General features: G+C 48.6%; 10 protein-coding genes across 16 annotated transcripts; 2 read left to right on the forward strand and 8 right to left on the reverse strand.

Annotated features, from left to right (window-relative positions):
• Positions 1–17,672: 17,672 nt before the first annotated feature.
• Positions 17,673–27,875, reverse strand: Dhx58 (DExH-box helicase 58). Its single transcript, XM_059271795.1, has 12 exons — positions 27,682–27,875; positions 27,254–27,455; positions 26,776–26,966; positions 25,906–26,022; positions 25,229–25,355; positions 24,893–25,084; positions 22,436–22,689; positions 21,613–21,762; positions 21,357–21,518; positions 20,245–20,435; positions 18,234–18,330; positions 17,673–18,016 (listed from the first exon to the last, which is right to left on the reverse strand). The coding sequence occupies exons 1-12, from the start codon at positions 27,847–27,849 to the stop codon at positions 17,831–17,833; spliced, it is 2,037 nt and encodes a 678-aa protein (XP_059127778.1). The 5' UTR covers positions 27,850–27,875; the 3' UTR covers positions 17,673–17,830.
• A 705-nt stretch (positions 27,876–28,580) lies between these two features.
• On the reverse strand, positions 28,581–38,672 carry Kat2a (lysine acetyltransferase 2A). Of its 4 annotated transcripts, none has more exons than XM_059271792.1 (18): positions 36,455–37,675; positions 36,190–36,313; positions 35,521–35,666; positions 35,320–35,409; positions 34,901–35,082; positions 34,622–34,813; positions 33,647–33,753; positions 33,358–33,468; positions 33,131–33,267; positions 32,839–33,047; positions 32,512–32,638; positions 30,743–30,853; positions 30,228–30,371; positions 29,896–30,010; positions 29,773–29,809; positions 29,624–29,687; positions 29,434–29,518; positions 28,581–29,277 (listed from the first exon to the last, which is right to left on the reverse strand). In XM_059271792.1, exons 1-18 carry the CDS (start codon positions 36,791–36,793, stop codon positions 29,084–29,086), a joined length of 2,514 nt encoding a protein of 837 aa, XP_059127775.1. In that variant the 5' UTR covers positions 36,794–37,675; the 3' UTR covers positions 28,581–29,083. The 4 variants fall into 4 exon arrangements, with proteins under 4 accessions (XP_059127775.1, XP_059127774.1, XP_059127777.1 ...); XM_059271791.1 differs by having other exon boundaries at positions 33,131–33,270; XM_059271794.1 differs by lacking the exon at positions 36,455–37,675 and adding an exon at positions 37,877–38,672 and having other exon boundaries at positions 28,582–29,277; positions 33,131–33,270.
• On the forward strand, positions 38,131–38,695 carry Hspb9 (heat shock protein family B (small) member 9). The gene has a single exon (XM_059271797.1). It carries the CDS (start codon positions 38,174–38,176, stop codon positions 38,666–38,668), a length of 495 nt encoding a protein of 164 aa, XP_059127780.1. The 5' UTR covers positions 38,131–38,173; the 3' UTR covers positions 38,669–38,695.
• A 449-nt stretch (positions 38,696–39,144) lies between these two features.
• Positions 39,145–62,347, reverse strand: Rab5c (RAB5C, member RAS oncogene family). Its single transcript, XM_059271796.1, has 6 exons — positions 62,216–62,347; positions 44,161–44,414; positions 42,787–42,938; positions 42,234–42,356; positions 40,746–40,839; positions 39,145–40,312 (listed from the first exon to the last, which is right to left on the reverse strand). Exons 2-6 carry the CDS (start codon positions 44,324–44,326, stop codon positions 40,197–40,199), a joined length of 651 nt encoding a protein of 216 aa, XP_059127779.1. The 5' UTR covers positions 44,327–44,414; positions 62,216–62,347; the 3' UTR covers positions 39,145–40,196.
• A 2,009-nt stretch (positions 62,348–64,356) lies between these two features.
• Kcnh4 (potassium voltage-gated channel subfamily H member 4) lies at positions 64,357–83,283 on the reverse strand. The gene is made up of 16 exons (XM_059269735.1): positions 83,136–83,283; positions 81,071–81,304; positions 80,616–80,762; positions 80,390–80,517; positions 79,199–79,442; positions 78,633–78,790; positions 75,614–75,821; positions 73,879–74,073; positions 73,261–73,460; positions 71,334–71,583; positions 70,504–70,748; positions 69,916–69,954; positions 69,385–69,737; positions 69,007–69,113; positions 67,598–67,674; positions 64,357–65,935 (listed from the first exon to the last, which is right to left on the reverse strand). Exons 1-16 carry the CDS (start codon positions 83,209–83,211, stop codon positions 65,540–65,542), a joined length of 3,057 nt encoding a protein of 1,018 aa, XP_059125718.1. The 5' UTR covers positions 83,212–83,283; the 3' UTR covers positions 64,357–65,539.
• A 1,939-nt stretch (positions 83,284–85,222) lies between these two features.
• Positions 85,223–88,325, reverse strand: Hcrt (hypocretin neuropeptide precursor). Its single transcript, XM_059270728.1, has 2 exons — positions 88,218–88,325; positions 85,223–85,679 (listed from the first exon to the last, which is right to left on the reverse strand). The coding sequence occupies exons 1-2, from the start codon at positions 88,323–88,325 to the stop codon at positions 85,308–85,310; spliced, it is 480 nt and encodes a 159-aa protein (XP_059126711.1). The 3' UTR covers positions 85,223–85,307.
• An 897-nt stretch (positions 88,326–89,222) lies between these two features.
• Positions 89,223–92,967, reverse strand: Ghdc (GH3 domain containing). Its single transcript, XM_059269736.1, is given in 9 exon segments — positions 89,223–89,998; positions 90,252–90,337; positions 90,668–90,801; positions 90,876–90,947; positions 91,040–91,196; positions 91,199–91,231; positions 91,676–92,180; positions 92,306–92,427; positions 92,697–92,967. Coding segments are annotated over 9 exon segments (1,596 nt in total). The 3' UTR covers positions 89,223–89,782.
• Positions 92,968–103,161: 10,194 nt separating this feature from the next.
• On the reverse strand, positions 103,162–175,757 carry Stat5b (signal transducer and activator of transcription 5B). Its single transcript, XM_059271799.1, has 19 exons — positions 175,602–175,757; positions 132,000–132,137; positions 127,688–127,844; positions 124,811–124,900; positions 123,845–124,019; positions 121,772–121,902; positions 121,406–121,557; positions 120,822–120,977; positions 120,251–120,430; positions 119,820–119,907; positions 119,622–119,744; positions 117,772–117,864; positions 112,834–113,040; positions 111,145–111,239; positions 110,818–110,948; positions 109,423–109,593; positions 105,306–105,357; positions 104,941–105,045; positions 103,162–104,501 (listed from the first exon to the last, which is right to left on the reverse strand). Exons 2-19 carry the CDS (start codon positions 132,125–132,127, stop codon positions 104,375–104,377), a joined length of 2,361 nt encoding a protein of 786 aa, XP_059127782.1. The 5' UTR covers positions 132,128–132,137; positions 175,602–175,757; the 3' UTR covers positions 103,162–104,374.
• A 10,040-nt stretch (positions 175,758–185,797) lies between these two features.
• Positions 185,798–207,419, forward strand: LOC131917742 (signal transducer and activator of transcription 5A). Its single transcript, XM_059271800.1, has 19 exons — positions 185,798–185,925; positions 186,701–186,838; positions 187,127–187,283; positions 188,475–188,564; positions 190,657–190,831; positions 197,509–197,639; positions 197,854–198,005; positions 198,432–198,587; positions 198,981–199,160; positions 200,272–200,359; positions 200,456–200,578; positions 201,942–202,034; positions 202,539–202,745; positions 203,236–203,330; positions 203,427–203,557; positions 204,001–204,156; positions 204,706–204,757; positions 205,196–205,300; positions 207,138–207,419. The coding sequence occupies exons 2-19, from the start codon at positions 186,711–186,713 to the stop codon at positions 207,298–207,300; spliced, it is 2,382 nt and encodes a 793-aa protein (XP_059127783.1). The 5' UTR covers positions 185,798–185,925; positions 186,701–186,710; the 3' UTR covers positions 207,301–207,419.
• Positions 207,420–211,387: 3,968 nt separating this feature from the next.
• On the reverse strand, positions 211,388–265,534 carry Stat3 (signal transducer and activator of transcription 3). Of its 4 annotated transcripts, none has more exons than XM_059271804.1 (24): positions 265,338–265,534; positions 236,878–237,028; positions 234,030–234,174; positions 233,357–233,455; positions 231,112–231,207; positions 230,885–230,966; positions 230,484–230,578; positions 230,171–230,322; positions 227,980–228,138; positions 227,798–227,890; positions 227,063–227,122; positions 220,898–220,927; positions 220,715–220,808; positions 220,556–220,603; positions 218,587–218,670; positions 217,806–217,904; positions 217,573–217,708; positions 216,885–216,937; positions 216,535–216,629; positions 216,300–216,439; positions 215,711–215,920; positions 212,962–213,004; positions 212,562–212,624; positions 211,388–211,983 (listed from the first exon to the last, which is right to left on the reverse strand). In XM_059271804.1, the coding sequence occupies exons 2-23, from the start codon at positions 237,003–237,005 to the stop codon at positions 212,600–212,602; spliced, it is 2,166 nt and encodes a 721-aa protein (XP_059127787.1). In that variant the 5' UTR covers positions 237,006–237,028; positions 265,338–265,534; the 3' UTR covers positions 211,388–211,983; positions 212,562–212,599. The 4 variants fall into 4 exon arrangements, with proteins under 4 accessions (XP_059127787.1, XP_059127785.1, XP_059127786.1 ...); XM_059271802.1 differs by having other exon boundaries at positions 212,562–212,674; XM_059271803.1 differs by having other exon boundaries at positions 215,708–215,920.
• Between the last annotated feature and the right edge of the window lie 18,519 nt (positions 265,535–284,053).

Here is a 284,053-nt window from a genome sequence, read left to right on the forward strand (position 1 = left end):
AATGCTTTCCTTTACAAGAGTTGCCCTGGTCATGGTGCCTCTTCACAGCAATAGAACAGTGGCTAAACCATTTTGCTTTTTATTTATTAGTATGTGTGTGTACTTGTGTGAGTTTATGTGCGCCAGTGAGGAGGCCAGAGGATGTTGGCTACTTGAAACTGGTGTAACAGGCAATTGTGAGCCCTCTGATGTGGGTGCTGGGAACCAAACCTCTGGAAGAGCAGCAAGTGCTCTTAATTGCTGAGTCATCTCTCCAGCCCTTCCCCTCTCCCTTTTTGAGACAGGGTATCATGTGGCCCAAGCTGACTTTGAACTCACTATGTAACCAAGGATGACTGTGAGTTTCTGATCCACCTCCCGATGCCCAGATGCTCTATGTACTGATTGGTTTTGTGTGTCAACTTGACATAAGCTAGAGTCATCAGAGAGGAAGGAGCCTCAGTTGAGGAAATGCCTACATGAGATCCAGGGGCAGGCATTTTCTCAATGAGTGATCAACATGAGAAGGCCCAGCCCATGGTGGGTGGTGCCATCCCTGGGCTGGTGGTCCTGGATTCTATAAGAAAGCAGGCTGAGCTAGTAAGCAGCTCCCCTCCCTGGTCTCTGCATCAGCTCCTGCCTCCATGATCCTGCCCTATTTGAGTTCCTGTCCTGACTTTCTTCAGTGATGAACAGCAAGCCTTTACAAAAATAAACCCTTTTCTCCCAAACTTGCTTTTTGGTTATGGTGTTTTGCCACAGCAATAGAAACCCTAACTAAGACACCCTATTTTGGTTTTTGTTTTGTTTTGTTTTTGTTTTGGGAGGTTTTTTTGTCAGACAGGATCTGAACATGTAGTTCAGGGTCTCAAACTCTAAATTCTCCAGCCTCAGCCTCCCGAGTGCTGGGATTCCAGTCCTGTGTCACCATACCTCTCTATGGCTGCTTTTTCACCTGTATCCGGGTGGTTCTGAGGAGCAGCTGAACAGAGATGCTGGTAGGAAAAGCTGTCTGAGCCCCAGGCTTGGCTTTTGGAGTCCTCATCCACCTGCCCCAGTGACGCTGCTTGTTACTTTCCATGCTACCCATCCCCCAGCACCCATCCCACCCGGCTGCCATCTCAGCCTGGGAAGATCTGCTAACCACACTCCCAGGCTGTCCTCCACCTTCAGGCCTGGGCTGTGGCCCCCACACCACGCTTTGTGTCCCAATGGACATTGGCCTCTAGGGAATAGGGTCAGCTTGTTCCCAGCACATGGCCCCAGCTGGGCACCCCTCAGGGTATAACTCAACCTTGTTGAAGGAATACAGTCTAGATCAGCTCGTGCCCGGGACAGCAGCTTCCACAGCTGGGCCCTGGGCAGCAGAGTTGTGACAGGGCTCCTCTTGATTCCTGCTCTGTTCTACTCTTGATTTCCACTGCTCCCAAGAAGTGTGACTTCCGTCCTCTTCCTGTCCCTTGGCGTGGGGACAATGTGTACTTATAGTCACTAAGGTACACGTGGTCTGGGAAACATCCTCCCTTTGAAGGACCCACACATCTATTGAGGCACCTGGCCTAAGGAATGCCTTCCTCGCTTTCAACAGAAGCAAGAGTGTGTAGCTATAGGACCTGGGTTCAAATCTTGCCTTTGAGCCTCAGTTTCCCCTATGTGTAATATAAGGATAAATACTAATAGTACTCACTTAGTGGGTCTTTACAGGGATCACATGAGTCAATATCTGTAAAGTGCTTAGCAAATGTGCACACGATAATGTTCCATGTATATGCTAAGTGATACTTAACGAGCACTCAGCCAGGCAACGAGCAGTGCCAACCTTGTGCCGGGTCTGGGAAGCTGGAGTCTAGATCCTCATCTTACAGGTGAGGAAGTGACTTAGCCCTGTGGCACTCAAACCTCAGGTGTGTGTCACCTCAAGGTTTCTCCCTCTCAGTATTCTCAGGCCACTTCCTCACTCCTCAGGCGCCTGGCTTGCTCCAGGTGGGCACAGTGCCCCACACTGACAGAGGCTCCTTTGTACCCTTGCCTAGGGTCACACCCTGAGCTCCGAGCCACAGCAGGACAAGCGCCCTGTGTCTGAGTCTGTTTCAGGGCCAGGTCTGTGGCCAGTGGTTGTTCCAGCCACGTGACTCTGGATGGGTGGGATCATGCATCCCCTCCCCAGCCGGCATTCAGGGGCAGACATTCTAGGCATTGGTTCCTACCCTGCACAAACCCTGGGGCCAGACTCTTGCTTCCAAGTTGTTTGTGGTATCAGGAGGAAGGGAGGTGTGGGAGGCCATTGATAGGATCCTGGGGGGTAGAATGAGTTCTTACCTTGCTAAAGCTCCAGTTCTCTTACTCCTCCTGCCTGAATGGAGAATAGTGGCCACCTTACCTGGCTGCTCTGTCTGTCCCTCACTCCTCCTCCTAAATACTCTCTACACACAGCCAGAACATGGTGGTTGGGGGAAAGCTAAGAGGTAGATCACCCACCTAGCATGGGAAGGCCCTGGGTTCGATCTTCAGCACCAAAAAAATAAATAAATAAATAAATAATAAAATAAATAAATAAGCAAGCAAGCAAGCTCTAGGCACATTATCTGCCTGTTTAAAAGCACCGAGGAGATGACTCTAAAAGCATCGAGTGTGAGTTCGAAGCCAGCCTGGTCTACAGAGCAAGATCTAGGACAGGCACCAAAACTACACAGAGAAACCCTGTCTCAAAAAACCAAAAATAAATAAATAAATAAAAGCACCCAGTGAGATGACTCTGGGAGATGGGGGCGGTTGCAGAGGGGCTCTTTCTGCTATGCCTAATGACCTATATTTGATCCCTGGAATCCACATGCTAGAAGGAGAGAGCTGGCTCCCAGGAGTTGTCTTCAGACTTCCACATAAGCACTGTGGTGCGTGTGCGTGTGCGTGTTTATAAATAAGTAGTTTATAAACAAATTATTTATAAACAAATCATTTTAAAAGGTAAAGCACTCAGGAGGTCAAGGTAGTTGGATTGCTGGGAGTTCAAGACCAGATGGCTACACAGTGATGCTGGGCTAGCCTGGGGTACAAAGTGGGGCCTTGCCACGAACAAAAGCTTCAAAAGTTCCCTCCACTTGGGGAAAATCCTCACCCCAGCTGGAAGGTGTATAGTGGCTCCAGCCATGTCCTGCCTTTCAATATTGCAACACCACCTTGTCATCTACAAAGTTCACACTCAAGAAACTTGCAAATGAATTACAAAAGAAGAGGAGAAGAAAGAGAGAGAGAAAGAGAGAGAGAGAGAGAGAGAGAGAGAAGAGAGAGAGAGAGAGAGAGAGAGCTGGAGGGTGGCTCAGCAGTTAAGAGCAACCATTATTTGGTTCCCAGCACCTACATTGTGGCTCACACCCACCTATAACTCCAGCTCCAGTGGATCCAACACCCTCTTCTGACCTCTCCAGGCACCTGCATACATGTAGCATAAACCCACACAATGCGCGCACACACACACACACACACACACACACACACACATAAATAAAAATAACCTTCAAAAATAATAAAAATCAATCTTTTTTTTCTAATCTCATAATGTTTTTAAGTTTACAATTTTGTACTGGGCCACATTTCCTTGCTGTCCATAGCCTCATGTGACCTGCAAACCTTAGGTTGGATGGCTGGGTCCTTCTTGGCCTCTTTCAAATCTTTCTCCCTTCTCCCAGCACCCCGCCCACCCTGCCCCTCCCACAGATTAACTGAGATATAAATACTACTTGCTGACTAAAAATATTCCTGGTAGAAGTAACAGTGTGATTACCAGAAACTGGCAAGGAGAAAACTCAATCTTGACTGAAACCGACAAAACATTGTAATCTTGACCACGGGTCTTGTTTTACTTTCCAATCTCCCCAAACTGCATGGGGTTACCTGGTCACACTCACTATGGCAGAGCCTGGTGCTGAGAGCCTGCAACTCCCAGACTGATAGACGGATCAAATCCCAGTGGCAACACAGAGCACGAGGAATTGATGCCGAGGAAAAGAGCTATAGTTGAAATTAAAACAGAATGAAAAGCGTGGACATTTATTTGTTCTGCTGTAGAACATTTATTTGTTCCTCCATAGGGAGGAAAATTGAAAAAAAAAAAAAAAACAACTCATCAAGGGAATGAAGTTGGGTGACTAGAATTCAAAGTGGAAAACATCTCCCCGAAAGTGCACGGTGCTGGCATGTTTTAGTTTAAAATGTTTGTATTCAAAACATCCTTGCGGTTAAAATATCCAGGTCAAAATAGTCAGTGCTCACCCCATCTATTTCCGTACGGCTCTCATCTCCAGAGGAGGGATACTCCCACCACACAAGGGTCTTTCTGTCCCTGGAGCCTATCATGACTTCCCTCCCTCCCGAGACCTGGGCTTTTTGCCTTGAGCACTCCTTAGCTCTGGGTCCCCCCTCCTCCTGCTCTGGCCATCTCCTCCATGAGAAACTTCCTCATAGCCCTCTCTAAAATGGGTTTTCTGTCTGTCTCCTTTAAAAATTAGATATAAAGACATATACAGGTAGGTGGGGGTCAAAGGAGAACTTATAGGGTTCAGTTCTCTCCTTCTCCCATGCGGGTTCTAGGAACAGCACTCAGGCCGTCAGGCTTAGTGGAAAGTGCTGTTCCCTGCTGAGCTGTCATTTCTATATCGTGATGACAACTTCTCATATCCCTAGGGCAGGACTGTAACTTTGGAATGTAGCAGACGATGGGCTTGAACTTCTGATATTCCTGCCTCCACTTCCTCAGTGCCAGGATCACAGGTGTGTGCGCTACCACACCTAGTTTACGGGGTGCTGGGGATTGAACTCGGGGCCGACCCAGCTACATCCCTAGCTGCCTCTTTCTGTCTCCTCTTAGTCCCTTCGCTTTATGCTCTCTTGTTTTCTCTTGAATTCCCAAGGCAGATCCCAGGGTAGGCACTCAATGAATGTTTGTTGAGGGGCTGGAGAGATGGCTCAGTGGTTAAGAGCCCTGGCAGCCCTTCCAGAGGACGCAGGTTCAATTCCCAGAACTCACAGGGAGCACAACTGTCTGTAACTCCAGTCCAGGAGATATGATGCCCTCTGCTGGCCTCCACAGGCACAGCACACACATGATGCATAAATACACATGCAGCAAAACACCCATACACATGGAATAATAAAATAAATTAAAAAAGAAATGTTTGTTGAGTGAATCAGTGTCCATGGGACAAGGGATGGGGAAGTGGGGTGGGACTCCCAGAGCTCTGGGAGAAAAGAGGGACAGGGTATAGTCACATCCCTTGCACACCCCTGACAGCAAGCACCCGAGAAGCCCAGGCCAGCAGGAGAGTAAAGAGACCTACCAAGGTGGCTTTATTCCCTGCCCCCACCCAGGCCCATCTTCCCAAGGATCACCCACACATGCCAACAGCTGCCCCAACCTGGACTGTCCCTTTGTTCCTGGCTCCTACATTTGGCTGCTGGCAAGGCTGTCCAGGAAAACCTGGTGATCTCCACTCTGGCTTCTTCACCCCGAACACACACCTCAACCTGAAGATCCTGGTTAGACGCCCTTAGCCTTAAGCAATGGCTAGTCAAACTCCCAATTAGCACTCAGCTGGTTAAAAGCCTTTTCTAAAAGCTTTGAGTCCCTCTCCCTCACCGGAAGCTGCTAACTAGGGCATCAAGTCTCAGAATGAGGGCACAGAAATACTACCTATCCCTAGCCTCCCTTCCCAGCCTGAGACACGCACGGGTCCTGGATGAGGAGCCCTGGGTGGAAGGTCCTCCAGGAGGTGGGACAAAATGAGAGTAGGGAAGCCAGAGGCCAGCCAGGCGGTGATGGCGCACACCTTTAAACACAGCACTCGGGAGGCAGAGTCAGGTGGATCTCTGTGAGTTCGAGGCCAGCCTGGTCTACAGAACAAATTCCGGGACACCCAAGGCTACACAAAGAAACCATCTTGTCTTGAAAAACCAAAACCAAACGAACAAAACAAAACAAAAGGAAAGCCAGAGGCCACTGTAGCCTGTGGGTCTTTTGCCCAAGGAGACCTAGGTTCAAGGCTGCACCCTGAGCAAGTAGCTTTGACCTCTGCACTTGCCTATCACCACACAAGGGGCTTTTTTCCCTGTGGTGTTCACAGGGCAGAACCAGACCGCTCTGGATTGACTGTGCAAAATCAAGCACTTGGAAGACCCCGGGGTCTGGGGGATACTTCTGCGGAGATCCTGGAAGGGGCCATGTGATGGTTCATCTTGTCAATGCGGTGACATTTAGAATCACCATGGAAACCATCCTCTAGGCATGTTTGTGAGGGATTATCCAGGTCAGGCTGAGGTGGTAGGAAGGTCCACCCTACCTGTGGGCAGCACCATTCTTGGGCTGGGGTCCCCAATAAAATAAAGAGGAACAGAGCACCTGAATGCATCTCTTTGCTCCCGGCTTCCAACCTAATGTGCCTGCTGCCTCCCATTCCTGCCTCATTTGGCCTGAGGAGCTGAACCTGCTGACTGTGAGCCAAACAGACCTTTCCTTCCTAAAACTGCCTTCGTCAGGTCCTTTGTCATAGCGATGAGACAACTGTCCCAAGCCCAGGACAGACTCCTTCCTCTCTCAAGTGCCACTGAACGGCCAGCTCAAGCTCAACCAAGGAGGACAGGCTGGAAGGTGGGCAGATCTCCCCTGAGGTCCGAAGTCCATGCTCCACACCCCCCATGTTTCTTTGCTTCCCCCTCCCCGCCAGAAAACACATAGGTTCTAGCTTCTAACATCTTTTCCTGGCATCCTCCTTCTAGAACTCTCAAATCAGGGCAGGGCTGGCATCATGTAGGAATCAGCAAGGCAAGGCCAGGAGGGTGGGGAGGTGAGGTGCTGGGCCGGGAGGGCAATGAAGGAGCTAGGGCAGTTGAGATGTGGCCAGGCCTCTCCATGGGCATCTGGAGTTCAGGAGGGTCTACGGCTCTGGATCTCACCACACCCACGGAAACCTTAGGCAAATAAACAAGCAGCCAACACAGCAAGGCCTGTGCAGGAGCTGCGGCCACGGCGTGGCCAGCAGCAGGGAGCAGAGAGGCCGGGGAACTGTTTAAAGAGGCCCAGTGGAAAGGCTGGAGCAGGGTGGGGGCACGGTGGTGGTTTGGAGCAGGAAGCTGGGCCTGGGATGCATGGGTTGAACTTGGCTGCTTAAAGGTAAAAAGAAAGGTGTCGATTCAGGCCTGCTCTTGTCCACGCTTCTTCTGAGGGAGGTTCCCAGTCCTTGCCTTCCATTTAAAGTCAAACTGGTCCACAGGACAGACAAGGGGCTGCCCTTCCTTCACTCTGAACCCCCCGTTCTGCTTCTAGGCCTATGACTCTGGGCCTTGTCATTGAAGAATATTCCATTTCCAGAGCCAGAGTTCCCAACAGAGGGGCAGGGAAAGAGGCACCAACCTTGACCTATTGTCTGCAGGTCTTGATACCCCTCATTTGCTTGGAGGAGGAGAGAGGCCCAGAAGTGACAGTAGCGCCCCAGGATGCTTTGCCACTTTCTATGACCCAGAGTCACTCGTCCACACTGTTCCCCTGAGCTTCCTCAAGAGAATGAGGCCCAGAGACACAGACCACCACACCTAAGCTGAGAGGTAGAGGCATGGAGCTGGGGGTGTCCGCTTATATCTGCAATCCCAGCACTTAAGAGGTTAAAGCAAGAGGATTGCGGTGAGTTGGAGGCTAACCTGGGCTACACAGTGAGTTCCGAGACAGCCTGAGCTATAGATTAAGATCTTGTCTTCAAAATGAACCAAAACACACAGAGACAGAACTACGGAGCCATGCAGCCAGAGAGAAAAGTAAGTGTGCGTAGTGGGGGGAGGGAAAAAGGAGAGAAAGACAGCAACAGAGACAGGAAGAAAGGGGAGACAGGAAGAGAGGGGAGACAGGAAGAGAGGGGAGACAGGAAGAGAGGGGAGACAGGGATGGCGCACACAGCAGGAGAGGACAAACACATTCACAGACTAAGACAGAGGAAGGCCCCAAGAACCAAACGGACAGGCAGAGCTAGAGATTCTGGTCCCCTAGACACTCCTGAGAAATACTGGAGATGAGGTGCTGAACACCAAGTCCCTCGGGGCTTGAGGGAGTCCCAGGATGGTGGTTCTACTGCCTCCTATCTCCAACACTGAGGAACTGCGGGCTCCTGGCCCCCAGCCACCATCAAGTAAGTCAGCGGTTGGCCACTGGAGCCGGTGGGTCACCCAAGGTGAATGAAAGGCACCAAAGAGGGGAGGCCGTGAGTGCGGGAAGGGCGTAGGCTGCACACTGTAGGGCATCAGGGTCGATGTGCAGGGGTGTCCACATGAGACTTGGTGCTCAGGAATGGTTTGTGAGCCAGGTAGCATGCTGGGTAAGAGAGTGAATGTATGTGGGTGGGTGTGTCTACTTCCATAAAAAAAAAACTTTGCAGTGTTAAGGAGGCCAAAGTGGCAGGTTGGTCCCCACACAGCCCAGTAAGAATCATGACTGAGCAGAGCTGGTCACAAAAGAGGTGGCAGGCCTTTGTTTTCTGAGCAGATGGTATGTATGCCCAGGTGCCACAGGGCACTCCACAGCAGCCTAGAACAACATGCCACTTCTTTTCATCAGGGATGATCCCAGCCAGCAGCTAACTGGCTCCCAAACTCCTGAAGAAGCCCCTCCTCCCTGGCTGTGGGTATGAGAGGGCATGGTGGGGTGGGGTGGGGGAAGAGGAGGCATGGTGGGTATTCAGCCTTGCCTTCCTCTGATCTAGTTCCTACCCCTCTTGTTGCTGCATACAAGCTTATTTCGTCCTTGCTCCTTGGGAGCAGAAAGTGCCACATCCTTGCCACGCTGGAAAGAAAAGCAAGCTCTCCTCCCCATCCCTTTCCACTCAAGCATCATAGGACATTAAAAAAAAAAAATGTCCCAATTTTTAGTTAGAGAATGAGGTCAGGAAGCCCAAGGGGGGACCGTTTATTGGTGACAAGTGACAATTTTCATTTCACCTTGAAATTCCCTCCTTGTCTAGACATGTGTGGCCCAAGCCCAGTTTTAAGGCCACTTTACCAGAGGAGGAGTACAGGGATGAAGTTAACTAAATGACACTTAGGGTCACAGACTCAGTCAGGTCCCCTGTCACCTTTGCAGGGCATGGAGCAAGAAAACCACTGGTGGTCCACAGACACAGGCCTAAATATCTTAAAGTTCTAACGGTATGGTGGCACAGGCCTGCAATCCCAGCTGCCTGAGAAGCTGAGGCAGGAGGACTGCATCAAGTTTAGGTCAGCCTAAATAACTTTATCAGGCCTTGTCCCCCAAACAAAAGAAAACGAAACAGGCTGGGAGATGACTCCATGGTAGAGCACTTGACTAGCATGCACAAAGCCCTGGGTTTGATCTCCAGTACACAAAGTCACAACAATAATATATATTTTAAGGTTATAGATCTTGTTAATGAAATGTCCAGTATTTTTGAGATGAGGTCGCATGTATACCAGGTTAGCCTCAAACTCTAAATCCCCGTTTATCTAAATCAGATAAACTTCTGCTCCCCCTGACCCCCCCACCCCAAGTTCTGGGATTACAGGCATATTCCACTATAGCTGGTTTTATGCAGTGCGGGGGGGGGGGGGTAGAACCCAGGGTCTTGTGCATGCTGGGCTAGCACTCCACCAACTGAGCTACACCCTCAGCCCCATGTTCAATAAGTTATTTTCTAGCCCCCCACCTTGACAGATACACCATCATGGCAACCTAGGAGACCAGGCTTGAGTTCAGGTTTTTCGGCTTCCTGTGAGGTGAGTTTCACACCAGAATGACATCAGTCTAGAGAGATGGCTTTATTCTCACCCTGGCTCCAGCCACCCCTGCCCTATTCCCACAGCCAGGTCCTCTCCGAACCACAAGGGCCACCCAGACAGACACCTGGCTTCGGTCTGCTTCCGGCCACAGTCCCCCGTAAAATAGCATGCTGTGGCAAGCTCTGCCAGCTGAGCTGCATCCCCAGCCCTGAGCGTTTATGTGGTCCTGATGCTCAGCCCCGATGTCTACACTTGACAGAAAGCTGCCGGAACAGAGCACTTGGAAGCACCCGGGCTAGGGCATGTGCATGGCCTCCCTTGCCCAGATTTTAAGGGTACTCGGGGATTGTTCTTCTTTGGCGGCCACCAGAGCTAGAGCCAGGGCTTGAAGCTCTCCCTCTCTCCACTGGAGGGGAGCTCGGACAATCCCCAGGCAGGATTATTAGTCTTCCTGGAAAAACCCAGCCCGGTTTGATCCCAACTTGTGGATTTCTGGAGGCGGGGAGGGCAGAGAGGTGGCGCCAACAGGGCATCTTTGTCAAGCTGGGTCTCCAAACCAGAGCTCATGCCATCTAGGCACAGCCCCGTGCCTACCTGCCCCCCGCAGCTCCCTGGATCCTGCCTCACCCCGAAGATGAAAGGCAACACAAATAAGGTGACAGAGCCAGGAGGAGGTAAGGGGTTCTGGACCGCACAGGGATGGGAACCAGCAGGGGGCCGCCGGGGCCTGTTAGGGGAGGAGTGCAGGGCATCTCTCTTTCTGGACAAGCTTTAAAAATTTTCCACCCCATCCCCACCCCCTGCAGATCGGCTTTGCTGTCCTACCCAGGAGGGGACACTTAGACCTGTTGAGCCATCACCAGACGCCAGGACTATGCTAAACGCTCTTCATGCGTATTCCCATTAAATCCCCGCAGCCACCCTAGGAGGTGGGCTTTAGCCTTATCTCCATTTTCAAGTAAGGAAGCCAGTTCAGAGGTAGAGGTGATAGGACTCAAGGCTAACCCACCCCAAAGTTCCCCTTTCCTAAACTCACTGCCTCCCAGAAGCAAGAAGCTAGCTATCCCAGAAGTAAAGAGGATGGTCAGAAATGAGCAAGGGCCATTGAGATGGCTTAGCAGGTATGAGCACTTGCTGCCAAGCCTGATGATCTTTCGATTCCCCAGCACCACATACATGGTGGAAAGCAAGAAAGAACTCCAGCAAGTTGTTCTTGCTCATGCCAAGGCATGTGCGCGCGCGCGCACACACACACACACACACACCACACACACACACACACACACACACACACACAGGGGAAGAATTTACTGACAGTGACCATGTATGGGGGAAGAGACCATGGAATGAGGAATCTAGACCACGAGAAATCCTCCCTGCTATCCCCAGTCATCACTTCAGTCTATCCAAAGACTCATGATGGTCTCTGGAAGGTTCCTGGAGTCTTGGCTGGGACCAGGTGGCATCACCCTTATCTCCCTCTGTTCCACACCCCAGGGTTTTTTGCTTTACTAAGTGGACCATGAGGTTCCAAGTTGCCTCTCCTTTGTGGCTCTGGGAATCCAGCACCACAGCTGGGTTAGCTCAGATAGCCTCTTGCAGAAAACCTTCCCTGGATCCTAGGAGACAGTGTCCCATCCTAAAGCCCAAAGCCCGCATGAGGGAGCATGGTCATCTCATGCCTGCCTTCATCTCCATAGCCTGACTCCAGACAGAATGGACCTGCTGAGCCTGGGGCAGTATTTCCTTACACACACCTTTCCTCTGCATCTGTACCCAGGTGCAAATGATGCAGATGACCCGGGGTCACCAGAAAACCCAGGTCCCACTCAAGCAAGCAGCAGCTGTCACCTCACTTGTCCCCAGAACAGAAACCTTTCGGTTCATCCCATCACTCCAAACCGCTGTGAAAGATACTGCCCTGGGACCCACACAGGGCACTTGGGGTGACGAAGCGCCCCCCCCCCTCCACACACACACCTGCTGCCCTCCGGAACAATGTAGTGTCTACTGCCCGATGCTGCCTTCCCCAGCCCTCGGACCCTGGCAGCATCACGCACAGCCAGCGGGTCCTTGCAACTTCCTCGGAGTTTAGTCGCACACGCTCACTGAGTCCAGACAGAGAACGTCTTTGGGGGTCCCCTAGGTTTGAGACGCGGGCAGAGGACAGGGCAGAGCGCTTCTTTGTCCTCTCGAGCTGCCCTCGAGGTCCTCAGTGTGGACCTGCCAGCATTATCTTACCTTACCTGCAGGGAAGAGACGGAGCCGGCGGTGGCCACCTGCTCTCGCCCGGTTTGCTTCGCACAGGCTCTGGGCTCACCGGCCGGGACGGGCTGGCCGGGGGCGGGGCCGAGCCGGGAGGGGCGGGGTCTCCTGTCCCACCCCGGTCCTGGCGGTGAGGAGTCTGTATGCACTTTGAGGTGGCCAGTAGGGCCCAGAACAGGGCCACTGGGAGTTCTGGTTTCTTTCTTTTTTTTCTTTCTCCCTCACCCCGCTTTTGAAACAGGGTCTTATGCAGCCCAGGGTTACCTTGAGTTCTTGGTCCTCCAGCCTCCACCTTCCGAATGCTAGGATCACATGCATGTGCCACACCCCTCAGGCTTGCTCATGCTCTTTCCTCCCTTCCCCCCCTTTTTTTTTCTCTTTTTCTTTCCCTTTTCTTCCTTCCTTCTTCCTCCTCCTCTATCTTCTCCTCTTCTTTTTCATTTTTTTATTTTAATTTTTTTTTATGTTTTATTTTTTTGGAGCTGAGGACCGAACCCAGGGCCTTGCACTTGCTGGGCAAGCACTCTACCACTGAACTAAATCTCCAACCCCTTCATTTTTTTTTTTAAGGCAAGGTTGCATCAGGCCTGGCCTTGAACTAGTCAACTAACATCAGTTCTTCCTCTGCCTCCCAAGTGCCAGGACTACAGGCAAAGAACCACCACACTCGACTTTCTGAGGGTTAGGACACTTGGGGGCTCCTGACCTTATAAAATTCCCTCCTTCAGACAGCCTGGTCCAGATGCTCACAAGCCTGGCTTCATCTGAAGACCCCAGCCCAAAGCAGCAGCAGCAAGAACAGACTTGCCTGAGCCTTCCTTCCCCCAGTCTGAGGCGCTCACAAAATTGAAGGTGGGTGGGGATAGGGCCCCTCCTCTAAAGGTCAGCTCCGAATCAGGAGTCAGCCACGTAGAGACTTGGCCTCTGGAGGGATGTTAAGTGCCCATTTTCTTCCTCTCTGAAACACAGGGCCTGCCACCACCACCCCCAAACACCCTTGCAGGTCCCTCAGCTGTCACTGTGTAGTGCTGGAATGACAGGCGTCCAGATTCCGTGAGTCCAGCCACATTCAAGGCCATCGAGCTTAGCACTCTTTGCCCCCCCCCCCCCATCAGTCGCTAATTTTATTGACCTGTAAAAGGCACGTTCCTGGCTGGGGCGGGGGAGGGGGAATAACTCAGGGCACAGTGAGGAGTGGACAAGCAGAAGACACCCGTGAGGAAGGACAAGGACTCCCGAAGGGGCCAAGGACTCCTGGAGAGGAAGAAGGGCCCTAAGAGAGCCTTCCTTTTTACTCAGAGCTAAGATGGATGCCCAAAAGAGTGGAAGAGAAATTTTAGCCCTCAGCCAGAAAAGACTGGGAGAAGAGAGAATGAACTATTTTCCAAGCACTCTGAGGCAGGCAAGGATGAAGCAGGAGAGATGAAGGCTGGATAGCAGGAAGAACTGTCATCCTTTTATCACATCTCTACCCTAACCCTTTCCTCCCCCCTTGAAGGTGACTCCTGCCTGCTGGGCCTCTTACTACAGAAATAGCCCTTTCCCTGAAGAACCAACCTAGATCTTGCCTCTCTTAAAATGAGAACAAAAAAATTTAGGCCTTTGTGATTCTCCCTATTCCATGCCTACCTCATCCCAGTCCTCAAATTGTCAGGTTCTCTTCACCCGGTGAGAAGAGGGGATAGGAGGGGGGCGGCGGGGTTAGAACCTGTTACAGCAGAGAGCGCACACAATGGCCTTACATTCTTGAAGGGCCTCGAACTGAGGCTTTTTAGATCTGGGAATGGAACCCAGATCCTCTTTCGTGCTAGGCACGTTCTCTGCCTGTGAACCCTGTCTTCAACACCTCAGATTTATCCTGCTACTGATCTACATGAGGGCCGAACAGACACGGAAGAGATTTTTTCTTTTTTCTTTTTTAGACTGGATCTCATGTAGCTCAGCCTGGCCTCAAACTTACTATGTAGCCAAGGATGACCTTGAACTTACTTTAACTAGTTATTTGTTTTGTGTGTGTGATGTGTGTGCAGGAGTACACTACAGGCATGTGAGGAGGTCAGAGAACCACCTGGCAGGAGCAGTCCCCTCCTGGGAACACTTTACCCACTAAACTGGGGCTTTTTCTAATTTGGTCTGATTTGGATTGCTAAGTCAGCAAAGAGGCCTATTGGGGTGCAAAAAAACTTATCTGGAGGTCCACCGAAGGGGGGTTGATTGTCCTCCAAATCATTGCCTAAGAGGCCCAAGGCCTCTTCAAATTTTGGGGTATCCTGCCAAAGATGCAGCTGCACCAGGCCCCCGACCCATTCCGGAGCAAAGGGCTGCCTTTGTTCTGTGGGACCCCTTCTCCAGAAGACATTCTGTTGAAGGGAATTTCCCACATACCCCCTTTTTTGACCCAAGATTTACAACAGTGGATGCATTGTGCTAGGCTTCGGGTCCCTGGCATAGACTTGAGAAATGGGCACTTGCCATTCACAGCCTGATCCCCAAATGCCCCTGCAGTGTCTTTTACAAAATCTATCCAAATTGGGACTATCTGATACCATCTGTCCTGAACGTTTGACTTCTCTGAGCACTAAGGCCTGGCCACAACATGCTCTTGAAACAGTCCGGTGGCCTCCTGAGGGGACCTTACATTTCTCCATCCTCCACGAGCTTGAACATTTTTCTCAGCTTGGAGATAATTGGACAGAACTGCCCTACGTCCATGGTTTTGGGGTTCTGCATTCCCGCCCTCCTCCCTACAGAGGCCAGCGTCCCACAGCACTGGTCTTGTTGGCTAGGGTCATGGCACCTCCAGATTCCCGCCTATCTGGGAACTGGGATCCTGAAAATCCCACTCTGACCATGCTGCCAGGGATACTGGCTCCTCCCCCACTTCCTCAAACTCTACTTACCCAACCACCTCTTACAGGGTCACATGTTCCATTCAGTGGCCAACACACCTTTATTCACCCCTCCTCCTTCTCCCCCTCCGGGACAAAGGTAGAACCCTTACCCGCCTTTCCCCCCCCCCCTTTCCCTTCTTCCCCTCCAGAACAAATTTCTCCTCCTTACCCACCTTCCCAGTGCCTCAACCTACATCCGGGTCCCCTCTACACACTGGCCTATGCCCCTGAGTCTTCTCTGGTTTCTTCTCATACTGGGTCTCGCCCGACTTCTGCCCTCCTCTGCCCCCTCCAAGAGGCAGCTGGAGCCGATGGAATCATTCAAGTCCCCAGAGAAGAGACCTCATGGTTTGTTGACTCCTCCAAGGTATGGAAATGGTCTCGGACAAAGTTGTTAATTTTGATAAGCTCTGAGAGATTACTCAGATAGCTGATGAAAACCTGGCCATTTTTCTGAACCGGTTTCAAGAGATCGTGGTTCAATATACAGGCCTTGACCCAGCCTTCCCAGCAGGAGCCACAGTCCTGACCACCCATTTCATTTCTCAGTCAGCACCAGATATTAATAAATTAAAAAAGGCTGAGGAGGGTCCCCAAACTGCCTTACAGGAATTGGTAAAAATGGCTTTTAAAGTTTTTAATGACAGTCGAGTCATCCTAATAGACAAGACTGCAACAGAATACACTCTAAGCCCAAGCTTTAGCAGCTGCCCTGAGGTCACCAGGGCCCCCACAAGGGGGATAAGGGAAGTCAGCCATGAGGCTCCATCCCACCGGAGCTCAGCCTCCGTCAACTCCGCCAGAGCCTGCTTCAAATGCAGCAAGCAGGGCCACTCGTCACGGGATTGCCCTGACCCCCAGCTGCCCAGGAGGTCATGCCCTGTCTGCCAAACAGCCTGGGCACTGGAAATCAGAATGCTCCCATGTGGGCTCATCCTCTACGCCATGCCATGGAGGTCCAGCCTCACCAACACCGGCATCTGAGACTCTTCTGGCCTTTGAACTCCTAGGCCTGGCAGAGGACTGATGCAGCCTAGACCTGCTGGCTCCCATCGCCCTCTCTGAGCCTTGGGTGATGCTGCAGGTAGCGGGTAAGTCCGTTGACTTTCTTCTGGACACAGGAGCTACCTATTCTGTTTTGACATCTCACTCGGGTCCTATAGTTCCTTTGCCAATTTCTGTCACAGGGTAGACAGGATCCCTTCCTTCCCACTTAAGACCCTGACACTTCCCTACATTCTTGCAGGGTGATTCTTACACTTTTCTGGTCATACCTGCTGGGCCTGCACCTCTGCTTGGTCACAATATTCTCAGTTGCTTTGGGGCCACACTCATCTTGGCCCCACACTCTGAGTATTTCACAGGTCCATTCACAAGGAGCCTTCCAGATATGACAGCCTCTGCATCAGCTTTGAGGACACCAACCAGGTGAGGATTGGCAGTGTCATGGAGCTCTTATTGGAATCTCTCAACATCTCCTGGAAGCTCCACATTCCCTATCACCCACAATCCCCGGGAAAGGTTGAGAAGGCCAACGGACTCATCTAACAGCTCACCAAGCCCTCCTTTGAACTCAGGTTATCTTGGCCCTCCCTTTTCCCCAACTGCCCTTACCCACCTCTGGGGCACCCCACGCTCTCCTGCAGGTTTGAGCCCTTTTGAGTTCCTTTACAGAAGGCCCTTCCTCCTCAATCACCACCTCCCAGCCCAAACTCCCCCACTGGCCGGGTACCTCCCTGACCTCTCTCTTCTGAGGTCCCTTCTCTGTTCACATGCTGTCTGCTGTCTCCCTGCCCCCACACCAACAGACCCAACAGCCTGCCCCACTGTCCCTGGGGGACAGAGTACTCCTCAAACACCGAGCTCCCAAGTCTCTTGAGCCCCGATGAACAGGACCTTATACTGTGATCCTCACCACCCCTTGGCTGCCAAGCTCCTGGGACATCCATGCTGGTACCAGCTCTCCAGGCTCAAGTGGGCACCTATTCAGGATACATGGTCTGTCTGGCAGCTGGGACCCTCCACCCTCTGGTTTTCCAAGATGTCCCAATGAAGGGCCTATCTGCTCTTCTGCCCTGTGCATTCATCTTTGCAGTACAGCCAGGACAGATGTTAATAATCTTTTTTTTCTTAGAATCTTGCCTTCTCTGCTTCAAGAAACAGGTGCCTGAGGTCTCCAGGATGACAATTAACCAGAGGCTCCTCCACTCACACCTCCTGCTGAATGTGAGCCCACCAACTCCCCCGCTTTTCTCATGTCACCCCATGCCTACAGGAAGTATTCAGACTTGAACCTGCGCCCCTATACCCAAAGAGTCTGGAATGTTCTGGTGGAAGAGCCACCTCAACTCCCCTCCCCCATTTCTTTCCCCAAACCCACCCCTTCAAAGCCTCCAAACACAGCTCCCCCAGAGAGGCTCAAGACCACTCCCACAGGGCATTTAAGCTGCATCCCAGAAAACAGACACATGGTTCTTCTGGTCTCTCATCCCCGTCTCCCCTCTGGGGGGCTGGAGAATCACCCGGGAATGCTTTACCCATTAAGCCAGGGCTTTTTCTAATTTAGTCTAATTTGGATTGGTGCATCGGTAGAGAGGCTTATCGCCAGCCGGGGGGTGGGGGGGTGGGGTGTGGGGGGGGGGTGGCGGGGGGCGGGGGGTCAGACTTATCAAAGGGCCTCAAAAAAGAAAAACAAAAACCCAGAAGTTGCCTTGGCAGGGTAGGTATGTTGTGATTCCTAGTACCACACGGCACGTCAATTCTTCTGCATCAGTTTCCCAACTCCATCTAATGTATATAAGAATATCTGGGGCAGAATAAAGGGTACTCCACTCCCCATGACTACAGTACTTCCCAGGGAGAGGAGAATGGTCTGTTGAACTACCCTGCCCCCTGCAGCCTGAGTTAGGTATTACAGCCACAAGGGGTCAGTCCAGCGAGAGATCAGCCAGGCTCTGGGCGCAGTCCTGCAGGATGTCGAAGTCAGGTACTGAGAAGGGGACCCGGGACCACTTTTTGGCCTGGATCTTCCCGTGAGGGGTCTCCAGGAGCATGCTTCGGATTTTGAGCACTGGCAAGGTCACTGATTTGTAGATCATCTGTAAGCCCCAGACCTGGTGGTGGAACAAATGGCAACATCTGGGTTTCTGGACTCAAAACTGGACTTCTGTGATGACCAGACCTGTATCTACCACCTGAGGCCATCAGGCCTAGGACAGGACTAGAGCATAGACTGTGGGTCTCCCACAAAGGGCTGGCTGCCACGCTGGGTGAGGGCCTCTGGAGCTGGGGCTGAGGGCTCGTTGGGCTGGGCTCTAACTCCTTACTTACCTCCCCACAGTTACTGCAGTTAATGGTCCCCCCTGGCCTCCAGTCCTTGAAGACCTTGTTAATGACCACAGGCTTCTGGGAGATGGTATAGTAGACCCTAGGGGGATGAAGAGAGCCCTTCTGGAGCCCCTGCACCCTAGACTTAGGCCCTGTAGCTGGCTGAGCCCCTGCCAGGGCATTAGGCTTTTCTGCCAGTTAAGATACAGAACATCCCAGAACTAGGAAGTCTAGACGTCAGAGGTTCCGCCTACCCTGTCTGCATGCCGTTCCCACTTTTGGGAAGTTTCCTCATGGATCTCCTCCTTCATCCTTATTTCTAACCCCAAGCCACCTCCCATCACCTGATGGAGTGTCCTAGAAACATTCATCCCCCTGACATTCCCTGGCTCAGAATGCAGCCAAGGCTCCTAACTGCCTCCTGGATACAGGTTTAACTTTTAGGCCCAACTTTCAAGATGCTCCATGAGCCGGTCTGTCTTCATCCTGAATCCCATCACTCCCGTCTTCCTCTCAGGGTAACTGTGATCCCTCACCTCTGCCTAGAGTCATCTTCCCATGTTCAAACCCCACCACCCTCCTTCTCCTACCTAGGTGAAATTCTCCCTCAAATGGATCCCACGTGAAGAACCCTGGCACCATGGCCTGACACATGGGAGGTGTCTAATAAACAGTTACTTAATGAATGTTGTAAGCAGAAGTAAGGCTACCCTTTAGGAGGTAGAATGGGGGGGTGTCTCAGCAAGAGGGGGAGAGCTAGAGCTCTTTGATTTAATTTAATATGTGTATGACGGGTCAGGAAGGTGTGTGTGCCACCAAGCTCCTGTGGAGGTCAGAAGGTACTTTTGGGAGTCTCTCTCCCTCTACCATGGGATCTAGGACTCAAGCTCAGGCCATCTGGATTTTGAGACAGGGTCTCATGTAGCCCAAGATGGCCTCCAACTCGCTATGTAGCTGAGGGTAACCTTGACCTACTGATCCTCCTGCCTCTATTTCCAGAGTGCTGGGTTACAGGTTCATACTACCACACTCAGTTGCCCGGGAACCCACAAGGCTTTGTGCATTTTAGGTAAGCATTCTACAAACAGAGCTACATCCCTAGCACCCCCCACCTCTCTTTCTTTTTTCTCCATCCATCCATCCATCTATCTACCCATCTATCCACCCATCTATCTACCCATCTATCCACCCATCTATCCACCCATCTATCCACCCATCTATCCACCCATCCATCCACCCACCCATCCACCCACCCATCCACCCACCCACCCATCCACCCATCCACCCATCCACCCACCCATCCACCCACCCATCCACCCACCCATCCACCCATCCACCCATCCACCCATCCACCCATCCACCCATCCATCCATCCACCCATCCATCCATCCACCCATCCACCCATCCACCCATCCACCCATCCATCCATCTTTTGAGACAGGGTCTCTCTATGTAGCCCTGGCTATCCTATTACTCACTATGAAGACCAGGACCCTTCTCTTTTTGAGTCCAGCCTGGCCTAGAACTCTTTGGGTGGCCAGCCAAGGATGACACCTTGAATTCTTATCTCCCAGGTACTGAACTACAAGTGTGTCCCACCACCATCTCCGGCTGCTGCTGCTGCTGCTTTTTTTTTTTTTTTTTTTCTTTCCTTTTTCTTTTGAGATGGAGGCCTTTCTGTTGCCTGGAATGACTCTGAACTCCTAGGCTCAAGTAATTCTTCTGCCTCAGCCTCCTGAGTAGCAGAGACAGGCTGCCTCATCTGACAGTTGGACCTGTCTTGTATGTCCTGAAAGTAGGTAGGACCAAGGAGTTAGTGTGTAGCTAAATTCTTTGTATCCTAAATTCCAGTTCTCTTGCAATTACATAACAGCTACAGGGGCTTGAACAAGACTCCGCACCTCTGCCTCCTCACTTGTGGGGTGGGGCTACACTGTTCGCTAAAACGCTCCTTAGCCTCCCACACCCTGCAAAAGTCCTTCCTCATCCTGCCGGCCCTCCCCATGGCTCTCACGAGAAGTTGGGGTTCACATTGACGTGGTGGGTGCCCTCCACCTTCCGCAGGTCACTCCCGTAGCCCACCGCCACCATGCAGTTGATGCAGAGGAGCTGCACGCGCTCCGGTGGGAACTGCCTCTGCTGACTCTCCCGCTGGGCTGCACGCGCTGCCCGCTTAGCCAGAGCTTCCAGCTGCAGCTCCTGGATCTGGGGGGCCAGCGGGGAGGAAACAAGACATAAACGTGGACACCAAGGGACCCAGCCTCTGGGAAGCCCCCAGGGTTCCCAAAGGCCCCAGGCCATTTGTCATTTGTACCCAGACCCAGAAGGGACTTGGTTTTTTTTGGTTTTTGGTTTTTTTTTTTTTGAGACAAGGTCTCTTACTGGACCTGGAGCTCCCGGATCCAGTGAAGCTGGCTGGCCAGCAAGCCCAGAGATCCCCTTGTCTCAGTCTTCCCAGAGCTGAGGTCCCAGGACCGCTTTGCTGTCCCCAGGTTTTTACTGAATCTGAATTCAGGTCCTTGTTCTTGTGTGGCACCTCACTGACTGAGCCTTTCCCCATTCCCATGAATTCTGAAGCTTTGTGAACAAAGATTTGGGGACAGGGGACAGCCTTTGTGCTGACTCTATGTTCTCCCCTTGGAAAAGGTCATGCAAAGCTTTATTATTTATTTATTATTTATTAATGTATTTATTTGGTTTTTCGAGACAGGGTTTCTCTGTGTAGCTTTGGCGCCTTTCCTGGAACTCACTCTGTAGACCAGGCTGGGCTCAAACTCACAGAGATCCACCTGCCTCTGCCTCCCAGGTGCTTGGAATAAAGGCGTGCGCCACCACTGTCTGCCACTGCCCCCCCCCCCCTTTAAAGACAGATTCTCATGTATCTCCAGTTGGCCTCGAACTTGCTGTGGTAGCCTAGGATAAGGGCAAACCTAGTACAAGGCCTGTTTCTACGGCTGTGTGGAGGACAGGCCTTACCCTCTCTGGCAATGTTACCCTGGCCTTGATCTTTCTCTGCATGGTGTAAAAGTTCCCTGGATAAGCTGGGGGGGAGTGGGGGGGCCCAGGAGTGTGTGGATGCTGTCAGAGCCTCAGGCTCGCATGGGCAGCAGCAGACTGCCTACTGACCTTGGCCTTGAACTCTTTGGGGTCCATCTTCTGTACTGCAGTCACCGCCTGCTCCATCAGCACCTCCAGAGCCTCATTGGTCAGCTCCCGCCGCAGCTCCTGACTGTCCTCTGTCGCCACAAAGGAGTACACGCTCTGCCCAGCTCGAGCGCGGCCCCGGGCCTGGGAAGAATGACACAGGAGAGGCAGAGGTAGGCTGGGCTCCCTGCGGGATCTTTCCGGGGCTGGTGTAGTGGAGAGGAGGGCTGTAGGGTACCTGGACCATGGAGATCTCATTGGTCAGGAGCCCATAGCGTACCACCACACTGCACTTGGCGATATCCAGCCCCTCCTCTGCCACACTTGTGGCCACCAGAAGGTTCAGGATACCATTCCTGAACTGGTGGATCACTTCTTGCTGGTCTTTCTGTTGAAGGATTCAGGGGAGGAAGAAAAGGTTTATACAAACTCAGAGTCCCAGCTCTGTCCCCAGGTATCTCCAAGATCTTGCCCATCTTCCCTAGTGACCCCAATCCCTAGGGTGGGTCTCTCTCTCTCTCTCTCCCCTCCTTTCCCTCTCCCGCCCTACCTCTCCTCCTTCCCCACTTTAAAAGACAGATTCTGACTATCTCAGGCTGGCCTTGAACTTGATGTTATAGCCAAGAATGACCTTGAGCTTCTAATTCTCCTGCCTCTACTGTCTATCTTCTGAGTACTGGGATTAAACTGTACCACCACGCCTGGCTTATAGCTTTGTGCTTGTTAGGCGAGCATCCTACCAACTGAGCTGGAGCCTTTTCCCTAGTGACTTCTAAAAGTCCCTGCCTCGTCTCTATTCTCCCACATTCCTGACCCTTTGCCCTGAGAAGCCACATCACTCACTCTCTTTTCCTCATGCCTTTGGGCCCTGCTACTGCATTCCCTGGGGACCCTCAGGCAGGGGTGGGGGGTAGTAGGGGTGGTCTGTTTATCCCAGCTCTCAGATTCCTTCCCTAGGAAGATTCGAGTCCTCCCTCCCCAGAGCCTTCCTGCTATCACTCTGAGCTGATGACCCTGTTCCCTCTCTTCCCTATGAAATGCCTCCAGCCAAAACCAAACACCTGGGTCATGTGTGCGCTCTGGCTGGTATTCCCTGCTCCAATCAGCATCTGGGCCTTGATATTCATATTCTGAAGGCCAGGCTGCTGCCTAAGCCAGAGCAGGAGGGAGTAGGCACTCTGGCGGGTTCGGGTGAAGATGATGCCCCGAGGGTGGTTGGGACTCCCAAATTGCTTCAGCAGGATCCCTTCCAGCATCTCCAACTTCGGATTCTCAGGTCCCTGAGCTGCTAATTGGGCCAGCTCATTCTTATGGCCTGAGAACACAAAAACAGAGGCACAGGGTAGGGGGTGGGTAGGTGAGGGGCATGCAAGGCCTGGGTGTGGACAGGGTGCTCACAGGGACAGGGCTATAGGAGGAGAGAACATCTGCTCCTGTTCATTCCCTGAGCTCTTCCAACAACACACTTAAGGACATACTTTCCACTTACTCTCAAGACCAGTCTTACACAAGACATTCAGTATAGAATCCATTGCTCGTGTACACCAGACCAGCACCCCTTCTCAGTCCCGCCATTAGGACCTTTAATGTTGGGTTGGTTTGGTTTGGAGACAGGCTTTCTCTGTGTAGCCCTGGCTGTCCTAGAACTTGATCTGTAGACCAGGCTGGCCTTGAACTCAGAGATCCACCTGCCTCTACCTTGAGTGCTGGGATTAAAAAGACATGAGTCACCACCATCTGACTACTAGGTAGGACCTTAGAAACTGTTTCAGTTTTTTTCAGACAGGCTCTCATGTAACCCAGGCTACCCTTAAACTCACTATGTAGCCAAGGATAATTTCTGGTCCTGCTTTCTCTTCCTTAATTCTGGGATTACAGTCATGGGTGACTTCACTTGTTTTTATTCTGAAGAACCAAACTGGGCCTTTGTGCATGCTAGGTAAATGCTCTAACTACTAGGCTGCATCCAGCCCCATCCTTGGGCTTTTTTTTTTCTTTTCTCCCCCAGTCCCACAGGGTTTCTCTGTGTAGCCCTGGTTGTCCTGGAACTTGCTCTGTAGACCAGCCTGGTCTTGAACTCAGAGATCTGCCTGCCTCTGCCTTCTGAGCGTTGCTGGGATTAAAGGCATGTGTTGTTTGTTTTTTGGCTCTTTTTTAGGGGGCCCGCCACCCAGCTCCCAAATAAATTACACATGGTAGCTTATTGTTAATTATAAATGCCTGGCCTTAGCTCGACTTAGTTTCTAGCCAGCTTTCCTTAATTTATCCTACCTTTTGCCTCTGGGCTTTTCCCATTCTCTTACTTCTGTAAATCTTACTCTTACTCTGTGGCTTGCTGTGTAGCTGGGTGGCTGGCCCCTGGAGTCCTCCTCCTCCTCTGGCTACTTCATTCTCTCTTTCCAGATTTCTCCCTCTATATATCCTCTCTGCCTGCCAACCCCGCCTATCCTTTCTCCTGCCTTGCTATTGGCTGTTCAGTTCTTTATTAAGACTATCAGGTGTTTTAGACAGGCAGTGTAACACAGCTTCACAGAGTTAAGCAAATACAACATAAACAAAAGTAATGTACCTTAAAATATTCTACTACAGGCGTGGGTCACCACTGTTTGGCCTTTGAGCTTTAAAACTTATACCAGGATAGCTTCAAGCTAGATTTTTTTTGTACTCTGTGTGTGTGTGTGTGTATGTGTGTGTGTGTGTGGTGTCTTCTATCACTCTCAACCCTTATTTTTAAATTTTTATTTTTTATTGTCATATATGTCCATGGCATGTGTTCATAGGTATGTGCGCCATGGCACGTGTGTGCATTCCATTCTTTCCTTCCCCCTTTACACGAGTTTGAGAGATCAAAAGTTTGTACAGCAAGAATATTTAACCAATAAGCCATTTACACTATTATTATTATTATTATTATTATTATTATTATTATTATTATTTGCCACAGGGTCTCCTACTGAAACCAGAGTTCACCTACTTGTCAAGATGAACTGTCCAGCAAGCCCCAGGGGTCCAGGGGTCCCCACTGCTTCAGTGCTGAGATGTCAACTCCACTGCACCTGATTTTTAAGTGGCTGCTTGGGATTTGAATCTAAGTCCACATGCTTGTATGGGAAGCCCTTTACCTACGGAGCCACCCTAAGTGGTTTTAAAAATATCTTTGTTGGGGCCTGGCAAAAGGGCTCAGAAAGAAAACTACTAAGCCTGAAAGCTGAGTTCAATTCCTGGGACCCACGTTAGGAGGAGAAAACAAACTTCATTAGACTGTCCCCTGATCTCCACAAGTGTGCTGCTGTGGCCCATGTACCCACATGGATGCACACCGTCCTCTCCCCACAACATAAATAAATGCAAGAAATTAAAGTATCTTTGCTAATAACGTGAACCAGTTTTACTCTTGCAAACTGCCACACTTGAGGAAACAAGCCTGTCCCAGCAGCAGCCTTGGGTTTGGGTTAGGAAGAGTCCCAGCCTCAACCGACCTTGAGCTTTCAAGCGGTTCTAACCCCGTGAGGACTCACCATCAAACAGCTCCAGCAGCCAGCACTCAGCATGCAGCATCTGGGTCTTCGTGGTGCGTTCTCCACGGTAGAAGTCTTGCAACATGTCAAGAGCGTCCCGAGCACGGACAGTGTCATGGATCAACAGCGCCTCGTTGTAGCGCCTCAGGTGCAGCGCATATACCCGTCGCTGCTGGAGCCCAGCCTGTGCCGCTGCAGGTAGGGGGGTGCAGGGTCAATGTTCCTGGGATCTTCTGCTCCTAAGTCTGGCCCACCCAGACAAGCCCCACATCGAGCATAGACGATCCATCCCCAAAGGCTCTGCCCAGACAGACCCTCCCAAGCTGCTTCTCTCACCATCCTTGCTCAACTCCACCACTTGCTGCTCGTATGTCTGGGTTCCAAATTGCTGGCTCAGTTCAGGCATCTTTAGTTGCTGGTGGATTTGGCTCATAAGCTTTTTTAGCAAGTCTCCAAAAGGGTCCTGAGCAAGAAGGAGTGAGAGGATTAGGGATTCCCATACCCATGCGAGGGTTCGGTACCATGCAGGACTCAGTACATTTTCCTTGGGGGTGAGACCACCAAAGGGCCGGCCTGCTGGGTGTGAAGCACTGTGGCCGGAGAGCTTCTGCTGTCTCACTCACTTTACACCTTTGCCCTGTGGCCTGGATACAGTGATGTCCAGCCCTGGTTCAGCCCTGTCGTTACGGACATCAGCCAGTGTCACTACTGAAGAAGAGAACTGGTCCAGCCTCGACAGCGAGTGCCCAGCTTCATGGCTTGGGCTACAAGTGCCTCAAAGCACAGAAAGGACAGGTGGAGTCACAGAGGCACAGGCGAGAGGCCCGAAGGGGCGAGACCTGGGGAAGGTGGAGTCAGGGCCCAAGCCTAGGCCCAGCCTGCTCAGTGACTCCTCATACTAGCCCCCAGCCTGCCCAGTGACTCCTCACGCTAGCCCCCAGCCTGCCCAGTGACTCCTCACGCTAGCCCCCAGCCTGCCCAGTGCCTCCTCACGCACGCACGCACGCACGCACCTCTTTGCGCCTTTGGCAGAGGTCATACTGTTTGCAGGGCTTCGGGTTGTGCTCGAGCAGCTGAGGGTGGCAATTCTCTGGTGACATGATGCGCCACACATCCAAGTTGGCACAGAGCTGGAGGCAACAGAGAGGCATCACTGGAAAGAGGAGCCAGGCAGAATTTTGAGGGGCTGGGGTGGGGTCCTGGCTAAGAACAGGAGATCCTGAGGCAGGGCCATTGGAAGTTGGGATTCGTTTCTTCGGTACGTTTTTGTTTTTTTTGTTTGTTTTTTTTTTGTTTTGTTTTGTTTTTTTCGAGACAGGGTTTCTCTGTGTAGCTTTGCGCCTTTCCTGGGACTCACTTGGTAGCCCAGGCTGGCCTCGAACTCACAGAGATCCGCCTGGCTCTGCCTCCCGAGTGCTGGGATTAAAGGCGTGCGCCACCACCGCCCGGCCGGTACGTTTTTTTAATGAGTGCCCTGAGTTACTAATATTCTAGGCACTGGTGAGAACTCAGGAACTCAGACGGGAATGAACATGAAGAAACCACTGAGAAATAGCAAAGAATACATAATGGGAACACATCAGGTCGTCTGAACGAACTCCGAAAATACTAACACTGGTGCCATGAGAGAGCAGTGGGGACAGCCAGGGGAGACTGTGACAATGACAGAGCTGTTCACTGAACAATGGGGAAGAATCAGATGGGGGAGGGTCAAAAGCAAGAGCATTCCAGGCACAAAAAGAATAGTAAGTTCAAGGTTCCCACAAGCACAAGATGGGTGTAGCCGCAGTATGAAGGGTAGGGTTGGTAGGGCTGGGGAGAGGCAGGGCAGGCAAGGAGGTCCCGTGTGGATCTGTATGGGAGTGCAGCGGGGCTCGGCTGACCTGTAGGATGTGGTCAATGGCCCTTGGGAGCTTGGTGGCCCCGCCAGTGCCTGGGGAGGCGGTGAGACCCAGCACCTGGGGAAGTCTCTTTGCCTTCTGCAGCTTATGCTCTAGGTACCGGCTCAGGATGATGTTGTAGACGGTGTCCTTGTGGGTATGGTGACACTCGTCCACCACAATCAGCGAGAACTCTGGGGGCATATGAAGGACCGTTGTAATCAGGCACCTGGCACCTCTTCCTTCCAACCTTTTTGTTCTGTGAAGTCTCCACTCTTGTCTGAAGACTCCCCTCTCCCTTCCCAACTTGGGGCTGGGTCCCAGACAAGGAGCAGGCAGGGATGAAATATCTTCAATTGACAGATGAGTAAACTGGGACTCGGCTGGGGAAGGGGCTTCTTTGCCCAGGAGCATGTTTTACAGCAAGGCTTTGGCTTTGGCAATGGGGGCCACTCACTCCCACGCTGACTGGAGGCCTCACCTGTGAGCTCCACGTGCTCCTCCTCTTCTGGGTTGATGAGTGCCAGCTGCAGCAGCTCTGCTGTGCAGATGAGCAGGTCATGGCTCCGGGCCATCAGGCCAAAGCCGGGTCGTGGTCCCATGTCCCCACTCAGGGTTGTCATGGTCCAGCGATTATCCAACATGCGCCTGAACTCTTCAGCATGCTGGTTCACCAGGTGCACCTGGGAGTGTGAATGATGAAGGGAGAGAACCTGGATTGGGGTGGGTGAGGGAGAGGGCAGGTGCTGGAGGTGGGGGTGGGGGAAGCTGGGAGGAGTAAGGTGACCCTTCAGGACAGCAGTGGGTCCTGAACCAAGGTGAGAAGACCCGGCAGCACTGTAGTCTAGAAGAGACCAAGAACTGTTGGGAAGAGCCAAGACCCTGGCGCGGGAAGGGCAGACCACTCACCCTGTTGACCAGTACCACCACCTTGCCACCGTCTACTGTCTCTAGATGCCTCTTGGCCACAAAGGCAGCTGCCCGGGTCTTCCCAGCGCCCGTGGGCAACCATATAATTATATTCTTGCCCTCCAGAGCAGGCACGATCACTTCCCACTGGTAGGGCCGCAGATCCATTCTGGAATGGCAGAGGGATTAGAACCCCTGACTTCTAACTCCTCCCCCTTCCTGGGTAGCCCAATCAGCTGCAGAAGCTGCCCTTTGCCTAGAACTCCAAGCTTTTCATGGGGGTGGGGCAGCGCACCACAGAGGCCCACCTGGAACCTGCTGTGGCCAGGACTGGGGTGGGGTTGGGGAGAGTAGCTGACCAGCCTGATCTCTGCCGAGCCTTCTCAAGTTCTGGAAAGCCGGGGTTGGCAGCTCAGTGATCAGAAATGAAACTGAAACAAGGGGAGGAGCCAGATGAGCCAGAGCCCAGCCCATCTTAGCTACAAAAACTAGGAGGGGGCGGGATTTACAGTTACTGATAGGATCGCACTTTAATTGCTCTGGGTCCTCGAATTCCTCAGCCTGTTCCCCCAGCCAGTAGGAACCCCGCCCACCTGGGTTAGGTTTAAGGCATGGAGGTTCTGACCTTGGTTGCCTGGAGCAGGACCAGCCTGGAGTCAGATCGGGCGGGCAGGCATTAAGGGAAAGCTCGCTCTCCCTTTGCAGGTGAGACAGGCTGGAAGCCACTGGAGAAGATGTGAGGGATGGCAGCCAGGTAGGCCCATCACCCCACTACCAATTACAGGGGTCAGCAGTGAAGCGGATGCAGCCTGAAGCCAGGCTTCCAGGCTTCCAGGAGGAGGACTGGAGGAGTGAAGGTCCGTCCGCTAAGTCTGAAGCTACACCCCCACAAACAATCACACAGGGAAAAAAAAAAAAAAGCTTTATTGTTCCCTCCAAGGGATTAATGCCAAGGAATGAATGGTCCTCGTGCCCCAGCCCTGGGGGCCAGATGGACAAAACAGTGTAAGACGAGTCACAGCCCCTCATGGCTCCTTCAGTCTGGGCTGTTTTCATCCCAACGCTAATCACCGAATAGCCCTGACCCTGGGAAACAGGCCCCTGGATCGGGCTCAGAACCGCAAGCCTGCATAGCTCTGTGAGGACCAGGGCTGAGCACTTCACCCACTGGCCACCAGACACTCTACAAGGGGCTGGTCCCAGACCAGACATCTCCCCAAGGTCGGATGCAATGAAGGCAGGATGCAGGTGTTGCAGGCTTGGGAGTGCCTGCTGGCTGAAAAGTCTGCAAGATCCGGGGCCCATGGCTGGAGTCTTTCCTGCTGAGTCAGGGATGGGAGGGCCAGGACACCCAAATGGATCTGATGAGACTGAGGCAGACGCTGGAGGTCCCAGCTGGGGACTACTTGTCAATGAGCCCTCCCTCCTTGAGCTTGAAGTAGAAGAACTTCTCCAGGGCACTGGCACAGCGACAATACTCGCTGTCTGGGGGATTGTACTCCCGGCAGTTGGCGATGACCCGCTGCAGGTCAGCTACAAAGAGCTTCCGGGTCACATAGTAACGACTTCGCAACCGTTCTGTCATGGTCTTCAAGTCTGGGTCACAGGGGAGAAGGGATATGCCTTTAAGAGATGAAGGGATGGAACTGGGGTTGCCCATCCTAGTGGGTCCTGGAGGGGTACCTGACTCCACATAGGCAGGAGCAGATGTGGGGGCACATGCTGGGGGAGAGAAGGTAGGAGGGTCCTCACCAATGGGGAAGCGGATAACTTCGTAGTAGTCGGGGGCCTCTGACTTCTTCACAGGTTCCATGAAGGGCCAGGCACTGGGGTGTGACTGGAGAGAAGAGATGAGCTGGGGACAGGCTGGCGGTGACAACTTGTCCAACCCAAGACTGCCACCCACTTCAATTACCCGAGAACAGAGAACCTGGCCTCCCACCTTGATCTGGGCCAGCAGGTTTTTGAGGGTTGTGTAGAGCTGGTCGGGGTCCTTCAGCTCCTTGCTGGAACAGGAGATACCAAGTGTGAGGTCTGGGTCCTTCTGCCCCGCCCTCATTCCCACGCTCATTTCCCTGACTAAATACTTACCCCTTCTCCTTTCCCAATGGCTTCCAGCCTGTCTCTCCTGCAAAGGGGGAGAGAACAGCCCTAAGAATGCCTGCCCGGGCCCAAGAGTGCCCTCCTGCCCTTTCAGCCAAGGCCCCTGCTCACGAATGCCAGGGACGCTCTCCACAGGGATCTGCCTCACTCCTTCCTTGAAGCAGCTGAGCCCAGGGTAGACCTTTCGGATCTGTGCCTGTTTGCGCTCAATCAACTTCTTGATGATCTGAGGAAGCAAGGGTCTGAGGGGCCAGCTCAGGTCCAATCACCCCCAAGGCCACGGTCAGGAAATGGTAACATTTACTTCTGACTTTTTCTGAGACAGGGTGAGAACCAAGACCTGGCCTGTCTCCTCCACATATACACACGCACGGTACATGACTTTGCATATTTACTCCCGACCAATGCACACTCACAGAATCCTTTTGGATACATGTGCACACCTCTTTTTGTTTCTTGATGATGTGGGACAGCTCTGTGTAGGGGATCCGGGGATTCAGCTCACACTCCATCAGCGTCGCTCCTTCATAGTCTTTGATGTAGCCCAGGTATCGGCTCTTGGGCACCTTGATGTCCTTGGAGAAGCCCTGGGTGAGTGGATAATTAAGACCCGATCCATCAGCAAGGACTCTCCAACTTTCACAGCCACCTCTTCAGGAGCACTTGAGAGGCAGAACGCAGCACGCTTCCTCTTGCCTCCCTAAACAGGCCTGTGGCAGTGTGAGAACTCTGCCTGCCTCTGGCTCCAAGCCCGCTGCTCCTCCTCACCTCCTCCAATCCCCCAAAGGACCTGATTCCTGGTCCTGTTCTTCACTGGGTGGCAAGAGGTAGGGAGAAGAAAGGGAGTCCCGTCCTCACTGGTGACAGGTGCCACAGGGGACAAGAAGGGAGTCTACTGCTGGGAGCTGCGCAGCAACCCGGGGCCCCGGGCAGCAGGTGTGAGGAGACCAAGGCTCACCTGCTTTTTGAAGTAGCCAATGGCATATTCGTCAGCATAGGTGAGGAAGTAAAGGATGCTGTGTTTGATGTGGTACTCCTTCAGGTGGTTCATCAGATGCGTGCCATAGCCCTGTGAGGGGAGACGAACAAGCTGGGAAGGAGATGGGGAAGCCAAGGCAGGCGGACAGGTGAGCAGCAGGGGCAGAGCAAAGGCTTCCTAGATGACTGACTGCTCTGGGCTAGATTCTGCACCGAGTTCCTCACAGACTCACTCACCAGTCAGCCCTCCAGTGGGTGTTAGAAGGCCCATTTCATAAGAAAACAAAACCAAACCCCTGAAACCCAGCTACACAAAGAACAGACCGAGGTCAGCTGACCACAAATGCAGCAGAGCTGGGTTCCAATCCAACACAGCCTGTTGGTCCCAGTCCTGGGGCTGTAGGACAAGGGCTCACAGAGGCCTGCTCATGACAGCATCTGAATCCCGATCTCACTCATGTCAGGACCACACGGACATGGAGAGCAAACAGGAGAACGAGAAGCCCAAAAGAGTTTGTTGGGAAAGGAGACAGAAGCTGGGACTGTTAGCTCTAAGTAACTGGACCAGTTCTCAGTGTCCCAAGGTCTGTAAACTTTCCTGTGAAGAAACCACAGGTCACTTAGAAAGTGTTGTTATCTTGGAGAATAGCTCAGTTAGTAGAGAGCTTGCTCAACATGCACCAAGACCTGGGTTCAATCCCCGGCACTGGATAAAACCCGGCATGGTGGTGCACACCTGTTATCCCAGCACTCTGCAGGCAGGGAGGAGAGAATCAGAAGTTTAAGGTCCCCTTGGATTACAGAGTGTTTAAGGCCAGACTGGGCTACACGAGACCCTCTCTGAAACAAAAAATCGGCAAAGGTTCACTTAAAAAATATTGCTTGAGCCGGGCGGTGGTGGTGCACGCCTTCCCAGCACTCGGGAGGCAGAGCCAGGCGGATCTCTGTGAGTTCAAGGCCAGGACAGGCACCAAAACTACACAGAGAAACCCTGGGGGGGGGGGGAGCCAGGTAATGGTGGAATGTAAGCCTTTAATCCCAGCACCAAAGAGGCAGACGCAGGCAGGCAGACCTCTGTGGGTTCGAGGCCAGCCTAGTCTGCAGAGCAAGTTCTTGAGTTCCGGGGCAACCAAGGCTACACAGAGAAACCCTGTCTTGAGATACCAATACACACACACATATGTTCCCATACACACACACACACACACACACACACACGTATATGTATGTATATGTATTCGTATATGTATACACACACACATATATGTATGTTCCCATACACATACACACACACACACACACACACAAACGGGGTCAGAACTCAGTGGTAGAATTCTTGCCTAGTGTGCACAAAGCCCAGTGTTCCATCCCAACACCAGAAAAGAAAAAAAAAATTCGTTGCTGATTTGGGTACCTTTTTTTTTGAGATAGTGTTTCTCTGTGTAACAGTCTTGGTGTCCTGGAACTCGCTCTGTAGACCAGTCTGGCCTTGAACTCACAGAAATCCTCCTGCCTCTGCCTTTCTAGTGGTGGGTCTAAGGGGCTGGACCACTAGACCCCACTCTTGGGTACTGTTTTAACCACAGGTGTTTCCTGATGATCAGTTATCAAGACCGAGCTGCCCCCTTGTGGAAATGTCTGGTCACTACAAGAAGTGCTGGCCACAGCAGTTCTGCCATTGCGGCTGACTTGGTCCAAATTCAGACACAGGTGGTGGGATGCAGTCGTGGTCAGGGCCACTGTGCTCACCTTGACCTGCTCATTCGAGGTGACAGCACAGAAGACGATTTCCGTGAAGCCCTGAGTGGGGAACATGCGGAAGCAAATTCCACCGATGACCCGCCCATCCTTGATCAAGGCCAGAGTCTTATGCTTCCTAAGAGAGAAATGGCATGTCATGGGATTTATCTGTCCTTTCCATGCTCCCCAGGTCCCTCAACCTTGAAAGAGTGAAGTGTCATCAGGGCTAAGAACAGAGGAAACAGAATCCTGAAAGGTTGAGCTTGGGAGGGTGTCCAGTGTGGAGGGATGGAGAATTCAAGGTGCTCTGGGGCTAAGGGATACCCAGGGACTCACGGGTCAAAGACTAGGCGGGCAATATATTCCTTGGGCATTCGTGGTAGCTGGTGGGAGAAGACATTCTGCAGCCCCACAAGCCAGAGCAGCACCCGCCGGTTGGCCTTGGGCGTCAGAGAGTTGCCAATGACGTGGAATTCGATAATGCCTCGACGCTCCTCCAGGCGAGCCGTTTCGTCTCGGGCTGCGTTGGCTGAAAGCAGGCTTGTCTAGGCAGAAAAGGGGTGGTAAGCGAGGGCCTCGGGAGGGTGAGGGGCCCTTCTCCAACAGGCCAGCAGGTCGGGCTGCCTACCTCAGGCCCCAGCATGGCAGCAGGGTCAGTGATGGTCAGCATGACCTCGTTGACCAACTCCATGGGGATGTCACCCATCACACGGAGGCGCTTAGCATCCTCCAGGGTGAGGTTCTCAGGAAGCTTCCTCTTCTCTCCTGCTGGGGAAGACGACAATGTCACCCAGGGATAGCAGGAAACGTGAAGGGAAGACAAATGGGGGTGAGAGGTCAGTGTCAAGTACCCACCTGGCATGGGCTCAGCCGTTGTGGAATCTAGGCTCAGGGAGCTGTTGCTGCCTCCACCCATGGTGGGACTGAAGATGGGGGTGCTGGGGACAACCGCTGCACTGACCGTCGCTGTACGAGACAAGAAATCAAGAACAGGGAGTGGAGGGCGTGGCGGGGTCTTCAGAAGGATCCAGACCCTTCCAGCTCTATCTGAGCCCCAGGATGTCTTCCCACCACTCTGTTATCCCGGGGGCAGGAGGCCAGGAGGGTGACCAAGCAGACCCTGCAGGGCTATTGTACACCATACCTGTCCGGGGCACCAGCTGAGTCCCCTCCGAGGGTGGCATGGTGAAGCCAGACTCCCAGATAGGAGAATTTGCCCCGTAGATCTCCTCCTCGAGCATGGACAGGAACCTGTAGGGAGGGAACAACTGTCCCACGACTCCAGTCTTCAACCAAGAGTAGCCTGGGCCAGACCCCAGAGGGATGAGAGGCCAGCCAGCCAGACCCTGTTCTCAGTGGGTGGGGGCCTGTGAGAGGAGACAACACCTTCTGCTGTCTGGGAAGGCCTACTATGTAGGGGGAGTCTCAGCTCCCTGCCTGCTGAGGACCTCTAAGAAAAAATAAAAGGACAGGACACAACCAGGATACAGATTAGAGACCCAGTTTTGTCGTGATGTATGACATAGGAGAAGGGGTCTGAGCTGATGCCACCCTATGCTGGGTGGCCAGGCAGGGTACTCGGTCACCTGCATTCCCTTGCTCCACCTCTGTATCCAAATGGTTTGAGAATCACCCAATCTTGCCTCCTCTTGCTCTCACATGCTGGTTCCCAGCAAAGGTTTTGGAATAGGGAGCTATGACCCAGATTCAAGTGGGAGGGAAGTGAGGCACAACAGAGGTAAATGTATATTGGAAGGCCTAGAACGGAGATGGGCAATGATTCCACCGCAAACGTCAACTCTGACCTCTCGGAGCGCTGTGGAGGGAGGGGGTTCTGAGGCTGTATCCAGGTGCCCACAGGAGACTATTAGTAACAATCTACCAGGGGCTTGGGGGCGGGGTAGCGTTAGCTTGGGCCATGTACCTGCCATCCCCAGACTAGCACATACTAGCAAGTAGCTTCTGGGCCATGGGCAAATCTGCCAGGTAGACACCCAGATCCCAGAAGGCCCATGGAGGGAGAGGAGGGACCAATCCAGGAAGCCTTCCTGGAAAAAAGGGGACAACAGCGAGGACATGAATTTGGGGCAAAACCCCGACAGGCCAGACCGAGCCTTACTTGGGGAAGTGAGTGAGGATCAGGGTCCTCTTCTCAGGCACCAGCTTGTCCTTCTCCACTCGAAATTTTTCCAGTAGCTGCCGGCGGGTGACCGTGAAAATGGATCGCAGGAGGCTTCGGCCAAAGACATGGGTGGTCTCGTATCGGGGGAGGCTGTCGCAACTCTGGGGCACGTGGCAGTAACAGAGCCATCTGGGGGAGGCGGAGTGGCAGGTGAGGGTGGAGACCACCCACGGACCAGACAAGCCTCCTCCCCTGTGAGGCCCTGCCTGGGCTCACCTGGTATAATTGACCTTGTAGGTAGCCACATCCTCAGACTGGGACCGCTGCCGGAACTGAGCAGGTGTCTCCAGCTTCCAGTAGTTAAGGCAGAGCAGGAACATCTTGGAGAGCTCAAACATTGTCTGGCGCTCTCGGGGGGCCAGGTGGCTGAATTTGTACTGCACAAAGTTCAGTACACCCTGAGAAGGGGGTGGGGGGAGCAGAAGGCGGCATGAATAGCCAGCAGAGGCATCTCAAATTCAAGTCAAGGCTTTCCCCTCACTCTGGGAAATCCTGACCCAACTTCCACGCCCATCCTGAGGTCAGCAAACGGAGTCCCTTCTTTGAACCTCTCTCTGTTCTCAGCTTGAGGAAGAACAGACTCTCCACCCCCCTATGCTGCCCCTTCTTAGCTCTGCGGTTACAACCCGTTCTACCTGCTCAATGTTAGGCTTCTCAAATGGGGGGCTGCCTAGGGATCCCTCCACCACTGGTCGAGTCATCTGCAGGATGCATTTCCGCAAGAGCTGTACGGAAGAGGAACAGGGAGAAATCAGGGTAGCAGAGCTCAGAGAGCCAGGTCGCCAACACACACAAATGCCTCACCACATTTAGTCTTTCATTCCATTAAAGCTCACCTTGAAAAGGTAGAAATAGACCTGTTTGGTGTCTGTGTCCTCTTCCTTGTGAACAGACATGAACAGGTTTTCTACATCTACTACCATTCCCAAGAGCCGGTTAATCTCATCCTCTGACACATTCTCCAGGTGGGACACATGGTCGGCTGCAAGAGTTGAGAGGAATAGACAGAAGAGATAGATCCACAGGCCTTGATTCCTGCACCTTCTCCTGAGACACCTGAGACACACCTTTGATCCTCCAATTCTTTTTTTTTTTTTTTTGGTTTTCCGAGACAGGGTTTCTCTGTGTAGCTTTGCGCCTTTCCTGGAACTCACTCTGTAGCCCAGGTGGGCCTCGGCCTCGAACTCACAGAGATCCACCTGCCTCTGCCTCCCAAGTGCTAGGATTAAAGGCGTGTGCCACCACCGCCCGGCTGATCCTCCAGTTCTTGAAGGACAGGGAAACCCGATGTTCTCAGTTCTCACATCAGCCCTTGGTAGCTCCCTGCTTCTGGGCTGCAGACTTTTTTTCCTTCCTTGGGACATACACATACATTCCCAACCCAATCTTTCTTTAGGGAGTCTCTCTGATTTCCCTAAGAGGCTTTATGGTACTTATGTCACCCTGTCCAAACAGGACCTAGCACCTGCCCTCCGCCCCAGCTCCAAAGACGCTGCCTGCCTTACCCAACGGGTGCTCACAGCTACGACACAGCTCGCTCAGGTTGGCAGCTGGCTGCTGAAGGTCCATGCGAGGTGCGGTGGGGGGTTTGGGGTTTTTCCAGCCATTACACTTGCAGGTTTCATTGGCCTGGAGGCGGAAGGATCAGTCAGCTGATACTGTACCCCAAGCGCCCGAGGAGGCTCTGTAGCTAGAGCTTCGCCCCCATTCCCACCCGAGCCCTAGGATGCCCCCAAGCCCCGCCTCTTTCACCCTAGGCCCCGCCCCCACCTTGCAAGCTGAGAAGACCCCTAGTTTCTCAAGCTTCTTGGCACGCGGCAGTCCCCGGACTTGTGCCTTCCTCTGGCTAGCGCGCTGCTGCTGACTCAGGCCAGGTCGAGCCGGATCCCCCCCACTCCCCGGCCCCCCACTTCCTACCCCGGCCCCCCCAGTCCCTGTGCTCCCGGCTGGGGCTGCAGCAGGGGCAGGGGCTGGTGCCGGAGTAGGAGCCGGAGTGGGAGCTGAAGCCGGGCTGGGCGCAGGATTCGGAGTTGGGGCAGGGGCCGGGGACTGAAGGGGCCGGGGCTGCGCGGCCGGGGCCGGGTTTGGGGCCTGGGAAGGTTCCGCCATGGCCTCCCCCGCAGCGGAGCGGCGCCGCGCTCCCAGCCCTAGGGCCGCATGGGCAACCGGCGCACAGTGCGCAGGCGTCGCTGCCCCGGCGCACTATGGGAGTCGTAGTCTTTCCTTGCCGCTCCCCATGCCTTGGCCTTCCAGACTTTTCTGTCCTGTTTCTTGGTTACAGACAGCCAAATGTCGCTCAGTTGAGCACCCTAGGTTGACCTCTACTTTATTCTAATCTTTTTTAAGCTATTTGGGACAATGACAATTGCTGTCCTTTTGGGGACAAGAGGAACCCCGGAACACTGGCAGTTTGGGGGACTTGTGGGCTCTGCCCTTCTAAAATCCATAGGTGGAAGATCAGGCCTGGACCTGGGGGTTAGCTCCCACACTGCCAAAGCGTCCCCCAAGTGGCTGCCGACTCAGAACTGCTGTTACAATAGAGATGAAATGTAGCATTAAGTCTACATTTTGTGCTGTGTGGTGTTGACACAGATGAATTAACTGACAATCGGCTTTTTTTCTGTACTTAGGTTGCTGTTAAACAAAGTTTATTTTCAAAAGCACAGCCGCATAGTTATGGGCCTTGCTGCTACAGCAAGGGTGTGTGTGTGAGAGAGAGAGAGAAAGACAGCGACAGGGACAGAGAGAGGAGACTGAAATACTAAGATTGTGTGTAGACGAGCGAATTAAAAAAACCAGGGACAGTGCGGGCCCGACACTGCAGTTCCCGAAACGCAACACAGGGAAGGTCCCCGCTTTTGTTCTAGGACTAGGTAAATACGGCTCGTCCAGCTTTAAAGCTGAGCAAAGATCCCTGATCATCTCCTTCCTCCCCTCCACTCTCATCTTTTCCTTGCCTCCCCCATAGTGGGTGAGAAAGGAGCCAGAGAAATATCCATTTTCTTCTCCATGTGTTAGTTCAAGACCGTGAAAAAGGTCAGGGGAGAGACCGTTCTTCCAGGAAGACCTGGAAGGCCCCCTCTTCTGGCTCAGTCCAGGGAACAATCTTCCTTGCCCCAGGCCTGATTCTTAAGAGGGCAGGGCAGGGCAGGGCCGGGCCGGGCCAGGCAGGGCAGGGCAGACCTTTTTAACCTTGTTGCTCAATCCCATCTGGTGTGGAGGAGTTGAAATCCCGCATATTCAGGTGATCCAATTCCTTCACAGCCTCCTGCTCACTGACGTAGACCGAGAAAGGCCCACGGAGGAGCATGGTCCCAGACAGGAGTAGCCGTGGGACACTAGGTCACCAACAACCGGCTGCTTGCGAGGAACATGGACCAAGCTGACTTCATCTCTGCCAGCGTTTTCCCCTCCGAATGTGAAGTGGGCGGGCCCTTCCTTTACGCACGAGGGCTTTCCTCGTGCCCTCCAGGGCAGTTGCTCTCTCGGATGCTGCGGATAGGAAGCAGTTTCTCCAGCCGGCAAGAACCGGGGGAGAACCGGGTAGCGTCCCGATGTCCCAGCTCGACCTCAGCTGAACGAAATCAAGTGGCCACACTACCGGTGCGGCTGCTCAGGGATGATCTGGCTGTGGTGCACAGCAATAGCCGTGCGGATGCAGGTTTCCAGATGAAGATGGATGCCCACGGTTTCACTCCGGGGGAGCTGATGGTGCAGGTGGACGGCCAGAACCTGACGGTGACCGGTCAGAAGAAACAGCAGTCGAATGACCCGGTCAGGGGCCGTTACTGCATGGAGCAGACAGTGCACCGGCAAATGCAACTCCCACCGAACTTAGATCCTGCAGCTATGACCTGCGGCCTGACACCATCGGGCCATCTGTGGGTCCTGGGACAAAACCGGTCACTATCTCCCCCTGAAGCTCAAACAAGCCAGGCCTGGAGACTCAGGGGCCTCGGATCTAAGGGCTCCAACTTATCCTGATCCATTAAACAACCGAGATGTGCAGCAGTCTTGAGTCCCCTCAACATTTTTTCTTGGGGATGGAAGGTTGGAGATGCAGGGTGGAGGTGGCCGGGGGGAGGCATCTCAGTGGATAGTTAAGTACACCGATAATCAGGCTTTTGGCCCTGTGATAAGCTGGAGGGAAGTGTGGACTAAGCTAACAGCAACGGCTCCAGCAGGGAGCAGCAGAGGGCTGGGATGGCCTACGCCAATGTTCAGAATCAATGGATGGTCCTGAACCAGGATGGACAGTGTTGAACCTGTCATGGGGGTGCTGTGGATGACAGAGGTGGTGATGGACTGGAGCAATGGCCTTATGATCAGTCCTCAGTGTTCCTCTTCAGGGAGAGGACAAAAAGATGGGTGCCATAGTCCTAATGCAGTCCTACCAAAAACACACACACCAAAAACAAACAAACAAAACCCCTCGGAGGTCACTACAGACACCAACAATGTTCAAATACAGGTTGCATATCCTTTAATGTAAGCTGAGGGGAGCCAGCGGTCAGCCCCAGGTCAGTCCTATCCTCCTATACGTATCATCAGAGGTGCCAACAGCAGAGCCTCTTTCTATTGGTTACCATGACCACCAGCATCCTTTCACACGTAGGAGGCGGAGCCACTTGATCAGACTGGATGATTCCTTTATATTAACTTAGGTTAAAATAGAGAGGATATGTATGGCCTGATAAACTGCCAGAGAAAGACGAGGAAGACAAGTGTGAGGTCGATCGATCGGCTGACTATATTGACAAGATACTGATTGGTTACATGTTGAAGAAAACATACAATACAAAATACAGAAAAAGTTGGTTCCATCCCCTCCCACTCCCCCCCTTACCCACCCACCCCCAAATACTCATCATCGTGATTTGGTCAGAACAGGGCTCAGAGCCAGAGGTCAGAGTGACCGAGGGTGGAGGGGTCCTGGGCCATGGGGGTGTGGCTGTCACAAATGATGCTTCAGTAATGCTGCGGTTTCTCTCCCAGCTGGGAGTCAGATGGGGAGGGGCTGCAGCCTGATGACAGCCAGCCGAGGGAAGAGCTGCCTGTCCCTTCCCCAGCCCAGGGCCTGCCCACCGCCCTGGGACCAAGACCACTCCCAGCAAGGTAAGATGTGGGTGCTCTTGCCGAGTCTGCTCTCCAGCAAGAAGGAAAGAAAGGGCAACTGCTCCAACCCCTGTCCCCACAGGCCAGGGCACAGGAGTGTGGCTACTACCAGCAAAGGGCAAGTGGGAGAGCAGTAGAAAGGGGACTGGGAAGAGCAGAAGATCAAATATATTAAAAAAGTGACTTAAGACTTAAAATTGAATTAGTATTTGTACAGAAAGGTGCAGGTGGAATAACTCCCTCCGGCCTAGGATCAAAGTTATGCGGAGAATTCATGATGGACCCCTCCCCTGCCCCCAGTGGTGGCCCGAGTCGTTAAGTGCGATTGGTTAGAGTGGATTCCAGTCGGGTCATTCTGGTGGAGGAGTGGGGGCAGCGGCAGGCAGGCAAGGGGGGCTCAGTTGCTGCAGCACTGGCTCCGGCTGGCTGGGCTGCTCTCCTGCAGATCCACACCTCTGTTCCGGCCGGGAGCACCAGCTACATTCTGGGGCTCGTTCTTGGGAAGCTTCTTAGCTGTTGAGAGAAGGGGAAATGCACCTGTGTGGCCACCCCAACATCCTCCCCTAGTCGGTGACACCCAGAATACTGGAGGCTTGTGTGCCGGGTGCACTGTGTGTCTCTGGAAACTGGAGCAGAGGGGTTAAGAACTTGCCCCAAACTAGAGTGACAAGTGGCACTGCCAGGATTTGAACCAGGCAGATGAGCTAACGTCCTATGGGGGAAGGGATGGCAATGGACACAGCTCTGACAAGGGCAGGGAGTACAACATTGAAACTTTGGCCCAAGTTTTAGAAAGTTCTGCCCCTGGCAGTCAGCTAGACAACAGTTTTATCACATAGTTTAAAATGGTGAAAATTCTGTTAGTGAAGGCACCCCACAGACCCACCAGAGACCAGCACACAGGGTTCCACTCTGCTGGGGAGAAGGATGGGCAGAGGTAATTTACCTATTGCCATGAAAATTTCATTCACGTTCATTGCAGTCTTGGCGGACGTCTCCATGAACAGCAAACTGTTGTCATCTGCATAGGCTTGTGCTTCCTGATTCAGGAAATGGAGGAAGAGGGTGGGAGGTGAATGCTGGCAGATGGTAGAGGCTAGGGCCCAGGATAAAATCTTCCCTGGTCTCAGGCCTTATAAAACAGACACTGACTGGGCAAATGCAGGGGTTCCAGGCTTAGGGCTACCCTGTTCTGGGTTCCCCCAAAATACCAGCATCACCTAGCCCCCACTCACACGCTATACCTCCCAGTTCACAAATACTGGCAGATTCTCACTCAGCTTCCCTAGATCCACTCTGCCCACTTGCTCTTCACTCACTAGGCAAGACATTCTTCTAGAAAAATACCCTGCAAGTATACCTGCACATCTGGACCAAGGCATGAGAGCGCAGGGATGCTGCCTGCAGCACAAGCCCTCAACTGTTACAAACGACCCAGGAGGTCATCAGCTGGGTAAAGGATGAGCTGCAGAGTGGGCTGTGGTGACTCCCCATTGTAATCCCAGCACTTGGGAGGTGGAAGAATGAGCTTCAGGAGTTCAAGGCCACCAGCCTAGGCTACATGCTACATGAGATATTTTCCTTCCCTCCCTCTCTCTCACACACACAAACACAGGACACTGTAACATACAGTACATAGCACACTTCCATCCATCTGTATAAAGAAAAGGATTTATAAATGTGTACATTTTTGGTAAGACAAAAAACTGGGAATTCTGAGTAAGAGATGCTGAGTTTCTAGGATTAAAGAGACTAAACTCATTTTCTATACCTTCCTGGACTATTTAAGTTTACTACATGTGGCTGGGCGGTGGTGGCGCACACCTTTCATCACAGCACTTGCGAGGCAGAGGCAGGTGGATCTCTGTGAGTTCGAAGCCAGCCTAGTCTACAGAGTGAGTTCCAGGACAGCTAGGGCTGTTACACAGAGAAACCCTGTCCTGGAGGGGGTAAAAAAAAAAAAAAAGTACAACAGAATTTTTTACTACATGCATACATTGCCTAAAAAAAGTACTTCTTGGGCTGGAGAGATGGCTCAGTGGTTGAGTGAGCACTGGCTGTTCTTCAGAGGACCCAGATTCAATTTCCAGCACCCACATGGCAGCTCACAGCTGTCTGTAACTCCAGTTCCAGGGAATCTGACACCCTCACACAATGCCCATAAAATAAAGTTAAAAAAAAAAAGTACTTCTGGTTCAGTCCATTCAGTGTATAAGGGAAAATGTGCAGAAGCATCACTTACCACCCCCCCCCCCACAACACACACACAAAAGACCACTATAAAGACAGTTCCTTTGTGGCCCATGCTTAAGTCATGAGAGGGCAGCAGAAAGCTGCTGCTGCTGCCTGCCACCTTACAGGACCTGCGTGGCCTGTGGAGGCCTCCCTCATAGAGCCGGTTCACCCTCATCCCCAAGTTCTGTCATCTCCTCACCTGAAACTCCACGGCTCTCTTGCTGGCCAGGTCTGCCTTGTTACCCGCGAGTGCGATGACAATGTTGGGGCTGGCCTGCCTCTGTAACTCTTTCACCCAATTCTTAGCCCGTGCAAATGTGTCCTGAGGAGACAGGGTCAAAGTGTAAAAGGGACAGGAGACATTCTACTCTGGGCCACTCACTAGCAAATGAAAACCGGTGGTCAAAGGCATCTGATAAGCCATCTAAAGATTCTAGTGAGAGCCGGCAGTGGTGGCCACGCCTTTAATCCCAGCACTCAGGAGGCAGAGCCAGGCGGATCTCTGAGTTCGAGGCCAGCCTGGGCTACAGAGTAAGTTCCAGGACAGGTACCAAAACAACACAGAGAAACCCTGTCTCGAAAAACAAAACAAAACAGATTCTCATGAGAGCATCCCGATGAAGAGGAAATCTGCCCATATCCCAGTCGGGAATAGAAGTCTGAGAGGGAGGCCTGAAATGCAGCTTTTATAATCCAATTCTTGGGGCTTTACAGAAATGAAGGGCAAGGAGTAAAGGAAGGAGAATCTTTACTGTGTTGGTGATGTCATAGACCACGATGGCTGCCTGGGCCCCCCGATAGTACATGGGGGCCAGGCTGTGGTATCGCTCCTGTCCAGCTGTGTCCCAGATCTCAAACTTGACCGTGGTGTCGTCTAAGCAGACAGTCTGTGTGAGGAAAGCCGCTGTAAGAAAAAGGTGGTGTCATTAGGCAAGGAGGAACTGGAAACCACCTGCCTTATTTTCTGTTGCTGGTTCTGGCATGTAGAAGCCTGTCCACACTGGGCAGGTGAGGCCTGCGCTCCTGTGTTCTGTCAGGGAAGTGCCTGCACTGAGCCATTTGAGAGCCTCCCTGCAAAGCACAGCAAAGGCCAGATAAGGAAGGCCCAAGGGAACCCTGAGGCCAAGCCCCGAAGGGTGAGACCCCCGGCCTTCCTTCCACTGTCCTTCACAGACACACTTCAGCTCAAGGGTGACTGAGACCTTCAGTTTCAGGAAGGCATGCTCACTGGGAAATAGACACTGTTACACTGCCAGGCTGTGGCTGGATGACTGGCTTTCCAACCACCCCAGTCACCTCCAGGCACTCCAGCTAGCCAGGTGGCACTCTAGCTAGCCACCATCCCTGCAGTGACCCAGAATCATTCCTGTATGGCCAGCCAGTGGTTTGAATACAGACTCTACTTGAGATGGGAACACAGGGCACTGGAGCAAATATGCTTTGAAGGAGAATCCTGGAGCTGGGACAGACAGGTAAGGTCCCCCACACCCTGGACCCAGCAGAGGACTATGACAGCTCTGTGAGGAGCCTGGGCCGCCACCTCACTTCCCCCTCTACAGCTCCTGACGGTGCTGAGGAGGCAGAGAGGAGACTGCTGACATGGCCCATTCTGTTTCCAGCTGCCTGGAAACCTCCTACCAACCAAGAGAGGAGAGAAAGATGACTCAAGTCCACGGTGGCCCTGGCCTTCAGGTTCACAGTGACTACGGATGCAAGAGGCTGAGTCCAGACCCTTATTTACATCCTAAATGCTGACCAATAGGAATCAGTGACACATTCTGAGCTCCAGAAAGGGTAAAGGTCAGCAGGAGAGATCAGGACATGCATACTGCCCTGCAGAACAAAAAGGACCCTTTGAGAGGTCCTCCTGATGCCAGGTCAGTGGAAGGGGTAGTCACATCCACACAAATAATAAAAAGGCTGGACCAGAACAGGAAGCCAGTTTTCAATCCCTAGCTAATTCTTAGCAGTCAAGCTTTTTGGAATGAAGCATGAAGACTGACTGCTGGATTCAATTCCAGGGCCACTGAGGAATACTCCCAGGCCAGACAGATTTAGTTTCCGCCCAGACAGCTTTCCTTCTTCTTAAGGCACCCTGGCCTCCCCAACTCCCTGGGCTCACTCACCTCCAATGGTGCTCTCCTGGTACTCGTGGAACTGTCCCTTGACAAAGCGGAGGACGAGGCTGGATTTGCCCACTGCAGACTCCCCCAAGAGGACCAGCTTAAACTGACAGATCTTGTTGCCAGCAGCTGGCCCATTGGGTCGTGCTGCACCTCCCCGACCCGCCATGGCCCAATGCTTGGTAGTAGTACCAGTGAGCGTGGGGGTGGGGCCGGTGCTAGGCAAAGAGGCACTTAATGGGGAGAGAGGCCTCCAACTGCAGGGGAGAAATAAGAAGTGGAGGTTAGAAGGAGACTGCCAACGGTGCCCTCCCCAAATCACAATATTCTCCCTTGCCCTCCCTGATGACCAGGATGATTGATCTCACCCCTGAACTCCCAGCCCTCCCCACAAGGGTTGAGCTGAAGTCTTCACTAGACTGAACTGCACATCTCCTGGATTTACAACTGGCAGAGAGGTACAAAGCTAAGCGGCTTCCCAACTTTAGGTTCCTGGATCCTGAGCAAACACTAGGACTTCCCTCTCTCAAATACATACATTCACTTATAAAATCCAGGCGAGGAATGGATGGATGCCAGCATGAGTCAATAGGCCCTCTGGGCTCCACCCCCACCCCCCAAAAAAGGGCCCAGAAAGACACTAGGATTTAGGTCAACAAACAATAAGCTTGTAGTCTTGGGTTAGGACCACAGCCTGCTCTGGGCAGAAGCAGAGTGTGTGGGGAGGTGGGTGAAGGCACAGTGAGTCCTGGCAGTGAGCTCCTGAGATAAGATGCTTATGGGCACACAGCGACCAAGGCCCGGCCAGAGCAAGTTCTTATCAAAACAACTAGGCTTGTACCACGCAGAAGAATCGACTTTCTTGGTCTGAGGCTGGACTGGATGTACCAGAATCAAAGCAATGTTCTTGTCTTCAGCCTCTTTCCCCAGTCTTCTCATTTTGGATGGGCCAGAAGTCTCACACACATTAAAAAACAAACCACACAGAAAAACAAACATGCTCTGAAGCCAGAGCTCTGCTCCCAGTCTCCGCTGCCAACTCTCCCTTTGAAATAGAGACCTCGCCTCCATTCTCTACTGGCAGAGGCAGGGGTGACACAAAGGAAGCCTAAAGGGAAGGCAGGGGTGGAGGCAAACATGAGACACTGAGACCTGCACCCCTCACAGCTGGTGCTCCAGCCCTGATTCCCCACTCAGCTTCAGAGGCTCGAGCTTTTTGGAAGCTTCGGAACTGCACAGAAGGATGAGAAGCCTCTAGAAGACACAGAGCAGAAGACAGCAGAACACACACAGGGAGAGAGCTGCCCTGCCCTGAGCAGGACAGTGCATCCGCTACAGTCAAGGGACAGGAGTGTGATGAACAGAGGGCCTGTGGGAAGCTAGTGCTCTGTGCCCCTGCAAGAAGCAGACAGCAAAGGGTCTGCTTTGTTCAGCCTCAAATCCTTTTCCACATCCAGGATCTCCCAGCAACTCATTTAAAAAGTGAGCTTCAGGAAGAATGATTCACTAACCAGGAACAACGGTTTCCTTTCTGGGCAGCACCAAAGGAAAAAAGCTTTGAAATGGGGGCCACCTCTTCCCCAAAAGTACAAGGAAGGAAGTAGGAGGGGGCAGTCTTCAAGCTGATTACTAACCAGAAATGTCATTTAAAGACGCCATAGGTAAGATGCTTTCTCATTCACCCTGAACAAGGAGGACAAGGCCTGTGCAGTTTCATCAGGACTTCCTCACAAGGCTCATGTGTGTTCTAGGAACTCAGAGTGATTTCCCCAGGAAATCATTCTGAAAGGGGCCAGCATTCACAGAAAGAGACTACTGCACTATTATCTTGAGCTTTAACACAACCTTCCATTTTTACAGACATAACTTGACAGCATTAAGAGCCCTCCTCAAGGCCACCCAGTGTACAAGTGACAGAGCCAGGATACATCTTGGGTTCCTACACATAAGCTCAGTTGTTATCAGGCTGTGCTCCCGGCTTGGGAAGAACAATGAGGCCACACCCAGCCGTGGTGTTTGGGTTTGGGGAGCTGCAGCAGTTCTGTGGGCTCTGCAAGGTCTGGTTCCAGCAAAAGTGACCCTGATCTACAGTCCTTGAGTTCTCCCAAGTATGGGAGGGGCCACCCCACACGAGGCAAAGCTTCAGCCACTGAGGGAAAACCACGGTGGAATTACAAGTCAGTGATTACCCTGAGAGCACATGACACAGGGCAAACCATTGGGCTGGAGTACAAGAGAAGAATGAGGGAGTGGGGCCAGGGGACAGACAAGCAAGACCCTGGCTGCAAAACACCCAAAGCAGCTGTAAAGGGGCGACGGCTACCGGCATGGGCAGCAACCCTCACCTTCTAGATGAGAAAAAGAGACGTAGCCAAGTCTAGTCCCTACCAAATCCAGAGCTTTGCAAACCTGCCCAGACAGAACGTTCTCCACCTTGTCTGGGTGTCGAAGGCATGTGTGTGGCTGGCCTGCAGAGCTGTCCAGGCTCAGAACAGCTGTCTGCAGGTGCTACTGAAGCATACCAGGGATAGAGCAGCCGGAACAGAGCCAATGAGCAGACACCGGACTTCAGTGCCCTGAGTGTGACTGTCTCCTCCCACTCAGGGTTACCTCATAAAAGCCACCTGTGCTAAGGCAAACCAGGACTTAGTGACGGGGCACATCAGCGTTAATGTCAGTGTCCCCCAGAACGCAACTTCCTCTCCACACATGCTGGTGAGCAGACCCTGGCTTCCCTAGCCAACTGAAACAAGTTCTACCCAGCTGGCCTAAACTGGCTGCTGACATGTCCTTCCTGATCACTGGTCCTGCCTCCAGAAACACCTGAGCAGGTGCTCACGGCACTTTTTATGGTCTGCTGCCTCGTGGTTTTCCTGGCCCCAAGAAGGGATCACATGAGCAGAAGCGTCTGACCTTTTCAGCCAATAAAGCACTAAGCAAGACAATTTTTGTCATGAAGTAATGCAGAGATAAGAGCATGTCTGAGACACGTAAAGGCAACACCCAGCTTTCCAAGAAGGCTTACACCCCTCTCCAAGACTGGAAAACCAGAAGATATAACGAGTGAATGAATTCATGGACTGAGCTGTCCTGCCGCGCGCGTGTGTGTGTGTGTGTGTGTGTGTGTGTGTGTGTGTGTGTGTCTCCTGAACTAGTTGCAAAGATATTTTAGATCAAGTGATGGAATAATTTTAAGTTGTCTTGGAGTCAAAAAACAAATCCTGCAGCCAGGTGGTGGTGGTGGTGGCGGCGGCGGCGGCGGCGGCGGCGGCGGTGCACATCTTTAATTCCAGCACTCAGGTGGCAGAGGCAGGTGGATCTCTGTGAGTTCAAGGCCAGCCTGGGGTACAGAGTGAGTTCCAGGACAGGCTCCAAAGCTATACAGAGAAACCCTGTCTTGAAAAACCAAAATAAATAAATAAATAACATAAAATCCGGCTTAAGAGCCGGTCACCATTAAAGCTGCTTGTAGGAGACAGGATGAGTCAACAATCTTTCTCCCTGAGTGTCTGGCAATGGTGGAGCTTCAGGTCCATGGCAAAGGACTCTCAAGACCCACTTCACAACCTTCTAAATAAAAATCCTGCTTCATTCATGGACCACCAAGAATGGGCACCAGCCCCAACTTCAAGCCTTCCATGGGAAAGGGAGCATGTGCAAGGACTTGGGGGCACTCTAATTAGTATGTCTTTACCCATAGTGCTCACAAAAGGGCAAAGGGAACCAGGCCCCTCAACACTCCAGCTCTGCACAGGCCAAGGAAGGACAAGAAACAGGAAGAGCTGAGCGCTGCTCTTCCCTGTGCTGGCCTGCCTGTATGTACTCTGGGGGTCACAGGTCTGTGGCCACTTTTCTCATCAGAATCCACATTAAACCAACTACATCAGAGTCTCTAGAGGCAGAGTCTGGAACTCAAGGCTTTAAAATCAGCTTCCCAGTTGGGTGCAGAGGAGCACGCATTTTATCCCAGCACTGGGAGGCAGAGGCAGGAGGAGCTCTGTGAGGTCAGAGGCCAGCCAAGGCTACATAGTGAGACCCTGTCTCAAATAAACAAACACAAGTCGTCCACTAAACACAAGTAGCTGACTAAACACAGGGCTACAGCTGATAAGGGAAGGCTTGCAGAGCCACACTGTGCTCGGACAGGCCATCGAGCTAAGGCAGGGCCTCGCTAAGCTGAAGCCTTCAAGAAACCAAGTGCTGTGGTAATGCCGCCCCTCCCCAGCCCCTGCGAGACATGACCATGCTTCTCTCCTCTAGTCCATACACTGGCTTCACACTGCTGTCCTTGCTGGCTTCACAAGGTCTAGCAATTCCAGCTGGTGGGTGTCTCTGGTGCTTCCTGTTTGCTTTAGAGACTTCCTCTAGCTGCAAGTGAGCACAGCCTGGATTGGGAGCAGATTAGAGGAAGCTGACTGTAGGCCAGAAGGTGGGTGGAGATGCCGTCACTTAAGGTTAGCTACTGGGTGAGGGAGTGGAATAGGACTGAGAACCAAGTGGCCCTGCCTAGAGCTCCAGGGAGGTGGTCTAGCTATCCTTTACTCTGTGGAAAAAAGCAAGAGTTGAGTTGGAGAAAGCACAATGCCTCCTGAAACTTGTTAGTTAAGAGAAGAATGCACTGGCCTGAGCAGGAGAGGTAATTGGGTTCAAAGGCTAAGGGGGCAGATATTAAAAGGGAGCCAAATGGAGCCAAGGATCTCGTCAGAGGCCTCGGGGAGCTGAGGTGACGACTGACCCACAGTCTCAAGAGCCACAGTTCATCCCCTCAGGGAAGCCACTGCTAAGGTACACCGGAGCCCAGGACAGCCCTCAGCAGGACTGCCAGGCTGTAGAGTCAGAGGAAAGAAGAGACAGCAGCTGCCTGGAGCCCCATCCCCTCACCCAACCTCGGCATGAGGGGAAGGACACTGGCTCCAGCTTTGGTCAGCTGGTCAGTTAGTTCTGTGACCTTGGCCAAGTCACACAAGTGGTCATTGTCAGCTTTAGTTCCTTATCTGCAAAATGGTATTATTTAATGCTAATTGCATTAGGGTTGCTGTAAAGATTAAATAAACATAGGGTAGCCAACACAGAATTAAGAGGAAGGTAAGGTTCCCAGTGGCATGCTTATTAAACTACAGGCTAGCTACTTAATCAACTCTGACTCCTTGGCTGTCAGAGCTTAGAGGGCCATATAGACCTAATCCTAACTATGTCAATTACAGAGAAGGAAGATGAGATGAGGTGAGGTGACTTGCCCAGAGAAACACAACAAGGTGATGGCAGAGCCAAACCCATGACTTGTAACTTAGGAAAGGCTAAGAGATGAAAGAAAATGCACCATTACCAACATATTTACATCTACTACGGATAACAAGGAGTCAATTTTCTTTTTTTTTTTTTTAAAGATTTATTTATTTATTATGTATACAGAACAGGGAGCCAGATCTCATTACAGATGGTTGTGAGCCACCATGTGGGTGCTGGGAATTGAACTCAGGACCTCTGGAAGAGCAGTTGGTGCTCTTAACCTCTAAGCCATCTCTCCAGCCCACAAGGAGTCAATTTTCAACGTGTGGTTTATACTTATTTATTTATCATGGATATGTGTGTATATGCCATTGCATATATATATATATATATATATATATATGTCAGAAAACAACTTTCAGGAGTCAGTTCTCTCCATCCACCATGTAGCTCCTGGGGACTGAGCTCAGGCCATCAGGTGTGGTAAAAAGTGCTTTTACCTGTGGAGCCATCTCAACAGCCCTAAGTATGCTTTCATAAAATAATGGCTTTTAGCAAGGACACACTTTTTAAAATTAGTTAAAATTCTTAGCTAGCTGTATACTTTATATTTGTAAACTTAACTAAGTACATAAACTTTTCTGTATATGAAAGTTACAAGTTAACAGACAAAATACTTTTGGTATAGAATTTGCATAAAACGCCGGGCGGTGGTGGCGCACGCCTTTAATCCCAGCACTCAGGAGGCAGAGCCAGGCGGATCTCCGTGAGTTCAAGGCCAGCCTGGGCTACCAAGTGAGTTCCAGGAAAGGCGCAAAGCTACACAGGGAAACCCTGTCTCGAAAAACCAAAAAAAAAAAAAAAAAAAAAAAAAAAAAAAAAAAAAAGAATTTGCATAAAACAATAAAAAACTAAAGCTTAGAAATGATAAGACGAAGGCCGGGTGGCAGTGGTGCACGCCTTTAATCCCAGCACTCGGGAGGCAGAGCCAGGTGGATCTCTGTGAGTTCGAGGCCAGCCTGGTCTACAGAGTGAGATCCAGGACAGGCACCAAAGCTACACAGGGAAACCCTGTCTCAGAAACAAAACAAAAAACAAAAACAAAAACAAAAAAAAAAAAAGAAAAGGAAGAAAGAAATGATACGGTGAGCCGGGAGTGGTAGCATACAACTTTTTTTTTTTTTTTTTTTAAAGATTTATTTATTATATATACAGTGTTCTGTCTGCACTATTGCTGCAGGCCAGAAGAGGGCACCAGATCTCATTACAGATGGTTGTGAGCCACCATGTGGTTGCTGGGAATTGAACTCAGGACCTTTGGAAGAGCAAGCAGTGCTCTTAACCTCTAAGCCATCTCTCCAGCCCCGGTAGCATACAACTTTAATCCTAGCACTTGAAAAGCAGATTTCTGTGAATTTGAGATCAGCCTCATCTACACAGCAAGTTCCAGGGCTACATAGTTAAGCCAAAAAATAAAAAATAAAATATATATGGAATCAATTTCCTCTCCTGTATATAAACCATTTTTAGCTGTTCTCTAGTATGAAAAGATTCAGAACACTAATACAATAAAAAAAAGATACTGCCTAAATTGGAAAATGATCAAGAGAACAAAGACACCCAAATGTTAATAAGGGACAGGACGAGCTTTTATATAAAAATAATTGTTCAAAGTATGTTAAAGCTGTGTTTACTGTCTAGACTTAAAACTATAGGCTAGAGAATTGTGAAACTGTTTAAATATTCCTAAAAGAAGAAGCCAGCATGTTTTTACTGAGGAGAAAGAGGTTACAGTGATGTGATGCTCTAATCCCACCTGCCCAGGCTATCTGCAGAGGGAAAAAAGTTGGGGGATCAGGGGAGGGGAACGGAATAAGGTGTAGGACTCTGGTACTGCTGTACTGGGGCCATGTCTCACCTGCAGAGTGAACAGAAAAGCTTGGCCCTGACACCAGGCACTCTACAGTCCAGGCTGAGTTCTGGGAAGGACTTTTATGGAAAGCCATTGAACAGCTGACTTAGGGGAGGAGATGCAGGAAGTGAAGGGGTCCTTATGTTACAAAGCTGCAGAAGATGACTTGGAACCATGTGAGCACCCTAGAGGTATGCTCAGAGTCAGCTGGGTTCCCCGCCACTGGGACAGACAGAACCCCCTACCTGCCTAGGCCACCCAAGTCTCTTATCTGGGATTAGTCTTAATGCATTCCCCACTATGGAAAAGACTACAGTGAAGCCTCATGGAGTACCTAAGAGCGCCAGCCTAGATTCCCAACTCTGGCAACTCCATCAACGAGGTTTAAACTCTGGAAACATTACTGGGTAGCCAAGCTGAACACTTTGCCAGGAGTTAGCCAGGAAAGAGCATGGTGAGCTCCCTAATCCCTTTCCCTCAGGTACTGAGTAGAACTGAAGACAGATGCCAAGACAAGTCAGATTGTTGCCATCTCTTAAGAGGCAGACCCCCCCAGCTTCTAGAGTCCTGTCCTAAAAGAAGAAGAAATTCTTCTCGGTGAACTGGCAAGATGGCTCAGTGAGTAAAGGTTCTTGCCTCCAAGCCTGACAACCTGAATTCCATTCCTAGGACCCACAAGGTAGAAGTGTCTAAAGTGCAAATTGTCTAATGACCTCCAAATGCGTGTGCACGCTCACACACACACACAACTGAAAAATAGAAGAGAAAGAAGAAATCCTCCCCTGACCACCAAGCTGCTTTCTCAGCTCTCCATCGCAGATGGGTTCCCCGAGAGGCCAGAGGAAGCACAGTCAGCGCTAAATTCAGGCAAAGATGGAACCCTCCAGTGATGTCCCCTCTCCTTCCTGTACTCATGGAGAGGAAGGCATGGTGTACGTAATGTCCAAGAACGATTCCATGACCGCAGTGTCTCAGTCACTGGCCCTGTCTACCAAGAGGCAGGAGGCTGCTTAGAGCTACACCTGACAAGGTTCATCCTGCCTAGTGATTCAACATTCCTGAGAAAAATGGAGCCTGGCCTCCAGGGCAGCACTTCTCAGTCAGACTGTGGCAGATTCTCAGCCCCAAACCAAAGTTCAGCTTGCAGTGTGGCCCTTCCTGCAGCACAAACCCACATACATGCTCAGCACAGGGACCAGGAGTTGAGGCTGCTGCAGCTGAACGGGGGCTTACTCCCCTCCCCCTGCTTGTGCTACGTAGGAGGTTAAAAGGCAGCCAACCCGAATGCCTCAGCCCGCATCTGCTGCTGCTCCATCCCGAAGCACAGGCTTTCTGGACAGTAGGGAGGAAGGACGTGAGATTTCCATTGACCCACAACTCTCCTACTACTCTGTATGTAAATCTAGCTTGGTTTTGAGATTTGGGGTTTTTGTGTTTTTCATTTTGTGAAGACAGTTTCACCAGCCTGGAGCGTAGAATCCTCCTGCCTCAACCTCTCAAGAACTGAGATCACAGGTGTACACCCCTCTGCTGGTTTCCTGTACCTGTTTTGTTTGTGCAGTTATAAACTTACTTAGGATGTTACTAACTGGAATCTCATCAATGCAGGGTCTGTCTCCCTCTCTGTCTCAGGACGGGCTCTACAGGGAGGGGCCGGGAGTGTGAGCCAGGACAGCTGCCCCTTCTGCTGCCCCCAGACCCAGCAGGACGGCACCATCTCTGCTCCAGTCAGGGTCATCCTCAGCACCTGTTCTCTCAAGCACTCACACCAAGTGACGCTACTCACAAGCCCTCCCTGTCTTTACAAACATCCGACACAAGAAAAGCAGCTTAAATCACTGCTCTCTTTGTTTCGCTCTCAGCTCCAGGCAGCCAGCAGAGGTGGTCTCTAAGGGGAGGGCAGGAGGGGGCCAGACAGCAGTGAGCCAAATTCCTCCTGCCCAGACACCACATGCGCACTGTGGTCAGAAGCTGCCCAGCTAACAAGAACAAGGTCAAAGTTCTCCCTGTGATATCTAAGGGACGATGGCTCCTGGAAGCCAGAAAACAGTAGTTCAGACAAACTTCTCTCTTCATCTTTTTTTGTTGTTGTTTTTTTCGAGACAGGGTTTCTCTGTGTAGCCCTGGCTGTCCTGGTCTCGCTCTGTAGACCAGGCTGACCAGGCTGGCCTCGAACTCACAGAGATCCGCTTGGCTCTGCCTTCCGAGTGCTGGAATTAAAGACATGCACCACCACCGCCTGGCCTCTCTTAATTTTTGCTGAACAAAACATATGATGGTGTCAGCTGAAGAAGGGGTCTAGTCAGACAACAAAGGGGTCTGAACAAATTTCAATAAACTAACACACTTCGGCTTCCACAGCCCCACATTCTACAAAGACTACTTCCTGCAGGAGTTTAGAGAACTTGGGAGCTTGAGTGCTGAGAATGTGAAGGCAAGAGGACCTAAGTCATTGTCACAGATGAAAGGGACGTTACAAAACTCCCAAAAGTTGGACTGTAGTTTTCCTGTGTTTTAAGCTCAAGCCTGGCACACCATAAGGGGTCATAAAAATGGTGAAGTGAACATGTGATACAGGTCAGCCTGGCTAAGTTTGGCAAATAGATAGGGACAACTGAGAGCTAACAGATGACTTGAACTTTACCCCAAGAGCACTCTAGGCCGGCCAAGATTTCTGACAGGACTTCTCAGGTCCCTGTACAGTAGCATTAAGTCAGACAGATATCAAGTCCTGTGGCCATCACTTAGGCTAGCCTTCTGCTGTGCCCTGAATGCATCCCCAAGCCTATAAGAGGGAGAGACTAGCACCCACATCCAGGGCTGCTGGAGAGATGATGCATAAGAGAATGGCCCCTAGAAACACTCAGCAATGCAAGTGGGGTGGGGCTTGCCCCATGAAACCTCCCGTAGAGCAAGCGGTTCCTCAACCCTTGGCCAGACACCCTTCACCCCAGCTCCCCTGGACCTTACCCTCCAGTGTCCCTCACTGGAAAGAGGAAGCCTTTCACTAGTTTCCTAGAAGACTCATGATGTACTGTCAACAGCCCCAACTTTGAATTCTCTGGAAATGGTCCCGATGTCAGTGACTGAAGAAACCATCACCATCCAGCAAATCTTCCCCCACCAAAACTAATCACAGCCCCTTCAAAAGCAATAATAAAAGAGTGACTCTTCTTTCAGAGACCCACATCCATGCCCTGGGGTTTTGTTGTTGTTTGTTTTTGTTTTTTCTGAGCATTGCTTTTAATCCTCATGCTTAAAGTTTATATTAAAATCCTTTTTAACAAATCCTGACTCTGCTTCATTAAGTTAAATAAAAAATATGAAAGGTCCTATACATGAAGCATCTTGAAGACCTCATTCCCTTGCTTCCGTTTTGAAGTCTCTCTCAGGAAGGGGAAGAAGTGATTCAGCTGCAGGGGGGAAGGGGCAAGAACAGGGCAGCTGACGACAAAACCAGAGTTGAGTTCCTTTTAAAAATCAGGCTGCAAATGCTAGAGGTTTGTAAATTGGCATCATTCATGACCACAGAGTCTGAGCCGCCCAGAGAGCAATGTGATGACTAGGAGAGCAGCCAGGGTGAGGGAGGCCACCCACAGCCTCCTCAAGCCTGGGATGCTTCCGACAGAGCCACCTGAAGGGGACACACACAGATCTATGAATAGAAGCAAAGGGCTGGCGAAAGGCTCAGGTTACAGATTTTCAGAGGGTGATTGCAACTGAAGGATTTAAGCTGGTCAATGATTCAGGATCACAGCTCCAAGTGATATCTGCCTTGAGCCTGCCCAGAGCCACAGAGGCTACAACACAAGCCTTCCCAAAGGAGAGGTCTGTTTATGAATGGCAGCAAAAGAGGCGTGACTGGACCACCTGGGATTTCACATGGACTCTCAGCCCAGAGTCCAGGAAGGTTTGGCTGGAGAACTCAATGCCCAGAGAGAGAATGATTACATCCAGCACCTCTCCGTACCTGACAGTAAACTCCAGAGTAAATAGCAAATGTGACCACTGCTTAGCGCAGGCACAGCATCAGGCAGCTGGACTAGGAACAGGTGAACAGAGGGCAGCAACTTGCTGCAAGGACCAGGTGTTAGAGCTGGAGGGGATTCTCACCACATGCTACTTGCTACCTTATCCAGCTGTGGGACTGCACCGACCACCACCAGAAGGGACAACCTGAACTCATCCTGTAACTCCAGATCAGGGCATTAGACAGAAAATGTTTGCTAAACAGCCCTTGGAAAGGCAGTCAATTCCAGGGCCCAGGTAGGAAATACACAAACAGCATCTTGTGCCAAAAAGTAAAGAAATGCTCAAAAAAACAAAATCAGAAAACCTCACAATGATGGGGGTAGGTCAAAGGGAGCTGAAAGAGCAGCCTATGGTCAAAGACAAAACAATGTGAGGAAGAAATGTAGATTACAAACCAAAGTGTAAAATTAAGTATCTGTGAGCCAATACCAACAGATAAATAATTGAAAATAAATGAGAGAATGCATCAGGGGACTTAATAATTCATGTAGCTACTCCACCCTCTAAGAGGGGGGCTTGACCTGCCACTCTTCAGTGTGAACTACACATAATGACAGTCTTCCAAAGTGAACAAATGAAACGGGACAACTTTAGAGTGAAGAGACCCCAGCCTGGGGTCAGGCTGACACTGACAATGGTCAGTCACACTGATTCTGTGTGCCTTGATACAACGGGATGCAAAAGGTACTTTCTACTGGAATCCTCCCCTAACCCTACCACTCCTAACCCCAGTCTGCTCATGAGAAGAATGTCCAGCATCCCATAAACTATCTGGCTGGTGACCTCAAAACCACCAACGTCACTGAAGACAAGTGCAGTCCATGAAACTACCTAACTAGAGTAGTCTACAGAAATGCGACATCTAAATGCAGCCTGGGCTCTTGTCACAGAAACAGGACAATCAGGTGTAATCCACAGAAATGTGGATGGAGCATGGACTTTCATGCACTAACACTAATGTAACATGACACTAACAGAAGAACAGGGTCTGAGGCGTGTGAGGAGACTCTGTACTACCCTCATAACTGTCCTAAGACTATTCTGAAAAGCTCACATAATGGGGGAAAATGGGAGGGGGCACTGGCTCATCCTGAAACCAGATGAGATTCAAGGCCTGCTATTCTCACAAACTCACAGTTTTGAAGATGAGTTAACCAACAGGGAGCAGGGATTAGAAGAGCTGGTGGAAGTCAGACCAACAGTCCCCAGGTGAGAGAAAGCACACCCCAAACACGGCAGGCTAAGCCTAGAGCAGGAGTTTAAAGGCCACGCAGGTTGGATACCATCAGGCAGGCAGGGCTGCCCTCCACACCTTTTTGTTTTGGTGACAGGGAATAGAACCAGAGCCTCAAAAATGCAAGGTAAGCACCAGACTACTGAGCTATATACTTCAGAACTGCCAATGCTTAAGACCAACATCACTCTGTGCAGACATGCAAAATAGCACCCACTGACCAGAGTAAAATTTTACCTCACTGATCCCCGCTAAGTGCTGCCTGGGTGGGCTTTGTCTCATCACACACAACTGCAGAAAGTGTAAAACAGTCTGTCCTGCTACCAGATTTACTCTCTGCAGAAGCAGGAGGGTGGAGGGGGCTCTGCAATGGTGATTTGGAGAGCTCTACCGTCTGGAAATTGGTTCGTACCCTATCTGATTTGTATTATCTGCCTGGTAGCAATTATTCTTCTTACTGTTTGCTCTGCTATCTGTGTGTGAGCAGCTGAAGATAGGGCTCAAGCTTGGAATGAGCTGGGGCTAGGTTCAGATCCCAGCTTTACTTGGACAAACTCAGTTTGGGTAGGGGAGCGTTAAGGAAGTAGGCAGACAGGGACTTCAGGGCAGGGTTCCATGTCTGTGCTTCCCTTTAGCAGCTGCAGTAAGGGCCTCCTATGCTGGACATGATCTATCTGAGATAGACAGAGCAAGGAACCAGCACTGATGTAGAGAGGAGCTGGCACCTCCTCAAGCTAAAGGGAAACTTCACAAACAAAGTGACCTGCAAGTCAAGTCTTGAATTCAAGAGACTAGGGGAAGCAGCTTCCAGGCAGGTGAGGTGGACAGAGTATTCTAGGCAACAGGAACAGTACACACTTAGTCTAGAGAGGAGGGGCTATCCTGCAGGAGAAGGGTATTATCCGTAACGAGGAATGAGCACACACTCCTGCCTGCCACTCAGAGAATAGCTCGTACTGTAACATGGGCCTCCCTCCAGTGGTGTGAGGATGAAACTGAGGATGCTCAGAGCTCAGAAGAGTGCCTGGAACATGTCATCAAAACTCTGTAAATTGAGCTTTTTAGCCAGGAGTGGTGGCACATGTCTTTAATCCCAGCACTTGGAGGTAAGGACAGGTGGACCTCGGAGTTCAAGGCCAGCCTGGTCTACAGAGTGAGATCCAGGACAGCCAGGGCTGTTACATAGAGAAACCTTGTCTCGAAAAACAAAACAGAAAAATAAGTTTAGTTGAGTTTTAACTGGTATCACTGCCCCTGTGTACAGGAGATACAGTAGTTTGAAAAGCAATCAAACTTTTTTATATGCCATGCTCTCTCAATAAAGAGAATGCCCTTAAAAGATTATTCCAGAGTTCTTTTTGTTCTGTTTGAGATAGGATCTTGCTAAACAGCCTGGGCTGTTCTCAAATTCATGATTCTCCTTCCTCAGCCTCCCAAGTGATAGAAAAAGGCAAGAGCCTCCTCATGCATGCTAGGCAAGTGGTCTACAACTGAGCTACAAAGCCTGAGCTCATGTTTTATATTTACAGACAGGGTCTCACTAAGTTATTCAGGCTAGTCTCCAATATGCTATGTAATCCAGGCAGGCCTTGAACTCAGGATCCTACTGCCTTAGTCTCCCAAGCTGACAGGATTACACTGGGCTCTGACAAGGACCTGAAAGCATTATAACCTACATTTCGGGACATCCTAGTCTATAATCTCTGCCTACAACAAATGGCTCTAACGAAGCACCCTGACTCAGCCATGACTGATCAGAAACCCTGTGCTCACCTCTCAGGAAAGAAGAAGTCCTGGCTCAATTTTTTTTTAAGATACAAGAGCGTGCATTGTGATGCACACCTTTAGACCCAACATTCGAGGCAGAGCAGGAGGAGCTCTTTGAATTCAGAGGCCAGTCCTGTCTACATGGTGAGTTCCAGGACAGCCAGGGCCAAGTAGAAAGACCCTGCCTCAAATCTAAATAAATGCAATGACTCCTAATGGGACAATCATGGTGACTGCCTTCGTAGTTCCTTCTGTTTTGTCTGTCTGTCTTTTTTGAGTCAGGGTCTCACTATGGCTCAGGCTGCCCTTGAACTCATAGAAATCCTCCTGCCTCTGCCTCGTAGGTGCTGGGATTAAAGCCATGAGCTGCCATGCCCAGCACTCCTCCTGTGAGACCCTGACTCAAAAAAGACAGATGGACATCTGCCCACCAGAGGCCATTTTGTGAGGATCTGTCGTCCTTGGCACTGGACTGGCCCCTTTACCTTTTGTTTCTAGATCTGCAAGAGATTCCCATTTTATGGAAGAAACAGGTTCAGCGAGCCCAAGTCACCTAACTGGTAAGCAAGAAACTGTGGATGGGAATGCAAGTCCCTGAGTCTAAGCCTCTAATACTTTCTACCTACACTGCCCTTCTGATTGCTGAGCAATAGTTCCAAAAAGAGTCAGTCTCATGTAACCCAGGCTGGCCTCCAACTTCCTACGGAGCCGAGGATGACTTTGAACTCTGATCCTCTGGCCTCCATCTCCCAAGCACTGGAATCACAGATGTATCTACAAGCTTACACAGTGCAGAGATGTGTCTCTTGCAGGCTAACCAAGCGCTCACCAACTGAGCTATATCCTCAGTCCATTAAGAAAGCTCTTTCCAGGCCAGTGACATGACTCAGCAAGTAGAGGTGCTTGCCCCCAAGTCTGAAGACCTGAGTTTAACCCCAGGACCCCGGATGGAAGTAGAGAACTGGCTCCCACAAGCTGTCCTCTCATTCTTCATGTGCACAATGGTGCGTGCGTGTGTGCACATACACAGACAGAAATAAACGCGTACACGTAGGTTCCTTGAAGGAATGCTCATTTGGTGGTGCTCAGTTTGAATTTGTGAGTTTGAAGCTGGGCATAGCACTTGGGAGGCAGTGACAAGTGGATCTCTGTAAGTTCAAGGCTGGCCTGGTCTACAAAAGCAGTTCCAAGCCAGCCAGGACTACATAGCGAGAGTCAAAATCAGCAGGCAGCATCAAAGGGGCATCAGAAGGCACAACCCTTCAATCCTGCCCAGCCCGACCCTTCAGTTCGGCACTTTCACTTTCACTTTCACATCATTCTGAGTTAAGTTCTGGAGAAATTAATGACACACAGACACCAGCAAACTCTTGGGCCCTGAAGAGCACAGGCTCGGACTCTCAACCATCGTGGCCTCCACAGCAAAGAAGGGAGAAAAAGAAGAGGGTAGGGTGTTGGGAAAGCGAGGGAAGCCAAGAAGGAATGCCATGATGAGGAAGGCCAAGGGTCTGTACTCACGCCCCCATTCACCATTTCTGCAAGTTCATTCATTTAACAAGAACACCAGGCTAGGAGGAGAGCCTGCTTTAGAAAAGGTGAGGTTACATTTGAATCCAAGCTCCAAACACTGACCACTTCTAACTGTATGGTCCTAGGGGAAGAATGGTCAGTAAGGTGGGGACACAAATACCACTATCTCCATGACACTTGTGAGGAACGTATGGGAAGAACTCTGGGGCTTCATATCTTATAAATAAGATATACACTTACACTCCTACAGTGAACAGCAGAAAGGCCAGCTAGGTGTGAGAAGCAAGAGGAGAGGTGAAGAGTAGACTCTGAGAGGAGGGACTCCCTCTCCTGGCAGGGCAGTGACAGGCTTCAGCTGGGCCTCTCCAATTTCTGAAAGCCAAAAGTGGCTGCAGAACTCTAGTGCCTCCTGTCTCTCTGAGAGTTTCTCCTCAACATCGTGTTTCAGAGTCACAGCTGGGAGAGGATGTCCAGACAAATGCCAGAAATGCCCATCAGAAGCCTTGCCTGCCTCAGCCAGGAATCACAATCCACTCCTGAGCTGGGAAGTCCAGCAGAAACCGATCCCCGTGAGCAGACAGGATTCACTGCTTCTCCCCCTCAGAAGAACATGCTGAATAGATCAGAGAATCTAGGCTGTCTGAGGGAGTCTCCAATGAGCCCACACAGAAAGAGAGTGTCTCATCTAGCTGTTGACCCTAATAAGGAAGGGGTTTCTTGTTGTCCAATAAGAAGAAAAATACAGCCGGGCAGTGGTGGCATATGCCTTTAATTCCAGCACTCGGGAGACAGAGACAGGAGCATCTCTGTGAGTTCGAGGCCAGCCTGGTCTACAGAGCGAGTTCCAGGACAGGCTCCAAAGCTACAAAGAAACCCTGTCTCAAAAAACAAAACAACAAACAAACAAAGAAGTAAAATACATACATCACAGAATTAGCTTAAAATGTTGTACTAACTGGATACCAGCAACTGTCCAGAAGTAGATCAGAAAGATCTCAAAGCAAAACTTTTTAACTTTCGTGTGATAAGTGTCTTAAGGTGGTCAGGAATGCCCAAGGACTGAATGGCTTCCCCACTCTTCCTCCACAGCAGACAGCAAGGGTCAGTTGTGGCCTCGGATTCAGGCTACTCCTCAGGAAGGTAGTCTCTGACCTGTACTTTGGCCACTTCACTAGAGAACTTTCCAGCTTGGTCAGAAACAGCAGCCATTTCACACACCTCAGTCCCAAGGAAAAGACAAGGACCCTGCGTCAATCCGGTTGGGGGAACTGGCACTTTATGACACACAGAGCAATTCCTTCACCTACAAAAGCTAGAGCTGCCAACGTGATCTGGGCTAACTGCTTTGTGGTAAATCCAAGCCAAAAAGAGACTGGAGACTCTGGTGAGGCATGGACCTGTTGCTCAGGTGTACAGTGTTGTGCGATTGGGGGTGGAAAGAGAGATGGTCCCTCAATTCCACATTGCTCGCCTTTGGCCGTCTTTTCTCTACAGAACAGCAGACAGCAGTTGCTCTAAGGAAACCACTGACATGCTCTGGAAGGCCAGGGCTGAGCCTGGAGCAGGGGGAAGGAGGAGGAGAGAAGGAAGATAATGAATGGGCAGATCCTCCCTGATCTGTCGCTAGGATTGAGCAAAGCTCAGCTAAATTCTTCAGAGGCAGGAAGACGGACACACACCGAGAGAACATAGGCAGGGCTGGGGGGCCTAACCAGCAGCACAAGGAGAGGGGCGCTGATTCCCTGTAAGTGACCCAGAATCCAAACTCTGCTGAGGTCCTGGTAGGCTCGAGAGGAAGTAAGGAACTGTAAGAACGCAAACACACTTCTGTGCCTGTGGAACATTCTCATCCAGACACCCACCATCCCCGCACACCCTAAAAGAAATCTAGATAAAAAATTCTTTCAGGGCTGCAGGGGGCAACTGTTTTTTTTGGGGGGGGGGGTGGTTTGGGATTTTGGGGGAGGGGGACACAGGAAAGGAAAACCAGGAAAGACAGCACTCCCCACCACCTCTGAAAGGGAAGGGAGACAGGTCCCTTCACACCTGGCAAAGACTCTTTGATTCTGAAAGCGAGGGGGTGGAGAGCGGAACTTGGGGTCCCTCTCTCCCACAACTGGACTGGACAGGCCAGAGGGGAGCCTTAAAGGACTCCTGTAGGCTCCCGAGGGGCAGGTAAACGAAGGGACGAGGAGCTCCCCCTTTGGCCCGACGCCCTAGGGAGCCCCTGAGAGGGGGCTACGGGTCGGGGGAGGGGTCAGTGTCCCCCTAAGCTAAGGTTGGGCAGGAGGAAAGAGTACCCCAGGAAGGCTTCCACGCAGGCGAGAGACTGGCTCTGAGACAGGCATACTCACCGCGGCTCCGGGGCGGCAGCGTTACTTGGGCCGGGGCTCCTACAGACTCCGCTCCTCTCCCCCCCGGCGGTGTCCCAGGCTCCGGCCTCCACTTCCGCCTTTCAGCCGCTCCGGATCCGGATCTCCAGCTCTGCCCCGCCTCTCTATAGTCCCAGGTGACTGACAGAAAGGACAGACCAATGGGAGGCACTCTGATCCTACCCACAATCAACGCGGGAAAAGAAGGAGAGTGCGCGCGAGGGATGGCGGGACTTGTAGTTCTCAGCACAGGGAGGAGCCGGCGGCTGCCCGGCACTTGTTTAGGGTGGAACCCGCGGCTGGTGGGGCGGAGCTGGTCCAGGCCTGCTTATCGCGTCACTGCCAGTTCCAGGTGCCGCGAGGGAAGGCGTGTGGCGAAGCTTTGCCAGAGGGCAGAGAGGACTGTGCTTGCAGACGTGAGAAAGGAGAAATATGAGACGGTGTGCACTTGGCAACTTAGAGAAGCCCCTGTCCACACTTTGCGGCCAAGACAAGTCCAAGAGGCTGATTGCTGAGGACATACTATTATATGAAAGGCGATGGAGCCCGGCGTGGTGGCTCACTCGGAAGGCAGAGCCTGGCAGATCTCTGTAACAGCGAGGGCTGTTACGTAGTAAACCCTGGCTCAAAGAGGGAAAAAAAAAAAAGCATGAAAAGAAAAGAAAAGTAGGGGTAGGGGGATGGTGTCGCTTTGTAGAAATGACTCCTTGGGGACTAACGAAATGGCTCAACGGGTAAAGGTGCTTGCCGCCAAACTTCTATCCCTGGGAGCCACATAGCGTAAGGAGAGAACAGACTTCCACAAGTTGTCCTTTGACATCCACATGTATGGCATGTAAGAACCTACCTCCCCTCCCCTCAAATAAGTGAAGAAGTGAAGAAATGTTTGTTTGTTTGTTTGTTTGTTTTAAAGGAGTGCCTCTCTGGAGGATCCTAGGTGGGATGAAAAGAACTGCTGCTGCCCCGCCATAGGCTTGCCCGCCCGCCCACCCACCCTTCCTTTCACATAAGCTTTCACTAACTATGTAGCCCTGATTGGGCTGGAACTTGTTATGTAGACTGGGCTGTCTTTAACTCACAGAGATCCTCCTGCCTCTACTTCTGGAGTGCTGGGATTAAAGGTGTGTGCGACACCACAACAGACTAAGCTTTCTTTATTAGGCTCAGCTCTCAACACACCAGAGCCACCTCCACCCCAACCAGAACTGACTCTCCCCCAACAACAACCTCTGCCTGGGTTCTCTCCACCCATCACTGTAGACAAAAACCACTCCCCCTCCTAATATGTATGGGTCAGCTCTGTTTCTGTTTCTTCTAATTCCTTCTATATGAATTAGGACCACTTCTGCTTCTGCTCCACCCCAACCAAAGGCCAGTGTTTCCTCTTTCTGCATCTCTCTCCCAGGGACATTATTCAAAACCTATATGAAATCAAAGCCCACCCCAGAGATCATGTGGCCTTTGTGCCTATGCTATGAGTCATACCCTGAAAACTTGAGTTAAAGAATGGACCTGTCTGGAACAACCTGCTGCAATGCTGTGCCCACATCTAATTTCATCTTGTCATCAAGGTGCCAATTTCTTACAACGTATATACCATAGGACATGCACAGCTCTTCAGATAAATGCTGTAAGCTGAAAGAAGACATTCTTAGCAGGTTCTGGACTGGTGACAAGCTCTTCCCTCCAGCTGCCTGCCCACTATAACACACTCTACCTAACTCAACACCAAATACCTGGGAAGAATTCCTTATTCCGGAGGGCAGGGCAACCCCTGGGGCTATCTTTCTAAGTCTAGAGATTAGGCTGGTCTCTCCCACATACTGTGTATTTGTGGTTGTCACTGGGTGGTGGGGAGGAAGGAGTGTAACAGGCCCTTAGTGACTCATTAAGGTTTCTCCCTTATCCCAGGAGTCCCTGGTGTCGTGAATACGGCGCCAAGTGGATTGGCTGGCGCCTCTGCCCTTCCTAGAGACAGCAACAGGGCCCTAGAGTATGGTGGGGTGTGTCTGCTTGTGTTGGCTCTTTCAAAGCCCTGGGGCTCTCAGACCAACCCCCAGAAATAGCCAGAGTCAAGGTCTACAAAAATAAAAAATTTATTTCCTATCCAAAAGTGAGCCTGGGGTGTTGAGTGGGGAAGGGAAGCTGGAAGCCGGGGAAGGTTTTGCCCAGACCCTCAGTGGAGACCGTGTTGGAAGGGAGAGGGGGCAGATTTGGCTGGGGGGGAACAGCAAAAGGGGGGTGCTAGGAATGCCTTGAGCTGCTGGCAGCAGACCACCTTGCACGACAGCCTGCGGAGAGACAGAAACAGAGATGTTGATAGGTTCGAGGCCAGCCGAGAGAAGAAACAGACATTATTAAGACCCCCTTGGAGCCCACTCTAAGGCAGGGATTACAAATTGAAATAAGGCAGGGACCTAACAGAGAAGGGAAGCTGAGTGGGCATCAGGAAATGATGGACCAACAGGCTATGAAGAAATGAGGACTATTTCTCAGTCACTCGTGACCAGGTGATTACTGGTTTTGCCAGAGGAATGTTGGCTCTTGGTAGCCAGACAGCTTTGTTTTTCCTGAGAAGTTAGAATACCGAATATTTTGTGACTCTTATATGGAGTTTGATGTTGATAACTAGTTCAAAACAAACAAAACAAAAACGAATTGGAGAAACAAATGTTCCGAGAGTCAAAGACACATGTGGTGTCATCAGTTGGCTTTCTGTGTGTGCTGTGGGGTGAAGTGACTGTTAACGGGAAGCCTAAGATGTCCTGGGTTTCTCAAATAACAGCTGGAATCTCAAAACCTACTCCTTTCAAGGAGACATCCTTCTCAGGGTCTTTGGCAAGGGATCCAGAATCTGGGACAGAAGAGCTCCATAACACTGTAATACCCATCTATTCCTCTTGATATAGACCCTGCCTGGTCTAGCCACAGCCTTCATTTACTAGGCTAGAGCCTTGCTCTTGACCATTCTTCTGTTCCCAGTCTATACCTGCCTCCAAGTCTTAGGAAGACAGTAGGACATCTCATCTGCCCAGCCCAGCAGGGCACCACGGTCCATTTCATGCCTGCTGGATTCCATGGCCTCAGGTGGTGGCTCCCCTCACAGAAGAGGAGGATGGGGGATGGTTTAGAAAATGAAACAGGGTTAGATGTGGCCACTCTTTGTTAAAAAGTCCAGAGAATCCAGAGCCAACCAGGCCGGCTGGTGGCTGCTGATCCCAAGGCAAGAGGCCAAGGAGCCCAGCTCCTCCCTGGATGGCAGGTTGGTAATACCCACCCCAGACAGGCCTGGGCCTGAGGCCAGGGTCAGTGGAATGTGTCTGACCCAGACTGGAAGCTGTGCCTCATGAGGCTTGGGGTCAGGGGAGAAGCCTCTGGCACTGGAGAGGGTCCGAGAGAATCAGGTTCTGAGGGATGGGGTGCCATCATGGAAGGTCTCTGCTCTGAGGGGGTGGTCCCTATCTCCACTGTCCCCACACTGGCTGGACAGTGAACCACAGCAAGTGTGGTATCCTGGAGACCCGGTGGGGGTCCAGACACATAAGGAGAGATGCACGGTGGCCTCTGGTGATGGCAAGGAAGGCCTTGGGGCCAAGCTGAGTCAGATGAGTGGCTTGGGGGACCCAGCCTGGCCTGGAGGAGGCCCATCACTTGCCGCAGCTCCCGACTCAGCTGAGACACTTCCTGATTGAGGCGGGAGATCTGTTGAAAACATAGCAAAGTGTCTCAGGATGCCAGGACAATAACCAGGCTCACTCCCCACCTCCACACTATAGTTCACAAAATTCTTTTTTTTTTTTTTTTTTTTTTTTTTAAAGATTTATTTATTATGTATACAATGTTCTGTCTGTGTGTATGCCTGCAGGCCAGAAGAGGGCGCCAGATCTCATTACAGATGGTTGTGAGCCACCATGTGGTTGCTGGGAATTGAACTCAGGACCTCTGGAAGAACAGTCGGTGCTCTTACCCTCTGAGCCATCTCTCCAGCCCTCCTAGTTCACAAAATTCTTTAACCACTGTCTGCCCACAGCCACCCGGGGAGAAGAAAGAGCAGGGGCTGTAACAACCAACAAGTAAAGTACCCCCAATTGATTTCCAAAATGTATCTGCAGCAGGAGTCACTGCTGCCCCAGCTCCCTCTCCCTTCATGTATTTATTTCATTTTCTTGTGTGTGTGTGTGTGTGTGTGTGTGTGTGTGTGTGTGTGTGTGTATGCAGTGAATGTGTGTTTGTGTGTATGTGTGTGTGCACTTGAGTGCAGGTGTCCCTCTAGGCCAGAGGTCATCATTGGACAGCATTCTCTCATCACTCTCTCTGTTTTTGTTTTGTTTTTGAGACAGAGTCTCTCTTTGAATTTGGAGCTCATCAATCAGCTAGACTGGCCCCAGCCCAGACATTCCAAACCAGTTAAGGCCCAGGGTAGTTCTGATTCAAACTCAGATATGGGAATCACTGACCTAGACAGGAGGACGGCCTGAGACAGTGAGCAGAAGCAGGACTTGTCCTTAACCTTGAACTGTAGACAGCTCTAGGCCCTGCCCTAGCCCAGGTGCCACCTCTCTGGGTTGCCTGCTGTTTATCAGAACGGAGGGAAGGTGGCTCCCAGGGGCTGGGCTTGGTAGTTATGTGGCGACAATACTGAGATCCCTTGGGAAAGAGGTAGAGGCCGTGCCTAGCCTAGGCATTTAGAATCTAGCTCTTCCTGGCCAAGATTCAGCCATATGGGCATTGGTCCTCTAAGCCTAAAAGCCTCTCAACTTCCCTATCCACTGATCCTCCCCCAAAACACACACCACACAGACCCCCATACACATCCCCCCCCACACACACACAAGGACTGGGTAAAGGGAAAAAGGGAAAAGGCTTGAGCCTTGAGCATCAGACTTGGGTGGATGGTCCCAGGCTGTAAACGGAGACTCAGTTGTGGGAGGAAGAGGTATGAGTACTGGAGATGCAGCAGGGACTGGACCAGATACGTGTGCACTCTTCTCACACTTCTGGGAAGGACATGTGATTTTTCTATTTATTTACTTATTTGTTCGTTTGTTTTTGAGACAGGATTTCTCTGTGTAGTCTTGGCTATCCTGGAACTCACTCTGTAGACCAGGCTGGCCTCTGCCTCCCGAGTGCTGGGATTAAAGGTGTGTGCCACCACCACCACCACCACCACCACCACCACCACCACCACCACCCAGCGACATATTACTTTTCTAACTTTTAGGTGAGGAAGTAAGCCCAGCTCAGGGTCATTTAGCTAGTGTGACAGAACACAAGACTCTGGCTAGCTCCAAACATGACATGCTCCTCTCAGATCCCCAGACAATATCCGCTGGGGTGGGCAGGGAAGAGCCAAACTAAACCCACCTCCTGGTTCAGCCTGCAGACCTTTTCCTTCACCTCTTCTGCTGCCTCTGTGGCTGGTTCCCGGCTGGGCCTGGGGCCTGCAGGCAGCATGGGTTAAAGAGATGCAGATGAGTTCATGGAGCACGGATACCCAAGTCCCCACTCCTCTCTGTTGCCTGACAAGCAGGGAGCAAGGAATAGAATGCTCTGGTGTCAGAGAGATGGGGAAACCAACCCCAGAAGCTGATTTTGAAGTCTAGCCTCGGGCCTTCCTCCATGCCCACGCCCCACCCCACCCCGCTCTAGGCACAGGGATTCTTGGCATCCAAACACTGTACAGTGTCTCGTCTGTGCATTCCTTCACACCTTGAACATCTGCTCCACTATACCAAAGGGCCATGCTCTTCTTTTTAATTACATTTATTTATTTATAGTTGTGTCTATGTGTGCCCCACAGTGCTCGTGTGGAAATCAGAGGACAGCTTTCAGAAGTTGGGTCCGTCCTTCCACCATATATATAGGCACTAGGGATCAAACTCAGTTTGTCAAGCTTTATCTTTACCATTGGACCATGTCACTGGCTCCTTACAGTCCATTTAAGGAGTAACCAAAGCATCCCCTCCATTCCTACCACCAAGTTTTGTTCTTTTCTCAGTTGTAGAACTTAGCACATAATTATAATTCTAGAATTGTTATCTGTGTACACAGGTGTTGCTCCCCTCCATGCTAAAATGTTGGCAGGGTCTGATTTGACTATTCCTAGGACAGCATGTGACATATGTGACATGAGTGGATGGATAGATGGATGGATGGATGGATGAGTGGATCGTTGGATAGGTGAGTGGGTGGATAGATGGATAGATGGATGGATTGATGGTGGATTGTTGGATAGGTGAGTGGATGGATAAATGGATGGATGGATGGATGGATGGGTATGTAAATAGATAGATGGACTGATGGGGACAGATAGATGGGTGGGTGGATGGATGGATGGATGGATGGATGGTGGATCGTTGGATAGGTGAGTGGGTGGATGGATGGACAGATAGATGGATGAGCGGATCGTTGGATAGGTGAGTGGATGGATGGATGGATGGATGGATGGATAGATGGATGGATGGATGAGTGGATCGTTGAATAGGTGAGTAGGTGGATGGATGGATGGATGGATGGATGGATGGATGGATGGATGGATGAGTGGATTGTTGGCTAGGTGAGTGGGTGGATGGATGGATGGATAGATGGATGGATTGATGGTGGATTATTGGATAGGTGAGTGGATGGATAAATAGATGGATGGATGGATGGATGGATGGATGGATGGGTATGTAAATGGATAGATGGACTGATGGGGACAGATAGATGGGTGGGTGGATGGATGGATAGATGGACAGATGTAACTGTGAGTTGAAGTCACTGTGGTTCCTTACCTGAAGGGGGAGCCTGTGAGCGAGTTCTGGTGGGCTCTGGCCTCTTGCTGAACCTGAATGTAGCGGCCTCAGCTGTGTGACTGGAGTCCTCAATGCCATCCACAATCCTGGGGGTAGAGTAGTGCTCATCAGCACCAGGGGGAGGATGCAGGGCCTGAACAGAGCAGGCAAAAGGTGAAGGAGGGTAGCAGAGCCAGGAAACTGGGGAAGAACAATGGTCGAAGCGGAATGGGATTGCAAGCTGTGGTTGGAAAGGCAGGACTGGCAAATGGGGCAGAGACAGTAAGGAGCACTGGTTGGAACGCTGGGAATGGAGCCCAAAGAAGGTTCTGGAAGCCAGCAGGGATATGAGAAAGGCAAGGAAGGCTGGCATCTCACCGGGGACTGAGGTCCAGAGGTCCAAATGTTCCCAGTGGGGGAATGAGGAGCTGGGGGGGCTTCCAGGCAGCAGAGCCCCTGGGGGGGCTGTGCAGGGAGGGACTCTGGCCCCGGCCAGCCAGGGCAGGGGAAGGAGATGGGGAGAGGGAAGGAGAAGAGACAAGGGCTGAGAATGGGGGCAGCTCCTCGCCCAAAAGGCTGACCAGGGACCCCCGAGGTCGTGCTGGACTGAGGTTGGGCAGCAGGAGGGGCCGACGGGGCTTGGGGCCAGCCCCAGGCTCCATGCCACCCTCGGTTTCTGTGATGGATGGCAGAGTCTTGTCTGAGGAGGAGCCAAGAGTGTCGGAGCGTGGCTGTGGGAAGGAGCGAGCGTTGTTACCGGACTCTGGACAATAGGACACTTCATGGGGGTGCCACCCTCCAGCACCGTGCGCTGCTCCCCACCCTCTATTCCTTCTCAGAGGAGCCAAGGGAAGCTGCCCCCCTCCCAATCTCTCCACAGAACCACCTCACCCTACCCAGGAGTATTACCTGGGAGAGGCGAGGAGAGCGTGAGAAGCGGCTGAGGCCCTGTGGGAACAGAGTAGGGTTCAGCTGACTCCTGCCTCTTCACTCCCTGGGACAACCCCTCTTCACTCTCCCTAACAGTGTTAAGGGACTGAGAACACAGAATTGAGCCAGACACCACCAACTCTGACTCAGAGGGATTCAGAGGGACAAAGTGAACCCCCAAAGTTGAGAAAGACAGAGGTCTCAGGTATGAGACATATCAACCGAAAACAAGTGGGAAACGTTGGGACAACAGTGGAGGAGAGGAACCTCGGTGTGTGTGTGTGTGGGGGGGCACCAGTCCAGACAGGGACTTCATAAAGCTAGAATGAGGAAGAGAGGTACTCAGTAATAGAAAGTTGTAAGAGAGTGTCAAGGGGCTGGGCGAGGCCCATGGGGAGTGGGGTTGGAAGATGTTAAGTGTACATGAAGTCATAGAAGAAGGTGGTTGAAGTTAGAGGTGATGTTTTGAGGGAGGTGAGACATGCAAGAGGCTCTCTGGGGCTGGAGGAGGTCTGTTTTGAAGGAAGGTACCGTGGCGGGGATAGCAGCCATACGGTGTCTACATACATTGTTTTCAGAGCCTTGGCGCAGGTTGAAGGTTAGGTCCCGGGGTAGGCCAGCCCGGAAGGCAGCCCCATATTCCGGATACAGCCGCAGGACCTCCGCCAGCCCTCGGCTGCTCAGCTGCTGCAGGCCACAGTAAGTCAATGCTTTCACATCAGCGCTGGTCTTCAGCACGCAGCTGGGGCCTGTCCCTGACCAAGGCTCCTGCCCCAACTCAGGGATGTCTGCCCCAATCAAGTCCCCCTTCCCTATGGGTAAAGGAAGGGGACAGTCAACTAGGATGCAGGGGACACACGATATCAGTGGGAGATGGTCCACATATCTGAGAGGTGGGCAGTGTACTTAAGGACAGTTGAAGGGGAGTTAATAAATACACTGGAAGAGAGAACTTAGAAAAGGCCCGTGGGGAACGGCTGGTGCAGCTGGCCGACAGCTAGTGGGAGATGTCAACAGTGCTGGGGAAAACGGCCAGTAGAATTGGAGGATCAATAAAGACTGGCCAGCAGGGTCAGTTAAAGGTTAAAGGTCAGTGGGTTTTAGAGTCATTGGGGAATGGACAATGGAACTAGAAGATGATGCAAAGGGATAGATTGAGTGGACTGAATGACACTCATTGATGGAGGGCCAGTGGGTTAAGGGGTGGCCCAAGAGAGGGGAGTAGGGGGAATGACCAAGAGGGATCTGTAATAGGGTGAAAGGATCAAGGAAGAATACTCCTCAGTAGGCTTTCTAGGTACTCACTAGGGGTCTCCCATTCCCTGGACCCCAGGCTATTCCCAAGTCCTCTGGGGGAAGGTCTTAGGATGGGCAGTGTGTGGTGGTGGGGTTCTCACCAAGGATGGCCAGCACCATGTTGTCTCGGAGCACCTCAAGCGAGCCAGAGCAGACATAGTAGTGAGCCTGGAGGGCATCCCCACGGCGTAACAGGTACTCCCCAGGAGCACAAAACGAGGCCTTGATGTGCAGGGAGAGGGCCCGAAGGCAGCCCCTGCTAGCTGCTCCAAACAAGGGCAGCTGCAGGATCTCCCGATTCAGGTGCATAGCAATGTCAGCTCGCAGCTCGTCTGGGAAGTCACGCAGTAACTGCATGAGAGGCAGAAGTCACTCTGGCCATCCCCCTGCAATCACTCCTCGAGTCTACGAATGAGTTGTGCTGCTCCCAAGGCAAGAGTGCCAACTTGCCCTCTCTCTGAAATTACCCTCTAGACCATAAGGAAGTTTTCTTTGTCTACTCTCAATTTTCTTTGCCATCTTGTTCACCCAATCTAACTTCTGGGCAGAGACCAAGTCTTTCCTCTGGTTACTTCACACGGCTACACACACTGAGCACTCCTAGACTCTGATTCCTCAAGTCTACCCAGTCAAGAGTCGTCCCTGGTGGGACTTCTTCAACTGGGAATGGGAAAGTAGCAATCATCTTTGTTCCTATGCTCCTGGGGACTTTGGACTCTGTTTCCCATCTCTGGGCCTCAGTATCCCTAACTGTAAAACTCGGGCTCATGCTAGGGCTTACATTTGACCAGTTCTCTTCACATTTCCCTCGTAGTATCGTGGAGCCCCTCCACAGTTCTGTCTCGCTGACCTCTCCCTTATTGTCCCACCTGGGCCCCTGGAAGGGACTCCCTGCCAGTTTTTCTACCTCTGCTCTTTTCTCATTTCTTCCCCAGGCTCCTGGCACAGCCCATGCCCCTCAACTCACTTCTTACTTCCACGTTCTCCCACATCATGGCAACCAGCCCCTGTCTTCACCACCCATGCCTGGAAGCCCAACGTTGGGTTCACATGTGGATTTACAACTCCCTGGTGGACAACCTCCACCTGAGTCTCCCACAGACACTGCATGTGGATGACGGCCCAGCCCTGCACTCTCACCTTCATCCATAAACCCGGTCTTCCTCCTGGGGTGCCTTCATCTCATCCCTTGACCCCAAGCCAAACCCGGCCATCCCTGTGAGCTGCTCTCTTGCAACCAACTGGAAATTGCCTGCTCCTGCAGATCCTTTCCAGTCAAAAATCTCCCATCCCCTTTCTCCTCCACCCTCTGCCACACCTCATCCTAGAGATCTGGCAGAATACAACTGCAAACTCAAGGCTATCCACTCTCTGGGGGCTGCGGCTGCCCCAGCCCCAACGCTGGCGCTGGCACCTCCCAGTACAGCCTCCCCTTCCCTGAGGTTCACTCAGCTGCTTTCAGATCCCTGAACCCATTCACTCAGTTTTACCAGCACTCACGAACCTAGGTTCCTATTGCTCCTTTTTTTTTTTGCCTGGAATGGCCTTCCCGAGGCAGACTGATTCTCTTGACCGTGATGTACCACTTTCTCTGCCATCTTTCTTGTCTCCTCGGGGCTCAGACACAATGAGAGCCCCGCTGCAGGGATGTTACTCCTGTATGGTTCCATTCCCTATGTGCTTCCTTGAGGGCAGAAGCTGTGGTGTGTAATCACCTCTAGCAGCCCCCATCCTCCACTGTGTTCAGGACACAGAGAACGAATGGAAAAAGGTGGCTTGGCCCAACACAGGGCTGGGAGGAAACGGTGATGCCTACCACAGTGGAGAAACTGAGGCCAGGAGAAGGCAAGGTGTCCACCCAAGTCCAGACTCAAGCATTCTACTTCCTTTCAACCTCTATGCTTAAGCACCAAAGGAAGGGCTGGGTCCACATCCTTGCTAAGGGCCCTGGACCTCCCTACACCCTAGTTGCCTCCAGGCACTTCCCCACTGCACCGGCACGTGGCCGGAGCCCCTGCTCAGCACTACCTCGTTGGCATCGATGCCGCTGTTGACAGCCCAGGTCGTCTGGAAGTACTCCAGCATGCGCTGCTTGAGTGGGCGGGGCAGGCGGTGCACTCGGATGAAATCCTTGAGGTCCTTCATGCGGCTGTGGTAGAGCGAGCGGCGGGAGTACATGCGCTGGATGATGGCTGTGACGTTCCCAAACACCACTGCGTGCATCAGAGCTGCAGAGGCGGCAACCCACAGCGTGTCAGAGGCGATCACCTCTCCTTCTGCTCCTTGTGCTCCCCAAATCACCCAGTCTTGGATGGGTCTCAGAGGTTCTGGGGGCGCACAGGAGAGCTAGCAGGTTCCTGTAAGCACATCTAGCAGCCAGAGGCAGGGGAAGGAGGTGGCAACCCATAGATGAGGCAACTCATACTCCTCTCTCATCACCTCCTTAGGTCATGACCTTAGGTGTCTCACCTCCCGAACGAGGTCACACCTGTTTATGGGCACAGTCACGAGCAATGAAGAAAAGTATTGTGAATGAACGCGTGACTGTGTGGATTTGAGTGGGACCTTGCTTTCTCTGGGCCTCAGTTTCCCTGTGCACAAGCCTGGATTTACAGGGCTCCCTGGGCGTCGTGGGTCTGGCCTCACCGCCTATGAGCATCGTGCAGATGGAGAAGATCTTCTCGGCATCAGTGTTGGCACAGACGTTGCCGAAGCCCACACTGGTGAGGCTGCTCAGGGTGAAGTACAGCGCCGCGATGTAGGCGCTGCGCCGCGATGGTCCACCTGCCGAGCCATTGACATAGGGCTCCTCCAACCGCTTGCCCAGCTCATGCAACCAACCTGTGATAGGGAAGGAAGGCGGGAATTACGGCTGGCTATACAAGTGCTGGAGAGAGCATTGCCCTGATCTGCCTGTTTGACCCTGGATACACATTTACAGAGGAGAGGGGCAGTTGGCAGCTGCTGAGACAGGAAGCGTGCAGAGCTGCTGTGATGGGGCCTGGAGGCCATGCACTGGCTTTAGCTGCACTCCAAGGCTGCCCACTCCTTAGACTATTGACTGCAGGGACCCCTTCAACCCCCTCGTATGTTACTGTGTGCTTCCTGTGTGTGTTGGAGGGAGGGTGCTGAGATTCGACCCCAGGGCTGTCTCTGCCATCACCTGTAAACAGAGTCAAGGAGGAGTGGAAACTAACTATTTCGGGTGGGAGGCAAGCTGCTAAAGTGTTAGAAACCATAGCAGATTAAGGGAGCCAAGATGGATCCTAGGGACGTGGTTCTCTTGGGATATGAGATTTTGATGGAAGCTGAGAGTATAGAAAATTCACCACGAGGAAGGAGCGGGGCCTCCCAGGAAGGAAAACATGTAAAGGCCCAGAGTAAGAGAGCAGCAGGTCAGGTCCAGGAGGGCAGTCAGTGTCTACGGGCTGTACAGGGAGAAGTAAAGTGGTGGGACACAGATCATGCAGAGCTACCTGGAACACATGACCACCAAGCATAGACTTCAGTTTGCGGGCAGTGGGGACCTAGTGTAAGAGCCCAGGGAGAAGCTGGGAGAAGGTCAGTGTCTATTCTTTTTAAAAATTATTATTAATGTTTACGAATGCTTGCACAGGTCAGAAAAGGTCATCGGGTCCCCTATGAGCTACCTATCACATGGGTGTTTGGAACTGACCCCAGGTCCTCTGCAAGGTCAGCAAGTGCTCTTAACCCTCCAATCTCTCCAGCCATCTCCCCAGGCCTCCAGTGTTGAATCATGGGAGACCAGTTTGGCTGCAGCAAGGGAAGCGGTTGAGGGTGGCGATAAGAGGAAGATAGGAAAAGTGGTGGGGCCTGCTGTAGGAGTCACTGAGGGAGGAAGGTGGGGGAGATTGGACAAGGTATCGAGATGGAGAGAAGATGCCAGATCCAAGTGGGCAGATCAGGTGTGGGCTGAAGAGGGAGGTATCAAGAACAGTCAGTGCCTACGATCTGACCTACTTCCCAAGGAGACATTGAAGGCCTGGAGCTGCCTCCGGGCCAGTGGCTCCATTAATTGTGGCTAAGGAGGAATTGATGATGGCAGAGAGCTGAGAGGATGAGAAGCCTTTCTGAGCCCTTTCCACACACTGATTTCCTCTGTCCAAAATACTCTCCATCCATGTGTTTCCGCTGTCACTGACTGACCCTGGTCTCCTTCCCAGCTAGGCTGGAAGTTTCCCCCAAGCAGAGTCCTTCTCTCCAAACCAGTGTCCCCACACTTGACCCAGAAGGAGCACAGGCCATTTTATTGGATGGTTAGGGGACTGCGGGATGGGGAGATGTTAAGTCCTGGCGGCATCAGTTCGGGGATAGGACAGGTGGAGAGGCAGGAAGTGAAAGTCTGGGACTGGTGGCTCACCAATGTCCCAGAGCAGCGGGTCATTGGCCTCCATCTCCCGGCGCCCGATGACATACCAGACGCAGGCCATCCAATGAGCAAGGAGAGCAAAGACGGACATGAGCAGCGTGAGCACCACTGCGCTGCACTGTGAGTACCGCTCCAGCTTCTGCAGCAGCCGCAGCAGCCGCAGGAGCCGAACCGTCTTCAGCAGGTGTACCAGCGAGGTCTGCGGGTGGGCAGCGGGGGAGGCTGTCAGTAGGCACAGCTCCCCAGAACCTTCCCATAGCACCCCCTAACCCCCTCCAGGCCCTTCCCATCAGACAGCCTGGAGGCAGGGGAAGCTGCAAAAAAACTGACGCTGCTGTCCTGAGAAAGTGACTATAAAATGCATCAGGAGAGAATAATTAACTTAGCCACCGAGGACTTCTTTTGCATTGTGCCACCATGATGATAGGCATCTGTAATCCTCGTGAAAACAAACAAAACAATCTTCGAGCCTTTGGTCCAGTTATCATCCCAGGTCCCCATCTGCTGATGAATGAACTAGGATTCACAGAAGCTAGGGACCTGCTCCAAGGTCACAGACCAAGGAAATAATGGAGCTGTAACTGAAGTCAGAGACGATGGACACCAAGTCCGTTTGGGACTAAGCTGCCTCACGGGACTCTGGGATGATTCAGGAGCAAGCCCTGGTCAGAGCTGAGGGGGAGGGGGTAGACTGAATGATCTACTGAAGACCCCCGTTCAAAGCTCCAGTGTCCTAGGAACAATCCAGCAGGGTCGGCAGGTGACATGGAGAAGTGTGATGACCGGAAGGGGAACAAGTGAGGAGCCTGAGGACTACCAAAGGTTAAGGGCATCCTCCTTTGTAGGTCAGCTACAGGTGAGAAGGAAAGCAATGGACTGAGGACGCCTGCTTTGAGCTAGAGGTTGATGGAGCCTTGGTGTCTAGCAAGGACCCTGGAAACTTTCGTTAATTTTCCCTGCTATGGGGAAAGGAATGCAGGGATCAAACCTAGGACCTTATGCACTCTAGACAAGTTTTTTGATTTTATTTTGTTTTGTTTTGTTTTTAAGCCATGAAGCCATATCCCTGGATCGGCTGTTTTTGTTATAATTATTAACACTTCAACTAGACCTTATAATACGGCAGACAAGGAGTGGGATGGGGGTTTATTTGTGTATAGGAGCAGCTTGGCATCTAGCGCTGTAAGCTCGAGAGACTTGGTACAAAGCCCTCACCACACTTCAGGGAGCTCCAGGGAGGAGCATACCCCAAAGCCCTGACATTACACTGCTCCAGAACCACCTCGTGTGTCTCTAATGTCAAGTGAAGGGGCTAGAAAGGAAGTGGCCCTGGTTCCCCAACAGGAACCCCTTTTAAAGTCTTAACTAAAATCTTAACTTGTGACTTAACACAACTACCTCCAGCCCCAGAATATCTGGCTCCCAAAGTTGAACATTTCAGGGCTCCCCAAAGTCGCTTGTTCCCGTGTCCCACACCGTTAAGGACCCTTCTCTCACGGTTCTGTTCTACCTCTCCCAGGCTTCCCATGTTACTCCTCATCCCCCATAAGCCGGACACCTGCGGACCCTGGCTATCTGGGAAGCAGCTTGTATATGGGAAAGAATACTAGACTAGGATTCTGGAGACCTAGTTCCATGTGAGTTTCCATATCAACATTGAAAAAAGCTTTAAGAACCTCCCCTGAAGGGTTCCCCATGGTGTGTGTAAAATTTTACTGATCTGTAAAGTACTCCCAAAGGTACCAGAGGAGAGGGGACAGCCCAAGAGGAGGGGCTGGTGGCTCTCTTCTGTAAGGACAGCTGTCTGGTAGGCTGACACTCCCTGGTGGGCATAGAGGCGTGGCTACAAGACTGAGGCCCGGCAGGAAGCCCTTTTCTGAATGGTCAGGACCTCAAGGCAGACTTACACACACACACACACACACACACACACACACACACACACACACACACACGTGTGTAGGAGCATGCACACACATGTGCACAGCCAGTAGAAGGGGCCCACAGCCCGTTGGCGGCTAGTTAAATCCGGCTTCGTGTAGGTGGTTTCCTGCTATAGCGGAGTGCAGCAGGGAGAGCACATAGGAAAACTGCTCCCCACCTCTCCTCCCCCACACTGGCGAGGGGGCTTGGGGACACGGGCCAAGACTGCCTCACCTTGGACTAGAAAAGACCTACTGTCTGGCTCCATCCTGACCACTCAGGGCATTTCCAGGCAGTACCGAGTGAAGACACAGGCCCAGGCACCCTACCCAGCCTCTCACTTGCTGGCTTGACTTAACTATGCGCTTTCTCTGGCTTCTCATCCTTTGCTAGCCAAATCCTGTTCGCTCTTAGAGGCTTAGCTCTGCTCCCACCTCCTCCAGGAACAGTTCCTTCCCAGACCACCTCAGCCCCTGCCCAACTGGGATGCTTCTGCCCCCGGGTGCTGGCCTGATTTCAGAATGTTTTTGCATATGCTGGCATTCCAGCCTAGATCTCCAAGGCCAGTCCAGACTCCGTGCGTCGACACCACGCTGCTGTTGCCCACTCCCATTCAGCAATTCTGCGGCTGATCTCCTCCTTCCACCCTTCTTGCCTGTCTCACCAATCTGAGGGGGGCTTGGAGTGCCAAGTCCTTGTCTCTTTCTACCTTAGTGACCAGGCCCCCCATACAGTGTTTTGCAGACAGCTAAATGCTCATCAGTTGTTTGTGAAATAAAAAAAATGTGAAAAGTACCACTCATCTGGCATCGGACCAACGCCGCCTTGGTAGCCATAGTTAGCTTTTCGCTTGTCTCAGCTTCCCTCAAAGACTGTGAGCTGAGTTCTCCAAGAGCATAGACCCTTTGGGCTCCTTCCCAGTGCCTGGCCCAGGCCTGTGCCCACAGCAGAGTCAGAGAGACATCTATCTGCACAGGAATTGATAGGAAGGACTGTGGCTGGATTTGTGCTTGCCTGCCCCTCTAATGGGAGATGCTGGGTTGGGAGTTCAGATGCTAGGAGGCGTGGCAGGATGGGAGTCACTCACCACAGTGATGTTGAAGACATACAGCAGGTCAAAGGGCAAAGCAGCAATAAGGTCCACGAAGAACCAGGTGGCCAGGTAGTGGAGGCCAATGGAACGAGGAGCAGAGACCACCTGGCCCGATTGGGACACATAGGTGGTGCGGAAGTTCAAGATGATGTCTGAGGAATGCAAGAGGCTGTTACTAGGGGCCATGGCCTGGATTCTCAGGTCAGGTAGCTAATGAATAGGGAAGCCGTGCGTGAGCACGGGAGACCCAGGATGGAGGAGGAGGCAGAATGGAGAAAGCCGGGACTCTTGGCTGATCTACAGGGAGGAAAGGCCACAGGCTGAAGGCTGCAGGGCACCTGGCACTATAGGACTTACAGGGTCTGGGGGAGAAGTGTTAGCCTCTTCCCCCTGAGGGCATACTCACCCCTCACTGGGCCCCTAGAATTCAGAAAGAACTACAAAGAGAAGGTAAGACCCTTCAAGCTAGGGAAGGGTCCTGCAGGCCCAGCAAGAAGGGAAGCTTGTCAGAGTGGGTCCCCACAGCCCACCCTCCAGGTTAGTAGGGTAGAGGGTCTGACCCAGGATGAAGAGCATCTCCACAGCGATGTCGCTGACAAGGGTGTGTCGGGAAGTGATGGGGGTGTCGTCATCACCGGAGAAGCAGACATTGTAGGGGACGGTGACCGCTACGTAGAATGTGGCGAGGAGGATGAGGCCATCCCAGACAGCCTTGGGGATGCTGTAGTGGAGGAGGAGGCAGCGGGAGCCCCCCACGGAGGCCACCTTGTACTCAGGCACTGATGGCTTTGGCTCAAACACGTTCTAAAGGGAGAGGGGTGGTGGTTGGGGACACTCGGGGGAAAGAAAAGTTGAGGCTGGGGGAAGGGAGAGTCAGGGGGTAGGAAAAAGGAGAAGGTGGGCATTGGAACAGTAGCCAGAAAGGGGATGGAAGGTGTGGGGGAGGAATTCTCAAGCTGGCACCTGGCACTTCTGTCTCTGTACCAAGCTATTGCTCAGGCTCCTTTCTGTAATTCTTTCTTTTCACTTCTTTCTTTCCTTTCTTGTGCTGGAGACTGAACCGAGGGGACTAGTACTTGCAAGGCAGGCACTCTATCACTCAGTTAAATCTCCACAAAACACCCTCAGGCCCCTTCCGAAGACATCTTGCTTTATCAGCTGTGTTTACCTGGATTGACCCTTGCCCTCCTTGAAGAGATAACGACAACCAGGCAAACAGCCTAGCCTGAAGGGTCATAACTTCTTTGTAGTTCTGAGTTCTAGGGACCTAGTGAGGGGTGAGTATGCCCCAGAGGGAGGAAGTTAGCCCAGCTGACTTCCCAATAGCCTTAACAGGCTTAACAGAAGCCGTGAGAGACTCCATCCCTTGGCTTTGTCGGGATCCTTGGGGGTGGCACATAGGGTGGGGTGCTAGATCCGCGACAGGAGCTTTCTTCCTAAGATCACAGCAGTTTGTAAGGTCATCCTTCAAGACACAACCCTTACACTTAATCCTCAGGGGGAGGGTTACTGCTAGAGCTCCATCCCCTGTGACATCACCAAAGCAATGTCAATCACCCACTGAAGAAAAGGAAACGGGATGGAGGAGGGGCTGGGGGGCAGATGTGATGAAGCAGAAAGTAGCCTATGAAAAATGGGTGAACAGAGGAGCAAGCTGACAGAGGGAGACTGAGCAGACAGGGAAAGAGGGAGAAGGTAGCAGGGAATTAGGGTTGGAGAACTTGGAACTATCAGTTGCGAGTGGCACTCACATTATTCGCTTTCACATTTCCCTGGCCCCGGCGACCAAAGTGGCCAGTCAATCGGTGCAGGACAGTCCGATTCTGCCTCCTGGTGGACCGAAGTTTTGAGCTGGTTCCTCTCCTCCCAAGGGAGTTTTCTATTAGGGAAAAAAAAAAAAATAGACAGAGGTAAGTTGGGGCGCATCCTAAGAGGCTGTGTGTGGAGCAGTCTACTGTGACCCAGACTTATAGTTACCATGATTATTGTCCCCATGGATTCCAGGTGAGCCAAGTCCTGGGCCTCCACTCTGAGTGATGTCCTTGAAGGAAAACAGGAAGAGCACAACCTCCCCCATCTCATTCTTGATGGGCATCATGTCCAGGAGACACCAAAAGGCTGAGCCTGTAGGCACAGAGAGAGGGCAGAGGTGTGAACAGCCTGGGCATGCCTTTGGTCCCCCTTCGTTTCTCGATGCAGTCAAAGGCTTTGGTAAATGTTCAGAACTGGAGACAGCCCAGAGATTTGTCATCTGGTTCCTTCACTTTACAAAGGGAGAGACGACCAAAGGCCCAGAAAAGATCAGGGATGAGCGTGGTCCTGTAGCTAGCTTGTGGCCACGGAAGAATAAGCCCCAAAGCTCCCACGTGCCCAGCAGACTCTGGGTGAGACCTGGGATTCGGGCAGACGTCAAGCCAGGTCAGGCTCCTCACCATCCTTTCGGTAAAAGCAGATTTCAGCTCGGTGCTCCTGGTGGCCCTCCAGGGCTTTCTGCAGCCGTTGCAGGGCCGGCTCACTGGTCTCTGGGCCATAGAGGAACCGGCAGCTACAGGTTTTCTGCATGACCTCGGTGCGGCCGTAGCCGGTGAGCTCACAGAAGCCGTCCGAGCAGTAGACGATGGGAAAACCCCGTGGGCCCTGTGCATTGGCCAGAAGGAAGTTGCTGTCTACAGGAGGGAGAAGTCAGGGTCAGGGCCAGGCCAAAAGGGAGCTAACGTCCAGATGAACAGTTCCCTCAAGTGGTGGGCAGAGATCAGAGAGCTAGAAGGTTCTAGGCGGTTCCTAAGGGAGCTCTGAGATGTTCTGAAATGAGGACAAGAGAGAGAGCAAAAGCGCAAGGACTCGAGGGTGGCCTAGAGTCCGTGGGAGGACTAGAGAAGGAACCCCACGAGGCCATGGGGTTCACACTCCTGCCTTCAAGCTGGGCAGATGTGACTGCAGAAAGCAGAAAAAAAAAAAAGGGAAGGGGATACATGGACTCCAGCACCCATTTCCACCACTGACTGAATGTGACCCTGGGCACATTAACTACGGCTCCTGCACCTCAGCTTCCTTATCTGCAAAGTGGGACACAACGTGCCTTTCCCTGGTGGCTGTGGGTTGCATCAGGTAACTTGAGAAGGTCTCCTGGTACTTAGTAAATGCTACTCTGAGAAAGGAAAAAGATTCCGCCCCCCACCCCCTCCCCAATCACTCAATTTTGGAAGCACGTCCTTGGATACTACCCTAGCATCCTCTTATAATGAGCAGGACAAAGATTCTGATGACATCATACTCTTATTGTTAAACCAAAAGGCAGACAATTTCCAAACTCACAAATGTGCATAAAGTGAGGGGAAGGCACTTGCCTTCCAGGAAATGCCTGCTTTTTTGATATTTCTTAACTAGGTTCAGGGGATCTATCTGTTCCTGGTGCTCAAAGTCAAACCGGAGAAGACATTGAGGTGTGAGCTGCAGCCACCCCCAGCACCAGAACCTGAGTTGGCTCCCTCTAGCTTTAGTGGATTAGAGGCTTCTGGGTGGGAGGGCACCCAGGGACAGGCTCGGTTCACGGGATATGAGACACGAACAGTCCAAGGACCCTAGGAGAGGTTACTGTCAGGGGATGGGATGGCTGATCGGGACACTTAGGATGCCTAGGAAGCACTGGGTCCTGGGCACAGCCTACTTCTTCCATCCCAGGGCCCGTTGCCTCGGTGATTGGCGCTATGGAAACAAGGGGGGGGGTAGGGCCCTGGCGGCTTGGTTTCCGCCCTCGGCTACCGCTCCCCCACCCTCCTAATGCCCGCCAGGGTTTTGGAGAGGGACAAAGGAAGACCTAGGGGTTCCAGAGTTGGGAGAGGGAATGGCGGGAGAAGAAGCCGGGAGGGAGCTATGCGGCTGTCCAAGGTGCTGAACTTGGAACCCAGCTCAGGTGGGCTAGCAGAGTTCCCCTAGTCTCAAGTACTTGCCCCCGCTTTGCCTCATCCACCTCACACACAGATATCTCATAATTTGGGGCGCGTGACCTTACTACAAACTAGGTCTTGCCTAAGTCTGATCTCTCTCTCTCCCTCTCTCTCTCTCTCTCTCTCTCTCTCTCTCTCTCTCTCTCCACCTCCTCCTCTCCCCTCTCTTCTGGGGCAGGGGCATCTGGAGTCATCAGACCACTTTGTCCCATCTGTACGTCTCAGAAACCTCCATACACACCCCCAGCACAGCTCTGCCCGGGAGTGGGTGGCTCCCAAGGCCCCTCCTCCGTTTTATGGCACAAAGAACCTCTTCTGCCTTGAGTCACACCCCCTAACCTTGTCCTCTCCACCACCACCACCAACCCCCCCCCAACGCCGCCCCAGTCTCTTGATCTTCCACTCTCAGGGGCTTCGCACCCTGTTTCTTTACCACGGTTTTAGGAGTTCCTGCACGCCCCTGCACCCCATTCTCTCTCCTCTAATCGCACCATATCCAGGATACCCACCCTGTCCCAAGGAGACTTGACCCAGCCCCCACCCAACTCACGCGTGCCGTCAAAGCGGGTGGCGATGGTGTCCAGAAAGGTGTTTTGAGGGGCCAGCAACCCCTTCATGACCGGCATGGCCCCGGGTGCGGGTTCGAGGCGTTGCGCGGGCTGCGTTCAGCGCGGCCTGGCCGGAGGGGGCGCGCTACCGGCGGGGCCGGGGCGCCCCATGCGCCGGCCTGCCTCCTCCCCTCCTCTCGCCGCCGCTGCCTCTCTGCTCTGATCCTGGTAGCTCTGAGCTCTGCTCAGCAGCACTTCCAGAGCCACCGCCCCCCCGCCCCTCCCCACCTCCCCACGGGTCAGGTTCCTCCCGGAGGGCTCGGCCCGCGCCCACCACGTGGCTCCGCACCGGGAGGGGCCGCCTGAGACACCCGCACCCCTCCTCTGCGGACCTCCTCCCAGAGGGGAGCGGCCCACGCGTGTCTCTTGGGGAGAGTCTCGGAGACACGCCCACCATCGAGGCTGGAGGTGAAGAGGTGGGGCTCGGACGGTGGCCACGCCCTTATCACGCCCCTACGCGTGGTTCCCTGGCTGCTCTGGTAGCTCCACCCCACGGGTTTCCCCGCGCGGCCCACGCAGGGGCTGGTGTCTGGTTGATAGTGCCGCCTGCTGGAGTTGGGATATTTCTTTCTTTCTTTTCACAAAAGGGTTGTTAACATTTATTTATTTTGCGTATGTGTGTGTGCATGCCGGTGCCGTAGTGCAGGATGTGGAGGTCAGAGGATAATTTTCAGTGGTCGGTTCTCGCCTTCCACTTCGTGGGTCCCCAGGATCGAACTCAGTTCTTCAGTCTTGGCAGTAAGGGCCCCTATCTACTGAGCCATCTAGCCAGCCCTCATGTCTCTGTTTTTGAATTTTACATTACTATCCTACGGCTATAGCAAAGTGACACAGAGTGCATGGTTTAAACAGTTCTGGGATCTAGAAATACGAGCTCAAGGTTAGACCCCCAACTCAGGGCTTAGGTCCCTCTGAAGGCTGTGAAGAAGAGTCTTCCATGCTATCCTCCAGCTTCTAAGTGAGTTGCTGGTGGCCTCTGGCATTCCTTGGCTTGTGGATGCATTGCCCTTGGTCTTGGTTTCCGTGTTCATGTGAGTTCTTCCTGAATCTCTGCAGATACGCCAATTCCCCTTTTTTTATGAGAGCACTACTCATAACTGGATTAGAAGTCTGCCATACTCCAATCTTATCTTATCTTACTTAACTGCATTGGCAAGGCCACTTCCTAAATGCTGGGAGATTAAGACTTCAACATGTGAATTTGGGGGCAGCACACCAACCTACAACAGGTATCTTTTGCTAGAGTTGTAGAAAAACTCTTGCCCCATCTCTGCTTATGAACATTCTCAGACTCCATTCTATACAATGAAGTGCAAAATCTGGTCATATGCAATGGCTACACAAACTTAACCCACCTGCTTCCCAGTGTGACATTGCTCACACTCCACAGTACAGCTGATCACACCACCACCACTCTGGAAGGCTCACCATGGAAACTCACACGCCTTGCCTTTCCTGCAACCTAACATCCAGCCCTTGCCAGCTGGATTCTGTTCCCGTGTGCAGCTTTCCAGAACCTCTCTCTATAGGTCCCTATTATAAAACAGTGGGAGCCGAGGATATAGCTCAGTTGGTAGAGTGCTTGCTTAATATGCACGAAGCTCTGGGTTCAGTCCCCTAGTACTGCAGAAACCAGGTGTGGGGCACACTTGCAATTTCAACAGCACTGGGGAGGTAGAGGCAGTAGGATCAAAGGGTCATTTAAGTTTAAGGCCACTCTGGTCATTCGAGGAGAACCTGGTACACATAAGACCCCGTTTTAAAATAAATAAGTAAATAAATAAATAAATAAATAAAGTGGATAGTAGAACAACGTGGAACACATCGGTCCTTCACTTGCACTCCCCCAAGCATGTACCTCGGGACTCTGCAAGGTTCCTTGAACTGGGCTCTTCCCGACCAAGTATTTAGGACAAGAAACACAGCTCCTTCCCGGCCCTGGAGCCTACACAGTTCTCAAGATGCTTTCCCGCCCCCTGGAGGCCTGAACTTGACACACAGGAACAAAGATTAGCCACACCATCAGAGACTCGTCTTTATTGCCATTTTCCTAGAGACTGACACTGGCGAGCAGAGGGGAGAAGATAGGACCAGGACAGGGACTGAAGACAGGTTCAGACTCCGGACCCGCCCCGGGGCGCGAAAGCGGTGGCCGTTGCGGTCAGACAGCGACGACCAGGGCAGGGATGTGGCTCTAGCTCTGCGCCTGCGCGGCGGCCCATGGTCAGGATGCCCGCAGCGTGGTTGCCGTTGGCCTGCAGAAGGCGCTGCAGCCGGCCCTGGAGGCCCGGGGGTCCGGGACGCCGCTTTCCTAGAGTCAGGATGCCCGCGGCGTGGTTGCCAGCGCCGTGCAAGAGTTCGTAGAGGCGGCAAGAGCAGGTCTTCTGGCGACAGCAGTCGGGCAGTGGCTGTGCGTCCACCCCAAGCGACAGCAGCGCGGGCGGCAGCAATAGCAGCAACAGCAGCGTCACGGCGGCCCAGGGAACCTAAAAGGGACAAGAGACAAGGCGCGAATGGGTTTCACTCCATACCCAGTCGGCTCCGAACCTCTTCTTGCCTGAGGTCGTGCTTGGCTGTCACTGAATGTCCCGCGTCTGGCTCCTTTGTCAACTCATCCTTCAATCCACAGCTGAGCCATCTCCTCTAGCCCTCATAGACTTCCGCTGGCAGAATAAGTTTAACATATTTAACATATTTAAAGGCTTACTCCTCCACCTGCAGACAGGTGTGTCTGAGTCTGTCGGAACCCAAAAACATGTTAGCTTAGCGGAAACAAAGGGTTGATTCAGTGTAGTCCTTCCCTCTCCACACACAGCAGGCCTGTTCCTTTGCTGGGGAAAACCGAACATGTGTGGCTTTGGACCAGTTTCTCAGCCTCTTGGGACAGCCCTTCCTAACCTACAAACTAGGCATTAAATCATTCCTACTACCCAGGCTGCTGAGTGGAAGACATAAACTGACAATCACAAAAGCATCTGAAATACAAGGGCTCAATAAACACGAGCCTCTAAGAGAACAGCGTAACTAGTGTTAACCAAGCAGGCTCGCTGCCAAGATCCCTCCCAAGTCAAGGCTGTGCTAGTCCAGATCAGCACCCAGACTCCTGCCTCAGTGCTCCATGAGAAGGATCATCTTGGGCCCAGCCCGTGGGCAAGCACTCTAGTGGCCTCGGTGGTTTGATGAGGCTCGCCCCTATTCCTAGCTCTTTACCTTTGTAGAAGGAAGATTCATGGTGTCTGGAGCTCAGAGCCGGGTAATCTGGAAAGATGGTGTCTTCAGTGCAGTGGTCCAAATACCCAAGATGTCTGAGGCAGTCTTCGACTGTGGCCTGCTTCCAGGGGCCAGGGGTTTATAGTGCTCTGAGGTGTGTCGGGGGTGGGGGTGGGGTGGGGGAGAGACATGAGCATTTGCGTTCACTTTAAACCAGACAAAGGGATGTCTAAGATTAGCATCTTGCATTGGAGCTGTCTCCAGGTTGGACCCAAAGAATGGCCGCCCTGTCCTTGGTCTCCCGCTTGTCTGTCTGCCTGTTCCTTGGAGATGGGGCGGTCTCCAGGTACTAATGAGGCTACCTTACACCCAGGAATCTGAGTTCACAAAAGAGGCGGTGGCTGGGGCACTGGCCAGGGACAATGGGGGAGGGGGCGAGTTGCTAATTAGGGGCAGAAGTGGCAGCCTGAGAACCACTGTTCATGGTATGTGGAGGGTGGGGGAGTAGGGAGGGTACCTGGGTAGCATTCACCCCCTCCCACCCCCCCCACCCCGCTCCTTGTCACTGACTCTGGGGTCTATCAGGTTCCAGGGCCTTTTTCCTCCATGGAAACAGCTCTTGAGCTGCCCTCCCCATCCCATAGCTCTCCATCTCTCCTGTTCCCTTCACCAAACTCATCCTTGGTAAGGAGCTCTTGATGTAGATCAGTTCTACATGGGCGCGGTGACCGCAGTGTGCCTTTTTTTTCTTTTTCTTTTCTTTTTTTGCTTTTTCGAGACAGAGTTTCTCTGTGTAGCTTTGCACCTTTCCTGGAACTCACTCTGTAACCCAGGCTGACCTCGAACTCACAGAGATCTGCCTGGCTCTGCCTCCCGAGTGCTGGGATTAAAGACATGCACCACCATTGCCCAACTGTGACCCCATTTTCTTAGCCTGTGTGTATGGATATGTACTGCATGTGTGCCTGGTGCCTGTGAATACAAAAAGAGGGTTTTGGATCATCTGGAACTGGAGTTATGGATGGTTGTGAGCCACTATGTGGGCACCGGGAACTGAGCCCAGGTCCTCTGCAAAAGCAGTTAGTGCTCTTACAGAGCCCTCTCTCCAGCAGCCATGTCTCCACTTTCAAGGAGCACACAAGGCTGGGGGGGGGGGGGTGACATCTGGGCCCAAGGATAGTTCAGTGCAAAGAAGGGTTATTAGCCAGCGCATGCTTTTGATCCCAGCACTTGGGAGGCAGAGGCAGGCGGATCTCAGTGAGTTCGAGGCCAGCCTGGTCTACAGAGTGAGTTACAGGACAGCCAGGACTGTTACACAGAGAAACCCTGTCCTGAAAAATCCAAAACAAACAAACAAACAAACAAAAAACACAAAAACCAGTGATTAGACAGTCACTTCCTTCTGGGTGGGACAAGGCTGGGGTGGGGTGGTGGTGGTTTCTCAAAGACTTTGCTTGAAAAGTAGCAAAGTAGCTTCCACTAGGTAGGTAAGGGGACGGAGCATGCCTGAGAAGGGACAAGGGGAGCAGAGGCTTGGATGGGACAGTGCTTGGCTCACACGGCATGGGGTGTGGGCCTCATAGTTTCTACGGAACTAAAGGGAGAGGTAAGTTGGGTAAAGTTTTCCAGGGCCTTAGGTGCCAGGCTGGGCAGTCTTTGTTGGGGAATTTTAACTGGCGACAGAAGAAGGAGGAGCCCACAGGCAGGGACATAGAAGGACAGAGAAATGATTCAGAGGCAGAACTGAAAGCTGGATGTTGATCTGGACTAGCACTGACTTCGGAGGGCCTGCAGGGCTTGGCCTCCTAACTAACCTTCAGGCTTAGTTTCCTCACTGCTAAGGACACTTCCTGCAGGAAGTGCTGAGGTTCCTTCCTGCTGTGACACTTGGTGACTCGAGGTATAACTTCCTCCTTTCTCATTGTGGAAGTGATTTGTACAGGCTAGGCTGGGAAGGAGCCTGGTGCTGAGGCAGGGGGTGAAGCTGGCAACAAATAGCCCCTTCACCTCCAAACTGAAGATGGGAGGAGAAAGGGCATCTGTCTGCTTGGTCCTGTTAAGCCATGATGGGAGCTGGAGCTCCTGTGTGCTCACACTGTTGGAACTAACCTAAGCCAGTGTGCAGAGTAGGTGAAAACCCTGGAGCTCAGGGCAGAGAGGAGGGTGGCCGGCTGGGCTCCACAGGCTGTGGCTGAACCTGGGGGCATGGGACTCCACATGGCATTCCCAAAGCAGCATCCAGAATCTGGGTTGCGGGGCGTTTACCCACCAACCCCACAGTTCCCCAGAGTTTGCTTGAGTGCAAACAGCAGGAAATATTAGATAGAAGGATTTAGATTGTGGAGATAAACAGAAAATACAGGATAGCCTTGAGAGGGCCTGGAACCTATTCCAATGAGCCCTGACTGTCTCTGCCCCAGGGTATTTAAAGAGATGCCAAGGGGTAGAGCAAAAGACCTCCCCCCAGCCCATCCAAGAGCAGACCATCAGACACCTACACTCAGGCCCGTGGTCCTAATCATCCTCTCTGTGAGGACCTGCTGGGTAAAGCCACGAGGAACCTGAAAATGGGCTCCCACACTGGGTATGAGAATTTTATGTGAGGGTCTGGAGAGATGACTCAGCAGCCAAGAATCCTTGATGTTTTTTATAGAGGACCTGGGTTTGGTTCCCAGCACCCACAAAGCAGCTCTCAAATGCCTGTAACTCTGGTTTCCAAGAATTCACAATCCTCTTCTGGCCTCTGGAGGCATTTGCATACACATGGTCCACATACACACATGCAGATGCACACAGATAACATAGAATAAATACATAAATATTTTGAAAAGAATTTTATTTGGGAGTTGATCCAGGGAGCCAAATGATAAAATGGGCAAGGGAGGGAAGGATGGGAGGGAAGGAAGGAGAGCTGGTAGGAAGAATATTAAACACTGGATTACTCCTGTGGGCTACAGTCTCACCCTTTCAGGAGATTGTGCAAGATATACCTCAGATCATGAGAAGATGATCTTTGCTCATTTGCTCCTGCTCCCGAAGGGGCCACTCTGGGAACATCACCTACACTTTCAGCCCACGCTGTACCCTGGTCCAGCACACGAGACGGGCTGAGATACAGGAAGCCACCGAGGTGCATTAGAACTCCTCAGCAGTGTCAAGTAGGGTAGGCTGAAGGGACAGTCAGTCATAGGGCACTGCTGGGTTCTGCTGTACGCCAAAGCCTCCACCTTAATACCAGCCAATGAGTCCAAGGCCTCCCTAAGGCCAGTGGCTCTGATGGGCCAATATTATGTGATGTCCAGTCCAGGGCTCAACATCTGGAGATACCCCCAAGGAAGGAGTGAGGAGGCAAAGGGAAACCTGGCGATGGTTGCCTTGGTTAGGATATCACCCTCTTCTGCAGGAGCTGGGCCAGGTGTCTGAGCCTGAGGACCCGAGGCATTTCCGGAGGGAAGGAGGAGGGGCAGGTTGCTAGTGCTTCCCGGAGTACTCTGAAGCTCCCTGGCCCCACCAGATGAACTTTGGCAGGACCCACACTGCCCCGGAACCGCAAGGACTTGTAGTGAGGGGAGGCTTCCTGAAGGCAGTGGTCAAGCTAGGAGCAGAACAGTGGGGTGAGACTACCCTGCATGTGTACGAGATGTGCATGACCATGCCCAAGGCTACCTGCACTTAGGACTTTGGTGTGGAAGTGTGTGTTGTAGGACCCATGCCCCCTTCCCAGATTCCCTGAAGAGGGGTCCCCCTCCTCGGTACCCCTTTCCCTGAACTCCCTCATCTCCAGGACAACTGGGGAGGGCTTGTAGAGCAAAAGAGACTTAGAATCAGACTCTGCTCTCATCTTTTACCTTGTCTCGATTTTCCTCTGACAGATTCCTCAATCCCCTCAGCTCCACGAACACCTCGTAGTGTGGGGCAGAACCGTCACAGGAGTCTGAGGACAAAGCCACCCGTACACTTCCTGAGGACAAGGTGGCTGCCAGAGCCATCAGCCTCTGCCTTCACATCTTCCCTAGTCTAAGGTTCAGGGAGTGGAGAAACGATTCTTGGTGGCAAGTAGCAAATAGAGGGAAGCCTAGAACCCACTCCTGAATATGAGACAGATCAGGAACGAAAATGGGTAGAGACTGTGGTGGGAGGGATGGGCGTTAGATAGAGGGGCTTTTGTTAGAATAGTAGAGAAGACTGTGTGTTGAGGATCCTTCCTAGATGTCTCTGGTCAGGGTGAACATGGGTTGGGGGAAAGCCAGACCCAAGAAATTACCCAGAATGCTGCTCTCCACACAGGCATGGTCCAACAGCTTGGCCCCTGGCCACTGCTCCACTGCTTGGGCCAGGGCCGCAGAGAATAAATTCTCATCAGTAACTTCTCCTCGAACACTCAGGGTCTGTCCCAGCCTGAAGGAAGAAGGAGGAGGGAGTGGACCCAAAGGCACAGGGACAGCCCCTTGGCATCCCCGGGGGTCACCTACCTGCAGGTGAACTTGACAACAGGACACTGATTGTAGGCACCAACCACCTGTACCACATCTCCCAGGCGGCACCTGATGATGAATGGGGTTGGGTAGAAGAGTGAGCTTGTGTCCCCTCCCGAAGGGCGGGACATCAGAGGTGACAGAGGCCAGTAGAGGATCACCTGGTCAGGCCGGCTTGGTCAGTCAGCACCAGCTCATACTCTTCCTCCCTCTGGACATCAGTAAGAAGGAGAGTGGAGGGCGCCTCCTCTTGGGTGCCTGCCTTGATTGGAAGCAGCTCAATAAAGGGGACTCCAGGGGGAAGAAGGTAGAATCCTTGGGTCGCTCTGGCCACAGGTTTAGGGCCATCACCCCTATAGAGAGCAAAAAAAAAAAAAATCTTCTTGTTGTCAACCACCTTGTGGTGCATCCCCTCCTGCCAGGCACCAGCAGAACACAATGCCTCACTCTGGACAACAGGCCCAGCTCATAGGAGCAGCTGGTCCTCCTGCTCCAGCTTTTCTGGACACCCCCAGGTCCAGTCTGCTCCCTCCTGCTCTTGACTGGGTAGAGGCAGGCAGAGATGTGGTTCCACAGGGATCAGACATGAAAGCAAATCCTGGTACCACAGGAGTCTGTGGTGTGGTGTCTCAGTGAACCTTGGCATGCTGAGCTGTCAGTCAGAGCTAGTAACCCATACCATCCCGGGGCGTTGAGAAGGAGTCAAGAAGACAGGTGTATGTGGCTCAAAGCACGGCAGCTAGCTGTGTGACCTCTGCCCCGGCCCCACCTGCATCCAATCCCCACATCAAGCTGACCTCCAGAGGCCGCATAGGCAGGAGAGAAGAAGGCCAGCCCTTGGCACCACAAGGCCCTAAGGGCAGCCACAGCTTCTGCCTGGCCTCCTGCATCCAGAGTCACCACCACCTGCAGCTTTGGCCAGAGCCGAAGGGCCAATCCTCGGGGTCCCTGCTCCAGGGCTTCCTGCAGTTCGGCTGCTCTTCTGGGAAGAGGCGTTGTTCCTAGGTTCCCGGCTGCTATGGCCTTAGCCAGATCTTTGCCTTCTGCCTCCAGGCCCACAAAGACATCCAGGAGCTCCCCTGCAGTCCTGGCCTCCAGTGCCCTCAGCCCTGGGGATACCAGTGCCTCCAGCAGCAGGGTCCGAGAGTCCTTGGCTCCAAGGGGGCTTACCCGGCCCAGGGCATGCCCGAGCCAGGGGACAGGGCTGGGCCATGGGGATGTAGGGGTCACACAGGCAGTGCTTCCTGGAGTCAGCACTTCTGGGTAGGCCTTGTTTAGGGTTACTAGACCCAGCAGGGTGGCCTGGAGGGATATAAGAGGGACTGTCACTCAGACTTCAGAATCAGACCCCAACTACTACAGTGGGCTTTCTTTGCCCATCCTTCGGCAAGGGTTTTCTGCTGTGGGGTGGGGGTGCCTATGTTTACCTGCAGAGATGCCTCTCCATGGTACTGGGGTAAAGCAGGGGGCAGGTGCTTCTCTTCACTTTCTTCCCCCTGGGCTTGGCTGGTTTTGGTCAGTGGGAGATGATTCCGGAAGGTGCTTATGTCTGTAGCCCCCCAAAATACCAGAAACTCCTCAGGAAGTGAGAAGAATGTGGAGACTCTTGAGGAAGGAACCCAGAAAGGGCATGGGAAGTGGGGTGAGGGTTAGAGTAGGGTCCAGCAAAGGAAAATCCATCTTAACAGGAGAATCAGACATGGGTCATGGTAGGACTCTGGGTCGGGCCAAAGGGGCCTTTGTGTTCTAGAATCTGTCTTGTGGGATTTCTTTTTTTTCCCCTCTTTGGGTCCCCTCCCCCGGGTGTCAGAAACACACCTGTATCCCCCCTGGGGAGACAGCAGGGACTCTGGGCTCTCTTCAGACACCACATGAGTGCCCGCTGCTGGCTCTGGCCCACGTGCCGCGTGCTCTCTTCCAGTTTTCGCTGCTGCCAGGCGGCTGCCCAGCCCAGTGCCCCCCAGGCCACCTGGTGCTGGAGGCGGATCAGCCAGGATGGCCTGGCATCCCGAGACCTCTGCTGCCACAGCATGGCCAGTGGGGGCAGCAGCAGCAGCAGCAGCAGTAGCGGCAGCAGCCATAGCAGCATCTCCAAGTAGCTCCTGGGAGAAGAATGGAACAGAGTGGGGTCTGAGGGGATAACCATGTCTTCCCCCACACTCCACTGTACACAGAAAACCGAGGAAGAAGTCAGTGGGAGGAAGCCAGGCCCTGCTGGGCAGGCAATATAGAAGAGAGACAGACCCTCGAGATTCTAGGGTCCTACTGACAGGCACCCTCGAGTCCTCAGCCCTGTAGCTGGAAGAACTGCTCGAACAGCAACTCCCTGGGAAGGCACAGAGAGGGCTGGGCAAGACGTATGGTATCTTACCCACTCCCAAGTGACTTTACTTTCTCTCGGGATCTTCCCTGTCCTGGTCCCCTTCCCCCCTAGAGCCTTGGGTATATATGCACCTGTCACAGCCCACTTCTGTCTACTTTCAGCACCCCAGATCCCTCAAGATCCCTCAGTGTCTCTGGTTTCTGAACACAGCAATCCAGAAGGTTGAAGAGATGACTTTAAAGGGTAGGGTTTGGACAGGAAATCCGGCCTGACTGGGCGGATCCTGGGGGCGGGCGGGAGGGTGCTCTTAAAGGAACAGGTCACCTAAAGGGTGACAAGTTGGGTGCGGGCTCAGGTTGGCAGATGAGGGAGTTAGGGCCAGAGTAGCAAGATCTCAAGAAAGAGAAAAGAAGGCGTGTGGAAAGAGTGTTTGCACTCCATCCTGGAACAGGCTCAGACTTGAGAACAGCTGAAAACCACAGCTGCAGAGGTGTGGGTGTGCACACCTGTCATCCCAGCCCTCACGGATGTGGCAGCAAGAGGATTGGGAGTTAAAGGTCATCCTCAGCCATGTAACAAGTTGAAGGCCAGCCAGAGCTATGTGGAGATCTTGTCTTAAAAAAAAAAAAATCGTACAGGGTGCAGTGGGCCACGCAGTGTTTGGGAGGCTGGGGAAGATTGGCTTAAGTATGTTCCCAGGCTAGTCTGGGCTCCGTAGCCAGGTAGCCAGATACTGGTGTAAAGAATAAACAATAGCCAGGCATTGTGGTGGAATTGTGTTCCCCAAAATATTGTGCACGCTAATAAACTTATCTGGGGTCAGAGAAGAGAACAGCCACAATATTAAATATAGAGGATAGGCAGTGGTAGCACATGCCTTTAATCCTAGCATTCCAGAGACAGAATCCCTCTGGATCTCTCTGAGTTCAAGGCCACATTGGAAACAGCCAGGCATGGTGACACACGCCTTTAATCCCAAGAAGTGAGCCTTTAATCCCAGGGAGTGATGGCAGATAGCAGAAAGATATATAAGGCATGAAGACCAGGAACTAGAAGCATTTGGCTGGTTAAGCTTTCAGGCTTTCGAGCAGCAGTTCAGCTGAGATTCATTCTGGATGAGGACTCAGAGGCATCCAGTCTGAGGAAACAGGATCAGCTGAGGATCCGGAGAGGGGAGGTAGCTGTGGCTTGTTCTGCTTCTCTGATCTTCCAGCATTCACCCCATTAACTGGCCTCAGGTTTGATTTTATTAATAAGACCATTTAAGATTCCTGCTACAAGGCATTGTGGTGCATACTTTTAATTCCAGCACTCAGGAGACAGAGGCAGGTGGATCTCTGTGAGTTTGAGGCCAGCCTGGTCTACAGAGTGAGTTCCAGAGTAACCCTGTCTTGAAAAATTGGGGAAAAAAGAAAAAAGAAAAGAAAAGAAGAAAATGACTTTCATCTTTGCAGTTGTTAAACCCAAATGCTGTGTGTGTCACAGGCAATCTGCTAAGAAATCTCAAAAACAGAGCTTGCCCTTTTATACAGACAAGCAGATGCAGTCTATTATCCAATGGCCAGTCCTTTAAGTATGATGACCTCACAGCACTGTTTGTCATATATAGTTTGGTCAAATTTACCTGTGACTGAGTTTACTCACTGACTTTATCTCAAGGAAAAACACACTTGATATATTTATTTATTTTATTTTATTTTAGTTTTTATTTCATGTGCATTTGGTGTTTTGCCTGCATGTATGTCTGTGTGAGGGTGCTGGATCCCCTGAAATTGGAGTTACAGACTGTTGTGAGCTGCCATGTGCGGGCTGGGAATTGAACCCTGGTCCTTTGGTACTGTGTACAGTTTTTTGTTTTGTTTTGTTTTTCTTTTTTTCTTTCTTTCTTCTTCTTTTTTTTTTTTTTTTTGGTTTTTTGAGACAGGGTTTCTCTGTGTAGCTTTGGAGCCTGTCCTGGATCTCGCTCTGTAGCCCAGGCTGGCCTGGAACTCAGAGATCCACCTGGCTCTGCCTCCCAAGTGCTGGGATTAAAGGCGTGTGCCACCACTGCCCAGCAGTTTTTTTTTTTTTTTAAAGATTTATTTATTTATTATGTATACAGTGTTCCATCTGCACATATCCCTGCAGGCCAGAAGAGGTCACCAGATCTCATTACGGATGGTTGTGAGCCACCATGTGGTTGCTGGGAATTGAACTCAGGACCTCTGGAAGAACAGCCAGTGCTCTTAACCTCTGAGCCACCTCTTCTGCTTGCCCAGCAGTTTTTTGTTTTCTTAACTTTATGTTCAGAGATGATAAGGGCTTTTTCAGGGTTAGCCTAAGATGTATTGTAATTTAATTTAGTTTTAATTTTAGTATTACTTTAAAGAAAATTAAAAGTTTATTTTTAGGATACCCAAAGGGTTATAAAAAGTCTCGAAAAGGGCATTGATTTCCAGGCAAGTTTCCCACAAGGTGACCTGATGGCCTAGGGTGATATAGTACACAGTAATGCTGGCTGGTCAGAGCAGTTACCCCTCTGCACAGAACTAGCAGGGCCTGAGGGACAGTGGCACAGAGGGACAAGAAGGGTCAGTACTTTAGGGGCCAGCTCACCAGCTAGGGACAGAGGGAACTCCAGTCCTTTGGAAGAGCAGCCAGTATTCTTCCCCACTGAGCCCTCTCTCCAGCCCCGAAGTATTTCTTTTTATTATGTGATTCTGTGTATCCCCATGTGTGCAGATGCCTGTGGAATCCAGAAGAAGGCTTTGGATCTGCTGGAGTCACACAATAGGAGTGACAAAAGTTCAGGGCATCTGGAATGACAGCCCTTAAGTGCTCTTGACTATGAGGCCAGCTCTCCACACCCTTCCCCTTCTTTTGAAACAGAGTCTCACATAGTCAAGGCTGACTTTGAACTTTTTTTTTTTTTTTTTGTATTTCTGAGACAAGGTCTTTTTTTCTTTCTTTCTTTTATTTATTTATTTTTATTTTTTTTTATGCCGAATGCTGTTTATTGAAGGAGGGATGAGGTCTTAAATACAGGCTTACAGCACAATGGGAGAACCCCGGAGGGCAGAAGTTTGCTACAGATGTTTTACAATCTTGCATCTAAGCTGTTAACGCCCATTATGCAGGATACACAGACAAGGACTTCCCTTAAGCATTCAGGAGGGTAGAACCCGGCAGGGAATTAGCATAGGGAGGATATCAAGATCAAGGTCAGCAAGCAAGGCAACAGTTACCCAAAACGGGGGCCAGGGCCCTACAGGTCCCCCTTTTACTAAAATATGAACTTCTGACTTAGGTTGCGTGGGACGTCAGCAGGTCACCTTATCCGTCATGGAGATGCCTGCCCAGGCCACACAGGCGCTCTGTCTTAGGTTGGTGAGCACCCCCCAGGAATTACCCGTCTCTGAATACTCATTATCATACAGGCTCAATTGTGTGTGAGCTGCAGAGTTAACTGCTGCCAAAGATCTCAAAGTGGCACTGGGCTTGCAATCTGTGTGTTTTACACAGAAAAGACCAACAGAGGTCCTATCCCACCCATAGCCAGTAGGCTAAAGGCAACTGAGCCATTTCCTTCCTTAACGAGCCTTACTGCAAATTGGAGTCCTTGTAAGATGGTATCCCAAAAGCAAATGGAACTTGAGTTTATAAATTTATAATTTGACTTTGAACTCTTGATCCTCCTGCCACTACTTCTAGAGTGCTGAGAGAGAGAAAGGGGATTTATTAGAATAGCTCACAGGCTGTGAGCCAGCTAGCCCAGCAATGGCTGGCCACCCACAGAAGGCCCAAGAATCCAGCGTTGTTCAGTCCATGAGTTGTCTCAGCTGCTTTTCAACATACACTGGAATTCCACAGAAGTGGGTAGGCTCTAATGCCAGTGAGGGAATGGACTTTGCCAGCAAGATGCTTTCCCACCCAGGAGCATCATGATTGCTGCTTCCATCTTTCATTCCTGATCTTAGGTGAGAGCATGAACTTTATCACCAGTGTGATGGGAGCTGGCAGGGTTTTGCATCTTTTGAAGAGGTTATACTGTTGCCCCCCCCCCCCCCCGGGTTTCTCCAAGTAGCCCTGGCTGTCCTGGAACTCACTTTGTAGACCAGACAGGCCTTGAACTCAGAGATCCGCCTACCTCTGCCTCCCAAGTGCTGGGATTAAAAGTGTATGCCACCACACCGGCTTTTCTTCTTTTTTTTTTTTTTTTTTTTTTTTTTTTTTTTTTTTTAAAGGGGAGGTGTTTGAGACTGTGTCTTGCTACACAGGTCACATTGACCTTGAACTCGAAATCCTCTGTCTCAGTCTCCTGAATGCTAGGATTATAGGTGTACACCATCATAGTCAACTCTTCCTGCCTTTGTTTGTATGTTCGTTCCTTCCTTTCCTCTTTTCTTCCTTCCTTCCTCCCTTCCTTCCTGTCTCCTTCCTCCCTTCCTTTGGGATTACAGGTGTGCACACCAAAGTGACTCAAGTGTGTGTGTGTGTGTGTGTGTGTACATGAGTATGTGATTCACATGTGTGTAGTGGCCAGAGACCAATGTTGGGTGCTGATCACCAATTATTCTCCATCTTTTTTTTTTTTTTTTAAGATAATACCTGTCACTGAGCCTGGAGCCCACAGACTGGACTAGATTGTCTAGCCAGGTAGACTCCATAGACCCCATCTCTACCTCCCCAACCCTGGAACCATAGCCATGGGCCCTCACACCTGGCCTTTTACATTACATGGGTGCTGGGGATCCAGACTCTGGCCCTCACGCTTCTGCAGTAAACATTTTGCCAACTGACTCACCTCTCTAGCCTGTCTATTTTTAACTCTGCTGATACTCAAATAGACTTCCATATGATAAGCTCCTTCCAAATCCCTTACAGAGATAAAGCTAACTTTGTGGTGATGTTCAGTTCCTTTTATATGCTGATGAATTCCATCTGCTAGCATGTGTTCAGGATGTTTGTGTCCATCCTCATGAGTCATGTTGGTCTTGTGATGTCTTAGTCTGGTTTTGGCATTAGGACAATGTTGGTTCCATGGCATGATCTACACTTCTGAAAAGTTTGTGGGGGCTGGAGAGACGACTCAGCAGTTAAGAGCCCTTGCTGCTCTTGCAGAGGACTGGGTTCAGTTTCCTTTTGGTTCCAGGAGATCGGATGGCTTCTTGTGGTTGCTACAGGCCTGCAGCGCACACAGCGCACTTAAACACATGCAGGCAAAACAGCCATTTGCATAAAATTAAATAAATATGTTTAAAACTTAACATTTTGATTATTATGGTTAAGTACATATGTGTATGATGTGTCCCCCAAGCCTCCATGTCCTGGGGCAGGCTGGTCCCCTGGCTCTGGAATTGAGAGACTGAAGAACAGCAAAACAGCCTCAAACTAGAAACATCATGTCCTTGAGAACAGCTACAGGGAGAAACCATTTCCAACAGAGGTTACCATAGCTCATCTCATGGTTAAAAAAAAGAAGACTACATTTTTGAGCAGAAGTTCACTGATTGAGAATAAGGTCAATGAATGAGGTCAATCAGGAACTCCATTTGACTGCATCAGTCTCCCCACTCCATCTCTGCTGAACATTTTTGTTTGTTTGGTTTTTTTCAAGACAGGGTTTCTCTGTGTAGCTTTGGAGCCTGTTCTAGAAACTCACTCTGTAGACCAGGCTGGCCTCGAACTTACAGAGACTCAAACTCACAGAGATCCGCCTCCCTCTGCCTCGAGTGCTGAAAGGCGTGTGCCACCACCGCCCAGCTCTGCTGGACGTTTTTAAGCCTCCAGTTTGATGATGTTCCCTCTGTGTGCTCTCTAAATCAGGCTACTCTCATTATCTCTGCCAGATGCTATAAACTCCTGATTTGATGTTTGATATGTATCTGCTCCTCGTTATTCTATCATTTGCTTTTGCTTGCTATAACTGAATAAGCTCATTCAAACTCCCAAGTACAGCTGTTGTAGCTAGCTAGTGCAGAACATGTGGTGTCTATCCCAGGATGGACTCAAACATGTTACTTCTGGTCCTCCTGCCTCCACCTCCCAAATGCTGGCATTAGAAGCATATTCTCACCACACCTGGTTACATACTGCTGGGAATCAAACACAGAGCCTTGTGCATACTAAGTAAGTACTCGTCAATTGAGCTACATTCTCAGTACATAATGAGTGTTTTCAAAACACATCCATACCCAGATCTATGCTCTGAGCCTTTCGGCCATCTGTTTCCTTTTCTTCCCTGCCATGCTCCCCCATCACCTTGTGAGAGGCATCTGTAATAGACAAAAAGATATATATTTTTTAACTTCTTCTGTGCCAGGGATCGAACCCAGAGCCTTCAGCACAAGAGGCAAGGGTTCTACCACTGAACTACACAGTCCTAGCCCTGTGAGGAGCATAGAACTCTATCATCATTTTCCAAGCCTCAAACTTGAAATGAGTCTAGATTTCAACTGTCCTCCAATGTTGGTTCTTACGTTCATGACTACACTTCAGACCTAGGGCTGTGGGTCCCCAGATGGCACCATCTTCTCTTGCTTGAACTACTGAAATCGTCTGCCAGCTTTTCCTTACCACTTGTTCTGTCTCCCTTCAAGCTACATACACTGTGGCTACAGTGGATCTGTCTTAGAAAACAAAAAACCAAAAACAAAAAACCAAAAAACATTTGAGCTGGGCGGTGGTGGCGTATGCCTTTAATCCCAGCACTCAGGAGGCAGAGCCAGGCAGATCTCTGTGAGTTCGAGACCAGCCTGGTTTACAGATCGAGATCTTGACAGGCACCAAAACTACACGGAGAAACCCTGTCTTGGAAACAAAAAAAACAAACAAACAAAAAAAACCCCCATTTGTTTGTTTTTATCTTTTGTGTACGAATGTTAGCCTACATGGATGTACATACACCACGTGTATGCCTGGTGCCCATGGGGGCCAGAAGAAGGTATTGAATCTCCTGGGACTGGAGTCATACATGGTTGTTAGCTACCATGTGGGTGCTGGGGGCTGAATCCAGGCCTTCTGCAAGAGTGTTCTTGTTTTTTCTTTTTCTTTTTTTCTATTTTTTTTCTTTTTGTGTTGATTTTATGCGGCGCAATGTTATTCATTAATTCATAGATTGCGTGATCATGATGCACACAAATTAACAAATTACATGATCACACAGCGCATGGATTACATAGGACGCAAGGCCCTTTACTTGGCTAATGGACTGTGCATGTGCGGTCATGTAGCAACATTTTGAGACAGGGTTTCTCTGTGTATCCCTGGCTGTCCTGGAACTTGCTCTGTAGACCAGGCTGGACTCAAACTCAGAGACCCACCTGCTTCTGCCTTCCCAAGTGCTGGGATTAAAGGTGTGCGCCACCACCACCTGGTCTCCTGTTCTTTTTTGAGATAAGGTCCCCTGTTGCCTAGGCTACCCTTGTTATTATCTAGCCAAGGATGACCTTGAGCTTCTGATCCTCCTGCCTCCACCTCTCAAGTGCTAGAATTACGGGCAAGTACCACTATGCCTAGCTTAAAGTAGGGTGTGCTGGCTAGTTTTATGTTATCTTGACACAAACTAGTCACTGGAGAAGAGAGAGCCTCAGTTGAGAAAATGCCTCAGTAAGATCAGGCTATAGGCAGGCTTGTAGTGTATTTTCTTAATTCATGATTGGTGGGGGAGGACCCAGCCCGTTTGTGATTGGGGCCATCCCCGGACTGATGGTCCTGGGTTCTATAGGAATGCAGGCTGAGCAAGCCATGGGCAGCAAGCCTAGCAGCACCCCTCCATGGGTACCGTTTCCTGTCCTGACTTCCTTTGATGATGAACAGTGCTGTGGAGGTGTAAGTCAAATAAACCCTTTCCTCCCCAACTCACTGTTTGGTGTTTCATCACAGCAACAGCAACCCTGACTAAGACATAGGGTTTCTTAAAAGGGAAATCTGGTCATTCCCACTTGCTGAGAATTCATCTCCGACAATCTCACTCAGGCCAAGTTCAAGCCTTCAGTCAGGCCTCTGAGGTCCCTCAGTTCCCTGCCTTGCAGCCTCATCCCCATGCAAGAGACTTCTCACAGCATAGCCCCTGGCCCAAGATCTCCAGAGAACTTGTGAGGAGTGGGCAGAAGTTTTGGCCTACGCTGCACCCAGCCTTCCAGGAGATTCTGCCACACACTGAAATTTCCACAATGCCTTGGCTCCAGCCTCTGCTTGCTTTCCTTTAAGCCTACATTTCGCTGCTCCCTTAGGCTGGATGCATTTTCCTCCCTAAACTCCTGTGTGTCCTGAGTTGGCCCACGACTCTGGCGACTGAGAAAGTGAGTTGAACAACAGCCTGAGACCTTGTCTCAAAAGAAAAAGAGGGCCGGGCATTAGGGGGCATAGCTAAGTGGTGGAGAGCTTCCTTAGCATGTTTGAGGCCCTAGGGAAAGACAGGCCACCTTGGGCTCTCCATGGCTCTTCCTTCATGTTCTTTTCTATTTCATAACGACCTGGGGTGGCAGGAACCAACATCCTGTTATCACCAGTTTCCCGACACGGTGCCAGGCTCAGGGGAGGAATCCGAACACACTCAATTAGGGCTGGCTCTCCATCAGGAAGAGAATGTGGAGAATCTGAGATGGCTATCGGGTCCCATTTCCCAAACATTTTCCAGCAGGAAGAAAAGCCGCCCCTGTCTGCCATCAAAGCCCATGGGCGTGTCATCTCAGGCTGCTGACTCCCAACTAGTTCCCCCTTCTTAGGGTCACACTGATGACTGAGAACTTTTTCCTGTTAAAGCTACCCTCCCTTGACACATGATGGAAAGGAAACAGGACTCAATATTGTCCTTCAGAAGACTCCTTTATTGTAACATAAAATACACAATTTTGTGGCTGCCCCCCAATTTATACACAATACTTTTTGGTGGCTATATACTAATCTGCCTCGACACTAAAATGTGTATCTGAAATAAAATGTTAAAAAGAAAAAATTACAGAAGAATATTTTCATTGTCAGAGATAGCCACTTTGAATCTTCTTCCACCCCGACAAAGCCCCACACACGCCACACCCCAAAGCTGAGACCTTTCAGGACTCACGTGTGGGTCTGTGAGCAGGCAAGAGGCGGGTGGAGACCTGCCCTGGCCTCGTCTTTGTGTGCAGGAGTCGGGCAGAGAGAGAGAGAGAGAAAGAGAGAGAGAGAGGAGAGAGAGAGAGAGAGAGAGAGAGAGAGAGAGAGAGAGAGAGAGAGAGAGAGGCATGCAGACAGGTAACACAGCTTCCAGTTCAAAGCCTCTCCCATCTCCAGGTGCAGCCTCAGTAAAACCCAGGGGAGCGAAGCGACCGTGTGGAAGCCTTACTTGGGCACCTTCTTCTCCAACCCAACTCGAGAGTAAGCTTGGAACCTTCTAGGGGTGCCAGGCTGCTCTCTTATCCCCATGCTCTGGGGCCGTGTCCACAATAAATCTAGAAGTGCGTCAAGTCCACACCCTTGGGAGGGTTACCGGGACAAACAGGCCACATGACAGGTGGGGAAGAGTCCCATAAGCCTGGATTCCTCAAGCAGCTCCAGCCTTCTCCTGAGGGGGCAGGGAGGGGCCTCACGCCTCCTCCATCCAGCGAGCACCTGAGGCAGAGAGGCTACGGCCAGGCATAGAAAAATCAGTGTACAAAACCAAGCCAAGGCAAGCAGCAGCTTTTAAAAAGTCATCTTCCAATAAATAATTTACGACACAGGAGTATTTTCCTTTAACAGTAAAACACTGATAAATTCAGAAGTTATTTTTGTAAAAAAAATAGGTTTATTTACTTGCATGTATAAAAATAAGGTTTTGGGGCTCTCCTCTCCTGGGTGTGGCTCTGCCCGTGTTTGGAGAGGAAGCCAAGGAGGGCTTTGCAGGCCTGAGTGGTAACCGCTCTCTGCCTGCCCCTCTCCCTGCCTGCCCTCTGCAGCCCCTTCCTTCCTTCTGGTGACACTCCAGCAGACTGGGGAAGAAAGTCAATGCTGCAAACTTCCCAGCAACCTGCTGACTGCATTTCCCTAACTCCCAACAGCACCCAGCACCCCATAGTGGTGGCTGCCTGCGTGGCAGGCTGGCCCCAGGTACGGGTCACAATCCCTACCACCTATTCCTCAGGACACTCTGTGACACTGGAGGGAAAAGGGGGTGACCTGGGTACAGAGGACCCAGGACTTGATACAGGAAGAGAGAACTTGATGTCAAATTAGGGTGCAAATGGGAAAAAACATAAAAAGACCTGATTTAGAAACAAAACCACCACTGGACATTTGCAGAAAGCCATTATCCACAAGCTTCTAGAAAAGCCTTGGATAATGTAGGCACAGGCTCGCCACAGCACAGAGTAGGAGAGGGTAGCACAGACGGGCCACGCCCAGTGTCTGGAGCCAGGACTGGGTACCGCACACCACGCTGGCAGAGCACAGGACATCACCAGTAAGCCCCGAGCTGGGCGGCCCTCCTTCCTTTCCATTATTTTGTTAAACATATCCACACGAGTACACACACACAAGCTGAGTGGCAATTCTAGAAACAGAGAGACTGAGGAAGCGGAGGACAAGGAGCCAATGTTGAGGTGGGTTAAGTGGTGGAAACAGCCACCACCCATCCAAAAACCTGCGACCGCCTTTGCCCCAACGCTCTTCATCCAGCTTCCCTTCCCATATGTGCAAAGGGGGCAGGGGACTCGTGAGTCACTGGCTTTCTTCATCCACAGACAGTCACCGACATTTCAGAAGACATGCGGAGACACTGATAGCTTGCTTGGACTATGGACTGCCTGGCTGAGGGAGGAAGGCTCCCCAGAGAGGAGGTGCTTTTTCCTCTCTTTGTCCTTTTCTTACTTGAACAGTCGCGTGTCAAAGTTCAGCCACCCTTAAGACACATGGCCAGGTGCCAGGGTGCAGGGGACCGACCGCCTTCTTGCACGAGGTGAAAACAAGCTCGGCCCCTGCCCTGGTACTGCAGCTTAGACTGGACAGCAAGGGGTGGGTGGGGGGGGAGGAAACACAACGTGCAAACTCACACATTCACACTCACACACACTCCCTTCACTGGTGCCACAATGCACAGAAACACTAAAGTCACAACTAGTATTAACACTTCACATTATAAGTATTGTTTCCAAAGAGAAGCGATTCATGGAATTAAAACATCCACAAGAAGTTCCTCCGCGAGGATGATGAAGCTGCAGGTGGCAAGGTCTGGTCATGACTGGGCATGAGGGATCCACTGACTGTCCATGGGCCGGCCTAAGAGTTCCTCCACGCGCCGCGCCACGTCCATCGTGTCTTCTAGATCGAAGTCCCCGTCGGTGTCAAGGACAGAGTCGGTGCTTCAGAGGGCAAGACAAACAGTTACCAGAGGTCACCTCAAACCCCACAACCCATCAGGTGGGAGATCTGGGCTGTCCCTTCCACCTAGGTCCTCACTGGAAAGATCCCCTGATACCTTTGCTGGCTAGGTCTGCAGAGATTCAGTTCTCAGTACCCATCCTAGCTGCCCACATCTACATTGCACCCATTCCTTAAACACAGAGTAGCAAATCTCCATCTTCAGAGAAGACGTGCAGATGCCATTTGCTCATGGGCACTTGATGCTTCAAATATCAGATGGAATCTCCCCCTCCCCCAGGCCAGAGCCTGGACCTAGGCTGGGTGAGGTCAGATCCAGAGAACCCTCAGGCTCCTTTGACCCCCACTCCAGGCCTTAGGAAGTCCAGCCTAAGGCAAGGCCCCAGTACCTCCCCATATGCCTCCAAGAGCACGACCTACTTCTGTGAGTACATGTTGTAGTGAGCCTGGGGGCACACTACTGGTGAGGGAGCCTGGTCCATGTAGGTGGCGCCACCCCCCGCGTCTGCAGATGCATTAGCAAACCTGTGGAAGAAGCAGAACACAGTCTCAGTCGCGTGGACTGGAGGAGGAGATGACAACATCTTTTTCAGGACACGGGAGGTGGGACCCCCAGGGGCCTGGCCACAGCATGATGGAACTCAGTTCCTTCTCAAAGGCTAAACTGGGTTTACCAGGGGGTTAGGGATGCTGGACTCAGCAGCAGAGAGTGGTGGGTGCTGAGGAAAGGACACAGAGTGGAGGGAGAGGCCCCAGGAGAACAGAGCTGGGCCCCGGACACTTACTCAGGGACCACTTGCTTGATCTGCGGCTTCACGTATCCATCAGCGGCTTTGGCTGCGGGGAGAAGAACAGTGAAAACCAGAGTCCTCAGAGGCACCTCCCTCAAGAACCCATCTTTTCTTGGATTAGGACACAGCCACCCAATCTTAACTCAGGACACAACATAGCATGCAATGTTTCTGTCTGCTGAGAGGCTTGCTGGAAATGTGCAGAACTAAAATCACAAATCAGCCGCCTTCCAGGTCGGCTGACGTCATTTAGAAAGTCCACAGAGAGAAGACGGGTACTCCCATGCACATGGAGTCAACTCCTGAGGGTGCTGTATATTTGTGAAAATAACTTCCTTTTCTTTTGAGACACGATCTCACTATGTGGGCCAGGCTGGCTGGGAACTCTCCACATAGTTCAGGCTGGCTTCAAACTCAGAGATCTGCCCGCCTCTGCCATAGGAGTTCCCAACTATGCCTGACTCTTTTCGTCTGTCCTGAGGACTGAACCAAGGGCATCACACACACTAGACAAAAGCTCTGCCACTAAGCTGCTGTGTTCTCAGCCCTCTTTTCTCTTTTGCTTTTGAGACAGTGTCCCACGAAACTGCACAAAGATGGCTTTGAACTCACTCTCTACCCCAAGCAGGCGCTGTACTTTGGATCCTCCTGTCTCAGCCTCCCAAACTGAGTTTATATGCCTGTAAAAGCTTTAAAAATTCATGGTTGGAACAGGCAAGATAGCTCAGTAGTAAAGGCTCTTGTCTTGAGCCTGATGACACAAGTTCCATCCCCAGGACCCACAGAGTGGGAGCAGACCGCTGGCTCCTGTACGTTGTCCTCTGACTTCCACATTCGCACCATGGCATATGTGTGCATTACACATACACACCCCTCCCCCCCACATACACACACACACACACACACACACACACACACACACACACACAGAGGAAAAAGACAGATAGATTAGGTTTCTACGGAAATCACAAGTCTTTGCACTTGAGAAAATAAAACTTAAATAACAGAGAAAACACTTTCTATATAGATATATGAATAAAGTATTATATATTTTCTTGTATGTATGTGTGTACACATGTTCATGTATATGCATATGAATGTGCATATGTGTGCCCGTGCATGTGGAGGACAGAGGACACCTTGGGCGTCATTCCTTAGGCATCACCCACCTTTTTTTTTGTTTTTGAGACAGGGTCTCTCTTTGGCCTGGAACCCAATGAGTATGCTAGGCTGGCGGGCCAACAAACCTCAGAGATCCACTGGCTCTGCCTCCTTAACACTAGGAGTACAAATGTGTGCCACATTGCCGGGCTTTTTTTTTTTTTTTTTTAAGTGTGGGCTCTAGGTATCAAACTCACAGCAAGTACTCTACTGACTGAATGATCTCCTCTGCCTCAGGTAAGTTTATTTCTCTATAAAAAATATAACTTCAAAAGGAAAATAAGGAAGAAACACAAACATGCTTTTTACAGAAAAAAATTACAGATGGTGGTTGAAGAATCTAAGTTCAGGAGCTAAGGCAAGCTGAAACCTTGGCTTGGCCATGTCCCAGTCATGTGACCTTTGGCAAATTATTTTATTTCTCAGTGCCTTAGTTTCCTTTTATGTAAAACAGGAGTAACAGTCACACTTCAGAGAGCTGGTCCAAGGATTAAATGAGATACTGTGGTGGTTTGAATAAAAATGGCCCTCACAGGCTCATGTATTTAAATGCCTGGTCATCAGGGAGTAGAACTGTTTTAAAGGATTAGAAGGATTAGGAGGTGTGGTGGTTTGAATAAAAATAGCCCCCATAGGCCCATAGGGAGTGGCACTATTAGGAGGTGTGGGCTTGTTGGAGTAGGTGTGTCCTTGAAGGAGGAAGTGTGTCACTGGGGGAGGGCTTTGAGGCCTCAAATGCTCAAGCCAGGTCCAGTGTGGCAGTCTCTTCCTGCTGCCTGGAGATCCAGATGTAGAACTCTCAGCCACGTCTCCGCACCATGTCTGCCTGTGTGCTGCCATGCCAATAATAGACTAAAGCTCCGAACTGTCAGCCACCCGATTAAATGCTTTCCTTTATAAGAGTTGCCATGGTCATGGTGTCTCTTCACAACAGAAACCGTAACTAAGGCAGGAGGGGTGGGCTTTGAGGTTTCAAAATTCCATGCCAGGCCCAGTCTCTCTCTCTCTGCCTGCAGATCAGGATGTAGCTCTCAGTTAATGCTCTAATGCCAGGCTCCCTGCCATGATGATAATGGACTAAGCCTCTGAAACTGCAAGTCAGTCCTCAGTTAAATGCTTCCCTTTATTAAGAGTTGCCTTGGTCATGGTGTCTCTTCACAGCAATAGAACAGTGACTAAGACAGATACTACAGGAAACATGTTTAGGAAAATTCCTGGCACAAACAGGCATTCAGCAAATGCTAACTATGTCTTATTCTGAAATTATTATCATCATATGTAAAGGTTACCTAGAAATAGAGAAATACATGTAAGACCTATAAGGTAGTTTTTGTTTGTTTGTTTTTTTGGTTATTTGAGACAAGGTCTCTCTGTAGCTCTGGCTGTCTTGGAACTCACTCTGTAGACTAGGATGACCTCGAACTCAGACCAGCTTCTTCCTCCCAAGTGCTGGGATTAAAGGCATGTGCCACCACTGCCCAGCTATAGGGTAGCATTTTCATGCCAGCTAGACTGGCAGACATGAAATGGATGGCTATTCCATGGTTGGCAAGAGGACAGAAAGCAGATGTTCAGCAGGTGTCTGTGGGGAAAGTGAATTTGGCCTTTTGAAGGCCATTTTGGAAAGGTGATTCAAAAAGCCAAAAAAGCATTAGCCCTTTGACCTAATTCTGCTTAGGAATTAAAGAAATAGTTGAACAAGATACTGTGCTAGGTTATCTCAATCTCAGTCATAAGTGAAAATGAAATCAATTAAATAATAAGAATTTTAATTACCTAACCCTGAATATAGTACAGAGTCTATGTATGGAATCCTATGCAATCATGAAGATTCACTCATGTGGCATGAATGCATTACTGACCTGTAACTTTTTTTTTTTTCTTTTTCCCCCAAGACACAGTTTCACTGTGTAACCCTGGATGTCCTGGAACTCACTCTGTAGACCAGGCTGGCTTTAAACTCACAAAGATCTGCCTGCCTCTGCCTCTTGAGTGCTGGGATTAAAGGTGTGCGCCACCACCACCACCTGGCTCTGACCTGTAACTCCTGAGGGGGGGGGGGGAACGTGTGTGTGTGTGTGTGTGTGTGTGTGTGTGTGTGTGTGTGTGTGAAATCAGGGCACAAAGGATAATGTATGGCTTAACCTTTCACCCTGGCCTCCACTGCTGAAGTGCCCTGGCCTCAGCTCCCACCACCAGCATCCTGCTTGGCTGGAAGCAGCCTCCTGGCTCTGGGGAGCCTTTCGGCCACCCCAGCTGGACTTATTCTCTCAGCCTAGGATGTTGGCTCTCTAGATCTTTGCGAAGCCAGCTTCCTTACTTTGTTCAAGTCTCTTCACGTGTCACTTCCTCAGAAACCTCCCCTGAGCACTCTAGAGAAACGATGCCCGCTCCCCGCCCCCCGCCCCTTCACGTCTGCTGTAGTGCTCTTCAGCAAATCCACTGCTCAGTAAACACACGTCGCTGTTGACTCACTCGCTGTCTCTGACCAGACTGCAGCCTCCACATCAGAAGCTCCCAAGTGCCCGGGGAGAGAACAGAACACACATCTACAGAACGTTGAGGACTGCCACCGAGCTGTCTACAGAGGCTAACGTCCAGATGTGTGCAATGCCTTTCTTTCTCACAAATTTGTGTACTTCCTAACATTTTTACGATAGTATGGAGTATTATTTTGGCCAGGAGTGGTATTGTGTGACTTCAGTCTCCGGCATCCAGGAAGTAGAGGCGTTTTCACTGACAAATACTGCACAGGGTTCACATCTGCCCTGGGTATTTCTTGAACAGCAGTGGGGTGCTGTTTGGGTCTCACTCAGGAAAGAGATTTGCCCATCCATGCATACACACATGTACACATACATACACATGTACGTACACACACATACAAGCAAAAACTCGAACAAAACCAAAAGTAAAGTCAGTACAAAATCCACCACAGATGGACACTCACCGGTGGCAGGCTCACACGGGACTGGCGTGTAATACTTAGAATATACTTCATCCTTCGGCCGGTCAGGAAACACATATATGAGGTAATTCAAGTCCCCCAAGCGGTCAGCCAGGGACCGGATGGAGAAGTCTCTAGTGGTAAAAGGCATCAGGTTCCAAAACATTCTTTCCTCTAGATCAATAAAAAGAACAATCACGTTCTAACCATGATTAATGAATGTAAGATCTTAAAATTCTCAGACTTAAAATTTAAACCCCTTATTAAAATCATGCCAACAGAAATGTTCATACCCAAACAGCCCCAGGCTGTGTATCTGAGATGTCTCGATACACAAGCAGATGCGTACATCACTTCCCTCGAGATCCAGAGATCTCAGTGGACTCAAGTTCAAGTAGAGTCCTCCCCTGTTTAAAAGAAATAGCTCCAGGGCTGGAGAGACGGCTCAGCAGTTAAGAGCACTTGTTCTTGCAGAGGACTGGGGTTTCAACTCCCAGCACCCACATGACGGCTCACAACTGTCCATAACTCCAGTTCCAGGGGATCCTTACGGCCTCTTCTGGCTTCTGGGCACTGCACACATGTGGTACACAGACAAACGTGCAGGCAAAACACCCACACACAAAATAATAAAATAAAGAAAAGAACAGCTCTTATGGACCCCAATTCTATTCTCTAGGAAGCATGCCCACAGCCAAAGAAATCCTAGGAGCGGGTCAAGCTGGGAGAATCTTTAAACCACAAAGCACACAAACTAGCAAGCTACTCTGCTTCACTGTGAGGGTCAGACTAAAGAAGGGACATTCTGCCGGGCGGTGGTAGCACACGTCTTTAATCCCAGCACTTGGGAGGAAGAGTCAGGTGGATCTCTGTGAGTTCGAGGCCCGCCTGGTCTACAGAGCGAGATCCAGGACAGGCACCAAAACTACACAGAGAAACCTTGTCTTGAAAAACAAAAACAAAAACAAAAACAAAAACAAAAACAAAAACAAACAAACAAAAAAAAGGGACATTCTTGAGTGGCAATGTTCAGTGGCAACACCTTACATTAATTAGGGAATCACGGAACTAGTGTATTATTACTGTTCAGGATGACTGGAACGATCTCCAGGCTGAGTAACAAAGAGGCAAACGTTTCAAAAGGGAAGTGGCTGAGACTCTGGCCGTTGCCCATTTTAAGGCTCCGCTTCAGCATTTCCCATAATAAGATTGCTCACAGGCCGCCTTACGAGCATCTGCGTCATCGTTATGTTAGTGATTCCTGTAATGAGGACTGGCCCTGACAAACAACATGTTCTCAATGAGATGTATCAGAATCATTTTTTTTTTTTTTTTGACAAAACCAGCTAACTTTGGACATAAAGCCAAGATGTGTCGCAGAAAGAGAGAGGTACTCACGAGAGTCAAACTTCCAGGCAATGGTGATGCCTCCGATCTCGGAATCGCTGAATCTCAGCAGGAAGGTCCCATCTGGCTTGTTGATGAGCAGGTCATGGGCCTGTTGCTTGTTCACGAAACCCAAGATGGCCCTGCATGAAAGAGGGAGAGGAACAGAAGCAGGGGTAAGGTAACAATGCCAGAGAGAAAACTTTGGTATTCTAGTACTGACTGAATAGGTGATGGCAGCCCCAGCTGCTTGGGGACTGAGGCAGGAGGATTGCTTGAGCTCAGGAGCAGCCTTGGCAACATCTAATATAAATAAGCAACAGTAAAGGTGATTCTCACCCATCGTTCCAGTGAGGCTTGAGATGTTTTTTTAACACCTCCATCACACCGTCAAACCACTGCCAGAAAGTGTAATTCCGTCCTGGCAAATTCTCCTGGTTGGAGACAACAATGAACAGGAAGAGAGCCGGAGTGAGCACTGGAATATCAGCTGCATGTATGACAATGTGCTGCGAAGACACGGGTCCCGTACTCTGTAGAGAGACCCTCCACACAGACATCCTGCTAAGGGCTGGCTTCTTCTGAATTAACGTTAAACCTAGATGTCACCCAGGAGGTAGGCAAGACTCAGTGGCCTTGGTGTATGTGAACCCACCCTGTCACATGGAGCAAGACCGCAAGGCGGGGCACAGGGATCTCGGGGACAAGGCCCAGCTAGCTGCTGGAAGCATAAGGCTCAATTCTGAGGATCAACTGCCAGAGGACAGGACCGAGCTCTGAGGACCCAGGTGCCAGGGGCAGAAGACTGAACTCTGGGGACCCGGCTACCAGAAGAATAAAATTGAACTTTGAATTGGTTTATTGCCTTTGTTCAGGTTCTCTATAAAATTGTGCGAGGAAGAGATGGGGAGGGCAGATTTGGCTCCGACTTCCCAGGCTATCAGGCCTCTGAAGAAACTGAAAAGCTTCAAATCCCGGCCAATGCTTATGGACAGGCGGCACAGGATGCTGTCAGACAAACATCTGCACTGTCAGAAGCATGCAAATGTCTCTGCCTGTTTTCTTTTTACCAATCGTTCTAAAGCTCCAAAGACAAGCCACAGAGGAAAGGGAGAAGCAAGGAATAAAAGCCACAGTCCTTGTACCGTACCAACCCCCAGGGGAGCCTGCTACACCTCCAGCTAGATTTGGCGGACTTGCCTCTGGCTATTTCTGACATGTGGCATGTGACAAACAGCATCAGTATCCCCTGGGAGATTCTGAGAAATGCACATTTTCCCAGGCCCACCTCGGACCTGCTATGAATCACAGCCTGTGCTTTAATAAGACGCAGGGTGGCTTCGTAGATCTGACCTGAATGAGGCCACAAGAAGCCACAGAGAAGCTGACGTCACACACACATTCCCAGTAATTATCAGCCAAGTACAGTAACTAGGTTCTGTGGGAGGCAAGGGCTTTACCACAGTGGCGAAGCTAGGCCACTGAGGCCCGTTTCCTGACCTCTGGTGACCAGCAGCTGTGAGCCCAGAACCACTCAGAAGACCCAGAAGCTGCGAGCTCTCTGAATTAAGGGCATCTGAAACTCTGGGGTGAGGACATACGGAGGAGAAGTTTAACTGAAGAGCCAAAGATCTGACACAATCACAAATATGACAGATGCCAGAGGAAATGTTTCCTTTGTCCATACCCCCTTCTGGGAGGTTGAGGGTCCCCCAGAAGCTGAGCTGGCGTTCCACATCAGAGCTGCCAGAACAGAGCCGGGGAAGGCTGGCTCATGTTTGCTGCACTGTTTTCTTCATAAGAGAAGAAATGCATTAACTGCATGCAAGGTCCAGCTTCCTCACACCACGGAAAGACCGGACTACATGAGACCCAACTAACTCTCCAGTGCTCCATCTACACAGAGGTTCCTATGACTTTGGGTAGAGTTTATGAAAATATGAAGAACAGGGGCCCAGGGCGGGGGAGCTCCAGCAGACAAACATCTGGAAAGACTGGAGTAAGAGCAACTGGCAGCCAGCCGCTCACCCGGTTGAACTGGGACCAGGACACCGACATGCTGTTGTAGTCCTCAAGGTGGCTGCTGCTGCTGTTGAACAGTTTCTGGGCCAGGAACACCAGGTTCTCCTTGGTCAGGCCGCGGTTGCTCTGCACTTCGGCCTTGAATTTCATGTTGAGCGCTTCACACAGCTGCGGCCAGAGCACCTTGTCAGGCACGGCAAACGGTACCCTGCCCTGAGAGGGAGAGAAGCCGGCGCGTAAGAGAACAAGTGCATGATGGATTCTCTCAGGCTGCAAAAGAAAAGCAACAATGTCTTGCCACACCTGAGCATCTTTAGACTTTCACAGGGTGTCCGGTTCTGAGAGACACACAAGGTTCTACTCTGTGGTCCTCATACACAACACAGCTAGGGGCCACCTCGTGCTCGGTGCGCTGGCTTGGGAGCTGCTGTCCATGCAGTCTGACTCTGCTTCTAATAAATATAGTCAGAGCAAAGTATTGCCATGCCGAGGCTCGTGGGCTAGATTCACTGGAAGTTTAGATACTGAAAACATTGCCGGGGTGGTGGGACATGCCTGTGATCTCAGCACCCGGGAGGGTCAGGAGCTCAAGGTCATTTTCTGCTACGTAGAGTTTGAGGTCAACCTGGGCTACACGAGATCCCAGAGAGAGAGAGAGAGAGAGAGAGAGAGGAAGAAAAAAGCAATTCTAAGTGAGCACACAGAGAATGGGCACACACATGTGTGGTCACAAGTGTAACACTTCCAAGTGAGCACAGAGAGAGGATGGACACACACATGTATGGTCACAAGTGTAACACTTATTCTAAGTGTACACAGAGAGAAAATGGGCACACACGTGTACGGTTACAAGTGTAACACTTCTAAGTGAGCACAGAGAGAGAATGCGCACACATGTATGGTCACAAGTGTAACACTTCTAAGTGAGCACAGAGAATGGGCACACACATGTATGGTCACAAGTGTAACACTTCCAAGTGAGCACAGAGAATGGGCACACACATGTATGGTCACAAGTGTAACACTTCCAAGTGAGCACAGAGAATGGGCACACACATGTATGGCCACAAGTGTAACACTTATTCTAAGTGTACACAGAGAGAGAATGGGCACACACGTGTATGGTCACAAGTATAACACTTCTAAGTGTACACAGAGAGAGAATGGGCACACACATGTATGGTCACAAGTGTAATACTTGCCCTTGACACCTGCCAAGAACTCTAGCTCAAAGTGAAGCACCTTAGCATGGAAGAGTGGAAAATTTCTAGTTGGCCATTTTATTGATAAATAGGTTAGTGTATGAACTTTTTTTAAATTTTATAATTAATTTAATTTTACATATCAGTCACGGATTCCCTTGTCCTCCCTCCTCCTGCCCCTCCCCCCCCCCCCCCCCCCTAATCCCATCTCCTCCAGGGCAAGGACTCCTCTGGGGATTCAGTGTATGAACTTTTAATAAATGCTTCTCATTCCAGCCAGCTGGCTAGTCAATGGGTTACAAAGGTGCAATTAGGTTGGAGGAACGTGGTCTGGGGCTCAGATCACACAGCACGTGACCATAGTGGCACGCTTCTAAACAGCCAGTAGAGGGGACTTTCTTTCCCTTCCTCCCTTCTCCCTTCCCCCTCCCTTTTCTGTGGGAATGGGTGGGGGTGGTGCACATATGTGGAGGCCAAAGGTCAGCCTCAAGTGTCATTCCTCATGAGCTTTCTATTTTTTTATCGTTTAATTTATTACTGGGGCTGGAGAGATAGCTCAAGTGATTAAGAGCACTGGCTGTTCTTGCAGAGGACCTGGGTTTGATTCCCGGCACCCACATGGCAGCTCACAATCATCTGTAACTCTAGTTCCTGGGGATCTGGTGCCCTCTTCTGGCCTCCATGGGCACCAGGCACAACATGGTACACATATGTGTATGCAGGCAAAACACTCACTCATACATATAAAATAAGATATAAAAACTCAGGTCTCGCCGGGCGGTGGTGGCGCACGCCTTTAATCCCAGCACTCGGGAGGCAGAGCCAGGCGGATCTCTGTGAGTTCAAGGCCAGCCTGGGCTACCAAGTGAGTTCCAGGAAAGGCGCAAAACTACACAGAGAAACCCTGCCTCGAAAAACCGGAAAAACAAACAAACAAACAAACAAACAAAAAAAAACCTCAGGTCTCCATACTTACATGGCAAGCATTTTACTAAGCTATCTCCCAGTCCCCCTTTTTAGTTTATTTGAGACAGGGTCTCATGCAGCCCAATCTGGTCTTGAACTTGATATTAATATATAGCTAAGGATGACCTTGAACTTCTGATCCTTCTGACTCTAGCTCCTAAGTGCTAGGATTACAGGAGTGAGTTACCATGCCTGGTCAGCGGACTGTCAATGTTTTTTTTTTTTTTTTAAGATATTTATTTTATTTTTAGTTGTGTGTCTCTGTGTGTGTTTGTACACGTATGTGTGTGTAGGTGACCATAAGGGCCAAAAGAGGGTTTCAGAGTCTCCGGAGCTGGAGCTGAAGGCAGTTGTGAGCCACCTGACTGAACTCTGGTGTTCTGCCTGTGAGCCGTCTCTCCAGCCCCTCAATGTTCTTAACACACGAAAATGATATATGTTCAGGAGATGGATATGCTAGTTACCCTGATCTGATTACTACACAATGTATCTGTAAATTAAAATGTAACAGTGTATGCCATAAATATGTACAGTCTTAATGTGCCGGTTAAACATTAAAAAGAAATCCTTCTCCTTCTTTTCCTTTTTCTCCTTTTGAAGAGAGGGTCTTGCTATGCATCCCAGGCTGGCTTCCCAGGTGCTGAGAGTACAAGGATGTACCACTGCCTGGCAAAGTCTTTACTTTCTTCTACGGTTGCTAAATATTCTGCAACAGAGAAGACCAGCATTTGCCGAGCCCCGAAGATGGGCATCTATCTATCAGCCTCCCGTCCTTACCTATGACAAACAAGGCCATATTGTACTTGTTACATAACATATACATAGCATTTGTGCAGAATAAAATCCCAATAGAACATGTATATTTTATTGTATGTAGGTGTCCCTATGTGTGCATGCACATTTATGTAGAGGCCAGAGGTGGACATACAGTGACTTCCTTATTTCTCTGAGTCTGGAGCTCGGTGAGATGGTGAGACTATCTGGCCAGTGAGCCACAGAGATCCTCATGTCCCTGCCTCCCCAGAGCTGGGATTACAATCAAGGGCAGCCGCACTGGATTTTCACAGGGGTTCTAGGGAATATGAACTTAGGTTTTCATGCTTGTGAAACAAGCACTTTACTGACTGAGCCATTCCTCAAATCCCTGTATTTACTTATTCATTTTTTTTGAGACAGGGTCTCATTTTGTAAGCCCGGATTGCCTGGGACTCATCACGTAGGCCAGGCTGGCCTCTGTCTTCCAAGTGCTGAGCTGAGACTAAATGTGCACCATGTCAAGCTTTCTGCATTGATTTTTAAATAGCTAGCATTTAGCCAGGCAGTGGTGACGCACACCTTTAATCCCAGCACTCGGGAGGCAGAGGCAGGTGGATCTCTGTGAGTTCCAGTCCAGCCTGGTCTACAGAGCGAGATCCAGGACAGAAACCAAAACTATACAGAGAAACCCTGTCTCAAAAAAAAAAAAAAAAAAAAAAAAAAAAAAAAAAAAAAAAAAAAAAAAAAAGCTAGCATTTAAGATACCCTAGCATTCGTTTAACTAAAAATGGGAAAATTCATATTATTTGGGCGAGATGTCCTACTGATCACACACTGCAGGGCATGTCAAGGTTACGGACAGCTCCGTGGACAGCAGGGACAGAAACGAAGCAATCCAATCAGAAGGTTTATGAAGGCGGAGTGAGCAGCGGCCTTTCTCAAGAGTCTAAACTCCGGGTTTGCAGCACACACAGGGAAGAATCTCATAAAAACCCTGCCTTCGCAATAAAGCGTGGCTGTCTAAAGACAACAGCTGGAGAGCCAAAGGGTCTTGCGTTACGCACTGGAGGACAAACTCTGATGTGCTGGATAACAGTGGTCCTTTTATCAAAAGTTCTGCTGAAAATGTGCAATACCGATCTCTGCTCATGGGAACGTTTTGAAAATGTTCACCATGGGCTAGGGATATAGCTCAATTGGTAGAGTGCTTGCCTAGCACGCACAAAGCTCAGGGTTCTATTCCCAGTACTTCATAAAAAATGGGTGTGGTTGGTGAATGCCTGCCATGCCAGGACAGGGGGAGGCGAGAAGGTCAGGGGTTCTTTGCTGCACAGTGAATTCAACACCAGCCTGGGATGCTACATGAGAAAAAAGAAAGGGGGGGTGGAGGGGGAGAGAGAGAGGCACACAGGAAGAGAGGGAAGAGAGAGAGAGAGAGAGAGAGAGAGAGAGAGAGAGAGAGAGAGAGAGAGAGAGAGAGCGAACAAATGCTTGTTAGCATGCAAGTATAATTCTGTGTTTTGGGGGTGCTTAAGCCCACAACGTATTTGTTCCTCAGACAAGCACGTCATTCTTCGTGAGACCGGGGATGACTCAGAATATGAGACCTGGGAAGAGCGTTGAATGTCATCCTCATTTACTGGCAAATGACTGAGGATAGCTCTCAGCTAAAGTAAACTCTAGAAAAGGCCTAGCCCCCCACCCCCACCCCAAACCCATCCAGGGTTGCTCTGAGGATTCAGGTATTTACCGAGCATCTCCTGTGTTACTGAGCTTAGCCTCGGGATGGCGCCATGGAGCACCATGTTACCTGTGCTGCAGGTACCAACTGGAAACTCCTTGGAGTCTCTCTTGGCCATATGAACTTCCCACGGCCACGGCGGGAGGAGGCTGGACATCAACCCTTTCTCTTCCCACACTTTCTATTCTGTCTCCCAAGGAAGATGGCAACCCGTGCCACAGATGGAGGGAGAGAACCAGTCTTGAGATCTGAAGACCCTCAGACGAGAAATCCACTCACAGGCTCTGCAAAGGCGTTGTCCCAGAGGACAGTGGCTGTCGCATTGTTGTCCTGGCTGCCGTGAACGATCACCACCACAGGGAGTGACAAGGTCTGGAACAGAGAGGGATCAAGCGCGTGGGCCACTTTCGTCCCCTTCTGTCTGGTTTCATTCAAGTTTCAGAGCTATACTTGAAGAACTGGAATGGTGCTGGCGACAGCTGGGACCTAAGCTTCAAAGGCTAAGATATTTAATAAGATATTTAATCTATCCACCTGTCTCTCTAATTCTCTAACTAACTAGCTAGCTAACTAACTTTTTCCTTTTTGGGAAAAGATCTCACCTTGTACCCTAGGCTGACCTTCAAATCATTGTACAGCCCAGACTGGCTTTAACTCATTTTTTTTTTTTTTTGAGACAAGAATTCATGTAGCATACGCTAACCTCAAGTTCCCTATGAAGTGGAGGCTGGCCTTGAACTCCTGATCTCCTGCCTTTCCTTCTGACTCTTCAAGTGCTAGGATCACAAGCTAAACTGCTGCCACGCTCAGCTTTGATTTCAAACTCTTTTTGTTGTTGTTTTTTAGTTTTTCGAGACAGGGTTTCTCTGTGTAGCCCTGGCTGTCCTAGAACTAGCTCTGTAGACCAGGCTGGCCTTGAACTCACAGAAATCCGTCTGCCTCTGCCACCACCCAGCTTGATTTCAAACTCTTGATTCCTGCCTTAGACTTCCAAAGGCTAGGAGTACAAGTATGTACTCTAGCTGGATTATAGGTATTTTATAGGTGAAGTTCGTTAGCTATTCTGAAGGATGAGACAACTTTCTCACGAGCACATGAAGGACAGGAGAGAAAACAGAAGAGGATAAGGAGATGTTTCTACACACTTGTAATCCCAGCTTTGGACACCGAGAAAGGGCTTCAAACTCAAGGCTAGCCTGGGCTACAGGGTAAGTTTTAGGCTAGTCTGAGCTACACAGTAAGACCATATTTCAAAAAGCAAACAAACAAAAACCCCAACCCACTAAACAAGCAATTATAAAACCACACAACCACAAAAACTCCAACTCCAATCTATTCTTAAATTCACACTGAGTGGTCCCCATGATTCAGCTTCACATCTTCCTAGCTATTTCAGTTTGTTAGTGTTTGAGCCTAAAGTGGATTTGAGAAAATAATAGTTCTAAGGATAAGGGTCTCTCCATTTGCCACTTATCATCAATACAAAGGAAGATACTATGTGGTCATAATTCTTTTGGGATATAAACAGCATGCAAAGATACTGTATGTATACCACACAAACAAACACACACTGAACACTACATATATACTGTATGCATACATATTGCACCTATACACCACACAAACACTGCACACACATACTGCTCACTATATACACACAGCATATATAAATACATCTGACATATACTGCACATATGGTACACATACTGTATACCCACTCTGTAAATATGCATGCACACTGTGGACATACACTATAGGAAAACAGTGTATACAACTACACTCACACACACTCTACACACTCTACATTGTACATACACACACTGCAGTATATACTGTATATATACTGTATACACTATATACACATGTACAATACACACATGTTGTACATACATTGTATATATACATCATATATACACATTGCACACATAATGTATACATATTATATAAACATGCACACGATATACATACTGCGCACACACTATATACATTTTATACACACTGTACATACACCCCACACACATATGGTCTACATGCTATACATATGCATATATACCATGTACAAACACTGCATACAGTGGATACATACTGTATACACACACATATACAGGCTGACAGAGAGAGGACTTTACCTTGACTTGAAAGACCAGCTCATTCCCACCGACGCTGAACTGTGAGTCAAACAGGATTGTAAACTTCTCTTCTGTCACCGACTCCGCGCCGCGGCGATCAGACCTCTTGATTCGTTTTAGGGACTGCAAAGGAGAAGCAGGAGATGAAGAGGCCTAAGACACCGAGGGAGAGTCCACTTGCCTCTCTCAAGTCCTCACCATGTTTCTGAAGTGGGCGCTGAGGGTGCCGGTGGCCTGGTGATACTCCATGACACAGCAGTTGTTCAGGATCTCGCCGCTGTAGTCACTGCAAATTAGACAGAAAAGAAGCTGCGGACGCCATAGGCACCGAGAGCAAGCTGGGGCTGGGAAACAAAGGGGGCCAAAGTTAGGAGCAGCTGCCACCCAGGAAAGCCTGGCTATGGACACTGCACAGAGGTGACCTTGAGCAACATGTCCCTACCTAATGAAATGACAGCACACACACACACACACACACACACACACACACACACACACACACACACCCTCGATATTCATTTTCAGAAGAACAGAGGGAAAACAGGAATCAGACATTAAGGGAGAATTTTTAATCTTCCATCCCAGGGGCCGAGGAGAGTGCCGAAGAGGGGACACAGAAGCACACTCACTTGCGGGTGTTCTCATTCTTGAGCAGGGACTTGGCCTGCTGCTCACTGATGATGGTCGCCTTCACCTGCGGCGGGTTCATGTGCACATTCAGCTTCCCACCCACCAGCAGGCGCACGGTGGCTGCGAACTTGGTCTGGGTCTTCAGGACCTGGGGAGGTTGCTTCTCGATGATGAATGTGCTGCAGGGGGCACAAGTGACCAGACAGTTGACCAGGTGCTGGCTCAGGGGAGAGAGCTGGGAGGCCAGCTGGGGTGGGAGGACCTGCCTGTGGGGTCTACTAGGAGAAGGCAGACAGGCAGAGGAGGAGGGGCCTGGCCTCTGTTCCCGGGAGGGCATGGGGGGTTGGAGACAGGTGTGAGGGAGGCTGGACACCATGGTGCTTCCTGCGGTGTCCCCAACACACACTGGGCCAGGACAGCCACAGCAGCAGAGCCCCTGGAGCCACAGTGGGTGGGGGAGGGTGGAAGAGGACTGAGGCAGAGCTCTGGGTTGGGACAGCTCCTGGGCCTCAACATGGCCACCCCAGGACTGCCATGACTCTCTGAGCATGGCCGGGAGGCAGCAGTCACCTGGTGACCAGGGCTGAGATGATGTCTGTGATGGTGGCATTGACCTCGGCTAGCATCTCCTCCACGGGGCCTGGGATGGGCAGCTGCTGGCAGAGGTGCTCGGCCCTGCGGATCTGCTGCCGGTTCTGCCAGATGATCTCGGCCAGCTTCTCACACCTGCAAGGAGCCCAGGGCCCTCAGAGGGACAGTGGCTTCTGTTCCAGCACAGGCCAGGGCAAGAGGCCACATGACACTTCCTCCCAACAAAGCCACACCCCCACCCAAGGTGCTGGCATTGCCCACCGCTACCCTGCACAGGCACAGAGTAGAGTTGCATGTTCCAAAAGCAGAGGACAGACAGGGTGGCCCCAACTTGGAACCAACCAGCTCAAGAGTAGCCCTGTCCATTCCAAGGCACCACTGTCCCTTGGGGGAGGTGGCACGGGACTGAGGAGCCAAGTCCCATCAGGAGCCAAGACACTGACTGATAAGTGAGAACTGTCACAGACAGTGGGAATCTGCTGCTCAGGCCAACACAGGGACAGAAGAGGCAGCTGGCGCCACTGCCCAAGCCCCCGTCCACCCTGCCCACCTCTCGCCCTCACCAGGACTGCAGCACGTCCAGGCTGCCCTCGGGGGGACCCCCGTTCCCGGCCAGCTGCTGCCGCCGCTTCCACTGGATCAGCTCATCGTCCAGGATGATGGTCTGTTGTTTCCGAAGCAGCTGCAGGGTTTTCTGGTGCTTTTCAGCCAGCTCCTGCGGGAGGGCACAGCAGCCTCCTGGGTCCCGGGGAGCAGCCCACGGGCCCTGGCCTAGCACCCAGGGCTTGGCCCTACCCTCTCCACCTGCTCCACCTCACATGCACCCCAGCAAAGAGGGGGCCTGTTCTCATCTCTGTCCCCGACCTGGTGCCCCGACTCTCAGGTGACAGAGCGCCCTCCCGGGGCAGAGGGACACAGGACCCACTGACCACACGGTACTGCTGCAGTGTCTGTGCCTCTCGCTGTAGCCAGGTCTCCAGGGACACTTGCTTCTGCTGCAGGGCTGTCTCCCGGCTCATGCGCTCCTGGGGGTTCAGCTGGGCCAGCTGGGCAAACTGAGCTGGAGGAGGGGACAGGACACCCACCACCATCATCTCTTGCGTCCAGTGGGAAGTCGGGAGGATCTCCCATGCTCAGGGTCAGACACCCATTGACAGCAAGTCAGGGTTCCAATTAACCATGCGTGTCTCATAATGAAGGGGCTCTCTCAAGAGTCTCTAGTCTCTGATCGGGGGGTCTCCTGACATAGCCTCTCCTGGGCTGGGGACAGGTGCTTGATAGGGAAGCAAGTCGTTGGTAGTACCTGCCTCCCGTTCACCACACAGAGGGCATCCTACAGGGCATCAGGGTTGACGGTAGACTGTGTGTACAAGTAGCCCTGTGGTTTACCAGCTGGGTGAACTTGGGCCAATTTTTTTTTTCTTTCCTGTGCCTCAGTCTCCCATCTACACAGGGAGAACCCTGTAACAGTTCAAGGGGCTGCTGTGGAGACTAATGCTCCCATGCCTCTTTTTATGTATGCTGGGGATCAAACCCAGGACTTAGTGAATGCTAGGTGAGCACTCTCCCAACTGAGCCACATCCTCACCTTTCAACACATAAGGACAGACCCTGAGACACAAGCAGGACACAGAGTCATGCCAGGAGGATTTGTCCTCAGCAGGTCTGCTCCATCCATGTCCAGGCTTGAACTACCTGTCCATGACCATCTCTTGCCCCTTTCTTGTCTCTCACGCCACGCCCAGAAAAAGACCCCGAGTGTCAGCATTATTGTTCCCTCCAGTGACCCTTGAGCAGCCCAGCATCCTTACACGGGTCTTGCCAAGGATTTGTGCACACTGGCAGGTCTCATTTAAGTTTGTGGCTGACCTCTGAGAACATGTCACACTGACCTTGTCCTTGCCCCAGGGACACACAAGCTGGGACAGACAAAAGCAACATGAGCCGGCCAGGACGAGCCCACAACTATAATTTATGCTGGCCTGAGGGTACAGAACTAAAAGACATGGTTCTTTCTCAATGATTTACGATCTGGGAAGCCTGGAAGTCAGGAAGTAATGGCAAAACAGTGATGTGCTGTGGTCTAGACACATGTCCTCGGAAGACTCAGGCTATGTGCCTGGTGGCGTGGGGACAAAAGTCTTCTGAGGTTCTTACTTTGCAAAATTGTTCTTAGATTTATTTTATGTGTATGGATATTGTGTCTACATAAATGTCTGTGTTCCATGTGCATGCCTGGTGCCCACAGAGGTCAGAAGAGGGTATTGGATTCCTTGGAAGTGGAATTACAGACAGTTTTGAGCCACCAAGTGGATTCTGGGAATCAAACCCAGGTCCTCTACAAGATCAGCCAGTGCTGTTAATCACCTGAGCCATCGCTCCAGCCCCCTCTGAGAGTCTGACACATACATGCAGACATGGAGAGGAAAGTGTTAATGCTCCCTGTAGTGTCAAGAGGGAGTGCTGGTGAGGCTCCATAACCCTTACGAGGCTTCTCAGTTCCTGTGTGTCCCAGAACAAAGGCTAGAGGACACTGTCTGTCAGGCACACAGGGGCACAGGAAGGCCCTTCTGAAGAACAACACTAAATGGTGGGAGCCACAAACAGAACCCCTTCAGTGCTGGGAGGGAAGCCAGGGCCCCACACATGCTATGCAAGCACTCTATCACTGAGCTACACTCTGAGCCCCTAAATACAGCAAGGCTGCATTTATAAATGCTTATCCTATACAATGTATTATGCCCTGTATATGCTATTTATTAAACTATGAATGCCTTCCTAAAAGGAAACCTCTTCTAGTACAGGAAGCCTGAGGGAGACCCCCACATCTCCCGGTCACACTAGCCTCACCCCTCCAGTTCCTTCTTTAGTGTGAACGGTCCCATTTCACTCGGACACAGGCGAGGCTCAGAATGGAACTGGGTTCTCTTCTGCTTCCTCGGAGTGGCTCCTGGACCTCACTCCCGCGCCCAGAGCATCCTGGACCGTGATGCGGACCTCACCTTGGATTCGCAGGCTCTCCTGATACTGGATGATGAAGTACTCCTGGGTCTGCTGCAGCTTCTTCAGCTCGTTCTCCGTGTCCTGCGTGATCAGGCGCAGCTCCTCAAACGTCTGGTTGATCTGAAGGTGTTTCTGGGACATGGCGTCAGCAAGACTTCCAGCTGGAGAGCTCCCCTGGGGACAGAAGAGGAGATTCAGGGTAGGCGGAAGGAAACCTTCAGTCTTACTCCCTAGGGGAAGCTAAGATCCCAAAAGTTAAGTTGGAGGTCAGAAGAAATCACAAGTGCCACATGTGAGAATTGGGATAGAATGGGAAGTGTGGAGAGAGGTGACCTGTGGGATTCCTTCATGGTAAAAACTCTGGCTTCAGCTCTGGCCTCCACCAGAGTATCCCATACAGAATGCCCGTGACTCCTTGAGAGACTAGACCACCACACGTCCCAGGGTCACCCGGGTCTTCCTACTGATTATTATGACCCCTGCTTCCATATTCATTTATTGACCCGATACCATGACTGTGACTAAGTTGGGGCACATTGGAAGTACATGGTCTGTGTCGATTTCAGGGCCTTCTGGTGATAAAGTCATTGGCGTCCACCATGGTTGAAGCCACACCTCCCAAAGGTATCCTGAAGCCCTCAGATGGAGCTATGGAGGCGCACGCACAAGGCCTTTGTGGATCTGGCTGTTGAAGTGACTAGGTTTGACCCATAGGGCACAAAGAAATTTCTCCTAAGGAATCTCACCTGAATGTGAGCATGCTTCAACACAAAAATAATTTGCTTGGGGTTCAATTATTTTGCACATGTTCACCTTGCTTTACAGCTGTATCCTTACTGAAGTTATAAACCTAAGATCAGCTCCCTAAAGAAACACTAGTGCATATTGGGTCAACTCACAAAGAGGGGTCCAAAGGGGAATGGATCAAGAAGGGCTCCCCAGCTCCCACACCTCTGGGCACTCACATTGTTGGCCTCCCGGACCAGCCTCTGTTCATTGTACAGAATGTGCCGGATGCAGCGGACCAGCTCCATGGGGCAGCGGTCATAGGTGCTCTGAAAGGGGACAATGGCAGACATCACTTTGTTCAGCTCTGCTATGGGTTAACCCGACTCAGGACACGGAGCACTCAAGATGGAGATGTGGTCATGGTGGAGTCATGAGTTCCTCCCATATGGGCAGGAGTGAGAAAAGAACATCATGGAAAGTGCAATTACAGTAAGAAGGTAAGGCTGTTTTTGTGTTCTGAATCTTAATGCCTAAAGCACTACAACAACGTTCTTGGAAATGGGCAAGTTTTTAAAGGCCACAGCAGACAAGACACAGGACATTGAAATTTCCTGTCAGTTATAATCAGAATTACTACCACAATGAGGGGAAGATGGGTACCTTCTTTTTCTGGATGGGGGATCCCAGGAGGACACAACATCAGTTATTTAGAGTTTGAGACCAGCTTAGATAACATGGTGAGACCCTAGCTCATACTGTTCTTACAGAAGACCAGGCCAGGCAGTGGTGGCGCACGCCTTTAGTTCCAGCACTTGGGAGGCAGAGCCAGACAGATCTTTGTGAGTTCGAGGCCAGCCTGGTCTACAGAGTGAGATCCAGGAAAGGCGCAAAGCTACACAGAGAAACTCTGTCTCGAAAAACCAAAAAAATAAAATAAAATTCAATTCCCAGCACCCATGTCAGGCGGCTCACAATCACCTGTAACTCCAACTCCAGAAGACCTGACGCCCTCTTCTGGCCTCTGAGGGTACCTGCACACATATGCACACACACACACACACACACACACACACACACACACACACAAATTTAAAAATATTTAAAGTAAGGAAAGGAGATAAGTGATTACTTTAAAATGTTAATGTCAAAGCCAAAATAAGGTTGCGATATGTTTTTAGGTTAAAAAACAGTAAAAGGTGGGCAGAATGGCTGGGATAGAGGGTTGCTTCAAGTTTAAGACTAGCATGGGCTATCTCAAAAACAAACAAAGAAGTCACAAAATTGAAACCAAACCAAATAAAACATTAACATATATATAACAACTAGATATAATATGTGAACCTGGACCGGAGAGTGGAAAATACCAGAGGATATTTCTGAGTCAGCTGACAAAATGGATATAGAGACAGAATATTAAGCAGAAGATGTGTGAATGGTAAACACACTAAAGTTGATAACTGCATTATGGCCGTGTAAGGGAAGGTTCATGTTCTTAGAACTCAGGGGAGGGATATAACGCATGCAACTTACTCTCAATCTAAAACAGTGTGTGTGGGGGCGGGGGGGGGGGAGGAACGTGAGAGAGAGATTGTAAAGCAAATGTTGGTAACAGGTGCATCAGAGCATATGCAGGGGGCTCTGGACTGTTACTGAAACTTTCTGTAGATTCAAAATTATTTTCAAATAAGAAGTTAAGGGAAGGAGTAAACCTCATGGCTGGGAATGGTGCACACCTGTAACCCACACTGAGGTTGGAGGTGCACACCTGTAGCCCACTCTGAGGTTGGAGCGGTGCACACCTGTAACCCACACTGAGGTTGGAGCGATGCACACCTGTAACCCACACTGAGGTTGGGTGGTGCACACCTGTAACCCACACTGATGTTGGAGCGGTGCACACCTGTAACCCACACTGAGGTTGGGTGGTGCACACCTGTAACCCACTCTGAGATTGGAGTGGTGCACACTCTGAGATTGGAGTGGTGCACACCTGTAACCCACACTGAGGTTGGAGCGATGCACACCTGTAACCCACACTGAGGTTGGAATGGGGTACACCTGTAACCCACACTGAGGTTGGAGCGGTGCACACCTGTAACCCACACTGAGGTTGGAGCGGTGCACACCTGTAACCCACACTGAGGTTGGAGCGGTGCACACCTGTAACCCACACTGAGGTTGGGTGGTGCACACCTGTAACCCACACTGAGGTTGGAATGGGGCTGATGCAGGAAGGAGTCCAGTCTGTGGCCAACCTGAGCTAAACAGTGAGGCTTTTTTCCTTTTCGAAAAATACTTTATTTTCTATTTTTACTTATGTATATCTGTATGTCACATGTGGGTGGGTGCATGACCTTCTGTAGAGGTCAGAAGAGGGTAAACAAGTTCCTGGAGCGGGAGCTGCAGGTAATTGTGAGTCTCCTGACGTGGGTGCTGAGAACTGAACTCAGGTCTTCTGGAACAGCAGTGAGATGACTGGTTTTGTGTCAACTTGACACTTACTAGTTGGAGTCATCAAAGAGGAGGGAGCCTCAATTTAGAAAATGCCTCCATAGGCTTGGGTTGCAGGCAAGCCTGTAGGGCTTTTTTTTAAATCAGTGATTGATGGCTGAGGGCCCAGCCCATGGTGGGTGGGGCCACCTTGGCTGGTGGTCCTGGGAGCTATAAGAAAGCAGGCTGAGCAAGCCACGGGGAGCAAGCCAGTAAGCAGTATCTCCCTGGCCTCTGCATCCGCTCCTGCCTCCAGGTTCCTGCCCTGCTTGGGTTCCTGTCCTGACTTTCTCCAATGATGAACAGTGATGTGGAAGTGTGACCCAAATAAACCCTTTCCTCCCCAAGTTGCTTTTGCTCATGGTGTTTCGTCACAGCGATAATAACCCTAAGACAGGCAGGAAGCGCTCTTCACCACAGAACCAACTCTCCAGCCCCACAGTGAGACTCCTGTCTCAGAAGGTAGCAACCATGACCACAAAACCAATCAGAACCATAGGCAGGGAACGCATAATTCTACAGTGCTGGGTGGAAGACTGGAACACACGTGTCTACAGAAGATGAAAGGAAGGGAGATGTCCTCGAAGGGACAGGTCCTAAGTGTGGTCAGCATTCACACCTACCTGGAGCTGTGTGGCATAGTGCCCCAACTTGATCTTCAGCAAAAACCCATCTTCCCCCACCTGGTGCTCTGCCTTCTTCTGCAGCTCCTGCACCAGGCCCTCCAGGAGCTGGGTGGCCTTAATGTTCTCCTGTGGATTATCAAGATCTATTGAGTCCCTAGGGGAAAAAAATTACACAATCTGTATACATACATGCACAGAAGCCTGTACACATGCAGTCTCTACATACTACATTGGTTTTGTGGGGCTTTTTTTTTTTTTTTTTTGAGACAGAGTTCTAACACTAAACCACAGACTGGCCAGGAACTCAAAATTGTCCTATCTCAACCTCCTGAGGGCTGGGACTATAGGAGTGAGCCATCATGTGAGCCTGGAACATGATTTCTTCTTAATACTCATGTGTGTTAAGAAACATCCCAGGAGCTGGGCGGTGGTGACGCCTGTCTGTAACCCCAGCACTTGGCAGGCAGAGGCAGGCAGATCTCTGTGAGTTCGAGGTCAGTCAGGTCTACAGAGTGAGATCAAGGACAGCCAGAGCTGTTAATCAGAAAAACTTTTTCTCAAAAAAACAAAACAAAACAAAACAAACTAAAAAAGAAAAGAAACATCCCAGTATCCATTAACTAAATGTCTACATTGCTCTATTTTAATTACCATAGCTGAACCGTACATTTCTTCTTTTAAATAAAAAAACAAACAGCCCCCCCTTCTCCTTCCCTTTACTGACTGATTCTGGTATTAACCCACTTGCCTCCTAGGAAAGAAGTGGAAAGGTTTCTTTCTGCACTCGGAAGGGAATAAGGGGTCTGCTAACTTCCGGTTTATAACCCCAGCTCCAGGGTGTCAGGGGCACAAGGTCAAGACGTTCTGCATGTCCCTTCCAGCCTCAACTGGCTCCAGGCTCCTAATCACTGCCTTTTGTAAGGAACCCTGGAAAGGAGGCATGAAGGCAAAAGCGCCTACCAGTATTCACAGCCAGGAGAAATCTCGGTCATTGCTGCACACGCGGGGCTTGGAAGCAAGGTTAGCTGCTCCAGCACAGGCGAGAAGCCAGTCCACGGGCCTCCTGTCATTCAGGGCTATTCTACTGGTGACAGGGTTGGGTCCACTTCCTCCTTGTCTTTTTTTTTTTTTTTTTTTTGTCCTTTTAACATTTTTGTCTACAAGTTAGGCAACAATTGCTACTGGGCAATACTTAAGTGACTTAGCACGCTGAGAAACCAAAGAGCTGTCACGCTGAAATAATATCTAATTACTGCTGACCAGGTCCAGAGCCAGGGAAGAGAGCCAGTGGTGGCCACCCGCAAATCCCTGCAGTTAATGAGCGCCTGGTGGCAGACAGAGCTGTGCACGGGTGCACTAACACCCTGAGACTGTCATCTGAGACCACCCGACCTGTGTCTGGAGGAGGCAGGGACCAAAGCTAAGTTTTGGATGTGTATGCTCTACGTATTGAATAAAATACGTAGTAAAGGAAAGTCCAGAAGGACTGAAGGGACAGCCTCGTACCTCTGTTCTGGCTGGGAGCCCAGGATCCAGTCTCTGAGCAGAACTCAGCAGTCTGGCCCTCAGTGTGAATTCAACTGTGACTTACGACAAGAGACTTCATGACAGCTTCAATATGAAGAGCTGGAGACTCTTCATTCATTGATAGCTTTCTTTTCTTTTCTTTTCTTTTCTTTTTTTTTTTTTTTGGTTTTTCAAGACTGGGTTTCTCTGTGTAGCATTGGCTGTCCTGGAACTCGCTCTGTAGATCAGGCTGGCCTTGAACTCACAGAGATCCGCCTGCCTCTGCCTCTTGAGTGCTGGGACTAAGGCGTGCACTACCACTACCTGGCCCATATTTTTATTTTCTTATGAAAACCAAAATTATCTAAAATCCAAGTTTTCTTTAATATCAATGCAAATCTTTCAAAGCTTATTCAGTAAGAAGACTACCCAGGAGATCTGCTAGATGAGAACCTATTCGCCTAGGACTGCCACGAATTCCTGGGCTGGAGTAATTTTCCTGCCTCAGTCTCCTGAGGATCTGGAATTACAGATATGCACCACTGTGCTCAAATAAATGAAAGCCTTGTTTTGTTTTCTTGTGGTGTTGGGCCAGGTCCTTGTGTTTGCTGGACAAATGCTCTACCATTGACCTACATCCCAACTCCAGCCTCTAAATGAGATTTTAAATAAACTGAAACTTCCTACTAATGTTTTCCTAAATCCCCCAAATCATTAAAACAGAAAAAAATGAAAAGGAAAAACACTAGCCCAGATGTGTTTGATGTTCTCATAGTTAGCCAGGTTTCCTCCCCCTCTTAATTACATGAAGCTTGGATTTTTTTTTTAATTGCCTAGAAAATTGTCTTCCTTCAGCACTCTGCTTCTGAACAGAACCCTGCTAACAAGCTGTTGCAATTACTCTAAGGCAGTATCCCCGGTGGGTATGAACAGTCTTCTCTCAACAGCACCAGGGCTGGCGTCTTCTGGGAGTAGTCACAGAGAAGCCCCCGACCCAGGTGAAAGCCCAGCTAGTCTGACCGACATATCAGACTGACTGACAGACTGGGAGCAACCAGCAAGCTCCCTGGCCTGAGCACTGCCAGGCAGGGCTGGCTGCTGGTGGTCACTGCTGTCGCCGAGGGCATTGCAGGGCTGAGGGGCAGCTCAGTGGTGGACAGCTTGTCTCGTGTGCGTGAGTGTGTGTGTGTGTGTGTGTGTGTGTGTGTGGGTGTGGGTGTGTGGGTGTGTGGGTGGGGGGCTTTGCTCCAGCCCTGCAGAGTTGGATGCGCTGTCACTGGACTGTGGGACACCTACCCAACAATCTTAAAACGCAAGTGTGTCATTCATAATTTGAGAAGTAAAGATAAAAATGTTGGCTAAGTCAACAATGAAACACAATCACTGTTAGTATTTAAAAAAAACTGTGTGTAACTGTGTGTGTGTGTGTGAGAGAGAGAGAGAGAGAGACAGAGAGAGACAGAGAGACAGAGACAGAGACCATGCATGCCACAGAATAGTAAGGAGGTCAGAGAACAACTTTCAGGGGTCAGTTTTCTTCTACCACATGGGTTCTGAGGATGAAATTCAGGACCTCAGGCTTGGTGGGCAAGTTCCTTTACTCACTGAGCCATCTTGCCCCATTGTTAATATTTTAGAATATTTTTGTCTGTATAGGTACATATAAATTAAAAACATGAATGTTTCAAGCCAGGTGTGGTGGCGTACGCCTTTAATCCCAGCATTCAGGAGGCAGAGGCAGGTGGATCTCTGTGAGTTCGAACCAAAGCCTGCTCTACATAGTAAGTACCAGGACAGCCAGAGCTACATAGTGAGACCCTGTCTCAGAAAAGCAAAGAGCCATGAATGTTTTGATTGTTAAATTAATATATTAAATATCTGGTTTGTGAGATATAAATTTCAGCATGTGGGAAGCACAGGCAGGCTGATCTTGAGTCTAAGACTAGCTGGTCTACACAATGAATATAATGAATGTAGGCCACCCAGAACTACACAGTGAAAACTTACCTTGAATAAAAAGCCAGGCGTGGTGTACATGCCTTTAGTCCCAGCACTCAGAATGTAGAGGCAGATGGATCTCTGAGAGTTCAGGGCCAGCCTGGTCTAGATAATGAGTACCAAGACAGCCAGGGTTCCACAGAGGGACCTTGTCTCTACTCCTCTGCCCCACCCCACAAAAAAAGCAAGTTCAGGGGCTGGAGAGATGACTGTGTGCTTAAGGGGGCTTCTTGCTTTTCCAGAGGACCTGAGTTCAGATCCCAGCACCCACACTGGGTGGCTCACAATCACCTGTAACTCCAGGTTATCTGAGATCTGACTCTGTCTTCTGGCCTCTACAGATACCTGCCCTCAAGTGTACATACCCACATAATTAAAAAAAAACAGAAATTAAAATTCCAAGAGTTATTTTATCTTCATAAACCTAGAAGAAGGCTAAACACCCTTTCCTGAATTACATAAACAGTTTCCAAACAGCTTTTCTTGGAAGCGGGCCTAAGGACTGAAGCCAGAGCCTCACGCATGCACCCTACCACTGAGCTACACACCCAACCCAACACACGCAGCTTTCCAAATTTTTTTTAAAAAGACAGGGACAGGATCTCTCTTTGCAATTCAGGCTGGCCTGAAATTTTCCACCCTTCAGCCCCAGCCTTCAAGGTGTTAGGATCATGGGGGTTACCGGTGTGGACCACCAGGCCCGGGTCACACATAGCTTTTAAAGTCTCAGTTATAACATTTTTCTAATCAAAATTCAGTATCCTTGTGTTTCCCCAAACATGATGTAGAAACGTTGTTCACCTACCAGGCTTGGCTCTCAATCCACTGGGATAAATAGTGCCGCACCTCGATGGGGAAATGCTGGCCATACAGCGCCTGCATCTGGTGAAGAGCATCACCCTGGAGCTGCTGGGCCTGTATCCACATTGCCATGGTTCACAACCTGGTAAACAAAGACCTTGATTTGTCTGTTTCTAGCACCCCCTCCCCATTCAAAGCCACTGGAGTAAACATGCCCAGGGTTTAAAAGTGAATGTTCTTCCTCTTTTTGGTACACTAAACGTCAAGTCTTTAAATTTTTCTTCTTTATTATTGTGTGTGACATATGTGGATGCACAGGAACCAGGGTGAATGTGTAGAGGTCAGAGGAAAACTCTGTGGAGACGGTTCTCTCCTTGCACCTTTATGTGGGTTCTGGAGATCAAACTTGGGGTGCCAGGTTGCTCAGCAACTGCCTTTCCCCACTAAATCATCTCACTGCCCAGGATCAATATTCTCTGACTTTGAGCTTTATAATGTTTTAAAAATGCAGCCACTTGGCACGGCCATGGGAAGGGGCCCCAGACGGGTCTATGAAACGTTGACTACTTCAGTCAAAAGGCAAAATCACAGCTAGGAGGCAGTGGAGCATGCCTCTAATCCCAGCACTCGGGAGGCAGAGCCAAGCGGATCTTTGTGAGTTCGAGGCCAGCCTGGTCTACAGAGCGAGATCCAGGACAGGCACCAAAAGAACATGGAGAAACCCTGTCTCGAAAAACAAAAACAAAAACAAAAACAAAAACAAAAACAAAAAGGCAAAATCGTAAAACCAGCTTTAGGGGACAGCTTTGCTATCCTAGTCCTGGTCTTCACTTTTATTTGAGGCTGCCATGGGTGCTAAGCAGGGTTTCCGCAGTCATCATGAATGATCAGCAGAGCGATCAGAAACGTAACTTTAGGTTTGGGCTTTAGGAGATGGAAGAACGGGTTACCATTTGAAAAGGAGCTGAAGGAGAGGTGAAAACACTGAGAGCAGCCTGGGGCCTGAGGCCTGCGCGTTATCTCAGTCAGCTTTGCAGCCATACTCCTACCCAGAGCAGAGGCTTAGCTTGCCAAGCTCCCGAGCGTTTGCCCTGGGAGTTACTGCTATGGAGTCTGTAGAACAATGCACAGCCAACACAAAAATAATATATGTCACCTAAGAGGGTAAAAGTGGACTGTTGTATTCTACTGGTGAGAGTGGGCAGGCTTCTGGTGGGGTTTGTCAGTACTTTTGTAGTGGAGATTGAAGCTCTGACCTTGACCATGCCGGCAAATGCTGCACAGCTGATCCAGAGCTCCAGCCTCTTTTTACCTTTTTATTCGGAGACCGTGTCTCACTCAGTCATCTAGGCTGACCACTCACTCTGTAGTTAGGGTAGGACTTAAACTTGCCATCTTCTTTTTTAATTTAATTTAATTTTTTTTTTTTTTTTTTTTTTTTTTTTTTTTTTGTTTTATGAGGCAGGGTTTCTCTGTGTAGCCCTGGCTGTCTTGGAACTCACTCTGTAGACCATGCTGGCCTCGAACTCACAGACCCATCTGCCTCTGCCTTTCAAACGGGATTTTTGCGGGATCAAAGGTGTGCGCCATCACAGCCCAGTTGAACTTGCCAACTTCTAACCTAGGATTACAGGCTTTGGACACTAGTCTCATCGATAGTGAGTTTTTGTTTTAAACAGGCTCTTGAGGTAGAGCATGCCTATAATCCTAGAATTCAGGAGGTGAAGGCAGGAGGATCAAGAGTTCAAGGCCAACTTGGGCTTCCTGAGACTCTGTCTTAAAGAAACAACACCAAAATCAAAACAAACACCACCAACGAAATCCTGCTTCAGAAAATGGCTTCATGACTACTAGGATCCTTTTCAGACAGACCTGAGAAGGGAAGGCATTCGGCAGAGACCTTCCTGGATTCCCCAGACTGGAGAAGCAATGTCATATGAGGAGGACATAAAGACCAGATCTTCCCTAATGCTGCTTTCTGTAATGTGGGACTGCGCATCTTGAATCCCATCTAAAAATGACTGAGCTACTGATTTGCACAATCCTCCTAAGGACTATGTTACAGCCACGGTCCAGTGCACTGGACCTTGGTTTTGTTGACTACCAGAGACTGCACACGTGTGCCAGGAAACAAAGATCTCTCTCTGTGATCAGGGCTGCCTGATCAAGTAACACTGAGCTATTTATGGGACAAGTCCGTTAGCCAACAGTGAGGAGTGGGGTGGGTGCCGGGTACCTATTTCAGATGTGTGTGTGCTGCAGAACACTTGAATGGTGCACACCTTAATTTGGGATTCCGGACTGGGACAATGGTGAGATTTTCCAAGACAGCAAATTTCAGTGGATGTGAGCTCACCAGAAGAAAACTGGGAACAGAAGAGCAATTCTACTACTTAGTCAAACATCTCCCAATCAGAACAGTATCAGCTTGTGGTTTTGGAGGAAGGGTAAAGAGATGGGGGATGAAGGAGACTGGAGATCTAAGGATGTGGAAGCACACAGAGGTGTGAGGAGCAGGGTTCAGTTAGCAGTCTTCCTCAGTTAAGAACAAGGATGGGGTGCTGGAGAGATGGCTAAGTGGTTAAGAGCACTCGTTGCTCTTGAAGAGGACCTGGGTTTGGCTCTCAACACCTACATGATGACTCACAACCATCTGTACCTACAGTTCTAAAGGATCTGTCGCCCTCTTCTGGCCTCCAAGGGCCCTGCACACACACAGTGCACAAACATACAAGCCCTACAGAACATTCATACACATAAATACATCTTTTCTTTTTTCTTCCTTCCTTCCTTTCTTTTTGAGACAGGGTTTCTCTGTGTAGCTTTGTGCCTTTCCTGGAACTCACTTTGTAGACCAGGCTGGCCTCGAACTCACAGAGATCCGCCTGGCTTGCCTCCCGAGTGCTGGCATTAAAGGTGTGCACCACCACCACCCGGTCCATAAATACATCTTTAAAAAATAAAAATAAAAAAAATAAACAAGAACCGGGCTAGGGAGCTGGCTCAGCCAGTAAAGTGCTTGCCTTACAAGCACAAGGAACCAAGTTTGAATTCCAGAATCCGGGTAAAAATCCAGGCAGAGTGGTGAACACTTGTAATCTCAGTGCTGGAGAGGTGCAAACAGGTAGATCCCCAAGGCTCACTGACCAGTCAGCCTGACCTAACTCCAGGCCAATAAGAAACTGTCTTTAAAAAGGGGAAGAGGCAAGCAGGGCGGTGGTGGCGCACGCCTTTAATGCCAGCATTCAGGAGGCAGAGCCAAGGTGGATCTCTGTGAGTTCGAGGCCAGCCTGGTCTACAGAGCGAGATCCAGATCAGGCACCAAAACAACACAGAGGAACCCTGGGAGGAGGAGAGATGGGGTAAGAGCACTGGCTGTTCTTCTAGAGGACCCACGTTCAATTCCCACCACCCACATGGCAGATCACAACTGTCTCTTAACTCCAGTTCCAGGGGATCCAGACATTTGTGCAGGCAAAATACTCATACACATAAAATAATAAAATAAAAATAATTTTAATCTCAAAGAAACAAAAAAAAATAATAATTTTAGCTTGGCAGTGGTGGCACACGCCTTTAATCCCAGCACTCGGGAGGCAGAGCCAGGTGGATCTCTGTGAGTTCGAGGCCAGCCTGGTCTCCAAAGCAAGTTCCAGGAAAAGCACAAAACTACACAGAGAAACCCTGTCTTGAAAAACAAAACAAAATAATTTTAAAAAAGAGGCAGAGGCAGGCTGGGTGGTGATGGCACATGCCTTTAATCCCAGCACTCAGGAGGCAGAGGCAGGTGGATCTCTGTGAGTTTGAGGCCAGCCTGGGCTACCAAGTGAGTTCGAAGAAAGGCACAAAGCTACACAGAGAAACCCTGTCTCAAAACCCTCCCCCTTCCCCCCCAAAAAAAGAGGCAGAGGCAAGTGGATGTTTGTGAGTTTGAGGCCAGCCTGGGCTACATAGTGAGACCCTGTCTGATGTTTCTGGGGTTAACTTCAAGCCTCCATAAGTGTACATCACACACACACACACACACACACACACACACACACACACACTTGGACCCACATATGCACATCTACACACTCACCCCTAGAACAAGACAGAAGCAGGACCTCACTGTAGCTCCCTTAGTGAACATGTGAATGATTCCAACAGATACAAAACTCTCTTGTGTTTGCAGATTCACCTGCTGAACTGACCCAAGACAAAAGAAGGAAAGTGGTGGGAAGCCCCAAGCCCTCTTCCAGATCCACTCAGATAAAATAGTGCCGTGCTCACTCTCTGCTCCTCTCCATTTCCGTTCCTGTCTCCACCGTCTGGCACGCATCATGTGCCTATTCACCACTGTCTGGCACACATCATGTGCCTATTCACCACTGTCTGGCACGCATCATGTACCTATTCACCACTGTCTGGCATGCATCATGTGCCTGTTTACCACTGTCTGGCACGCATCATGTGCCTGTTCACCACTGTCTGGCACACATCATGTACCTATTCACCACTGTCTGGCACACATCATGTACCTATTTACTAACGAAGGAGAAGGACTTTATTTAGAACAGGGCCTGGCACATAAGTATCACTATTTTTTGTTGCTTAAATAAACAAATACATACAATGAAGCTGAACATATCAACTATTTTCTTTAAGATGTATCTATTTCATATTTATTTATTTAACGTGTGTGGGTGTTTGGCTTGCATGTAAGTCTGCGCACCACATATGTGCAGTTCAAACAGGCCAGAAGAAGGCTGGGCTTCAGATCTTCTGGAACTGGAGTTACAGATGGTTGTGAGCTGCCTTGCAAGCTGTCATGTGGGTGCTGGGAATTGAACCCAGGTCCTCTGGAAGAACAGCCAGTGTTCTCAACAGCTGAGCCATCTCTCCAGCCCCATACCAGCTCTTTCTAAAGTTACTATGAAACATAACATCAGTATGAAATTCTAAGGTGTAGAAAGATATATCTCAAATTAACTCATCAGCTACAACTCTACAACTGAGTAACTTGGGCCTATGTGAGTGACACACGCCTGTCATTTTTCCGTCTAGTTTTTAATTTGTTTTAATTTATCTTTCCCCACTGACCTCCAATAGAAGTAAAGAGGACATGCCTTACTGTCCTGTCCCCAAAGACCTGTGTAGTGGCTCAGCCCAGAGAGAGGTAAACAACCATTGCTAACTGAGTGGCTGTCTCCCTTCCTAACGCTGTGACCCTTTCTTTAATAACAGTTCCCCAAGGTGTGCTGACCCCCAGCCACAAAATTATTTTCGTTCCTATTTCATAACTGTAATTTTGCTACTGTTACGAATCGTAATGTAAAATTTGTGTTTTCCAATGGTCTCAGGTGACCCCTGAGAAAGGGTTGATCGACCCTCCAAGGCGTCACGACTCACAGGTTGAGAACCACTGTGCTAAATGAACAAATGTATAAATATTTCACATGTCCTGTTAGCCAAGCACATTACAGGAGCCTATTATTGTTTTAAGAGAAAAATACAGTTCAATGTGGTGATATATATTTGTAAGCCCAGCACTTGGTAAACTGAGGCAGGAGGGCTGCAAGTTTAAGGCCAACCTGGGTTACATAAAATACTTTGTCTCTCAAAAACACCTTTGTTTTTTGAGACAGTCTCACTATGCTCGGTGACCTGGAACAACATGTAGACCAGCTAACCTCAAACTCGCAGAGATCCACCTACCTCTGCCTCCCAAGGATTGGTATTAAAGGCGTGCCCAGCTCCAAAAAAATGCAAAAGCAAAACCACAAAGACAGAAATACTGTGGAGATGTACCACAACATGCAGGGCGCTGCGTAAGTGCAACGCATAGTTTAGGTCTTATACTGGTTCTTAGTTTTTATTAAAGAGGAGAATGTTGAGCTCTGAGAATTTGTCAGAATATTTTTGATTCCAATTCTGAGTGTATCATAGTAATTATTTTTTTTTAATAACATGCTACTTGAAGGGTAATAGCTGGTAAATACCAAGTGGTAACTGCCTTATTTTGATAAAAGCAGTATAGTTTCACAACATAAAAGTGCTTTGATGAGGATAGAAAATAAAGCTACAGAGCACATTTTGCTTACTGCCCGGCAAGAATGTCAAGGATACAGGCGATAGTAAGGAATCTGAATGCTCCCAGGGCAAGTAAGGGATAAATACTGAGGGACAGATTTGACAATTAAACTGATCTGGTCATTACACAGTGTACGTCTGAAGCAGCATGCCCTTCCCCAAATCGGCAAAGTTTGTGTCAGTTAAAATAAAAATCAAATGAAATAAAAACCACACTAAATAGTACAGTCATTTGCATTTTACTTTTAAACCGTGACTTTTATTCGCATAGACTATAAGAGGCTTATGGATATTGTCATGTACCCATTATAGCCTCTAGCCCTCTTGCCTCTATTCCTAATGCTAAATACTCACTGCAGAAAGAAACTGCTCCTGTCCCTCATCGACTTAGATACGTAAGACCTATAGTCTAATTGGTGCTTTTTTCCCATGCCTGTCAGAACACGTCCCACCCATTAGGAAGCAACGTGCACACAGGTGTAGGCAGGGGCCCTGTCCCTCACACCTCCTGCCTATCCAACCACCAGCTGCTACTCCACCGCGTGGAGACAACCCACCACGCGCATGCTCTTCCCTGCTCACGGACAGGCAGCTCAGTCTTCGGTGCGTGGCATTCTGACAAAGGAAGTGGTTTGTATCTCTGGTAAGTCATCACTGGGGCCACTCTAAACCCTGGGAAATGGATTCGCCGCCGTATTTTTAGGACAGTGTTGACAACCAGCCGAGCTCTGTGCAGCCACACTTATGGAGTTCCCAGCCTTCCAGAGTAAGTCACAGCAGCTCAGCCTGGACAGAGTGCTATTCTCAGTAAACACACCCAGCACCTATGTTGACCCATGACAGCTGGACCTATCCAAGGGTGGGGAAGGTTAAACACAGGGGCCAGAGGTACCTGTTTATAAGAACCTCAATGTCTAATTGCTCACAATGTTACAGGCTTACTGAAAGCCAAAGGAAGGGATGCCTATTGGGCATGGGACAGGAACTATTTCGAATCAATAATAAATACTCTTCTATCAGAAATTCTCCCTTTAGAAAATATATATTTAGATCAGCCCAGGGTAGCCCAGGCTTGCCTCTTTCAATGCCAGATCCTCCTGCTCCACCTCCTGTGTGCTGGAAATATAGGTGTATTGTGTTCTATTACTCTCGTACTGGAGACCAAACTCGGGGCTTTGTGCCCATTATACAAGAGCTCTACCAACTGAGATACACTCCTAGACCAAAATATAAACTTTTCCAAAGAAAACCATTACTCTTTGAAGGATCTCAGAACACTGGGGCCCATGTTTTGCTGTAACTATCCTGGTTGGAAGGCAGGCTCTCGAGCTGGAGGCTCCTGGCGCAACTTTGCCAATGGACTGAACAAATTCTGGCCTGGACGGGGATGAGGGTTTAAAACGCACGTAGAGAGATTTGGCTTGCTGGACTAGTTTTTACTATCTGGAGTATTTTATAGTTGCTGAGTTTTTCTTGGGTGGGACTAGAGCTCAAACCCAGGGCCTTGTGCACACAGTGAGCACTCCATCAGGAAGCTGCATTATCCCAGTGCATCGTACAGCCTCTACTCTCCATACCAGCCCAATCCCAATGGACCCTACCACCATGCAGCCAAAAACCTCTGAAACGAGATTCATGTTCCCAGGATGACGCCAAACTCAGCTGTTCACAGTTCTTTAGAAGATCTGCCCTCTTAACATCTCTGTACCTCAGCTCCCAAACCTACTGAGTGAGGAGAACACATCGGTCTTTGGAGGGAGGTTGTAGCAAATATGAGTTGATGTGCGTAAATACTTAACACGGCATCTGAGTACGGCCAGTCCCCTAGACGGGCCAATGATTCTTTCACACTTACACACAGGGCTTCCTTCTCCCCACCTCCATCTTAACCCAACACACTTTTCCAAAGTCAATCCTCTGACTGACCAACAGCTCTTGCTGTCCTACTGCTTAACCAATATTCCAGGAGATGAAATTTACCTTCCGCTAAAAATAAGGTATTCTTTTCCTTATTTTTATTGCATTGTGTGTGTGTGTGTGTGTGTGTGTGTGTGTGTGCATGCACATGCCACACCATGCCTTTGGAGGTCAGAGAATAACTTGTAGGGGGTTGTTCTTTTCTTCTACTATGTGAGTTCTGGGGATCGAACTCAGGTTGTTAGGCTTGGTGGCAATCATCATAATCTACTGAGCCATTTTGCTGGCCCTGATATTCCCATCTTTTTTGTTGTTGTTGTTTCAAGACAGGGTTTCTCTGTGTAGTTTTTGGTGCCTGTCCTGGATCTCGCTCTGTAGACCAGGCTGGCCTCAAACTCACAGAGATCCACCTGGCTCTGCCTCCCAAGTGCTGGGACTAAAGGCGTGCACCACCACTGCCCGGCTGTCACTGACACAAGGACTTGTACAGACAAGGACCTCTGGAAGGGGGGTGGGGGGAGGAACTGTGAGTCCTGTTCTCCCAAACTGGGAGGAGATCACAGAAAACTGTGGCGGACAAAGGGGACATTAGAATAGCTAGGCTTACACACACACACACACACACACACACACACACACACACACACACACGCTCATGGAATTGTCCGCTGTAGGCAAATTCAAAGAGACAGAAAATAGTAAGGTGAAAATGCATTAGGGTTGGACAGTGGTTTTTGTTGTACAACACCCAGAAGACACTGACTCCTAGGTAGCTTAGAAGGGTGATGGGGCCAGTGAAATGGCTCGCAGGTAAAAGCACTTGCCATACAAATCTGATGACCTGAATTTGATCCCTGGAACCCACAGTGGAATGAAGAGCAAATATCCAAAAGTTGTCCTCTGACCTCCACAAGCATGCCATGGCACAGACACATCCACAGATCCTTTACACCACACACACACACACACACACACACACACACACACAAACCAAACAAAATAAATAGGTGAATTTTATGATACGTATTCTATTTCAGTAAAGCTGTTATTGAAAAAGAGGCAAAACCCAGGCATGGTGGCACACACCTTTAGTCAGCACCAAGATTCAGAGGCAGGCAGATCTTTTTGAGTTACAGGCCAGCCTGGTCTACATAGCAAGCTCCAGGCCAGCCAGGGCTACACAGTGAGACTCTGTATTAAACAAAAATGAAATAGAATAGAGACAGAAGTAGAACAGTTGGCCCCATCTCTCAGTGCCAAAGGCTCTGTCTTGTGTCCTGCCACCACTGCCCCATGGTGCCTGTGTCCTAAGGACCTGTGGTTGAGTTGTCTGTCATGTTACTCTCTTTTCCACATGTTGTCATACTTCAAAATTTAAAGAGAAAGAAGAAAATAGAACGAGAAACCTAATATTGGGAGCCCGACTTTGGCAAAGGCTGGGGCCAGTTGGCAGATGAACTGGGTGTCTAAACATTGTTTCTGATCTGAGAAGTTCAATCGAGGAGCCAGCACCGCAAACTGCTAACCCTCCCAGCCCCCGCTGAGGACGGAGGGAGCCTGGGAGGGGGAATAAAGAGCCAGGTCCCTGGTCACGTTGATGCTCTCACTGTCAGTGTCAACAGCATGACTGTATTAGTGGTGACGATCACCGAATAGGAAGGACTCTGAGAGACAGAAAGTGTTAAACGCAGTGATAGAGGATTAAGATTGTGTTCACATTGGCCTGACATCAAGCAAGGTTAGAGTAAAATGACCACATCCAAAAGTAGGTCAATACCAGAGCCATCTGCCCTTAAAAAAAAAAAACCCTAAACATTGACTTATAAGCAACCAGAAAGGTAATTCTCTTTCAGAAAAAAAAAAAAAAAATCATTAAGCAGATAGGAAGGGAACAGGAGTAAAAGTGTTTGGCCCACAAAGAAACAAACAAGGAAAACTTTACCCCGGCAACACAGATAATAAGATTCTGGGAAGACAGTCACAAATCTTCCTGTCACGGCCCAGTCATGGCGTGTTACTCTGGGAAGAAGAGAGGTAACGAGGGAAGGGACAGGAGGAGAGAGGAGGAAGGAGCTACTTGCTAAGCACAGAGAGTAAGCCCACACCGGTGGGTTCTTACACATTTAAATGGCTCACCTAAATACAACGTGCATTTACATTACAACGTGCATAACTTCGAGAATAAAGTAGGCTGGACTGGGAGATGGCTCAGCTGGTGAAGGACTTACTCGGCTGTCACTAGGATCCGAGTTCAATCCCCAGGAACCAAGGGAAAAAGCAGCCTGTGCTTGTAATCCTAGTTCTGGGAAAGGCGGTCCGGTGGGTCCCTGGAGCTTGCTGGCCAGTCTGGCCCAGTTGGCAAGCTTCAGGTTCACTGAGACACCCTGTCTCACAAAGATAGACTGGAGAGCAATTGAGGAAGACACTCAACACTGACCTCTGGCCTCTAGACACGTGCACACACGCAGAGCAGACCCAGACAAGGAGCGTCACTGCTGCTAAGGCCATGGGTGATGCCAGCCTCTGGAAACAGCATGTTCCTGCAGTTGCATGCTTCTTACTATTCACAAAAAGGAGGCTGGAGACACAGCCTAGTGGTGGAGCCCTGGCCTAGAATTCACAAGGCCCTGCAATCAATTCCCTGAACTTCAAAAACAAACAAACAAAACAACAACAAAAAAAAAAAAAAAAAGAAAAGAAAAAAGAAAAAGAAAGAAAGAAAGAAGAAGGTACATCAGTAGGTGAATCTGGTAGATAACACTCTAACAGAGGGTTGTACAAACACAACCATAGGGCAAAATGGCACTAGACATCTCCAGATTTGATATGCTGAGAAGACAAAAAAAAAAAAAAAAAAAAAAAAAGCCAACCCTAAATTACAAAGAATCTGGAAGAAAGCATCATCGGAGCTCGCCTCTGCAGGACACACACACCGGAACAACAGAGATGATTGGCACAGCCCCTGCACAAAGATGACAGAGCGCACGTGAAACATGCTGTGTTTTCCAGGACATCCCAGATGAGAACTAGGATGCGGCATTGGGGGTCACTCTGCTGGAGAGATGTTCACAATAATTGCAACTAAACTATACACCTTAAAGAAACAAACAAGAACCAGACAAATCCCCCCCAAATCCAAACTGTAAATGCTAAGCAATGGGGGTGGGGGGCAACAGAGCAGAATTGGTTTAGAGAAAAAGGAGACAGGCGCACAGAGACGTAACAGTCAGGAGCTCGTAAAAGCAGACACAGGGTGGAGAGAGGCCCGGCAGGTGACATGCTTACGGCCAAGCATGATGACCTGAGTTCAATGTTCAATTCTCGAGACCCACACAGCAAAAGAACCAGCTCCTGCAGGTTGTCCTTTGACTTCTGTATGCGGGCTCCCTTACACACACACACACACACACACACACACACACACACACACACACACACGCAGATAGATACAAGTCTTTTTGTTTGCTTGCTTTTAAATCAGAAACACAGCTTTAAAAGACATTATTGAGACAATTAAGGAAAGTTACATATGGCCTGTATGTTGGCTATTATTGTGTCTTGTGTGGCCTTAAATTGGCTGTACAGCAGAGGATGACCTTGAACTTCCGATTCTCCTACCTCTGCCTCCTAAGTGCTAGGATTCTGGGGCACCACACTTGGTTTAGGCATTGGTGAGGAACCAACCCAGGGTCTTGTAATGCTAGGCAAGTGCTTTAGTGTCTGAGCATATTCGCAGACCTCGGATCAGTGTTAAATTTCTTGAGAGTGTCATGGTGTTGAGGGTGTGCTAGAAGGTGCCCCAGTTCTTACTGGCACAGACTCCAGCCTCTAAGGCTGAGGGGTCCTGAAGTCTGCCTTAACCTCACAGAAGGGAAGCACGGCGTGTGGGGAGTGATGACACAGACCCGACAACGTCTCACAGTTGGTGAAATCTGTCTGGAGCTTCGCTCTTCTGTTTTTTCAACTTCCCAGGTCAGTAACTCATTTATTTTCAAGATCAGAATTAAGAGCAAAAAATTCAGAAGAGAAAAACAAAGCAATAGACTGCCAACTGGTGTCTCCTCTGGAACTGGTCCTGCGCGGTATCGGAAGTCTGGAGTTTTGGGGCTGTGTGTTGTGGGCAGTAGGATGCTAGCATTCTTGCCTATGAATTACTATCTCTAAGTCCAAATCTAACAAGCAACTTGAACAGCCATTATAGAAGAATTACCACTGTACCATTTTCCAGATGACTGCAAGCATTTGCTGGAGCCCATAAATAACGACATCTGCATTACAGAAAATAAGAAACATGTTCCCAATATTTTCTTCATTAAAATTCATAGCCTCTCTCTTCCCACTGAGAATTACAGTACTGTTTCCACTTAGCAAAAATTTGCTTTGAAGAGTGTTTTGTTCTAGGTCAACTCTTAAGGACAACCACTAGTTAAACAGTACAATATATTATGGGAGAAACTGGAAATAACATAAAATAAGGGAATGGGAAAGCTGTAGCACATTAGCCTGATGGAATGACACACAGTCATCTAAATCACATATAGAGGCAACCATGATGAAATACACACACCATGTCAACACATCTTTGAGGATTAAGAAAAGAATGTAGTAAAAGTGTGTACAGAAGGCATATTAAAGAAACATCAGAGAAAGGTCTAAAGGAATGTAAGCCCCTGTTACACTTAGGCCAAGGTGTTCTGATCCTTTTTTGTAGTTACTAAATTTTGTTTGAAACTTGAGAACTTGGGAGTGTGTTCTAGAATGAGTGAGGCCATAGGTTTGATCCCCTTTCCCCATGTCACAAACTAAGTAAGCTTTTCAAAATATAACATGTAAAATATAAAATTAATAACAATAGACAATCACTAATGACCATCCCATGGAAACCAAGTTTAAGAGGATATACAAAGACCAAAGAACAGTCAGGTAGGACAGCACAAGCTGTAATACCAGCACTTGGAAGTCTGAGGTGATAGGATTGCAAGTTCGAGTCCAGCCTGAGCTGCACAGTGGATCCCTATGATAAACAAAGACACACAAAGACACACACACACACACACACACACACACACACACACACACGCATGGGGGGGGGAGCTCAATGGTCAGAAGAACCTGCTGTGTAACAGTGAGACGGGAGTTCAGATCTCAGCACCCATGTAATAAGCCTGGCAAAAGCTGGTAACTCTTCCAGAGGGATCCAGTGCCTGCCCGTCTCCCACTCATGCATCTGCACATACATGGGCACATGTAACCATGTACACAAACATACATACACACACGTTAACTAATTAGTTTTTTGTTTGTTTGTTTGGGGTTTTTGTTCGTTGGTTTTTCGAGACAGGGTTTCTCTGTGTAACATTCCTGGCTGTCCTGGAACTCACTCTGTAGACTAGGCTGGCCTCAAACTCACAGAGATCAGTCTGCCCCTGCCTCCTGTGTGCTGGGATTAAAGGCATGCACCACCACTGCCCAGATTAATTAATTAGTTTTTTTTTTTAAAGACATAGGAAGAGAATATTTCCCGACATGTCAGGGTCCAAGTCATGACATTGTGTCACAAACTAGATAGCCTTGATTTAAGAAGGACATGAAATAGTAGAACTTTAGTCATAAAATATTTCTTTAAAGGAATGCAATCCTATCACTTTCAGATACTTAGCAACTTAATATGTTTTCAAGTAGTGGGTCAAGACTATTAATGGCTAAGATTAATGTGGAGCCGATGTCTATTTATATGTACTATTGGCTCCTTTTCACCTTTTGCATAAGCAAAAAACTTATAGCAACTGTAGACAGAATAAAGACCACAGAAATCCATTCACGACAGTATAAAAATTCCTTCAAAAACCCTCCTGACATGTGAATCGCACACCTGCCCACAACTGAGCTGCATGATGGCCCTGGACATCGCGGACCGACAATTCAAGGCCTTTGGAAAGCTACTGGGATGAGATGAAGCAAAAGAAAACCTCAGCTGTTAGCTCCTACTCAAAGGCTGTTGGAACTGGGAGAACAGGCCTGCCTGGTTGCTATCAACTTAGTCTGCACCAAGAACCTGCATGTAGCCCAGACTGGACTGGAACTAACCATGTAGCTCAAGCTGGCCTTGACCTTTCAATCCTCCTGCCTCAGTCTCCTAAGTGTTAGCGTTGCAAGAGTGCACCCCACACCAGCGTTCACTCAACAGTCTCTGCCACCAACAGTCAATCTAGGAAACAGGCTGAGAATACATTGGAAAAGCACACCTACCTACTGAGCCAAAAGCGGGTTCAGGTTGCTGTGTTGCACACATTTACATGAATTATCATCCATTTTTACTTTGGGTCATAGACATGACATTTGAATAAGAGCTTCTTGATTAGAAAATTAAAATGTTTTCCTGCCAGGAAGAAATGGTTGATCCAGGTAGAAGAATCAGTGCCGTTATCAGGACAGGTAATGATGAGTTGAAATCGTCAGCTGTCCATTAGCACTGGGACTCTGCCATCAAGCGGAATCACTTTTGCTAAAACTACTTTTCTGGAAACAGATCTTCTCTCACTATGCGGCTACTAACACGTCTAAACGTAGCTCAGCACCGTGAACAGGGGCTGTGCAGGGGCTCCTGCTCCTCAGGGCTTGTGCCTTCGGCAGCCTGGCTAGAGGCAGAACTCTGTCTACACTCGTTCACCGTTTACTGGCTGCGATGTTACAGGAAGAAGCAGAGAGCTGCGATTTCCTTCCAAAAGGTCAGCTGCTTCAGACAGACCAAACAGAAAGCTCTAAGTTCTCGCCAACTTCCCCTCTGCAGCTAGTACGCAATCACATTTTGTTTCCAGTAAAGCTCCCAAGAAAAACAAGCAAATGGAGCCTCTGCCACCGAAGGGTCTCGGCTGCCTAAGTTGAAGGCAGTAAGAACATGAGGCCCCGTGCTCTCTAAACAGCAAGGGAACCTTAAGAACCCCAACTTCAAAGTGAGATCATACTTGGGAGGAGGTGGGGGGGAGGCCAGGAACCATCTTAGACTTTAATTGTTTGTTTGTTTTGTATGTTGTATGTGTGGTGCATGTGTGCCATGGCGTATGTGTGGCAGTCAGAGTACGTTCTCTCCATCCACCATTTGGGTCCTGGCAATCAAACTTGGATCCTCAGGCTTGGTGGCAAGTGCCTTTACCCAATGAGCCATGACGCCGGCCTCCTCATTCCTTCCTTTCATGAATATTCCAGAAGTCTCTATCTAAAAATATGATAGTCATCTGGCGATAAGAGTTACAGTGACATTTAAGGTCTCTGAGTGACTGACAAAAACAAAATGTCAGCTTTTTCTCTTCTCAAACTAAAGTCAAAACAGCTATGGGACTGGAGAGATGGCTCAGTGGTTAACAGCACTGGCTGCTCTTCTAGACGACCTGGGTTCGATTCCCAGCACTCACATGGCAGCTCACAACTGTCTGTAACTTCAGTTCCAGGGGATCTGACACCCTCATACAGACATAGAGGCAGGTAAAACACTAATGCACATAAAATAAAAATAATAAACCACTTAAAAAATTAAAACAAAACAAACAAAAGCCCAGCCATCCCTCTGCCCAGCATGCACTCAATACTAAAACCCCAGAGGCCACAGAGAATGCTCACACATTCTGAGAGTAGATATGGAGAAAAGACCAGTAAACTATGAGCAAGAGAGGTTTAAAACCTTCTTCAGATTTTAGTGCCCCCCACCACAGCATTCTACTCTGGCACCGACTTCCGTAAACTAGAAAAGCGCCACACTGCAGCAATGAGAGAGCCTTTCAAGTACAAGAGAGGAGAAGGAAGAAAAATGAAGGTTTACAGATCTGCCCAGTCAGATCGGTTCCTGCCTTAACTGTCTACATATGTCTTGCAAGAAAATGTGATGGGCTAGACTGGGGAGATAGCTCAGTTGGTAAAGAACGTGTCTAGAAAGCACAAGGACCCGAGTTCAAATCCCTAGCACCCACAGTGGTGAATGTTTATAATTCTAGCAATGGCAAGATGCGAGGCAGACACAGGGTTGCTGGCCAGATAACATAGCCTACTTGATTCCAGGCCAGTGAGAGACCCTGCCAAACAAGGGAGGTGTCTGAGGAACGACACACGAAATTGTCTGCTGACCTACGCACACACGCGCACACACACAGGAAAAGAGAAAAGATGTGACGAGTCCCTCTGACAGGCTCACATAGCATGCCGCCAGCTCCATGTGGTTTCTGACTACTCTCTTTAAGGTTGTGGTGGCAGCAGAGACACCAGGCTTTTTGTGGGAGGCACTACTGTTCTACAGAAGCCGGGCTTTGATGACCCGGTGCTTAACCCCAGCCTCAGAACACCCAGCAGGAGATGAAGACACCTGAGGCTCCTGGGGTGAAAACCTTGTTACATCGGCTAAATTAAGCTACACGCTGGAAACTATTTCATGTCGACACAAAGTAAGCTACTTAATTTCCACTCCTCTGTCTGCTTCACAGCAGCAGGGGGTTGGCACGCAGGAGAGAAGCGGAAGGCAGGGCACCAGCAGCGGGCAGGAGCAGAAGGAATGAGAAAAAACAAAGCTATCACCACACGCCCGCCACGCACACCTGTGCACTCGGCATGTGTCCTCAATAAGTCTCACAAGGAATAGTGTCACTATGTTACAGATGAGGGAACCGGCTTAAGAGTTAGGCACTCTCAGAGGCCCTAAGAGGCTTCACACCTTCAAAGAGCACACGCTCAGCCACACCACTTTGCTTATTAAAAATCTTCGCTTAATTAATGGCCACTGAGATGAGTCAGTGGGCAAAGGCATTTTCCTGATAACCTGATTTGATTCCCGGGACCCACATGGTGGAAGCGGAGAACCAACTCTCGAAGCTGCTTTGACATCCACATGCCCACTGTGGTGTACATATGCACGTACACACATACACAAAATAAACATTGTTTTAAGTTAAAAATCTTCATTTAGCCAAAGTCGTTCTTTCTGAGGCATCCCTTTGTCCTGAGGCTGCCTTAGAATAGAAGCTACACAATGAATTATCACAGAGTGCAACTTCCAAACAGACACAACCCAAAAGAACGCTTTTTACCCTTCTCTCTTCTCCATACTGGGTTTCTCTGTATAGCCCTAGCTGTCCTGGATTCACTCTGTAGACCAGCCTGGCCTCGAACTCACAGAGATCAGCCTGCCTCTGCCACTGCCTGGCTCAAAAGAAAACTTTAAATCAGAGTCCTTCTGGAAGCCGTCAAGCACAACCAGAGGAAGCCAGAGGAGAGCTTGGTGGTCCACCTTCATCCTTCTGAACCAATCAGAAGTTAGCTAAAAGCATGAGGTTGTAAAGAGAGAAGGACCATCCTGGAAGTGGGCAGGTCTCCCTCAAGGCTAAAACCTAAACTCTGACCACTCATGGTTGCAATGGGCAGTGAGGCGTGTCCTGTAAGAAGCAGTTAGGATGGGGCTGGAGAGATGGCTCAGTGGTTAACAGCACTGGCTGCTCTTCCAAAGGACCTGGGTTCAATTCCCAGCATCCACATGGCAGCCCACAACTGTCTGTAACTCCAACTCCAGGGGATTCGACACCCTCACACAGACATACACGCAGACAAAACATCAATGCACATAAAATAAGAATAAATAAATCATTAAAAGCAATTAGGATGCCAGCTGTGTTGTTTCTTATTTATCACCAACACGGGTCATGCTACAACTCTGGCTTTCTTTCTTTTCTTTTCTTTTTTTTTTGGTTTTTCGAGACAGGGTTTCTCTGTAGCTTTGGAGTCTGTCCTGAACTAGCTCTGTAGACCAGGCTGGCCTCGAACTCACAGAGATCCACCTGCCTCTGCCTCCCGAGTGCTGGGATTAAAGGTGTGCGCCACCACCGCCCGGCAACTCTGGCTTTCTTAAAGGGACAATGACACTCATACCAATGAGAAAACAACCCATCAACTATCCCAGGGGGCAGGACAGCATGAGCTAGTAAAGGAGGCTGAAGCTGGTGTCACCAGGGAAGCTGTTCACACAATGGCAATAATTTAGCATTCATTTACCTAATGCAGATGCACCCAAAACCAGAGAGAGAAAAGGAGCAAGCAAGTTCCTGTGCTAGCAAATACTAATTCGAAAATGTAGAAATGACTATGTTGCCATCTCAGGGTGCTTTAAATGTTAGTTGAGCGCCAGGAATCCTCAGGGGTCACCAAGCCATGCTACAAGGAAGTAGATAATGGAAGACAACTTTTGGATTTTACTATATGCGTGACATGTCAAAGGGGAAACTCAGGACAAGGACACCTGGCAATCCCAAGCTCCTAAGAAGGAAGGTCCCTTTTATACTTTCACACGTTAGTGAGAAACAACCACAACTCTTGTGTGCTGTGTCTTTCATCATTTTGACCATCTCATTATTAAAAGACAGATGACATTAACTCTCTAGAGTTACAACTTAACTTGCACTCTGCTTGGTACATGGTAGGAATTTGGTAATTGAGCATTACATATAATTTCAGCAGAACTTCCATGTTACAGAGGGAGGGAACCAGCTTGAGAGAAATAGACGGCAGGCCAATTATTTCCTTCAACGTGTTATTTTTAACACATTATTCGAATCCTTATTACGGGAGTAACAGGAGTGAATCACATTTTATAGAAACCGTGACGGAGGTTTTGACTCATCGTTGGTGTTAATCAACAGCTGAACCATCCATAAATATCATAAAAATAGAGCTTGGACCTCACTGCCGTGACTCCAAAGAGGAGAATGACATGGGAATGTGTGACAGCACGGATCTGAGCCTGAAGTTCCCTAATAATAATAATAATAATAATAATAATAATAATAATAACAACAACAACAACCCCCCCTCATCTCCACGTGAACAGAACTGTGTCCTTTAATGACAGTGCAAGAAAAAAGCCGGGTATAAACGGAAGAGACAGTGCTCACCAACAGCAACAGCTCAGGCCTTCCAGTTACCATGCTTGCCACTAAATGCCACCCAGAGAGATTTATTACCATGCCAAAACAACATGGTGAGGTCTGATATCCCAAATGCAAGCTCAGGCTAGGAGGGTGACTCCGGGCTCACAGCGTCAGCAACACACACAGAACCTATGTTCTTTTTTTATCTCCTGGGAGTTCTTCAACTGTGGGACACAATGCCAACTCAAGATGATATTTCAGTAGAAACAGCCACCTTTGACTACAGACGCTTTTTAAATGTGAGACGTATTTCCATGGAGCATGGTAAACTTAGCGATGGATGTCCCCCGTCCCTGCCAAAAATGACAGGCTGCCTGCTCAAAAGCTGTCACTAATTAGCTGCTGCTGTAAAGAACACCAAAGGAAGTGCCAATAAAAGCATATTGAACTGAAAGAAGGCCCTATCACAAGGAGTGGGAAACAGAACGTACTTGTGGCTGGTAAACTTTATACACACACTCAATCTAAATCTGGGAGCAGTGGGGGTGGGGCAGTAACGGCTAGAGATGCCAGTTCCTCTTTAAACAGGAAGGGTGGGAGGATGCTCCCAGGGTACCGGTGCCACCGAGTTCCATCACGGCTGCTGTCACCTTTCCAGGATGACCTGAGCTGGGGGAAGTCTTCACTGTTGGGTGTTCTCGTCTCTGGTACACCTGTGTTTGTAAACACCACAAACATGGAATTCTGAAAGTGCTTTTCACATTCTATTGGCTTCAGTGTCAACATTTACGGTTCTGGGCTGAACTGTTGACCTTATGTTTCACAGGTTGAGAAATGGAGTCAAGGGAAGCAGGAGGGTCCACCTGATGCAAATGAGCAGAGGACTCGGAAGAAAGCACCTGGTTCAGCTTATGTTCAGTGCTTTGCTTAAAATTCCAAAGACAAGCTGGGCGGCAGTGGCGCACGCCTTTAATGCCAGCACTTGGGAGGCACAGCCAGGTGGATCTCTGTGAGTTTGGGGCCAGCCTGGTCTACAGAGCAAGATCCAGGACAGGCACCAAAAACGACACAGAGAAACCCTGTCTCAAAAAACCAAAAAAAAAAAAAAAAAAAAAAAAAAGACCATCAAAATGATGAAAGACACAGCACACAAGTATCGTTGTAGCTGTTTCTCAGTAAGGTGTGAAAGTATAAAATGGACCCTCTTTCTTGGGAACTTGGTATTGCCATACAAAAGTAAGGACCTGAGTTCAAATCCCCAGAACCTACATAAGGGCCACCTGTCATTCTAGCCCTGGGAGATGGAGATGGGATCCCGAGGTCAGTGAGACGAGCCATAGCTTTGGGTTTAATTGAGGGATTCTGTCTCAATGATTAAGGTGGAAAAACAATCAAGGATGACTCTTGATATTAACCTCAGATCTTTACATATACATATACATGTGCACACACACACACAGGAACATGGAAGAAAAAAAAAGTGGATAGTTCCTAAGGAACAACAGGGGTTGACCTCTGGCCTCTACACAGGCACTTGAGAGCACACGTACATACACACACACACACACACACACACACACACACACACACACACACACGAACCTGTATCCACACACACATATCAGTATACACAAATACATGTGCCTGTACACAAGTATACACACACAAGTTCAGAACCAGAAGCGGAGGTATAGCTCAGTAGTAGAACAGATGCCTAGCACACAAGGTTCTGAGTTCCATCCCCAGCACCAAAGAAAACAAGATTCTATCTGAAAGCTAAATTCAGATATTGTTTTTTTTTCTTTTTTGAATCAGTGTCTCATGTAGCACAGGGTGGCATTGAATTTGCTATGTGTGGAAGACTGGTCTTGAACTCCTGACTCTCTTTCCTCCATCCCTGAAGGCAGGGATTACCACATTTGGCACCCGGTTAACTTCTCAAATAATTCTCGGAGGCAGTCTCTCCTTCTCTCCTTGTTTCTACCGACCACATCAATATACGTAGCTTTTGTCTCAACAAGTACTTCCTGTCCTTTAAAAACATCATAGATATTCCTGTCGTATCTCTGCTTTAAGGTGGGCTATGAGAGAGCTATGACTAATTCATTTCTATTTGGACCCCGAGGGTCAGATTATCTCTGTACCAACGACCCCCCAAAACTGAGAATGAACAAGAAAGAAAAAGTGAAGGAAAGAAGGGAGAGAGAGAGGGGTAGAAACGGGGAGGAAGGGAAGAAAGAAGACAATAGGACCGGGAGGGAGAGAGACAACAGCCATAGGCCTCCGACTTCACAGGGGAGCTTCCGTGGAAGCCGCTCCTGTCGCCGCCGAGGCCCCCTGTGTGGAGAACATCTAAATATCCGTATAAGCAATTACATCAATGTACCAGTAATTTGCCAGTCCGTAATCAAGTTTAAAGAAGAACAATTTGTTTTTGGAAACATGGAGAAAGACTAATCTCCCATATTACTGTTGGTGCAGGCGTATCAGCAAGCCTTGGAGGAGATAAGCCTGCAGACATCCTGATTAGGAATCCCATCTTCAAAGGCTTAATACCCCCCTAGTGGTATGCCACAAACGGTGACATTAACTTGTCTCTGGATCCTTGCTGTGTACGCATCACTGCCTGGGGCTGGGCACAAAACAAGAACTAGATTACCCGGGAGGGGAGGGCTGCCAGGTCTCCAGGGAGGGGAGGGGATGGTGACAGTGACAATTACTGTGTAAGTCCACTTCTGGGAGGGACACAGAAGAGCCCAGCTCACGCAGCCGGTAGACTGGTGGAGGCTGGCATGAGGGGCAGATGGAGAGTTATTCTTTAACCAACAGTTTTTGTTTTAGATGACGGGATGATTGCACAACGTGTGTGTCCTTAGTGCCACTGAACTGTACACTTGAAAAATGGTTAAAGTCAGGGCTGGGGGTGTGGAAGCTTGGTGACCGATAGCCTCGCACATGTGAGGCCTTGGGTTCCATGCCCAGTACAGAGCACAGTCTCCTTGTGTCTGGAAAAAAAAAAATTAATAGCATGTTTTACTATGTGTTGTTACAACTTTTAAAACAAGGCAACAGTTTCATCTAGTAAACACACACTCCTCCCATCTTTAACACTGAAACGCAAAGGAAGCCAAGCACATTCCTGTCTCTTTCCTTTATTCTAAGAGTTGAAGCTCTCTGGTTATTCCAGCCGTGCTGAGATTGACGGGGAATCAAGGGAAGCGAGGTGTCCCACCATCCGTCAACGGTGACCCTTCCGAGATGAGCATCTGCTTGCCATCAATAGACAGTACTGCAGCAAGCCTCTCACGGAACCAGTGAGCATTTCTTTGGCTCCCGTTACACGCAGGCTCGGTTCTCGATACCACCACAGTGAGGACCACAGCAACGCGCATTCCCCAAACTTGGACTCTAGTGTCTCACAGTGAATGCTTGGAAGTTGTTCCGCACACTTGAATTGTGCCTCTGCTATAATTCTGATGTTGTTTTCCATTTTCCTCTCTTTCTATTGGGGGAAAGAGGATACCACCTGATTGTAAAATTTTATAGGTGAGCAACGTAGTGTGTGTATCCAAACCAGTATTTGAAAAATTGTTTTAAAAGTCTGTCAGAAACATCAGATCAATGGGGATTCCTGACTTTTGGGAAGCCTCAAATGTGTGAAGGCGGTTTCTGATAAAATCAGGACATCTGCCAGGCGGCGGTGGCGCACGCCTTTAATCCCAGCACTCGGGAGGCAGAGCCAGGCAGATCTCTGTGAGTTCGAGGCCAGCCTGGTCTACACAGCGAGATCCAGGACAGGCACCAAAACTACACTGAGGAACCCTGTCTCGAAAAAACAACCAACAAACAAAAATCAGGACATCTGCCCACCACTGCCAAAAGATGATCATCTGTATGTGCCAGACGAATTGGGGTCAAGCAAGGACAGCATGTGGAGAATGAGTCCAGCCCTTTCCTACGATGCAGTTTTACTAACAGGAGAATTTGTCACGATCAAACCAAATCCTCTTAAAGAGGATCTTCAGATTAATCTCTACAAAGTACTAGAAATATCAAGCATGGAGTTAAATTCCAAGGGACTGAAGGTCTCCACACGAAGGAATCAGTACAAGGTGGCAGGCAGTTTCTTCTCCCCACAGAACAAGATATAGGTCAAATGCTAGCATATTAACACAGCAAACGTCACCGCCCTGAAAACATTCATATAGCAAAAATACATGAAATATTTGAAAATGACCACTTGTTTCTTAATTCAGTACTGTTGTGGAATCAACACAATAAACTTCAAAGCGAAAGAAATTGGCTACCTTGGACCACAGGCTTTTCAATCTCCACCTCTCAGGAAATTTACTGGTGTTTTTTGTTTGTTTGTTTGTTTTTTGAGATAGGGTTTCTCTGTGTAGCTTTGGTGCCTGTCCTGGATCTCACTCTGTAGACCAGGTTGGCCTCGAACTCACAGAGATCCACCTGCCTCTGCCTCCCGAGTGCTGGCATTAAAGGAGTGCGCCACCACCGCCTGGCGGAAATTTACTGTTCTAAATTACGCTGTGATGATATTTGGAAGGTGTCTTTCCCATTTCTGGAAGCCATCCCTCGTCATTTGTTATTATTTTTGTATGCATCTGGGGAATGCACATGCCGCAGCACCCATGCAGAGGTCTACAGACATCTAGAGGGAGCTGGTTTTCTCTTTCTACCACGCGGGGTCTGGGGATTGAACTCAGGGTGAGAAGCTTGTGAGGCGCCTGCCTTTGCCAGCTGAGCCGTCGCTCCAGCACCACGTTTCATTTCTTCTCCTCCCCTGCCCCCCAGGTCGGGTTTCTCTGTCTAACTCTGGCTATCCTGGAATTCAGCGATCTGCCTGCCCTGCCTTCCAGCTGGGATTAAAGCCTTGGGCCATCACTGCGTGCCCATCCCTCATTTCCTATAAAGGAATAAATTACATTTACTAGACTGCATCAAGATATTTTCAATATTATGATGAACTTACTTCAGCACCATACTAAAATAAACGGCCGCTTAAAGCTCACCTTGTAGCAAAAGCTAATAGGTATTTTATTTGACATCATAATGACCAACAAATTTGGCTCAGGTATGAGGCCACTTTCGAAGCGACACAGAAGTTGTATCCATTTCTTCAGAGGTTCCTTTCAGAATGAGGGATCTAAAAAGACTGTTAGGATAAAGTAGGTCCAGATTGGGGCACATGCCTGCAACCCCAGGACTTGGGAGGCAGAGGCAGAACAACCATAGAAGTTGACAGGTTCAGGGTGAGACTCAATCTCAAAAACCAAACCAAACCAGATATACCAGGTAGGAAGTGGGCTGAGGGATGGAGAAGGCAGGGCTCGGGCACCACCTGGACACCAGCATCTCTCGGCAGCGGGCCCTGAAGCTCTCTGGTTGGGTCTTCATACCTGTCTGGAGATAGCAGCTATCTCAGAGGCCTGCTGAAAATTACAGCCTTCCCCTCAGTAGCTCCCCAAACTAAAGCAACCATGGGGAAATCTCTAGAGAAAAGCAATTCTTCATTTGTAACTAGATGTCAAGTTTCAGACACCAACTTTTATGGCATTATTTTTATTACTGCGTCTATACATGATGTGTGTGAGAATGCATGTACCGCAGCACACATGTGGCGGTCAGAGGGCAGCTTTGAGGGAGCTAGTTCTCTCCTTCCACCCTCACACGGGCCCAGGGGTGGAACTCGGGTCTCCACGCTTGATCAGCAAGTGCCTTTCACCGGCTGGGCCATCTCGCCAGCCCCTTAAGCATCAACTTTATGTCTCTCACGAATAGAAGCCGAGTTCAAAACACCAGCATGATTTTGTTTTTCTCAGCAAACTCAGTTTCACAAACACAAGCAAGAAACCAAACCAAAACAATGTACAATACACATCCTGTAACGAAACAAAAATAGCAAAACCCTCAGCTGCCTAAAGGTGATTTGACAGCAGGAACACCTGAAACAGGAGGGCCGTTTCAGTCTCGGGGTGTGAAGGCTGGCAGACGACTAGAGACAGCTCAGGAAGGCTCACACCCTGCTCGGAGCTTCAATAAAACCACCCGCCCGTCCCCTGCGTCTCCCTGTCCCTCCTCCCCAGTCTCCTTACAGATGGGACTACACTCCAAAATTCATCCGTGCATATGCTCTTTGGAACACGGAGCATTTCCCCCAACCGACACGTTATAAACAGAGGGAAGATTCCTAGAGGAACGCCTGGTGAACCCCCGTTGCTCACAAACTGACAAAGCCCCCAATCACTCTTTACACTTTAGGGTTTTATTTTATTTTACATTAAAAAAAAATCTATTGGGGAGGGGGCGCGCAGGTCAGCCGTTCATTTGAGGACTAGGTTCACTCCTGCCACTATGTGGCTCTGGGAATCAAACTCAGCTTGTCAGGCTTGGTGGTGAAGGGCTTTACTTGCTGAGCCCACTTGCCAGCCCCTTATTTATTTACTTATTTATTTATTTGTTTATTTATTTATTTATTTTTATTTTTTTATTTACTTACTTACTTATTTTTAGTCAGGATCTCATATGTATCTCAGATTATCCCATGTGGCTAGCCTTAAACTGTGTTTCTCTAGTCTGTCTCCCAGGACCAGGAGAAGAGGTGTGTGCCAGAACTTCCAGACAGGAATACTGGAAATAATGGAGGAGCACCCATGCCACTGCATTCCCCTCCCGACACTAACTCAGCTTCTCTGCTCATAAGAAAGGGGAGGGACCCAGAGCTGGGGAAACACTGTGCAGACACGAGAAACTGAGTTCAATCCCCAGCACCCCCGGGAAAAGCTGGGCATGGAGGCACACGCCTGTCATCAGTCCCCACTCTGCACAGGCAGAGGCAGGACGATCCCTGGGACTCACTGGCCAGCCAGTTTAACAAGATCGGTGAGCTCCAGGTTCAGTGGCAAATAATGTCTCAAAAAATAAGGTGGAGAGCAACAAGGACACCTGACATCAACCTCACACACACACACACACACACACACACACACACACACACATACACACACAAGGTGGAGAGCAACAAGGACACCTGACATCAACCACACACACACACACACACACACACACACACACACACACACACACACACACACAGGAGGCAATCTGTATTCCATTTTACAGTCAGCAGTCCCTTATCCTCGGGAGATGCATTCCAAGACTCTGGTGGATGCCAAAAATCTCAGATAGGACCAAACCCTATAAAGTATATATCCTGTTGGGTATTTTCTTTATACATACACCCCTGTGGCTACATTTAATTTATGTATTAGGCACAATAAGAAATTACCAATTGTCCTCACTAGTTTATTGTCAAACTGACATAAGCTCAAATTACATCGACAAGAATAGCTTGTAGGCAAGCCAGGCATGTGGCACACGCCTTTAACCCCAGCACTCAGGAAGCAGAGGCAGGTGAAGTGGATCTCTAAGTTCGAGGCCAGCCTGGTCTACAAAGTGAGTTCCAGGACAGCCAGGGCTACACAGAGAAACCCTGTCTCATTAAATAAATAAACACACACACACACACACACACACACACACACACACACACACACACACACACACACTAGCTTGTAGGCAAGCCCAGGGGCATTTCTTAATTAGAGATTGATATGGGAGGGCCCTGCCCATTGTGGGTGGTGCCACCCCTGGACAGGTGGTCCTGGGTTGTATACAAAAGCAGGTCGAGCAAGCTATTGAGAAGCAAGCCAGTGTGCAGTGTTCCTCCATGGCTTCTGCTTCAGTTCTTGCCTCTAGGTTCCTGCCTTGAGTTCCTGCCTTGAGTTCCTGCCCGGACTTCGACAATGGACAGTGATGTAGAACTGTAAGCTGAAACAAACCCTTTCCTCCCCAAGGTGCTTTTGGTCACGGTGTTCTATCGAAGCAATAGAAACCAATAATAATTCATGCACTAGGATAGTCATAACAACACAGTTATGAAAGTTATGAATCCTCTCTGAGTTGCTTCCTGTACTGTGTCCACCTTCTCATGGAAGGTCACCTGTGGGATGAGATGATGTGACCAGTGTAGAAGCAGCCGTGAATGGGTTGTTGAATGCAATCACTGAAATATTTCAAGACTTGATCTGACTGACGGTGGAGATTAGTTCACAGTGACAAGCCTGCAGGTGGCAGGTTGTCATAAATACTCTGGATGAAAGGCTGAGTCAGGTCCAGGGGGGACACAACAGCATGGTGTGAGACCTCACGATCTTGAGGACAGTGTGCAACCTAAGACATGTGAATTTTTTCCGGAATTTTCTATCTACTATTTTCAGGCTACAGTTGATTGTGGGGAATAGAAATCTCAAGAAAGCAGAACCGCAGGGAAAAGGAGACTGCTCTATTTCTTTAGCAGGCTTTACAACTGCCCTGTCCACTACGGCAGTCACTGGCCATGTGAGCTACCAATCAAGCACTTGAAACCGAGGAACTGATTTTTAAATTTCATTTTAATTAACTTAGGAAACCGTGTGTGTAATCCTAGCACTCAAAAGGTAGGAAGATCAAGAGTTCAAAGTCACCCTTGGCTACATAGGGAGTTCCAGGCTAGCCTGGGCTACAGGAGACCCTATGTCAACATCTTCCCATTCTCCCCACAATAAACTAAAAAAACTTCATGTTCAGTTTAGTTATTGAAAAACCTTAAAGTATGTTTGGAATAATAAATATGTTTGGGTGAATATGTGGATCTACTTTACCAAATAAAAGCTTTAGGAAATCTAGCCAGACATGGTGGTGCACATCTTTAATCCCAGCACTCAGGAGGCAGAGGTAGGTGGATCTCTGAGTTTAGGACTACCCTGGGGGGCTGGAGAGATGGCTCAGAGGTTAAGAGCACTGGGTGTTCTTCCAGAGGTCCTGAGTTCAATTCCCAGCACCCATATGGTGGCTCACAACCATCTGTAATGAGATCTGGCTCCCTCTTCTGGCCTGCAAGAATACATGCAAACAGAACACTGTATACATAATAAATAAATAAATCTTAAAAAAAAAAAAAAAAAAAAGACTACCTTGGTCTATAGAGTCAGTTCCAGGACAGCCAGGACTACACAGAGAAACCCTTTAAAAAACTTAAAACTTAAAAAAAAAGTTTTATAAACTCTGAACAATTTAATCACTTCTGGTAAAAATTTTACATCTCAATTGAGATGTTATATAAGGGTGAGTTTCTGAACTAAGTACAAGAAAATGGGATGTAAAATATCTCACAATAATTTTCATATTGATTACATATTGAACATTTTTTATTTTTTTGGGTTAAATGACAATGTGTTTGAGACAAGGTCTCACTCTGTTGTCGTGGCTGGCTTCAAACTGATAGTCATCCTCCTGCCTCAGCCTCTTGAGTGCCAGGATTACAGTTGTGGACCCCTACGGCCAGCTTAAAATAAAATGCCTGACTTTGCTCTTTTACTGTCTGAAATAATGACTACTAAGCAATTGCATTTGCGGCAGACATAACCATTCTGTTCTATTTGTAGTAGAGAGTGCTAGTTTAGGACAGAAATACTTTATATTCCTATCCACTGCGTGTTTGCAGTTTTCTAGTTCATACAAACCTCACCCATAACATTGACACTTCGGTGTATGCTTCACTTGGGAGAGAACCTTCAGAGCATTTCTGGAGACGTTTTCCTGTATTTACTGAAATGTTAGAATGAAATTACAGTGTTTGAGTTCAAAGTGCAGGCACTCTTTTTAAAAATTGCTGTTCTGAGCAGGGCGGTGGTGGCTCATGCCTTTAATCCCAGCACTCGGGAGGCAGAGCCAGGCGGATCTCTGTTAGTTCGAGGCCAGCCTGGTCTACAGAGTGAGATCCAGGACAGGAACCAAAAACTACTCAGAGAAACCCTGTCTTGAAAAACAAAACCAAACCAAAACAAACAAAAAAAAAATTGCTGTTCTGTTATATTGTCTCTACAGAAATATGTCTAAAGATCCAGCAAAACTAAAAGAACAAAACCAAACCAAACCACTTTTTTGAGATAGGGGCTTGCTATGTAGTCCAGGCTAGTCCCTGTGGGTTCAAGGCCAGACTGGTCTACAAGTGAGTTATAGGTCAGCCAGGGCTCTATAGTGAGACCCTGTCTCAAAAAATAATTATATATAATTATATATAACATATACACACATATTAGTCATTATCATTAAGAAAAAACCCACTAATTTCCTCACTTCTCATTTAGTAATTGAAAAAAGCAGAATAAAAATTTTAATATTATTTTATTTCTAATTATGGGGGGAGGGGTATGCACACATGAGTGCAGCTGCCTGCTGGGACCAGGGGCATCAGATCCCCCTGGAGCTGGAGTTACAGGCAATTGTGAGCCACCTGACAGGGTTGCTGGGAACTGAACTCAGGTCCTCTGCAAGAGCACTCCACGTTGTTCAACGCTGATCTCTATAGCCCCTCAAAAAGAATGAAAACTTTTTTGCATTATGCACGTGTGTGGGGGGGGGCACGCGCATGTGTGTGGGAACACACATGCTATGGGATGCATGTGGAAGTCAGAGGACAGTCCTCAGGAGTCTGCCCCCTCCCTCTGCCTTCACGTGGGTCTGAATTCAGCTTTCCAGGATTTTGTGCCAATCATTTTTACCTGACATCTCACCAGCCACCACCCCCTAAATATTTTAGAATGCAAATATAATTCCGCAAACTTCTGGTAGGGATTTTTTTATAAGTATGTCTTCACAACCCGGCTGGAAGAGTTAAACTAGACTATATAATATTTTAGCATTTTACACAAAGTTAAATGCCAAAAACAAAAATGTAAGAAAAATCCATAATATATAAAATAAAAAGAGCATCGGGAAGGGTTTCATTAGATGATAGATACAAAAAGGAAAACCACGAAGAAGGAAGAAAATGGTCCAGCCTTGCCAGAAACCAAAACAATGCAGAAGTAGACCAGTCTGTAAGGCCGGCAGAGCCACAGAGGGCTCGGCACTCAGTTATGGAAATGGAGACACCTCGGCATGTATCAGTTAATGGACTGGGCTGGTTTTTGGAGAAGTTTGTCACTGTTTATGCGAAGGACTCAGCAGCTCCATTCTAGAAATTTCAATAAAGAGAATAGTCCAATGGAGGTGAAAAAAAAAAACAATCCACTTAAGCTAAGTCTCCATCACAATGTTTATCAAATTAAAAAACTGGAAACAACCTAAACATCTATTAATTATTATTTATTGTATCATTTATTAGTAGGTTAAATATTAATATGGTAGAGATACACAATGGAATACAAACCTTTAAAATGCTGAACACTGGCTGGGCGGTGGTGGCTCACATCTTTAATGTCAGCACTCAGGAGACAGAGGCAGGCGGATCTCTGTGAGTTCGAGGCCAGCCTGGTCTACAGAGCAAAATCCAGGACAGGCACCAAAACTACACAGAGAAACCCTGTCTCGAGAAACAAACAAAAACAAACAAACAAAAAATGCTCAACACTGATATGTATAGGCTTCTCCAGGGACACACATCTGAGTCCCCAAGTAAAACCAAATTGGAGGTTTGTTTTAAGCACACATTTGGACCACCATTGCTGCTTCGTAAACTCCCTTAGCTCTGTTATCTGTCCCTGTAAGATCCTAACCTGAGTCTACAAACCCCTTAAGCTGTAGGTTAAAATTTTCTGTATATTTTACTGGAATAGACAATTAATAGTTTCATTAGAATCTTGACAACCCCTCCCTGGTTCTCAAACAGTTGAAACCTTTGGGGTATATAGTTTAATGGGTCAATTTGTCTACCTTGACCTTGAAAAGCAAATATGATTACATAGCCCAATCATTCACTGTTCAGAAACATTAACTTGGTTCCAACTAAGTCATACTTTGCCTGATAACACAATTAACAAAAACTTTAGGGATAAATTTCTTTACTTACTTTATGTAAACACATATGCATATACACAGATCTCCTGAAAAGCTCCATAGCAACTAAGAGACAAAAAAGTAGACTAAGAGTTCTGAAGAAAATTTTATCATTAACTTCCCCGATTAGGCTTTGTGTTTTGGAAATTATGTATATGTGTTAATTTTTTTTTTTTATGTGTATGGGTGTTTTGCCTACATGTATGTCTGCACACTAAGTACATGCAATTTTCATACAGGCCAGAAGAGGGCAACAGATCACTTGGAACAAGTTATAGACCAGTTTGTGAGCTGCCATGTGGGTGCTGGGAATCAAACCTGGGCCCTTTGGAAGAGCAGCCAGTGCTCTTAACCACTGGGCCAGCTCCTCAGTGCCCTCTCCCTCCCAACCCCTATCGTCTTCTTTTTGAGACAGGGTTTCACTATGTAGCCTTAGTTGGCCTGGAGCTCATTATGTACAGCAGGCTGGACTTGGACTTACACAGATCCTCCTGCCTCTGTCTCCTGAGTGCTGGCATTAAAGGTGTGCGCCAACATGCCTTGCCTCCAAATTAGGGTTTTTATTTTTGTTTTTGTTTTTTAAGCATCTCCTGAATCTTATGTATATTTGAGCTCCTTATTGGAGATTAAATGTACAAACTTGGAAAAAGACTTGTCATTTAAGTTTAAAAAGTCAAATAAATACTAGGTCACAACCAAGGAGTTAGTTCTAAATGAAGAGAGCAGCAGATCAGTTTTATATTGATTTTAAAATATACTCTACAATTTACTGGTATCATATTTTAAAATATATGATATCAAGTTTGAGGTCCCAAATTTATATGGATTTTTAAAACATCTCATGGTCTTGTGAAAATGAGACTGATACCTAAGGGGAAAATTACTCTAACTAGTTATCAGAGTATCCTATTGATAAATCAAGAGCACAACAAAAATAGCAATAATAAATGAACTAAACACAAAGAAAGAATATTATTTGTGTATTTTTTTTTTTGAGATGTGTCTTACTGTGTAGCCCTCACTTGCCTAAAACTCACTCTGTAGACCAGACTGGCCTCAAACTCATATACATCCACCTGCCTCTGTCTCCAGGTTCAAGGATTAAAGGTGTGTGCTACCACATCCCACAAAAAAATACAATTTTTATTTAAATGATATAAGTGTATTTTTAGAGGCAGATGAGGTAAGGGGTAATAAAAATAAACACCCCCCCCAAGTCAATAACAGTACTTTTGTTTTTGAACATGAGCAAGAGGCAGAAGTAGATGAATCTCTGTGAGTTGGAGGCCAGTCTGGTCTACACAGCAAATTTCAGGCCAACCCGGGCTACATAATGAGAAAAAAAAAAAGTCAATTTTTGTCTTCAACACATAAAAATATTTGTTTTCATGTATTTTAAATATCATGGATTTAGATTTGAAAAGCACTAAAAGGAATGAATGTGATTTATTTTATTATTGCCCAAATTGGATTAAAATAAAATTCTAGTATAGCAAACTCCATTACAATAAATTATAAAGCGTAACTCAAGGGAAGACAGACTTCTAGTTATTTTCAATGAAATGAACAGGTCTGCTGGCTCAAAAGCATTTCCATACAGTGGGCACCACGCTCGATCCGCTGTGATAAGCCTGGGAGAGCTGTGCTCCAGAATCCTTTGGTGACATCACCTTGCGACTTATTCTTAGTTCTCTTCTGTCGCTCTTCAAAGTTACAAAGAAACCAACGTGGGTCTAGTCAAGGGAGAACACAAGCCTCAGGTATCGGCAACGACAAATGGCCAAGAAAGACTCCCTGAAGAGTGTCCCTAGCAGACGTTCCCAAGTGAGTACAATAAACAGGCAGAGAAGCCACGGACGGACAGACGGACGGAATGGGAAGAGCCGCCCAGGTGGGCCAGCTCTCAGGTGTCGTTGTGGGCAGGGAGAGTGGACAGGGGGAGTGGACAGGGAGAGTGGGCAGGGAGAGTGGACAGGGAGAGTGGGCAGGGAGAGTGGACAGAGAGAGTGGGGGAGGGCGAACTCAAAACAATGGAAATATCACACAAGACACACCAATTTCACAAAAGTTGAAAAATACACGTACACATCTTCAGCACTAAATGAACAGTAGCTTGGCAAGGCACGGGCACAGATAAAACAATATCATTTACTATATTTACAAAACAGTATGATTCAACAGTGTCTACCAAAAAAAAAAAAAGTCATTTCACCAAGAACAGCAACAAACTCTGTCCTCAAATTCACGTTCTTGTAATTCTGAAAATATCAACTACAACGAAGACGATTTACACAGAGCCCTTCCACAAGAAAATGCCCCACAGCAGCAGCTGGTAGACATTCTGCAGAAACGTCACTGAAAACAAAAACAAGTTTTATATTCTAAGATGAGTCAACATAGAAAAGCCATTTTTAAAACCAGCCAACAAAAAATACTGGCTGTTATCCGTTTGCTACAGAGGGATGGAAGAGTCTAGAAAATGCCCCGCCCAAAGCCCTGAAGTCCTGCAAGCAGAAATCACTTTCAGGACTTGTTTGTGGTTTTTTTCTAAGTAAAATTGCATGTATCAAATTGTTTTTTTTTTTTCACTTAATAATGTATTATGAACTTTATGTAATCATTAAATAGTTTTATGACAAGGTCTGAAATAGCCAAGTGACACTACATTGTGTAAACAGACATGCCAAGGACCGTTTAGGCCACAAGACACCAAGGGTGCCAGCCCCTCACCCCCAAACACTGTATTTTTGTAATATTATTAGTCCTTGTAGATCTAACTCAAAAACGTTGATTTTTTTTTAATTGAATTTATGCATTTTACACCCTGACTACAGTTTCCCCTCCCCTCTTCTCCGGGCCCCTTCCCCCCACCTCCCCTCCCCTCCTCCCCACTGCTCACCTTTTTTTGTTTGTGTCATATTGGCCATGTTTCTCTTTGTCCTACTTCCGCTTCAGGGTCCATCTTTTCCTTATTATTTATATAAACGATATAGACATCATGAATATTAATCTATAATCCTGTCATGAAGGCATCATTTTTTCTTAGGCTATCATTTTGACTTCTGACACTTGGAGTGTAAATGTTTTGTTTTGTTTTACTATTTGTCTTCAAATATATTTTTTCCTTTTATAAATTATTTCATAAAATCTACATTTGTCTTCTCCAAATGTCATTCCTTTTCATAACTTTTCTAGCTTACGCTCACTACAGACCTCTACTGTATCTCCTATCTGGGTAATACAAATGCAAAATCAGTTACTGAGAATATAGTCCGGTTGCTGGAATGTTTGCCTTATATGCATGAAACCACGGGTTCAATTACCAGCACTACACACACACACACAAAAGATTAAAAAAATAAATTAAAACTTAAAACCCCAAGTGGCACACTGTTGGGGCAAAACCCCAAGTCTTGTGGTGGTAGGTTATCTTGCTTAAGTGCCCAACCCTTTGACATTACGTGCTCTGCTCTGGTATTGCAAAATCAGAGGGTTACACCTCATCGCCGGCTCACTTGTGAGTTACAGTCATGTCATTCAGGAAGCCAAATATTTTCTATTTTGTCTTGAGGTCTTCAACAGTTAGAAGGAGGGGCGACGGACATGAGCTACGACACAGTATTGGTGCCTGATACTTACTCAAACTCACTGAGAGATCAACTCATCTGGACAATACCAGCACATTCAGGTTTTCCAAACATGTTCGTTACAGACTAAAACAACAGCCACAGAAGAAGTCAGGCAGGGGACATTTGCATCAGGTACCTATACGGAGAGTCTTCCATGCCTGCTGAGTCTCACTGCAAACCGGGTCCTGAGACACTAACCCAGGAAGTAAACTGTTCATTCTGTTACAACTGTATATCCCCGTCAACTCTCAGGTTTGCTACATTTCCCAAGCCTAAAACATGACCAGGGCCTGACAACAGAACTCAGTGGTAGAGTACTTGATTTGGTTAATGTGCACAAATCTCTGGATTCAATTTCTAGCCACACACACACACACACACACACACACACACACACACACACACAAATATATTAAACAAAACCAAAATATGTAATTGGCTTGACTCTAAGAGAAGTGTAGTAGCTAACTTAGAGGGCTGAGCCTCCTACAAGCTGGAAGCTAACCTAGGCTACATTGAGAGTATTTGGTCAGCCTGGACTACATAGTGAGACCCTTGCTCAAAAACATAAAAATAAAAACAGTAACATTATTTCTGAGAGAACATTTTTGCCTATTTAAAACTGTAGCTATCCTGCACATATTTTAGGACTGATAAAGTCCGATGTTTAGTAATTTCACGGATTAACTGTCCTGAGTTTCCCTTCTGCGGCAAGCACGTTGTTGTACTCCAATAAATGATATGAGTGTAGTTTATTCAAGACACTTGGCCTAGGCTGGACTTTTAAAATCCTACACATCCCCAAACCGTGCTCTCCCTTCTACAGGCTTTTCATTTGAGACATGAGTGAGTTTTCACAGCCTTTCTCATTTACTCTCACCTAAAATGTTGGAAAACCCCACTAAGTTTTTCAAAGGTAGCAGACAGAGGAGGGAAAACACAGAGAGAGGACAGCTTGAGCTGGAGGCTCTCACTGCAGAGAGCCTAGGGAAAGTCTGACTTACAGACATCTCACATTAACGTTTTTCCACTGACAATGTAACTTTTGTCAACATTCAGAGAAAATCCAACCGGTCAAAGGTAACAGTAACAATCACAGATGCTGACATCCTCTATTTGTTTGAAGAGGGGTAGACTCTGCCTAGGGAATTCAGATTTTCTCCACTGTGACTTGAACTCCCTAATTTGTGTCACATCCTTTCAGAGCTGTGAATTCTGTCTCTAAGATTTAATGTCACATCCAATTCCCAGCTTGGGGAACTTCTATTGGCCTTTGCTTTGGTCTAAATGCACATTAATTCATTCAGCTCCCTCAAAAGATGCCCCAAAGGGCTGGAGAGCGGGCTCAGCAGTTGAGAGCACACATTGCTCTCTCAGAAGACTCTGGTTCAGTTCCCAGCACCCACATGAGGTAGCTTACAACGCCAGCTTCAGGGGATCCAACGCCTCTGGCCTTGGGCCCTGCACTCACTTGCACAGAAAAACACACAGACACGGAGCTGGAGAGATGGCTCAGAGGTTAAGAAAACTGGCTGTTCTTCCAGAGGTCCTGAGTTCAATTCCCAGCACCCACATGGTGACTCACAACCATCTGTAACAAGATCTGGTGCCCTCTTCTGGCCTGCAGGAATACATGCAAACAGAATACTGTATACATAATAAATAAATAAATCTTAAAAAAAAATACAGACACATATATACATACTTTGTTTTAAAAGAAGTTACCCCATATAAGTAACACTTTTAAATTGCTGTATTTCAGAAATTTGTAATTGAAAGCTCTAAAAAGCTTCAGTGAAGCAAGAACAGAAGCTTAAGTCCTTCGAACTGAAATTGTAAATAAAGTGAGCCAGACACTCTGTTCTCTGTAAGGAGGCATATCTCACATCAACTAAGCTACTACATAGCACAAAGCATTTCTGTCTGTATGCAGAGGCTGAAGGGGAGCTTATAACTCCCCTCCTATGGAAAAATAAAGAAACAGCAGGTTTAAGGAAACACTGTGTCATTCCAAAGCGGCAGGTGGCTGCTGTCCCTGAGCACAGTGGTTAAGGATGGGTCAGGGTTTAGCCCGAGTCCTGTGGTTACAAGCAGTGTGACCTTGGATGAGTTACTTAATTTCTCTGTGGTCATTTCTTCATTTTTATCTGGAGATACTATCCATTCCTCTGAGGATCATAAAACACAAGCAATAGGGAGCTGGGGGATGACTCCATATGCAAAACACTTGCCACACACGCATGAGGACCTGAGTTCAATCCCTAGATCCCACATAAGAGAGGCGGGCATGATGGTGCACATCTGGAATCCCAGCCTGGGAGGGCAGAGAAAGGAGGACCCCAGCCCTGGGGACCATTGGCCAGACATCCAAACCCAGTCAGTAAGCCCCAAGTCCCAGTGACAAGTCCTATCTCAAAAGCTAAGACCTGACATGCATACACATGCACACACACACACACACACACACACACACACACACACACCCCTGTAACAGTGTCTGTCTGACACACTGAACATGAATAGTAAGCATTAGGTATTATTCTCATAATCTTTCTTTTTTTTTGGTTTTTCAAGACAGGGTTTCTCTGTGTAGCTTTGGCGCCTTTCCTGGAACTCGCTCTGTAGCCCAGGCTAGCCTTGAACTCACAGAGATCCACCTGCCTCTGCCTCCTGAGTGCTGGGATTAAAGGCATGTGCCACCACCGCCCGGCTATTTTCATAATCTTTCTATGAATTTAGGGCATTGAAACATTTTATCCAGCTCTGGGTTTGGATATAAAGTATTCTTTAATTTTCTGTTTATTTCTTAAAGGATGGCAAAATAATTATTATATAATTAGTGTATCTACTTGTAAGACCATGTTATACAGTACTGTAACCCACAATATTTAATAATAATAATAATAATAATAATAAATAACAAGAACATTTGAGACTGGATCTCACTATGTAGCTCTGGCTGCTTGGCATTCACAATGTACACCAGACTGGCTTCAAACTCACAGATTCCCCCGGCTCTGTCTCCCTATTGCTGGGATTAAAGATATGTGCCACCACACCTGGCCTTACACAATTATTTTTAATATAAATCACACATGTGGCTATGACTGGCAACCTTGTCCTGGATCCCCATCTGCAAAGAAATCCCCTGTCAGGGAAAAACAAGCAATATCAGAAAAGCCTAGGTTTGTCCCATTATTGCTACAGAGTAAGGCCAAATTCATATCTACTAGCCCAATGGGCACTGAAACTGTTAGTCACCAAATTAATCCCAACAAATAACAATAATTGACTGCTCATTGATGTGTTTCCCCCTGTCTTCCCCAACCTTTCTATAACCAGTCAGAAAGGAAAGTTTTCATATTTTCTGAGAATCTCATTACTGCTCTCAAACCATACTCTCTATCTTAGTATAATTTTTAAAATGAGTCAGTACAAGTACTTCAAAAAAAAAAAACCTAGCAGTGCATAGAATATGCATCTATTTCTCTTCATAACAGAAATGTGCAAAGAATTTTAAAGGGCTCTTCAGCGTGCCAGAGGCAATGGAAGTATTAATGGAGAGAAGACGTAGTAGGTTTAGCAAGAGTTCGGGTGGGAAGAGACAACTGGTTCCTCAACCAGTCCCCGGATTTTCCATCTTCATGGCACAATACAAGGGGAAATGGGAGTAATTACTGTAATTAAACCCAAAGAAGAAAATACCCTGTGAGACAAATTTAAACCTGCTCTTTCTTGGACACCGGTATGGAGGGAATAGGAGGTCAAGGTACTCCGCGGCTTAACTCCCTTTGCAAATTTCACTATGCCTAACTCTGCTCCATGCCACAGTGCTACTTCTTTTGGAACTGTGATCCAAAAGAAAAATATAGAAGAGAGAAACTGCCTTGAAACCACAGACACACCAGCAGCCGAGTCAGTTCCGAGTCTATTTAGTCATTACGCTATTTAGAAGAAAGTTAGTAAAGAGACAGGGAAACAGAAACAACACCGTGAGTCCTCCCCACTGCTCCACATAACTCTCCAGCGTTGAAATTCACAGGGACTTGTTCTAGAAAAACCACTGAGGGGGTCCGGGGATGCAGCTTAATGGGTAGGGTGTTTACTTAGCATTCATCAAGCCCTCCAGCACTGGGTCAAACCAGGTCTGATGGTGCAAGCTTGTTATCCTAGCACTCGGGAGGTGAACAGGGGGATCGGAAGTTCAAGGCCATCCTGGGCTACTTACAGGGTTCAAGGCCAGGCTGGGCTACATAAGACCCTAGAGCAGTGATACTTAACCTTCCTAACCGAGACCCTTCAACACAGTTCTTCGTGTTGTGGTGTCCCCTGTCCCCAACCACAAAATCATGTCATTGCTATTTCGCAACTGTAATTTTGCTATTGTTGTGAACGGTAGTGTAAATATCCGATATGCAGGATATCTGATATGCAACCCCTGTGAAAGGATCAAGCGCCCTCGTGGGGGTCTCGACCCACGGGTTGAGAACCACTGACCTAGAGGGAGGGGCGGGGGGTGGGGGGAGACAGCCATCCCAGAGGATCAACCAAGAGCTTTAAGGCTGAGGGTGATTCCTCCAGAGAGCTACTTCTAGACCTGCCTTTCCCTCGGTCCTTAGTTCATCCTCCACAATACTGTGTGTTGGGAAAGCCTCTAGAGCTGCTGCACCAGGGTCTCTGGCTTCCACACTGGGCAGTCCCTCCTTGGAGCACCCTCATTCCACTCTAACTTCATGCTGTGACTTCCAGGCACGGGAGAGCAGAGCTGACGACGGCCCCATTTCTCCACTAACTGTGCCTCTGTTGTGGTGGCTGCTTAAGGCTCCTTCCAAAAGTGCTCCGCCTTGAAGAGAGATGGGAAAAGATTCAAGAATGCCTTGTGTTCCCAACTGGGTCTTGGAGTGAGCTCAGTGATGCTGTTCCATGAAGCAGGACAGCCAGTCAAAGACAAAGCACATGACATCTGACGCTTGTCTTTGCGTGTTTACAGTAAAATCATGACCCCACGAGAAGTTAACATGTGGACCTAATTTTGAAAATATAAACAGGAAGCACCCCCCACTCCAATATTGCCATTTAAAGGAGGGGGGGGGAAGGAAAGCAAACTTCAAAAAAATACCTTCCAAGGAAGTCATGGGTGCTGACAAACTAACCAAAGTAATAAAATGCCATGTAAGACACGCAGCCACCAAAGTGAGGGTCGCATTGTGTCAACTAAAGATCTCACACACGCAGTGTTCCTTTCTCTGGATGAGTAAAAAGAGCATAGATTTTGATACACCAAGTCATCTCCAACACGCCTTGGTTTTTGTTGCTGTTTGTTTGTTTGTTTGAAGTAGTAAAGAGTTATCCTTAATAACATATCCATCGTCAATATTTTACTTCAAATAAAGCCATTATAACTGGGGACAAATTAAATTTTTTTAAAATTTCACCATAATGTTTACAATTTAAATGTACAAAAAAGAAAAGGCAAGAAAGAAAAAGAGAAAAAAAAACTGCGTAATCAATGGAAACTAGATTGTTAAATCTGACTTTCTTATTCCCAGAAATAAGTACAGAACTGTTGAGTTCACACCACTCTACAGGAAAAAGGCTCTTCTGGTGTTAGAACAGTTTTATTCACAAAAATTAAAAAAAAAAAAAAAGATGGAGGTAGACCTGTTGACTCATGCTTCTAATCCCAGTACTTGGGAGGCTGAGGCCGGAAGAATGTCACGAATTCAAACCCAGATTAGACTACAGAGTAAGACTTTGTCTCAAAAATTAAAAAAAAAAAAAAAATTAGGAAACCTCTTCCTTTAAATATGGCAGGTGTGGGGACAGCGGCGCTTTGAGACTGTTGGCGTTGGGGACTGGACACAGAGCCACATGTAGACACTGAGCCACACACCCCTGCCCAATTCTTTTTTCTTATGTTGAGACAGATTCTTGATTGTTAGCCCAGGCTAGCCTCAAATTCTGAACCCTCCTGCCTCAGCTTCCCTAGCAGCCAGAATTATAAGCACGCACCCCCATGCCCTCCTTTAGAGCAAAGACCAAACCCAAAAACCAGAGAAGGCAGCTGGAGAAGAAGGGTGAGGAAGGATAGGAAGACAGAAGTTCCTGAGTCAAAGGACTCTGAAATGTCACTACACACAGTAGGAGAAGAGTCTTCAGAAGAACTCAGTAGTTGGAAGTAACTTGGAATTATCCTCTGGTAGTTTAAAAAAATAATAATTCTCGAATGCTCAAACAACAACAAAATAACTGGGGGTTTTGTTCTGTCTTCAGTGTGCATGCTTTCTTTGTAGGAATTCTATGGGCCACCTGCACTCCAAAAGAAAGGCAAGACGTCAACACAACGGAGTCCACACATCCGAGATGACTCTGCAGACACACACCTTGTAGGGCGCTAGAACACTGAGGCTTCCATTGAGTCCACTTCCAACTAACATCAGATCTAAACATGTTATTAAACTCTTTTTAATCACCTTCCTTTTGCTGTGAGGCCACATGTACCACCTGCCAACATCATCGTAAGCCAAAGGAACTACAGCAAGCAGATTTGTCTGTAGAAGCCAGACACACACACAGACTAACTCTAACATCGTTGGGAGAGAAAAATTAAACATGGACCAAGAAGCAGTAAGTGATACTTTTAATCTTGATGTGGTCTTTGTGTAGGAGAAGGAGGAGGAAGAAGAGAAATCATAAGAAAATGGAGGTGAAATGAGAAGTCAGCCTATAGGAAGTGTTGGCCAAAGTATTTATGTTGTAATACTTCAAGCATTGATAGTACCCTTTCCTCCTCCTCTCTATATTATGAAGTACACATACCCGTCTTCAACTCAACATAACATATTCTAATAGCTTCTTGGCAGAAGCAAGAAAACAGGGAAGGCAAGAATGAGGCAGAAGGAGAGATCACTGGGTCCAGCCAAGATTTTTGGAGGATTTTAGCTCCGAGTTCTGCAATCACCAAACTGCTAAGTGACAGAAATCAACCCTTGTTTTAGTTTTCTTTCTGATGTGAGGGGGAAGAAGGGGATGGGAGGGACGAGGAGAAGAAGAGACGGAGAGAACTTTAGCCTTCACTGTATTTCAACTTGTGCTTGAACTTAACATCCTCCACACCTACAGGAAACAGGCCAGCCTCCAGGGACACTTGGCCAGAGGTACAGTGATGTTTTAACTGGACGGACATATATCACTAAGGGCTGTATGGTGAATTTTTTTTCTTAAAACCACCAGCCCTTTTCCCATTTAGCATCATCAATTTTAACAACTGTATTCTTTCACAGGGATGAAAATTTTGCTACCAAACAAACACATAAACATAGCCAGGGCCAATCAACAGAATTCCCCCAACTAAAAAGGTTCAAAACCAATTCAGTGTTCACAAATGAAATCAGAGAAACAGGAAATAAATAATACATAAATGAAGTACACCCTATAGACAGTGAGCATCAAACAACTCTCAGGTAAGAGGCTAAGCCCCAGCCGGGAGGCGGTGGCGCACACCTTTAATCCTGGCACTCAGGAGGCAGAGCCAGGCAGGTCTCTGTGAGTTCGGGGCCAGCCTGGTCTATAGATCGAGATCCAGGACAGTCACTAAAACTACACAGAGAAACCCGATCTCGAAAAACAAAACAAAAAGGTAAAGTCCTATATCCCAATTGAATGGTAACAAAACTACGTGAGATAATGTAGACTCAACAGGTGAAAGCTTATTGTGGCCGAGGTAGCTATCCAACCGATTTGGAAACCCAAGATACATGCAGATGATAAACGCCACTACAACAAGGCTGCACAAAGCTATCAGCCCAGTGACACACTAGCCCTCTCAAGGGATACAATAAACAGCCTATAGATCCTACTTAGGCAAAGATCTGCTTCACTGCAGGGGATGGGTCCTTGAGGGTAAGTGTCAGTCCCTAAATTACTAGACAGTGACCTGAGCTGGCAACTAATTCCACCTATCTGGGCCTCAGTTTTCTCGTTTTTTACAATAAAAGAATGTAGTATAATCCCGGGGGGTGGAGGCTTCCCCCAAATCTAAGATTCTATAACCCAGTTTGCCACTATTTATTTAATGCAAATTACTACCCCCAGCAAGACAAGCACAAAATGTGGGCATAGGTCCTTGAGAAAGAGAATCGGATCTCCTGCCTTTAAAATCCGTGTGGCTTTCATGAATCCCAGCTTCCTAAGCTCTCCCGCTTGTTTTTCTTCTTCGCCTTTTCCATCACTGCTGGCTACAAGTGTCTGCAAACGCCTCCTGCTCCGGACAAGTTCTTTTTTTTTTTTTCTGTCTTGATCACTCTGACCATCTTGCCAGATTCCTTTAGCCTCAGACCAGCTTTTGTGATAAGACAGCTCTCCTTCCGACTCCCCATATCTACCCCCGACACCAGGGGCACTTTTTTTTTTTTCACTCTTCAACCCTGGCTGGGGTGGGGAAAGAGAGGAAGAGAGAGGGAGAGAGAGGGAGAGAGAGAGAGAGAGAGAGAGAGAGAGAGAGAGAGAGAGAGAGAGAGAGAGAGAGATAGAGAGAGAGAGAGAGAACAGCCCGCATCCCACCACCACACGTACAAGCCCAGGCCTGGCAGGTCCTGACGTGGGATCCCGCAGCCCAGAGCCTTATCAAAATGTTCGTATTTGTTGTCTTGACTCCTTATAAGGCGCTATTTCTTGAAGCTTTGCTAATACCCCCCACCCCACTGGGCAGCACCTCCGGCTCATCTCTCTCCCCAGAGTCTCCGGCACCCCACTTTTGGGGGTGGGGGTGGGAGGGATAATAATAACAATAATAAGAGGAAAAACTGGGAGAGAGCCGAGACTCTTCAGAATTGCAACAGGAAGGTGTGGGGCGGCCGACAGCAGTCCCCACCTCGCTCCCAGGGGGATCGGCTCGGGGGAAGGGGGGGTGTCCCTCACACACCCACCAGGACACACACGCGCCCAACACTTTCCACGGCATCCACGGCGCCCCCCGCCGCGGCCTCCGCGCGCCCCCCTCGCGCCCCCCGCCAGCGCCCCGGGCCCCTCCGCCGCCGCCCGGCGCGCGGCCCCCGCGGCCTCCCCACGGCCCCGGAGCGATGGCGGCGACGCGGCCCTGGCCAGCTTCAAGGCAGTAAGAGCACGGGGGGGGGGGGGGGCCGCCCGGGCTCCCCGGCCCCCCGGCCCCACGCCGGACGCAGCTCCTACCTCGTTCTGCCCCCCACGGGAGCCAGCGGTTCCTCCGGCCCCGCACGCTCTCTCGCGTCCGCTCGCTCCCTCCCTCCCCGTGCAGGACCTCCGCGCGTCGTCGCCAGCGCTCGTTCCCCGCCCGGGGTGACGGCTTGGGCCGCCGACTCTCCTCCCGCCGGGGCCCGCGGGGGCGCGCGCGCCGCTCTCGCGCCTGGGCTCCGGGGACGCGCGCCCGCCCCGAAGCCCCGAGCGCGCCCTGCTTCCTGGTTCCTCCCAGCCGCGCGCTTCCCAGCCCCGAGGTCCCTTCGCGCCCCCTGCGCGGCCGCCCTGTGGGGCCCCGGAACCCTCTGCGCGCCGCGGGGCGGGGTGGCGCGCTCGGCCGGGCCTGCGCCGCGCGCTCCCGCTGCTGGCCGAGCCCGTGCCTGGCCGCCCGGCGCACGCTGCTTTGTTTGGGTGGGGGCGACCACCACTCCAGGGCGCTGGCCGCTGAGGTCGTGGCGATTGGACCCCTCCACCCTCCACGGCCCGCCCACCTCCCTCCTGCTGGGAACCAGGCCCACGTTCCCGGTCCTCTAGCTCTCAGGCCGAGGGCAGAAGTCCATAGTAACCCCGATCAATAATTATCCCGGGCTTGTTCCCCAGAGGGCGGCTTAAACCAGGGCCCTATCGCACCACTGGGACGGACACGGGCAGGACCGGGCTGACTGGATCGGTGGACTGCCCCTGGGTGAATCTATGGGGCACAAGGGAGACGCCTTCCTCCCTGGGAATTTTTGCCGGCTACCACTAGTCCAGGTTACGGGAGTGACAGGTTTATCCAGGGCCGTCTATGTTCACTCCAGGGGTAGAGGGTCTCCATGATCCTTTCTCCGATGGTGGGGAGGGGTTGTTATGTGTGAGAGAAGGCAACCTGAGTCACCCACTCTTCTGCGCTCCATCTCCGGAGCTGGCCAGTGGTTTCCCTGGCAACCCTCCAAGGGCCAGCCGGGCCAGCCCGGAAGCAAGGCACATCGGAGGTGCAAAAAACCCAGCTGCAGGGGCAAAAGAGGGAGGACCCCTTCCCAGCCCCACACAAACACACAGAACACCGGTTCTCTACCATTTGTTCAGCTGAAATTCCTTCTAGCCAAGCTTAATCAAGAGGCTAGCTCTCCCAGTTCCCCTTCCCAGCAGTCTTCCCTTCACGTTAAGAATAACGCCAGCCACGAAGGTTTGGGGGACTACAACGGATCACAGAGTCCTTCTGCTCCTGCCTCACAGGCTGAGCAACACCTATCACAGTGCTCGGCGCAAAACAGAGGCAGGGAGCTTGGAGCTGGAGCAGGAAACTGGATGGAAGCAGCGGCCCTGGGTCCCGGGTTGTCGCCGCCCCTCATCCCCCACCCCGCAGCCGGCTTATGATGTGTTAAAACTTCAGGCACATTCCTCCTTTCAAGCTTCCATACCTGCCTGCGTGCGGGTGCTGTCCCCTCTTCCAGGAACACACTCCTGGCCTCTCAATGCCTACCCTTCTGTGTGATGCTTACAGTGGTTCTAGCCTTCCTAATGTTAGGACGCTTTAATACAGTTCCTCATGTTGTGGTGACCCCTCACACACACACCATAAAATGATTTTTGTTGCTACTTCATAACTGTAGTTTTCCTACTGTTATGAATCGTAATGTAAATATCTGTATTTTCTGATGGTCTTAGGCAGCCCCGGTGAAAGGGTCTTTCATCCCCAAAGGGGTCATGGCCCACAGATTGCTACTCTAAGGCCTAGAGTCTAGGCACTATGACTGTTACTCTCCTGTTTCTTACCCTACGCTTCATGCCATGCCTTATCACCATACCTCTTGTATTGAAGAACAATTTCTGGTTAGCATGTTTCTCAGTCAAGGGCAGACACAATATCCTGTTCACCTTTAAATCCCCCCACCCACACCCAGCCCTGTGTAGACACCCAGTAAATATGCTATAACTTGGAAAAGGAAACTACAGGGACTATGTACATATCAAGAGCACAAGGTCCAAAAACAGTTCATACCACTGTGAACATCTTTCTGCCTTGATCTCTATTTTCACTACATAGTAATATCAATACTGTCTATTTCATGGCATCCTGAGACTCAAGTAAGCTAAGAGACAGGAGATACTTCACACACTGTCAAGCACTATATTTCTGCTAACTATTATTGTTATTGATAAGAGCTAAGATTTAAAGCCCTTTCTCTAAGACTGAATAAGGTCTAGGACTCAACTCAGCTACCACTCTCTTCAGGAAAACCGTGGCTCATCTCTGACTGCTCACTAGGTAGCCAGTTAGTCCTGCGTTTGGAGACACGAAGGATGGACTGTCCTGTGGCTACCTCAGCAAAACAGAAGGCTGTCATTCTGAGACAGGAGGAAAAGGTCCGACAGCTCCCTCCCTGCCTGACTCTTCAGATAAGCCAGAACATCTCTTCTTTGGATCATAAGACTATGCTTCTTTAAGTTGTGAAGACATCAATCTTAGGACACAGAAAGTGCTGGAAGAGAATTGAATGAGAAAGTGAGACCCTGGAAGATTCCAGAAAGATACCTGGAGGTACAGAGACGACCACTGTGGGCAGCTCCCAGTCCACTCCAGCCTGACCAAGAGACAAAGAGACTGCAAAGAAGAGCGTCAAGGCCTGTGGCTATACATCCTTCTAGTTCTCAGGCAGAACTAACTGGAACCTCCTTTCCTCATGCTTGGGGATGACCATGCGGCTGCCACAGAGAACAGCTCCTTCATTTCACATCCTTCCTTCAGAGCCACAGGGAGATCATGAGACCATTCTCTTAAAACGTAATTGAAACCACAACCATGATCCCCTTCAGCCAGATACCCATGTTTATGTGGCTTCCCTCTAAAGACTTCTCTGGATCCCAGAAATCAGTCTGGCCCCGGGGAACCACCTGCCACACATTAGCCAGGGAAGGGTACTCCTGGAAATTTCCCTTCTTTGATATGGGAAGAAGTCAGAGCAGGCCCGTAGAGCCAGAGAGGAGGCCAGACACTTACCAGACAGGACAGCAGAGACCCCAGTGTCCTTGGGCCTGTGGAAGCTGTCACAGCCAATGCTTTGGCAGGGGCTCTGGTGGGATTCAGGATTGCTTCAGTTCAAGATTAACAGTTAGGTCCTCATCTAACTTTGCCAACGTCAGTTATATGGATTTTTTTAAAGAGATTTATTTATTTGTTATGTACACAGAAGAGGGTGCCAGATCTCATTACAGATGGTTGTGAGCCACCATGTGGGTGCTGGGAATTGAACTCAGGACCTCTGAAAGAGCAGTCGGTGCTCTTAACCTCTGAGCCATTTCTCCATCCTGGATGTTTTTGTTTTAAAGGAAAAGGTAGGGAATGTGCCTGGGTGTGCTGAGGCATCTCTGCAATCCCCCTGAGAAACAGGGGCTGGAGGATCACTGCAAGTTTAAGCCCAGCAAAAAGAAAGTTGGAAAGACAGACAGACAGACAGACGAACATGCATATGAAACCAACTAAGCATGTTGCCTGGTTTAAGGAAGGCATGCAATAAAAGCTTGCTTTCTTTTATTCTCTCAGCTTAGTCCCATCCAGCTTGCTGGGTCAGGAGGGAGCAGATTTTTGCTGAGGGGAGGGGAGGAGTCGGGAGGGGAGGGGAGTGATGGAGGTGCAGATCCAGGCAGGACTCACCACCTGGAGATTCTCACGCACTCCTATCTGGCACCTGTGTACTTCACCTATCTGGGCATCCTTCCAGGAATAGTTAAGGGGTGGCTCTCTGGAAAGCTCTGGGGCCCCCGTGTCTCCTGGGACAGGGTCACCATGCCCTCTACACCCAGAGTCCTGGGGCGATGGTGCATTAACCAAGGAGGGTGTGGCCGATGCAGAGGAAAGAACAGTGCCAGCACAGCCAGTATCTCGCCAGCTTGCAGGGCAGGTTAGGAACTCCAAAGTCAGGCCAGCACCAGGTAAAGAAGCTGCTGCCGCTGCCGCTGCTGCTGCTGCTGCTGCCGCCGCTGCCACCACCATGGGTTGGAAGGCAGGTCAGTGAGATGTGAGCAGGCACAGGCCAGGACTGTGAAAGGCAGAGCCCTTGGGGGCCTCTAGGATGGAGAGAGTGATCCAGGAAATGCCCTGAACTTGGAGCTTCAGGAAGCCCTGAGCTGTTTTAGGAGCCTTCTGATCCAATAAATATGTATAAAGCCCCTGTTATGAATAAGCAGTAGGACACAATCCTCAAAAAACAAAAACAACAACAACAACAACAACAACAAAAAAAACGGATTAGGACTGGAAGAAGGAGTACACAACACACATAACAGCACACAACACACACAGTAGCACACAACACACACAGTGCCAGGCACTACGACTGAATGTCGACCAGCTGGTTGGCTGGTTTGTTGAGACAGGGTCAGCCCAGGGGGTCCGTGAATTCACTAGGTAGCCCAAGCACTTCTGTCTCAGTCTCCCTGATGCTACCATTTCTGGTCTTGTGGTTGAGTCTTAACAGAATTCCTGACTGCAGATGGGTCTTGCTGTCCTCCGTTTTCAGAAGAGGGTGCTCAGCTCCGAGAGGTAGACGCGGTTGCACAAGATCACGTGGCAGAGCCAAGGATTGTATCAGGACTCTAAAGACTTGGTGTTTTCTTCTAGATGACAAAGACTCTGTGAACCAATAGGGTTTCAGCAACGGACCAAAGAAACCCTGGTGTTCCGGGTGAGTGGATGGGGGGAGCAAAGGCTTAGGGCTGAAAAGGGACGCAGAGGGGCTAGGGTGGCTGAAGCCAAGGGTGAAGGGAAAAGCCATGCTTGGGGCTGAGCTCAGCAGTACGTGGAGGACAGGCCCAAAGCCAAAGCAGAGGGCTGGAGCATGGGCTCAGCCTTCTTTTGATGTCATGGTCTCCATTTGCTCCTGGGACAGTGGAGCCCTAGTTTGAAGCTTGGAGCGCAGGGAGCGGGCAAGGACGATGTGGGTGGGATGGAGATTTAAGACACCAGGGATAATGAGAAACAGACAGTAAGGAAGAAACCCCCTTGGAGTTGTAACAAAGGAAAGTGGCAGAACCCTGGGGGGTGGCAGGTCCCACATACCCCCAGAAGACTTGAGGTCGGGTACAGGCTGGTCAAGGCACAAAAGAGTTCTTGTTGGGCTGGAAGGAGGGTAAACTAGCTCAGCGGGAAGAGGGACCGATAGTCATCAGGCTGAGGACACAAAGCCAGGCCGGTCTGGGCTGCTCAGAACTTTGGCCAAGCCCACTCCTGCCCATTCCTCTCTCTCCCGCCATGTTTCTGGCCTATGCCTACTGTGAGCAGGGTATGCAAAGCGCAGGGTTCTTCCTGCCCACCTGGCCAGAGAGGAGATGGGCGCCCAGGATAGTATCTGCACCCTCTTCTCTGTGTCCAGAGTACCCGACCTGTCACCCTCCCCTCTGGGTAGGTGGGCATGGCAGCTGGGCAAAGCAAGCAAGATTCCCACCCTCCACCGCACCACCCGGGCTAGTCCCCCACCCTCCCTCCCTTCCCTCTATTCCCAGAAACAAAGGACAGTCACTGTGCCTCAGGCAGGGCAGCCTTGTGTTCTCTTGGTGAGTTCTCTGTAAACTGACTTCTCTGAAGAGTGTTAGAGACCAGGGGACAGAGGTAGAAAGGGGCTTCACCCCAATCCTGAGGTCCCTTCCCTTCTCAGCATTCACAGAGAAAACACACACACACACACACACACACACACACACACACACACACACACAGACTCCCCAACTCCTGCTCTGGCTTCATGGCCATTAACAGAACAGCATTTCTATGGAGATGTGGGGTGGGTGCTGAGCGCGCTGGTCTGTGGCCAAGGCTGGGAGCTGAAATGGTTGTAGACAGTCCAAGCAGAACTCAGATGGCGCGAAGGAGGATGTTTAAGAGCCTCAAGGGTGTCCGGTCACCCCTTCCAGCTACAGGACACAAACACTTCCTGGGACACCCTAATTTTCTTAGGAACACCCCTCTGGCTCCCAAGCAACAGAAACTCTCCTTGAAGAGGAGACTGAGCAGAAAAAACGGTGGTTCTGTTTCACCTGCTTACCCCAGGCACAGTGAGGCCAAAGGAGACCTCTACCTCTGTCTATTCTCCCTAACAGGCACTTCGCAGGCCTTTCAGACTACCCTGGGCTCTGAGGGCAAGGCAAAATGGTCACTTAGTGTTATGTTTCCCTTCTCTGTAAAGTCAAAGCCACCTTCATACAACACATGGTCACACGGGCTCATTCTGTACAACAAGGCCCTGCTCAGAGTAGTGCAAGAGCCACAGTTAATACCATAGAACCATCAGGGCTAGGACAGCCAAAGGAGACCTCTTCACTCTACAAGTGTGGCCCGGGATTGGAGGTGGCACACCTAGGGATGGTCACTGAGACTCTACCCACAGGCTGCTGGTGGTAGTGACTACACACAGTACCAGACACATAGCTTCAGATAGCTATCCTTTCCTGGATGAATCACTGGACTGAGTCCAGTCCTGCCTTCCTTCGAAGGTTGTTGGCAGGATTAGTTGAGCTACCTAACATGTTAGCACAAATGTGACATGATTCAGGTCAAGATGGAGTGGAGGGGAATTTGTTTCTGTGTGATTTTGGGGTGTGTGTATGGTTACATATGCGTGTATGGGTGCCCATGTGTGTATGGGTACACGTGTGCGTACACACATGTGGAGGCCAGAGGTCAACCTCAGGTGTTATCCTCAGGAGCTGTCCACCTTGTTTGTTGAGACAGGATCTCTCACTGAGACTTGGGATAGTTGACAATGTTAGGATGGCTAGACAGTGAACCCCAGGGATTCCCCTGTCTCCTCATCCCTCATGCTGGGATTACAAGTACACACCACCACCATATCAAGCTTTCTTGTGTGTGTGTGTGTGTGTGTGTGTGTGTGTGTGTGTGTGTGTGTGTGTAAGAGAGAGAGAGAGAGAGAGAGAGAGAATTTGTTTTTTTTTTTTTTTTTTTTTTTTTTTTTTTTTTTTTTTTTTTTTTTTTTTTGGTTTTTCGAGACAGGGTTTCTCTGTGTAGCTTTGCGCCTTTCCTGGAACTCACTTGGTAGTCCAGGCTGGCCTCAAGAGAGAGAATTTGTTAATCCCTCCTTACTCCATCTACTACTGCAAGCCAGAATTGGGGGTGAAGCACCATCAGAGGCAAGAGGCCAGCCAGCCTTTACTTCTGGTTCCATCCAGATCCCAGGCAGTTTCTGATCTTCCAAACCCCTTTCCCTCAGGCCTCCGTTTTCTTCCTTAGAGTTTGGTCCCTTAAAACCACCAGGGTGCTTTGTGGTGGGAAATAGCAGAGACCAAACCAAGGGACTGAAAGCAAAAACAAAAAAACAAAAACAAACAAACAAACAAACAAAACACCCAAAATTGACACTTCAGGTAGTTGTGTTTTCTGGAGTCATAACCACAGTCTCCTCTGCCCCAAACCCAATTCAACACTCTTCCCTCCTTGGCTCCCATCTTGGGAAAGTTGTAGAGTCGCCCCTCATCCCACTGCCCACTGTGTCTCACTGACATAACCATGCATAGAAAAAAGCAGAGTTAAGCAGTAAAAGGCACAAGCTGAACTGGCAAAATGTCTCACTGAGTAAAATCTTCTGCTAAGCAAGCTTGGCAGCCCATGGAAGGTTGACAGGCATTATTCCGTGATTGTTGTCCCCTATCCTCCACGCAAGTGCCACAGCATGTGCACACATAACAACGATAAAAAAAGAAGAAAAGAGCTGGGCAGTGCTGGCACTCGCCTTTAGTCCCAGCACTCAGGAGGCAGAGGCAGGTGGATCTCTGTGAGTTTGATGTCAGCCTGGTCTACAGAGTGAGTTCCAGGACAGCCAGGGCTACAGAGAGAAACCCTGTCTCGCCAAGAAGAAGGAGAAGAAGGAGGAGGAGGAGGAAGAGGAGGAGAAGGAGGAGGGGGGAAGAAGAAAGGAAAGAAAGAGAGAGAAGAAGAAGAAGAAGAAGAAGAAGAAGAAGAAGAAGAAAAGAAATGAAAAGAAAAGAAAAGAAAAGAAAAGAAAAGAAAAAAGAAAAGATTAAGAGGCTCAGAATGATCCAATGAGGAGATGGGCAGAGGCCAACCAGGGAGTGACCTGTGGGCCCTGGTGGGGTCTGGAGACATGAGTGAGTGGTTCTGAAGAAACTTCCACTCCCTTCCAGTTCTGCTCACGGGCACCCCATCCTGGCTCTTTAAGACACAGGCCTAGTCACCTTCCCAGCAAGCCAAGCCCAACCCAGCCAGGTGTTTGGTGGGAGCAGCAGATTCCTGTGGGTCCTGGGGAGAGGGATCTGGAAAAGCCTGGAAGTGGGTGGACAGCTCTGTACTACTGGCTCCCAGGTGTCCAGATGGTGGGCATGACCAGCAGGGTCCTCTGCCTATAGAGTTAGCTCAGAGAACTTGGGAAACCTAAGGAATCTGAAGAATCTGCTGTCACTTACTTCCACACATGCCTGCAGTGAAAGACTGGTGGGCACAGGTGCCAAGTGGGGTCCACCTATCATGGGGCAATGGGCTTGGATCTGCCCCTGACAGGCTTCAGGACTCTGGTCAAGTCCCTTCCCCTATCTGGCCTTTTATCCCCATGGGTCAAATCACCTTCATGGGCACTGCCAGCATTTGGTCCTTCATGGTCATCTGGAGCTGCGGGTCTGACTGGCTCCCATCCAACCCATAGCACAGAGGAGAGGAGGAAGAAAGGGAGGAAGGATTGTTTCCTCCTCCAGAGCCCCTTGCCCTGTCTGGTCCCTGCAGAGCATCTGAAAAGCAAGCCCCCCCCCCCATCCTCCTCAACACCACCCCCTCCAGGTTTTCAATTCCTTTCCTCGTGATCCTGCCAAGTAAAGTCACTGTGACCACACACAGAGGGCGGGGAGAACCCAGACATTTCAACTTCTGCAGAAAAGCTTCAGGTTTTTCCCCCTCTAAAGTAAAAAGAATAAAAACTGGGGAGGTCTCAAGGGCCAGAAAGAGGGATCAGGAACTAGGAACAGAGAGAAAAGATACAAGAAGGAATTAGTGAGAAAAGAAGCCAATGAGAAAGATCCCCCAGGCGACTGGGTCTTGGCCCAGATGGGCTGTGAGTAGGCAGTCAGGCTGGCCCCTCCTTTGGCATTGCCCATGCCAGCTGCCAGGCAGAGAGGAGGCCCAGAGGAGAGGGAAGCTGGGCAAAGGGGATGGCAGACTTCCAGCCTGGCCTTGTCCAACCCTTGGGCCTTGAGGGGGAACTCTTAGGGATCAGGACTCTGATCCAGGCAAAGCTCCAGGGAGCAGGTCTGATGCCAAGGCAGATGTGAAGCTGAAAAATGCAAAATCCCTCATCCTGGGCCTTTTGTGAAAGTAGAATCAGCCTCAGATGAGCGCCTTCTAGGTGAACAGAAGGAATGGAGAGTTTATGGGTCACAGTCTGCTGATGAGGCCATGATGTGACCACAGTGTGGTCCTGGGCAGGCCCCTTCTCTTCTCTGGATTGACATTTCTTACCTGCAAAGGTCGGGAAGGGGGTGGAAGGTTGAAGCATATGGTTGCCGAAGTCTTTCTTGGTCCTCCTTTAAGGGAGAGGGTCACATGGTGGGAGTCATGCAAGGAGAGAGGTGGGGAGACCTTAGTGGTGGGCTTGGCTTCTCTGGAATCCCCAATCTTTATAAAGTTTTGACTCTGCAGGGTCATAGAAGCCACACACACACACCCCACCCCACCTGCACGCACACGCATACACACACACACACACACACACACACACCATACTTTGTAAATCTACAGACAGAGAAGGTGACGACAGAGGTAGGTGGCATCCACAGGTAACCTTTTCCCTTCCTCCCCATACTCTTTTTTTTTTTTTTTTTAGTTAACAGATGATAAAACTGAGGTTCTAGTTTGGGATTTCCAGAGTTCGGGACTTCCCGGCCCCCTCGGCTGCTCCAGCTCAGCTGTCCCAGGACGCTCCCCTCCTCACCCCCACCCTCGGAGCCGCAGGGGAGCACAGGCCGGGACTCCCAGGGGACCTCCGCTGTCGGGGCGGTCCCTCTGCACGGCGCCGCCCAGCCGGGTGGTCCGTCAGGTCCCCTGGTAGCTGCGGCGCACTCTCCGGGGAGCCGGCGATCGAGGGCGGAGGCAAGGAGGGAGCGACCGCCGCTGGGAGGGGTGCTGGCGCGAGCTCGCGCGCTGTGTATGGTCTATCGGAGGCAGCTGACCTTTGAGGAGGAAATCGCTGCTCTCTGCTCCTTCCTGTAGTAACAGCCGCCGCCGCCGCCGCCGTCAAGAGCCGTCAGGAACCGTCAGGAGCCCGAGCCGGGAGCAGCAGCCGCAGGCGCTCCGCAGCACCAGGTGGGTGGGTCGGCGTGGCGTCGCCCTTGGCGCGTGGATAGGGAATGTAGGCTGCAGTCGCGTCCCTGGAACCCAGCACCCTAGAGTCCCCCCCCCCCCCTCCCGGCCTGACACGGGACAAGCATCCGTCCGGGCTTCGAATGGGAGCTTCAGAGGGATCAGGGACAAGGAACCCGTGCAGGTGTTAGCCAGGGGTGGACACACTCGGTGGACACAGACGCTGTCAGACTCCACCTAGAGCGGGCAGACACTGGAGTGCACCCCAGGGCTGCTCCAAAGACAGTCGACCTCTTAGTCCTCTCCCTGACAGTCCCAGACACGTGCCTGAGGAGACTTGGACCTCGAGTGGCTGAGTCGTCGCATTGACTTAACTTTTGGGTTGGAACAGCTTCGCTTCCCAGAAATTGAGAGTGTGGGTCCGAGGCTGGGTGGGAAGAATTTTTGCAGTCGTTTCTAGTCGGGGGACTGTGGGCCTCTGTCTCTTAAGTTTCTCTTTCGGTTTGTAGACCCCCTTTCCTTTAGTCTGGGGATGTCTCGATGGGGGTGAGGGGACAGGAAGAGAGGAGGGCATCTGCCTGTCCAGATCTCCACCCCCAGCCTCGAGGGTTCCTTGTTGGAAGGAAAGGGTGGCCATCTCTCTTCCCGCACAGGAAAGCGTGCCTGGGGTGAGGGGAGGAGCCTGAGCTCACCGCAGTCCTTAGGTTCTTTGGTGGCACTGGAGGGCACAGGCAGGCCAGAAACCTCTGCGGAACAAACGACTTACCTTCTCCCCTAGGTGAACAGCCATGGCGGGCTGGATTCAGGCCCAGCAGCTGCAGGGAGATGCGCTACGCCAGATGCAAGTACTGTATGGGCAGCATTTCCCCATAGAGGTCCGGCACTACCTGGCCCAGTGGATCGAGAGCCAGCCATGGTAGGTGTCCCATGCCCTGAACCCTTCACCTTCAGAGTGGGTCCCTGCTATCCAGGCCAAGGGTCTCCTCTTTGTGGTTTGGTATGACTCTGATTCTATCTGTCCTTGTGCGGAAGGGGTGGTGTCCCTGGGAAAGGGGAAGAGGGAAATGGGAGCTACCGAAGGGAGACTTTTCTAGACGTTGATGCACAGCCGCCAGGAGCAAGTCTTGTGGGACTTGAACACCCTGAATCACTCTTGGTGCTTGATCTCCTCAGTACGGTTTTTCTCTCCTTGTTCTGTCCCAAGGGATGCCATTGACTTGGACAATCCCCAGGATCGAGGCCAGGCCACCCAGCTCCTGGAGGGCCTGGTGCAGGAGCTGCAGAAGAAGGCAGAGCACCAGGTGGGGGAAGATGGGTTTTTGCTGAAGATCAAGCTGGGGCACTATGCCACGCAGCTCCAGGTGGGTGTGAATGCCTGCCTTCTGCCCCCTTAAGCTTTCCCTTCCAGCATCAGAACCCCTGGGATTTTTACTGGCTTGGCCACTGAGTCACCATGTGACCAAAAGCTTACTGGCAACTTTTCTTCAATTTCCCCCACCCCCTCTTTCTAAGTCAGACCTGTCAGATTCCTTTAACATATTACAAAGCAAGGGGGTGGGAGTGTGGGGGGAGGGAGAAGGACGGTGTTTCCAGGAGGGTGGGGGGTGGAAGGGGTGAAGCAGCCCTGTGGACAGATGAGGCAGTGGCACTGGAAACAAACGAGTCAGGTGGAGTCCTTCGCAGGAGAACGGAAGCCTGGCAGGCAGAGTCCAGAAAGGAGGGGATAAGGCAAGCAGACATTCCCCTCGGGGCTCATTTAGAGGCAAGAGAGCTGCTGAAGAGAAGGAGCATTGCCCTGAGCAAGAGTGGGATAAAAGACTTTGAATTAAAGGCTTAGAAAGAAAAAGTAACCCCCCTTTCAATGGAGGGGGGCAGGGATTTTATGGCAGCAGGAAAGGGGTGTGGGTGGCAGTCACGGTCAAGCATTTATTGGAACTCACTTGTATTTCTTAGAGAACCCCTCTGCATCCAAACAGCGGGGTACAGGGGAAATAAAAGCTCATCCTAGAAAAAGGAAGAAACAGCAGAAGCCTGAAGGGAAGCAAAATAGGAACCCAGGGCCAGGTGCCTAGTGGAAAGTACCTTGATGTTGACATCAGATGCCCCGAGTCTCTCTCTCTCTCTCTCTCTCTCTCTCTCTCTCTCTCTCTCTCTCTCTCTCTCTCTCTCTCTCTCACACACACACACACACACACACACACACACACACACACACACACATACACACTTGCCTCAGGACACATGCCTAGCCTATCTGAACATCGATTTTCCCATCCATGACATGAGAACAGTTCTGAGTTTTTGTCGTAGGATTTCCATGCTTCAGAGAGTCAAAGTTGGGGGGAGGTTGGGTATGCTTTGTGTTTAGAATATGAGTTTCTAAGTCACTATAAGCCTAGTAAGAAGTTCTGGGAGGGGAAGAAAGGCAAAGGAGAGTTGGAGGTGTCTGATAATCCTGGGGCTTCCTGGGAAAAGCTGGGGCTGAGGGAGAGGGAGGGTTGGGAATGGTCAGAACCAGGTGGCCATTGGTGGTTCCTGTTGTCTCCTTTCAGAACACCTATGACCGCTGCCCCATGGAGCTGGTCCGCTGCATCCGGCACATTCTGTACAATGAACAGAGGCTGGTCCGAGAGGCCAACAACGTGAGTGTCTGTAGGCATGGGAGAGATGTTGGAGAGCCATCCATATGACTTCCTCTCTAGACCCCACCATGTTTATGTGGAGCACACAAAAGAGATCAAACACAGAGGCAGGTGTGAGAGACAGTATATTTCAGGCTGTGGCCAGAGAGACCCCTGGGGCCAGTTCCTGGCTCTCTAAGCTTCTGTTTCTTCTTTTCTTTCATTCCCTTCTCTTTCTCCTCCTTTCTTAAAAATAAGACTTACCTCATGTTTAACTGTGTGTGTGTGTGTGTATGCCGGTGTCCTTGGAAACCAGAGGCATCAGATGCCCTGGAGCTATAGGCAGTTGTGAATGTCTGGTATGGGTGCTGGGAACCAAATTCGGGTCCTCTGCAAGAACAGTATTCATGCTCAGTATACTGAGCCATCTTCAGCCTCTCTTTCTTTCTTTTCTCCCTTCTTTCTTTTCTGGCTTCTAATGATGAAACCCAGGGCGTTGAACATGCTAAGCAAGTGCTCTCAAGATGCATCCCCAGCTGCCACTGTTGTAAAATGGGTACAGTAGTAGTACTTGCATCATAAGATCATCATGAGGATTAAAAGAAATTGTGTGCAGGCTAAGGATGGACAAGAAGAGGAAACTTTAAACACACACACACACACACACACACACACACACACACGCAAATAAATATTTAAAATAAAATAAAATTTTTGCCGGGGGTATCATGTACCTTTACTCCTAGCACTTGGGAGGCAGAGGCAGGTGGATCTGTGATTTCGAGGCCAACCTGGTCTACAGAGTTCCAGGACAGCCAGGGCTACACAGAGAAACACTGACTTGAAAAACCAATAAACAAAAATAAATAAATAATTGAAAATAGAATAAAAACTAAAACAGAGCAGTTTCCAGCTAGAAGGAGTCCCAGTGAAGTCAGGACTGAAGAAGCTGAGTGCTGAAGAGAAGACATGGGGCCCCTGACAGGGGTGTGTCCTAAGGGGGCAGCGAAGGAAAGATGGAGGGAGGACTTTTGTATCCCAAAGTAACAACAGTGTATGTTGGGATGGGAAGGTGTTGGTGATGCCTTCTAGTTGGAGCGCAGCTGGAAAGCAGAGAACCAAATGAGGAGTCCCAATAGGCAAGGAGTCAGGAGCCAAGCGCTGCATCTTCCAGGCCTGTTCTGCATTCCTGAATTGTTGGAACTGCCCACACAAAAGAACTGAGCTGGGTTAAGAAACACACATTCACAACGTGGGGTTGAAGCACATATCTCAGGAGGATCTGCTGCCAGAATGCTCCAGGCTGATGGCAACTTGAGTGCAAAGGCCCTGAGGCGGGCACATGCTGGGTTGAAGGAATCGGCAGATGCAGAAAGTGCACATACCTGCTGTGCTTTGGCCACAGGGAAGCTGGGAGAATGCAGGCAGAGGCCACATGCCAGGCTGACTAAAGGAGTTTGGATTTTATTTTAAGCACACTTACTTGGAAAGTCCCTGACCACATGGTCCCCTCTCAACCAGATGTTCTAGGAATGGCAAGATGCAAAGAGGCATTCTTGGTGTCTCTCCTGTCACTTTATTTTGGGCGTCTCCAGGATGCACATCCCCAACCCCTCCCACCTCCCCAACCCCTCCCACTCACCCCCCCCCCCCATGAGAGGTTTGCCTCCTCCCCTCCCTCCAGCGGTGAGTGAAGACACAAAGGCTATGCAAGTCCCCAGCACTCAGTACAATCAGTGGTGTTGGGTCAGTAGATAACTATGGAATAAGGAGGTGCATCATCCTTAGGAGGAAGATCACCCATGGGACACCCGGCACGTGTTCAGTTGGAGTTTCTCTAAAGGAAATGTGATGGGCTCTTCCAACATTCTCAAGTGTAAAACCAGATCGGAAACAGAAATTTCTGCCTCAGAGTCTCCATTATTTGCCACATCACTTATTTCTCATCTCTCTTCCCTTTCTACTATTGACTATCCTCTGACCCTCCTTCTGAGCCTGGATTTGGAGTTTGGGGTGTCTAGTGTTGGTGCTCCCCAGAAACTCAGGCTTTCTCCCCTCTTTTCTGTCTGGCACACTGCTCCTGTCACTTCCACTCAATCCATTCTGTCCCCAGTGCAGCTCCCCTGCCGGTGTCCTGGTTGACGCCATGTCCCAGAAGCACCTTCAGATCAACCAGACATTTGAGGAGCTGCGCCTGATCACACAGGACACGGAGAACGAGCTGAAGAAGCTGCAGCAGACCCAGGAGTACTTCATCATCCAGTATCAGGAGAGCCTGCGCATTCAAGGTGAGGCCGCATCACGGGCCAGGATGCCATGAGCATCTTTCGGGCGGAGGGGAGAAGCACTCTGTGATCTCCAGCAGGAGAGGAAGCTCGCCATCCCTTAGGCACTTTGTCCAAAGCCTCGTAAGAATCATCATGGCTTCTAGGGGCTTTGAACCTCTGCTGTGGTCTAGGCTCTAAGCTAAGCCCTTTGCAAGCATAATACAAGGTAACCTCACAAGGAACCTGCAGAGGGCATAGCTTGGTGTCCCTGGGTTTTTTGTTTGTTTTTGTTTTTGTTTTTGTTTTTGTTTTGTTTTGTTTGTCTGTTTTTTGAGACAGGGTTTCTCTGTGTAGTTTTGGTGCCTGTTCTGGATCTTGCTCTGTAGACCAGGCTGGCCTCGAACTCGCAGAGATCTGCCTGTCTCTGCCTCTCGAGTGCTGGGACTGAAGGCATGCGCCACCTGTTTTACAAGGGAAGTTTAAAGAGAACAAATAACTTGACCAAGGTTGCCTGTAAGTTGCAGAGTCAGAGCTTAACTAGAGATAGGTCATGAAACCCCTGCATCTTCCTAACCGAGAGACTCCGCCTAGTCTTAGGCAGTCAGTGAAATGTGAGTGAGTCAAAGGACATGGACCAACTGGGCCTTAACCAGAAAGAGCACTTGCCATGGAGTCCACTGGTTGGGCGGGCTGAGGAGAGCTAGAATATCAGTTTTGCCCCTCGCTGAGGTTCTGGGGGGACCTGGCTCTGGAGGTGAGGTGACTGTAGAATTTCTGCTATCTCCTAGCCCTGTGGTTTGTCAATGGCTGCCACAATAAGGGTGTGGGGAAGGAAAAATTATCTCAGATTCAATTAGCTCCAGGTACAATTTGAGTTGTCTGGAGATTGACTCTAGGGATAGGCTGACTCCGAGTTCCAGCGAGAACAGGCAGGGCTGTACTGCCTTTTCCTGTGCCTTTATCCTTGTTTCTTAGAGACTTAAATATCAATTTTAGTCCCTTTATATGCATTGAGATATATAAACGTACAATCAAAACCCAACTACATATACATATATATATATATACTTATCTATATAAAATATTATATCTGTCTCAGAAACTGAAAGAGTGATTTTAATTTTGTTGAGACAAGGTCTTGCTATGTAGCCCTGGCTAACCTAGAACTCACTCTGTAGACCAGGCTAGACTGGAAATCACAGAGATCCACCTGCCTCTGCTCCCAGAGTGCTGGGATTAAAGGCGTGGGAAGCCCTGGCTAACCTAGAACTCACTCTGTAGACCAGGCTAGACTGGAAATCACAGAGATCCACCTGCCTCTGCTCCCAGAGTGCTGGGATTAAAGGCGTGGGAAGAGTAAATTTTATGCTCTCTCTATGTATATTTTTCAAAGATATAATCTTCCTCTACAAACTGCTTTATGATACCCTGTGCTTTTGAAGACGGTGTGTGTTCATACTGTTCACTTTGAAATATCTCTAATCTCTCTCATGATTAATCCCATTACCTGCGTTTTGTTTAGAAATGCATCGTTTGATTTCCATCTGTCTACTATGTGTAGATATTGCACTTTTTACTGGCTTTGATGCTATCTTTTCACTGGACTCTACAGTGACTAGAGAACATGTTCTGTATGTTCTCGGAGCTTACCAGTTTATTGAGACTTCGTTATAGCCCAGTATTTGTATGCTCTGTCTTGGGGAATACGTCTTGTGTGCTTGAAAAGAATGTGTCTTCTATGGCTGTCTCCTTAAACAGACACAACAAATTCGATAATGTTAACATAAAAGGAAAATAAAGAAAAAATGCCCTATAATATATTTTAAAGTCAACGTTAGTGAGTAGAACAGAAGTAGCTTTCAGATAGTCATGTGCTGGTCAGCAGTGGAACACGGTTATGATGTTACATACCACATAGCCTAAGTATGTAGTGAGCCAGGACATCTAGCTCGTGAAGTGTTCTGATAGCCACACAATGACAAATCCCCCAATGATGCATTTCTCAGAATGTATCCACATCCTTAAGCTACTCATGGTTATATTTGCAAATGTCTTTCATGTTAGCCTTGATAAAAGATAGCTGTGTGTTGCTTTCAATCTGTGGTAATGTCGTGTAGCCTCTGGAAAATTCCACTGTACACTTGTTAGCTATCAAGAGTGAAGAGTCAGGGCTGGGGATGTGGCTCAGTTGGTAGAGTGCTTGCCCAGTATGATGAGGTCCTGGGTTCAATTTGTATAAATTGAACATGGTGGCCCATACCTGTAAGTCCAGTAATTGGGTGATGGAGAGGGAAGGATCAGAAGTTCAAAGTCACCCTCATAGGAAGTTCAGGGCCAGCCTGGGCTAAATCACATCCTGTTTAAAAAACAAAAGGATAGAAGATTCAAGCTTGATGGTGCATACCCGTAATCTCAGCCTGGGGTCAGAGAAGGGCTTGAGGAAAGAGGATAAGGAGTTTAAAGAGCCTGGGCTCCACAGTGGAACCACATGCACCACTCAAAAAAACAGGACAGGGTAAATATGGCCAAAATACATTATATACGTGTGTAAAATTATCAAAGAGAAAACCAAAATTATTTTAAAACAAGAAAATTAAAAGGCCATTATTACTCCCAATCACAAAGTTACCAGTTAAAATCCAAGATTTATTTGCAACGATGTCCCTTAGGACATATAACACTGATAATGTACAGTAAGGAAACTCAAAAATTTTGTGAACAAATTTTTTGTTGTTGTGTTGTTATATTTTCAATATGCAATTTGACAAGTTAAGAAATTTCAAATAGCTGAGTGGTGGTGGTGGTGGTGGTGGTGGTGGCGGCGGCGGCGGCGGCGGCGGCGCACGCCTTTGATCCCAGCATGCGGGAGGCAGAGGCAGGTGGATCTCTGTGAGTTTGAGGCCAGATTGGGCTACAGAGTGAGTTCCAGGAAAGGCACCAAAGCTACACAGAGAAACCCTGTCTCCGGAAAAAAAAGAGAGGGAGAGAGAGAGAGAGAGAGAGAGAGAGAGAGAGAGAGAGAGAGAGATTTCAAATAAAAGACCAAACAAAAACTATGGCAAGGCAAAAGTCTTATGACTTTACGAAAAATGTTTTCCCTTTGTGGGTCTTTTCTGAGGGTCTCAGGTACTCACCAAGGGTTCCTTAGATGACTCTTTGCCTCTTTGAGAACCATTGATCTTGGTCTTTTGATTTTTTAAAAATTACATTTATTTATTTATTTATTTATTGTGTGTGTTCATGAATGCATATGTACACGTTTGTGGGCACATGCATATCACTGCGGTCAGAGAACTGTTTGCTGGAGCTGACTCTCTTCTTTTATGTGGGTCCTTGGGATTGAACTCAGGTCATAGTGCTTGTCAGAAAGGACCTTTACCCACAGACTACCTCATCAGGTTGATCCTTTTTTTTTTTTTAAATCCTTTTATTTAAAAAGAAAAAAAAATTGTAGCTGACTGTTCAGCAGCTCCTAAAAGAGAGGCATCAAAATACCCTGCTGTGATTATGCACCTGGCTACTTCTATAATGCTTTTGTAGCATTTCCTTTATGAATTTTTAAATTTTTAGACACATTTGTGATTAGTATGTTTTCTGGTCAATCATTCTGATGCTTCTGAAATGTTTTTCTTTTTTCTTTCTTTAGGCTTTTGAGACAGAATTGTGCTATATAGCCCAGACTGGCTTTGAACTCATGATCCTTTTGTCTTAGCCTTCCAAGTGCCTGGATTACAAATGTGCTTTGTCATGCCCATTTCTTTCTGGCTCTCTTTTAGTATTTGTTTTATTTTTATTCATGTGTGTGTGTGTCTGTGTGAGCTGAAAGTACAGGCAGCTGAGAGCAAGGACATGGATTCTGGGAACCAAATTGGGATCCTCTGGAAGAACAGTAAGAGCTCTTAATTGCTGAGTATCTATCACGCCTTAAAACAACAACAACAACAACAAACAAACAAACAAACAAACAACAACACAGTATCTCACTATGTAGTCTTGACTGTCCTGGAACTCACTTTGTAGACCAGGCTGGCCTTGAACTCAGAGATCCACCTACCTCTGCTTCCCAAGTGCTGGGATTAAAGGCATGGGCCACCACTTCCAGTTTATCATGCTCATTCTTAAATCTTTTTTTACTTCCTTCCTTCTTTTCTTCTGTGTGTGTGAGCATGTGAGCATGTGAGCATGGGTGCCCATGTGTGTTTCTCTATGTGGAGGCCAGAGGTGACAGCTAATGTCATTCTTCGTTTTTCTCCACTGTAATTTTGGAGCTCTGAGCTTCAGAGATCCTCCTTCTCTGCCTCCTGCACCCGCCCCCCACTCCATGGAACTGGGGTTTCGGGTGAGCACCCTCATTCTGGGCTTTTATTATGTCGGTGCTGGGGATGCTAACTCAACCCCTTACGTTTGCAAGTAAACGCCTGACTCACCGAGCTATTTCACTGGTCCCTTAGCCATGCTTTTAAAAAATTTATGATATCTCAAGAACGGTTGTAACACAAAAAGGTTTTGTAATATAGACAGCATCCTTTGAGTGTTGTTTTGTATTTTTTCTATTTTATTTTTCAACTCAGGCAGGCCTCAGCCTCACTGTGGAACTGACAGTGACCCTGAACTCCTAGTTCTCCTGCCTCAACCTCCCAAGCGCTGGGGATTCCAGGCATGTACCACCTAGCAGCTACCAACAATCCATTTTTAATAGAGCTGTTTCCATTGGCTGTGTACAGGTCTAGCTTTGGATTCTGGGTGATGTTTGCATCCATGTGTATGTGGTGTCATTTTGTCCTTTTTATCCTGCTCAATATTGTACACACAGAAGGTTGGGAATGTAGTTCAGTAAAAGAACATTTGGCTGGCTTACATAGAGGCCCGGATTTGATCTCCAGCACTACACAAAACACAAAGTACTGATCTGTTTGCAGAAGGGGAGACCCAGTTCCTCCAGGGGAGCCAATAGTTGTCATGGATCTTTTGGCCTCCATCCCAGAAACCTGTGCAAATGGCCAGGAGAGACCTAAATGGAACCTTGAAGGGGAAATCTGGGCCAGGGTATTGGCCCTCCTGTGTTCAGCAGGATGTTCTGAATTGGGCAGTCCTCCTTCTGCCTACCACACTGCAGGAAGATGGGAACCATATCCCTGAATTATAGTTGTGGGCTTGTCCTGGCTGGCTCATGTTGCTTTTGTCTGTCCCAGCTTGGGTGTCCCTGGGGCAAGGACCAGGTCAGTGTGACATGTTCTCAGAGGCCAGCCAGGAACTTGAATAAGATGTGCCAGTCTGTACAGTTTCTTGACTAGACCCGAGTAAGGATTCAGGGCAGCTCAAGGGCCACTGAAGATAGTGATAAATGCCAGCATTCAGGGTCTTTTTAATGTGGGACAAGGGAGGGTTGCCGGCAGTGGGATTAGACAGGCAGCTTCAACCTTGAATGTGTTTAATGCTGAGCTGAGCTGAGCTGAGTTTGCGTTCCCTACACGACTCTGATGCACCCGGGATTTCTTCTTGAATGTTAAAAAGGTGCTGAGCTGAGGGATGAGGATGTGGCTCGGCTGGGGGAGTACTTGCCTAACATGCAGGAAGTCACTCAATTCCCAGTACCACATCTGATTGAATATGGTAGCCTTCATCTGTGGTCCCAGCACTTTCAAAGGAAGAGTCAGGGGAATAAATGTTCAAGATCATCCCCAGCCACACAGCGACTTTGAGGCCATCCTCAGCGTCATGATCTGTATCAACACCCACCCCCTGACACAACCCACACAAGTACACACACACACACACACACACACACACACACACACACACACGGGCACACACATGGGTAAGGGTATCATGGCCTCACTCACCACCTGTTCCTGCCACTCATAGGCTTCCCAGGAGCTGGTGGTGAGACACTGACACCTCTCACCTTGTTCCTTATGAGAATCTTGCTGATGGTATCCCAGGGGACCCTGGAAATCCTTGTGTCTGTCTGTCCATCTGTCTCTTCTTCCGTCTTAGTTGAGTGCTCAGCTGAGCTCATGGTGACCCACCCTGGTCAGGCATCATGGGCACTGCGCAGTCCCGGATTCATTGCTCCTGAGCAAACTGCTGAACTGAAGGGACGAATGGATGAGATGAAAGAGCCAGGGCCTCTCTCAGGGATGGGGCTGAGGAGGGCTTGTCTCTGTGACTGTCATTTCTAATTGTTGCCTAGCCACCGATTAGGACCAAACTGCATAGATCTTACATGCAACAGTCACTTCTCAAGAAAAAAAAAAGTATCATTTTTTCAATCTCCATAATAGCCTGCTCTGTGAGTGTCAGGATTCTCTCCCCTTTACAAATGGGGAAACTGAGGGACAGGAAAGCAAGGTATTTGCCTAGCTTCATCCAGCTTTTAAACAGCAGGACCACTTGTACCCATCTCCACGCCCTGTGACAGCCACGTGGGGCAGGCAAGGGCCACCACACTGGACTATCTCCTCTTCATTCTGGACACCCATTCCCACTGCTCAGGGGAGATTCACTCGGGAGGCTTGTGAGCAGTTCTGAGGGGACACCACTGGGCACTCATGCCTGGTAGGAACCCTGACTTGTCATCGATGGAATGAATGTCCGACTCTGGGGAAGCTCACTCCAGAGTATGTGAGTGCAGATCTTCTCGGGTCCCTGATGGCCACAAGAGATGATGGTGGTGGGTGTCCTGTCCCCTCCTCCAGCTCAGTTTGCCCAGCTGGCCCAGCTGAACCCCCAGGAGCGCATGAGCCGGGAGACAGCCCTGCAGCAGAAGCAAGTGTCCCTGGAGACCTGGCTGCAGCGAGAGGCACAGACACTGCAGCAGTACCGTGTGGTCAGTGGGTCCTGTGTCCCTCTGCCCCGGGAGGGCGCTCTGTCACCTGAGAGTCGGGGCACCAGGTCGGGGACAGAGATGAGAACAGGCCCCATCTTTGCTGGGGTGCATGTGAGGTGGAGCAGGTGGAGAGGGTAGGGCCAAGCCCTGGGTGCTAGGCCAGGGCCCGTGGGCTGCTCCCCGGGACCCAGGAGGCTGCTGTGCCCTCCCGCAGGAGCTGGCTGAAAAGCACCAGAAAACCCTGCAGCTGCTTCGGAAACAACAGACCATCATCCTGGACGATGAGCTGATCCAGTGGAAGCGGCGGCAGCAGCTGGCCGGGAACGGGGGTCCCCCCGAGGGCAGCCTGGACGTGCTACAGTCCTGGTGAGGGCGAGAGGTGGGCAGGGTGGGTGGGGGCTTGGGCAGTGGCGCCAGCTGCCTCTTCTGTCCCTGTGTTGGCCTGAGCAGCAGATTCCCACTGTCTGTGACAGTTCTCACTTATCAGTCAGTGTCTTGGCTCCTGATGGGACTTGGCTCCTCAGTCCCGTGCCACCTCCCCCAAGGGGTAGTGGTGCCTTGGAATGGACAAGGCTACTCTTGAGCTGGTTGGTTCCAAGTTGGGGCCACCCTGTCTGTCCTCTGCTTTTGGAAAATGGGACTCTACTGTGCCTGTGCAGGGTAGCGGTGGGCAATGCCAGCACCTTGGGTGGGGGTGTGGCTTTGTTGGGAGGAAGTGTCATGTGGCCTCTTCCCCTGGCCTGTGCTGGAACAGAAGCCACTGTCCCTCTGAGGGCCCTGGGCTCCTTGCAGGTGTGAGAAGCTGGCCGAGATCATCTGGCAGAACCGGCAGCAGATCCGCAGGGCCGAGCACCTCTGCCAGCAGCTGCCCATCCCAGGCCCCGTGGAGGAGATGCTAGCCGAGGTCAATGCCACCATCACAGACATCATCTCAGCCCTGGTCACCAGGTGACTGCTGCCTCCCGGCCATGCTCAGAGAGTCGTGGCAGTTCCTGGGGGTGGCCATGTTGAGGCCCAGGAGCTGTCCCAACCCAGAGCTCTGCCTCAGTCCTCTTCCACCCTCCCCCACCCACTGTGGCTCCAGGGGCTCTGCTGCTGTGGCTGTCCTGGCCCAGTGTGTGTTGGGGACACTGCAGGAAGCACCGTGGTGTCCAGCCTCCCTCACACCTGTCTCCAACCCCCCATGCCCTCCCGGGAACAGAGGCCAGGCCCCTCCTCCTCTGCCTGTCTGCCTTCTCCTAGTAGACCCCACAGGCAGGTCCTCCCACCCCAGCTGGCCTCCCAGCTCTCTCCCCTGAGCCAGCACCTGGTCAACTGTCTGGTCACTTGTGCCCCCTGCAGCACATTCATCATCGAGAAGCAACCTCCCCAGGTCCTGAAGACCCAGACCAAGTTCGCAGCCACCGTGCGCCTGCTGGTGGGTGGGAAGCTGAATGTGCACATGAACCCGCCGCAGGTGAAGGCGACCATCATCAGTGAGCAGCAGGCCAAGTCCCTGCTCAAGAATGAGAACACCCGCAAGTGAGTATGACTGCCCCTCCCTCCCGGGTTTGGGTCCTGTTTCTTCTGCTCGGGTCGGGCCTGTGTGGTGGTTTAGCCCAACCCTCAACCCTTCCAGGCATTCTTGTGTCCCTGGTTCTCCGTAGTACACCCCTCTGAGTGCTTTCCCAGCCTTGCCCGTGTCTGACCCCTAGTAGGGCAGCCAACATTGAACTGCACGTGGTCCGGTCATTTGTGCTGAGCAGTGGGTACACTGCTGTGATCCAAAGAGAACTTGCCTCTCCCCTAACCAGACCACTGGCCTGCAGAGCACACCGCGCTCCATGAGCAGTGTTTGCTGGCACAGCTGTGTGCCATACAGGCACACACGTACAGGGGCTCGTGTTGCTGGTGGTAGAAGTTGATATTTAGAGCCTGGAGTGGATGGGTTAGCACATCCTTGTATTTTCAGTTCTTGGGAGGTGGAGGCGGGAGGATCAAGAGTTCAAAGTCACCCTCAGCTCCATAGTCAGTTTGAGGCCTGCTTGGACAAAAAGAGACTCTGTCAAAAAAATAATAATAAAAAATAAAAACAAAACAAAACAGAAACCTATGACAAAGTCAGCCAGGCATGGTGGTGTCCACCTTGATCCCAGTCTTGGGAGGCAGAGTCAGGTAGATCTCTGTGAGTTTAAAGCCAGCCTGATCTACATAGTTTCAGGCCAGCCAGGGCTACATAATGAGACTCTGTCTTAAAATAAATAAATAAATAAATAAATAAATAAATAACAATAACAAAAACAATAACAATAACAAAAAAATCACCCAAGAGTCCTATCAGGGCAGCAGTTGGATAGGGAATTGCTGGTGCTGGGGTTGGAGAGAAAGGTTTGTTTGTTTGCTTGCTTGCTTGTTTGTTTGTCTCTCAGGAAGAACCCCCATGTTGAGCTGTAAGAGTGTAGAGAGGCACACGAGGTCCTGAAAAAGCTATCCATGTAATGCTTGAATGTGTGAATGGAGTGATGCAGGAGGCTTGTCTCATCTCTGATGGTCCCATTAAAAACATGTCTCCCAGACCCAGAGATGTCAGCACGAAGCCCTGGGTTTAGACCCTGGCACCACACTGTGGAGCTGGGCTTCCCTCTCTTTACAGTGAGTGCAGCGGCGAGATCCTGAACAACTGCTGTGTCATGGAGTATCACCAGGCCACTGGCACCCTCAGCGCCCACTTCAGAAACATGGTGAGGCCAAGTCTGCCTTGGAGGAGAGGTCTGCCCAGGGCAGGGACTTGGTGGCCATTTATCTCTGTCTCATACTGGTCTTCCGCTGCTTCGTAGTCACTGAAAAGAATCAAGCGCGCTGATAGGCGTGGTGCGGAGTCTGTGACGGAGGAGAAGTTCACGGTCCTGTTTGAGTCCCAGTTCAGTGTCGGGAGCAATGAGCTGGTGTTCCAGGTGAAGGTGAGCCTCCGGCCACTCCATTCCCGAGGGCCAACCAGCTTAGTGAAGGGATCTGCCCAAGCTTGCCTGGCTCCTGTGGGAAAGCTGCAGACTGAGCTGGGTGTGATGTATATTCCTGTAAGCCCAGAAGTTAGGAGCTAAACAGGAGAATCACAAATTCAGGGCCAGCCTGAGCTACCAAGGAAAATCATGTCCCAAAAAGCCATCGAGCAGGGGCTGGAAGGCTGGAGAAATGGCTCAGTGGTTAAGAGCACAGACCCAGAGGACCCAAGTTCAATTTCCAGCACCCACATGGCATCTCACAACCTTCTATAACTCCAATTCCAGGGAATCCAGTGCCCTCTTCTGACCTCTACGGGCAGTGCACAAATGTGGGGCACATACATGCATGTAGACAAAACACCTGTACACATAAAATAATTTTTTTTGAAAGGGAGCTGGATGTTTCAGCAGCACTTAAGAGCATTTGCTATTCTTGCAGAGGACCCAGGTTCTGTTCTCAGTACCTACACGAGACGGCTTGCAACCACCTTTTCAAAACAAGCAAAATGTAGAGCTTCCAAGATGGCCTAGCTGGTGCAATCTCTTGCTGTACAAGCCTGACGTCCTGAATTTGAGACTTGGAACCCAGTAGATGGGGAAAATAGCCTCCTGAAATAGCTGTCCTTTGATATCCCCCCCACACTTATAATAATAATAAATAATTTAGGAAGCAGACTAGAAATCTATCTCAGTTGGTAAAATGTCTGCCTAGCATGCAGGAAGCCCTAGGTTTGATTCCCAGCACCATATAAAACCAGGAATAGTGGTACACACCTGTAACTCAGAGGTATAGGCAGGAGAATCAGAAGTTCAAAGTCATCCTCAGTTACATAGGGAGTTCAAGGCCAGCCTGGGATACATGGGACCCTGTTTACAAAACAACACAACAACAAAAAGCGTATGTAATATAATGCAGTAAAAATACCACAGGGCTCGGAGTCCTCTTGCCTCTTGCAATGCCCTGAGAATTCACTTTGATTCTGCAGGTACCCATTTGCTGTGTTCATCGCCATTTTACTTGGGCGATAGGCTAAGAAGAAATTTATCCTCAGGGTTCTCTGTTTTTGTTTTAGAGCAAAGTCTTGTTCTATAGCCTAGATTAGCCTTGACTTCTGGTCAAGATGCCTCCATCTTCCAAGCACTGGGATCCAGGTGTGAGCTGGCAAGCCGAGCTCATGTGGCTCGGGTTTTGCTTACACTTAGAGCTGTTGGGAAGGGCTTGTGGCTGAATGGTGGGTGTGTGATAAGGGTTCGGAGCCTTGCTTATGCAGAGGGCATACTGTGTTGAAACCCTCCAGCTCTCCCTCTGTGACTTCCACAGACCCTGTCCCTCCCTGTGGTTGTCATCGTTCATGGCAGCCAGGACCACAACGCTACTGCCACCGTGCTGTGGGACAACGCCTTTGCTGAGCCCGTGAGTTTTCCCCCTTGGCCCTCAGGCCCTAGACCCGTCCTTAGGTTAGTCAACTCCATAGGCCCCAGAGCTGCGCTGGACAGTGAGGTGGGCAGGGTCAAGTGAATGCCTGTCTGCTGGTCTGGACTAAGGCCCTGGCTAGGTTTCAGGACTCGGAATTGACTGGTTTCTCCAAGGAATCGGGCTGGGTTCTGGGCCTGGTCTTTGCTTTCCTTTTGCCCTATGGCTGGGGTCCCACGGTCTGGGCCTTTGCTTCTGCTGGACCCCACTATGGACCCCTTCCCTTCTGCCTTTCTTTACCCTTTGTGTTTGTTTATTCTTTCTGGATGATTCTCAGCCCTTTCTGTCCCTTAGTCTCTGCATATCTCATGTGCGCGCGTGCGCATGTGTGCATGTGTGTGTGTGCGCGCGCGTGCGTGCGTGCGTGCGTGCGTGCGTGTGTGTATTTATATGTGAACATTTCCGGCCTCCTCAACCTGCCTTCTCTTCTTCTCTCCCTCTCAGGGCAGGGTACCGTTTGCCGTGCCTGACAAGGTGCTGTGGCCGCAGCTGTGTGAAGCGCTCAACATGAAATTCAAGGCCGAAGTGCAGAGCAACCGCGGCCTGACCAAGGAGAACCTGGTGTTCCTGGCCCAGAAACTGTTCAACAGCAGCAGCAGCCACCTCGAGGACTACAACAGCATGTCGGTGTCCTGGTCCCAGTTCAACCGGGTGAGCGGCTGGCTGCCAGCTACCATCAGGGTCCTGTCACGCTTTCTCTTATCTTGAAGTCAGGCTACCAGCATCTGACCCTCGACCCCAACCACACTCCCTATAGTCAGGAGAGGTTGGCTCTCAGACCACAAGAGTGCAAGCAGGGGACACGAGGCATCATGTCCAGTCGCGGGAGCCAAAGAAGGACGAGAGGACCCCTGAGTGGGGATCCACTCGTGGGCTTTTCACTCATTTTTAGGCCTTGTCTGTTCTTTGTTCTTCAGTTTCCTCATCTAGGTGTCAAAGGGCAGGGCAAGGATGACCTTGACGGGTCTTTCCAGTTTAGACAAGTCTTGATATCCTCTATCCCTGCTCACAGGATTGCCTCATGTGTGTGGGACTTGTGTAGGGGGGTGTCAGTGCACGGCCTGCTGAGGAACAGGCATGGTGGGAGCTGAGGGCACCGACTCCTGGGCTGCTGTGACTTGGGGTGTCCTGGGGCTCACAGGAGAACTTGCCAGGCTGGAACTACACCTTCTGGCAGTGGTTTGATGGGGTGATGGAGGTCCTGAAGAAACATCATAAGCCCCACTGGAATGATGGGTGAGGAGCAGGGCCCTGGGGCCAGCAGGCGGGGAGAGGGCTCTGGGAATGGTGTCAGCTTACCCAGCAATGACACCAAATGTACCACGCACCCAGGGCCATCTTAGGCTTTGTGAACAAGCAACAGGCCCATGACCTGCTCATCAACAAGCCAGATGGGACCTTCCTGCTGAGATTCAGCGATTCCGAGATCGGAGGCATCACCATTGCCTGGAAGTTTGACTCTCGTGAGTTCCCATCTCCTCACCCTACACCCAACCAACCCCCTGCTCTGTCTTCCATTTCCTCACTCCCATATCCATGACGCCCCTGTCCTTAGCAGTCACCCACTTTCAGGAGAGGCAGACCTGAGCTCAAGGTATGGGGGTCATGGGAAGGGAAATGGCACCTCTTCCCTTCACTTTCGGTCTTCAAGAACCTAAAACCACTGACTCCACAGACGTCAGACACCTGGTGAGTTCCTGCAGCCTCACGTCACCCACACCTCTTCCACGCGCAGTCTGCTGAGTATAATGTTCCAGATGAGCTGCCCTGCATGGAGGAGCAGGAAGGCTAGGGTTGCAGTGCATGCTGGGAAAGGCTCTGCTCCTTCACAGCAGTCCTTCCTAAAACCCCACAGCCACGATCCTCTTGTGAGGGCAGCTTGTGGAATGACTTGTCCCTTTCACAGCGGACCGAAACCTCTGGAATCTGAAGCCGTTCACCACCAGAGATTTCTCCATACGGTCCCTGGCTGACCGGCTCGGGGACCTGAGCTACCTCATCTATGTGTTCCCAGACCGACCCAAGGATGAGGTCTTTGCCAAGTACTACACTCCTGTACTTGGTGAGTCCTGCTGCCAGGAAGGCCAGGCAGGGGCATCTCCTCTGTGGGCTTTGGGTCTCAGCATGGAGGATTTCAAGGCTCACACTCAAGGAGAGAAAGTGAAACCTGCCCCCCCCCCCACTTGTTACTCTGCTGAGTAGAAAGCTAAGTTCTCAGTTCTACATCCACAGAAAAGAGCCAGAATTGTTGAGGGAGAAGCAGGGGTCATTCCTCTCTAGTCAGCAGCTCTCACCACTCCCCCCCACCCCAAACCCACCCCGAGTTAAATAGAGGAGAAAGATGGACGGGCTCTCCTTTCCTATCTGTCTGTTGGTGGGGTTTGCATCTTGCTCGTGCCTTTTCCTTGGCAGGCATGCAAATGGCCGGCAAAGAAACCAGGAGAGGGTGGGGGTAGGATGGAAGGCAAGGGTCTCAGTGGCCCTCTGGCTGGATCCATCAGTGGGGGGTTATCGGAAGACCTCGGGAACTCTCATCCCTGAGAAAGCTCCAGGGCGGTGTGGGCAGGGCCTGATGGCATGTTGTTCTCTGTTCCCCCGGCCACTCCTGCAGCAAAAGCAGTTGACGGGTACGTGAAGCCGCAGATCAAGCAAGTGGTTCCCGAGTAAGTGTCCAGAGCCCAATTCCGGGTCTCCTATTGCCTTTTTTTGTTTATTTGTTTGTTTTGTTTTGTTTTTTGTTTTTTGAGACAGGGTTTTTCTGTGTAGTTTTGGTGCCTGTCCTCAATCTAGCTCTGTAGACCAGGCTGGCCTCGAACTCACAGAGATCCATCTGGCTCTGCCTCCCAGTGCTGGGATTAAAGGCGTGCGCCACCACTGCCTGACCTCCTATTGCCTCTTTATCCTTTGCTAGCTCTTCCTCTGATACTAGGAAATGTGGCTTAGCCCCTGAGAAGGAAAGACTCCCTGTACTGGAATGGTACCGAGGACTCCATGGAAAGCCTGAGCCCCAGAGACCAGTGGGGACACTTTGACCAGAAGCGCCTCTCTTGGTCTCCCCGGTCTCTCTGGCCACTGAGACTGTGTTCTGCTTCCTTTCACAGGTTTATCAACGCATCTGCAGATGCTGGAGCCAGCGCCACCTACATGGACCAGGCCCCCTCCCCAGTAGTGTGCCCCCCTGCTCACTACAACATGTACCCACAGAAGTAGGTCCTGTTTTCACAGGGGTCCATGGGGAGGAACTGGGGCTTGGCCTCAGGCTGGATCCCTGGAGGACTGAAGGACAAAGGAATCCAGAGGTCCCCTGGATTTGACTCCATCTAGCCTAGGCCCAGGGTCTAGCCTGGCCCAAGTGAAAGGAAAGTCAGCCAGGAAAACACACAGGGCATTTTGAAGCTAAACAACCAGGGTCCTGTCCTCATTCGGGTGCAGTCTATGTGATCCTGAGAAAGTTTTCACGGATGCACGGTTCTGTGGGGTGTAAACTAGAGGTGACAGGTGTTCCTGCCCCATGGAATTGAGATGAGATGAGATGGCGCCATAAAATTTTTCCGTATACAGTTGTCAGAGGGCTTGAGACAGCGTCACCACTGTTGGGACAGTGTCACCACTGTTGGGGTGGTTGTAAGGTGAGAGCAGAAGGGAGTGTTGAGTCCTCTCTAAGCGACAGTAGCCTAGGCTGGATGGCTGGGATTAGGGAGGCAGCACGTTATGGTCAGACCACCACACGTGTGGAAATCACAGAGAGATTCTTTGAGTTTTAAAGTGGTGTGTGTGTGTGTGTGTGTGTGTGTGTGTGTGTGTGTATACCTGTGGGGGCCGGAACAGGGCATCGGACTTCTTGCAGCTGGAATGACAGGCAATTGTGAACTGCCTGTATTTGTAAGTTTTAAAAATATATGTGGGGGTGGGTGATAACTTGTGTGAATCAGTTCTCTCCTTCCACCACGTGGGTTCCGGGATTGAACTCAAGTCACCCGGCTTGATTTGTTGACAAGGGTCACTGAGCCATATCACCAGCTTCTGGTCTGTTGTTGTTGTTGTTCTTAGGATTTACGTATATGGTATATATCCATGTGTTTATGTGGCTCTGTACATATGTGCTTGTGTGAGCGCACGTATGTGGAGGCCAGAGGTCAACATCAGATACATATCTCCGTTACTTTCCACCTTCTTTTCTGATTCTGTCTTTTTGTGAACCTGAAACTCATCCATTTGTTTAAGCTCGCTGGCCCAGGAGTCCCAAAGAGGCTCCTGTCTCTGCCTGCCCCACCCCCCAGGGCTGGGGTTACAGACACGCACTGCCACACCCAGCTTTTTATGTGGGCGCTGCAGATCTTAACTCGGGTCCTCGTGCTTGCGAAGCAGTCTGCTCACTAAGCCAGCCTCCTTTTAAAGTTCTTCCTAGCAACGTGCGTGGTGTGAAATGCTGTCACACGATGTCATTGGCTCTGACGCTGTTTTCTTTTATTTTAAAGACAGGGTCTATGTAGCCCTGGCTGGTCTGGAACTCACTATGTAGTCCAGGCTGGAACTCACAGGGATCCACCTGCCTCTGCCTTACACGTGAATGCTGCGATTAAAAGCCTGCACCTCTACACCCAGCCAAGACCTAGATTCTGATCCTAGCTGCAGATGGCCTAGAACAAGCTTCCTTATTCCTAATGCTCACCTTAAGGTGGTCTGAGGATTAGTGTTAAGTAGCCAAACACTACCACAGTGGGTTGGTGGACAGTGTGGTAGTATATGTAAGTGAAGGACGTCACAGGTGACTGGCAGAACCCGCTGGCCAATCACCTTGTCTTACAGAAGAGTACAGGTGAGGGAAAATGAACTCCTTGAGATCATGATATGAAGCACGAGATACAAGTGGTGGTAGGCTGTCTTCCCAGGAGCCAGTGACTACTGTCCAGCCTGGTGGGAGTTCCAGCCAGAGTGCTACGGGTCCTGTCCTTATGAGACTCCGGTCTTTGTGAGGAGCAGACCGGGGGGGATTAGAGCCAAGAGACCTACCAGTTTCCTCAACATTCCTCTCTTTGCTAGCCCCGACCCTGGCCTCGACCAAGATGGAGAATTTGACCTGGATGAGTCCATGGATGTTGCCAGACACGTGGAGGAACTTTTACGCCGGCCCATCGACAGTCTCGACCCCCGCCTCTCCCCACCTGCCGGCCTCTTCACCTCTGCCAGAGGCTCCCTGTCCTGAACGCTGGGACGCCACGCTTCTCTTGGAAAACTACCTTCAATGTGAAGAGCCCATGTCAGTTGTGACTGTAGTATCTCTGTACATACCGACAGCTTTGCACGTGCGTGTGTGTTGGTGTCATGAGCAGTGGCAGTACAACCTTGCCCACACAGTTCTGGGTCTGTGGCTAACACAGTGGCGGCCCTTTTGTTCAGGCCTCACGGGCCCCCTGGGTCTATCGCGAAAGAGCTGGACCTACCTATCATTCCAGACAAACCTATTTCTCCTGTGTCCTTTATCAGTTCGATAGCTATTTAAGTGAAATAATTCTAGAAAAGGAAGGGAGGCCGGTTTAGGCAACTGAGTTGGAGTTTTACTCCTGAGCTAGAGACTTCACCCATGCTGGTGTGCACCTGTCCTCATGCACGTGGCAGCCTACTTGGTAACCTCCATCCAGAGGGAGATTGGGGTTCACTCCTAGTAACACATTAGACTTGAGTGACTATGGGCTTACAGACTTTGTGAATCCCCAGTGTGCCTCGGCTGCAGCCATGAACACAGCAGCCCTGGGTTAATTTGAGTCAGGGCTACCAGAGCTGAGTATGTTGGTTCTTGGGCTCTTATCTTTGGGCCAGGGTGGACATGGGCTTCAAGTCTCATGGCCTTGTCCACATTCCCGACATCCCTTTTTTTTCCCCCATTTAATATCCTCATCCTTCCATGTGGACTCGGCTTGCTTGCTTTTGGTTTTTGTTTTATTTGTTTTGTGAGACAGGGTCTCCCCATGTAGCCCAGGCTGGCCATGAATGATCCTCCTGCCTCAGCTTCTGGAATGCTAGGATTACAGGCATGCACGACCACACCTGGCTTCAGCCTTTCTTCGTTTCCTGTTTGCAACCTTGCTTATTATGAGAAAGGAGGGGAATACTAAGTGTTGGAGAAGAGGCCTGGGGAGAAAAACCTACGGCATATGAAAAGCAGCAGACCAGCCACTTGCTCAGCCAACACAGTCTGCAAGGTCAGGCAGAAGTGCCCGGTCTGGTCCACTCTGCTGGGAGGTGGAACCTGGAACAGGCTTTGCACTGTTGCATCATGGGTTGTGGTCCAGGAAGGCCTCTCACCAGCTCCTCCCTCTGAGGCTCACACAAGGCAGCCAGAGCTGGCTGACCTGAGTCCCTGGTTTCAGCCTCTCTGAAGGGAGTGGGGGATGAGCAGAGGGATTCTTTTTATACTTTGTACATAGATCTCACATTTATGTAAACAGTGTTTTTGAATAAAGTTTTTGTCCTGTTCTGTTTTTTGGTAAATTTACCAGTCTGCCTCCTGTTTTAGTGGGCTAGCTATGGGTGGTGGTTGACTTCTCTAGGGCTGAAGTCCTTTCGTTCCCGGGTTAGCTCGGAGTTCTCGCTGCTCTCTTTGCTGTGATCTCAAGAGTGCTGCTGCCCTAGAATAGTGTCAGAAAGCTAAAGAAGAGTGTGTGTGTGTGTGTGTGTGTGTGTTCGGGGATGCATGCCCAGGAGAGCAGACAGCCTGGGCAACAGCCCATCCCCCCTTGGCTTCTTCCCAGAGCCCAGCAGGTGGCACCATCCCACTGCTGTGGTGACCAGGATAGAGAGGCCTAGCTAGCCCTAACTGGATCTCTGGACTCAGGAGCACAACCCAACTCTCTTGGGTTGACAGTTGAGGCACAAGGAACTGTAAGACAGGTTACCTCAGAGCTCAAAGCAAGGTTGGGGGCAGGAGTTCAGTTCACAGCCTGCCCCAGTGAGGCCCAGGGTGGCTGGGGGTGGGTGGGAAGAAGGGTCTGCCCCCGCCTCAGCCCAGCCGCACTAAACACTAATCTCTGCTTCCATCTCTGCAGGGGGAGTGCCTGGTATCTCTCACAGAGGCACTATGGGCTGTGCTCCAAGGTACTGAGTGGTGAGGGGAGTAGGTGGGGAGATGCTGCGAGCAGGCACCTTGTCTGTGGCCTTTCCCTGAATTATCACTGCTGACTGCCCAGGGGCCCTGCAGCCACCAGGGAAGTGTCTGCAAGTTGTCCCCACTGATGGAACTGAATAGAAGGCGATAATGGGCCAACTGTGGAAGGAGAGGCCTGGGTCTACCCCCCAGCCCTCCCGCCCTCCTTTAGGCAGCTTATCTGACTGCAGAACAAACACAGCAGCTTCGGGAGGGCAGAGGGAGGAGGCCACTCTGACACGCTCTCCCACTGGACTATGACCCTTGGCTCCTGGGTTGCCCTCCTCTGGAGGAGGGCAGCTGATAGAAGATGGGGGTGGGGGCGCTGCCTAGCTTCAGCAATGAGAAGCAAGCAGAACCTCAGCCCCAGAACTGGGCTCCTGCCCCTCCATACTCATGTGCTCCTAGCACAGCTCCACCCGAGAGGAGAGGAAGGCCTCCGCAGACAGAGCACAAGCCAGGCAAAGGCAGTCGCACCAGCCAGCCAGCCCCCACTGCCACCAGACAGTTCCTATATAATCTTTATTTCTGGAAGTTAAAGTAGTTACAGCAATATACAAAAAACAAACAAACAAACAAACAACAACAACAACAACAAAACACCCCACAATAATATAAATTTTTACACTAGAAAGTATACATTGGAATTTGAACGCAGTGGCCAGGATAGAATACAAACCACTGTACAGAGAGGCTAAGCAATCCCCAGGCACGGTTGGACTGGGCTGGGACAGGCAGGGTCGGGGAGGGAAAGCGGGCGGGCGGTTCTGAGGACTCCATAGGGCCAGTTTCTGTTCTCCTTGGAGCTGTAACTACAGGTGGTTAGCCCAGGCTACCCAGGTAACTTCCCAGTGCCAGGAACCTTACAACCCCTGCCCCAGAGAAGCCCGAGCCCTTGTTCCCTGGGTCCCCAGGATTTAAGCTGTCAGTAGGTCCAAGCCTTGCCTTTCTAAATACCCTTTCAGTTTATGAGTTCAGCTTATTGTCTACTAAAGAATGTTGCTGGGGAAGGGCGAGCAATAACTGTCTCAAAGCAGAAGGCCAGGGGCAGCCAAGGCAAGCAGTTTGTCTTGGAGACAATGTCCTCACCCCTTAATTCAGACACTGGTTAATTTGAGTGAAACAAACAGAATTCCAGACACTGGTCAGCTGAGCATGGGTCTCTGAGTCACTGAATGTAGCCATGCCCCTGTGTCAGAGCAGGTTCACCTTGAACGACTAGGTGTTCAAGCAAGCTGAGTGGCTGAGGCAAGCAGGTGACAGGAAGGCCACGGTAGGTGCAGGCACCCTGTTCCACCTCACCTAGGGGCCCCAATGGGGAGCAGACAATCGCCAGTCTTAGGGGAGGCCACGAGTACACCCCTCATAGGAGGGGCAGACCTGGAGTTTATCAGTCAGCTTTTGCACTGTGGTTACAGGTACCCCTGGGAACCAAGCAAACAGAATAAGGACCCTAATCCCTGAGCTTTGCTGAGGACCCGTAGGTCTAAATCACTTCAAACCTGTAACTCAGGCTCTCTGGATTCCCAATGCAAGCAGGGCAGGAGCCTGTGGGCACCGGAAGGAGACACGCCACTAGCAAGGTCAAGTGGGAAAGGGAGCCAGGTTGATCCTAGGCCCAGTAAGGCACCCACAGGACAGACTGACCCTGACACAGGGTCCGGAGTCTTGGGGGAGGGCGGGCGACAGAGGTTTTCAGTGCCCTTGGCCTAGCCTCACCCCTCCCACAGGCAAGCATACTCTTTGGGTAAATAAAACCCAGTTTATGGCCAGGCGGTGGTGGCGCACGCCTTTAATCCCAGCACTAGGGAGGCAGAGCCAGGCGGATCTTTGTGAGTTCAAGGCCAGCCTGGTCTACAGAGCAAGATCCAGGACAGGCACAAAACTACACAGAGAAATCCTGTCTCGAAAAACCAAAAAAAAAAAAAAAAAAAAAGAAAAAAAAGAAAACCAAAAAACAAAACAAAACAACCCAGTTTATGAAGAGTCTGGGATATCTAGGTTCTCTCTAACCTTCGTGTTCAAACCAGAGGCCAAGCCACAGCCTCAGATGTCTTTTAAAGATTTCATCTGAAACCATTTCAGGGTTCATATGCTTAAAGCACCAAAGAGGCTGTGAGCTAAAGTCTTCTTTGATACAGAAAGGCTATGCTGTCTCAGTGTGTTTTGCCCTTTAATTCTTATTACTTTTTTTTTTTTTTTTAATTTAAAAAGAAACCTATGGGCTTAGTCCTATCTTCTGTTTGGACATTAGCAAGGTTAAAAGTGCAACGCCAAGAGTCCTCAGCTGCAGGCAGCCTGGGGTGTCAGCTCACAGAAATGGGCAAAAGATGCCATGGGCACCGGGAGGCACTTGTCTCTAACAACAAACAGACGCCACCGCCGCCGCCGAGAAAGGAGGGCGGGAACAGAACACAGGCATTTCCTTTTTCTTCCTCCAGCCTCCCGCTCTCACACCCCCATCACAGACTCAGAGAATCCTCTCCTCTTTACATAAAAGCACATCACCCACACTCACTCGTTTCTCTAAAAAGTGCCCAGATTGCTCAAAGATAGCAGAAGTAGAGATTAAAAAAAAAAATCTGGAACCACCAAGTTAGGAGTTTCAGATGATCTGGGGTTTGACTGCTTAAGGGTGGAACCCGGGGCAGGAGCCTCAGTCATCTCTGCAGCTTCCAGTGAAGGCTCCTCACATGGGGGAGGTAGTGCACTCCGAAGTCAGATCCATGTCAAACGTGAGTGACTCTGCGGGGACACAGAGACAATGCCAGTTCAGCCACCTGACTGCAGCCAGCTTCTCACAAGTTCCCATCCCTCTGCCAGGGGGCTCGGCACTACTGTTAACCAGTCTCCTGTCCCTTCAGGCCCAGGCAAGGTCAGAAAAGCCAGACTTCCCTGCTCCTTACAGGGCCTTGCTCTGTAGAAGAGCTCAGTCACCACTTCAGCCCCGACTCTCTCTTTCAAAGGTCTGAGGCTGCCCTGGTAGTGATGGCCTTAACCGCACATAGCCACTGAGCACCGGAAACTAGTCTAAATCAAGGTATCACAGACTCAGTGGGAGAGGGAAGAGGGAGAAATAGTCTGAGGACTTCTCCTCAGATGCTACCGTGATAGTGTGCTGCTTACATAAGGCATTAATGTCACTTGCCACTTTGCACTGTTTTTACTGTGGCTGCTGGAAAACTATACATGTGTGCCATCCACTTGCAGAGGACAGCATGGCTCTAAAAGCAGCTCCAACCAGTAGGCTGGCCGGCCGGCCGGCAGCTCTGGCTGTCTGCACAGGCAGGCATCAGACAAGGGCCGACTCTCCAAACACTCACCAAACTGCCCTCCTGCCGAAGGCTCGGCACCTTCACCGTTATTTCCAAACTGCATCAAGGAATCTAAAGTGCGGGGGGACATCGGCAGGTCAATGGTATTGCTGCAGGTCGTTCTGTAGGAAAGGGGGGCGGCAGGAGGGGGAAGGGCCGGGTTGACAAGACACAATGGAGGGGGAAAAAAAAGAACAAAACACACACACACAAGCATCAAACTCTGGTCTCCAAAAGAAAAAAAAAATAAACTCAAGCTTTTTAAACACACAAAGTAGGTCACTCTGAGCACTAACCAGCCCAGGAGCATCCAGCCCTTCACAGTGGCTCTGACCCCTCGTCCTCCCTATTCCTGGGGACAACTGAGGATAGTAGAAATAAATGCAAACTGGGAAGGGAAGCCACTTACGGTGTCACACAGATGAACTTGGTCTTCAGGTAAGGGGCAGCACCTGCAGAGGGGAAACCAGGCTTTAACTGATTGCAAGCTGGTTTGAGAACAGTGCAGGAGGACCTCCTGGCTCTCCAGACGGCTTGAGCCAACCTCACACGCCAACCTCACACACAGAGACTGTCCAGACACCTGTCCTCCCTCGGCATGAGCCACCCAACATCCAAGGTCCTGGCAGTCTGAAGTTTTATGCTTTCCACAGCTGCAGAACTTCTGGGCACACCTGCCTACCTGTACCTATACCTAGCCTGCCGCCAATTTTGGGCTTCCTTCCCACCCTGCCTGAGTGTTCGACACCTTTGTGTGGTGCTAGGCTTCTATTGTGACCTGGTCACACTTGTGAATTGACCAGGTGACCAGCCCGGACACCAACAGGACCGAATGTTTAAGAGGACAAAGATGGCCAATGCTGGAGGCTCCAAAGCCACTTGCAAGCTAGCAAACACATCCCAGCCAGCAGGAAGACAGGACAGCCGGGTCTGAGTCCATGTGCAACAGCCAGCAGACCTGACCAAGGCGCCTTCTCTCTCTCTCGTGTGGGAGGGGAGGGAGAGGCGGGGCTGGCTGTCCTCCATCTCTGCCGTTTATGTTGGAAATGTGAGGACTGAAATGTTAGGCAAAGCCCTGGAGGCACTGGCCGGAAGTCTTGGGAGTTCAGTTGAACAAAGCATGTGGCAGGCCTGGAGCAGTGTGGGTAGGCTGAGAAAAGCTGAGACATAACCCCGGGGCCTACAAGCAGCGAGCAGGACACATGGCAGCCACTTGAGAGAAGACACTGAAAAGCGGCCATCGTGAAAATCCAGGTTCATTTTTGGCCAAGAAACGGGTAACTTAGCATGGAGCCAAAGGAACTCCTGAGGCAACTGTGCGTCTACAAATCCAACTGTCCTGGTCCAGAGAGCTCTCTAGGATGAGAACTCTCTCCCCTAGAGAGACAGAGGGATAAGGTAAGACAGGTAAGATAGCAAGGTACTAACGTTGCTGTCGCCAAACCTGAGGACCTGAGTTCAACCTCAGGATCTACACGATAGGAGGAAAGACCTGGGACCCTCAGTTCCTCTGACCTCCAACAAGAGCCCCACATACAATACATAAGAGAGAGAGAGAGAATTTCATTCTCCAATGATCAAGAGAGACAAGAAGTCCACTTTGGGCCTGAGGTAGGAGTTCTGAGGTGGACCACAGAACTAAGAGAAGAGAAAAGAGAGAAGAGGAAGAAATGGCTGATTCCTGTCTGGGTCTGGACAAGCTATGACTGAACTTACTCAAAACCCCTCCAGAAGAAGGCAAGGAAGACCTGGGAAAAGGCTGAGTGATGTCTACACCATAATACTCTTGCAGTAGAACCAGAGGAAGTGGTCATCACCTCTCACCTCTCTGAGAGGCTCATGGGAACCTCCTACCCTTCATCAGGCTCCCAAACCCTGAGTGCTCCCTCCTTATGCTCACAGGCAAGCCCCTCAGGTAATGGACTCCTTTCTCATGCTCAGTGCCTTGCCCCTGAGGAATGTCTCTAGGCAGCTACAGCAGGGATGGGATGGGGTGGCAGCCTCAGACCAAGGGCCTGGGTCTTGGAAGCAAATTGGTCAAAAGGATCAGCACGTGGACTTGAAGGTCCTCTGCGAAAAGGACAAAAAGGAGTGTGAGAAGGGCTGATAGACAGATCTCCCAACTGAAGGCAAGGTGGAGGCCGAGATAAGGGACAGACAGGAAGTAAGAGCTGAACTCCTCCACAGATGAAGAGAACTCAACATCAGAACAAAGGGAAGGGAAGTAACCGTCAACAAGCCCGGCTCCTCCAGCCTGAGAACTGGACATTCCGTGGAGAATGCTGAGGACAGAGCCGGCGGGCGTTGGCACCTTTGTGCACAGGTGCTCCGTGGACAAAAGCAGTTGGTGAAAAGTAGCCAGAGCAAGGAGGCCAACTCACACATCTCATTACAGAGCTCAGCATGGGGCGATGATTAAGAACAGCCACAGAAAACACATGAACACAGCAGCCTCCTCACCAGCATGCAGACAGAAGATAGTCAATGCAGCAAGTACTAAGTGGCTTCAGACCAGACAGCCCTGACTCTTCATGCTGGGGACAGCCCCACGGACTACAGATTTAACTCAACACAATCTCTGTTTTTTCATATAATGTATACAGTCACACGCACTCCCACATAGTAAAATGCATCTTGTTTCAACAGCTGTACATTCTAAATGCCAACTCCACATCCCTCCAGTCGTCATCTCCTGCAACCCCAACACTCCCCACTCGGCTGTGGACTCTACCCCAGGCTGCTAACAGCCGCTGTCCCAGAGAACCTTTCTTCAGACTACCTGGTACTGCTAACACATGAAAGTGGAGCATACTGGACTCAAATCTGTCTCAAGTCTTCTGGACTCCACCATGTAAGAAGCATCAGAGAACTGTCCTCATTTTCTCTTCCTGGTGTTTTGAGGGTGTAGTGTGTGTGTGCGTGTGTGTGTGTGTGTGTATCTATTTTCATCTCCAGACTGACAACTCCTGTGAGGCCTGATTCTGTTCTTCTCTTGAATCCCGTCAGTCACTCTGTCAAAGTACCCAATAAACAGCTCTTCCATAAGCAGGACTCCCCAACCTAAGATACCCGGTCATGTCCTTGTCTCTCCTCCAAGGACCTGCACTGTCCCCCTTGCCCTAACAGCGAAACCAGAACCATGGAAAATCAACAACTACCGGGGTCAGCTTCAGGATGCTCCTGGCTCTCTGGTCGACAGTACTTCCCGAATGCCTCCTCCTTAGGAATGTCAGGGTAGAGGTAGACCAATGGGGACACCAGGATGTTGGTGGCATCCATGATCTTATAGCCCATGATGATTTCAGCAAATGACATGTTGTTCAGCTGCTGCTTGGTGTACGGCTCTACAGACTGGATCTGGGTCTTGCCTGTCATGGGACATGGAAGGAAAGATTATGCCAGTTGAGTGCTGGAGACCCAGCAGCTTAGAACTGTGGCAGTGTCCAGGCTGGCTATAGAGAAGCTGTCAAGCTGGATCACAGGCCAAACACTTGCTCGGATGTATTAACAAGGTAGACAGAAAAGGGAATGTGGAAATAAGGTTCAAATCACACTTTTCTACACGAATATTATTAGCCAATGGAGTAAACAAGACAAATGGGCAGGCCAGCCCTTCAGGAGGAGGCACAGGCCCTCTCTGCCCTCCAGGGGGCAGTAGTACACAGAACAAGGAGCAGCCAGGTGTTGGCAGTGGCCACCAGGTGGAGCAAGGGAGCCAGGAGGGGCGGGGGGGGAGGGAGGTCTTACCACTGATGTCCTTTTCTACCCAAGTGAAAGTGACCCCTCCTTCTTTACTGCTCTCGCTGAATCTCAGCAGGAAGGTGCCCGGGGGCTTCGTGCTCAGGATTGCCCGCTCCCGCTCCTTGCTGATGAAACCCATGATGTACCTGCAGCCAAGAAAAACGAATGTTGTTCCTGTCACGGGCTTGCTGGGAGCAGGTTACTTGGTCACACAGTACAGCCAAGTTTCATTCAGCCTTACCCTTCATTCCAAAGGGCCAAGATATACTTTTTCACAAGGTCAATGATATTGTCTAGCCACACCCAGAAGGAGAAGCCCTTGCCAGCCATGTTTTCCTGGAAAAAGAATAACGGGAGAGCCAAGTCCACCACCATCGATTCCAGCCCTATCATGCCTGAACCTCAGTACTCTGCCAATGTCCTCGGGCTCCTCTATCCTCAGGCTCCTCTATCCTCAGGCAGCTCCTACTAGCTGCTGGAAAAGGGGGTCCGAGGCTTTCAGTATCCATGCCCCTCCCAAGAACCACCTTACAAATGAACACCAGACCTGCCTCCCAGGAGGTAACCATAGGAATCAACAAGATCACTTACTTTGCAAAATTTAGCCCATGTGATCTGACACCCGGAGTAGTTGACACCAGGGCCTGGAGGAGGGAAAAGATCAACAGAGGAATTTCGGCCTTGGTTAGAGGTTTCATTTCTCAAGGATGATTTGCAAACATTTGTCCCGTTATTTGCTCTCATGTACTTGCAGGGTGCCACAGTTCTATGTGCATATGTGTATGTGTGTGTCCATGTGCACAAACATGCCCACACACATCCAACCCCAGCATTTGACCCTGGAGTAGCCCAGCACTGATGCCCCTCTGGGCTCCTGCTCTTCCTTGCTCGTGTGTTCTGAGGACCAGTGTCACACGCTAACAAGCTGACAGCTGAGGTTAGAAGGTTCTATCTGGTAGCACCACAGGTCAAAGCTACTTTTAGACCAGATTTTTTTTTTAGAGGAAAGAAAAAATTTTAAACTATCATCTATGGCTTCTTAAAGAAATGGGCTCTTACCCATCTTCTAACACACACTAAATAGCTCCTCAGGCTAGTCAGAGCAGGGCCTGGGAAGGCAATCAAGCAAAAAAGCCCTCCCGATCCCTTCCACATATCCTAAAAATGAACACCAGGATATGCCTGGCACAGTGCCTGGCCCTGGGTAGACACTGGGAAACCTTGCCCGAGTGACCACCCGCCCAGACCAGACCCTCATCTGAAGCTGTCACCCACCCACCTAAGAGCTTCTCGGCCAGCGTGGTCAGCTGCTCAATGCTCAGCCCTCGCTTTGTGGTAGATGAGAACTGCCAGCTGAGCACCTCGGCCACTTGGTCCCAGGTTCCAATTGGTGGCTTGGTGAAGAAGTTCACGTTCTATTGAAAAGGTAAGAGAAGAGCGCTGATGATTCGCACCAGGGCCTGAGAAGGCAGAAGGACTCAGGGATTTCAGAGAGGGTGTTGGGGGACTCACCTTGGGGTTGTTGGTCAGCATGTTATACCACAGGATGGATGCCCAGGCATTTGGCATCTGACAGATGTTGGAGATCACCACAACTGGCAAAGAGTGGGTCTGTAGAGTATGGGGGACAGACAGGTGGGGGTGACTTAGCAAGACAGCTGGGCTCTCACAGCTCCAAAAGCCTCTTCACCTGTATCTCCACAGGCTAGAATTAAAAGTCATGCCACACCAGATGCCAGCTCTAAGCAGGAGCGTGACTGAAGCAGCTCAACATCAGAGGAGAAGAGTGATCAGCCTGGGCAGCAGGACTCACTGACGTCTGAATACAACCAGTGACTTATGAAACTGGCTCAAAGCTAGTCCCCCGGCCCTGACTTTCCAGAGACCTGGAAGGCAATCTCTAAAATGCAAAGTATCTATCTATAGCTTTCCATGAACTTGAGGTGTTAGAAATCAAACATGAGGAGTCCTGCTTTTCCAGATCTAATGTAATAAGATCAAGGCTGGAAAACAAGATCTAAATGCCATGACTTTCTGCATACTGAAATGGTGGCTACTAAGATTCACTTGCCCAAACTTTATCAAATCGATTCTAAGCAATTTAGATTCTAAGCAAAAGACAGATTTCTAATTCATGTGCTCAAGCAACACTTTCTTCTCAGTGGGTGGCTATCAAGGACTTTCAGAGGTAGACAGTGAAAACTAAACACAGGCTTAGCAAACAGTCACATGCCACCAGACAGTTTGTCCTGTCGCCCTGCACATGCACGGGCTGGCTCTGGGCAGAACTCACCTCTAGGTCAATCTTGAGGCCTTGGTGGTACACCTCAGTCTCGAAGGTGATCAGATGCAGCTCCTCAGTCACAATCAAGGAGGCCTGCAACAGCAAAGCCACTTCTTCAGAGAATGGCTGAGTCCTCAGCAGCAGAGGACAGCGATGTGCTATGGCCTCACTACACTGATAAGGTGGCTGTGGACAGTGTCAGGGACACAGCTCTGTACCTTCTCTTTTCAACACAAAGATCCTCAAGGGCAGGATCCTCAAACCTGATCTTCTAGTATGTATTACATAATAAATAATCATATTTTATAATATACAGATTCAAGGCACAAAGAACAACAAAGCAATGGATATGCAAGGATACACCACCCCACTTATTTATCATTTGGGGACCAGCAAGATGGCTCAGTGGGCAAGGGCACTGGCCTGATAACCCGAGTTTAACCCCTGAGACCCACACAGTGAAAGGAAAAAGTCCTGCAAGTACTCCTTTGACCTCCACATGCACACCACGGCACATGGGTGTCCATACGCAAACACGGACAGGAGGGAAGGAGGGGGGAGGGAGGGAGGGGGAGGGAGGGAGGGAGGGAAGGACAGGGGAGGGAGGGAAGGACGGGGGAGGGAGGGAGGGAAGGAGGGGGGAGGGAGGGAGGGGGGAGGGAGGGAGGGAAGGAGGGGGGAGGGAAGGAGGGGGGAGGGAGGGAGGGAGGGGGGAGAGAGGGAGGGGGGAGGGAGGGAGAAGGGGGGGAGAGAGGCAGGCAGGCAAGCAAGTTTATTTGAATTTCTTCTCTTCCTCCTTTTCTCTCTCCCTCCTTTCTTCCATCCATACTAGGGGGTAAACTCTGTGTCTCATGCATGCTAAGCACACCCCACCACTGAGCCATAGCCTACATCACCATCCAGTTTAAGGACAAGCCATTACCACTGAAATTCCCCAGGTGATTTTTTCCCCTTCCTCTTACAGTACTGCTGTGTCTTGTGGCTCTATGGTTTCCTAGCTCCTCCTAACCATGTTCATGGTTGTTTCTCCAAGCTTGTGCATTTTACATGGGGTGTCTGTGAAGCCCACACATGTGTGGTCCTACTGTTAGTCTGTTCCAGCTGTTGGCCCCCCCACCCCCGGTGTGAGGTGGGTCTCTGGTCACGTGCAGGGCCCACTTCTTCTATCACAGTGTAGAGTATTCCGCTGTGACTACACCACACTCCTGTCTCCCTAAGGGCTCTCAGATCTGGGCTGTTTGGAGAGTACTCGGTGGCTGTGATCATGTCCTTGTCCTTGCTGCACACATGCAAAGGTTTCTCTAGTGATAATCCCGGGACCGGGACTACTGGTTCACAGGGGATGCTCATTTTATAATGCCGAGCTGCTTTCCAAAGTGACTGTAACAACCTTTCCTGCCACGAGCAGACGGTGCAGTGCAGCCTCTCGCTTTGTACATGAATTACTAAGGAATGAATTCTCAGGAATGAAATTCCAGTTCTTCTATGTGTGTGCTGAAGGACAGAATAATCTCAAACTCATGATCCCCCTGCCTCAGCTCCTGAGTGCTGGGGTTGTGTGTGTGTGTGTGTGTGTGTGTGTGTGTGTGTGTGCTGTTTTCTTAAGTTTAACTCTGACTTTCTTTCCATCTCACCAAGGCCCTGAAAACGGAGCCAGCTGGCAGGTGGTTGCAAGGGACTTTGGGAAGCCCCAGGCAAGGTGGAAACTTTTCTACCAAATGGGTGTGGGTAACAACAAGGGACTTCCCACTGCTGAAAGGGGGGCCAACTCCCCAACTCTCAGGGAAGTGCTCCTCTTCGAGAACTCCACGGCACCTGTGACTTCTGAGCATGTCACACTGGCCCAGAGCGACGTTTCTAAAGAAGAGCAGCTGAAATAGCAGGTTAAGGGCTTTAATTCTGGGCCAGGTGGAGAGCTCTTTCTCTCTTTTCCTCAAAGAAAACACTCCGGACAGTTTTTAGCCTGAACAAAACTTACATCACAGTTGGCACGGCCCCCATTCCCACATCTCTGCTCCCTCAGGGTCTGGAAGAAAGGAAAAAAGCCAAGTGTCATGTGTGGCTGTCACTGGCTCTTGCTCTGCCATTGCCCTGTGTGTAGGGGAGCACCCTCCCGGGAGCACCGCCCACGACCCACCAAGTGCTTGAACTCCGCAGACAGACTGCCGTTGTTGGACTCTTCCATGTTCATCACCTTCGTGTTTGTGCCCAGAATGTTAAATTTCCGAGATCTGAATCATGGGAGAAAAACCCACACCTGAGTGACTGAGCGGCCAGAGGATACAGAGGGATGAAACAGAACAAAGGAGGCGGGACTCACCCTCTGAGAGCAGCAACATCCCCAGAATCTCTGTCAAGAACACAGAGGAAGAAGGTTAACAAAATGGAAGTCATCAACCCCGTTTCTTTCCAGAACCTACTTCGATGGGAAATGCCTTTAGCTGTCCAGTTACGTTTTAGGGGTGAAATAAAACTCTGTATGTACTTAAGCAGTAGCCTCAGTTGGGTGTCTACCCCATAGCTTCTTTACCTTTCCTAAGAACTCTCCATCCTGCTCAGCATGGGATGGCAGAGCCCATCTCTGCCTCTGGGGAAGCCTGATCACTACATTCATCAGAACGGAGGAAGCACAGAGCAGTGAGGCCGCAGTCCACCTTGTCTTAATCAGACCAAGGAGGGAATGGTATCCTAGGCTGTTCTGCTCCACAGATGTATGTGAGAAGGCGCATGGCCTTTGTTAACTGCTACTAGCAGCCACAGAGCAGCGTGGAAGGGAACCCCAGTCTACAGGTATACACTAGGGATGTCCTGAAGACACCTCTGAGTCACTGACCTCACCTCAGGTACTTGCCCAACTGCACTTCCAGTTCCACAGGTGGCAATTTCCTCATTATCCAAGCCACGCTGGATTTTCTGTAAAGGTCTGCTGTGACCGACAACTCTCAACACCTCCCATGACGTGGCCGGAAACGCTGTCCCCGTGTAACCACTGCTACCTCTGTCCCTGCTATACCGTCTTTTTATATTATGATAGTTCTGTTTCTATCTTCTTTTTAGAGTACTACTTTAGAAGTTCTTCTCAGTCAGGCATGGTGGTGCCCGTCTTTAATTCCAGCACTCAGGGGGCAGAGGCACGCGGATCTCTGTGAGTTCAAGGCCAGCCTAGTCTACAGAGTTAGTTCCAGAACAGCAAGGGCTACACAGAGAAACCTTGTCTCGAAAAGCAAACAAACAAATAAATAAATAAAACTGCTTCGCGATTGCTATATACTTACTTACACATAGAACCTTCTTGTGGGTTTGTAGAATAAATTGATCAGCTTTAAAACATTCTATCTTTCCAGGTATAACATTTTCAAGCCAATTATCAGCTCTCCCTCAAGTCTGAATCATCTCTTTTTTTTATATGCCCTTTTTGTATTAGTTTTTATTTATAATTTGTAACCAATACATTGCACAATCTAAAATGTACAACCTATGGGGCTGATTTATAAATGCTACATACACCAAAGAAACCATCAGCATAATCCAGAACATATCCACCACCCCCAAACTCATTTGTAATGTACCCCAACCCCATACTCCACCCCACCCTGGCCCCAGAACATTATTGCATTTTCTATCACTACAGATTTATTTGCATTTTTAGAAATATACACATGCAAACATAAAATATGCACTCTTTTGGGAGGAGACCTGGTTTCCTTCACTCAACATAAATACTTTGAAGATTTATTCATGTTTTACAACTATCAATAGTTCCTTTCATGGGGCTGGAGAGATAGTTCAAAGGTTAAAAGTACTGGCTGTTCTTCCAGAGAACTCAGGGTCAATTCCCAGCATCCACATAGCAACTCACAACTGTCTGTAACTCCAGCTCCAGGGGATCCAACACCCTTACACAGATATACATGCACCAAAACACTATGTACATAAAATAAAAAATAAATAACTAAAAAAATAGTTCCTATGCTTTGATGGTGAACAGTATTCCATTGTACAGCAGAGTGCAAACTGTTCATTCATTCCTGTTAGTGGACACGCACGTGTATTTTTCATTGCTCTTGTGTTAACACCTGTGAGTGAAATGGCTGTGTCATAGGGTAGGTCCATGGTTTACTTTAGACCACCGTCAGAATTTCTTCTGAAGTGGTGGTGTCATCACTTTTCTGTGACACTGTGACACTATGCACTTGTGTTCTATGGGTGCTTTCGCTAACATGTAAATATAGTAAATATGCCTGGAGTTTATGCTAATGGTCCATAAAAGAAAAACCCTCACCTTTCACTCCAATCTACACCAAGCTGTCCCACTGCCACTCACTGAGCACTTTGCCCTCTCTACCTCATGAGACCCCTTTTAACATGTACTGACCTCTTATATTAATCTCAAGTCTATTTCTAGACTTCAGATTTTGTTAAAATGATCAATCAACACATTCTTGTCCTAGTAACACACCCATTTAACAACTGGAACTCTGTAATGTGTTTTAATATCTGGCAAGGCAGCTTCCTATACCCAAGCCTCCTATTAGTTTTATTTATATAAAAAGCTCTTTGGGAAATAAGTAGTGAGTGTCAGACACTAAAGGAAAGGAGAGTAGCTGTCCTGGACAACACTTCAGGTTTGCAAAGTGACTGCATTCTGGAGACTCACTGCTTAGCAGTGTGACTGTCCAATGCTACTGAACTGTACACTTAGGAATGGACACGGGGATGAGGAGGTGGCTCAATGGCAGAGTGCTTGCTGCATGGCATGAGAACCCTAGTTTGGATCCTCAGCATTACATAAAATCTGGGTGCAGCAGTGTCTGTAGCCCCAGTGCTGGGGGCTACATGCCAGGCTTGCTGACCAGCCAGCCTAGACAGTGAGTGAGCTCCAAGTCCAGCGAGGGATCCTGTCTCAAAAAATAAGGTGAACAGTGATACAGGAAGACACTTCATGTCTACTTCTGCTCTACACACATACAACACATGCACGCATGCACGCACGCACGCACGTGCACACACACACACGCAGAAAACTAAATTATCTTGCTATCTTTGCTTACTTTTTTCAACTGTGATATAACTTGGCAAGTATGATTTATTTATTTACATCTTTCTTTTTCGTTTTTCCCTTTGGTTTTTCAAGATAGGGTTATTCTGTGTAGCCCTGGTTAACCTGAACTCACAGAGATCCACCTGCCTCTGCCTCCTGAGTGTTGAAATTAAAGGTGTGCCCCATCACTTCTAGGCTACATCTTTATTTTGCAGGATGGGTGTTGAACCCAGGGCCTTATACATGCTAGGGAAATGCTCTAATACTGTATATACTTCCAAGTCTTTTTTATTTTCACATTTGAGGCAAATTGATGAGTCTCTGAAAGGTTTTTGAACACAATTGTTTACAAAACAAAGATCCCTGAATGGAGACATCTCTGAAGTCAAATGTCTGTCAAAGTTCCTGTTTTTCCATCCCTCATTTGCAAATAAGAGCTAAGTTTAAGAATATTTACTTGTCATGGCAGCCTACAGAATGAGAAAAGATTTGTATCAACTACACATTTGATAGAGGGCTAAGAGCTATAATATATGAAGAACTCAAGAAACTAGATATCAAGAAAACAAATAACCCAATTTTAAAAATGGGGTATAGATCCAAGTAAAGAATTCTCAATAGAGGAGATTCAAATGGCTGGGAAACACTTAAAGAAACATTCACCATCCTTGGCCATCAGGGAAATGCAAATCAAAAGTACTTTGAGATACCATCTTACACCTGTCAGAATGACTAAGATCAACAAAGCAAGTGACAGCTCACGCTGGTGAGGTAAGAAGAACCTCCTCCACGGCTGGGGCAGTGCAAACTCAGACACTACAGAAATCAGGGCGGCAGTTCCTCAGGAAGAGGGGAGTCAATCTACCTCAAGATCCAGCTTTACCATTCTTGGGCATCCACCCAAAGGATGCTTCATCCTACCACAGAGACTCTTGCTCAACCACGTTCACTGCTGCTCTCTTTATAACAACAAGAAATTAGAAATAACCTAGATGTCCCTCAACAGAAGAATGGATAAGGAAAATATGGAAATTTACACAATGGAATATTACTCAGTCATTTAAAAAGAAAATGACAGGATGAAATTTGCAGACAAATGGATGGAACTAGAAAAAAATCATCCTGAGTGAGGTATCCCAGACCCAGAAAGACAAATATGGTGTGTATTCACTTATATGTGGATATTAGCTGTTAAATCAATGATAACCACGCTACAATCCATAGAACCACAGAGTGTAGGTACAGAGTAAGGGGCTAGAGGAGACAGATAGGTATCATTAGGAAAGGGAAATGGGCTGGATGGTGATGGCACACACCTTTAATCCCAGCACACGGGAGGCAGAGGCAGGTGGATCTCTAAATTTGAGGCCAACCTGGTCTATAGAGTGAGTTCCAGGGCAGCCAGGGCTACACAGGGAAACCCTGTCTCAAAAAAAACCAAAACAAAACAAAAAACAAAAAGCGGGGGATAGAATGAATATTTATGGATGGGGAGGGTCTATAAGGGAGGATCAAGGGAGGGGAGGGGAGGTAGTGGATGAAAGGGAATATGGGGAGAGACAGCTAAACTTAAGGGGCATTTGTGGAGTAGCATGGAAATCTAATATAGTAGAAACCTCCTAATATATATGCATATATGAAGGCAACCTCAATGAAATCTCCAAATAATGGAAGAGACGGAGTCCCACCTGGCCATCTCTTGTCACCAAATGAAGCTTCCAGCACTGGGATTGGGTTACATCTAATTGAGTTGTTGGCCAAAGGGACCTCATGGGAATCCCAAACAACCCAGGCTGCTGCCGAGACTACATGTTGCTCTCTATAAACTGACAGCAAGGCCCCATTGCTGCAGACAACACCTACACAACTCATTGAACCTGGAGCTGTCGAGCTGGTGCCTACATAGAGCCTTCACCCCTACCTGCCAGTGTCTTTGTTAGAGGAAGTACTCTGCACGCTGCCAAAAGAGAAATGTGAATACCAAGCCAGCCACAAGCCCTTTATCTACAACGGTGTCCTGCCCGTAAGATGATATGCTAGGGCAATGGTGGCACAAAGCTTGTGGGAGTCACCAGCCAATAACTGATCTGACTTAAGGCCTGCCCACTCCATGAGATAGAACCCATACCCAACAATACTTGAGTGACCAAGAACCTGATAGCCCAAGAACTATATAGCTCAAGAACCTAGGGCGAAACCAAATAATAAAGTCTAAAAAAAAGTCTTTAAAAAAAGGAAAAGGAAAAAAAAAAAGCCAGGTGGTGGTGGCGCACACCTTTGATCCCAGCATACAGACGGCAGAGGCAGGCAGATCTCTGTGAGTTCAAGGCCAGCCTGGGCTACAGAGTGAGTTCCAGGAAAGGTGCCAAAGGTACACAGAGAAACCCTGTCTTGAACCGCCCCCCCCCAAAAAAAGGAAATGTAGTGATAAAATGACTCCTAATAATATTCTGCTACACTTGTAGATCAGTGCCTTGTTCAACCATCATCAGAGAAATTTCCTCCTGCAGCAGATGGGAACAAATACAGAGGTAGATATCACACAGAGTGTGAAAGACCTTGAAACACTCAGCCCTAAACAGGATGGCCCCATCAAACCCCGCCCCTCAGAGCTCAGGGAACCCCATGGAAGAGGAGGTGGAAAGAGTGTAAGAGGGGATGGAGGACACCAGGAGAGCAAGGCCCTCTGAATCAACACAAGCAGAGCTCCTATGAGCTCACAGAGACTGCAGCAGCATGCACAGGGCCTGCAGGGATCTGCACCAGGTCCTCTGAGCTTCTGTTATGGCTTCCAGGTTAGTGGTTTTTTTGTTTTTGTTTTTGGTTTTTTTTTTTTTTTTTTGGTTTTTCGAGACAGGGTTTCTCTGTGTAGCTTTGCGCCTTTCCTAGAACTCACTTGGTAGCCCAGGCTGGCCTCGAACTCACAGAGATCCGCCTGCCTCTGCCTCCCAAGTGCTGGGATTAAAGGCATGCGCCACCACCACCCGGCCTCAGGTTAGTGTTTTTAAGGGATTCCTGAGTGTGCGAACAAGTGGCTCTCTGACTCTTGTGCCTTCTCTTGGGCTCTTTTCCTTCTGCTGGTTTGTCCAACTCCCATGTAATGGTTTTGTTTTATCTTGTTACATGGTTTTTGTCTGCCCTGTCCAACTCTGATGTGACCATTTTTGTTTTATCTTGTTACATTTTTGGTCTGTGCAGCCCAACTTCGATGTGATGGTTTTATCTTGTTACATGGTTTGGTTTCTTTGCTTTGTTTCTTTTGAGGTGTTGCTGTACTTTGTTTTGTAGGCTTTGGGGGTTGGGGTTTGCTTTTTTTGAGAAAGAACTTAAAAGTTGGATGGGTAGGGAGGAGGAGCGGCTCTGGATGTACTTGGGGGAGGGGAAGAATTTGATCAAAATATATTCAAAGTTAAAAATGGTTTTAAAATAATAAAGAATACTTACTTGTCAATGCACACTTTAATTTTAAGCTGATAATTCAACTCAGGAAATTTGACCAACAACCTATTAAAAACATATAGTCAAGGAAAGTTAGTAGGCTTCCTACCATGATATCTAGTTTAAAAAAATATAAAACCCCTTAATACTTCAATTCCTAAGAAGTAAATATATTGCTGGTGCACGCCTTTGATCCCAGCACTCAGGATGCAGAGGCAGGTGGATCCGAGTTCAAGGCCAGCCTGGACTACAAAGTGAATTCTAGGACAGCAAGTTCTAGGTTATACAGAGAAACCCTGTCTAGATTTAATCAATCAATCAATCAATCAATCAATCAATATATTTACAAGCCCAAATTCTAGCTTCACCCAGAGTCATCTTTGACACTAAAGCTGAATGTTGACCCTCAACCAAGAAGTATTGAAAATGCCTAAGAATGTGAACCAAGCTGTAAGACTCACAGAAGGATAATAAAAAGCATTTAATGAGAAACACTGCACGAACACACTCTCTCTGCAGCTGGTGTTCCTTCCGTTAAGTACAAAACCCAACACAGCTCTGTTTCTAAAGGAGATTTCACAGTGCAGGACAGCCCTCCACATTTGTTCTGATTCAAGGAGTGGGCTTCACCTCCCACCTCAGCTCTCCTATCACGGAGCCTTCCTCCTCCCCTTGAAATACTCAAGGAAGAGGACTGGACATCAATAAAAGCTCCACCAAAGTGTAAAGACTGGGGCCCACCTGACTTTAGTAGTGAACTGGACACCGGTCTTGATGACCAAGGGCCGGTCAGGGTGCATCGGCATGCAGGGCTGTCGCTCCACCACGAAGGCACTAGAAGGGGAAAGGACAGCACGTCACCTGCTGTGGAGACCAGGCTTCTTCCTGTTCCTTGCTTCTGAACCTCAGCCTTTTAAGGTTACCTCTTCATTAAGTTTCTGAACAGCTCCACGATCCTCTCCTCCAGCATTGGCCGGTGCTGCACAATAGGGTCCCCCTTGTAGGACACTTTTTGCTGCAGCTCCTCCAGTTTCTTAATTTGTTGGCGGGTCTGAAGTTGAGATTCTGCTAATGAAGTTATCCTGCCAATAACGAAAGGCAGTTCCCAGTTACCTCTGTTGCCTAGCTGTAACCCCAGCACTCAGGAGACTGAAGCCCTTGAGTCTGGGCTGCATAGTGACTGCAAGGCCAGCCTGAGCTGTGCAGTGAGACCTGTCTAGGGAGAAAAGGCCCTAAAATAATGAAAGGGAATACACAGAGCGTAAGATTGGCCATTTCAACAATTTGAAGCATATAGTTGAGTGAAGAAGGGTCAAGGCTTACACCACTAGGAGGCGTTAATGGAGTTGTCACTGGATTGTGAATGAATTCAAGATCAAACATGAAGAACACTTGTGCTCACTTTCCCCATTCTAGGCTGTCTAGGTATTAAAACATGACACTGGAAGGCAAAGGACACTAAGTGGGCTTGAACCAGAACTGCCATTCACGATCTGCATAAGCATGGCCAGCTCCCTTCACCATGGCGGGCCTTAGTGCTTCTTGAAAGAGAAGACAAAGGGTTGAGCCTCATCAAGAACCCATTCAATGTTCTTCTGTGATGAATCATAAAGATATACCATGATATGTCAAAATTTAAAAAGTCAACTAGAAAAGTCAGACATGGTGGTACCTGCCTTTAATCCCAGCAGCTGGGATGCAGAAGCAGGCAGACTTCTGTGAGTTTGAGGCCAGCCTGGTCTACAGAGTGAATGAATTCCAGGACAGCCAAGGTTATATTTTTTTTTTTTTAAATTATAAAGAAAGAAAAAGCGGGCAGAAAGAGAGACAAAGCTGATTGATTCTGCCTCCAAGAACAGGGAATATTAGTATCTTTCTTTTTACATCTAATGTCTCTCCTCTATGGTTTATCACCAGTTTAATAAGAGGCAGAAGGTGAATGGTGGACAGCTGCAGGGATCTGAGCCCCTGACCCGTCCTTTCTGGCATCTCCCAGAACTTAACTTCATGGAGCCCTGATCAGGAAGCTCTACAAACTGCTTTCAGGAAATGAACAGCACTCAGTGTTGGTGACGACACAGACAGGCTTGTCATGTGGACTTTTCCTGAATGTCCAGTTTCGTGCTCCATGGAGCGGGGTTCCCTATCCCGCCAAGCTTCTTCTAGTTTAAGGTGGTGGAGCACGCTCGCTATGAGGCCCTGCTCACCACGCTAGACGACAGTATTAGGAAAAGAGCAGATAACAGATGAGCACATGAGGACAAACTGGGGCATGGGGAGAGCTCAGGGGCCGAGCACTGGCCTTGTGTGCACAAGGCCACGTGAGCCATCCTTCCCACTGCAGCAAAGGAAGGCAGGAAAGGAAGCAGCTGCCACCTGAAACTGGATTCCTAGATCACATGTGTATTCACGACAGATGTCTACAGAAATGATTGTCACAAAGTCTGGTGACTCGCTGGTACCACTCAATGGATTTGAATTTTTTCTTTCATTTTATTAATTTCATATACTTCAACTTTTTCCTCCTTTACAAAGAATATATAATGTTTTAAATTATTAAAGTAAGTAAAATAGAGAATTTAGTGTTAAATACAACTAAAAGTATTATTTAAATTTAAAAGTCAAATATATTTAAAATTAGTGATATAAGCATTTTTTTAATTAAAAATTTGTTAAAATTAGTTAATGATTTTAACTCTTGGACTAAATTTAAGTGTATAAAAGAAGCTACCTCATGGCAAGAATGGTGATTCATGCCTAAAATCCCAGATACTTAAGAAGCTGAGGCAGGAAGATTTCAAGTTCAAGGTGAGCCTGGCTATATGGTGGGTTTGAGGCTGGCCTACGCAGTCAGTGAGATTCTTTCTCAAAGTGAAAGAAGAAAAAAGTGCCCGTCTTAGCAATAGAGTATCCAGGGCTAGGAAGGTAGTGTAGTTCAATGGTTCTAGAACATTTGTCTAGCACACGTCCAAGGGATGGGTGTCGTTCCCTCCTCCCGCCCCGGCAGCATCAAAAAGGAAAAACGAATGCGTGAGCAAGGTAGCCCCCCTCTGAAGGCCTATGACTGAACCAGCTCTTTAGAAGGAAAACAAGCCTTCCTTCCAACTCTTTTACCAGTTTTCCAGGCGATCCAGGCAGATGTTGGGAGGGCCTCCAATGCACGCGATCTGCTGCCGCCTCTTCCAGTCAGCCAGTTCCTCGTCTGTAAGTGTTTTCTGCACATACTCCATTGCCGACAAAAGCCCCGCCAGCTCACTCACAATGCTCTGTTTGGAAATCAAAACAGTCAAAAGACATTTCCCCAGACCCTGTCTAACCATGTTCTCTAGTCAGTTCCAGAGAGGGAACCCGTTAGAACCCAGTCAAGTCTTCCCACAGCAGGCGTGTGGTGCTGGAGAAGCCCCAGGAAGCTGTCCAGAAAGCTTACTCTCCGCATCTGGTCCAGCGCCGTGAGCATCTGTTCCAGCTGCTGCATCTTCTGCCTGGTCACAGACTGGTTGTTTCCATTCAGATCCTGCATGTCTGATGGGGGAGGAAAGATGCCTTGACCAGGGGGAATGCTCACAGCCTTCTCAATGAGGCTCCAAACCCTGTGTGCACATGCAGTCCCTGCTACTTGGAGAGCTGAGGTAAGATGGCAGCAGGCTCAAGGGCTATCCTGAGCTACATGGTCAAATCCCATCTCAAGGACAAACAAAAGGTTGTCCTACTAAGTGCCAGAAGCTCCCGCTTCTCCTGCTGTGCAGTCACATGAGTGAAGTCAGGTCCTGAAACTCAGAGACACAGCCTAGCTCTCAGCAGATTTTAACGTCTCTAACGTTCACTTGCCTCCTTGACTCTTGAGGGTTTTATAGTTGAAATCAAAGTCATCCTGGAGATTCTCTACCACTTTCATTTTCTGTTCTAGATCCTGTTTAAACAAACAAACCAAAAACAGAAGTAAAAAAGAGGTTCCCTTCAGGAGAGGGAAAAGAAAGCTTTGAAGATATTGAAAATGTGCATGCAGGACCACACTCCACAGCCCGAGCGAGGCTCCCTGGGGGAGGCTTGGTCACCTGCACACGCTTCCGGACATCCTGAAGATGCTGCTCCAGCATCTGCTGCTTCTCTGTCACCACAGCAGCTGTTGGGTGGTTGGCCTGGCCTCCTTGCTGCCAAAAAGGATTAACACACACATGAACTCATGAAAATCTGTCATCTGATTACCGTCCCATCCTGTTACCTGCCCTGTTGGGAAATGGGCAGTGATGCAAGAGGGGAGGTGCTGGGAAAAACCCTTGCGTTGTTCAATCTGTGTCACTGGCTTTTACCAGCAGGAAACACTGCAAGCCCACTCTCTGCATTCAACTAGGAGCCCACATGTTGAACTAAGACATTGTCCCATTCTTCAAGCAGCTCATGGGTAAAGTGTCAAAAAAATTAATTAAAAAGATAATCCAGAAAGAATGTGGGGTACAGCTCAGTAGTAGAGATTATGCTAGTTAATAAATAAATAAATTCAGAATAGCTGATGACAGCTCAGTGCGATATATCACCATGAAAAAAATCACTTCCCAAGGATTTTCAAAATCGTGTTTCCACAGCTTCTGCCATGCAGGAGAGGCTGCTGCCCTGAGAAAGTCAGTTAGGACGTGAGACGTAAAACGACAGACTTTGCAAGGAACCGAAAGAGGCGTCTGATGACAGAAAAGACAAGTAAAAGCTACAAAAACAAGACAGCACTTTTGACAGTGGCCCAGGGATAAAGATAGCAATCTTGGAGAAAGTAGAGCCAGGAGAGATGTTATCCATCCAGTTTTCCAAGCTAGAAACGCTTACACCCTGAGTCTACACTCCAATGGCTCACATCTGTCACACAGTCAGGGCTGAAACTGTTGCTTTTTACTCTATTTTATTTTGTTTCCTGTTCTCTAGGTTTATTTACTTCTTTTATGTGTATGAGTGATTTGCCAGCATGTATGTACATGCACCTCATGGGTGCCCGGGGCCTACTGAAGTCTGAAATGGGCGTTGGATTCCCTGGAACTGAAGTTATGGATGGTTGTGAGCCACCTCGTGAGTGTTGGAAACTAAACCCAGGTCTGCTTCAAAAGCAGAAAGTGTTCTGAAGCACCAAGCCAGCTCTCCAGCCCCATCATTTGCTTCTAAGATCTCTCATTTCCAGTCTGTTCTCTCCACTACTGCCACAAGTCTCCAAAGTAGGACTGAGCAGGCCAATTTTAGAGAGACAATTTTCCCATTTCTCCTGGCTGCTCAAAACATAGAATGCAAACCACTTAGAAGACTTGGGGAAACAGCCCAGCCCCTACATTTCTCTCCATTACGGGAACAACTCTGACTGATAAGATGCAGAGAAGTACCATAGAAGAGACTTTGAAAGGGCCCAGCCCCAAAGCTGCGCCTCTCCCCTCCCCTAGTTCCTAAACTTGCCTGGGGCAGGAACGAAAGCCTAGTCTTTAGAAGCCAGCAGTGGTCTAGGGTCTCTCAAGCTCCATACCGATGGCCAGGGAGGTGTGCTCTGCAGACTCCTAAGTTCTAATTCAGGGGTCAGGCATCAGGAAGTTCCTGTGGGCCAGGCATGGTGGTTCCCATATTTAATACCAGCACTTGGGAGGCTGAGGCAGGAGGTTCTAGAGTTTACCACACTGGGCTAAGTATTGAGACTGTCTCAAATGCAAGCAGAGCATGCCTGAAATCTCAGCATCCAGGGAAACTAAAGCAGGATTGCCATGAGTCTGAGACAGCCCAGCTCACACAGTGAGTTCTAGGCCAGCATGGGCTACAGAATGTGACTCTGTCTGAAAATGAAAACAAGAAAAAGGCGTGTGGGAAGTGTGGTGGTATCCAGCAGTAATGCCAGCACCTGGGTGGCAGAGACAGGAAGATATCCCAAACAAGAAGTCAGTTGTTCTACACAGCAAGACTCTGACTGAACAGCAACCAAACTCCAGGGCTGGGGACACACTTCCAGTGCCGGTCTGACATGCACAAAGCCCTGCTTCTGTCCCTAGCACCACATACACAGGAAATGGTGTGTGCATCGCTAACCACTCAGGAGGAGACAGGAGAATCAACAGAGTTCAAGTTCACCCTTGGTTACAGTAGCACTGTTGGTTGGGGGTGGGATGGAGGGGCTTGTGTGAATTTTTTTTTTTTTTTTTTTTTTTGTCATTTTCAGTGTATAGTTAAGGCTTTGATCTAGTCCCATGTTTCCTCTTTAGCCATATTACACCACTACGATTTCACTGTTGCTTGCTTCCCGAGGTCCCCACTCTGCACTTGGTTTCTTCTAGGTCTCACCTGGGCTGCAGTGGCTGCCGTCTGGAGGAGGCGAGACTCTTCCCACAGGCATCGGGCCACGATCCGGGCAATTTCCATCGGCTTCTCAAGATACCTGCTCTGTAAGTAAGACAGACGGAGAGTGGAACGCTGGAGCCGGCTAAGGAGGAATGGACTGAACCTGGCTAACTTAAAACTCACTTCTGCAGAGCCTCCATGAAACAAGAGACTTCAGAATCTGACTGAAATCCATAGGGAAGGAAAGGGAGGGGAATGGTGGCCACAGTGGTGGCAGAACCACAGGAGTCCATCCGGAGACAGTATGTCATCTGGTCTCATAGGGAAGTGGTTGACTTTACCCAGGAGTACTCAATTAACGGCCAAACTTTTAACATTTAAAACTAAGAGTCATGTGCCTATGATGAGTAGGTGTTGTTAGTATGCTATTATAACATGGAATAACATTAAGCCCTTGCTTTATTGCTTCAACTGTAACATGAGAAGTGAATTTCCGGTAACGGCACCCAGGGGCCAGTGTACAGGGAACTGAGAAGGAGCTAATTACTTCTCCTTTGATTGAGAGTACAAGTCAGGATCTCATCCTTTAGCCAAGCGAGGAAAGCAATACTTGGGGAGAGAACACCACCACTCCACGCAGTGGGGCCAGTATCTCCCACCCAGCTTCCCATCGTACCTGTAGGAACTGCTTGATTCTCCGCAGGTTGTGCTGATAGAGGACATTGGACTCTTGCAGGAATCGGCTATACTGCTGGTCAATCTCACCCAAGAGATTATGAAACACCAAAGTGGCATGTGACTCTTTGCTGGCTGCATATGCCCTAGGAAAAGGAAGTGTGTGCCATGAGTAATTTGGAGAGCCTGTTGTGATAGCACATAGCTGGAACCATGGCTCTCTAAGGAAAATCAAGAGTTCAAGGCCAGCCTTCCCTACCTAGGGAGTTCCAAGTCAGCCTGGGTAGCCTTGTCTCAAGAGCAGGAGTAACAGGAATTTAAAATACACACATGCCGAAAACTACCATCAAAGGGTGGCAGAGAGGACATGACAAGCTCGTGCTAGAACCACTCATCATTTTCCATTACTTGTGCTCAGCACAATACCATCAAGTGGCGGTGTAGCTCAATGACACAGACCTGCCTAGTGTGCTCAATCCCCAGGACATAAAAAAAGAGATGTTATTATGAGAATGATTCCAGATATTATTCATTCTTATAGACTAGATGACTAAAATATTTGAGGAAAATGGACAGATGTAAATCTAGTGTGGTGTAACATCTGTAACCTGAAAATTACTTGAGAGGCTGAGGCAGGAAAATTGCAAGTTGGAGACCAGTCTGGGCTGCATAGTGAGTTCTAGGCCACCCTGAGCTATAGAGCAAAACTTTGCCTCAAAAACAAAATAAAAACAGACCTTGGCATGGTAGCACACATCTACAACCCTAATACTTGGGAGGTAGAGGTAGAAGGATAAGTAGTTCGAGGGTATCCTCAGCTAAATATAGCAAGCTCCAGGGTAGCCCAGACTACATGAAACCTTGTTTTAAAACAAAAACAAAGCTGGGCGGCGGTGGCACATGCCTTTAATCCCAGCACTTGAGAGGCAGAGCCAGGCGGATCTCTGTGAGTTCGAGGCCAGCCTGGACTACCAAGTGAGTTCCAGGAAAAGGCGCAAAGCTATACAGAGAAACCCTGTCTTGAAAAACCAAAGAAAAAAAATTAAAACAAAAACAAGCCAGGTGGTGGTGGTGGCGCATGCTTTTGATCCCAGCACTTGGGAGGCAGAGGCAGGAGGATCTCTGTGAGTTCAAGGCCAGCCTGGGCTACAGAGTGAGTTCCAGGACAGGCTCCAAAGCTACACAGAGAAACCCTGTCTCAAAAAACCAAAACAAACAAACAAAAAACAAACAAACAAACAAAAAACAAAAAAAACAAAAACAAGACAGGGATGGCTCATTAGATAAAAGTGCTTGGTGGGGAAACCTGACAACCTCAGTTCAATCCTTGGAGCCTACAAAAAGGTAAAAGCAGAGAACCTGACTCCATGAAGCTGTCATCTGACCTCCACACGCACTGTGGCATGTCCACGCACTGCACCCGAAACACCATACACACACAGTAATAATAAAAAAACAAGGAAACAAGCGATATCCAAACAAAGAAAAAGGATAGATAAAGGTGGGCATATGCTTCATTCGGTAAAGGAGTTGCCTTGCAAGCCATGAGGACCTGAGTTCCATCCATAGGACTCACATAAAAATGCTGGGCATGTCAGCGGCAGGTGGTAAACACCAGACCAACTCAACAGCATTTCTGAGGTTCCTTCTCTCAAAATGCTTTGTCTGGGCATTCTTTCCTTGGAGGTCTCTATTATGGTTTCTGGTATGGTGTTTTCACGGGATTTCTGTGTGTGCACGAGCATGGGTCTCTCTGCTTTTCTTTGGCTCCTTTTCTTCTGTTGCTTTGTTTGTTTCAGCTTCTTCCAGTTTGTTTCGGTTTGTCTCATTTTATTTTATTGCTGTTTTTTAGTGCCCTGTTTGTGTTCTAGTGAGAGAGATAAAGGGTGTGGACTTGGGTGGGAGGGGAATTGGGGAAGATCTGAGAAGAACTGGGAGAGGGGAAACTGTAGTCAAAATATATTGTATCTAAAAAAATCTATTTAAAAAAAAATGCTAGACATGGTAGCACATGCTTGTAATTCCAGCACTGGGGAGACCAAGACAGAGGATCCCTGAGAATCTGCCCTAATTGGGGAGCCCTAATCCAGTGAGAGAACCTGTCTCAAAGGACTCAGAAGGCATTCCTAAGGATTAAAACTTGAGGTTGTCCTCTGGCTTACACCACACATGTGCGTGCGTCACACACACACACACACACACACACACACACACACACACGCACACATCTATACAAACATGTACATACATACACATGAATTTTAAAAAAAGGGACAGATAAGGTTGTTTTGCCTTAAATTCTCAGTGAACCCATGGTCAGATTAGTATACACAAGTGCTTATTAGTATAACCAGCACTGCCCGGCTGGGGTGCTCTCTGTCCCGTCCCTGGCCCTTCACTAATCAGGGTATGTACTCTGGAAAAAGGAGATGACATCAATATAAGCCTGACTACAGTAGAGTGAGGCAAATAGCTGGCATCATTTCCCCTATGACTCTATTTCTCTTACCCCATATCTCCCCTTTAATAGAGGAAGCCACGTGTGTGGTGGATCCCAACTCCTGAGACAGAATTCTCAGATTTAAAAAAAAATCTTTATCTGACTGCTAGAGAGTCAAAATGCAGAGGTCTCATCAAGGGAATGAGACACAAACCTGACTTCAGCTGTTTCAATGTGCTGAGAGCCGTTAACATAAGAGACTAAATTCCCTTCGCTCTCCTGAGCTTCCTCAGCACCTGCCCTCATGTCTTTGATGAAAGGGTTAGTACAGTGTGAAGCTAGAAAAGGTTGTATACCCCAACTCAACCCCAAACCTCCCAGTTCAGGGAGTGTCTCAGTGAGGACTCACCAATCTTGACTCTCAATCCAAGGTGCCAGGAACTGCCGCAGCTCCATGGGGAAGCTGTCACTGTACAGCTGGTGCAGCTGCTCCAGGTAACGCGTGTCCAGCTGCTGCAGCTGGTTCCATTGGGCCATCCTGCCGCAATCAGGGGGCGTAACTGTAAATCAAAACGTACATATGCTCACCGCAAGCCCTTGTGAAGGATAACGAATCTGGAAATATCCCAGTAGCTTTGAAGGATCTTGTGGTTTTGGTAGTTTTTTGAATACATGCACATTCACAATTCCTACCACCACATCTCCCCCTGCCCGCCCTGCCCCCGCACCGCCCCACACCCAATGCTGAGGATTGAACCCAGGGCCTCGCACATGCTATGCAAGTTCTCCACCACTGAGTAAATCCCCAGGCCATGGATTTTTTGAAATAGAGTCTCAGGCTAGCTTTGTTATCTCCTACCTCTGCCTCTTAACTGCTTAGATTTCAGGCATGAGCTGCCATACATGGCTGTATCACAATTTCTTTTAAATTGCAATTAGGCATGATTCCAAGTTCTAGAACCCACTCTCAAGCCAAGCACAGTGGCTCCTGCCTGTAATTCCAGCACTCCAAGGATATTCTGATGGAGAGTTCAAGGCTAACCTGAGCTCTATGCACCTACTCTCAAAAAAAAATTAGAGGGGTGGAGATATGGCTCAGCAGTGCAGTGCCCTTGTTATTCTTGCAGAGGACCCAGCTTCAATATCTAGCACCCACACCACATGGCAGCACACAACCATCCATAACCCCAGCTCCAGGGGATCGGAGCTGACACGCTCTTCTGGCTCTGAGGGCACTAGACAGGCACACAGTGTACATATACACATCTGGGAAAAACACTCATATACATAAAATAAAGTAAAACTAAAAAATTTTTTTAAAAAACTGACCAAACAACAACAAACCTATTATCTACCAGAGGCAAGTGAGGTTAACAAACTGGTATGTGAAGCTGAATGGTTTCTTTCTTCTGGGTTTCTATTTCCTCATCTATAAAATGCAGATCATTACTTCTACCCCTCAGGGCCACTGAAGTAATATTTCTAAAGCCCTCAACTAAGAGCACAGCACCCAACAGATGTTCAACACATGTCAGTTCCTTTCCACACCACATTGCATTCAGGCCATCTGTGAGGCTCTACAAAGTAAACCCGCACTAAAGTCAAATGCAGGCTGGTGCTGAGGAAGGACAGAGAGCTGCAGGTTTACAAGGGTGAGTGGCAGGTACCTGGAATTTGCCCACTTAATGAAAGGAATTAAAAAAAAAAAAAAAGATTCTAAATCTGGGGCGAAAAAAAGTTGACCCTGGGACGGGGACTAGCCCACTGAAATGCTCAGCTGTAAGAAACCAGCGCAGCTAACCACTCATGAAATGGTCTCTCTAGAACAAGTAGCCTTAAGATCTAAAAATAGCCATGAGTAAGAGCCCGAGATTAGGGAGTGGTATGAGTACAGCAAACACTAGCTGGAATAAAAGCACAGCCTGCCGCAGCCCACGTCCAGCCTAAAGCACCGTGACTCTCTGTGTAGTGTCCCTAGTAAAAAACAAGTAGCTATTAGGACCCCTGTCCACACAGGCCACCTCAGAATCAGCCTCCTCATGGGTTAAAAGCATTACTATCGTCCTGTGTTCTTCAGGACCTGATTTGCATACAGTCAGTGCCAATTTGGAGCTGGGAAGATGGCTTAGTTGGTAACGTGCTTGCCTCACAAGTGTTGAGGAGCTGAGTTTGGATTCTCAGAACTCACCTGTTAATAAAAAGCTGGATGTGGTGGTGTGCGCCCATAACCCCAGTGATGGCAAGATAGGAGGTAGAAACCCGTGGAACCCTGGGAGTTCAATGGCCAGCTACTCCAGCCTGCTTGGCCAAGTTTCAGGCTAATGAGAGACAAATGACCTCCACAGTTGTCCTCTGACCTACACACACACACACACACACACACACACACACACACACACGCACGCACACACGCACACACACACCTACACATGCATGAGCATGCACACAAAGAAAACAAAATAAAATCTATATGCCAATTATGTAAATGTCACTACCCAGGATTGCATTGAAACCCAAGACTCCATTGTTCAGCATGGGAGATACCAACCACATGTGGCCACTGAGCAATGGAAATGTGGATGATTTACACCCATATAGGCTGCATTTGAAAACAGTAAGAGAGAAAAAAAAATGTGCAAATCTCAATGTTGAAATATTATTTTGAAAATGTTAGGATAAATACATTATTAAAATTATTCTGCCCATTTCTTTTTACTTTTAATGAAGCTACTAGAAAATTTAATAGGCTGGATGTGATAAGTACATGTCTTTAATCCTAGTATTTGGGAGGCAGAGGCAGTCCTATCTCTGAGTTCGAGAACAGTGAGTTCCAGTCAGAGCTACTAGAGATCCCATATCAAAAACAAAAAACAAAAAACAAAAAAACAAAAAAACTAAATGAACAAACAAACAAAAAAGACCTGACTTCTATTATTTAAAAACAAGGAAATAAGGACCCTGTTGCTCTGGGCCCACATTATGAAAAAAGGCTGTGGTCCCAAGTCATCTGCTTGAAACAGTAAATTCCAGTGCTATAAATTAACTCTAAAAACAGACTGTTTTGTGGTTTATCTTGGATACAAATGCAGAGCCCGTCCCAAGATAAAAACCATAAAGCTGCACCCACTCTATGTCACAGATGGATGTTCCAGTCAGGTGCACATTTCAGACTAATATAAAAATACTGTTGCCCACAGCTGACTTATTTCTAGTTTGTAACTCAGAAGCTTGTTTCATTGTTGATATTTGAGTGTTTTTAGCTAGTATGGTATAATAAGCGGGCTTTTCCTTACACTCGAAACTGGCTTGTGCCTTTTCCATAAAACTGAAGTGTCAAGAATGACTAACTTTGCTAGGTGGTGGTAGTGTACACCTTTAATCCCAGCACTTGGGAGGCAGAGGCAGGTGGATCTCTGAGTTCAAGGCTAACCTGGTCTACAGAGTGAGTTCCAGGACAGCCAGGGCTGTTATACACAAAGAAACTGTGTCTTGAGGGGAAAAAAAACCCTAATTTTGTGTTTTGTTTTGGTCTAACCAAGATAGGCAATAATGTCAAACTGCTCAACATGAAGGAAAATTACTCTAAATTAAAAGCAAAGAACAGGTGGCATTTCCAGGGAAAGCACAGCATGGGCGTTTGGCTGACATGGTTTAGCCCTGAGTGTCCAATAGTCATGTCCTTATATGCTGCTCAGCTACAAACCATCTTAATTAACAGTCGGCACATGGCAATTGGACCGAACGTTCTTCACAGGAGTAGGGTATCCTTTACCGATAACTAGCCCAACCGTCTAGGAAAACCACTGCCAACTGGCTTTGCTGTAATCGTTTCGCTGGAAAACATTTAAAAGAGGTACTTTACAATCTCCATTCTGTTCTTCAAATTACAAATTGATTTAGAGGCTGAGGCATTGCTCGGTGGCACAGTGCTTCCCAGCATGCTCAGTGCTCTGGTTCCAGCCACAGCACCACAAACACTAACAAAAACAAAAAGCCCAGGTTAGTCTGAATGACTCCAAGTTCTTTTGTTGAGCAGGGTCTGGCTGTGTCATCTAGGCTGGCCTTGAATTCCTGATCTCCTTGCCTCAGTCTCTGAGTACCAGGACTATAAGGGTACACCACACCATGCCCAGCTTCCACTAAGTTCTAACCAAAGTATTTTTGTCTTTAAAATCACTTGAGCTGGGCGGTGGTGGCACACACCTTTAATCCTAGCACTCGGGAGGCAGAGCCAGGCGGATCTCTGTGAGTTTGAGGCCAGCCTGGGCTACAGAGCGAGATCCAAGACAGGCACCAAAACTACACAGAGAAACCCTGTCTCAAAAAACAAAACAATCAATCAATCAATCAATCACTTGAAGCCTGCACTTTAATAACCACTTCACCGAATGCCAGAACACACAAAGTGATCTGCCCAACGGTTTGAATGCCAAGTACCACCCTGGGTGCCAGAAGAAAATCACATCACTGTTACAGTGGCTAGATTAGAACACGACACAGGCTTACTACTCTGCTGGCTTTCATGAGGCTTCGGTGAGCAGATCATTAATGTGAATGTACAAAGGAAAGGTGAAGTGTGTGTTGGCTTGAATGAGAATGGCTCCCATAGGCTGGATATTTGGATGCTTGTTATCGGTTAGAGAAACTGTTTGGGAAGGATTAGGAGGTGTGGCCTTGTTGGAGTAGGTGTATCACTGGAAGGGGGCTTTGAGGTTTCAAAAACCCACATCAGGACCAGTCTCTCGTGATGTAAAGCTCTCAGCTACTGCTCCAGCACCATGCCTGTCTACTTCCTACCATGATGATCATTGACTGACCCCCTAAAACTGGAAGCAAGCCCCCCAATTAAGTGCTTTCTTTAATAAGAGTTGTTTTGGTCATGATGACTCTTCACAGCAATAGAACAGTAACTAAGACAGTGTGATCCTATTTTCTTTTTCTTTTTTTAAAGATTTATTTTTATTTTATGTATGCCATGGAATGTTCTGTATGGCAAATGTGTTGCTCTGATTGGTCAATAAATAAAACACTGATTGGCCAGTGGCTAGGCAGGAAGTATAGGCGGGACAAGGAGGAGAATAAAGCTGGGAAGTGGAAGGCTGAGTCAGAGACACTGCCAGCCTCCACGATGACAAACAGCATGTGAAGATGCCGGTAAGCCACGAGCCATGTGGCAAGGTATAGATTAATGGAAATGGATTAATTTAAGCTATAAGAACAGTTAGCAAGAAGCCTGCCACGGCCATACAGTTTGAAAGCAATATAAGTCTCTGTGTTTACTTGGTTGGGTCTGAGCGGCTGTGGGACTGGCGGGTGAGAGAGATTTGTCCTGACTGTGGGCCAGGCAGGAAAACTCTAGCTACATATGTATATGAGAATTTTGCTTGCATGTTATGTGTTACACTGTGTGTGTATCAGCAGAGGCCAGACATGAGTGTTGAATTCCCTGGAACTAGAGTTATAGATGGTTGGTGAATGGTCGCGTGGGTGCTAGAAACTGTACCTACAAGAGCAATAATTGCTCTTAACTGCTGAGCCATCTCTCTAGCCCCTAGTGATCCTAGTTTCTATAGCAAAGGATAAAAGGAAAATGAAACATCAAGTCACCAAAGACTTTCTAGACTTCTCAAAACAGGAATTTCTTAGCCCCTTGGGGATAACCTACCAACAGTAAGTCATAAGGAAAATAACTCAAGTCTAATGAGGAACTTCTTACCAGAAAGATTACCATTAAAGAAACAGTCCTCATTTGTATAGTTCAGTCAGAGGAAACCCAGGGAACTATAGGGGATCACACACAAAAGGGGTTTATCTCACAGCCTGGTAAACTTTCTGAGCCAAAGCATGTATCCCCCATGTATGAACCTATGATAGAAGAGATGGAAGATGAAGAGAGGGACAAAATTCAAATGTACACAAAACCCATAATAGAAAGCGATACAAAGTAACTTCTGAAGGTGGGTGTGATACAAAGTAACTTCTGAAGATAGGTGTAATGGGACTGGCCTGTAATCCCAGCACTGGGAAGGCAAAACAGGAGGGTCAGGAGTTTAAGGCCTGCTTCAGCTACACAGTGAGTTTAGGGCTGGAGAGATGGCACAGCGGTTAAGAGCACTGACTGCTATTCCAGAGGACCCTGGTTCAATTCCCAGCTCCCACATGGCAGCTCATAGCTGTCTATGACTCCACTCCAGTTCCAGGGGACCCAACACCAAAAAAACACCAATGCACACAGTGAGTTCAGTGCCAGCCCGAGCTACATGGGACCCTATCTTTTAAAAGAAAGACAATTCCTGGCCGGGCGGTGGTGGCGCATGCCTTTAATCCCAGCACTCGGGAGGCAGAGCCAGGAGGATCTCTGTGAGTTTGAGGCCAGCCTGGGCTACCAAGTGAGTTTCAGGAAAGGCGCAAAGCTACACAGAGAAACCCTGTCTCAAAAAAAAAAAAAAGAAAGAAAGAAAGAAAGAAAGACAATTCCTGTTTCATTTTGCAATGTGTCAAAAAAATCTTCTTTAGGGGCCATGTATGTAGCCCTGGCAGGCCTCAACCCCACAAAGACTTGCCTGCCTGTGCCTCTTGGGTGCCAAGACTAAAGGTGTGAGTCATTATGCCCAGCATGTTAAAGGGAAAAAAAACCAAAAACTGGTGTGTTATCCATAGTTGACGTGGGATATGCACCATATGTGATCTAAAATATTTCAGATTAAAGGAGTAAGAGCTAGCAAACCTTTGGATTGCAAGTGACACAGGCAGACATGCTTTGTCAACCACTAAATGCAGAGTTTATGTTCAGAGCTGCCTAAGAAAGAATATGAGCTCTGGATAAAAAGCAACGAGAGACTAAATTTGTACAGAAGGTCACCTCCCCAGTTGTAATTCTTCTAGTCCCCCAAGCAGACATGTTCCCTCCAATGTATGCAGTAAGAGGCAAAAGGACCAGAGGCTTGGGTGCAGACACTGCCTACCACATACATCTGCTTGGGGGAATGCAACTTGACTGCAACTTGACCTCTGAACAGGCCTCCTCCTCAGCAGAACGAGGACTATCTGCCCTGGAAGGATGATCTAAACTTAAGTGACACCACAGGTGAACAGAAGCCTTCTTACAAAGCCAGGTGCACAGTGTTCCTGTGATGCTCCTTCTGCTTCTCCAGCCCTGTCATCAGCACTTAACATGATGCTTTCTCAGTGCCTCAGGAAGCCCAGGAACCTGCCCCAGTTCATCCAATTAGCGAGATGTTACCTGAGATAATCACAGAGCTTTCGCTGATGCAGGAAAGCATGTGCACTATAATAGACCCTTTTATCATACCCTGAGGGAAGGAATTAGTATCTGGTGACCACATCTAAGGACAGGAGAGTTGGGTGATCAAATCTCTCCACAGATATTTTGCACAGGATAGTTCTAGGCCCTAAAACACACTAAAGATGAAAAATGCACGCCTCCAATCCCAGTCCTTGGAGCATAGATGCAGGAAGACCAGTTTAAGGTCATCCTCTACTAACTGGTGAGTTTGAAGCCAGCCTGGGCTACATGAGACCCTATCTCAAAATAACAACCACCACCAATCACAATGGAAAAACTCACTAACTACTATTCAAAATAAAAAGATGAACCTTGGTTAAAGAACAATCCAGAAGCTGGAACTGTAGCTGAGCTGCTGAAGTGATTGCCTGGCATGCATGAGGCACTGGTTCCATTTGCAACACCACAAAGAACCAGGCATGGGGCACATGCAAACACCCAGGAGGTGGAGGCAGAGGGATCAGAAGTGCAAGGTCCCATCCTTATTATACAGAGAACTTAGGACAGCCTGGGTCACAAGGAAGAAAGAAAAAGAGGAGCAGTAACTACAGCTAAATATTATATACTACCTTTTACCACTTGCTGGGCACTGTCTTGAGCATTTGACATACATTTACTAATTTATCTCATCTTGTGCTACCCCTATGAGATAGTGTTGCTGGTTTTATTATTATTATTATTATTATTATTATTATTATTACTATTATTATTATGTGTGTGTGTGTGTGTGTGTGTGTGTGTGTGTGTGGTCAGAAGACAATCTTCAGGGAGTCGGTTCCCTCCTTCCACTGTGTAGGTGGTGGGGATCAGACACAGCCTGTCAGGCTCAGCAGCAAGCATCTTTACCCCCAGGGCCATTTCACTGCTCAAGATGGTATTTTATCTCCATTTTACAGAGGAGCAATGGAGGCATAGCTTTGCACAATTTATGCAAGGTCCTCACGGGCTGCAGTGGCATGGCACAGTGTCCTGATGCAGTGTGCTAGCAGCAGTGTTGCTCCTAACCTCCTCAGGGCTGGAAACAGGGATTTCCTGAGGAAGCCATGAGCCGAGCACAGTGCCAAGCCAAAGCACTTCTCACGTGTGCCAACAGACAGGAGGTGCCCAAGCTAGAGGGTCTACTGTCCTGCTGTGCCTGGCCCCATCTGGGAGGCCACTGTAATGGTGCAGATCACAATTGAAATGGAATTCTAAACCTGGGGGTGATGGCACACGCCTTTGATCCCAGCACTCAGGAGGCAGAGGCAGAGTCAGGTGGATCTCTGAGTTTGAGGCCAGCCTAATCTACAGAACAAGATCCAGGACAGCTTGCGCTACATAGTGAGACCCTGTCTTGAAAAAAAAAAAAAACAGACAAGTAAATGGGGTTCCAAAAGAGCAAACACACAGGGGAGGCGATCAGTGGGTGAAGAGTACAAGTCTCTGGACAAGAGTGGTCAACAGTGAGTGCGTTAGGAGAGAAAAATATAAGCCACATCAGAGTGGCTCTTCAAATACTTAGCCATCTCTACACAAAGATTAACTCCAGAGCCTTAACATCAACTTCCCAGTTCTGCTCCTTGGAATAATTCTAGCTGCAGATTAGAATTAGGACATGGACAGGGCATGGAAGTCAGGACTGGAAGGACAGGGCAGCACAGGATAGGGGGAGAAAAGAAAGAGAAGAGGAAAGAGGAGGTGCTGGGGGATTGAGTCAGCTAGGCCAATCTGAATGTGAGGATGGGAATCTGTTTCCAGTAGGAAAGTTCCTCAGAGTAAATGAAGTGAGCGGCTGAGATGAAAACCTGGGAACCCAGCAGAGACCTGGGCTCAGCACTGAATATACAGAAGCGCCCGAGGTGGCTTGGTGGGTACGAGTGCGGCCAAGCAAGTACGAGGGCAGGCTGAAGCATGAGACGGGATAGCTGGGGCTTACTGGACTGCCAGCCTAAAGTAAACACAGTGGTGAGCTCCAGGTTCAGTGACAGCCCCTGTCTCAAAGGAATAAGAAGGGGAGTCACGTGCTGGTGCTTACTCCGTATCTAGAATGGGGTCCAGGAAGTTGTCATGAAGCAGAACAGAAACTATGACATGAGACGGGGTTTCTAAAAGATTCGGAAAGCCATACTGAGAAACAGGGATGGAGAAGACTGGAAGGTGGTACACGTAAGTGACAATATGATTCATCTTACAGAAGGTCCCCCAGGCATAACCACAGTGGGAGATGGCATGAATGTTTTGAGGTGAACATCTATAGATGATGTAGGGGAGCCCAAGCTTGGAGACTGAACAGCAAAAGTGACAGAGAATGGGAGAGCTAAGGGACAACCCCTTAGTTCCTGTGCATTTGACACTGAGAAGGAGATGCCCTTCCTGAGAGGCATCACAGTCACAAAGCAGGCTTGGGGAGGGCAAGGGGCTGCGTGGCCTCTAAAGCTTATTCAGCCCTACTCCCTCAAGACCCTGAGATTGCTGCAGCTCAATAATAAATGCTGTGGTGAGACAAAGAAAGGATCAAATGGCCAGAGTTTGCGCTCCAGTTGACAGGAACTCCAATGTCCCCAGGGAGAGTCAAGCTGAAAGAAAAGTCAACCAGAAATCTGAAATTTCTAAAACACTCCTGGGCTTTTACACACAGGAGCTCAGCTGTTTCCCCACATCTGCCTGCATCCCTCCAGGCTCTCTAAAGACCAGCTATGGGTCTCCTTAAAGGCCCACTCACCACTTTTTATTCTGAGACTAAAAACCATGAACTATGAAAGCAAGAGATTGTAGATCCTGATTCCCCCTCCAAGATGGACACCAGTTATCTAGCCTCCTCAAGCCTCTATTTCCCTATGCATAATGATGGAAGACAAGTGTACTCACTCCCAGGGTCACCATCGGACTTGACTCAAAGCCCACAAAGCTATTAGGATACATCAAGCATGTATGGCAAGTATCTGTGAGTATTACGAACATGATCAATGGCCTAAATGATCCTGCTCCTGTCTCAGCTGCCACCTGCTTGCTGGCTAAGCTCCCAGCACTCACTTGGCTATTCTTGCTCCTCAATGTCATCTAGCTCCTTCTTTTACAGGCCCTCATGCATGCACGCCTTCCAGTATCATATGGACCCATGCCTTGAACTTCTTACTTGAACGTCCATGATGACAAAAAGAGCCTTGGCTTTGACTCACTAATATGTCCTCCTCCCCAGCATCCAGCACAATGTCCAGTTCATAACAGATGAACAAAAAGCACGTGTAGTAGAATGAAGGAACTGGAGTAAATTATTCTGCATTACGGGGACCAGATTCTCCTAGGTTAGGCCAAGCTCCCAGCAAAAAAAAGTATTCTTTGAGGAGTCCATCTCTTCCTAATTTGCTGTTTGGAAAACTCAAGAATGACCCTGCGATGGTTTGAATCAGAATGGCCACACAGACTCATGTGTTTGGCCATGGCTTGGTCATAGGGAGTGGCACTATTAGGAGGTATGGCCTTGTTGGAATAGGTGTGGCTTTGTTGGAGGAAGTGTGTCACTAGGGGCAGGCTTTGAGGTCTAAAATGTTCAAACCAGGCCCAGTGTATCAGTCTTTTCCTGTTGCCTGAAGAGCCAGATTTAGAACTCTCAGCTACCTCTCCAGCACCATGTCAGCCTGCACGCTGCCATGCTTCCTGTCATGATGATGATAATGGACTAAACCTCTGAAAGTGTAAGCCAGCCTCAACTAAAGGTTTTTCTTTATAAGAGTTGCATGGTCATAGTGTCTCTTCATAGCAATAGAACTCTAAGACAGACCTCTTAGGGATCTTTCAACAAGAGAAAAGTTACTCAATCCAAAAGCAACATTTCAGGGCTGGGGAGGTGACTCAGTAATGGGCTTGCCACACAAGCCTAAACCTCTGTGTGCATCCCAGCACCCACAGTGTGGGTCTGTGTGCCAGTGCTTGGGAGGTAGAGATATAGGATCTGAAACAAAGCTGATAAAGAAAACACAAATTTTGGAATTTCAAAGTCACAAGCCTATGATACGGCTTAGAGAGAAAGCAACTTCCCAAATTTATTCAGGTCACTTTCCCTTTAAGTGACCCTAAGGAAGTCCTAGTCACTCAGCACAGGCCAATGTGGGCTGAGAATCCATATGCTCACACCTGTAGTATCAGCACTCAGGAGGCTGAGGCAGGAGGATGACCATGAGTTCAAGGCCAGCCTGGATTACAAGGTAAAACCCTGTCTCAAAAAGGAGAAGGAGGAAAGGAAGGAAGAAGGAAAGGAGGGAGGAGGGAGGGAGGAGGGAGGGAGGGGAGCTCCTTCTTTGGATGTGTATGGTAGCAGACACCTGCAATCCCAGCTCTCAAGAAGCTAAGGAAACATGAGTTCAAGGCAAAATCTTGTCTCCCACCTGCAAAAATCAACAATAAAACTCAACTCTTTCCCTTAAAGTCACCATGGATTTGCAGTAGAGCCTCACATCCACGGACCTCTGTGGCAGATGAACAATCTGTCCCCTTCCTTCCTCTTCCCCTCAGCATCACAGTGCCAAAGGTGTTGAAATCACTGTTTCGTTTGTGGTGCTGAGGAGGAAACCTAGAGCCCTGGCATGCTAGGAAAGAGCTCTTCCACTGAGTTAAATCCCACCCCCATCCCCACCCCTTTGGTTTATGAAACAGTCTCACTAAATTATCCAGGCTGGTCTTGAAATCACTCTGTAGCCCAAGCAGGCCTTGAATTTGAAATCCTCCTGCCTCAGTCTCCCAAGTAGCTAGGATTTCAGCCCTATGCCACCAGGCCAGGCTTGATATGAAATTGCCAATGCCTCTGTCAGATTCTCCTGAAAGGAGAAAGGTTCTCCAGAACTCAGCCACCATTGTGCAAGCAATACAAGGCAGGCAGGTAGGCCACATGCAGCCACTTGATCTGCGATCCCAGAGGCAATCACCCCAGGCCAGCCACTGACTAGGAAATGGAGAAAAGCGCAGCTCTTCATGGCTTCTCAGCTGATATCCAGATATCTAATAAGAGAGACAAGGCCCCTCTGCTATGCCTACCTAAATTCCTGCCCACAGAACCAGTGGACACAATAAAACATTTGTCCCTTAAGCCACTAAATCTGAGGTGGTTTCTTGCATGTGTTGATTCCCGTGACATTTCTGCCAACTGAATTACTGAACATGATCTTTACAGAGTCCAACTTTCAGGAGAAAATATTTCACAATTTTACAGGAACAGGCTTTGCTGTGAACACTCTCTAATATAAACCTTGTTTTCTCTGCAACTCACTTTCTGAATGATTCATGCAGTCTCACTCCTTCAAAACATACTCTGTATGCCAGCAGTCCCTTGCTTCTCACTCTAGCCCCATCCTCTCTCATCCACCAGACTCTGAGGTCCAGCTGCCTCCTCAACACCTCCACTTAGATGACTAAGACTCCGTGAGTCTGAGAGCAGCTGCCCAGAGGCTATCTCAGAAAAGGAAAAACAAAACAAAGAGGACAATTGTGGCCTCCATAGAGTGAAATGCAAAATGCATACTTTCCTTTGCAGTTTCATAACTGATACATGGATTTAGACCAGGAGTAAAAGGTCTCCACTGGCTTGGTGAACATTTCAGTGACTCTTTACCAGGTGCCTTGCTAAGCCCAGAGAGTCACAGGTAAAGCATCCAGAACCCTACTAGGACAAAAGCCCAGAGAAACACAGGTAAAGCATCCAGAACCCCCACTAGGACAAAAGCCCAGAGAAACAGGTAAAGCATCCAGAACCTCACTAGGACAAAAGCCCAGAGAAACACAGGTAAAGCATCTAGAACCCCCACTAGGACAAAAGCCCAGAGAAACACAGGTAAAGCATCCAGAACCCCCACTAGGACAAAAGCCCAGAGAGTCACAGGTAAAGCATCCAGAACCTCACTAGGACAAGAACAAACGCCTGAGAGGCAGCTTCATGTAGCAGCTTCATGTAGCATCTAATAAGGCAGTGTTCCCCCAAAGGGTATGCAACCTGCTTCCTACTGTCTAAGACAGTGAACAGTGTTTTGATGGAAAGGCAACCCTATGAACCAGAGAGCTACCTGAAAACGGACCAGGTGCTACTCTAGAAAGCCTGTTTCACAAAGATAGCAGAACTCCAAGAGAAACGGTCATTCTGGAGAGGAAGGGGCAGCCAGCTGGTCTAAGCAGAGGGAATGGCATGTGCAGACAAGGAATGACACGTATCTTCTGGGTGACCATGACCCAAAAGCCCACTAACACGGCACATGGACAAAAAATGAAAAATAAGATGACAGTGGACAAAAGTGAGAGATCAATAGAATTCTAGAATCTGGAAAGTGCAGAGATGGTAACTGAGCTAAGAAAAAATAGAATGAATGTGCCTGCACATCTCCTGTCAGAGGAGAAGTATGGTGTACAACCTCAAACAGCTCAAAGCTGGAGCTAGAAGGTGTAATACATGGCAGGGTCAAAAAAGGGGAAAATTCACTGAAATGTCTATACAACTGGGTGTGGTAACACACCTGTAATCCCGGCACTTGGGAGATTAATGCAGGAGAATGGTGAGTTCAAGGCCAGCCTGGACTATGGGCTACACAGTGAAATCAAGTCAAGGTGTGAGGTGTGGGGGAGTGGTAATGAAAGGAGGGGGCAACTCCTGAGCCTAGCATGATGGCCCATGCCTATAATCCAGCACTTAGAAACCTGAGGCAGGATTACAAGGCTGAGGCTAGCCTGGGCAATTTGTCAAGACAGGGAGGGAAAGAAGGAGAAAGGAAGAGGGGGGAGGGAAAATGGGGAAGAGGAGGGAGACGAGACAGAAGGGAGGTGGAAGGAGGGTAGTTAAAGGCATTTTTAGGGCTGTGATGGAGAAGCAGTGCTTAGAAGTGGTGTGGCATGAGACACCATCTCCGCCACTCTAGGCTAGCTTCTGGTCTTTCTTTTGAGGAGACTGTTTGCTTTTGCATCTGAAGGTTTCTCTTTTTACTTGAGAGCTCCATTTATCCAGAAGTTCTAGAAGTTTGTACAAGAGCAATTTTAGCATCTCCACCTGACAATCAAGGGAGTTGAGAAAACATGAGAGGCAAAACCAAGACTCACTGACGATCTGCATGGAAGCACAAGTATGAGGGAAGAAATGAATCAAGGACAGATGCCAGATTTCTGGCTTGTATAGTGTGGTGGTTTGAATGAGAATGGCCTTCACAGACTCAAATGTTTGAATACTTGGCCCCCAGTTGGTGGAACTGTTTGGGAAGGACTGGGAGGTGTGGCCTCATTGAAAGAAGTACATCACAGAGGGGGCAGGCTTTGAGGTTTCAAAAGACTAGCACCATTTCCCATTGTATGTGTCTTTTCTGTCTCTGTCTCTCTCTGTCTCTCTGTCTCTCTCTGTCTCTGTCTCTCTGTCTTTCTCTCTCTCTCTCTCTCTGCCTTGTGGTTACATCTCAAGATGTGAGCTGTCAGCTACTTCTTTAGTGCCATGCCTGCTTGCCTGCCTCATGCTCCCTGCCATGATGGTCTTTAGCCCTCTGAAACCATAAGCCCCAAATTAAATGTTTTCTTTTATAAGTTCCCTTGGTCATGGTGTTTAATCATAGCAATAGAGCAGCAATTAAGACAGGAGACCAAGATCTACCATTTATTTCAATGTTGGACTAAGAGAGAAGCACAGACTTTCAGAGAGAAAGCTATAGAGTTAAGTTTTCAACAGGATGACCAGGAGGCAAGTACACATGGTACCCATGGGGAGATGCCAGGAAAACAGCAGAAGGCAGGTGCAAGGGGCCCACAGGTGTGGAGGCTGGAGATGCCCTCCTGGCAGTCATCATCAGAATCATGGCCAAAGCAATGGCTAAGTGAGCTGGGGACAGCTTGCCTCCTGTGGGAATGCCCTGGGTTTGCTCCCAGCACTCTAACATACACATACATACATCTTCAAAGCAGTGGCTAAAATAATCTACAAAGAGAACATAGAAAGAGAAGAGAAGAGAAGCCACACAGAGAGGCCTAAGGCACGTCAGTGTTTGAGTTCAGGGAGAGGATGACAAGAAGGAACACCAGGGAAGGTCTGTAAGACTCAAGGAAAGGGCGGGAGGGATGGATGGCTCAGCAGTTAAGAGCACTGGCTGCTCTTCCAGAGAACCTGTGTTTAATTCCCAGCACCTACACAGTAGCTCACAACCATCTGTAGCTCTAGTTTCAGGGAATCCAACATCCTTTTCTGGCCTCTGTGAACTGCATGCACATGATGCAGACATACATGTAGGCAAAATATCCATATATATAAAATAAAAATAATTTCAAATTTTTTAGTTAAAAAAAAAAAACAAACCCTGGACACGTTAGAAAACTATCTTCTCACTTCTCTCCTTTAATCTACCCTCTGCCCTCCGCACCCCCACCACACCAAAAAAAAAAAACAAAAAACAAAGCAAAACAAACAAACCAACAACAACAGGGATTAAAAGGGCCCCAAGTGGGCCAACAAATAGCCCAGCAGGTAAGGGTGCTTGTTGTATAAGCCTGGTGACTGAGTTTAACCCTGAAACTCACATAAAATGGAGAGAGAACCAACTCCACAAAGTTGACCTCTGACCTCTACACACACACAAGTACCTGCATCCCCCCAACATATACATCATGCACATACACAGTAATAATAAGTTTTTTTAAAGTTAAAATAAAAAACAGAGCCCAAGGAGAACTCTAGAAATGGGGACTCTTCTCTCTCAAATTTTGGAGGTTGGGCATATGGCTTACTGTCAAATACTTGTCCAAGGTTACATCCTTATACCAATTTAAGGCTAGTTTGTTCGACACAGCTAGTTAAAAGATACACAACAAAATCCTGTTTAAAAACAAAACAAACAAACACTGCCACAGAGACAGAGGATTGCTGCAAGTCTGAAGCCAGCCTGGTCTACACACCGAGTTCCAGGCCAGTCAGAGCTACACAGAGAACCCTCTGTTAAGGAACCAAATCAGAGTAAAATGACAACGAAAAGCAAAAGCTGGGTAGGATCCAAGTCAGCAAGGCTCAGCAAGGATTGGCTCCAAGGGAGGAGGCGATCGTAATCCAGGGGACAGGTCTAAGAGCAGACACCGGTCTAAACAGAAGTGCAGGCGTCTAAGTGTGCAGTCTGGACTAGGCCTTATGCCCGGCCTTATCTAAACCAAGGGAGCTAAAGGTTAACGTTGTAATTACCAGCATTGGGTGGTGAGATACAAGTATTTCACTTCCTCATCTCCAGTTCACTAATTGCAAGCTTCCCAGCATTAGTGTCTACATGAGACTGAAGTCTAGAACAAGAAAAAAAAAAAAAACTGTATAAAATGTTCTAAGAAGGAGGGCTGGGGGCACAGCTCAGCCTAACACGTGTAAGACCTTGAGTTTCATGAACAAAAAAGTAAATACATCCAAGGAGTGCTGTGGATACAGGTCGGCGTTGGCACTTGCTTTGTGTGCTGTAGCCTTAGCACCAAAAAATAAGTATATATATGCTCAGATATCCAAAATATACTGAGAACACTTTTCAAACTCTCAACCATTCAAAAAACAAAAAACACACACATCTCTATTTAAAGCTGGGTGTGAGATGGGCCTGGTAGAGCAAGCCTGTAAGCCCAGCTACTGGAGAAACTGAGGCAGGTACTTCTCAAGGTCATGTCCTGCCTGAGCTACAATGACACTTGCTAGCCTGGCCAACTCAGTGAGACCCTGGTCTCAAAAAGAATTTTGAAAAAGGAGTAGGGGTGCATCTCAGTGGTAGAGAGCACTTACCAGTATGTGAGACCCTAAATTCTTGTTTATTTGTTTGCTTATTTTTTGAGACGGGTTTTTCCTTGTAGCCCTGGCTGTCCTGGAACTCACTGTGTAGACCAGGCTGGCCTCAAACTCACAGAGATCCGCCTGCATCCACCTCCTGAGTGCTGGGATTAAAGGCATGCGCCACCACACCTAGCTGTGGAACCCTAAATTCAGTCCCCCTTGTACATCAAAAAGAAGCTGAACAACTTGGAGAAAATCTGAACAGCTAGCACATCAAAGAGAACACACAGATGGCCAAACATATGAAAAGAAGCACATCAGATGCCACTAGATTGCAAATCAAAACAGTTAACAAGTAGTTTTGCTCATAACAGCCCAAACTAGGAAGCAAGCAAGATGCTGTTCGGGTAAACGGATTCATATCCTAAGGGAAGGGCCATACAAGACAGTGTTACTTAGCAATGAAGAGAAATGGGCACCAAGCCACCAAAGACAAGGAGGAACCCGAATCCACACTGCTAAGTGAAAGAAGGCAAACTGGAGAAGCCAGTGTACCACTTCCATCTAAAAGGTTTACTGTTTGCATTATGACAGTCGGATGAATATTCTGGAAGACCGAACTATGGAGATAGAAAAAAGATGAACAATTGGCAGGGGCTGCAGGAGGGGTGGATAGGTAGAGTATTTGACTTGGAGACAGTGTCTACTTTAAGAGGTGGATACACAGCACATGTTTGTGATAATCCACTAAGTGGCCAGGCACAGAGGTGCACACCTGTAATGCCAGGACTCAGGAATCTGAGCTGGATAGATCCTAAATTTATGTTCACAATTGAGACTATGTCTCCAACACTAACAACAGGGAACAGAGTAACCTGTGATGGAAACTGTGCTCCTTGTTACTAACAACATATAGCTGTTATTATCAATTGCAACAAATGTATCACACTAATGCAAGATGTTAACAATGGAGAAATTGAAGAGGGAAAGTAGGAGGTATTTTCTACTTCATGAGTCTGTCAACCTACCTGTATCCCAGCACTCAAGAAGCAGGGACAGGAGGACATTGAGTAACAGGCCCACTAAAGCTTAATAGCAAGACACTGCCTCAAACAAATTCGTGAGTGTGTGTGTGTGTGTGTGTGTGTGTGTGTGTGTGTGTGTGTTTGAAATGTATTAATTTAATTTTATGGAAAGCTTTAAAAAAAATAAAAACAAGCCTAGAGCTCAGGATGTAGCTCAGTTAGTAGAGTGTTTACCTAGCACACAAGAGGCCCTGAATTTGGTCTCTAGCACCACATAAACCAGATGTGGTGGCATATGCTGTAATCCTAGCACTTGAGAAGTAGAGGCAGGCAGATCTATGAGTTCAAGGCCAGCCTGGTCTACAGAGCAAATTCCAGCTCAGCAAGGGCCACACAATGAGATCTTGTCTCACAAAAAATAAACAAACAAAAAAACAGAAACAAAAATCAAGGTCATCCTCAGCTATACAATGAGTCTAGCCTGGGATAAAGACCCTATCCCTAACAACAACAAAACCCAGCATATCAGTCTAAGCCCAGAAATGTTGACTACACAAGCTTTTCTATTACATCTTATTAAAGTTAATTAACACACTGGGAAAATAGGTGAGAGCAACTGGCCTCATCCATCAGCTCCACACAGAGGGTGAAAACAATGTGAAATCAGGTCCAGCACGATGGCTCAGCAGGAAAGGTGCTGCTGCTAACCCGAACACCTAAATTCCATCCCTGGGACCCTCATGAGAAGAGGCAAGAACTGACTCCTGAAAGCTGTCCCCTGACCTCCACATGGGGATACATACACTCTAAATAAATTACTTTAATTAAAAAAAAGGTTTTTGTTTGTTTTTAGGAAAGGAATGGCAAAACTAGAAAGAAACACTATTCAGGTTTCTGGGAGAGCTTGTAACCTAAATTCTAAAACTCACACCCACAGAGAATGTGGCCTGAAGCAAGAATTCACCTGGGATCTCCCAGTCAATCACTCAGCCGGAGGGAACCCTGAGGGAACCCTGAGGGGGCCAAGATAACATCAGCATGCTCCAGTGAAAGTCCTTCCCTTTTTAAAGAGAGGACAGCAAAGTGAACACAGCAGATAATGGAGGAGACTACAAGCAGATAAGATTAACCAGTATCTGGTGGAACCTGTACAATCACAAGAAGGCAACAATGAGAAGTTAACTTTACTATGTATCTGACTTAAGCCAGTATTTCTTACAAAATTGAACTGCAATTCTACGCCAGAATTATCTTTAAAAATTATAGCTGGGTGTAGTGGTGCATGCCTTTAATCCCAGCACTCAGGAGGCAGAAGCAGATGTATCTCTGAGTTTGAGGCCAGCCTGGTCTACAGAGTGAGTTTTAGGACAGCCAGGGCTACACAGAGAAACCCTGTCTCGAAATAACACAACAAAAAAGGAAAGAAATCAGCCAAGAGCTCAGAAGCTATGAGAAAATGTTCCTGAACACCTGTCAGCAAACCCCAGACTAAACCCTGATCTGGTGACGTATGGTTCTATAAGTCAAGATTCATTCTCAGGAAAGTAAACACCAGGAAAAATCAAGAAGATAAAAAGAAATCTCCAAAGCATTTTATCTTCAAAACAGTAATTTCTGTTTGAAATCAGGACCTGACATCACTAATTTGAAGAATTTATGGCCCTTGTAAAAGTGTTTCTCAAACTAAGGACCAGTCTGTACAGTAATGCCTGGCAGAGGGGTTGAAATGGCCTTAGATCAATTTAATCAGAGTCATAGAATCAATATCTTTCCCCCACCCCACATCCTCAAATAGCACAAGAATTCTTTTAACAGTTCTCAAATACATTGCTCTTAGGACTCTCTATGACCTCAAAATTTGAGGACAATGTTTTGTTTACAGAGACCAAATTTATTAGACATGTAAGAACATACTTGTAATCCCAGCACTAAGGAAGCGGAGGCAGGAGGATTAACACAAATTTGAAGCCAGCCTAAGATATGAGTTCAAAGGTACCTGGGGATACAAGACCTTGACTCAAAACACTAAAAAGGAAAAAAAAAAAAAAAACTACTAGATATTATCTATCAATAGAAATTAAATGTATATGCCAGACAAAAACATCTGTAATCCCAGCACTCTGGAAGCTCCCTAAATTCAAGGCCAGCCTAGATTACATAGGAAAACATCGTTTCAAACAAAACAAAACAAAGTTCATTTGAACAATTAACTCAATGCACATTAACAGAAGTAACAGTGATGTCTTACGAAACGTAACCACATTTTCCGAAGGGGCAGAAATTAGTGGAAAAAGTGGCACCACTGAAAGTTTCTCAAATCTAGGGCTGGCGAGAGGGCTCAGCAGGGAAAGGTGCTTGCTGCACATATCTGGTAACCCAAGTTCCATCCCCAGAACCTGCATAAAAGCGGAAGGAGAGAACAGCATGCACAAAATTGCTCTCTGATCTCGACACACATGCCTACATAGGCACATCACACACACACACACACACACACACACACACACACACACACACACACACACAGAATCATAATAATAAATAATGCATTTATTTAAAAAGAAAGTTTTAGAAATCTAATTTAATTTCTGGTTCAATATTAAAGTGTTAAGGCTGGATGTGTGCTACCTCAAGCCTGTGATCCCAACACTTGAGAGGTGGAGGCAGAAAAATTAGGTGTTCAAGGCTAACGTGGGCTAGTACACAGCAAGCAAGTGTGAAGCCAGCCTACGATACATGAGATCCAAGAAGGGAAGGAGCTATTGGAGTCTCCTAACTGCTTGCACACATGTTGTTTTGGTGGAAGTACTCCAGTGGAAGCTGGCTTCACCGAGATATGGCAAATAGCAAAGAGAAGATTTTTTATACAATCTTTCAAGGTAATTTGGAGCCTTTAATGCTACTCAAAAAATTGGCAGGTGAAAGTTCCTAAAAGGTCAGGCAGGTGTGGAGTCTGGGGTCATTTGCAGCTACATTAATATCCACTCCATCTTGTATTTTCCATAGACTGTCCTCCTATGTGTTTTTGTAATATACACTAGTCACTTAGAAAACATTGGTTTTAAGATTTACAAACCTTCCAAATGCTGGTACATTTTATTCTCCATCATACAAAAAAAAAATCACATTTGTTAACACTGAAGAGTTATATTCATTAATATCAGGAAGCTATCAAATAGAGGTGTGAGTTTTCTCAATTTTAATTTTTACTCCTAAGCTCAATTTTTTTCTCTTTTCTTAAAGTTCAAATTTTACAAATTGCAAAAACATTGCCAGTTTTTTTCCCTTAGACAAATAACTTCTCTCATTTTTGAGACAGTGTCTACCACACCCCAGCTGTCATCCTTTGAGGGCTTTGCCCAGCTTAGGCATGTACTGGACCAGGCTGCACCCCAAACCCCTACAGAACACTTCTGCAGAAAAAGCGATCACTTTTTAATGAGCAAGCTTTACTTTGACAGCAGCTCTTTAAAAGGAACATAGAGGGATTGACATTTATTCATTTACTCACAGTTGGCATTTTAAGACAGGCTCTCATTCTGTAGCCCTGGCTAGCTGGCACTTGTTCTGCAGCCCAGATGCTCAAACTCACCACGATCCTCCTGTTTCTGCCCCCCAAGTACAAGGACTACAGGTGTGGCCCACCACAGTTAGCTTTTAGAACAGCTTTAGCTCACAGCATTCCCAATCCCTCCCGGCCTGGCACACGTGCAGTGTCCCCTCTATAGACACTCTGAACCACAGTTCATGTGAGAAAGGAATCTCTTGATGGCTCCATGACCCTGAGAATCTTCAATACGGTCATTAGGGCTTGAACGCCTCCCACACTGAGAACACTCCCCATCAGTATCCTATACAGAGCCTGCCCTGATGAATGAAGTCACACTGGATTTTTTTCCCATGTAATTAGGAATACACATTAAAGAGGCTAAGGTAAGGTAATGCTGAGAGTTCTTTAGGCTAAAGTGAAACCTATTAAAACAAAATATACATACACAATATATATTTATATAGATGTATGCTACAGAATGCTTTAATTATCTCACCCCTTTTATGCATGAGTTCATTTTGATTAATGTGAAAGAATTTGTTTTTCCTAAACACCTTGACAAAAAGAAGACCACAGCAAAACTGATTTGCCAGGGAAAGTCAGCCTTACATTAAATATTTATTGTGTCTAAACCACAAGCAGGAAAAAAAATTCAAAGGCTAACTATTTTAATGATAACTCACATTGTTTGGTTTACAGGAAAGGTAATTACACAGCTTGCATTTGGGTTTTGAGGTTTTTGGGATTTCGTGGAGGTGGGAGGGGAAGAAAAAGGAAAAGTCTAATGCATTTAGATTGGGGGGAGGAGAAGGGCTTGCTAAAAGCAACAAAATTAGCAGTAGATAAGATGTGGGAAAACACGCATTTTAGGAAGCGTTCACCTAAGCTGGTGCTGGGTCCAGACTCTCATACCGAGAACAGGAGGTTGGGACACCACAAACTAATCAAATCAATCAACCCTCAGGAAAGCAGGTGATACACGACGGGGGCAGGGTTTTGCTTCCCTAATCCCAATCAGTTTTCAGAAATGGCGTCTACAAAAACTACCCAAACATCCCCCTAATAATTTGCACCCCTCCTCCACAATAGGGAAGCCATTATTTATGAGAAGTTTTACTTTCTCTTTCAAGCGTGGCTGGCTTCTTCCTGCCCCAGATGGGGCCGATGGGTTGGATGGGCTGCGGGTTCTTTCCAGTCTTCTCCAAACCCAAAATTAAGGAGGTGAATGAATTTGGTTCATCCACACAGAAGCCAAGTTTTCCTTATCTGTAACACCATTCTGAACACTACTTAGCATTTAAAGAAAAGTTACAGTAATAGAAAAATAAAGCTTTACATGTCCGGCGAAGGACATCTGTGAACATCTGCACATCCATACACACACCCTCACACACGCTTGTCCACACATGTACAGATGTTAAGGGAGAAGTACCAGCTGCAGGGCACACAGCAAATCAACTTCACGAGGGTCATTCATGCCAGTATTTACCTGGCTGCCTCCTCCCATTTCCCTCCCTCCAAACCAAGTTCTGTACTAACTGATGTGGTGTCCTCCTGCCTACAGTCCCAGCTACTCAGGAGGCTGAAGCAGGAACTTCACAGCTTTCTAAAATATAAATATCAAAGAAAATGTAAAAGCTGACCCATTTTCCTTACCTAATTCAAACCAAGACTCCTCCTGTTAGCTTCTTCCTAAAACAAATTCAACCTAATCATTCCTCTACCCTTCAACTATTCAACAGGGAGGCAGAGGCGGGCAGACCTCTGTGAGTTTGATGCCAGCTTAGTCTACAGAGCGAGTTCCAGGTCTGCCACCACCAGAGCTACACACTGAAACTCTGTCTCCAAATAAGTCAATTAAAACAAAATAAATCAAAATTTTCAAATTTTGTATGGTACTGGAGACTGACTCCAAAGCTCTGTGCATGGCAAGCATGTACTCTACCACTGAGCTATATCTCTGGCCCTTTTTTCAAACATCTGAGACAGAATGGCAGCACATTCCAGGCTGGTCTCAAACACTCAGTCTTCTTGCCTCAGCCTTCAGCATTGCTGGGGTCACAGGAGTGTGTACGTGTGTGCACTCACACATCATGTTGCAGATAGGGACTTCAGGGGACCGCTTGTGGCTCAGTTCTCAACTTCCACCACATAGGTTCTAGGAATCAAACTCAGGTGGTCAGGCTTGGTGGCACCTTTACCCACTGAGCCATGCCACCAGCAACGCTCACCCACCACCACCCATTTCTCAAGACAGTGTCTCTCTCATACAGCCCAGGCTGGCCTCACACTCCCACTGTAGTCCAAGATGACCTTCAACTCTGATCTTGTCACCACTTCCCAAGTGCTGGGATTTTATAGGACAGTGCCACTATGTCAAGTTTACACAGTCCTGGGATGGAAGCCATGCTTTATGCATGAGAGAAGCATTCTACCAGCTCAGCCACGTTCCCAGCCTGTGGCTGTACTTCTGATGGCATGAGAAACTTCATGGGACTATTACTGAGTTGTGATCAACTTTTAATGTGTTGACTATTACTTAAAATAAATGGAGTGTAATCACAGATCTTTGAAGATGCAAAGAGGCTTACCATCAGGACCTCTGTGTAACAGGAATTTACAGTTTGCCATGTCTACATCTTTATGTGAAAACCTCCGTCTCTTCTACCACAGTGTAAATCCCCTGTCCCTATTCATTTAGTTTTTTCTCAGTAGGTCAAAATCTCCCAATTACTCTTTCTTTCCTTTGGGTCACTAATGGTACCATGAATCATAACTTGCCCGACTTTGTAGCTAGAGAGAGACTGCAGATTTTAATAATAATAATTAATAGTATTTGAATATTAGGTATGTTCTAGGCACTATGCAAAACACCTTATAACAAAGTATCCTCTTTTAGTCTTCACAACTACTCTGTGAGTGGGCCTAGTGGGTAGTTTGTGGACAAAGAAATTGAAACTAGAGAAGTTAAAGCAACCAGCCTAAGGACAAAGAGGGAGCCTGGCCTCACAGCAATTCTTTAAAATGCCACCCCAACTATACCTCGAAACCCTCAAGCACATTACCCAAGCGCTTGACATTGCGATGGTTACCTTAGGAGAGCTCAAATGTGAGTTTCTTGACTGATGCAATTAAAAGGTCAAAGGTCAGGCAAATTGTTCAGCGGTTAGTAAAGTCATTCATTACCATAGACAGAGCTAGCAGGAAGGAAAACCAAAGTCTGAACATCATTTTCTCCTGGGGGTAGACTTGCCTTCCATATTATTCTGTTGAGCTGTTAAAATGATTTTTAATAAATAGATCCAAGATAAACAGGTAAACTAAGAAAGTGTCCGGAGAAACACACATTACACTATTAAACAGGAAAATGAATTTAGCTTTTTACAACAGCATATATTACTTTTATGAAAAGAATACAACTTATTTGAAGGACAGTTCAAGGCAATGACAAACAGAAGCAAAGGAATAAGAGATGCGGCTCTGTGGCCTCCTTCCTCTGTTTCCTTCTCCTAAATTAAGAGTTTCCACTTATAGCCCCTGAACACACGGTGCTGTCTTAAGCTCTCCACAGCCATGCTCCTTCCACCTTGAATACAACTGTTTACTGCTCCTGCAGTAACTGTTTACTCATCCCACAGGCGCTCAGGTGTTCCCAGTAACAAGCCTTCCTGTACCCTTTCACCCCTGAAGAGAATGAACCTCTCTTTTCTTGGACCTTTACTAAGACCTTAGATACTCAGACGCTTGCTATGGACCAGCATGCTGTAAACATCTTAATGAATTTGCTTCACTTTGAGACAGTCTCCCTGGATAGCTCAAGCTGACCCTGGACTCAAGATGCTCCTGCCTCAGCCTCCTAACTGCTGGGATTATAGGCATGTGCCACTAGCTCATCTCTCATCTTTTTTTTTTAAAAACAGATAAGAAAACTGAGGCTCAGATTCTGACCGGGAAGCAGCCAATCCAGGATCCAAACCTAGATTTCTTTGTCTCTGTAGCTTAGTCTTGAACTCCAGTCCTTAGTCTACACTAAGCACATGCCCTGACCCTGATCTCCACGGGGGCAAAAAAAAAAAAAAAAAAAAAAAAAACCTATTACCCACCACTTCAGTTACATAAAAACTGGGGTGAGATTTTGAATATTCATGCTCCTTGGATCTTGCCCAGCTTTGGCTTTTTGCTACTGTTGTTTTGATCTGGTTTGGTTCATCGACACTGGGTTCTCTACATAGCCCTGGCTGTCCTGGAACTCAGTATGTAGACCCAGCTAGGCTCAAACTTGCTGCATTTCTTCTGCCTCTGTGCGAGTGTTTTTTCTTGAAACAGGGTTTCTTGAAAAGAATTTGCCACCAAATCTGGTCATCCCAACTATCTGCACCACAGCAAGCCAAGGCTCCCAAGCAGGACATTCTTTTCACCACCAAAGACAGCAAGGCAATGTCATCCTATGGTATCTCATAGGGGCTGAGCCACAACACCTGGAATCCTTCAAGATTTGGGGTTGTCCCTCAAGTACTCTTTAGATGAGTTTTTTAAAAAGACCCTAAAGTTTGGCTAGAACTTTAAAATACAAATGACATAAAAATGTGTTCTGTGGTTAGAGCACTTGCTTAGCAAGATAGGTTCCATCCCAACAGAAAGGGAGAGAAGGCAAGGGAGGGGAAGGGAAAGGCAGGAAGGGAGACACTGGTGTGATGTCTTACTCTCTTTAATGACACTAACTGGCTGTGTTAGATGATAAAGCATTCATCAAGTTGCCCCAATAGACTGCAGATTCTGCAGACAAGACATATCCTACCTACTTTCCTTGGCAGTTTCCACAAAGAGAGTACATATCCACTGAGTTGTACACCATCTCTCAGAAAACAGCAGTAAAAGGCTGGGGTTGGGCATCTAGAATGGTGTTCACTACCTCTGCCCTTCTCACATTTGAACACCAGGACATACAGAAGCCACCCACAAAAAAAAAAAAAAAAAAAAAAAAAGACATACAGAAGTCAAAAGAAAAGGAACTTTCTGCAGACAGAAATGGCTACTGACCACAAGGCTCTCTGGATTAAATGACACTGAGGTCACAGCTACCCTTTACCTAAAATTTGCCTAAACATCTCCATTAATAAATAGCTGAAGTTTGATAGTAAATTATCCTAACAAGAAAAAAAATTACTTCCCAAGTAAGACACAGAACAGGGCCAAGTGGTGGTGGTGCACACCTTTACTCCCAGCACTCTGAAGGCAGAGGCAGGCAGATCTCTGAGTTTAAGGCCAGCCTGGTCTACAGAGCGAGTTCCAGGACAGCCAGGACTATACAGAGAAACCCTGTCTCAAAAAAAAAAAAAAAAAAAAAAAAAAAAAAAGACACAGACCAGTAAGCTTGCTGGCAGTCACTAAGCATGTCCACTATGACACACTATGCCTTAGGCAAGTGTCTTGTCCTTTTGGCCTCAATTTCCTTATCTACAAAATGAGGTTAACATTCTGTGAACAACCTACCTCACAGGCCCTTTGAAGGTCCTCATGGTTGTGGATTATTTCTAAGTGGTTATTCGTCCCCAATGAACTACAGATAAAATAAAAGATTCATGATTCTGCTAATGGTTCTTTGTGGTGAGTGTGCTAACAGACGAAGAACAAGCCACTCAAACTTTTTTATTATTATTCCAGATTTTCTTTCCAATGGCTCTTCCAAAAGCCCTGGGTTTGATTCCCAGAACCCATATGTTGTCATCTATCTGTACCCCTAGTTCCAGAGGAGTCAATGAACTCTTCTGGCCTCCTTGGGCACTGGACACACATGGTGCACAGACATACATACAGGCAAAACACCCATACACATACAATAAAAATAAATAAAATCTAAAAAAAAAATTCTGCTAGTGTTCAGGTCTGGCACATACAATAATGAAACAAACATGTTGCCTCAAAGAATATAGACATTATTTAATATAAAAAGAAAAAATGGCTGGCTCAAGACCTACAGTCTAGTTCCACATAGATGGAGATGATTTATTATTTTGATAAATTCAAATCAATGCTTTACCTGCCAGCCCAACATTGACAATGCATACATGGAATAAATAAGCCCTTCAATATAGAAAAGAGCAGGTATAGACTATAGACATTTTGAATAAGAAAAAAATGACTAACCACTGACTGTATCAGCACACATAGCAATTGATACAACAGAGTGATGTGAACTAGGTATAAGAAAAAGTGACTTAGTGACTGTCTGAACTTGCTAACTTACTAACTCACAGCCACACACCCCAACAGGTAAAGTTTACACAGAGCTCAGTCAAGGCCAACCAGTCTTTGTTTCCCTATCTTCTGCATTTACCCAAGAGCTTGGCTCTGAGACAGAAAACTCCCACTCTTGATTGGCTCATTCTGTCCTGTGCAATTAAGCAACACCACAATCCAGTAAACGCAATGGCTCAATTATTTATTGTCTAGTCGAGTTTACCAGGTGTTTATGAGAGAACAATGTCAAAGAGGAAAGGGTTTGTTGCTCTTTAGAGCTGGTTTGACCAGGGATTTATTTTGAATTAAAAAAAAAAAAAAAAAAAAAAAAAAAAAAAAGATGTTTTTAACCAAAGTGAGGGGAAGCATAGTTTAACATAGAAAGTGGTGGGTGAGAATTTAGAAAGAACACGTTTGTCAATTTCCTATAGGAAATATGATTCTTATGAAAAAATCGTACCCACAACTAGCCAGCCCAAGAGGCTGTGGGGGGGGACACTAGTTCCCACCTCCTAAAGGGTACAGCTGGCTACTGAAGGAGCAGAAGCAGGGCAAGGCAAAGAAAGTGTCTCAGCACCGAGCCGCCAGGCCCAGCACGGGGGCGGGAAGGAGGCTCTTTCCAACTCCCCCCACCCCAGTGATCACCGCCCGGCCGGCGTGACAGCAGCTCTGGTGGCCCGAACGTCCCTAGCCTCCGGGAGCAGGCATTGGAAGGCCGTAGTTCACTTCTGCCACCCTCAGCCTAGAATGCCCTCGCCCCACGGTTCTACCCCCGGAACGCCTCACTCTCCCTCCGCATCTCCCCCTCGAAACTTCCAGCGCCCCTTCCCTTCCCAGGCCGGCTCCTGTCATCTGCGGAGCAGTCCCTGCCGGGCGACCCTCCGTGTCTCCTCCTACCCTTCCGCCTCACTTAAGTGTCCATTCACAGCTCTAAGCACCCCTAAAGCCGCAACCGCGCGACGCCCCGCGGTGTCCCCAGCTGGCATGCCGTCGGGGAGGTGGCCCCACCCTGCACCCCCTTCACCTGTCTCCCGGGCTGAGGCCCGACTGGCCGGGCTGCGCTGGCTCCAGGTGCGAGCAGCTGGGCTCCCGAGGGCCGCCTGGCCTCTCCTAGCCGACGCGGTCAGGCGACACCGAGCCGGGCACCGGTTGTGCCTCAGCGATCCGGTTAGGGCTCGTTCCCTCCGTCGCGACGTCGGAACCCCAGGCTCCCCCTCCCAGTCTACACTGCAGCTCCGGAAACCGCTGAATTACAGCCCCTCCAGCCAATCCCCACCCAGCTCCCAACTGGCCAAGACACGCCTCCGTGCATAATTAAAGAACGGCCAGCTGGCTAGGCCACCCTGAGGCCTCGGGGCGAGAGCTCTGCTCCCGAAGCCCCGCCCACCGACCAATGAGAAGCGCCTCTAGGAGAGAAGGCGGAGTCGAGAGGCGTCTAGGCACGCCCCCTGTGCAGGCTGTTCCGAGAGTTTCGTGCTCCTCCCTCCGCGATCGAGGGAAGAGCGGAGGCCCAGCTCACAAAAAGTCCGGGGGGAGGGAGGAGACATTAGTGGAATGTCCTGCTGAAAACTCAGCTGAGTTCCTGGCAGTGCGTGACGTCAAGACACTTTAAATGCCCTGATACGGCTGGCTTCTGCCCGCTCTCCCTTTTCCCGGCCCTTGGCACCACGTGGGGGCGAGACTGTGAGCCTCCTACCACGTGGGAATCAGCCAGTTAGGTAGTCTCCGGGTATCACCCCACATATGCATTTGGGGTTCTGGAGACATCAAAAAGAACATGGGTGACTCTTGACTGCTCTGAACTTCAATTTCTGTGTGAGTCTGGACATACACCAGGAAATATGACGTGGAAATAGAGTAATTACTAGATTGCGTGGGGGAGAATAGTGGATATAACCCAGTGCTGTGTTCCATCGCTTCAAGCATGAAACTCAACAGCAAGGCTTATTGGTCAGTTCACACAAATGCAGAAAGCGTACACATGACAGCTGACAGGAATACACAGGATTTGCCATTTCCACGTGTCTGAGTTTTGTGGGGTTTTTTTCATTACTTTGTTACACTGGCTCTTAAAATTCTGTAACAGAGTTTTGATCAATTTGTTTCCATTAAAAGATACTGATTGTAGGGGCTGGAGGGATTCCTCAGCAGTTTGGAGCACTGGCTGGTCTTAGTGGATTCAGATTCAAGTCCCAGGACCCACATGGTGGCTCTCAACCATCTGTAACTCCAGTCCCAGGATATCTGATGCCCTCTTCAGACCTCTGCCAGCACCAGGGACACACATGGTGCACAACATGCATGCAGACAAAACACCCATACACATTAAATAATTTTTAAATTAGGTACAGATTTTTAAAACTAACAGAAGACCTATAAAATATTCTCCTTTCCTTCTGATGGTTTTACAATTCACTGTTATCATTAATTAGTCTTTTGCCATTAAGCTTAAAAGTACAATTGAGGGGCTGGAGAGATGGCTCAGAGGTTAAGGACACTGGCTGTTCTTCCAGAGGTCATGAGTTCAATTCTCAGCACCCACATGGTGGCTCACAACCATCTATAATGAGATCTGGTGCCCTCTTCTGGCCTGCAGAGATACATGCAGACAGAACACTGTGTACATAATAAATAAATCTTAAAATAAAAAAATAATTAAAAAAAAAAAGTACAATTGAGACCAATAGTTCTGAGACATTCTTCCACCACTGCTTAAGAAATGAAGAATAATATTCATTTATTCTTTTCTGAGTTCTTGAAGTTCTTGAAATTATCTGACATTTTTCCCATCTTGTCTGTTGAGTGTGCAGATTTTACCGAGTTGAAACTGGCAGTGCATGGTATGTGTATATGCTTTGCTTTATGTAACAGAGGATGAACTGTGCATAGTGCAGTGATTTGGATGTGTATGTGATTATGCAGATTTACAAGTATATCAATACTGTTTGTACTGCCTGTGTTTAACACAAAGAGTGATAAAGATAAAATCAAAAAAGGACTGTTATCTCACCACACAGATAACCCCAATGACATTTTTTTAAACACAGCTAATACATACCCAAACAGTTCAGAAAGCTTGACATTTTTGTTTTCTTTATTATTACCATCACTTGGTTTCTTGAGACAGGCTCTCATAGATTTTCCAGCCTCTTTCTCTGAGTGCGCTGAGATTTCAGACATTCCCCACCACACCCCACCTAGGTTGAAATTTATTAAAAATCTTCTCCTTCCCCAGCAGTCCTTTTCCCTAAAGATAGATATTGTTATTCATTTCTGGTGAGAAAAAAAAATCAAGAACTCTTAACCTTTCCTGGGTCTCAGATCGTTCTGCAAGAGTGACACTGACTATGGATTCTAGGTCTCAGGAAATAGACAGCCCAAGCTTTTACTCACATCTACTAATGGCTTCCCAGATGCCTGAAACCCTTCCAAAGCCTCCAGATTGGGACTTCAGGTACCAGCTGAGATCCATCTTTATGAATGTGTGATGTCTGGAATAGAACCCAGGGCTTTGAACATGCTATAAAGTACATGTTCTACTACTGAGCTGCATCCTCAGCCAATGCCTGTTTTCAAAGTAAGAAGAGAGTGCCTCTGGGGAGATACACTCCAGTGTGGAAACTGTTATATTTGCATAGGAAAGTGCAGAGAGGGAGAGCACAACCATTCATCTTCACCGCAGGGTATCCCACACATCACCTAACTCTTTGTGCTTGGTAGCCCATGCAGTTGACTAGCTCCCTGATAACGTAGTTTAGTATTTGTCTAATGATTTCCTGCTGACAAAACACATATATCCGTTGCCCTTTTGTTGTTGTTGTTGTTTGTTTTAGTCAGGCTGGCCTACAGCTACAATCCTGACTCTGCTTCCAACATGTCAGGATGACTGACAAGTATGTGCCACCTCGCCCATGTCATTGACTCTTTTCTTTCTTCCACCAATCACTTAGCAAATAGGAGAGGCCATATTATCCACAAAGAACACTAAGGTGGAACGATAAGCACTGTGGCTCAAGCGTATAAGCCCAGCTGGGGGCCGGGAGATGGCTCAGTCGGAAAAGTGCCTGCCATGCAAGACTAAAGACCTGAAGCCAGGTCCCTGGCACTCATGGAAAAAAGCCAAGTGTGATCCTAGCTCTGGTGGGGCAGAGACAGATAGATTCCCCAGAGCTTGCTGGCCAGCCAGTCTAGCCAATCAGTGAGTCCTAAGTTCAGAAAGGGACCGCTTGAAAAGATAAGGGGAGGGGGCTTTCTAAATGGCTCAGCAGGTGAAGATATTTGTCACCAAGCCTGACCACCTGAGTTCAAATACCCAGGATCCCACATGATTGAAGGAGCAGACTGACTCCCCCAAGCCTTTCTCTGACCTCCCCACACATGCTATGATATACAGGCATATTTTTTTTCAAAAAAAAAAAAAAAAAGGTGGAAGCCAGGTGTGGTATTGCACACCTTTAATATGGTGATCTGGGCACTCGGAGGCAGAGGCAAGTAGATGTCTGTGAGTAAGTTCAAGGCCAGCTTGGCCTTTATAATGAGCTCCAGGATAGTGAGACCCTGTCTCAAAAAATATGTTAGGAATTGATAATGAAGACACCTGAAGTCAACCTCTAGACACACACATACATTAAAGAAAGAAAACTAAAGTTGAGACAGATGTGATAGGAAATGCCTCAAATCCCACCTGCTCGGGAGGCTAAGGCGGAAGAATCGGGAGTTTTAGGTAAGCAGGGCTACACAGCAAGACCTTGTCTTGAAAACACACACACACACACACACACACACACACACACACAAGCTTGGAATTGGAAATGGTAGTCAATGCTTACAAGGCCAGTACTTGAGAGGGTGAAGCAGGAGGATTCCTACAAGTCTGATATCATCTTGATCTAATAGTGAGCTCCAAGCCTGTCAAGGTTACACAATGAGATCCTGTCTCAAAAAAAAAAAAAAAGAAAGAAAAAGGAAAAAATAGCCAAAAGTGCTGGGCATCGTGACTCACATCTATAACCCCAGCACTCAAGAGGATATAGCTTTAGAGAATGACTTTGAGCTTTGAAAGTTTGGGGTCAGCCTGGGCTATATAGTAAGTTCTAGATCAATCTAGATAAGACCCCAACTTTAAAAAAAAAAAAAAAAAGAGGAGGGCCAGGTGTGATGACACACACCTTTAGTCCCAGCACTAAGGCAGGTATCTGTGAATTCAAGGCCAGCCTGGTCTACATAGAGTTCTAGGACAGCCAGGGCTACATAGTGAAGATCCTATCTCAAAAAAAAAAAAAAAGGAGGGAGGAAGATTTAGCTTAGTGGTAGAGTAGAGTACTTGAGTTTGGCCTTCCGCACTGGGACAAACACACACACACACACACACACACACACACACACACACACACACACACACGGGGTGGTGGCATGCAGAACACTCAAGTCAAAATAACCTGAGTGACTCAGCAGTGTGCCAACTGCCACAACTTTGAATCCTGCAGCCCAGCTTTGGCGAACCACTCCAGCCCTGCCTTCCTGGAGTAGACCTTCATCACCTCACAACCTCACATGAACCCATCTGCTCCATCTTTCCGACACTCTTCAAGCCCAGCATGGTAGTCAGTATATGGCTATATTCCCAGCACTTGTAAGCTGAGGCAGGAGAATTGTTTGATGCTAGCCTGGTCTATTTGACTCATCTCATTTTAAAAAAAAAAGAAAAAAACCTGTTCAGACCTGCCACTGACCATTCTCCACTCCTCCATGAAAGCCTCTGGTCTAAAGGCTCTAGTTTCTCTCACTACAGGACTTGACCACAAGACTATTCTCTCCTCACTTTAGACTATCCTCTCCTGCTGACACGTGCCACGGACTTCACCCTAAAAGTTAAATAAACAACATTCAATATGTCACTGCCAGCTTAAAAGTTTCTCCCATTCTCTAATATGGTTACAGAAAAAAAAAAAAAAGGACTTCAGCTCTCTGGGCTTGGACCTACATCACAGAGACATACATGGCTAAACACACATAAAGGCCAACATGGTCATTAAATGCCAGACCCACTTTAGTGGCCTCCCTCCAGAAAACAGTGAAGAAAATTGAAATTCACCAGCACACCAAATATACTTGTTCTTCTGTAGCAAAACCAAGATGCAGAGATGGGCTGTGGGTGCTGCGGTTCCTCTGTAAAAACGGTGGTTGGTGGGACCTCCACCCACAGCACCAGTTTTACTGTCACGGTCCGGTCGCCCATCAGAACTAAACGAAAGGCCAGCAGAAATGTTCCCATCCCTGTGTAGTAGAATATTTTAAGGTGTGTTACTTTTGTTTATGTTGCATTTATTTAACTCTGTGAAGCTGTGTTACTGTGCCTGTCTAAAACACCTGATGGTCTAATAAAGAACTGGCCAATAGCGAGGCAGGAGAAAGGATAGGCAGGGCTGGCAGGCAGAGAAAATATCTAGAAGGAGGAATCTGGGAGAAGGGGATCTAAGATCTAGCAGCCAGAGGAAGAGGACAACTCCAGGGGCCAGCCACCCAGCTACACAGCCAGCCATGGAGTAAGAGTAAGATTTACAGAAGTTAGAAAAAAAGGAAAAGCCCAAAGGTAAAAGGTAGTCAAGATAATTTAAGTTAAGGAGAGCTGGCTAGAAACTAAGCCAAGCTAAGGCCGGACATTCATAATTAAAAATAAGCCTCTGTATATGATTTATTTGGGAGCTGGGTGGTGGGCCCCCAAAAAAGAGTAAAAAACAATCAACAACAAAATCCCTGTCTTGCAATAAAGGGCTAATCTCTTCAACTAACAAAAATCAGAGTTAAATACAAATTAATGACCACCCCACACAGAGCCAGGCATACAGTAGGACTTCAATCTATGTCCCTTCTTTCCTCTTGATTTGACTCAGCAAATCCTGTCTGATCTGAACTCCAGCCTCTTCCCACGTATCCTAAGTTCCCACACTGAATGTATCTCCTTCCTCTTGAATGGCTCAGGTCCTCTGTAACTTTGTGTCTTTGTGGTTATCCTTTCTTCCAGCTAGAGTACCTTCTCTCATGCCCTATGAGAAAACTATGATTCTTCTAAGAATCACCTCTTCTGGGTTTTCCTAGATATTTCCAGCAAAGTTAATCTCTTCTGCTAGACTGTCTCAACGGGTCTCTCTCTATCTAGAATAACATTCATCACCTTGAACTGCAATGAATCCATTTGTTAGCCTACTTCCTTGTAAGTAAAATTAATGATTAACATTTATTAAGTAATTTCTGTGTTCCAAAAACTATACTGGGCATCTAAGCCAGTGAGGCAGACATTATAATTCTCATCTTGGAGATAGAATGTGAGACAGGGTCTTGCTATGTAACTCTGGCTAGCCTAAAATAAACTACATAGACCAGGCTGGCCTCGAACTTGCAATGGTCCTCTTTCCTCTGTCTCCCACGTTCTGGGATTAGAGGTATGAGCTACAATGCCCTCCTGAGATAGTGTCTCATATAGCCCAGGCTTGCCTCCAACTTATTTGCAGTTGAGGCTGGTCTTAAACTCCTGATTATCCTACCTCTACCTCTCAGGTAGCAGGATTACAGGCATAGTTCTCATTTTACAGCAGAGAAAGATTAAGATTTAGGAAGTAAAAGACTGCTCTAGTGTGGTGATGCATACCTATAGCCCTGCCACTTGGGGGTGTCACAACAGCAACCATAAAAAGGCAAAAAAATTAGCATAGGTGATATCACAAACCAGTAATCTATCACTCTTAACCAGCACTCAGAGGTGGAGGCCAGCAGGAGGATAGTAGTAGTACATAGTAAGTTCAAGGCCAGCCTGGGCTACATGAGACTTTTATTTCTCCAAACTCCTACAATTCTCCCATCTATAAGTAGTCTACATAACTAATGTAATCCCACTCTCTGAAGGACTTGCTTTATTTTTTTAATAATTTATTTTATCTTATGTGCATTGGTATTTTGCCTGCATGTATGTCTGAGTAAGGGTGTCAGAGCTTGGAGTTACAGACAGGTATGAGCTGCCACATGGGTGCTGGGAATTGAATCCACATCCTCTGGAAGAGTAGCCAGTGCTCTTAAACCACTGAGCCATCTTTCCAGCCCCAAGACTTGCTTCATTTTTCCTGTTTCTCTGAGACAGGGTCTCATGAGGCCCAGGCCAGCCTTGACCTCAAGTTCCTGATCCTCCCATTACCCATCTCCTGAGTGTCGTGACTGCAGACATACACCACCACACCCAGAAGAATACCTCACTTCTCCCAAATGCAATGAAATGGAAATGAGGTTGTGTATATTCTGAGGTTATACAGCTTCCACCTGACTCTGGCTTGAACATCCACCCTTGGGAACCAGCCACCATGCTGTGTGGAAGCTCAGGCTCCCTGAGGAAGCTATGTGAACGTGTTCTGACTGAAAACCTAGCTTGAAGCTCAGTAGAAAGCAAGCTTTGCTGGGATGTCAGCCAGCCTCTGGTGAGCCCAGATCCCAGCTTTTATGCCATCCTAATAGAGGCCATGGAGACAGAGATGATCAGTTTGTTCTAAGGCCTACTAGACAGCAATTCACGAGCAAAATTAACTGCCATTGCTTTGAATGACCAAATTTAGGGATGGGGGCTGGAGAGATGGACCAGCAGTTAAGAGCACTCAGTGTGAGTCTGGACACATACCATTAATCCCAGCACTTAGGCAGATGCAAGGTGGATCTCTGTGAATTCAAGGCCAGCCTGATTTACACAGCAAGTTCCAGACCAGCCAGAGCTACATAGTGAAATCCTGTTCCCAAAAACAACAACAAAAAAATCATTTGGTTCCACTTGCAGAGGACCCAAGTTGGGTTCCTAGCACCCAGGTCAAGTCATAACTGTATGTAACTCCAGCTCCCAGAGATCTGACACCCTCTTCCGGCCTCTTCAGGTACCTACACTCATATGCACATATTCACACAGAGACACATATATGTACATAATTAAAAATTAATAAGAGGTTCTGAATTCAGTTCCCAGCATCCACAGGGTGGCTCACAAATACCTGTAACTCCCATTCCAGAAGATCCAATGTTCCTCTTCTGGCCTCCTTCAGGTCACTACATGAACCTGATGCACATAAATACATTCAGGCAAAACACTCATATGCATGAAGTAAAAATAAATAAATTTTTAAAAATATTTGTGGGCGTGTGTGTGTGTGTGTGTGTGTGTGTGTGTGTGTGTGTACCTGGGAACCAAACTCAGGTTTTTCTGGTGATAGCCAGTGTTTATAATCTCTGAGCCATCTTTTTGGCTCAATTTTTTTTTAATTTTTAAAAAACAGTATTTGGCCGGGTGGTAGTGGTGCATGCCTTTAATCCCAGCACTCGGGAGGTAGAGCCAGGAGGATCTCTATGAGTTCGAGGCCAACCTGGTCTACAGAGCGAGATCCAGGACAGGCACCAAAACTACACAAAGAAACCCTGTCTTGAAAAACCAAACCAAACCAAACAAAACAAAACCAGTAATTTTGGGGCTGGGAGTTAGGAGCACTGACTACTCTTCCAGAGGACTGGAGTTCAATTCTCAGCACCTACATGGCAGCTCACAACTGTCTGTAACTCCAGTTTTAGGAGATCTGACACCTTCACACCAATGCACATAAAATAAAGTTAAATATATTATTTTTTGAAAAATCAGTAATTGTTGTTGTTGGTTTTTGTTCCTTTGGGATCTTTGGTCTTTTGGGGGACCCGCCACCCAGTTCCCCAAAAAATAACATATAGAGGCTTATTCTTTTTTTTTTTTTTTTTTTGGTTTTTTGAGACAGGGTTTCTCTGTGTAGCTTTACGCCTTTCCTGGAACTCACTTGGTAGCCCAGGCTGGCCTCGAACTCACAGAGATCCGCCTGGCTCTGCCTCCCGAGTGCTGGGATTAAAGGCGTGCACCACCACCGCCCGGCGAGGCTTATTCTCTAATTATGAATGTTTGGCCTTAGCTTGGCTTGTTGCTAGCCAGCTTTCCTTAACTTTAAATTATCCCATCTACCTTTGGCCTCTGAGCTTTCCCAGCTACACAACCAGCAACAGAGTAAGAAAGGAAGGTATACAAAAATAGAGAAAGGTAAAAGCCTAGAAGTAAAAGACAGACAGATTAATTTAAAGTTAAGAAAAGCTGGCAAGAAACAAGCCAAGCTAAAGCCAGGCATTCATAAGTAAAAATAAACCTCCGTGTGTGATTTATTTGGGAGCTGGGTGGTGGGCATCCCAAAAGAGTAAAAAGTAACAACAGCAAGTAATAAATTTAGGGATGGTTCATCACAGGACAATAGGTAGCCAAGTTAGTTTTCCATTTGTTACCTGAAAGATTCAGGAGCTGTAGGCTAGCTCAAGAACTGAGATTGAGCCAACTTTGTAAGGTTCTAGAAACATTTTATTTACTCTCTGTTCCCTGGAGGAGGTCTTCTTGATCCCTAAGTAAAAAGAAAGCATGGATTTGGAGAAGTGTCTTAAAGATGCTGAGGGGGTGGTAAGTTGTTGTACTGATCAAATAGTACAAGAAGCTACTCTGTAGGTGCTGGGGTTCTCGTGTGTCTCAGGCAAGACTGCCTGAGCCTTGTCCTTAGCGTCACAGAAATCAGCAAGTCTAATCATTGAGAACATCTCAGATTGTCCTGCAAAACAGATCTCAGGCATCCACATTCAAACATCTCTCTTTTCTCCTGTCTGGAGAATGGTCCTCCCCATTCAGTACCAAGGCCAAGATTTTTTCCTCTATTGCTTAAAACATTATTCATACCCTGTCATTCTGTTCCTGCAGTGACTTCCTGGAGGGCCCTAAGATAGAAAGAGTTCTTTATCTCACCTTGCAAAGTCTTGCTTGCTGCCAGCCTTTCTGCTGCCCACTGGATTCCAGCCAGGCCATTTCCCAGTTCAGGGCCTCTGAAGATGCTCTTCCTGTCCCTTCCTATAGCTAGTTCCTTCTCACACTTTCTGTCTTACTCAGACAGGTTTTATCTAAAGTTGCTTCCCACCTCTTCTTCTCTTTCTCTCTGTCCTGCTTCCTGTGAACTCCTCACAATTCTTTTGTATCTGTGTTATCTGTGTCTTATCTGTGTCTTCATCATACTGGTGGTTCCAGGAAAGTGGATGTCTGTTCCTTTGTCTCCCTAGCACAATGCACATCATATGTTTTGTGTTTGATAACTAGTGGGTAAAGGCTAGGGAGGTAGCTCAGTTGGTAAAATGCTTGCCTTAACATGCATGAAGACCTAGGTTTGATCCTCAGCATCACGTAAAACTGGTGTGGTGGCACACATCTGTTATTCCTAGTGTTTAAGGGGTAGAGTCAGGAGGATCTGCAGTTCAAGGTCATCCTTGGCTACTTGGTGAGTTCAAAGCTAGCCCAGGATACATAAGACCCTATCAAAAAAAAGTGAGAGGCTAGAGAAATGGTTCAGTGGCTAAGAGAGCACCATACTGCTCTTGCAGAGGACCCAAGTTGGATTCCTAACTTCTAGGTCTGTCATTATCATAGCTGGATGTAACTCCAGCTCCAAGAGATCTGACACCCTCTTCTGGCCTCTGCAAGGTACCTGCATTCATGTGCACATATTCACACAGAGACATATACATGTACATAATTAAAAACTAATAAAATAAATATTTCAATGAATGGATGGACACGGTGGTGCTTGCCTTTAATCCTGGCACAGATCACTGAGAGTTTGAAACCAGCCTGTTCTATGTACAGAGTTCCAGGCCAGCTAGAGCTGCATACCGAGACCCTGTCCTCCTCCCCTAACCCCTTCAAGAAAGAGTGAATAGCTAGATGAGCTGCTTGGTCTCAGTCCTCTTCTCTCTCCTGACTTCCTCTTGTTCCCTCCCGTCTGTCTTTGAAGATACTTTCTTTCTTCTGTCTTGGACCCTGATATTTCCTCAACTTGCCTCCCTTCCATCATTTCCCCCATGTCCTTACCACACTTTCTTCAAAGTGCCTTCTACCTTCTTTTAGCTATAGGACAGGACCCTTGCAGGCACCGGGAGCCTCGCTATCACAGTTCATGTCTTTTCTCCAGAATTTGATTTTGCTGTAGAATCCTATACTGTTAGTCATCTACATTTTCTCTCTGAGACATTCTTCCATTCCTTGACCAGCACAGCAGTCAGTAGAAGCAGTTGCATGAACTTGAATGTCAATGTGAGAGAGACGGACTAGGTTTGAATCTAGACTCTGGTGACACACAATACACTGTTCCTTAACCTCACTCAAGTTTTGACACCCTCATCAGAAAAGAGAGAATATAGTTAATTCTTCCCTTTGTTAACTTGCACTAAGTTTCTGTTGCTGGCATAAGACACCATTTCTCTGTTGGTAGAGTGTTTACCAAGCACACCTACATTCTTAGGTTCTATTCCCACCACCACATAAACCAGGTGTGGTGATACATGTTAATAATCTCAGCACTTAGGAGTTGGAGGCAGAAAGACCAGGAGTTCAAGATCATTCTTGTCTATATATCAAGTTCAAGGCCAGCCTTGGATGTAGGAGATCCTATCTCAAACAAACATACAAAAAGCCTATTTTTTAAAGAAGGGCTTTGAATCACAGAGCTTCCCCAAGACACATAGACTATCTAACAAACCCCAATACCGAGCATGAGAAACCCTCTTATGAGTCATTGCTTGGGGGAATCCAAAAGACTCTTAGAATATTCTAGGCTGTTACTGTTGTCCTTGATTCCCTCCCAGAGGTTGAGAGTAAGTCCCTATTAGCTGAAGATACCATGAACTTCAGACAAAGACCTAGAAGATCTGAGATGGATCTGATCTGAAAGCCTCCACCCTGAAACTATCTTTCATGGTACCAGAAGTTGCCAGGAAAGCTTCCAAGGGAGGGAAGCAACCAATAACCCTACCTAGATATGACACCCATCAATTACAACAACCACCAGCCTGGCACCATAACCCTAAAGGTATAATAGTAGTACTCATATGCTGTGGATATCATTCTGTATAAATAAAACACTGATTGGCCAGTGGCCAGGCAGGAAGTATAGGCGGGACAAGGAAGAGGAGAATTCTGGGAAGTGGAAGGCTGAGTCAGAGAGACACTGCGAGCCACCGCCATGACAAGCAGCATGTGAAGATGCCGGTAAGCCACGAGCCACATGGCAAGGTATAGATTTATAGAAATGGATTACTTTAAGATATAAGAACAGTTAGCAAGAAGCCTGCTACGGCCATACAGTTTGTAAGCAATATGTCTCTGTGTTTACTTGGTTGTGGACTGGCAGGTGACAGATTTGTCCTGACCGTGGGCCAGGCAGGAAAACTCTAGCTACAAATGGCGCCCAACGTGTTGGCAAGAGTTTCTAGCTAAAACCTGGGAAAAAGATTCTAAAATGGAGCTAAAAACAGTTCCTAGTTGTTTCTCTCAAGTTAGTGGCAGCCTGCGTGTTTGAGCTACTATGGCGGGTTCCTGGCATGTGCGCTCGACCTGCAGTTTGTCGGGAATGAGGCTTCTGCAAGTGGCACATTAAGCTGCGTCATGGATTTAGCCTTTGCTAGTACAAAACAAAAAAAAGAGGTTTTTGGGCTACACGCTGCTTAGATAAAAGCATAGACCCACGATAGCTCCCAGAGCTGGCTCCGCCCACCTCAGCTTCACAATATGGCGGTGGTAAAAAAGAGGTTTCTGGGCTATGCACTACTTGGATAAAAGCATAGACCCACTATAGCCCCCAGAGCTGGCAGAAAACGTACCACCGCCATGTTGGGAAGCTGAGGTGGGCAGAGCCAGCAGCCATAGCGCCGGTTCAGTCTTACAAATGCTGCAGTTTAAAGCAATAGATTCACAATAAGACAGATTCAGATGTAATAGTTTACAATGTGTGTAAAATATGCATAGGCTTAAAAGAGACAAAAAGGTGATATATACAGTTATATAAACAAATACATAGTTTTAAAAAATAAAGTCTTTTTTTTTTTTTTTTTTGGTTTTTCGAGACAGGGTTTCTCTGTGTAGCTTTGCGCCTTTACTGGAACTCACTTGGTAGTCCAGGCTGGCCTCGAACTCACAGAGATCCGCCTGGCTCTGCCTCCCGAGTGCTGGGATTAAAGGCGTGCGCCACCACCGCCCGGCTAAAAAATAAAGTCTTTAAAGAGACAGTAAAATTAATATAAAAAATAAGCCACGTAAAGATGAATATTACACAGAGAATCTGGATTGTGTTGTCTTTGGGATTTTTAACTGCAGAAAAACATTTGATCGTAAAAGATATTGAGTTAAACCAATATGTATATTTTAAAGATACCTTGACTTCAAAATTTGGATATAAGGATATGTTGCTTTGGAAAGGAGACTCTGCTTTTGTTCCCACAGAAAGCCAGAGGCTATAGATTTGTTCCAGATTAAGATACATCAGGTTTGACCAGCCAAGACCCCCTGAAAGGTCTCTGATGACACCATGGCCCAGATGATCCAACATCCAGAATGATTTGAAGGCAACTGGCTCAGACAATACAGCCTCATGGACTACTCCATAATCCTAAATTTTTTTTGTGTCCCCATAAGATACAGCGCCCCCCTCCAGCAGGAAGTGGTAAGAGAAGCTACGCCCAAATTCCCAAATTATATGTAATTTTACTATGTTAAGGTTAAAACCTTCCTTTTTGAAAAAAAAAGAAAGAAAGAAAAAGGGAAGTGCTGTGGATATCATTCTATATAAATAAAACACTGATTGGCCAGTGGCCAGGCAGGAAGTATAGGCAGGACAAGGAGAGAGGAGAATTCTGGGAAGTGGAAAGCTGAGTCAGAGAGACACTGCCAGCCACTGCCATGACAAGCAGCATGTGAAGATGCCAATAAGCCACAAGCCACATGGCAAGGTATAGATTTATAGAAATGGATTACTTTAAGATATAAGAATAGTTAGCAAGAAGCCTGCTACGGCCATACAGTTTGTAAGCAATATAAGTCTCTGTGTTTACTTGGTTAGGTCTGAGCGGCTGTGGGACTGGCAGGTGACAGATTTGTCCTGACCGTGGGTCAGGCAGGAAAACTCTAGCTACACTCATATCTTGGCGGTAACCAACAGCCATCTTATTAGACTTAAGGCCCACTCAACAAGAAAGAAAGAAATCACTCCTGGAACTTCACCAAATACCCTGCATTCTAAATATTTATCCTTATATCCACAGATAAGTATAGTCCTTACCCTCCACAAAGAAACTTCTTATTGCAACAGAGACCGTTACAGAAAGCCACAACCAACCAAAATGTAGAGAACACGTGATAATATGGTGCCCAGCCCCAACTGATCCATCTGTAACACAACTCCTGCACCTAAGGTTTAGGGAACATCTCTGAAGCAAGGACAGAAAGATTGTAAGAGTCAGAGAAATGATGTCTGCTGTGAGATTGAGGTTCCTAGAAATTCAGGGAAGCTACACCGTGAAGTTTCAACAACATGGCTGCCTAAACAAGACCTGAACAAGGATAACACTAACATGCTAACATGGAGGAGGGGGAATTTCACAGGGCCCCAACAAATAACTACAAGCAACTAAGGAATGCTGAGAGTGGGAGAAACTATCTTCCCTAGAGAAGAGCCCCCTAACTGGTCATCCCAATACCAAGGAGTCAGCCCTGGAATCATAAATCTACAGGTAACATGTTACATACAGACTGAGCAGGTTGTATGTATATATTTAGAAAATATGTACATCTATGTATGTATATGTCAAATATTCTCATATATATGACAAAGAAGAAGAGGTCATGAGTTTGAGAGAGAGCAAGGGTACATGGGAGGGGTCATTAGAGAGAGGAAAGTGGAAAATGATGTAATTATATTTTGGTTTAAGAAAGTTTAAAGGAAGGAGAGAGGGAAGAAACTGAAATTGGGCAGCCATACCTTGGGAAAGGCAATTCCTGGAACAGGAGTTGGTGGAGTGTCCCACGAAAGTCCTGCCCTTTGCTCATCATGACTCGCCTGAAAATAGGATCCAGTTCTATGACTGCCCACTCCAAACTGTCAGAGCCTGGAAGTTCATTGATCCAGACAGGACTTGACATCCACCCTTAACAGAGCCACTGAGGACAGGGACACAGACACGAAGTCCTAGAGGGGAGGAGGAGCAGGGCATTTCTGAGCAAGGGACACTAAATATACACCAGAGTGGCCCAAAGTGATGCGAATGAGAGTCCTGTACCAGCAGGAAGGCAAGTTTTCTATTGCTGTGAAGAGACACCATGGCCAAGGCAATTTACAAAATTAAGCATTCAATTGGAGGCTTGATTATAGTTTCAGGAGGTGAGTCCATGATCATCATGGTAGGAAGTACGGCAACAGGCAGGCAGGTATGGTACTGGAGCAGAGCTGAGAGCTTTACATCCTTATCTGAAAGTTGGAGGCAGAGAGTGGAGACAAGGCCTGGCTTGAAACCTCAAAGCCCACCTCCAGTGACATACCTTCTCCAACAAGGCCACACCTCCTAATCCTTCCCCCCCTCAAAATTCCACCAACTAGCATTCAAATATATGAGCCTGTGAGTACCATTTTCATTCAAACCACAACAGATAGCCTTCACATTTCTGATCATACCATGGGCTATTCGCTTTTTAGACCCATCATCTCCTAAAGGAGAGCTGTCCTGTCTTTGTTTATTTACAAACAATAAATAACTGTGCTGTGCTGGGGATGAACCTAGAACCCCCACCACTGAGCTATACTCCCAGCCCCTGTCTCTAATTCTACGTTTTAACCTCTTTAAATATTTATTTATTTATTTTATTTGGTGTTTTTGAGACAGGGTTTCTTGGTGTAGCAGCTCTGGCTGTCCTGGAACTCACTTTATAGACCAGACTGGCCTTGAATTTACCCAGATCTGCCTACCTCTGCCTCCTGCCTCCTGAGTTCTGGTATTAAAGGGGTGCACCACCCCTGCCTAGCCAAGGACAGCTTTTTTTTTTTTTTCTTGGTTTTGCGAGACAAGGTTTCTCTGTGCAGCTTTGCGCCTTTTCTAGAACTCACTTGGTAGCCCAGGCTGGCCTCGAACTCCCAGAGATCTGCCTGGTTCTGCCTCCCGAGTGCTGGGATTAAAGGCGTGCGCCACCACTGCCCGGCCAAGGATAGATTTTTATTGACCGCTCTTATGCTGTTTCATTCAGTACAGAGAAATGACTTTCTTCCCTGGGTTTGTAGCACTTCTGTAAAATGTACCATACTGTTTCCCCTTCTACAAAACAAGATCTCAGCTTGCTGTGGTGGCATATGCCTGTAATTCCAGCATTGGGGAGGTGGAGGCAGGGGGCATTTATTGGTCACCCTCAGCTATATAGTGAGTTTGAAAACAGTCTTGGCTACATAAAATTCTACCTCAAAAAAATAAAAACAAACACTGGGCCTGGTGGTGAACTTGGGAGCCAGAGACATCGAGACCTCTGTGAGTTTGAGGCCAGACTGGTCTATAAAAATAAAGATGATTTTTATACTAACTTTCTGTCTTTTTGTTACCTTTTACCCACTGTTTGTTTTGCCTGGGGGGACCACCTTGCCTCATCTCACTATTTTTATGTAATTAACTGTTTTCATGTGGTCAACATTTGTGTCTTGGTAGCCTGCACACCATATGCACACACACACACACACACACACACACACACACACACACACACACAAATTAAAAAACAAAACAAAGTGGCCAGCATCCCTCAGGAATGACACCAGAGGTTTTCTTTTGTCCTATACACACAAACAGGTGCACACATCTGCACCTCACCTGAACACAGGAACATGCACACACAGACACAGATCCTATCCTCCTGGCCATAGATGATGAAGTCCAAGGTGAACATCAGTGTTAACTGGTTTGATCAGATTCTCTCCACCAGCAGCATGGAACTTGAAAGTGAGACAAAGAGCCTGAGGCCCCTTAGGCTGAGTTCCATTAGTGTCAGCACGTCAGAGAAGGCTGTCCATCAGCCACGTCTGTTAGAGTCCCTGGAGATGCCTCACTCCTCCTGCTCTTCCGAGGCTGTGCTCAGAGACTCTTGGGAGACCAATGGCTATTTTGGCAGCTCTCCAACACGAACTATCCTTTTCCCTTTAAGCCAGCCAACGTCCTTTCTCTTACAGCCACGAGCCACACAACAACCTTTCAGCCAGTGATGGATTGCCTGCACTCCAGTGGTCCCCTAAGAGTCTTACCTTCTGGTGATGCCCGAGCCTCTTGCTTTGTGTAAGTTCCCTATGTGATGTTTGCACAACGTGAAAACTGCCTGCAGACTTTAGCAATGCATGGTTGTACTTTTAACCAAAAAACTGATGCAATGGTGCTAAAGACATTTTTAGGTGTGATGACTGATCTGAAAATCAGACAAAATGCTACTTCTGCACTCCAGCAATGCTGAAATGCTACCTGTGTTTAGAACAGCAATTCAAAAGACCCTTCCTCCTTCAGGTTTTCCATATTCCCGCCGAGGGCCAAGGCAGCATCGAGCATTGGCTTTGTGGTTCAGCAGCTCTTACTGGCTTTTGGAGCTATTTTGAACATCTGCCTCTACCACTAATTGCAAACCCTTTCAAACCAGGGACAGAAGTTTGTTGTTGTTTTAGATGCTGGCTCTTAGCACAGAGCCACAAACATTATTTAGAAAGAGCACTTGCTTCGAGTATCTTCTCCCTTTCTGTTGATATCATTGACTCAGTTTCTCTTTTTTCTTTTTTAGACAACTCTCCTTCACCCTTTTTCTCTCTCTTTATTTTTCTCCTCCTCTTCCTCTTTCTGTCAGTCTTACATTCCCTTGTCCCTTTGTGTGTGTGTGTGTGTGTGTGTGTGTGTGTTGTTGTTGTCATCATTGTTGTTTTTGTTGTTGTTTTTTGTTTAGTTCTTTAAAGACAGAGTCTCTCTATGTTATCTTGACTATGCTGTAACTCTCTATGTAGACCAGACTGGCCTTGAACTCACAGAGATCCATCTGCCTCTGCCTCCAGAATGCTGGCTTGAGATAAGGTTTCATGGAGCTTGGGTTGGCTTCGAATTTCATGTAGTCAAGAACGAACTTGAACGCTTGATCTCCCTTCCAAGTGCTGGGATTACAGATGATCCTCCCTCCCCCGTGTGTGTGGGGGGGGCGGGGGGGGGGGCTGGTTTTATCATACTGAACTGGCATTGAATGCAGGGCCTTCCTTACTCATTCAATACAATACATACCTCTGAGCTTTACAACCCAGTATTTTATTTTATTTTTTCTTTAAGAATGGTTCTCAGCTGGGTGGCACATGCCTTTGATCCCAGCACTTGGGAGGCTGAGGCAGAATCTCTGAGTTCAAGGCCAGCCTGGTCTACAAAGCAAGTTCCAGGACAGCCAGGGCTACACAGAGAAACGCTTCCTCGAAAGAAAGAAAAAGAAAAAGAAAAGAGAGGTTCTCATTAAGTTGTTTAGGCTGGCCTTGAACTTCTTATGTTGCCCAGGCAAGGATCTAATTTGAGATCCTCCTGCCTCAGTCTGCAGAGTGCTGAGATTACAGCCATGTGCCACTACACCTAGGTCCTTCAGGCTTCGGTCCATGTTTCAGGTTGGGAGGAAGGGGATCTAGAAGTCATGACAAGCTCACTATTTCTTCAGAAGCACGGAAAACCCAAAGGGGCCAGCAAACATCCTGTCTAACACTCTAGCTAAAAGGATCCGGAAAGCAGACCCCCCTCCCTGGGGATGCTCAGTTGCTAAGCCAGCAGCTAGACCAGCTGCTGCTGCTGGTCACCTACACCACC

This window comes from Peromyscus eremicus, chromosome 8a (assembly GCF_949786415.1).
Source record: "Peromyscus eremicus chromosome 8a, PerEre_H2_v1, whole genome shotgun sequence".
Classification (NCBI taxonomy): Eukaryota; Metazoa; Chordata; class Mammalia; order Rodentia; family Cricetidae; genus Peromyscus; species Peromyscus eremicus.

Coding starts and splice junctions, on each gene's coding strand:
- Kcnh4 (XM_059269735.1), bottom strand. CDS start 83,211: ATGCCGGTCATGAAGGGGTTGCTGGCCCCTCAAAACACCTTTCTGGAC. Junction 80,518..80,615: donor CCATGGGGACAATAATCATG/GTAACTATAAGT, acceptor TTTCCCTAATAG/AAAACTCCCTTGGGAGGAGA. Junction 75,822..78,632: donor ATGTCTTCAACATCACTGTG/GTGAGTGACTCC, acceptor GCCCACCCGCAG/ACCTCGCTGGTACACCTGCT.
- Dhx58 (XM_059271795.1), bottom strand. CDS start 27,849: ATGGATCTGCGGCCCTACCAGTGGGAAGTGATCGTGCCTGCTCTGGAG. Junction 26,967..27,253: donor GGAGCACGTGGAGCTCACAG/GTGAGGCCTCCA, acceptor ATATGCCCCCAG/AGTTCTCGCTGATTGTGGTG. Junction 25,085..25,228: donor GGTGGAGTTGAGCAAGGATG/GTGAGAGAAGCA, acceptor CCCTACCTGCAG/CGGCACAGGCTGGGCTCCAG.
- Stat5b (XM_059271799.1), bottom strand. CDS start 132,127: ATGGCAATGTGGATACAGGCCCAGCAGCTCCAGGGTGATGCTCTTCAC. Junction 110,949..111,144: donor AAGCCTCACTGGAACGATGG/GTGAGAATCACC, acceptor TCTTTCATGCAG/GGCCATCTTGGGTTTCGTGA. Junction 104,502..104,940: donor TACAACATGTACTCACAGAA/GTAGGTCGTGCT, acceptor TGCCCTCTGAAG/CACCGACTCTGTCCTTGACA.
- LOC131917742 (XM_059271800.1), top strand. CDS start 186,711: ATGGCGGGCTGGATTCAGGCCCAGCAGCTGCAGGGAGATGCGCTACGC. Junction 186,839..187,126: donor TGGATCGAGAGCCAGCCATG/GTAGGTGTCCCA, acceptor TTCTGTCCCAAG/GGATGCCATTGACTTGGACA. Junction 204,758..205,195: donor ATCAAGCAAGTGGTTCCCGA/GTAAGTGTCCAG, acceptor TTCCTTTCACAG/GTTTATCAACGCATCTGCAG.
- Hcrt (XM_059270728.1), bottom strand. CDS start 88,325: ATGAGAAAGGAGGAAGTTATACCTCGAGTCACCAAGTGTCACAGCAGG. Junction 85,680..88,217: donor TGAGGAAACTAAGCCTGAAG/GTTAGTTAGGAG, acceptor TGTCCCTTTTAG/GTTCCCTGGGCCGCCGTGAC.
- Stat3 (XM_059271801.1), bottom strand. CDS start 237,005: ATGGCCCAATGGAACCAGCTGCAGCAGCTGGACACGCGTTACCTGGAG. Junction 234,175..236,877: donor TGGATTGAGAGTCAAGATTG/GTGAGTCCTCAC, acceptor TCCTTTTCCTAG/GGCATATGCAGCCAGCAAAG. Junction 220,604..220,714: donor CTGCGGAGTTCAAGCACTTG/GTGGGTCGTGGG, acceptor CCTTTCTTCCAG/ACCCTGAGGGAGCAGAGATG.
- Rab5c (XM_059271796.1), bottom strand. CDS start 44,326: ATGGCGGGTCGGGGAGGTGCAGCACGACCCAATGGGCCAGCTGCTGGC. Junction 42,939..44,160: donor CCAGGAGAGCACCATTGGAG/GTGAGTGAGCCC, acceptor TTTTTCTTACAG/CGGCTTTCCTCACACAGACT. Junction 40,840..42,233: donor AGAGAGCCGTGGAGTTTCAG/GTGAGGAGATGA, acceptor TTCCTGAATCAG/GAAGCACAAGCCTATGCAGA.
- Hspb9 (XM_059271797.1), top strand. CDS start 38,174: ATGCTGCGGATAGGAAGCAGTTTCTCCAGCCGGCAAGAACCGGGGGAG.
- Kat2a (XM_059271791.1), bottom strand. CDS start 36,793: ATGGCGGAACCTTCCCAGGCCCCAAACCCGGCCCCGGCCGCGCAGCCC. Junction 29,810..29,895: donor GGAGAGCGTCCCTGGCATTC/GTGAGCAGGGGC, acceptor CCCCCTTTGCAG/GAGAGACAGGCTGGAAGCCA. Junction 29,278..29,433: donor AGTTATCCGCTTCCCCATTG/GTGAGGACCCTC, acceptor CCTGTGACCCAG/ACTTGAAGACCATGACAGAA.